General features: G+C 32.3%; 9 protein-coding genes and 1 long non-coding RNA gene across 15 annotated transcripts; 4 read left to right on the forward strand and 6 right to left on the reverse strand.

Annotated features, from left to right (window-relative positions):
• Positions 1–3,174: 3,174 nt before the first annotated feature.
• On the reverse strand, positions 3,175–11,131 carry LOC139511550 (ribonuclease H2 subunit B-like). The gene is made up of 2 exons (XM_071298379.1): positions 10,596–11,131; positions 3,175–3,727 (listed from the first exon to the last, which is right to left on the reverse strand). Exons 1-2 carry the CDS (start codon positions 11,061–11,063, stop codon positions 3,230–3,232), a joined length of 966 nt encoding a protein of 321 aa, XP_071154480.1. The 5' UTR covers positions 11,064–11,131; the 3' UTR covers positions 3,175–3,229.
• Positions 11,132–21,525: 10,394 nt separating this feature from the next.
• LOC139511552 (uncharacterized) lies at positions 21,526–24,771 on the reverse strand. The gene is made up of 3 exons (XR_011662044.1): positions 24,634–24,771; positions 22,657–22,729; positions 21,526–21,940 (listed from the first exon to the last, which is right to left on the reverse strand). It is a non-coding gene; the product is annotated as an uncharacterized lncRNA (long non-coding RNA).
• A 3,751-nt stretch (positions 24,772–28,522) lies between these two features.
• Positions 28,523–54,638, forward strand: LOC139511553 (kynurenine--oxoglutarate transaminase 3-like). Of its 4 annotated transcripts, XM_071298381.1 has the most exons (14): positions 28,536–28,594; positions 34,406–34,514; positions 39,252–39,319; positions 40,262–40,313; positions 40,673–40,774; positions 41,987–42,136; positions 43,084–43,170; positions 44,593–44,715; positions 46,589–46,709; positions 48,659–48,825; positions 49,510–49,699; positions 50,369–50,442; positions 52,231–52,317; positions 53,445–54,638. In XM_071298381.1, the coding sequence occupies exons 2-14, from the start codon at positions 34,413–34,415 to the stop codon at positions 53,508–53,510; spliced, it is 1,389 nt and encodes a 462-aa protein (XP_071154482.1). In that variant the 5' UTR covers positions 28,536–28,594; positions 34,406–34,412; the 3' UTR covers positions 53,511–54,638. The 4 variants fall into 4 exon arrangements, with proteins under 4 accessions (XP_071154483.1, XP_071154482.1, XP_071154481.1 ...); XM_071298382.1 differs by lacking the exon at positions 34,406–34,514 and having other exon boundaries at positions 28,523–28,594; XM_071298380.1 differs by lacking the exons at positions 28,536–28,594; positions 34,406–34,514 and adding an exon at positions 28,777–28,902.
• A 7,569-nt stretch (positions 54,639–62,207) lies between these two features.
• Positions 62,208–106,947, reverse strand: LOC139511554 (E3 ubiquitin-protein ligase LRSAM1-like). Of its 2 annotated transcripts, none has more exons than XM_071298385.1 (23): positions 106,793–106,947; positions 99,247–99,505; positions 98,526–98,579; positions 97,338–97,382; positions 96,536–96,610; positions 92,271–92,339; positions 90,321–90,405; positions 88,719–88,883; positions 88,264–88,311; positions 87,091–87,212; positions 86,063–86,092; positions 85,659–85,781; positions 84,520–84,607; positions 83,660–83,756; positions 82,561–82,631; positions 81,478–81,577; positions 80,510–80,600; positions 79,809–79,964; positions 75,815–75,910; positions 71,437–71,535; positions 68,339–68,470; positions 67,171–67,452; positions 62,208–65,846 (listed from the first exon to the last, which is right to left on the reverse strand). In XM_071298385.1, exons 2-23 carry the CDS (start codon positions 99,475–99,477, stop codon positions 65,718–65,720), a joined length of 2,388 nt encoding a protein of 795 aa, XP_071154486.1. In that variant the 5' UTR covers positions 99,478–99,505; positions 106,793–106,947; the 3' UTR covers positions 62,208–65,717. The 2 variants fall into 2 exon arrangements, with proteins under 2 accessions (XP_071154486.1, XP_071154487.1); XM_071298386.1 differs by lacking the exon at positions 106,793–106,947 and adding an exon at positions 101,036–101,107.
• Positions 106,948–107,157: 210 nt separating this feature from the next.
• On the forward strand, positions 107,158–123,414 carry LOC139511555 (uricase-like). The gene is made up of 8 exons (XM_071298387.1): positions 107,158–107,260; positions 110,302–110,594; positions 111,275–111,391; positions 112,719–112,797; positions 114,643–114,829; positions 116,103–116,226; positions 116,658–116,753; positions 121,486–123,414. Exons 2-8 carry the CDS (start codon positions 110,364–110,366, stop codon positions 121,558–121,560), a joined length of 909 nt encoding a protein of 302 aa, XP_071154488.1. The 5' UTR covers positions 107,158–107,260; positions 110,302–110,363; the 3' UTR covers positions 121,561–123,414.
• A 3,678-nt stretch (positions 123,415–127,092) lies between these two features.
• LOC139511556 (SNARE-associated protein Snapin-like) lies at positions 127,093–132,919 on the forward strand. Its single transcript, XM_071298388.1, has 4 exons — positions 127,093–127,254; positions 129,151–129,197; positions 130,257–130,375; positions 131,249–132,919. Exons 1-4 carry the CDS (start codon positions 127,121–127,123, stop codon positions 131,327–131,329), a joined length of 381 nt encoding a protein of 126 aa, XP_071154489.1. The 5' UTR covers positions 127,093–127,120; the 3' UTR covers positions 131,330–132,919.
• Positions 132,920–134,824: 1,905 nt separating this feature from the next.
• Positions 134,825–163,162, reverse strand: LOC139511557 (tetratricopeptide repeat protein 28-like). Of its 2 annotated transcripts, XM_071298389.1 has the most exons (20): positions 162,786–163,162; positions 160,421–160,536; positions 158,411–158,620; positions 158,012–158,189; positions 156,051–157,528; positions 154,657–155,597; positions 154,274–154,443; positions 153,397–153,621; positions 151,710–151,857; positions 150,839–151,011; positions 150,228–150,331; positions 149,599–149,824; positions 148,967–149,052; positions 147,727–147,884; positions 146,743–146,854; positions 145,815–145,880; positions 145,210–145,286; positions 142,877–142,955; positions 140,613–140,627; positions 136,385–136,767 (listed from the first exon to the last, which is right to left on the reverse strand). In XM_071298389.1, exons 2-20 carry the CDS (start codon positions 160,529–160,531, stop codon positions 136,522–136,524), a joined length of 4,803 nt encoding a protein of 1,600 aa, XP_071154490.1. In that variant the 5' UTR covers positions 160,532–160,536; positions 162,786–163,162; the 3' UTR covers positions 136,385–136,521. The 2 variants fall into 2 exon arrangements, with proteins under 2 accessions (XP_071154491.1, XP_071154490.1); XM_071298390.1 differs by lacking the exon at positions 140,613–140,627 and having other exon boundaries at positions 134,825–136,767.
• A 55-nt stretch (positions 163,163–163,217) lies between these two features.
• On the forward strand, positions 163,218–168,222 carry LOC139510497 (Golgi-associated plant pathogenesis-related protein 1-like). The gene is made up of 4 exons (XM_071297072.1): positions 163,218–163,298; positions 164,948–165,216; positions 165,727–165,816; positions 167,981–168,222. Exons 2-4 carry the CDS (start codon positions 164,949–164,951, stop codon positions 168,166–168,168), a joined length of 546 nt encoding a protein of 181 aa, XP_071153173.1. The 5' UTR covers positions 163,218–163,298; position 164,948; the 3' UTR covers positions 168,169–168,222.
• A 4,170-nt stretch (positions 168,223–172,392) lies between these two features.
• On the reverse strand, positions 172,393–222,781 carry LOC139511558 (uncharacterized). The gene is made up of 16 exons (XM_071298391.1): positions 222,605–222,781; positions 209,699–209,818; positions 208,464–208,658; positions 205,016–205,937; positions 203,530–203,584; positions 199,100–199,226; positions 189,489–189,647; positions 188,853–188,960; positions 187,249–187,404; positions 185,952–186,408; positions 185,486–185,574; positions 181,342–181,381; positions 178,327–178,454; positions 177,420–177,549; positions 176,098–176,225; positions 172,393–173,138 (listed from the first exon to the last, which is right to left on the reverse strand). The coding sequence occupies exons 1-16, from the start codon at positions 222,665–222,667 to the stop codon at positions 172,842–172,844; spliced, it is 3,174 nt and encodes a 1,057-aa protein (XP_071154492.1). The 5' UTR covers positions 222,668–222,781; the 3' UTR covers positions 172,393–172,841.
• Positions 222,782–236,051: 13,270 nt separating this feature from the next.
• On the reverse strand, positions 236,052–238,451 carry LOC139510498 (uncharacterized). The gene is made up of 3 exons (XM_071297073.1): positions 238,159–238,451; positions 237,291–237,434; positions 236,052–236,450 (listed from the first exon to the last, which is right to left on the reverse strand). The coding sequence occupies exons 1-3, from the start codon at positions 238,379–238,381 to the stop codon at positions 236,254–236,256; spliced, it is 564 nt and encodes a 187-aa protein (XP_071153174.1). The 5' UTR covers positions 238,382–238,451; the 3' UTR covers positions 236,052–236,253.
• Positions 238,452–288,358: the final 49,907 nt, after the last annotated feature.

The raw sequence follows: 288,358 nt of genomic DNA on the forward strand, positions 1-288,358 counted from the left end.
AAGTTCCAGTTCGACGGGTTCGAACAGAAAGATTTGAAAGCAGAGAAAACTGTGTATCTTATTATCGGCAAGACTTTATCAGATGACCACTGGCGGATCTAGAAATTTTCATAAGTGGGGGCCCACCGACTGCCTAAAAGGGGGGGGGGGGGGCCGCTCCAGTGATTCCCTATATAAGCAATCAATTTTTTTTCCAAAAAGGGGGGGGGGGCTAAATCCGCCTCTGAACACAATACTAATACTAAAATAAGGTTTGCGCATAGTTATATACTTTAATTCAGTCACGGACCCGCGATATCACGGGTATGTTCTAGTATTTTTTTAAACAACAAATATAGTTGACCTTTTGCATATACAGTATTCGAAAAACAGACCAAAACACAAAATTTTACTTTAACCACTGAACCAAGAACCATGTAAAGGTCACATGAAATCTGACAGTGGACATGTACACCTCACAGGGACTCGGTTAGCAGATTAAAATTTTGTTAATCAAAGTTTTTTTTATATTGTTTTTAGTATTTCCTGTCTATTTGTATTACTTTATTAACGTATTTGACGATGCCATCAATATTTCTTTGTTTTCTAGCAATGTGCACTTTACTATCCATATCCGTATACAAAAAAAAACCTAGGTTAAAACTATCCACATCCGTATACTGAAAAAAAACTAGGTTAAACCTAGGTTTTTTCAGTATACAGATACGGATAGTAAAGTGCACATTGCTAGAAAACAAAGAAATATCGATGGCCATACCCGTAGCCAGGGGGGGGGGGGGGGGGTTCGGACGAACCCCCCCCCCCCCTTGAAATCAAATAAGCACTGTTGAGGTCAACGTTTTGTTCAAATTGTGACTGTTAAAGTCGAGTTCATGAGTCCAACGAACCCCCCTTTATAAATTCCTGGCTACGGGCCTGATGGCAACGTCAAATACGTTAATAAAGTAATACAAATAGACAGGAAATACTAAAAAAAATATAAAAAACATTGATTAACAAAATTTCAATCTGCTAACCGAGTCCCTGTGGTACACCTTACAATTATTCAATAAACGAAAAAATATAGGACCTATTGCTTATAGTAATTGAGAAATGGAATTGACTACGAAAACGTAACCTTGTTCACCGATTCAGTAAATGAGGACCTTGCAAGGTACGCACATACCAAATATATTTATCCTATTACTCATAATAAGAGCGAAATTAAGAATACTTTTTTCAAGTAGTCGCTTAACCATGTATATGAAACATGACAGCGAGAACCATAACATAAGGCATCTATAAAAATTATGTATGAGGGTCTGGATTGGGGGGGGGGGGGGGTCTGTTATTCTGTAAACATTTAATTATCACCCCTTTTTTCTCTAATCTCCATTTTATTTGCCCGTTATTCTCTAATCTTCATTTTTTAAGGGCATTATTCTTTAATCATTTAACCCCATCCAAACCCTCATATATACAAAGTATAAACTGGTCTTCTACTTTCCAAAATGTTAAGCTTATAAGAAGTAAGCTAACATCACCGTTGCCACTGGATCACTATCCTATATCAAGCATTGGTGCGACAGAAGTCACAGGCTTTCCAAAATTGTTTTAATTTCTTTTACATCTTCTAAAATCGCACATCCTATTGGGTTTAAAAGCAGACAGCATGGCATACAGCTAATGATCTTACAAGATTATGTATCTATCCCCTCAAGAATGTGTTTGCCTAAAAAGGAGGGAGGGCAGGATGCACTTCAATAACACATACATCCCTCTAGTCTTTAAACTTTAATGCAAGAATCACAGCATCAAATCAAATCCTCAAAATCCTATCCATGAGTTCATTTTCTTAAAATAGACGTTTTGTCATAGAAAGGCCACTATTTGATTGACATGTTGACTTCACGTGAAAAGTAATTAGGTTTAACCTTTGACATTTGTCATTGCCCAATAATTAGGCCTAAGAACAGTTATTTTGTAGTGCATTTCTTTTAGACAATAAATGAAAATAATCAAAGTGTTTGTAAGCACTGGGGAATTGCTTCAATTTATCAGGGGGAAGTGAAATTAAATATTGCATTGATTGTAGTTGATTAAACAGCAATTCTAGACAAAAGAAGATAACTCCAATTTTTAAAGATAGCTAAAACAATGACTTCATTTATATTTTTAGAACAGATATTAGATTCCTGCACCTTGCAAAAGTTATGTAATTTTCTTAACAAGTGTATCATCATTGTGTGCCTTAAATATCTGAGCATATATTACATCGATAAATTACTGGAAATGTTCAGGAAAAGGATGTATAGAATTTTATGATCAATGCACTATGTATTTGGATTACCTCCCTTACACTGCTTTTAAATTGTCTTTTTCCTTTTTTTTGCCCCTAATTCCTAAAATGGTTTGAGCAATAACAGCCCCCCCCCCCCCCCCCCCCCCTTGGTGGTATGGAAACTTGTGGTATAATTTTAGAGATTCATACACTTTAACACAAGTTATTGTCTGGAAGTTACAAATTCTTAAAATGTTGGGACCATAACCCACAAAGTCAAGCCAACCTTCCTTTAGTGGTATTGAACCTTCTGGTAAAAATTCCGTTAAATTAAAGTTATAGGAAACTAAATGCTCAGATGACGAAATAATAGCATTATACAAAGCAAAAACTGTTTTGCAGTCGTATAAAAAAACGGGATAGTAAAATAGTGATTTTAATAGTTACATTTTAGTTCTATTATTGCACTGTTACAACACTGTCCCATGTTTGGGGAAGGATTGGGATCCTGCTAACATGTTTAACCCATAACATTCTGTATGCATGTGCCTTTCAGTGGACTGGTTGTTGTTTGTTGCTGTGTTTCATATTTGCGTTTCGTTCATTGTTTTGTACATGAATAAGGCCTTAGTTTTCTAGAATGAATTGATTTACATTGTCATTTTGGGGCCTTTTTTAAGCTGCATGACTATGACCAATCTTTAATTCAAGTAAAATTGTTTTTCTAGGACTGTGCAAATTTTTTTAGCTGTGTAATTTGAAGTGAAATTAAACTCTTTTAATACCTTCTCCTATTCTGTCATCAAACTAAAATCGAATGAAAAGTTTTCAACTGTTTTGGATCAAGGATATTCTGAAGGGTTGCAAAATGTTGAAGATGTAGTGGATTATAGGTCGAGTAAATAAATAACATGTTTGTATTTACAGACTTTATATAGCACCAGTGATGATTATGTATAAAGTTTGAAATTATTTCTTCGGTTTTGGGGAGAAAAAACTTGATAAACTCTTCATGCCAGATTTATCAACCTGACTCAATTTTTTCTGTGCTGTTGATACTTTTTTTTCTGTTTGAGCCTTAGGCTTGGACTGTTCTTTGCTGTAATCATCTGTTGGTGCTGAACTCCCTGTTTTCTGTTTTTTGGCCGGTGGCTCTTCATTTTCGATCTCTTTTTTAGGGATAATTACAGGTATTCCCATATAGTCTCTTAAAGCAATACTTAGGTCTTCAGAGATGAAATCGGAAACAACACCATGGGCAAATCTTACAAAGTCTTCTCGAGATGTTACAGAAGATTTTTTACTTTTAATAAAGTTGACACTGTGAGATGAACCGCTGACACAAATATCTTTCTCTGTCATTTTGTCTGCTAGTCTATTTGCTTTTTCTTTCAGCCAAGACAGTGTCTTCTCTTTATTGAATCTGTAAGCTTTGAATGAATCATCTCCCTTGACATCAGATATTTCCTGAAATACAAAATGAAGATACATGTACATGTATAATAAACATATTTACTTTAAGTGTTTAGCTGAACCTTGTCTCTGAATGACCTTAGATCTGCTCAGAATAATAACCTGACGTCAAGCAACAATCAATTTTTAATTGTAATGTCAAAGTTAATGGGAACTTGTGTAATTTCATGTTATGGCGGACAAATTTGCATACAAGTGTAAAATAAAAGCAATTTTATTTGTTTCCCCTCTACAACACCACAATCTCCAACACAATATTGTAATAACTTTAAAAATCAAAGCGCTGTAAGCGCTGAAGGCAGTTAACCAAAAACCAAGGCAACCGTAATCAGGGGCGTAGCTGCCGTTAGGCACTTTAGGCACGTGCCTACACATAATTTTTTCACAAATATTTTTTTTTATTAAAAAAAATAATAAACAACGTTATCTGTAGATGAAAGCCGGGGAAGTTGTCAAAACTCTCTAATTATCGAATTTCATGTGTACACTAGTCTCTCGTCCTTAGTGAAGGGAATATTGAATAGAGTTGAATGTTATTACGATTTTACCTTAAATAGAAACTATAAACTATAACTTTGGTTCAGATCATTTCACTTCTATCAACAAAAACTTGAATGAATCTCAACTTAGAGACATGCATTTTTTAATTAGTTGTTGTTAGTTTTCAACTAGCTTTCCACTTTGTCTTCACCCGACTTGCCAATGTTGGTCGTCAGTTTGGCTGTGCAGGATGTATAAATACGCAGTCACGTCTATAGTTGTAGAGAGAATGCAACTCTTTGAGGAGTTCGTAGTTGGTCTACTGAAAGGCAAAATTTCTGCTCCTATCCAATAATCCCTCATTTTCCAATGCATTACATTTTTAAATTTCCAGACGGCCTTCGTCCTGGACGAGACCTTTTACAGGTCCTAGCTCCAAGTTGTATTTATCGTATTTTTTTTTCAACGGTCCTGAACTTGCATAAATATTTGACACTGGATGTAAAAAAATCAATCAATCAACTGGCTTCCAGTAATTTTGAGTACTCCCAAATCTGCGTGTAATGGCCACAATTATTCAAAATTCCTATTCTTTTGGTAAAAGATAGCCATTTTAAAGATGAAAACATGAAATTAGATGGAATAGACATATCGCATTCCAGTATAACTCTTGCTACTCTTTTTTTTGAAGTTTTATGATTCTATCTGAATCTTTTTGTAATAAATTTCCACAAACTGAACTACAATAGTTTATATATGGTAGAATATATGCATTATACAATGATAATTATCAGTGTTAACGTTCCTATTTTTTTTTTAATGAAGGATCGTCAAAATGAACTATTAATTAAGTTAAGCGTATGTATCAATCAGAACGGAATAGATATGATAATAGGTAGGCACTTAAAGTTAACCATCGAGGGACGTTAACTACCGAGGGTAGTAATGAATATTAATCTTTACCGGATGATTGAAAGCGATGTAAATAAAAAACATGAGAGTGTAATGCTTAATTAAAAAGGGATACGCTGATCTAAGCTGGGCAATGCATATTGCATTTTTTTTATATTACGGATTGTACTGCGTTATTTAATTCACCAGTCAAATGTTATGATACATTATTCATAACTCTTCGAACTTTTCATCATTTATATTATACATGTAATTATCATGATTAAATAACCAGTAAATTTATTATTTTTGTACATAAAATTTTGCAGCTATAACACTGAAAACCGTTTTCCGTCGGCTCTGCCCTGGACCTGCTGGGGGCCTTACGCCCCCTGCCGATTGTTGCCTACAGTTGACTGAATACCTAGCTACGCCCCTGGTAATTATGAAAACTGGCAATGTTGCCTCAACATTAAACATTCAAATATAGTACATTCATGTTTATCTAATGATTTATTTATTAAGGCAAATAATTTATATGTTATCAAGGTTTCAAAAGCAATGCATATATCAATGTATATTTTTTATGGTGAGTCTGCAGTGGTACAATGATTGCAGTTGTTCTACTTGGTAATTAACTTTGGTTTTATTTGACTGCTAGAAGTTCAAGTTGACTTAGTATGAACATGTAATTGTATGAATGGACTGGTTTCCCTGGAAAGAAAACTGAGTTTGTGTTCTATAGTACAAAAGTTATGAGAAACGAATCAGACAAATGTTCACTACAACAGGAATCAAAGGTGAGGTCTGGCTGACCTGCCCATAGTAAATGTAAATGATTTGTTATTTTGTCCCATACATATGAATATATATCATTTAGGGGTTTGGGATCTCAACGGTTTTCAAGTTCTCGGTTCTCTTTTGGGAAAAATTGGTTGCTTGTATAGAGAATCACTGAAGCGAGACTGGAGCGGGCCCCCTCTTAGGTCAGTCAGCGGGCCCCCACTTATGAAAATTTCTGGATCCGCCACTTGGGGTAGGGTGACCCTAGGGACTTCCCCTACATTTCATTTCATTTGTTATATTGTCCCATACATGAATATATATATATATTGTTTTGGTGTGGGGATCTCATTGGTTTCCAAGTTCTCAAACAGGAGGGTAGGGTGACCCCAGGGACTCCACCTATATTTCATTTAATTAGTTATAATTTGGGCCATACATGAATATATATATTGTTTTGGTGTGGGGATCTCAACCATTTCCAAGTTCTCAAACAGGAGGGTTGTGGTGATCACAGGGACTTCCCCTATATTTTATTTGATTTGTTATATTGTCCCATACATGAGTATATATGGTTTAGGGGAAAGGATCTTGACCATTTCCAAGTTCTCAAACAGGAGGGTGTACAGTGACCTCAGGGACTCCCCCTATCTTTCATTTGAATTGTTATATTGTCCCGTACATGAATATATGGTTAAGGGGTGGCGATCTCAACGGGTTTCAAATTCTCAAACAGGAGGGGGTGGGGTGCCCCAAGGGACTCCCCCTATATTTCATCTGATTTGTTATATTGTCCCATACATGAATATATATATAGGTTTAGGGGTGGGGATCTGGACCATTTTTGAATTCTAAAACAGGAAGGGTGCGGTGACCCCTAGCGACTCTTCCTATATTTCATTTGATTTTTCATATTGTCACAAACATGAATATATATGGTTGCACCCCCTTAAATTTGCAAAGCATGGGTTGTTCTCAGCTTAATAAAGAATATTCCGATAATTTTACCTCAAATTTTTTTTATCCTCGCTCTGCTCTGCGAAAATTTAAGTTTGCGCCCCTCCTAACCTAAAATCCTGGATCTGCCCCTCATATGGTTTAGGGGTGGGGAGCTCGACCCTTCCCAAGTTATCAAACAGGATGGGGTAGAGTGGCCCAAAGAATGCCACCTATATATCATATGATTTACTTACATTTAGGCAGGGGCGGATCCAGCCATTTTAAAAAGGGGGGGTTCCTAACCCAGGACAAAGGGGGGGTTCCAATTACATGTCCCCATTCAAATGCATTGATCGTCCAAAAAAAAAGGGGGTTCCAACCCCCGGAACCCCCCCTCTGGATCCGCGCCTGATTTAGGTATATATAATATAGTTGCATTATTTGTGAAAATAAAGAAAGAAACTTTCAGCTACTTTAATTGACCCTTCAAAATTGAGAAAAACAAATAACCCTTCGAAATTGTAGTAATATGTTTATACTTTAAAAGCATCTCACATGCATTATCATCATTTATCACTGATAAAGAAAATTTAGACAGTGACCATGAACATGTATATTGTTAGATATACTGTTCCCAGCTGTCTTTTAAATTAAAATTTGTCAAAAAGTAATTTTGAGTTTCTGTATAAAATATTCTTCTGCTTTTTCTTTCTTTACATACATCTTTTAGTTTACAATTCTAGTATTTATATTCATTTACCATGCATACATTTATTTTTTCACCTGCTTTGATTTATTTAGTAATTGATCTCCAAACCCGGAATTATCCTTATCCGCTTCCGGAATCGGATCCGATATTGTAAAATTTTGTCTTCACGGCCGCCATTGTTATGTGTTTACAATTTTGTTTTTGTCAATCAGATACGATTTTACCCGAATTTATACAATATTTGTCGGCGATTTTCTGTATAAAGCTAGCGGTTGAACAAAATGAACATCGCTGTCATAAATAATAATGATAAAAATAAGTTTTTAGCTCGTTTAATTGGAGACTTTGGCGAACATAATGAAAAGGTTTGCAAAGTAATTTCTTATTTTCTTTCAAGTGGAAGGTGACTACGTCGGGCGTAGCTAGAAACCAACCATCCTAGTCGAAATTCCGCTTGCAAAAGTGGAAGGTAGCGGACCTCAGACCACCGATAATTTGCACACCTGCCTCCAAATTTAAAAGCTACGAAAATTTCTTTTTCTAATTTGAAATTGCCGCCAACAGCATGAACAGTTGAACTTATTATATAATAGACTACTGACGTAGTTGTACTACGTATTGATGACAAACAATATCCCTACGACTTTTGCCATTTGGGAAATCTAAACTACTTGTCTTAAGAGATTTTCGACGATTAAATATTTCAGACAATTGTTCTTTGACATCTTAGCTAAAAGCACAAGTCATAATGAACTACACAAGGATACTTAATAAGCACTACTTCCTATGTGTAACTTCAAAACTTTTGGATAAATCGACGATCATTTAAGGTTTTTCTGGTCATATTTTTTGTAATCCAGAATAAAAAGTATTAAAAAAGTGTTCAATTAGTTATATATAACATAGTAGCGAGCTAGATAATAACAATGGCAAGTATTTCAGCATTTATTGGATAGAACACAAATCTAGGGTGCTCGCATAATGCAGCTTAACTGCATAAAAAAACAACATGTGTGCTTAAAAAAAGATTTGGCTTTATTTTTTACCATGTCCTGGAAGTGTGACTGTGTCCTGTATACCAAGAGAGGTGGACATTGAAGAAATATTTCTTTGCAAAAAAGCCAATCTCTACTCAACTCAAGCAGAGATATTCTTCACTGTTAATATCACCATCATCTTCGCTAGCCAAGGGTTACGATCCACTCCCGCTCTCTCCACCCTTTGTGGATTGAGATAAAATTTCGGAGACACAGGATAAGGATTTTCATTGGTTGCAGTTGAAACTCGCTGCATCCAATCAAAAGTGTCTATAACATAGTCAAACTTTCTTAAACAAATTTAATGAAAAAAAAAGGAATTATTATGGGTAATTGTGGGTCACAAAATATTTCTGTTCTGGAAAATCTTAATGACTAGCAGTAAAAATTATATGGAAATTATTATCTCCATTCCAATAAAACAAATCCTGGATGATTGGAAAACAATTGACATCCCTGAAAAATATGTATCTCCAGTGGGAAAAATGATTCTTCAGGCAGAAGACATGAAGGTATGTACAGGTGTTGATGTAAATGGTATAGAAGCAGAATTTCAGTTTAATGGGATACAAAGATATAAATCTCCTCCAGATTATTGGAAAAACCTTGGAAATTCCAAATCAAGATCAACAGACCAAAAAAATGTTGGAAAACACATAATAATGGAAAAACTAAGTCATCTTCCAGCAAATTCATGTATAGCATTTACTGATGGGTCCTGTCTTGGTAGTCCTGGCCCTGTAGGAGCAGGTGCTGTCATCTTTCCGTCAAATAATCAACCACAAATTGAAATTAGTAAAGCTGTATCCAAGAAAGGATCAATACTACTCGGAGAACTGATCGCCATTAAACTTGTTGTTGACCACTTTTTAATATCAGAAAACAGACAAAACACAGACTCAATTACACTTTTTTCAGATAGTCAGACCTCAATTGGAATTTTAACTTTAAACTGGAAATCAGAGAATTACATCAAAGTCATAAGAGAAATTAAGAAAAACATGAAAGTATTAAAGATGAATGGAATTCCATTAAATTTTGAATGGACACCTGGTCATGCTGATATCCAAGGAAATGACATTGCTGATTCACTGGCCAAAAAAGGAGCTAAAGAAGCTGAAAAAATAGAAGAACCATCAGAAGTTACCAGGCAGGATATAAAACGTGCAGCAAGAGAACGTGTTTTAAGAAAATGGCAGAACCAATGGGAAACAAGTCAACGTGGCAGAAATTATTACAACTATCATCAAAAAGTCTGTCAGAAAATACCAAAAGATTTACCATCCAAATGGTCGTTTTCAATTACAACTAGTTTGAGAACAGGTTATTGTGATCTAAATGATTATAAATCCAAAATTATACCATCATCAGACAAAAACTGTTCCTGCGGAGAGCCAGAAACTGTAGAACACTACCTTTTACATTGTTCTAACTATGAGGAGGCTAGAGAGAGGATGAGAACATCTATTTACTTTATTACAGGAAATATACACATGGATTTAGACACCTTATTAGGAATCGATGAAGAAGACATTAATAGAGACAATCGAAATGAGATATTGTGCCATCTGGAAAATTATTTAACGGAGTCTGGTAGATTCAAAAACACTATACAGCAAAAAACACTATAAATCTATATCAAAATTAAGTCAAAATTTTTTAAGCAGCAGCCACAATTTCAATTAAGTACATGAGTGAACATTACATATGTGAAGAAACTACAAAAGAGGAAACGTACACAAGTGTTTACAGTGTCATTTGGGACACTTACTAAAGACTAAAGACTCGCCTCTTTGGAAAATACATGGAATTTCTTGTGCACCAATAGACAAAAAGTTTGGATTTTTTTTGTCCAGATGGAAAATTTGTTTGGAATTTTATAAAAAATAAAGGAAAGAAAATCTGGAATTCCAATGTTTTCCATAAGGGGGGGGGGGACAGACTATTTCTGGAAAGACTAATAGCCCAATAAACTTGTAGATACTTCATGCACTGGATAGTGGTTTATATTACATTGATATACCTTTAACAGTGACATCCCACTTGTGTTGCAAAGTCTCCTACATTCTGGAAAACTGTCATCAGCAACTATTTGATCTAATGTCATGAATTTGCCAGATTTCTCCTCTTTCTGCAGGTACGGCAAAACCAAAAACAGTGGATCGATGGGAGTTGTAAACAGAATTTTTCCATCTTTAAGGATTTTATTGTCAATTATCCATGATCTAAATTGTTGATTAAAACTCTGTAACTCATAAACGTCTGTGTCATTTCCAGAAAACAAAAACAAAGCCCCCTTTTCGGTCTTCGGATGTTTTAACTGGTAAAATTTGGGATTTTCCTCTGGATCCTGGTTAGTCTGTAGGGTTGTACTGTTGATTAACATGACCCACTGGTCTGGTTCTTTTTCGGTAATTCCGTTGCATTTCGATTTCTGTTCAGTGGTATTTTCTTTGGAAGGATTTGCTCTTGAAGATCTTCTTGGTGGCATTTTCCAAAAAAAATCGCGGGGAAATTTTAGTTTGACATGTTTCTTTACTCCTTTGCAAAACAGGTAATTTTAAACGCAGTTGTGATAAAGATTTTCATATTATAGTTTGTGAATCAAACTGGGAAGGGAATTTAAAAGGCGAATTTTCAAAGTATAAAATTAACTTTTAAAAGGGGCAGATAAAATCATTTAATACGAATTATAGGACTATATAGTTTGGGCTCTGTGGACAAATTTAAAAACCGGTAACAAAATCAAAATAGAAATGCAGTGTTTGATTCAGCCTGGGAACAGTATATCTAACTGTTAATATATATGTTCCTGATTCAGCATATCAAAGTACAGAAAGAATAAATTTTGTTGTTGAAATCAAACAAAGTTTAATATTTATTCGACCTTTTGCACTAAATATGGCCCTAATTAACTTTGAAACGAGGCCTTAAGTCCTAAATATAAATCATGATTCGATTCAGCATACTTTGAATTAAACCCTTTTAAAATTTGTCAAAAAAAATAAGCAAAACAACATATTCTATTTAAGCCACTTAATTTCAACTAATTTTTGTAATGTGTGCATGATATATAATTCAATACACTGTTACACCACAGGCGCTTGGGTTTATGATACAGATTTTATTTTTGATTTTTTTTTTGGCTGATTAAAATATTCAATTTTCTATATTTATAATACATATCTCTTCTTCTTCCATATAAGAGTTGGGTTCCTTGAATGAAACGTTTAAACTCTGCGGGACTACGCATGGTGACACTACATATCTAGTCCCCTAAGGCTATATACAGTATTTACAATAAAATCAGGTTGTTACGGTTAAAATTATGTACAATCGTCCAGTCTGGTATTAATGTGTTGTCTGTAGCCCTGAGCGGAAATCTTCAACTGATCCCGCTTCAGCAACCCTGGCAGGTAATGTATTCCATTCCATGATTGTTCTTGGAAAGAAGGAGTTCCTGTAGACATCACTGGTGACCCTCTGTTGGTAAAACTTGTGTCCTCCACGAGTTCTACTGTCGCCACCTTTGAGGTAAGTACTCTTGTTGATGTCTATCAGCTCATTCTGGATACGATAGAGCATGCATAGCCTGTTGTCACGGCGTCTCGTCTGTAATGTGTCCCATTTTAGATCTTCTAACATGGTAGTGACGCACCCTGGTGTGCGTGATGTGTAGTCATTATAGACGAATCTAGCAGCTCTCCTCTGTATGAGTTCTAGTGTGTTGATGCTTGCTTGGTTGGTTGGGTCCCATATAGTAGAAGCATACTCTATGACAGGTCGCACGAGTGTTGTATAGCCAACAGCCTTTACTTTCCTTGTACATTCTTTTAGGTTTCGTTTAACAAACCCAAGTGTTCGGTTACCCTTTGCTGTTACACTCTGGATATGTTTGTTCCATGAGAGATTGTTTGATATTGATACTCCCAAGTACTTGGCACTATCTACTGGTTCGAGTATGTGTCCATGCAGAGTGTATGGGTATTGTATAGGTTCTTTGTTCTTTGGTGGTATGCGGATAATATTGCATTTTGTTGGATTGAATCTCATCATCCATGTTTTTTCCCAATTTTCTAACGCTTCAAGGTCTTTCTGAAGTTGTTCTGTATCTTTGGCGTTACTAATTTCGCTGTACAGTAGACTGTCATCAGCAAAGAGGCGGACGTCTGATTGAGTATATCCGGGCATGTCTATCACTTCTGTGCATGTCTCACCTAGTTTCGATTGATTTAAACGACCCAGAGAAAATACCCAATTTTACTATCCGTTTCTTAGTATGGATAGTAAAATTGGGTAGTTCTGGGTCGTATAAATCACTCGAAACTAGGTGAGACATGCACAGCCGGAAGTGATAGATATGTATTATAAATATAGAAAATTGAATATTTTAATCAGCAAAAAAAAAATCAAAAAAAAAAAATCTGTATCATATACCCAAGCGCCTGTGTGTTACACCACTGTCCAAGGTTAAGGGAGGGTTGGACATCCGCTAACATGGATAACCCCGACACATTTTGTATGTGCATGTCCCTAGTCAGGAGCCTGTAATATTCAGTGGTTGTAGATTCGTTTTTTTGCCAGTATTTGTATTTTATTTATTTTTAACACATAAATCAGGCCGTTAGTATACTCGTTTGAATTGTTTTACATTAGTTATTTCGGGGTGTTTTACAATAGCTGACTATGCGGTATTGGTTTTGCTCATTGCTGAGGGTCGTATGGTGACCTATAATAATTGCTAATTTCTACGTCATTTGATCTCTCGTTGAGAGTTGCTTCATTGTCAATGAATTATACCACATCTTCTTATTTGATATTAGAAAATTATTGCTGTTGATCGCTTAATTCCTTATTAACGGTTAAGGCCATAACACTCAAAACAATTCCAATCTTCCTTTTTTGGTATGGATACTTAATTGTGGTTCAATTTACTTATACTCAAAATACTCCTTGTTTTTATGCCTTTATTCCCGGACGGGTTGGGTCATGATCGTATTTGTCAAAGCTGAAACATGATACATTTTATAAATATACATTAGTGTGTCTTTCTTTTCTCTTCGTTGTAATCATTGATTTAATTGTACTCAAATAATTGTAATCATTTTGTAATCATTGTACCAAATTTAACTTGTGATTATTCTGCCTGTAATGGGCGTCTTTAATTGACAATAAAATATAAAAAAAAAAAAAAAAAAAATGATCTCAAAAATCAATCCAACCTTCCTTTTGCTGTATGGAACCAAGTCCCCCCCCCAAAAAAAAAATAAAAAATAAAAATAAGGAACAAATCCGTCATGGTAACAATGATAAACAATTCGTATGATTTCTTTGTGATTTGAAAGTGATAAAATTTCACATGCAAATGAGATTACAAATCACAATAACCATATAACAAATCACGAACAAATTGCTCACAATTCATAAGCAAATCATAAACAAATTGTCAAGAAAATGTTTTGAAATCATTACAGCCGATTCCATTGATTGTGTAGATAGAGGTAATATCTTTGGTTAGCTTGCTTGCTAGCTGAACCGTGAAGTCATTATTAGGCAAGGTATACTACCCTTCTTTCGAAGTAGCCTAGTCCTATAGACAGATATATTGGTTATTTGTCGGACTAGTCTACTCTTCAAGGAGGGTAGTTTACCTAACCTAATAATGACTTCACGGTTCAGCTAGCAAGCAAGCTAACCAAAGATATTACCTCTATCTACACACTCAATGGAATCGGATGTAACAAATCAGAAGTAATTGCTTTCCTACTTCAAGCAAATCACAAAGAAATTGTTTTCAAATCGTAAAGAAATTGTTATCAAATCTTTAACAAATCAGAAGTAAATCATATATTCACAACCAAATCGTAAATAAATTAGCATCAATCATCAATTCACAGATTAAATCATTTACATCCAGATCAAAAATATGTTTTGCCCCTAAAACCCCCAAACTTTGAAGCGCAATTGTCTTCATTTTACCTTTAATAGCTACTCCTCTAATTGTAAAAAAGGAATACTATATTTGGTTGCGATGAGGGACGAAATGTTCCCTTTGTGTAGGTTTCAGGCGGGATAAAACGGATGAACAAGATATACGGAAAAATTAAAGGCGACAATAATAAAACATGTAAATCGCATAAATATTCAAAATGTTTCTGTGTGACTGGTTTTGGTTTGTTCTTCAAAATGCCGCCAAAGGGCAGTGTCTGGCCTGAATAAGAGCTGCTTGATTGTGAAGACGTGCCTTTACTATAAAATTAATTATAAATAATAAGAATTCACAAAACCTTAAAAAATCTGACATACCAATAATTGGCATTTCTGACGCAAAATTTTCAATTGCATTTATCCTTCTCAGATCCGTTCATCATCCGTTTTATCCGTTATACGTCCGGTAGAAGTCCGTTTCTCATTCGTTCAACATCCGTTTTATCCATTAAACGTCCGGTAGAAGTCCGTTTGTGAATTTTTCTTCCAGACCTCCAATGGATGTATAGCGGACACGTAACGGATACAAAACGGAAACGAAACGGACGAGTACCGTACAAAACAGACGCCTAACGGACGTTCAACGGACATTTTATCCGTTGGACGTCCGTTCAAAGTTTTACATACATGAACGGATTGAAAAAAAGTTATCCGTTAGGCGTCCGTTCGAGCTATCCGGTAAGGTGTGACCGAGGCTTTCCTTACCACCGTCATCTTTCATAGACTCAATAAAACTCTTCATCTTGCAACCTTCTTTGTTCAGTTAATATAGAACAGTATTTGAAAGGGGGGGGCAATAACTTTTTGTGTTAACCTGTTATGGCCCTTTTCAACTGAAGGTGTTGTTCACTGTTATCTGAGATCAATTTAAGCTGTTAACTGTTTTCAACCCTGTTTAATTTTGTTAACTGTTATCAGCATTTTTGCATTTTTTGTTAACTGTTTTTTTTCCCAAAATCGAGGTGTTGTTAACATATTGCCCCCCCCCCCCCCCCCTTGAAATTTGACCTCAACCGGAAGTCAGAGAGATGTTTAAACAAAGAAAATTTGAATGCATTTACATTTTATTCATTGTATCAAATCATCAAAGGAAACAAATCATACCGAAATCACACCATTCTAGCTAACAAATTTCTTTCAAATCATTCCATACGATATTCTAAGTAAACAAATCATAAAGAAATCACACAAAAACAGAAACAAATTGCTTACAAATCATACAATAGAAAGAAATCACAAAGAAATCAGTTTTAGGGAATTTGGAAAATTCTGATTTGTGTAATGAATCGCAAGCAAATGGTACTAACAAATCGCAGAATCACGATTTAAAAGCAGTTTGTTCATTTATTTTTCTGTTTGGGTTATGATGGTCAATTTTTTTTTTTTTTATTCTAGCAGATTTTTTGTTCAAACATGTTAGGGATAACAATTAATAATTTGGCGGATTTTTGAAAGAATTATAAAAAAAAAGCATTATGGTCGACATTCAAATGGAGAGTCAGTCGAGAAACCCTCAACGTGTTTATTCTTACTGGTTACCACATTTTCCGTAAAAAAAAACTATTTTGAGCCGATATATTATACTGACTCATGAGTCGGACGACGATGACGATGACAACGTGATAACAATATAACACCCCAAAAATTGTTTGTGGTCGTATAAAATTTTTGACCCCTTTTTTTTTGGTTTAATTTTGAAGGTTATTTTCTTTTCAGGAAAAATATTCAAATTTCAGAGAGTTCTATAAAAAAAATTTAGACCCTTTTGGCCCCTAAAAATTTGAAGATTATTTTCTTTTCAGAGTTCCCTAAAATTTTAACACAAGTCTTGTAATCGGTAGGAAAATTCTTAATTTTGGCCACTTTTTTCTGAACATGAGGGGGCAATTACCGCAAAAATAAATCGAGTATGTGCGGGAGGGGCAATTTCAATCCCTGTCCTCCTTTTGTGGTATGGAACCTCATACTCATACTTTTTTAAGGTCCATACACTTAAAACACAAGGTATTTTCTGGAAACAAGAAAAATGCTTGTTGTTTGACCCTAATTCGTGTATGTTTTGGGGCAATTACCCCCAAACACAATCCTAGCCTTAATTTTGTGATACGGAACCTTGTGGTACAATTTCAGAGAGATTCATACACTTACACACAAGTTATTGTCCAGAAACTACTAAAATGCTTGTTTTGGTCTTCAATTTCAAAACTGTTGGTACCATTAACCCCAAAATTCATCACAATCTTTCTTTTGTGGTATTGGATTTTCTGGTAAATTTTCATGATCCATTCGCTTTTCAACTGATTTTTATAGTTCGTTCTGATGTTGTACTGTTATACCGCTGTCCCATGTTAGGGGAGGGTTGGGCCCCCGCTAACATGTTTAACCCCACAACATTCTGTATGCGTCTTTCCCAAGTCAGGAGCCTGTTATTCAGTGGTTGCCGTTTGTAGCTGTGTAACATATTTGTTTTTCGTACATTATTTTGTACATAAATTATGCTTTAAGTTTTCTCGTTTCAGTTGATTTTTTAGCCTCTTTATAGCTATGCGGTATGGGCTTTGTACATTGTTGAGGGTCGTACAGCAACCTATAATTGTAAACTTCTGTCATTTGGGAGAGTTGTTTCATTAACTATCATACCACATCTTCTTATTTTTGGAGGAAGTCAGCATGGCAGTTATATATATAATCATAGTTTGTGAAGGGACCTGTTGACTGCAAATACAATGGGAATATTGGAAAAACCACCGTTAAAAGTGATTCTTGTGTAGGCAGATATGGCAAAATTATAGACAGCAGCTTCGTTAGCAATAAAGAAAGTTATTGGGTTCAAGCGAATCTGACGTTGAGTGTAAGCAGTCTTCAATAGTGCAGAGAATGTTGCATTTATGTCCTCTGACTTCCCAAGTAAGTGAAAACATCTCTCCATCAACAAATTATGAAGAGTTTAGAATTTAGATTAGTTTAAAACTTTTGTCTTTAAATCACTTGCAATATTTCTATATTTATTCTAAAACTTTACAGAAAAAATTAATTTAAATTACAGTATTGAAATTTGTTTAATAAATAACGGACGTAACATTGTAGATATATTTCATAAATCATTGATCTTATATATTTACTATTCAAATGTGCATTAATCCTATGAATTAAAAAAAACTTTATTTTATACTTATACAAAATTAACATTAAATTTGCAATAATTAATTCGTGCGTGTTAAGCAAAACAAACATCATTCACCTTGTTTATCTAAGAACTCTTTACTTCATAAAATAATGTGGGACAATCATAACTCTAAAATTTCAGAAAGTGGGACAATCGGCAATAAACCATAATCATGGCTAAAATTTATATTCCTTTAATAGGAACTTCTAAAAATAAATTGACAGCTAATCACCTCAAGACAATACAAAATTTCTCTATACATAATTTTATTTAAAAGCCGTGTAAGGGAGGTAAATCACAAACATAAACAACATTGTACTTAAAATGAGTTTGAATTACCTCCCTTACACTGCTTTTAAACTGTCCATTAACAGGAAACTCTTCCCCCCCCCCCATTCCTAAACAGTTTGAGTCACAAGACCAACTCATGGGAACAGAAATTGAACTTGGTCTGATAAAGCCATTTATCTATTATAAAATCAATATCTTCAAAGTTTGGAAAACTGATTATTTTAGAGAATATTCTAAGTCAAAGTACCATAACTCTGCACACAAAAGTCATTAGACTGTAACAAAACTGAAACTGACTGATGAATTGGCATACAGACAGAGTGCAAACCTACAGTCCTCTTCGCCTTTGTCGGTAGGGGACTAATAAAAGGAGATGTGCTCACAAGACACAGATGATGCCTCCATTTGCATACAACTTTATAATAGGACATTAGAAATTTAGTACATTACGAACTTCCAAGAACAGTAAATGTGGTGCTACCAACTTCAATCTTGGTAAGATTTCTGTGGTTACAATTATGTAAATATCAAATAACATTTGGTTAAGACACCTAAAATTGGAGAACTGAAACGAAAATTTAAACAATTTTCTATTTGAAAGGGACATAACTGTAGAATGGTAAAAGTCACCCCAAAATTTAAACTTAATCTGTGCTTTTATAAGTAATAAAGCATTGTGATTTTCACTGAATTGTGAACAAGCATTCTGCGAGTATTGAATGGCAATACATAGTCTGCTTGGCTTCCAGTTAAAAATTATTTGTATTGAAACAAAATTCTAACTCGATAAATAACTTGTCATTATGTCAACTATATAACAAATTTCAAGTCATTTTTACAAGCATGACAAAAGTGACCAGATGCTCCGCAGGGCGTAACTTTATACGACCGCAGAGGTTGAACCCTGAACGGTTGGGGCAAGTATGGACACAACATTCAAGCTGGATTCAGCTCTAAATTTGGATTGTGATTAAATAGTTGACACAGCATAGGTTTCTGACACAGAATGAATGTGTTCTAATGAACTTAAAATTTTTGTTTTCTCTTAGAGCAATTCACTATGCTGTTGAATATTAATCCTCTCAAAAAAATGTTTGAAGAAATTTTCTTTTTTATTTATGAAATTTCAAATGAGAAAAATTGAACCCAATTTATTTAATCACATCCCCCTTTCCCTTATTCCAAAACTAATCTCAATTAAAATTTCTAATGGAGTTTGCAACAATAACTACTCATTTAAATACATCATAAAATATTAAGATGTAAAAAAACTGCTTGTTATCACTGAATGGTAAAGATTATTTTAATTTATCAGTTGGTAGTAAAAAGTGAATATACATTGTATATTGTATATAACAAAGATTTAAGTTGATTCTGGACAAAGAAAGATAACTCCAATTAAAAAAAATCTTGCTATTGCACAATATTTTGCAATTAGATATTTCTTGCTTACTATTCTGGCCAAAGAAAGATAACTCTTATTAAAAAAAATCTGCTATTTCACAATATTGTGCAATTAGATATTTCTTGCCATTGCGCAATACTGTGCAATTGAAAAGACTTGCTATTGCACAATACTTAATATAATAATTTTAGATCCTGATTTGGACCAACTTGAAAACTGGGCCCATAATAAAAAATCTAAGTACATTTTTGGATTCAGCATATCAAAGAACCCCAAGATTTCAATTTTTGTTAAAATCAGACTTAGTTTAATTTTCGACCCTTTGGACTTTAGTGTAGACCAATTTGAAAACAGGACCAAAAATGAAGAATCTACATACACAGTTAGATTTGGTATATCAAAGAACCCCATTTATTCAATTTTTGATGAAATCAAACAAAGTTTAATTTTGGACCCCGATTTGGACCAACTTGAAAACTGGGCCAATAATCAAGAATCTAAGTACATTTTTAGGTTCAGCATATCAAAGAACCTAACTCATTCATTTTTTGTCAAAATCAAACTAAGTTTAATTTTGGACCCTTTGGACCTTAATGTAGACCAATTTGAAAACGGGACCAAAAGTTGAGAATCTACTTACACAGTCATGACAGTTAGATTCGGCATATCAAAGAACCCCAATTATTCAATTTTGATGAAATCAAACAAAGTTTAATTTTGGACCCTTTGGGCCCCTTATTCTGTTGGGACCAAAACTCCCAAAATCAATACCAACCTTCCTTTTATGGTCATAAACCTCGTGTTTAAATTTCATAGATTTCTATTTACTTATACTAACGTTATGGTGCGAAAACCAAGAAAAATGCTTATTTGGGTCCCTTTTTGGCCCCTAATTCCTAAACTGTTGGGACCTAAACTCCCAAAATCAATACCAACCTTCCTTTTGTAGTCATTAACATTGTGTTTAAATTTCATTGATTTCTATTTGCTTAAACTAAAGTTATTGTGCAAAAACCAAGAATAATGCTTATTTGGGCCCTTTTTTGGCCCCTAATTCCTAAACTGTTGAAACCAAAACTCCCAACCGTTCTTTTGTGGTCATAAACCTTGTGTCAAAATTTCATAGATTTCTATTAACTTAAACTAAAGTTGTAGTGCGAAAACCAAGAAAATGCTTATTTGAGCCCTTTTTGGCCCCTAATTCCTAAAATGTTGGGACCAAAACTCCCAAAATCAATACCAACCTTCCTTTTGTGGTCATAAACCTTGTTTTAAAATTTCATAGATTTCCATTCACTTTTACTAAAGTTAGAGTGCGAAAACTAAAAGTATTCGGACGACGACGACGACGCCAACGTGATAGCAATATACGACGAAAATTTTTTCAAATTTTGCGGTCGTATAAAAATATTATCTAAGTGAATTTCCAAGTCCAAGGACCATAACTCTGCACAAAATCATAGGACCGGAACAAAATTCGAACTTGATCTGTAACTTGTCATGATATAACTATCTATTAAAGTGAATTTTCCAAGTCCAAGGACAAAGGATCGAAAAATTGAACTCAATCTGTAACTTGTCATGATGAAACTATATACCTATTTTCAAATCACTATATATTTAAGCACATATTTTCTAAGCCAAGGGACCATAACTCTGCAAAAAACCATCAGATTGGATCAAAATTCTAATGTCAACTGTAAATTGTCATGATAAAACAATATCCCAAATATTAAATCAACATCTTCAAGCATGAAGAAAAAAGTGTGAAAAACTGATTTCCATGACTGACAGAAATGAGATGGAGAAAGACAGAGAGAGTGCAAACCTATAGTTTTCGTCAAATACATAACAAGATAGAGAATGCAAATTTTTCCATTTGTAATTTGTAAAGGGACATAACACTTTCTTTGGCCTGATGCTCACTTTTGTAAGGCTACTAGAACATTTTGTTTGTGGGTGGGTAATGAGTTTCAATCTTTTGCAACCTTCCAAAAATATAATTGAGTCTTATTATGCTTCTGCGGACACAAACTTCATAAATAATCCCTGGAACAACATTTTTCGTATTTATATAAATAGTGAGAAAAACATACAACTACATTAAATAGTAAGTACATTTGTGTACATTTATTTTACATATTTCCAATACAAGACTTAACATTCATCTCAAAATGAGTATTAAAATGTAGTATGAATAAAACCACAGAAAATATGTGTAATGAACATCTGATCCTCTAACAAAGTCTCTAAAAAGTTGGTTGTCAATTTCATCTAAAAAATTTGAAGTATATTAAAAGTTTCTTCTGTGAGGTAAAAATATAAATATCTACACAAAACACTATCTACATGATCCGCCAAACAACATTCATGTCTATATGATGGTGACTACAATGAGACGAGATCTTTTATTTCTTCTTTCCCTTTGCTGCTTTCTTTGCAGTCTTTTTTGCTCCTGCTCGCTTTACTGCCTTCTTTGCTCCTTTCTTGGGAGATTTCTTTGGAGCTTTTGCCTTGGCTAAAAATAGACAGGTATCATTATTTAAAATACAAGCTTACAACTAAAATAATCAATATAATTGCATTTATTTACAATTTATTTCAATATTTGTATCTGTTTTTATTGTTTTGTTCATATTTCTTATTGAACAAAGACTTGTACTGTATATCTTCCTTTTATCAGTTTACTTCACATGGGAAACTTTCTCATCTTAGGCAGCAACCATTTGATTTCCTGGGGGGGGGGGGGGGGGGGGGCCTATGTTTTTTTTTTGGAAAAAAAAGTTTGTTTCCAGTTTTGGGAGAAGAAAAAAATTTGTTTCTGATCCTGAGAAAAAAAAATAGTTAGTTTCACCCTTAGCTGCCACTAAATGTAATGCTAAAATTGAAAGAAAAAAATTGTTTTTGACTTCTCACCAAAACAAAAGATCGTCCAGAAAAAAAAACCATAGCCCCCCCCCCCCCCCCCAGAAAATCAAATGGTTGCTGCATTATATTTTCGCAATATACAAATTTAAAACCAAATATAAAATTTGCAAGGGAAACATTTTTTATTTGGAGAAGCAACTATTTTTTGTACATTTTTTATATTTTCCTAATTATGATGCGAGATTAGGCTGCTCTTGAAATTCAGCTTGATAAAGTTTTGTGTTTAAAGTTTTCAACATTTAATTCTCACTCTCAACAAATATGACTTATCAATTTAAACTGAAAAGCTTATGATTAATAACCTACCTGCACTATCACCACCAGCTGCGGCCTTCTTAGGTCTTCCTCGTCCTTTTGTAGCTGCCATTATGAGCGATAACTGAAAAACATAAAATTAATCAAAAGTTAAGTGTATTCATTTATGTTCAGATTATGTGATGACAAATATGACTGTTTAATTTGAATTCATGAATTTTACCAAGTATGCATTTTGCAAATAAACATGTGCAATCTAATATTATAGTTGTTTTACTATTAATATACCTGTACAAAGGAATGATATATAAAATGAAATGTTTCAAATGATTAAGAATATTGACTGCTTTTCTGAATGTTGTAACATGTAAAATTCTAGTCCAAATAATTGACGTCTAGGAAGGCTATCTAAAATTTTTGCTTTAACGCCTACATGTGACGATGGAAGGCGTAAAAGAAAAAACTTATTATATCCTTTTGAGACATCATTATCATTTGGTCTAGTAAAATTCAAGTAGTTGTGTACAGTAATTCCGCCCTTTTCTTACGTGTCTCTACCAAATTTTTTCGCCTGTTATATCATTTTAACTTTAAAGAAAACCATTTGCATACGTCATGCCAAATTCAAAGGGAGATAATTCAATTTAAAAACTTTTGGAAAGCCAAATTAACAAAATTTTAAAAAATCTTAAAAATCCTGTATCTTTTAAGAAATATATTTATGAAAATTTGACACAAGCTTTCTGTTTTTTTTTGGTGATATTTTTTCGATTCTAAAGAATAAAAACAAAATTTTGGGTTATATATTTAAATCACTAGATTTACTGCACAGACATTAAACCAATTGACAAGGATGATGTTGGCCTTACCTAGCTGCATTTCAGAATACTGAATGATGGCAATTTTGTTATGAGAATACTATAGCTGCGGAACCGTAGCTAAGAATACTATTAACCATTCTATTTACATTCTTTTTTTATAATCATATTTTAACTTTTCTTTATTTTCTGATCTTCAGAATTTTTTTTTTTACATTTTGGTTAATTCTTCTTTTTTACCAATTTTTTGGTCATATTGTCTTTTTTATTGATTTGATTTTTTTATATTTCGTTCTCCTTTCTTAGTGGTCAATTACTTAATCATCATTTCCTACTGTTTTAGTTTTGTTAGTATATGATAAATGGGTCCTCCATATGTAACATAAAATATTGTCCACTGTCATTGACAGTATTTCATAATGAAATAGTGTCCTTGTCCATGAAATTTTGTCACCATCTGGACAATATTCTGTTCATGACAATACTTCACTATGAAATACTGTCTTTGAAAATATTTTTTAATCGAATTATTACACAATTAGAAATAGTACACAAGCATGCAGCATGCACATTTTTAGATTTATATTAAAAAGAATAAATATACAAGATCAAAGCCTTAGGTGGCGAAGTTACAGGACTGCATCCTATATGTTTACATGTAATATGTATCATTTTCTGCATTCAAAATCATATTCATAACTATTTTTTTTTTTATATTAAAAGTGATGGATAAGACAACAAAAACAAAACCATCAGAATCAAACTTTGTTTGTTGTTTATAATCATTTAAATGGTGGACGAAGTTGCAGAATAATCTCTCCCAAAATTGTCTGCAAATTTTAATGCCTGATCAGAAATACTTATACAGTATCTGACAAAACAAATAAAACAGCATTTTAATTTAGTCTTTTTTTGAAAAAAAAAATCCGAATCATGCATGTTTTTTTGTTGTTGTTGAAATAAACAAACCTTTCCTGCAACATAAAATACTGAATTTACACAAGCTGATTGTTCAATGGCGGACAAAAATATTGACGTCCTGATCAAAACATAACAGTATAAAAGGAGGTGATTGGGTAAAATGAAAGTGAAAGCTACACACAAGTAACGAAGTGCAACAAAATTATGATTTCATATCCTGTTAGAAAAATTCTTAGTGACAATTGGGTGCAAAGATGCAGTTATTTTGCATTTCTAATTTACCACTTACCAAATTACTTCAAACTTGATAACTGTACAGACGCTAACGGTTGAAAAAAAGAAATCAACACCTAAGAGCGGGCTTTGAAAATTGATCCAATCAAAAAGTATGTTACATTGCCAAATTTATTTCTACCCAATCAAACCTTTCGTTGAAAATTTGTATACGTCATTTTGACCGACGCGCCCTTTGACACAGCGTTTGATTGGCTGAATCGGGTCACCAAAACCAAAAATAGAATGCGGTTATTTACTATTTGGTTACCGTAAATATATCAAAAAAACTATCTGAATATTTGACTGAGTCGAAGCGAGGCGAGGTGGTATAACCAACTTGTGATCAACCATCTTGTCAAGTGCCCTGTGTTTTCTCGGACGTCCGCGTTCCTAACTTATTCATGTAAAATGTATCCAACTTTTGAAGATGTTGTTGTAAATTTGAAAATATGTTGCGTAAAAAATATTTATTATAGAGAGTATAGAGAATGCATGAATGGATAATATATTAAATATCAATAGTCTTTTCTTAATATTTTAGGCTGTAAAAACGTATAGACATCATTTACGGAGTATATTGCCGTTGTTATATCTTATTGTCGACATCCGTAAGTTAATCAGCAGTTTTAGAACAATATAAATAACATATTAAAAGGACTAATAAAAAAAGTTGTCATATTATTATTGTTTAATATTCAAACGGTGGATATTCCGATAGACCAAAATATCATTATCAACAAAATGACCGAAAGGCCTCATATATGATAAACCGAACATACATTTTTTCAATACTGAATCAGAAGAAAAAAAACACCATAATGGATCATAATGAGGCAACTATTTTTTTTCACGTAAAACCATAGGCGGATCCAGGAGGGGGCGGGCCCCCTTTCGTGAAAAAAGGGTGATTATATAGCGAATCACTGGAGCATGACTGGACAGGAGTCTCCCTGTCAACGTATATTTGTTCCGCCTAACAGAATTTAAGTTCCACTGGAAACTTTGTTATAAATAGTGTCATAATACCTATTCCTGTTGGAACAAATTTTCGGTACTTATACATCTTCGGATTTCAAATGTTTGGCTTTGAGCGTTCCTGATGAAGGTAAATCCAGAAAAGCACTTCGGACGCAATAAATTATAAAACGTGTTGTTTTCCATTTTTTCTATACCATTTATTCCGTTAGGAACATATACTGTTATATTTATTCCTGTGGAAATAATATTCCAGAATATTTCTTCCTTTTGGAACTTATATTATGAAGGAACTTCTATTCCGTGACATCCCCCCTTAGGAAAAGTTCTGGATCCGCCACTGAAAACAATGAATATAAATGTATCTCTGCTTTCCATGACTTATTACGTGTTTTCTTGTATCATGAATAGGATAAATGTCCCCTGAATGTATTTCAAATTTGAGCCGTCGGAATTAGAAAAGGTCTTTCATCTTTACTCAAATCTACAGCACCACAGTCTTGTATGTACTTCTATGTTTTATTTCGGAACTAAGTCTTAGAATAACCTAATTATAAATGCCCAACGATGTATTAAACTGAAATTTTGACTGCATGAAGTGAAAAATAAGTCAATTTCGAGTATCCCCCCAATAAATAAAATGAACGAAAAAGGAATTTATGAACCTCAGTTATGAACGGTATTCCATTGTTACAGCATCGCAGTTTTGTTGGTGTCACAAGTTAATTATAAGTTCTGTGTCTTCCATTCATTTGAAACTATTTTTTTTAAATAATGGAGCACATATATATCATAATATACTGATGTATAACATATCATTTTATTCAGATTTATATTCAGAGCGTTTATATATATTTTCTAACTTTTAAATGTGAGTCACGGATAGAACAAATTTAGCCGTTTCTAACTTGAAATAAGAACCAGTTATGCATTAATAGGGAACATTAAGGGTCTGGTTGGCAGGGTCCTTATTACTATATTCTTTAAAAAAAAATAAAAAAAATCTTTATTCTTTAAAATTTATCCCATTATTCTGTATATTCTTTTTTTTTTTGCACATTTTTGTCTTTCCATATTCCGTACCTGTATTCTACACTATTTGTCCATTATTCGTTAATCTGCAAACGAGTGGTCACCTTTTGCCAAAAAAATAATCGCTTTTTAAATTTAAGTGAATTCCATTGAAGACTGTCCATCATGGGAGTAACACTACCTGTTGGTGCATGACGTTGCGTGCTGCCCTTCTGTGATGACAGGCAGATATCCTTATTTCTTAAATTTCGAACTTTTAACATGAAATTTCCAATAGAGTCTGGAAGATGGCAAAACATAGAAAGAGAAAACATGCAGAAAATGTGTATTGTGTAATTCAGATGTCATGGGTGATGAAAACCATTACATTTTTAATTGTTCAGCTTTTGATAACTGTAGAAAACAATATATTGCATTTGGAGATCAATAACAAATTGAACTTTTCTGGGTGAACAATTGTGAATGCCTCTATCTACTTTCGTACATTATTTATTTATGTATATAATTGTATTGAAATATGTATAATTATCTCAATACCTTTGTAATTTGGTTTGTGAGAATAAAGATATATAAAGTGATCTTTTTCAATATTAATATTTTTTTGTTTTATGGGTGTTAGGGGACCAAACTGAAGAGCAGTCATCAAGGGTTGATCGTACCATAGACAAAGCCAAACTGTTTGTTTCTTCCTGATTTTTTTGTAAGTTTCTTCTTAAAAAGACTATAAGAGCTTGTTTGCTTTAGCCATGTTTGTGGTGATGTTTTTGATTTATGTATCCCATGACATGTTGTTGGATAAGATGATACCGCGATATTTTGCTGTGTTGATGGATTCTAAAATGTGGCATAGTAAATAGTTATGTTTGTATGGTGACTGTTATTTTGTAACAGTTAGGGAGTTTGGTTTTTTATAGACGGAATTTATTGCATACCCCAAGTTTTCCCCCATTTGGCTAGGCAGTCTTATTGATTTTGTAGGATGATATAATCTGGCTAATTTATTATTTTGTTCTATATAAGAGACAGTCCGTGATCTGCGAACACACGGTGTGTTTTGATGTTACTGTTTATTGCAGGAAGATAATTTATAAATACCAGGAACAGAAGAGGCCCCAAGACTAAGCCCTCTTACCACAGGTATATTTGACTAGATACCTCCTCATCAATGACAACCTTTTGCATTCTATTGTTAAGGAAGGCTGATACCAAATTCTAGGTATTTCCCCCATAAGTGTGGTGCCGTAACGAAAATTTTGGTTGATTATATAGGGAATCACTGAAGCATGATTCGAGCCCCCCCACCCTTTATGGAAAGTTCTGGATCCGCCACTGTACAGTCCAATAATATGTTATGTGTGTCATGCAGATGGTTTTGGGATGTTTCTTCGTGACAACAATGCAGTGTTCTATAAATTGTTTGCAGCATATATACAAGTTAGGGAGACAGGCCTGTAATTACTGGCTATGTATTTTTCGCCTTTCTTAAAAATAGGAATACCTTTTGCCTGTCCGCAGTCTGATGATACATCTCCTTAAAAAAAAAGATTTATCAAAAATCATGAAAGTGATATGTGGTGTAAACTCAGCGGATTATTTTTAGTTTTATCCTATTCTAACTCTGTTACTATTATTTTTTAAATTCTAACTAGTACATAGAATTTTGAATAACGCAATTTTACAAATAGACAAATTTTTTAAATGCGATGACCCTGCAGATAGGGTGCATGGACTTCCTGAAGAAGAAGAAGATGCAAAGTGTTTACAGTAGAATGCGCGCAGGTATTTCATCTGGACCTTTGGCTTAAGAAGGATCAAGATTTATATAAAAAAAATCAATGTCATTTGATGTTACATGAATTTCTGACATATATGGATAGTTGGTATTTGGTCCGAGTTGTATCTGGGCCGAGTTGATCCATATTCAGTCGAACCAGACGTTGTTCTCTCCCTTGACAAAGTCCATCGTGGTAAGTTGAACGTGATAATAATGTTCCATCTCATTTTTAATGTTTTAATGAAATCTCCCATTGAAATGTATTGCATTATATTCATTATTTATTCTTTTACTGAGAAATAGACATGTCATTGCTAATTTACCTCGCAAGATAGTTACTTGGGCACCACCTTGTGTACTCCCCTTTTTACACCGTCATGATAATGTAGAATGGACCACTTTAATCGAACCGTGCGAGGGATTCATATCCAGTCAAGGTCGTTAAACACTTCCAGTTGGACCACTTTAATGTCATTAATTAACATCCATTATCTCACCAAGGTAACACTACCATACCACAGTCGCCCTCAGACCACTTTATATAACATCATTTATAATACACCTTATCGCTAATCACGAATCCGGGTCGTTTGCGCCCATTCACGTTCGCACCCACTCATGTTCGCCCCCTTTCACTTTCGCACCATACATGTTCGCACCAACAGTCCGTTCGCACACTACATGTTCGCGCCAATTTTAATTGGTTTTGTGTTTAATAACTTTGTAATCAGATTTTGGCAAATATGTTCTTATAAGTATATTTGTTGTCATTGTCTCAGGCAAAATAAAGTGAGACAGCATTTTTTTTTGTGTTGAATAAATCTTTATCATGTTTTGGATAGTGTACAGTGTTCTAGGATTCCCATTACCCGTTACCCGGGGTAAGTGGATTAGGACAACGGGTAAGTCATTTTTTAGCCTTTGTCACCCGGTGGTAAGTCAATTTTCAAGTTCGGGGAAGCCGAAAAACTCTTGAAATTTCCCGGTCCTCTTCAATTTTCCCATATCTGCTTTTTATTTTTTATTAAATCACGAGAAAAAACTTTGATAAAAGATCGAAGATTTTGTCGATGTCTATCGGCGCTTTTATTTAAGCACTCGTTTACTAGGTGTAATCAAGCGCAAAAGAGACCACATTCTTCTCCTATCATTCTAAAAGTCGGTCACGGTGTCGGTAAAATAGGAAAATCCGGATTGATAACTGGTGCTTAAATCGGGACATAAACGATTTTTTTTCTTGTCATCGGAGGAAAATAAACTTACAGTTGCATTTATTATAGCTCTTAATAAATGACATAGTAATAACTATAACATATTTGTCAAATTTAGTAAGAAATCGGTTTTTTTTTTAAATTTTGTACAAAATTCAATCGTATCCGAATCCAGCTTTGTTCAGACAAACTTCACAACATATAATTTAAAGCATGTCATAAAAGTTTTTAAATTTAAAATCTATGTGCAACAAATGACTTATCCTTAATCCTTAATCATTAATGTTCAGTGAATCAGCTTTGCGCCGTCCGCATTGGTTAGCGGATTTAACTTTTAGATGTGGGTAAGTAATTTTTTTATTGATCTTACCCGTGGTAAGTCAAGGTGCCAAAAAAATCCTAGAACACTGGTGTATTGTTAAAAAAATTATAATCCTGTGTTAAATAATTTTATCATGTTTTGGTTATAATAGTGTACTGCTATATTTTATTGTTTCATTGTTTCAGATCAAGCTGTTAAAAACAATTATCTTTTGTGTTTTTCATTTAAAATCAATGTTTTGCTCATACCAAGCTAAATACATTCAGTATTTACACCAAAGCATTTTAAAACAACAATCATCATTTTTCAATTATTAAACTGGAATTTGAATTCAAATTAGGCGCGAACCTGTGGAGTACGAACGGACCTTGGGTGCGAACGTGCGAGGTGCGAACGTGTAGGATGCGAAAGTGTATTGGGCGCGAACGTACCTGATGACCCGGCCGCTTGAACTTTTGACGCATACAACAATCACTTTTCCATTGTGGCGTCAGATATAAAATTTTTGTTTTATGACGTCAAAATTTTACAGGAACCTGTGTGATATCCAGTAATGGGGGACAAATAGCGAAAAGGTGTATCTGAGACTACTATAACACAGTGTTATAGTAGTCTCAGTTTACAATCATGATAATTTAACATTAAAATAAGTGGTCTCTATATGTGACGGCGACTATAAAAGTCTACTGTATCCCACAGGCACTTGTTTCTATCCATACGAAGGTAGACTATCCATATACATTGTAAATAGAAGCTTCTATTTAAAATGTATAGGAATAGTCGACCTTCTTATGGATAGAAACAAGTGCCTTTAATGTATCCTTTTATAATAAACTGCAATTATCAGATATCTGTTATTTTTTTTTCTTTTTGTTGTAACATCTTCCTAGTATCACAGCAAAATATTGAAATAGTCTTTCAAGACTACAGTTATTCAATCTAATTAAAAACCGATCTCTCATCGCTCCCGTTTTCTGATATGTCACGTGGGAGATCTAACAAAACCCGCTTTGAGGTCACATGTGAGCGACCTTGTCGGTGTGTCTTTTTCGACTAATGAAAATGAGTCTTCGATGATCTTGAAAGTTTTCGTGAGGTGAAGGGATGTAACTCATTTTAGTTACGAAGAAATCGTCAGTCCAAATAATCCATAAACTTTTTTGATTGGCTTATTAATAGGTCGTCAACTCATTTGCATATCATTATAAATTCATAACTTCCAGTTCACTCACATGTGACCTCAAAGCGGGTTTCGTTAGATCTCCCAAGCGACATATCAGAAAACGGGAGCGATGAGAGATTGGTTTTTAATTAGATTGACAGTTATTTAGAGTAGGTCGTACAATACTCAAAATAACTATGATGCCTGGAAAGGCTATTTTAATTATTTTCAGAGACGCCTTCCTACGATGTCATAAAGCTAAACAGCTAAAGGCAGTGAAACAATTTTTTTTTGTCTGGACTTCAGATTATATTTGGAGGAACTTTGAGCATGTTGAGACCCAATTTTGGCATGAATTTTTATTAAGCTACAACTTGAGTAGTCATTGACGACTAGAAATTTTTGCAGATACAAAGCCTTACCTTTTTGTGTGCTATTTGAAAATGTTTTTACCAAGTCAGGAATATGACAGTTGTCCATTTATTTGAAGTGTTTTATGTTTTCATTTGATTTTGCCGTTTGATTTAGGGACTTTCCATTTTGAATTATCCTCCGAGTGCAGTATTAAATTTTATGGAGTTGCATATTTTATATAATACTCTTAAGGAAGTGACTAGTCTGACATATTTATAAGTGTTCAACAAAATGTATAAATCTTTGATCTTTCTGAAGAAAGATTGTTAGAGATTTAAAGCCACCTTTTATTTAATTTTTCTTTAAACTTTTATACCATGTTTACTGAAATAATATCTAGAAATTAATAACCTTGATCTAAATGCATTAATAAGCAATGATAAGAGTTATTTTCAGTTATCTCACTCAAATCTAGAAATTCTGTAAATGAGTTTGCCACCAATTAATTCCTAATTCATGGTGAAGCGCAAAAATATCAAATAAACTTACCAAGATTTCCTAGAAACATAGTCATTTTATGCTTATCTGAACCTTTCATAAAATCTTAATGGTACAGACGAAATGGTATGATAGGAAATCACTGATTTTGGACTCCTTTAATGTATCCTTAATTTCTTTTCAATATTAAAGTGCTACCTGCCATTCTTAATGATATTAAATAAATCAATTTGTTTGTAGAATACAATAAAAACACTAATTTATACATTTTAATATAAATGCAACTAAAACACTTTTATAATAATTGCAAAAAATGGTTCAATTTTTGAATTTTTGAATTTTGGTGGTCCTATTTATTTCCCTTTTTATCACCTCAATTTCTCACTTTGCAAGTATGTCCTTTGAAGAAAAGAAAATGTAACTATATGTTCAAACATTGCTTACACATGTACAATATGAAGTTACCAAGCTACATGTACCTGACATTCTGTTGTAGCTTTGTATCTCTGCAAATATAAAGTCATTAATGTTTAAAATGATTTTGCAAGAACTTTTCAAACATCATTTATTTAAGGAGTAGGGTTTAATATCTATAAGTTTGCATGCAGAATTGCCAAAACCACAAAATCATGAATTGATGATAATTATTATTTTTTTTTCAATCCCCCAAAATTGATACCCATGGAACATGTAATAGCTAGCCTAGCTTTGAAATTGATCTTCTTCTCAGGTTAGTTTCATACATTTTGCAGACTATTTTTGTTCGCACTATTCAATTCAAATGGTGGACAAAAATTCAGTCGAAAATTTTGTGTCACTTAGAACTTATCATATATAATAAGAAGATGTGGTGTGATTACAGATGAGACCACTGTAAATCAGAGAATCAAATGACCTGTTTTTTTTTACTGACAAAAAACTATTTAAAACTGTTTTCTTCCAGTTCAAATGTTAAGCCTGGTGGACATGGTGGACACAATATAAACTAGTATACATGCACATTAATGCCTAATATAAATGGTGCTTTGTTAAAACTTATTGTATGCAAAGTACAGCATGCTGCACCAACAGCTAATTGATTAAACAATTGCTTTTTTTGAGCCAATTTATTTTTACATCTATTTGTTCTTGAACAGAATATTGTGATTTCACATTTGACTCAGCACAAAAATCTTCTGAATTTTATTTACAATACATGTATAAATTGTGTATTCTTTATTTATTTGGGTAATTTTTCTCAACTCCTTATGTTTTTTGCTAATTTTTTCTTATTTTAGCACCTGATTATTCTGTATTCTGTATTTGTTTAGTCTATTTTTCTATATCTTTTATTTTTTTGGCCTATTTTCAGTAGCTCAAAACCATTGTTCTCTATTCTGTAAACCCCATCAAGACCAATGAATTCATGGAAGATATAAACAAATTTTTGAATGTTTCTTCTTATACGACATGTATGTAGAAGAAAATTGTGGACCAAACTTTTTTTTACTGGACATTTACCAACAACTTCTTTGTCTGATATTACCTTGAAGGTTTGATTGGGTAGGCAGGGATTTAATTTTTTAGGTGAACAAGATAAGTTTCGTGTTTGAAACTAGAAAAAGGTGTAAGAGCACGAAAACAACTTTATATAACTAAAAACTGAAACGATTTGTCATAAATGTTTTGTCGGGAAGGCTGCTTTTAAGGTGGGTAGGTAGGCAACATCAACCAATTATAATTTTAAAGTTTGGCTCAGGTGACCTATGGAATGACTGACATTACTGTTAGTTGAGGTTGGTTATAACAGTTTTTCACTTGTCATAACTTGTATACCAACCAGGCAGATACAAATTCCTTATTCTTCAATCTTGTCATGCTTTATATAGTGTCAGATATATAAGGAAAGGTTGCAAAATACAAAATCTTCGTTAAAATATAAAACAAGGAACTATTTCGTTGTTTCAATGTAATAAAGCCTTTGTTCTGCTACAGATTCAGGAGAGTTTGTTTCCAAAGCTTAATGTACTTACAGCAGCTAGATGCAGCTGTTATTTAAAAAAGAATCATTTAAAAAAATTACTGTAAATTCAGAAATTGTTGCAAGGTTTTAATAAAAGCTAATTAAGCACAAAGAATGAATTGCAATAAAAAAAAAATGGCATTTTGATATCTGAAAATTTTTGTTTGCAACTTTTCCTGAAGCCACAAAAATGAATCTCACATTTTTTTCCAAATGTGCAAAAATCGCAATAATTTCTGAACTTACATTATCGTGATTATGTCTAATGTTGAAAGGGTGAATTGATGACATTAGAAATCATTTGATGAGCCAATAAATTGTTAAGAGATTACTGATTAAAAAAATTTAGAAAATTCTTTCTTTTTTCTATTATCATCATCTCAAATGGAATAAATGTTTTGAGAAGATTTGGTCCAATGGTGAGGTTTATAAATATTTAACATTCTTTTTTCAAGTGAAGCTATGCAAGTATTGAATCCAGTAAAAAGTGTCGGTATAGCATTTGCTACATATGTAATACAGTCAACAAGTCATAAAACTGTTCTCCCAATAATAAGCAGCAATGTAAGTCGTAGCATGTACGCATAGTGTTTTTGTTGTTGCTTGATAATCTGTTTGACACTTGGCTAATTTGAGTGCTTTTGTTTACTTTGAGTACCATTTTTCATGTGTATACATTTAAAACTGCCACCCCTTTTTTGAAGAAAAAAAATGAATGAAATAAGAAAAACTGTTATATTTTTTTTATATTTTTTATATAGTTCATTGTTATTCCAACATGTCCTAAGCAGTAGTTTATTTTAGGGTCCGAATAACAGATTAAGCTTTGAGTTTTTTTTTTTAAATTTATTTTACCTTGTCAGATGCTTAAATTTCAGCTAATAGCTATATTAAATTTCCTCTATTGTAATTTCCTCTATGTTGTGATCCTTATTAAAAAAATTTGGAAGCTTTCTGTAGTCTTCATGCACCTCTCAAATATACAAGGCAAAATTTAATATCAGTATAAAGAAAACTCAATTAAAATCAAAAACTACTATTTAATAGTCATTGGCTCATACTTTTCTTCGCCTGCATCACCAAGTAGTAATTGTTTAAAACCACAAGTCCAGATTTCAATTTTTTTCCATCACTTAGAATAGGATTCAAAGTTTCTGTCTCATTGTCTTAGTTACTCTAAATAGCATAACAACTTGAAAAAAATATGTAAAGCTACACTAAAGATATATATCTATATATATGTATTTCAAAAATCTTAATAATTGTGTGTATTATTTTTGGCACCCATTCAATGACAGTTTTAAAAGTCACATTTGAATTTGGAACCAGGGGATTTGTATTTTGTATCTTTCCAATTGACAACCTTTTTTAAGTGTTTTGTGTATAAATTTTTCTTGAAAAAGAGTAAGTTATTTGAACAACAATGTTGGTAGGTTTATTCAGTAAGAGTTACCTCTCCCTCATTTATCCAATGAGAAATAAGTCACTTTAACCGATCTTTTACGACTTGGGTTTCATTCCTTTTCATCTTTCACGCTTACTTAAATGTAATTATAAGATTAATTATACTTTTTGTTTGTAATATATTACACAAATTATTTGAAATATTTAATAGATACCCAAATTTTCATGTGAAACAAGCTTTGGTTCATGAATTTAGATTTAAATATTGCATTTTGGCTTTTATATTAATCCTTCCAGGAAATAAGTTTTATAATGGATTAAATAAATCACCTTATTTATTTAGTTATAATTTACACAAGTATGAAATCGTGTCAATTTGTTTTTATTTGTTTATTTGCTCATTTTAAAGCAGATTAGTTTGAATTAATTGAAATTTATGTTTTGATCCAAAAGTGAAGAGGGAAAAAAAGGGGGGATGGGGGTGTTACAAAGGGACAACCAAAACCATATTAAGTACAGTGAAGTATGCTCATATCAATTTTAACTGTTACTGTATATGTTATTAAAAAAAAGGAACTTAAAGAAAACAACTGTCACTTCTTCTATATATTTATCTTTGGTTTTGATTTCTTGTTATTAGTTACTAACAAACATGTGTTGTTTTCTGTTCCTCTTTACTAATTTAATATTATAACTAGTCTTTGTTAGATTTATGTTAATGTGGTTGGGGTTGGGGAGGTACATGAATTGTTTTGGTAGCAACCAGAGGTTATGGCATGCACAGTCATTGTGTTAATATAAATAAAAAGAAGATGTGGTATGATTGCCAATGAGACAACTCTCCACAAGAGACCACAATGACACAGAAATTAACAACTATAGGTCACTGTACGGCCTTCAAAATGAGCAAAGCTCATACTGGTAGTCAGCTATAAAAGGCCCTGAAAAGACAATGTAAAACAATTCAAACGAGAAAACTAACAGCCTAATTTATGTACAAAAAATGAAAAAAAAAACAAATATGTAACACATTCATTCACATACGACAACCACTGGATTACAGGCTTCTGGTGAACAAAAGATTTTAACACATTGATTTTAAACATTTAAAGTTGGGTTTAGGTCAGACTAATCAGAAAGAGCAGTTATTAAATATTTAAGCCAAGTAAAGAACTCAGTTTTAACGTTATTTTTTTTTTGAAATTTATTAGCTCTTTATTTACTTATTTATTAATTTTTTTATTTTTTTTTGGGGGGGGGGGGGGGTGTTAATTATGAATCATGTATACATTACTTCAACTTTATCCACAATTTCTACTAATCTAGTTGTCCACAATTTCTCATTGCCCACAATCTTTCTCATTGCCAACAATCTCTCTCACTTGTTGTAAGGCCTGATAATGATAAATGATTTTATCAGTATAAATTTTCTATAATGAACCCATTGACCTAGTGCTTACTAATTACATTTAAATACCTAATGAAATGGAAAATTGATTAACATATTGTAACTAAACTATTAAATTATTTCACCAATGGAAAATTTCACAAATGTTTTGCAAATCTCATTTCCATTTAGTTTATGGAGAAAGATGTGTTTAGTTTCAAGGCTGAATACATGGCTTAGAGCTTTTGGTTTGGTTGGGAAGTATTTCTTTGTCCTTTGTTTGTGTGAATGACCTTTGTAACCTAAGTCATGCTCTAGTAAACATGATAGTAAAGTTATTGATTACCATATTTTCTCTAATAAACCATGTTAGTTTTCATTGATCTTTGGTACTTGTTTTATCATGTTTTTATCAATGTATTGATATAGTAATTTACTGGTATGTAAATAAAGCTAGTTAAAATGCTATAGGGATTTATATAATTATCTCAGACCATTCATTAGTTTAGGGTATAGAGGCTGTTTTCATACTAGCTAATGATGCAATGTTAGTGAATTATTTAGTTGTATATGTAATATGAATAAAGGCTTAGGGGTAAACATCAACAGACTTTGTCATGCTTACATAGCAAAATGTTATATAGGATGTAAATGTATTACTTATGATAGTTACCTCCACTCAAGGCCATACATACTAATGTTAGTACATTTGTACATACATATTACATCCTTATTTTCTGTTATGAATACTGGATTATTTTTTGTCTTTTGGCATTACATGTAGTATGTAATTATTAAAACATTTATTTGTTACCAGTTTTGTAAAGCTCATTTTTTTTTGACAAATAAATGAAATAGTTCAAAATATAAATGAAACATCAAATTTAGTGAAATGAAGATATATTACAGGTCATTTGAACCACTCTGTGTGACTGAATTAGCAAAAACACACTAAGGGGGAGGGGGGATTTCTGTGCCAATGTGTCTTCTTTGTGCAGTCTGAAAGTAATGAAAGAGTATTTTATAATTGGAAGTTAATTACATTGCCTATGTTGCCGAGTGGTTGCAAATGAACACTAAGGTTGTGAGTTCAAATCCGGCATTGGGCAGCTGCACTCTTGATTCCAATATAAATGGACTAGGATTGTCAGTTTTTCAATCATATGTTGTTGTTCTCTCCGGAAAATCTGTCTTTCTCCACCAATAAAAACTGATCACAAGAAAATTGCACAATGGTGGTGAGACATAATATGAAGGTCATCTTAAAAAAATAATTTTGAAAATGGTGAAGATTTATTACAGCATGAATTTTAGATGAATTGAAATACCAGATGTCGGGGTGTTTACAACAGTGGGAAGACAGAAAGGGGGGACTTAATAGTCTATGATGACGGTAAAATAATCTACACCACCCCTTCCCCTCCCCTGAAATGGTCACTGGTGTTTTTAATTTACTTGAGATAAATGATAACTAGTGACAAAATCCAGCGTAAGGGGAGATAATTAGCCTAATGTAAAGCATATCATTGTACAATGTATATATCTTAAAATAGAATGTCAAGAGGTGTAAAATAAATTATAATTATCTGAAAGGAATAATGGGATCAGTATTGTATTTAGTTTAGTTGGTTTTATTTTTTTAATTTTGTTTCTGCCTTTTAAAGTCCATTTGAAAATGTGTATTTTTAAAAATCAATTATTTCACAAATATGGTTAAAATGCATTGAGTATGATAATTACATACTTGAAAAGCTTCTTATACAAAATTTTCACATTTGTTTTTGTTCATTTATTTTATGTTTTGTCAATTATATAATGTATACCTGTTTATTATATTCCTGTAGATATAACATTTTAGTGGTCTTCTGGACAAATGTATAGAGGGTCTGGATTGTGAGGAGGTTGTTTGTCAATTCTGTTCCTTTAATCTTCAATTATTTGTAGAATTTTTCTATATTCTTTATATTTTAGCACCCCATTATTCTCTATTCTATATATTTCAGCACCCAACTATTCTTTATTTTTTTGCAATTTTTTCTTTCTTTATTTTTAATGTTTATGTGGCCTTTATTTTGCACTTTTGCTGACAATTCTCTATTCTGTAAGCCCCATCCAGACCCTCTTAGTATGGTACCATTTATCTTGTATTCTGTATTAGGTTATAAATTGAATAACTTTAAGTTACATGCTTAAAAGAAATACTCATCAGAAATGAAAGCATGTTTTAGAGAGATATATTAATTACTCTTTTTAACAATTTGATCTACATGTACTCTCTGAGACATGGTCTTCTTAAAATTGTTTGCTGTTTATTTTTACTTTCACATTTAACTCATGTAGAACATGGTTTAACTTTGCATGTTTTTAAAAGTGACAAAAATATAAATTATCTGTGTTAGAGGTAAAGGGAGAAAGTTGTTATATTTAACAATATCCTTGATGCATGTCATAATGAATTATTTGAAGACAACAAAACAAATTAATTTGTTTTTAACTTTCTGTCTTTTTAGAGAAAATATTCAAAAATGTCCAAGTTGAAGGGAGCTGACAGATTGAAAGGAACAGAGAAAAATGTCTGGTAAGATAAAATATTGTAATACAGTCAAACCTGTATTAAGAGACCACTCAAGGGAGAGCAAAAAGTAGTCTCTAAAGACAGGTGGTCTTTTAATACAGGTTTAATCTGTATAAAATGTTCTACAGAAGGATCTAAAATTAATGGTCTTATCATACAGGTTTTTGCATAATACAGATTGTATGTGGTTCTCTTAATGAATGATCATACAAAGTGATACATTGGGAGATAATTGTCATAAACTTTTCCTTCTTGTGCAAGTAATTTTCAAACATAAATATTTTAAGGGCCTTGGTGGAAGTATTGTATAAGAAGTTCATCTACACTGAGTACTAGTTTGTCAACTCTTGGCAAGACATGTTTGACCCTTGTCCCAATTGATTTGTGAGTTTTCCTGTCAATGGTCAATTGTACTCTCTAGGTACTCAAGCTTCTATCAACAGCAAAACCTTGTTAAATAATATAGCCAAGGTTGCGGATTAAACATCAACCCAAATAAGGTAAAAAAAAAAAAAAACAATATTCAACCCCACAGGAACAGTCTGCTAGAAAAGATTTTAATATTTTTGATCCACTTCTAAAAGAATGTTAGAATGAATGATCCTAAATACAGAAACATTTAAAAGTAATGTATAGATCTAGTTTCTAACTAATCTGGGGAAGAATACAGCAAAAACCAAGTTTTACAACATTTGTAAGTAATCAGGAGATCATTTTCCCACATGTGCTGCTATGAATATCAATGATTTTGAAAAAAAAATCAAAATTGAGTAAAGAAAGTTTTTATGGATATTTGAAAATTTTAAAATTTGGTGTACATTAGTGTCGTGGCAGCAGTTTGTTAAGAATTACAGTCTTTACACTAAAAAGAGCTATATGATCTCTGTATTTATTCATATATTATTGTAGTACTGTTATGCTTAACTGAATTTTTATGTTTTACAGGGTAGAGTTTGGAAAGCTTGCTGTCGATTATAAAGCATTGAACTTAGGACAGGTAAGGTTACTTAATCAAGGAGTAAAATTGCCTGTTTCAGAGTAACATAAATCATTGTGTATCCATAATGACAACCATGAAACAAAACTACCACTGAACTACATACTCCAGATATGGGACAGGTACACTTGTATTGTGTTCTGGGAATATTTCAGAGAAAGAAAAAAAGTCATAGTCAGAAAAAAAGACTCCCTAATATCATGAATTATTCATGATTGATATATATTATATATGATTGAAAGATATGATATAGAGTCTGAACATCTGACAAATGTTTCTAAACCTGACATAAATACATTCCTCAGTTAAATAGTGATTAACTGATGTGCACATGTGTATTTTTGATATTTATATTTTAGGGATTTCCTGATTTCAAACCCCCACAACATGTGATTGACAAGATGGTTCATGCTGTTGATGGTTCAGAGAATGCTCTCCTCAGTCAGTACACTCGTAGTTATGTAAGTCTATTGATAAGTACCGATTTAAGGATGTTCACCCATGAGGAGCCAAAAATTTCTAGAATTTAACTTTTTTTCTTAACCTGATTTTAAGGTTTATAAGACTGTAACAAAATAATTGGTTAAGAAAAAATCATATGGTGGTGCACTTCATTTTTTGCTACAGCCCTTTGAAAATGCCCAATTTTGATGATTTTCCCATTTTTCATCGATTTTTACCTATTTTTGGGCTATTATCGTGAAAAAAATCACAGTTCCACAGTGAAATTATTTTTCATACTTTCTATAAAGATGAAGTGGACCAATCTGAATAAATTTTACTTAAATAAACTGTAGGTAGCGTAGGTGTTAATATAAGAAAATTTAATCATATTTTGATGCTTTTTGGTGTAAAATTTACCATGCTGTCAATTTTGTAAATTTGTGATTTTTCTCAGTTTTAAGAACAAAATGCATATAATTTCAACTTTTTTGTTATAAACATGATAAATGTTTGAAAAAATACGTATCTAAGAAATTTGAAAAGACCAAAATGATATCGGAAGTACATGATTCTTGTAAAATCAAAATTTTGGCTAAAAATACTGACTTGATAGGTCATAAAATTTGTAAACTGGATAACTTAAAAACCATTCATTGTAAATACACAATTTTTTCAGAGTTATGTTTGGTTATAATATTTTTTAAATACACTTGAATCACATGTTTTGGAAATAATTCAAGAACGAGATTTCAACGAGACTGAAACGTCAGAAGAATACATCCTTAATATCAAGTTATCAGAATACTAATATTGAAAAATAACAGCAGTGAGTCACAATATGAAGCTTTTTGTTGAGTGAGCGGAGCGAATAAGATTAGAAAGGCTTTCATATTGTGGCAGTTGTCCAGAGAAATTTTCAGACTGATAAACCACTCCAAAAAAATTAGAGAAATTGAGTGAATGAGAATTTGCTACATGGAATCAATCATACAGAAGACTTTAAAAAATGGAATACATTAAAGGCCTTACCAGTAGTGCAAGGTATTGAAGAAATCTGATTAAGTTATAGTATATTATCTGTTTCATACTTGACCAAGACTATTAAATTAATGCCTTGTAAAAAGTAACTTTTCAGATTTTTATTTTATCTATGTGCTTTTACAAATATGAGTGAAATGGTATGTAAGGAAATTGAAATTATTTTCTATTTTTCTTATTTTCTTTTACAGGGACATCCAAGATTGGTGAATGTTCTTGCCAAGTTGTATAGCCCTTTAATTGGTCGAACTTTGGACCCAATGAATAATGTAACTGTTTCTGTCGGGGCCTATGGTGTTTTGTTTTGTGCTGTCCAAGGGTTGGTTAATCCTGGAGATGAGGTAAGGATTGGATGAGGTTGGGAGTTAGGGAGGGGGAGTGCAAATAATTAGGGAAAAGGTTATATTTTGTATTAAGGGTCAGACAATCAGAGACATTCTATGGAGGAGAGAGGATCGTCGGGTGTGGTCCATTTTTCTGGGCTGACACTCAGAAATGGACTAAATAAATTATTTACTTCTTAAGGTTAATATAAAAAAGAAGATGTGGTATGATTTCCAACGAGACATCTCTCAACAAGAGACCAAATGACACAGAAATTAACAACTATAAGTCACTGTATGACCTTCAACATTGATTACAGTTCACACCCCATAGTCAGATATTAAAGGTCCAAAATGACAAAATGTTAAACAATTTAAATGAGAAAAATAATGGCATAATTTATGTACAATAAGATGAATGAAAAAAACAAAATATGTAACACAGCAACAAACTAAAACCACTGAATTACAGGCTCCTTACTTGGGACAGGCACATCCATACAGTATTTGACATGTTAGGAGGATCCCAACCCTCCCGTAACCTGGGACAGTGCTCTAACAGTACAACATAAGAACAAACTATAAAAATTATTTGAAAAAGGCTTAACTCAAACATGTTTTTTTTCAAGGATCAAGATAGGTTAAATTTTGGTTCAAAATTTGTAGTCCCATATAATTGAAACTTTGTAAACATGTCCATTACCATGTGAAATATATTTATCAAATAAGCACTTTGACAAAGTTTTCAAGTGTCACTGAAAATTGAAGTAAGATGGTGCAATCAACACATGGTGTTCTATGAACACATATTCTTTTAATTATATATTTACCATAAGTAATAAAAAAATAATAATTTACTTAACAAATAACCAACCTTCTTTGATTTATGTACAAACCTTGTATTCATATTGTCAAGCAGTAAAAAAAATAATCATTCTTATTTAATATTGTTTGTATGTTTTCAGGTTGTTATTGTAGAGCCCTACTTTGATTGTTACGAACCTATGGTCAAAGTTGCTGGCGCCACTCCAAAATATGTACCACTCCGTCCAGTAAGTATCTATAAATATTGAGTCGGCATGCACATTAGGATTGGTAAAAAGATAAGTTGAAAGGACTTGAAGTCAGGCTGAGAAAAGGCACAGTAATTTGAATTTAAAAGGTTGTAAAAATTTCTGAAAATCTTTCGTAAAGACTGGGAACTGTAAAACAAACTTATTTACGTGAGTGATTTATTATCACAACTTCGTGAGTAGAAAAACAACGCTAATATAAATCATCGCTATTATGTTAAACTTAGTTGAGATATTTCATTACTCATTTGAATAATTGATGAATATAAGCGATATTCTATTAATTGACTTAATCACAATATTAATTGTACATTCTAACATGACGTCCTTCAAACGCTTTGAGAACACACCTGTGGTAAAATATAAATATATTGTTTGGGCTGTTCTGATCGTACTCCCACGTCATATGCTTATTTATGAATGAGCCAACCCGACGTCATAGAACGTTGACCTCAGAATATAGGCATTTTACGGGAAAATACACACTTGTGAAACTGAAAATCATCACAACAAGGAAACATAAGCAAACGATGCTAAAATGTGGCATAAGCCATGTTTTGTATACATAAAAGATATTTAAGTATAATTATTTAGATTCATCCAAACCTATTTAAATATGTTATTGTAAATAGTTTAAGCATTTCACTTATTCTCTTTGCTCCTTTCTTTTACGTCAATTTAATAGTGCGTTTATTTATTGGAACAGCAAATAATGCCTTCACCTAGAGCGCTTCAATCCAAAACAATTGCCATATTTGTCCTATTAGAATCAAAATAATTCATGGGGGCTTGAAAATATCGTGATTTTACCACGGGTTGTCCCTTTATGCCAATATTTTAACCCTCACTATCGCTCAGGATAAAATATTTGTCATAAAGTGCCAACCTGTGGTAAAATCACGATATCTTCAAGCCCCATGAATTATTTTTCAATTAAAGCATAACTGTAAGTATTTCATATTCACTCATAATAAGTCAGAAGTATGAAGTGTAAGGTAAACAAAGCTTTTCAATTATTTAATTACTCATTCCATATGTTCTGTTTTTAATTGAAAATACTGGGATTCATTTTCGTGGGTACCAATTTTTGTGGAGAAAGGAAAACTTGCATATTTGTGGATATTTGATTTTGTGGTTTTGCCAAAGTCTGTATATAAGTCTTAACAAATTTGTACCATTGAAATCCATTAAAAGTTGGTACCCCACGAATAACTATGAATTCACAGTAACATATAGGTCATGTTTTCCCATGTTATTGATGGAGAAAGTTGTCTTTTTCCTCTTTATTACTGTGAAATTGAACTATGTTCTTAAAGTATAAGCTTAAATGAAGAATAATATATACATGAATATATATATTTTGGCATAATCTGTTAATATATTTAAATCTGATTATTTAAGATAAAGAAAGAAGGTGTTCTATCTAGTGATGATTGGAAGTTAGATCCTGTAGAATTGGAAAGCAAGTTTAGTGCCAAAACCAAAGCTATAATGATCAATAATCCTAATAATCCAGTAGGAAAGGTAAATTATAGTACAGAGTCAAGGATATATAGGAATCATCATGTCCATTGCTATAATGATCAATAATCCTAATAATCCAGTAGGAAAGGTAAATTATAGTACATAGTAAAGGATATATAGGAATCATCATGTCCATTGCTATAATGATCAATAATCCTAATAATCCAGTAGGAAAGGTAAATTATAGTACAGAGTCAGGAATATATAGGAATCATCATGTCCATTGCTATAATGATCAATAATTCTAATAATCCAGTAGGAAAGGTAAATTATAGTACAGAGTCAGGAATATATAGGAATCATCATATCCATTGCTACGATGATCAATAATCCTAATAATCCAGTAGGAAAAGTCAATTATAGTACAGAGTCGGGAATATATAGATCATGTACATTGCTTTACAAGATATACTTTTGCATGAAAAGTTTTAGAATTTACACAAAGTATCAGAAAAGTTTTAATGATTATAACTGCCAATATTCCAGTAGGAAAGTCCTGTTAAGAAGTAAAGTCTTGGTATTGGGGTATACAGATTCTAAAAGTTCCTTCCAAACCAAGTCTTGATTGGACAAGATATCTTTAATTGGATTGTTGAAATTGCAGAATATTTAAATCATATATTTTAATAGAAATAAAATTGAGAATGGAAATGGGGAATGTGTCAAAGAGGCAACAACCTGACCATAGAACAAACAACTGCACATACCTGTCAACCTGTGACGATGAAAATGCAGGTCATGAAATGCAGGTCATGACCTGCATTGCAGAATCAAATCTCAGGTCATAACGCGTACAAACTTTTTCGAGCTGAATTTCAGTATTTATGGTACATTTTCTTATAATGTATATCAAAGATACCAAAACATCAATGCATGTTCACTTGGTTAAGTCATTTTAAATCTTATTTATTATTATTTCATTACACTTTTAAAGATTTTTATAAACTTATGTATCACAGTCTTATGTCCTTTACTTTTTGTCATCATCTAAAATTTATTTTTCAATTGTAATTTTAACATGAGACTACTAGCGTTTAAACATGCCATGTAGAGGTATTACATTCATCCGTCGTGAGAGAAGGAAATTAGACTATGATAAAATATAGTAATACAGTTAAAGGAAGTATAAATGTAAAAAATAATTTTCAACTTTTTTTTAAAAATTGTATAAAGGTATAAAAATAATGAAAAGTAATTTTTCAATATGTATTTGAATTTTATATTATTATGATTTAATCTTTTTCACCCATAAAACGTAAATATAAGGAATAATTTTGAATGGTGACAAATAAGGGGAAGTAACTCTTAGTTGAAATATCTTTGTAAAACAACAGGGCAATTTATTTACGACCTAAAGCTAAGGTAATTGGTGTTAATCAACAGTGTGTTTGACACCAAAGCTGTCAAGTGAAGCCATGCACTTAATGGGTCACTTAATTTGACAGTTTACATAGCTAGATGAACTGCATGTTCATGGAAGAATTACGAATTTGCCGGTATTTCAAAGGAATATTACTTATGAAAATCAATCTCAAGGCTAAGAAATACGGGTGAAATCGGTTCATTTTCGGAATTTCCGGGTTATTTCAATGACCCGGTGGGTGATCCGGGTGATCCCTCAGGATTGTGAAAATCTCGGGTCACACCCGCAGAATCCGGGTCAGTTGACAGGTATGACTGCAGAAGGTTACCAACAGGTGTTCAATGCAGTGAGAAATTCCCACACCCAAAGGTGTCCTTCAGCTGGCCCCCAAACAAATATATATATACATTTTCGTACTAGTTGTCTTCCTTCCTGAGGTGGCAATATTTTTTTTTTTTATTTTTTCATTTTTGGTTGCTGTTGTATACCCCATATTTTGTTTAATTATAGGTATTTAAGAAAGAAGAGTTGGAAATGATAGCCGGTCTGTGTAAGAAGTATGATTGTATATGTATATCTGATGAAGTTTATGAATGGATGATTTACGATGAAAATAAACACATCAAAATAGGTAAGATAATAGTACTAATTTTGATTAATTTATTTTCGTTTGGCATGAGGAAAATTTTTACTTTTTTTGGATATAGGATTTTGTGCATACAAGACTATAGATAATTTGTACCGTGTTGAACATTTATATTTGGATTCACTTATACCTTTGAAATCAAAGAAAAATTGGCTTTTAATGAATATTAATAAATCAACAGTATAAATTTGATTTGAACATTTTACTGCTTAAAAGTAGGAATGTGTGGCAAAAACAACTTCAAAAAGATTAATTTCACAGTGAATTGAAAACGTAGAACACGAAATAAGGACGTCCAAACAAATTTTAACAATATTAACTGTAAATACCTCACTCATTTTAGCTTATCTGCAAGTGTAACCAGATCACTAATTTTATGCTTCAACTTTTGGTTCTAAATTTAATTATTGTGTCAAATAAAATGCAATGAATTGAGATAGAAATAAAGGATAATAATTTGATGGTCATGAGACCAAGATCCTAGGTATATCTTGAAAATAACAAATATATTTAAAAAAAAACAGTGTTAATAAGTGTTAACAAGTCTTTAATTCATTTGCTCTATTAGGAGTAAGTGTGGGTTGTCAGGACTTGCTCATTAATACAAACAGAACAAAATTTTACCTGAAAAATTACGCCTGTTAAAATATAGGCCGATGTGATCATTAAACATTTCATCTTATCAATCGAAGGCTTGCATATTGATGCCTTGATCTTTGGAAAAGGTAAATAAAAATTATGTCTCTAGAAATTTAGTAAGCCTGCCACTGGTGACCTGGAATGTTTTGATCACTGACATTAGAGGCATAGACCAGGAGTATTGGCAAACCACTCACTCCAACAACTATACTAATAATACAACATCATACTAAAAGTACAGAAACAATATTCCTCTTTATGAGACTCAATAAATATACAACATTACACTGAGAAAAATAAATATGAGACTATAGAAAAGAATAACAATATGAGACTATAGAAAAGAATAACAATATGAGACTATAGAAAAGAATAACAATATGAGACTATAGAAAAGAATTACAATATGAGACTATAGAAAAGAATAACAATATGAGACTATAGAAAAGAATTACAATATGAGACTATAGAAAAGAATTACAATATGAGACTATAGAAAAGAATAACAATATGAGACTATAGAAAAGAATTACAATATGAGACTATAGAAAAGAACAATATGAGACTATAGAAAAGAATAACAATATGAGACTATAGAAAAGAATAACAATATGAGACTATAGAAAAGAATACTATAGAAAAGAATAACAATATGAGACTATAGAAAAGAATAACAATATGAGACCATAGAGAAGAATAACAATATGAGACCATAGAAAAGAATTACAATATGAGACTATAGAAAAGAATAACAATATGAGACTATAGAAAAGAACAATATGAGACTATAGAAAAGAATAACAATATGAGACTATAGAAAAGAATTACAATATGAGACTATAAAAAAGAACAATATGAGACTATAGAAAAGAATTACAATATGAGACTATAGAAAAGAATAACAATATGAGACTATAGAAAAGAATAACAATATGAGACTATAGAAAAGAATAACAATATGAGACTATAGAAAAGAATAACAATATGAGACTATAGAAAAGAATTACAATATGAGACTATAGAAAAGAATTACAATATGAGACTATAGAAAAGAATAACAATATGAGACTATAGAAAAGAATAACAATATGAGACTATAGAAAAGAATTACAATATGAGACAAAAGAATACAAACTAGGTTTGTTTGTATAAACTGGTAGAAAAGCCATCTTGAGTTTGTGGCATAATAGGAGGTCCTTCATACACTATCATATTTGGAAAAAAAGGGTTTAAAATCCTTTTCCTTTAAACTTTAAATTGGGATAATCAGTATTCTATTACTTATCTATTTTCAGCTTCTTTACCTGGCATGTGGGAGAGAACAGTAACATTGGGAAGTGCTGGTAAAACTTTTAGTGCTACAGGATGGAAGTTAGGATGGGGAGTTGGTCCAGATCATCTCATTAAACCCATGCAAATATTACATCAGAACTGTATATACACCTGTCCAACACCTATACAGGTAGGTCATCAAGTTCAAATATTGGAATAAAATTTGAAATATAGATAATATGCCTGTACCAAGTCAGGAATATGACAGTTGTTGTCCATTCATTTTATGTGTTTGAGCTTATGTTTTTTGCCATTTGATTAGGGACTTTCTGTTTTGAATTTTCCTCGGAGTTCCATAATTTTGTGATTTTACTTTTTGTTACTACATATACTGTGAATTCACTATTATTCAGTAAGTACCAATTTTCATAGATTTCATAGGTAAATATAAAACCACAAGATTATATGTTCAACAATGTTAAACTTTTCTATATGCTTGTATAAAAACTTTTACAAAACCTTAAAATCAAATATGTACGAAAATACATTTTTTTTTTTTATATTTGAGTTGTCCATCGTTGAGACAAAAAACAAAAATTGCAAAAGGTCAACTTGAGATTTTCAAGAATAGACTAGTGTCTCAATTGTATGCAAAGGTCTTAAAATCTAAAGGTCTATTTGTAGATTTGTTGTTCATGCTATAAAACAAAAACAATGTAAACATCATTAGACATCATTTGTAGAATTTCCTTGATTAAGATCTTTTGAAAATATTACCCAGATGCAGTAAAATCACAAATGGCACATTGGTAATGTTCAACACTCATCATAAATTAATTAATATAGGAAACTGCATGATAAAACGCTTTTGTAGGAGGCAGTAGCAGAAGGACTGGAGTATGAATTATCTGTCCAAGACAACAAGGAAGAATGTTACCTGACCAGTCTTGCTCTGGAATTGAAACCTAAACGTGATGCTCTAGCTAAATCATTAGTAGAGATTGGTATGATACCCACAATCCCTGAGGGAGGATATTTCATGATGGCTGATATTTCTAAATTAAGTAAGATTTACTAAATATAGAGTTGTTTAAGAACAAAAAATGGGAAGGCAATTGGGTTTTGAAGGCATGTCTTTTTTTGGACAAATATCCATGTAATTTTAAAAAGAAATGTAATGATTTGCCATCTAAATTCATTTTGACCATCTAAATTCATTTTGACACTACTACATGATTGTTTTAAAGATTGTGTGTCTTTCAACGATCACTACCTGCTCCTTTGGGTGCACTGGACTCTAATCTTAATTGACTAGGATTGTCAGTTTTTCTCTGAAGGCACTCCAGCTTCCTCCAACAATAAAAACTGACCACCACAAAATAGCCAAAAAGCTGTGCTTAAAAGCAGCATTAAAACACAAAAAATCAAATCAAATCAACAATCACTGCCACACATTACAAGTTTACTGGAAAGCATAATTCCGTAGTGAGAGTTGTTTTTATTGGCAATCAAACCACATCTCCCTATTGTTTATATTGTAAATTAAAAAAAAAATGTTTGTCAGATACATCCAAAACGATAAAAAAATTTAGAGAATTTTTACAAAAAGGATTTTAACAGAATATATAAAGTTATCCCAAGGTCAGATCTGCCAGAGAGAGTTTTACTTTAATTTTAATAATACGATGGTATTGTATAGACATACTATGTAAGATTGATTTTCTTTATTACAGACGTAGATATACCAGACGATGGCACTAAGGATCCTTATGATTTTAAATTTGTACGATGGCTGTGTAAAGAAAAGGTGAGTCACTGTCTCATGATTTGTTTATGTCCCATTTATGGGCATTATGTTTTCTGGTCTGTAAGTCCAGTTGTACGTCTGTTCGTCCGTCTGTCTATCCCACTTCAGGTAAGTTTTTGATTAAGGTAGTCTTTGATAAAGTTAAAGTCATATCAACTTGAAACTTAGTACAAATGTTCCTTATGATGTGATATTTCTAATTTTAATGCCAAATTAGAGTTTTTACCCCAATTTTACAGTCCACTGAACATAAAAAATGATAGTGCGAATGGGGCATTTGTGTACTATAGACACATTCCTGTTAAGTATTTGGTATTATGAACTGAAACTTAACAGAATAAGTTGTATACTGTGGATTCATTATAATTCGTTCACTACCAGTTTTTGTGGGTACAGGGAAACCACAAATTTAAATGTTCATTGAATAACTAAATTTCTATAGGCTTGTGAATAGACTTTGGTAAAACCATGAAATGAAATATCCAAGAACATATAAGTTTTCCTTAATCCACACTATTCAGTGTGATAAAATTTCCTATTTTTCTAAATTAGATTAATTTGGCATTTAATAGATTGTTACTGTTGACAGATTGGTTAGATCATGATTTTAAAGACTGTTGGTAAGAAGAGAAAATTTGATACACAAAAAAAACCATCAAGTGTATAAATAGACCACTTTGGAGTTTGTCCTTCACTGGAAAAAACTCGTCAATTATGCTCACCATTACGTTCATCAAACGTCTTAGTGATTGTCATTGTGCAGGATAAATCAGAAATAATGCTTGTTCTGTAGGTTCTTGATCATAATAACAGCAGTGCTGATTGTCAATTATGAGAATTCAATTTGCTGAATAATTCATGCAATATAGCATCAAAGTTTTCAAACTACTAGCTCAACATGAGACAGAAGTGGTGATGCCCCTATATCCACGAATGATGTTCACTTAAACCTAGTTTTCTGACGGAAACGCATTAAACCGGGAAAAAAAATTGTTAGTTTTCTCATTTGAATTGTTTTACATTTGCCATTTGGGTCCTTTTAGAGCTGACTATGTGGCATGGGCTTTGCTTATTGTTGAAGGTCATATGGAGACTTATAGTTAAGTTTTGTGTCATTTGGTCTCTTATGAAGAGTTGTTTTATTAGCAATCACACCACATTTTTAATATATAGAAAAAAACAGCTATTGACTGATGTTCAAATTTCATATATTAAGGAACATATAAATCAAAGTAAAAAAAACCAAGAACTAAGGTAGTGGCATGAAATTGAAAAATAATCAAGACCAGGTATATCTATAGGATAAACCTCTCCTGCAATAAAATTGAGAATGGAAATGGGGAATGTGTCAAAGAGACAACAACCCAACTATAGAGCAGACAACAGCCGAAGGCCACCAATGGGTTTTCAATGCAGCAAAGAAACTCCCGCCCCCGAAGGAGTCCTTCAGCTTGCCCCTAAACAAATATGTTACTAGTTCAGTGATAATGGACATCATACTAAACTCCGAATTATACACAAGAAACTAAAATTAAAAATCATACAAGACTAACAAAGGTCAAAGGCTCCCTACAAACACACATCAAAACCCATAGTAAAACTCAGTTTAAGAGAAGTCTGAGTCCCATGTTAGAGTAGGTATCAAAAGAAACTAAACAAAATGACAATACATAAATCAACAAAGGACTACTACATGTAGCAGTTACTGACATGCCAGCTCCAGACCTCAATTAAACCGATTGAGAGATTATCGCCAATTGATGTATTATGAACTTGTTATTTTTTCAGAGATTATCTGTGATACCACCCTCAGCTTTCTATAACCAGGAACATAAAAACCTTGGAGAGAAGTTTGTCAGATTTTGTTTTATAAAGGTAAGAACATAGTTTTGTCTATAATGTTGACTTAGATTGTAAAATTTAAAAAAAATCAAATATGGATTCTGAAAAAGTGAGGCTGAAAATACTATACTAACCATATATTAAAAATATGCCTTTTTTTCAAGACAATTTGTTCAGTAATGTTTTTATGTATCTAAAATGATGTATGATGTCAAAAACAAGACCATTGGACAGTTTTTGAAATGTCTCTCATTTTTGAGTGCAAGAAGCAAATCTGTATGAAGAATTTCAAATTTCCATAATTAATTCTTAAATCTGATAGATAATTTGTGATAATTATTAGCTCACAAGATAATTAAATCACCCCTAGTTTTTTGGTTGGGTTCATGTTGTTTATTCTTTAGTTTTCTATGTTGTGTCATGTGTGCTGTTGTTTGTTTGTCTTTTTTCATTTTTAGCCCTGGCGTTGTCAGTTTGTTTCAGATTTATGAGTTTGACTGTCCTTTTGGTTTCTTTCGTCCCTCTTTTATAATTAAATTGAGTGTTTTTTGGGGGCCTATGACAGTTGCACTGATTTAAATTCTATTTGATTCTTTCATAAGCGCCAATTCTATATTTTCTCCTAAATGCATTTAATTTTAACACGGGTGAGTTTATAATACATGTAAATTCTCCTTTCACCTCCCAACAGGAGACAACAGTGAACATATGTACAAATGGCTATCAGACGAGTTTTATAATGATAAATAAAAAAATAACTTTTACCTGCAATTTACCTGTACACAATCTGTTCAAATGAAAGACTAAATTAACGCAAGTGAAATGCAAAATGACGCAAATGCAAATTGCTGGATTTTTTTTAAATTCAAATGGACAAATATGCTTTCTAATGGCATGTTCTATGATCCTGACATTTAATCTTGTTGTTGGAGGGGGAAAATGGACAATTCAGACTAAACCTTGTTAGGATATCAGATTCATATATCTGTTTACACACTTTTCTGAAACCGAAATAATGAATCTTGCATGCATTTTGTCCATGCTAAAAAAAAGGCAAAAAATAAATGCATGAAATAATTTCTGAAATCACAGTGTAACTATCTTATTTTATTTTGAATAAAAGTTAATTTTAAATTAAAAAAATGTTTTTATCATTACAGAAAGATGAAACTCTAGCCAAAGCAGATGAAATTTTCAAGAAATGGAAAGTCGAACAGGGAAAATAAATCATTGACTGGTTTTGAAAGTGATAGCATATTATAAGTGATAATTGGATAAAATAATTTGACAACCAAAGATTATGAATTAAAATTAGATTTTGGTATTTAACTGAATTACTGAGAACATTTTGTTATTTAAAAAAAAAGGCAACTTATGGTGTTTGTTCAGTGTGTTTTATTGTAAGCTGAGTTTGTGGAAGTAAATGGAACATTCCATTTTCATTTGTGAGATCAATTTATAGCTGTCCATCATCATTCTGTGAGATCTGCTGCTGTACTTTATATTTCATGTATTTTCAAAGCATTGTAACATTTTTTTTAAATTCTTAAAGACCTCCTTATATTTGATTTATACATTAAATTGAGTCATGTTTTAATGGCTGTATATTTGTCACTTATTTATTTTTAGTTTTAAGATTTGCAAAGAATTACTCTTTATTTATTGATGACTAAATGATTGTGAAACTTGCATATTTTAAAATGAATATTGATATAAGTAAGTTAGATAGAAGATAGACACTATCATAAGAGAGTGAGATTGACAATATTTTTCTATATAGAGGGGGGAAAATATATGTTTCACAAGATAGTCAAGAACACCAGCTATCAGTTAAGCAAAAAGTTATTTTTTTATAAAAGAATTTTGAAATGATAAAGTATTAAATTTCATAGATTATGTTGACATTGATTTAATGCATAACCAGAAACATTGATATTGTAAGTGCTATCAAATCCCTTTTAATCTTCTAGTCATTTACTTGAGGAAAAAATGTTTTTCTTCAATTGCTGTTTTTTTTCATGTACATTTATATTTTTATTGTCGTAAAATATAGGGCATCAGAATTTGTTAATAATTTGAAACCAAAGTAAAATAAGATTGAAGATTGTCACTTTTGCTTTTCTTGAGAATTTACAGGGGGAAAAAATGTTATTCAGTCCTGTTATCTTGAAATGTTTAAAGATTTGTTTAAAAGTCTTGTTATGGAAGACCAATGTTTGTTATTTTATTTTAGACTATAAATCTGACAGTATGGATGTATATTGTCAACTCTGTTTGGAATATTGATATTTAACTCTCAATCAGTGTTGATCACTGTTAATTATATTTAATTAATAATACACGGAAAAGAAACATTTTGTGTTGTTATTTCTTTACCAGTAATAATTTTATTTCAAGTTAAAACTTTTAAAAGCATCATCATGACTGTGAGGCAGCTAGTACATGTATGAAAATTATAACATTAAGGATGTATTCAGGTGAGGTTTAGGATTTTTTTTGTCAGATGTTTAAGCCTCTTTGGTTTTTTCCCTACCATGCAGGGTAATATATATTGCCCCATAACAAGCATTTTTCTTTCCATTTAATACTTCAATAGCTCATACAAAGACATTTACAAAATTTAAGTAGATTGTAGATTTCTTTTGATTTGAGACCCAAATAATGCCAATGCAAATATAAGGTATAAGACCAAGTTAGCCTTTTCCCACCATTTTTTAAAACTAAAGAAAAAATATTCTTCTGACTATTTATTCCTTATACTGAGGTAGTTGTTAGAAGCGCTCTTTTAGTCCAGTCTGCAATATTTATGTTTCTTCGTAGGTCTTTTTCTAGCAGAATTTTGTTATTTAATTAAAGCATAATTAAAAAGAGTTTAGTAACAGTAAAATTATGCAGATAGTTGTCGTATTGAAAATCAAACTACATTCCAATTTTCATATTATAAATGTCATATTCATTTTGGATAATTGAGATTGAGTTGTCAATCTTTTTTTGGTCATTGGCAATTTCTTTAATATCTGTTTTGTAACTTATTTCAATTTTCAAACTACTGTAAGATGTTCAAAGAAAAGAATAAACAAAAACTACAATTTCATACAGATCACAATTAACACTTTATGGTGATTATATAAAGGTGGACTATTAGGGGTATATAAAATAACAAGAGTGCACACTTGTTTTACTTATCATTGAATTTATGTTGAAATTCTGTAACATGAAGTTTTACTATAAGTACATTTTTGTATCACATAAACTAATATTATCAGTGTTATATGATAATGAGAAGATGATCAGATTTTGATCAGATAAAACCTGTCCAGACAGACATGTACACCTTACAATCATTTCATACACCAAATATAGGTGACCAGTTGCTTATAGTATCTCATGAAAAAATTACGAATACATGTCATTGAATAAGGAACCATTAAAATGAGATCAAGGTCAGATGATACAAGCTAGATAAACACCTACACTTTATAATAATTCCATACTACAAATTTATTTGACCTATTGCTTATAGTACATGAAAAACAGATCAAGTCACAATAATTAACTTCGACCAGTGAACCACGAAAATGAGGCCAAGGTCAGATTAAACCTACCCAGCTGTCATATATGTATGACTAAGGGGGCAGGGCCAAATAATCTCCATGGCAATGAGATGTGCCTATGCTAATTCTTCTACATACAAAATATCATTGATTTACCACTTGTGGTTCACATTAACTAGACCTAATCACAAACTAATACATTCACCGTGTAGAACGCCACATGCGGGGTGTCGGCTTTGTTTGACACGGGGTGGCAATTTCGAAGCGAAGAAAAACTGTCAAAGTAAGTTCAAGTATCAAAATTTCTTTATTTAGAATTATTTGTAACATATAATGTACTGCACGGAAGGATCTGAAACACAATCCATTTCCTGCAAGCAAAATCAGTAGTTTTCAGTGCTCTGTTTTCTCAAACACCTCTTCCTAGTTTTCCGTGTTGCAGATTTTGAGGCTTCATATGCAAATTTCTGGATAAAAAACTACTTTAGACGACTTCCCTCTTCATCATTTATATAGAATTGAATTTCTTTAATGGAATTTAACAAAATACCAGCCTCATACTTAAAATTAATTGGTTTTAAAACTAGTTTTTCATCAAAATATAAAGTGTCGCTCGGGGTGTCAGATTTTGCATCTCAAGGGGTAGAGGCTTCCAATAAAAAACGAATATATTTGCATATGAATCGTGTAAATCTGTCTTTTGTCTGATCCGTTTTAATTCAAACACAACAACTTTATAATGTACAAATAAAAAACTAAAAGAACTTCATTTGGTCTGTTTTTTTAGTCATATAAGACATGTGCTTTTGATTTCATAAATAGTACAAAATGACTCAAAATATTTGTTTCACAGGTGGAAAAAGATTTCTTTTCCTTTTCAATAGATATAGGAAGATGTGGTGTGAGTGCCAATGAGACAACTCTCCATCCAAATAACAATTTAAAAAGTAAACAATTATAGGTTAAAGTACGGCCTTCAACACGGAGCCTTGGCTCAAAACTTTACTATCACGGTCAGAAAAAAGTCACTGATGTGGCTCAATGCACCGAAACATGGTGGAAAATCACAGAACATTTAAGATTTTGCCGAAGCCACCAACAGTCAAACTCCATCAAAGTTGATCATCAGGCTCCTATCGAAAGCGGACGTACACACCGCAAAAAGCTCTCACTCCAAAACGAATTCGGTTACTCTCGTCAATGAAACACTCACCGGCATCTTTATCATCAAATGGCAATACAGCTCCGAGGAGACCTGCATACGATGACACTTCTATTCTTGACTATTTCAATACAGCGATTCAAATCTTGAAAAAATCAATTTGGCTAGTGATTTCCTAATTTTTATTCAAATGGTAAATTTGATAGGTGGACCAAAAAGTATTGAACATATTACAGAAAACTTATGTGAGCGCAGAATGGTCAACCCTCAAGACGAAGAAATAAGTTTTGCAGTTCCATGTCATAAGATACTTTCCATGTCATAAGATACTATCAGACTTCATCGCCATGGACTTTAATACTGAGTATCCTTACGTCTGACCTCTGTTTAAGATATCTTGGTTCTAACATTGAAACATTTCATCGTGTTCCAAGAGGCTGACATGATTTCTTTGATACAAGATGTCTACTGTACGTTCATTAACATGATGAGAGTGTGTTCCAAATATCATGTCACTGGCACTAGAAAGAACTGAGTTGATACAAGAAAGGCAATTTCCACAAAGTTCCGTTAGCTGAAACAATGAAACACTGATAACAAACACAAATCTTGATTGATGACAATTGTCTTCCGCCATTCTTTAAAACATTTAAAGACCTTTTTTTTTGGCGGATGGCAAGCTTTTTACGGCCTTTCATTCGTAGACCTAAATCTTAAGGCGCCTCATGTGCTCTTTGACAAAGAAAAAGTTCCAAAAACTTGTCTATATCCAATAATTGTTTGCTTTGTATTTATTTGGTCTTCTAGTAGTGTTTTTCTTTCCTTGATTTTTTTTCCATCTTCAAAACCGTCAGCACATAACAAAAACTAATAATTTTGTTGGTTACCTAACCTTTTCAATACAGGAAAAAGAATGCCTGGGCACACTTTGGGATATCAAGGTCCATTGCGATGAGGTCATTCTTTGGGATATAAATATCTATTACGAAGAGGTCTGATAGTATCTTTTGATTTGAAACTGCATAATTAATTCTTGCATCTTGGGGATCGCCCATTCCGCGCTCATACAAGTTTTCGGTAATGTATCCAATAATTTTTTGTCCACCCATAAACTATAAAAATTTACCATGAAAAAGTCTGTAGCATTTTTTCAAAACCTCTTAATTAGTTGTTTCCCGATACCATAGTTCCGATGTTATTTTTTTGACATAAATCTGACCGTCCCAAAGAAAGTCGAAGAGAAATATTGTAGAAAGGATATTTATTTGCTTTTATCGTTCGGATAAAAGATAGAAAATCAACAGCCATATATATACTTTTTTTTTAAGATTTTGAATCGCTTTTAAAATTATTGAGAATAGAGTGTTATCGGCTTCATGTCTCCTTCAAGCAGATGCCGGTGAGTTTTGCATTTGAGAGAGTAATCGATTTCGTTCCGGAGGAAGTTATTTTTGCAGCATGCACAGACGCTTTTGAGAGGAACCTTATGAAGACCTTTGATGCCAATGATAGAGTTTGACTGTTGATTGCTTTGGCAAAATCTTATATTGAGGTCTGCTCTATGATTTTCCTCCATGTTTCGGTGCATTGAGCCACATCAGTGACTTTTTATCTGACCATGATAATGACTGAAACGGAAAAGGAATCCTTTTCTAGCTTCAAATCAAAATATTTTGATTCATGTTTAACTATTTATGAAATCAAAAGCACATGTCTTACATGACTAAAAAACAGGCAAAGTGAAGCTATTTCAGTTTTTTATTTGTTATCATGATATAGCAGATGTGTTTGAATTAAAAAGTTTCAGACCAAAGACAGATTTACAAGATTCATATGCAAATCTATTCGTTTTTTATTGGAAGCCTCTACCCCTTGAGATGCAAAATCTGACACCCCGAGCGAAACTTTATATTTTGATGAAATACTAGTTTTAACACCAATTAACTTTAAGTATGCAGCTGGTATTTTGTTAAATTCCATAATAGGAATTCAATTCTATATAAATGATGCAGAGGGAAGTCGTCTAAAGTAGTTTTTTATCCAGAAATTTGCTCATGAAGCCTCAAAATCTGCAACACGGAAAACTAGGGAGAGTTGTTTGAGAAAACAGAGCACTGAACACTACTGATTTTGCTTGCAGGAGATAGATTGTGTTTCAGTGTCTTCCGTGCAGAACATTATATGGTACTAAGAATTCTAAATAATGAAATTTTGATACTTGAACTTACTTTGACAGTTTTTCTTCGCTTCGAAATTGCCACCCCGTGTCAAACATAGCCGACACCCCGCATGTGGCGTTCTACACGGTGACATTGTTGCCGCCGAAATCAGCATACCTAAGTCTCGCTTTTTTACTACGTCAAGCGAGACAAAAATTGACAATAATTTGTGAACAAAACCAAAACATAATAGGTTAAAATGTGCTTCACCAATCACAGCTGGATACAACTGAATAGGTCCAGCCATGAACAGTTGGGGTAAAATGTACACAATATTCAAGCTTGATACTATCTGAATTTGGATTATAATTCAATATTTTACACATTGGTTTTTGACACTGAATAAATGTAGTCAAAGAACTTGAAATTGGTTATATGATTTAAATTTATATTCAAGTGAATATTTCTTGCTGCAATACACTGTGCTGTTGCTTAGTACTTGATTAATTTTATTTCCGACTACATACAACATGAGATATATGTAAAAATGTGGCTGTTTAAAGTCCTTTTGCAATTTATATATTTATAGCAAGGATGACAACATGCTAATGAGATATTTTTAAAAGACGCTTAGCACTGATAAACTGAGCTTAATTTTTTCAAAGTTCTAGTTTGCAAAATCACAGTCTTTAGGAAGACATGTCAACCTACTCTGACACATTATTCTGACACTGAGCCCTATAGTTTATGCTCTAACTTATAGATGCTACCGGTATGTGTAGAACAAAGAATTTGACACTGAGCCCTATAGTTTACGCTCTAACTTATAAATGCTACCGGTATGTGTAGTGGGCGCTATAGTTTATGCTCTAACTTATAAATGCTACCAGTATGTGTAGTGAGCCCTATAGTTTATACTCTAACTTATAAATCTACCGGCATGTGTAGTGAGCCCTTTAGTTGTTGCTCTAACTTATAAATGCTACCAGTATGTGCAGTGAACCCTATAGTTTATGCTCTAACTTATAAATGCTACCGGTTTGTGTAGTGAGCCCTATAGTTTATGCTCTAACTTATAAATGCTACCAGTATGTGTAGTGAGCCCTATAGTTTATGCTCTAACTTATAAATGCTACCAGTATGTGTAGTGAGCCCTATAGTTTATGCTCTAACTTATAAATGCTACCAGTATGTGTAGTGAGCGCTATAGTTTATGCTCTAACTTATAAATGCTACCGGCATGTGTAGTGAGCCCTTTGGTTTATGCTCTAACTTATAAATGCTACTGGTATGTGTAGTGAGCCCTATAGTTAATGCTCTAACTTATAAATGCTACCGGTATGTGTAGTGAGTCCTATAGTTTATGCTCTAACTTATAAATGCTACCGGTATGTGTAGTGAGTCCTATAGTTTATGCTCTAACTTATAAATGCTACCGGTATGTGTAGTGAGCCCTATAGTTTATGCTCTAACTTATAAATGCTACCAGTATGTGTAGTGAGCCCTATAGTTTATGCTCTAACTTATAAATCTACCGGCATGTGTAGTGAGCCCTTTAGTTGTTGCTCTAACTTATAAATGCTACCGGTATGTGCAGTGAACCCTATAGTTTATGCTCTAACTTATAAATGCTACCGGTATGTGTAGTAAGCCCTATAGTTTATGCTCTAACTTATAAATGCTACCGGTATTTGTAGTGAGCCCTATAGTTTATGCTCTAACTTATAAATGCTACCGGTATGTGTAGTGAGCCCTATAGTTTATGCTCTAACTTATAAATGCTACTGGTATGTGTAGTGAGACCTATAGTTTATGCTCTAACTTATAAATGCTACCGGTATGTGTAGTGAGCCCTATAGTTTATGCTCTAACTTATAAATGCTACCGGTATGTGTAGTGAGCTCTATAGTTTATGCTCTAACTTATAAATGCTACCGGTATGTGTAGTGAGCCCTATAGTTTATGCTCTAACTTATAAATGCTACCGGTATGTGTAGTGAGCCCTATAGTTTATGCTCTAACTTATAAATGCTACCGGTATGTGTAGTGAGCCCTATAGTTTATGCTCTAAATTATAAATGCTACCGGTATGTGTAGTGAACCCTATAGTTTATGCTCTAACTTATAAATGCTACCGGTATGTGTAGAACAAAGAAATTGCAAATACAAATTTTTAAGTCTTTGGTTTGTTCCAGCTGAGTTCAACCCACGATCTCCAACACTGGATACTAGGATATTACCTTTAGGACAGAGTTCAACCCACGATCTCCAACACTGGATACTAGGATATTACCTCTAGGACAGAGTTCAACCCACGATCTCCAACACTGGATACTAGGATATTACCTTTAGGACAGAGTTCAACCCACGATCTCCAACACTGGATACTAGGATATTATCTCTAGGACAGAGTTCAACCCACGATCTCCAACACTGGATACTAGGATATTACCTCTAGGACAGAGTTCAACCAACGATCTCCAACACTGGATACTAGGATATTACCTCTAGGACAGAGTTCAACCCACGATCTCCAACACTGGATACTAGGATATTACCTTTAGGACAGAGTTCAACCCACGATCTCCAACACTTGATACTAGGATATTACCTATAGGACAGAGTTCAACCCACGATCTCCAACACTGGATACTAGGATATTACCTTTAGGACAGAGTTCAACCCACGATCTCCAACACTGGATACTAGGATATTACCTTTAGGACAGAGTCCAACCCACGATCTCCAACACTGGATACTAGGATATTATCTTTAGGACAGAGTCTGTTTTAAATTGATATTTAAGTAATAGCGTCTTCCACCTTCTGAAATCTGGAGATATTCAAAGAACTTCAACTGTTAAATTTTAACTTCCATTTGTCTTACATAGTACCATATTCTTTGTAGGCTAGATAAAAATTAGACCAGTTTTAATTTCATCAATCTCACAATCTTTTCAGATGGCTACAACTATAATATAATTTCTAATGTTCATAAATAACTTAACAAGTAAACAAAATATCATAAGAAAGAGTACCAAGATTTAAAATCTTTATAATGTTATTTATTCAGAACAGTATAAAACATAAGATCAAGGACAATACATATGTAAAATATAAGGGACAACTACATGTATAAACAAAGATAAGTCTCTGGAGTTCATTTGTAATATATTACCTAGGGGTCAACCAAATCACAGCTACATTGTTTTCTAAATATGTTGCATAAAGAGTTGATGCAGGGATCTTTTTAATTTCAAATATATTTATAAAAATAATTTGTTTTGTTCTGAATCAATTCATTAATTGGACTTTATGTTATATTTTTTACTGGATAAGTTGATTAAACTAAATTTACTCGAGAAGAATGAGAATAAATCTACGGTATCTTAGGTTCAGCTACTTTGTCTGTTTAATATTAATTTTGATATTTAGTCTTTGTTAAAACAGCTCAAGATAAAATTTCAAATAAAATGACTAATGACTAAGGGGCAAAACTTATTTCGTGATTTTTCAAATTCGCTTGATGTAGTTAGATAAGGAAACATCTTAGTTGTAAATCTATGAGACAATTTACATTAGTGTAAATTTATAGTGATTAAGTCAAGGGTATCTAACAAAAATTCAACATTTGTATTGTTTGTATGGAAATTTTCTACTTATATGCACATGGATGATTGAAAAGATTGACTAGAAATATATCTGTACTAAACTAAAAAGCTTTAAACATGCACATTTCATTGAAATTCGACAAAGATCTCTGAAACTTAAATTAACATGAGAGAATCTGGACCTTTTTTAATGAAAATGAAGCCCTACTTTGATTAAAAGAAAATTGTAAACAACTTCTATTGCAAAAAATGGACTTCAGTGAAAGAAATGCAAGAATTTTGAAGATAAAAAAACTCTTTACCCAAACAAAACCCATTACGATTTTAGACTGATATTTCATTCAATTTAGAAGAATGAATATCTTAAGAATACAAATAACGTTAATTTTTTGAAGCAGCATCCAATTTTAAAATTGATTTATGGTCAAATTTTTATGAGACAGCAACTCAACAGCACAATCTGACCAAAAAATATACGTTTAGAGGTTCACTTCAAAATCAATACAAATGATTCTTATTTCTTGCAGCTAATCATATTGCTTTGAATTTTACCAAGATACCAAAAACACAGATATGGTATGATTGCCTATGAGACAATTAGCTAACATACATCAATGGCCTAAAAGTCACTGCAAAGCCTTCAAAATTGTGCAAAACCAACAAAAATGTGTTTCTTTTTGTATTTCAAAATTTCACGGGTAAATAGATTTACTAAGCATAATTTACCTCCAAATTTACTGGAGTTCAAGAATCTAAAAATAATTGTTTGACAGTTAATTTTGAAAATAAAGTTTATGTTTTTATTACAGAATGTACAACATCTGTTCCCAACCCAGAGTAAAGGGGGGGATTCCAACTATATGCTCCCATTCAAATGAAAAGTTGGTTAATGGAATGAAAACAAAATAAAATTTTTGCAATTTTTTAAATGATTTTTTTAGGATGTTTTCTCATTTTTTTCATGCTCATGTCATCACGCTCTAGTTTCATTCTGCATCAAACTGTACTGAATATATAAAAATGCAATATATGTGGAGTTGGTGTATGTGGGACAATATTCTTAATATACTGAGTAAAAACATATAGGTTTCAGTGAGCTGAAAAAAAAACAATAAATATATGATGCTGACATATTATATAAACAGATTTAATTCATATAAACATAATTAAAAGAGCAGATAGCTAGATACATCCATATGAATAAATTATATCTATTTAAAAATTATAACAACAACAAAATATTCATTGCACCAACTAATACAGGATTTATCATAAAAAAGAAATTATAGTAAGTTAGTAACATATATCAACAATGTAGAGGTAATAACAGTTTTCTCTTAAAGAAACATGATAGCACTATCAACATTTCTAGAGTTTAACATCTATATAATGTACACTAAATCCTAAAATGTATGACAGAGACAAATTTCACTCTTAAAGATATGAATTTTTAAAATATGCTGTTGTCATCATTTGCAAGACATAATCTATTAACCAAATTACTGGCCATAACTTATAACCTTAGACATTATCATGTACCCATTATGCAAAACAATCACTCTTGGTACGTGATGTCAAATTTTTCCTAATTTCATGATTTTTATTCCTTCAGATAACAATTTATCTCTCACAATTGCAGACAACTGAAAATTCTTGAATAAAATGATGTTATTACATTTTAATTGTACAAATGAAGTGGAAATATGCGATAAAAATATTTTTTTTTCAATGCAAATTTGTTAAAGGCATTGGTGAACTCTTAAAAAAATATTCTCATTGTTGGAATTAATATGGGTCATTTGGCTTAAGCCATTTTATATCAATAACAGGCATTAACTAGACCAAAAACATAAAACATTTCAGAGCAGAAAAACCAAGTCTCAACAAAACAGACAACTCAGTACAAGGTTTAACTTTTGGCCAGAGCACAAGTTCTAAAATTACAGTCCTAATTCTTATAAAAACTTTCCATACTACTTAAGATAATTTATAAGAACATAAGTCATATTTTTTGTAATATTTGTAAATATACAAAATAACTGCACATAAAGCTTCATTTAACATTTAGCATTAAGTGTAAAAAAAAATATAAACAACACATGATTAATTTTCAGTACAAGATCATTAATTGTAATATATTTATAAATACAGACATAAACATGACATAAACTTCACAACAATGTACACTAGAAATTGATTGTTATATGTTGGATGTTTACATTTCGTTGATTTCATGGGTAAAGAACTAATAACAAATTCCTGTTGGCGTCGACATAGAATCTGTGAAATCAACGAAATCATGAATTCATGACTATACAATTTTTTCAAGGATCCCAAAAAATTTGAACCCATTATGATTAAAATAGATGTATTCACAGTCAATGATTTGTTTATAAATATAGACTGAAAACTGATATAAATTTCACAACATTTTATAACTTTGTCTTGATTTTGCAGAGAAAAGGATGAAATTAGTACCTAACAAATAATGTTTTAATATACTGGCTCTGTCAGATAGAAATGGACCTTATTCAAGTGAATATCAATATATCTATTATTCTATTTCAGCTTGAAATAAAATCTCGATCAAAAGTCCATAACTGTATGAAAATTGAGTTGTAATTGGAACCCTATAAAACAGAACAAAATTCATCTTTTTTATTGTATTTGACCATGTTGAAAGTTCCTAAAACTAATAAAAGTTGTACATGTTAATGTGCACTTGCATAAGGTCAATTTCGATCGAACGCAGCTCATATCCTATTTTTGCCAGATTTTTCAGTGTAAAAGACAAAATCATAAAACTTACACATAACAAACAAACTTTGAACAAGTTCTTTCTTTGAAAAATCAAGACAACTTCAATAATCACATTGAGAATACTAAGATATAAATCTGTCCAATATGGACTGAGTTATAATTAAAGCACTACCATGCATTTTACAGTTCTATCTTGGATTGGACAACAGTTTAATTCTGCTAACAATTTCTCCACGGCACAGCGGACATTGATTGAGTGGTTCTGAGCATTTCTGACAAGTACACACATGGCCACACTTTAAAAATATGACATCAGACTGTAAAATAAAACAGAAAAAATTGTGTTCAAGATATATTCACACAAAGTTGAGAAATAGTTAGTCTATTTAGGAATAAGATTTTCTATACTATATAAATTTTCCATTTTTTTGAGTTAGGAAAATAATAAGTTGAAATTAACGTAAATTCAGAAATTATTTGATGTTTTTATTATTGCAAAAAATACGAAAGGGTTATAATCGCAATAATTTGAACTCGCATTTTGATTTTTTTTTTATGAATTAAACAAGATTTTTCTCAATAATGCAAAAATTTAAATTGCGTATTAGTCTTAAATGACAAAATCGTAATAATAAATGCACGCAATAATTTCTGAATTTACAGTGTTGTGTTTTAAGCTAAAAATAGATAAGCATTATTTCAAAGAGATACTATATGATTGCCTATGTTCAACTATCCAACACAGTCTATAACAGTATATTCAGCTTTAGAAGACCTGAGGGACTCAAAAATTTTCCCATATTTCTGTCTTATCAATTGGTGCTGTGACCTTAGTTTGACTTTTAAACTAGTGACATCAAATTCAATAGAGATATTCTACATAGCATGGCATTATTACATTATGTTGGGTAAAAACTGGATAAACAGTTCCAAATATAACATCCAGAAACCAATTTCAGTATATTCAATGCTATTGTGAAATTGACAGTTGACATTGTGACCTCAAAATTATTAAATTGTATTTGGTGAAAGTTTGACAAATGGTTCAAAAGATAACATCTGGAAACCATGGTGTCATTATGCAAGTATATCAATAGCTACTGTGACCTTGACCTATTGACCCCAAAATTAATAGGGATGTTCTTAATTTCATGGAGTATTATCTTCAACCAAATCTAGTAAAATTGGGATAAATGATTCAAAAGATAACATCCAGAAACCAAAATATTTGCCAAGTTTCAGTATATCAAAAGCTACCTTTACCTTGACCTTGGACCTATTGACAGCAAACTCATTTAACTTCTTCATCACTACATGAGATATTATAAATTAAATGGCAGAAAAATAAAATCATAATAAATTGAATTCTTTCAATTAAAGTGAATATATGCAATCCTACATGTTAACTTGAACTTGAACTAAATGTATTCATCAATCATTTTTATCCTTTCTGTTGAAATACAGAATGAAATACTTTATGCTTCATTATCAAATGAATCTTTAAATAAGCATTGTGTATAAGTTTCATAACATTTGGTTGAGGTAAATTAAAGTTAGAGAATGGTAACTAATTTCAGGGTCAGGGTCATAAAAAATGCCAATCTTTAATACATTAAGAACTAAAAGCACTAAAATGATTACCTGGTTATCCATGCATACAACACATTCAGAGTTAACTCCCCTGGCTAATATAGACGCTTGTCTTGATGTTGAACGCCTTAAAAATGGTTGAGCTGTCTCATCTGTAGGTGTAGGTGGCGCTGTCGGTTGAGGGTGCTCTCCCTTTTCAGCCAACATGGCTTCCTTTTCTTTGTTAATTAGATTAGCTGCACTTTCTTTTCCATTACCCAATTTTCGTTGAGCTCTATATTTGCTTATATTCTTCAAAATAGCTTTTCTTAAACCAAGTTCATGAACTCCAATCTGTAAAAAAAAAGGTTCTGAAGTCTGAATGCAGTGGGGAGTTAATAAAATTGAGAATGGAAATGGGGAATGTGTCAAAGAGACAACAACCTGACCAAATAAAAAACAAAAGCAGAGGGTCACCGACAGGTCTTTAATGTAGCGAGAAATTACCGGACCGGGAGGCGTCCTTCAGCTGGCCCCTGAACAAATATATACTAGTCCAGTGATAATGAACGTCATACTAATTTCCAAATTGTACACAAGAAACTAAAATTAAAATAATACAAGACTAACAAAGGCCAGAGGCTCCTGACTTGGGACAGGCGCAAAAATACAGCGGGGTTAAATATGTTTGTGAGATCTCAACCCTCCCCCTATACCTCTAACCAATGTAGAAAAGTAAACGCATAACAATACGCAATTTCCATTAAAATAATACCCTTTAAAATGTATATTAGAAAAGGCATGCAATAGTAGTTTTAAAAAATCAAGTCTTTTAAATATTTGAAATGTTGTTTTTTTTTTGTTCCTGTTAGCCTGTTTTTATCTGTCAAATAAATATGAATGATAGAAGATGTATAGTATAAGACAGCAACACAACAAAGAAAATCAAAAGACGTCTAAATGGTTTTTTTCCTCTTTACTTTCTATATAAACATTAAAATAACAAAAATAAAGAACTCTGAGTAAAATTCAAAAGGGAAAGTCCCTTATCATATGGCAAAATCAAATGCTCAAACACATCAAACTAATGGATAACAACTGTCATATTCCTGACTTGGTACAGGCATTTTCTTATGTAGAAAATGGTGGATTAAACCTGGTTTTATAGCTAACTAAACCTCTAACTTGTATGACAGTCACACAAATTTATGACATTTCTAAAAATTTGATGTACGCTTACATGTTTAAGCTCATCATCAGTTATATCTAGAATAGTTTCTGGAGTCATTCTATGTCGTGTAAACACAGGAATATATTCTCCTGCCCTGGAATCCTCTAATATAGTCACAACATCTGTTGCTAACTGCCTTTCCTGAAAATATAAAACAGCACACTGTTTTACATCTTTATATATATATATATGCTGAAGCAAAATTTTTGTTTATCCCTCGTCGAGTTCGAACTCTTGCTATTGTGATATCGATGCAGATTAGCCTAAATCTATGGTAAAGGATCGTACGATACAGTCAAAGATGTAATTATTTTGATAAATACGTCTAAACAAGTGACAACTCTACAACAGATCCATCCATTGGATCACCAGTGAAGGTGATACACGGCCGAAAAAACATATTATATTCATAGTTACTCTTAATATAAGCACAACACAATGTTAAATCTGCAAATTTGTGGAAGCAAATTTTTGTTCATCCCCTGCTATGATTCAAACTCATCCATATATATATATTTATCAATTTGCTATTCTGATATATTAAAAGATTTTAAAAATGAAAATTTCAAAGGCCTTACATACATTTGTATTTTAAGGAGGCTCGAGGGTATAACAATTTCAGTAAAAAATTAAACATTTGGTTTTCATTACAAATTTTATTTATTACCTTTTGTAGTTGTTACTTTATCATATGGTACAAAAAACATTCAAAACAATTAATTCGTGTTGGCCCCAGATGACTTTTAAAATGTAAACATCATTGAAAAAGTTCCAAATTATCTCCCTTTGGTGGAAAAATGCCATTTTTTGGCTTTAAAATTGAAATATATCTTTTAACTCATCGGCGACCTATATTTTTTAATATAATTTCGATATATGCTGTACTTAAACTAAATCATTGTAAAATTTGAGCGATTTCTGTAATAATTTTTATTTCGATATTACCTTTATTTCTCCTATTAGTTCTACAGAAAAAAAACACTTTTACAAAGATGTATGCTTCTTTCGAAGGCAGATTGTGAGCGCAAATGAACGGTGACCCCATTTTTTTATTTTATTTTTCTATTAACTATAAGATAAAGTTAATTTATAGAAAAATATAGAGAAATCCTATATAAATGATTTAGACCCGCGAACCCCCTTAATAGGAAAAGTTAAAGACACCAATGGCCAATCAGAATCTCTTAACCTTTAACAGAAAAAAAAATTTTGCGGTCGTATAAAAACCACTATGACAAAATTAACAAATTAAACAAACACAGAATAAATTGCTTCGCCATGCGCAGCTGGACACATCCGCAGATTTCCAACCCTGAACAGTTGGGGCAAAAATAGACACAATATTCGAGCTTGATACAGGTCTAAATTTGGATTGTAATTAAATATTTGACACATTATAGGTTTGACACAGAATAACTGTAGTCAAATAAATAAGAATTGGTTATATGATTTGAATTTATATTCAATTTTTTGCTTTTGTGAAATACACTGTTGCCTTTGCGAATTGACCCCCGCCCAGAATAAAAATTCTTTCCCTCAAGATATGGTCATAATCTAAATTCAAATTTCAAAAGGAGTTTGTATTCATATTACCCATTTAAATACATCATAAAAGTCTTAAAATAGATAATTTAAAAGAAGTGCAAGGGAGGTAATCCAACATTGTACAACATTGTACAATTTTGTTTTTGGAACTCCCAAAATCAATTCCAACTTTCCTTTTGTGGTTATAAACCTTGTGTTTAAATTTCATAGATTTCTATTTACTTATACTAAAGTTATTGTGCAAAAAAACAAATGTCTTTGGATGACGACGACGACAACGATGACAACATGATACCAATATATGACTGCAAAATTTTTTGCGGTCATATAAAAACAACATGTAACATTTTTTTTATAATAAATTGGTCTTCGAACTGACCAGTTACAAGTAAATAACTATTAAATAATGCATTTGTACCTAGTATGAAAGTATCAATTCTAGGAACCTTTCAAAATCAATACCCTTTTAATAATATGTTACGGTTTTTGAATATTAATGCTTGTCCTATTACGATTTGCAATCTTACATGTGATTGCTTTCCGTTTCCATACAATTTTGAAGTTTCAATAGAAGAACTTTGAAAGTTCATCTTTTACTAATACTGCAAATTCAGAAATTATAATTTTTTTTATTTCAGGAAAGCTACTTACAGATATATGTACTAGATATCAGAATTTGAGATTTTTACTATTGAGGTACTTAACAAGTCACATTATTTACATTAATTTAATAAAAACCTCGAAAAAATTTCTGAACTTGTAGTACCGTAGTTTTTTTAAATTATCAAGTGGAACATGTTTTAAATATAACAGCTATAAATCCTTAACCTAGAAGTATCAGAATAAAGAATTCTAAAACTTAACATAATAGCAACTATTAAATACTTTTTTATTTAACATATACTAGCCTGTATTAATTTATATCAATAGTTTAGGTTTATTATATGAATGTCATGTAAAATACTGTAACAATTATATATGTTATGTGTATATATCCTGCTGGGTACCTAATTTGGAAAATAAAATATCTTATTCTAACATGATGTCCTTCAAAAACTATGAATGAGCTTCCCGACATCATGGAACAATGATGTAAGAATACAAGCATTTTACGGGAAAATACACACTTGTGAAACTGAAAATCATCACAACAAGGAAACGTAAAAAAAATGATGCTGAAATGCGTTTCAAGCCATATTTTTTTATACATTTAAGACATATAGGTAAACTATCATTTAAATTCATCCAAAACTTCTAAATACATTATTGTTAATAGTTTAAGCATGTCACTAATTCAGTGTGCTCCGTTCTTTTACACCAATTTAATAGTGCGTTTTTTTATGGGAACGACAAATATTTGCCTCCACCAATAGCGCTCCAATCCAAAAGAATTTCCATATTTGTCCTATTAAAATCAAAATAATTTATGACGGCTTGAATATATAATGATTTTACCATGGGTTGTCCGTTTATTCCGATATTTTGAATAAAAGGCCAACCCGTGGTAAAATCACAATATATTCAAGCCACCATGAATTACTACTTAAGATTATCATACTTACCCTATCAATTACAGCCTGTGGTTTACTGTCTAACAATCTTTGATATTGTACCAACCAGTAGTCTGTTTCATCATCGTCTTTCTGTTGTTCCATTTCAATCTGTTCAAAATTTAGTTTTAGTTGATATATGTAAGAATTTCAGTTCATAGTTGAAGACCATCTAGACTATATAGTCATATATGTGTAGGATTGTCTTGCTGTGTCAAAGAGCCAAAGCAGGAATTTCCTGCTATGTTGAAGACCCATTGGTGGCCTTCAGCTGGTTTTTTAATCTTTGGTCTGGTTGTTGTCTCTATGACACATTCCCCATTTCCATTCTCAATTTTATGTATATTGGTATTGGTAAATAATTGGCTTACATTATGTTCTTTTTCGCATTAAAGTACAAAGTTTATTTAATGTACCATATACAAATTTAAACCAGGTGCTCCGCAGGGCGCAGCTTTATACGACCGCAGAGGTCGAACCCTGAACAGTTGGGGCAAGTATGGACAAAACATTCTAGCGTGATACAGCTCTGAATTTGGATTGTGATCAAATTTTTGACATTACATGTTTTTTTTTTTACACAAAACAAATGTCAAGATTTTACAAATTTTACAATTAAAGATTTCTTCTTCAAACTTTTTAAATCTAAAATTAAATAGTTGACACAGCATAGGTTTCTGACACAGAATGAATGTGGTCTAATGAACTTAAAAGTTTGTTTTTGCCTTTTAGCAATTCACTATGCTGTTGAATATTAATCCTCTCAAAAAAATGTTTGAAGAAATTTTCTTTTTATTTATGAAATCTGAAATGAGAAAAATTTAACCCCCCCCCCCCTTTTTTCACATCCCCGTTTCCCTTTTTCCAAAACTGATATCAATTCAAATTTCTAATGGAGTTTGCAACAATAACTACTCTTTTAAATACATCATAAAATATTAAAATGTAAAATAAAGTGCTTGTTATCACTGAATGGTAAAGATTGGTTGGTAGTAAAAGTGAATATACATTGTTTATTGTATAAAACAATAAAAAAAACTTCATCAGCAACATTTTATATTGGCAAATTTCCAATGAAGTTATTTACATAAAGTTATTGGCAAATAAAAATAGAAAATGACATCATAGTCATGTCTGGCAAATGTCCAACATACATTATCTAAAAACATTTTAGATAAGATAAGGAAATAAGATGTAACATACATGTGATGAACTGTGAAACTCAGATCAGGAGATTTGGAAATTTTGGTCAGGAGATTAGGGCTCAGATCAGGAGGTTTTTTATCGACATAAATTTTGTCGTAAATGTAACCGTATGATGTAGAAATTGTGTTTTTTCTTCAAATTTCCATCAAATTGTAATATGTTTATAGTACCCTTATTGCCTTTCTATTTGAATGAAATAAAATATTAAGAAGAATCTGTTTCTTGTTTTGTTTTATTTTTGATAAATGATTGTTCACTGTTTGCAAATAAATCATTATATTTATTTATCTTATCTGTATAGATTTATATTCATGACTCCATCTCCTTATCATTGGTAACTGTATAGACAAATAAGAAAGAAATATGCTCTACATGTATATTTGCAACATCATAAATTAATTAAAAAAACAATAGTACTGCATAAGCATTATGAAAGTCATATTTCTAGAAAACTTTAAAAGACTTAAACAGTGTAAATGTTTTGCTATCTCTAGCTAAAACAATAAAATTTTATATATATATATACTATCATCTACAATTCTCAATCCCAAGGTTTTAATAGGAAGTAAACTAACTAGGAATTTTATTCAGTGTACATGTACGTATTGTATATTCCATTCACATATTTCTCAGACAGATTTGTCATATAAACTTCAATTTATTCCTTGAAAGGAAGTCTAGATTGCTAAAATAATTTATAAATTCATATTTTTTTATTTGTCCGAAAACATTTAAATTCATTTAATTACCACCCTTTTATGATTATTTGATTAAAATATTAATCATTTATAGTCTTTTTTCAATTTACATTTTTAAAAGCAAAATAACTGAAAACAGGATAAAACAAAGGGAAGTAAAGAAATGATCAAATGTGGCGTCCGAAAATTTTCATTCATGAAATATTTCATACACGGGAGTTTTTTCTACAAAACGGGAGGACGGGAGGAGACCCCTGAAAACGGGATTATTGTACTCCCGTCGGGAGGTTCACATGTATGATGTAAAAAAACTGCTTGTTATCACTGAATGGTAAAGATTATTTTAATTTATCAGTTGGTAGTAAAAAGTGAATATACATTGTATATTGTATATAACAAAGATTTAAGTTGATTCTGGACAAAGAAAGATAACTCCAATTAAAAAAAAATCTTGCTATTGCACAATATTTTGCAATTAGATATTTCTTGCTTACTATTCTGGACAAAGAAAGATAACTTTAATTAAAAAAAAATTTGCTATTTCACAATATTGTGCAATTAGATATTTCTTGCCATTGCGCAATACTGTGCAATTGAAAAGACTTGCTATTGCACAATACTTAATATAATAATTTTGGATCCTGATTTGGACCAACTTGAAAACTGGGCCCATAATAAAAAATCTAAGTACATTTTTGGATTCAGCATTTCAAAGAACCCCAAGATTTCAATTTTTGTTAAAATCAGACTAAGTTTAATTTTGGACCCTTTGGACTTTAGTGTAGACCAATTTGAAAACAGGACCAAAAATGAAGAATCTACATACACAGTTAGATTTGGTATATCAAAGAACCCCATTTATTCAATTTTTGATGAAATCAAACAAAGTTTAATTTTGGACCCCGATTTGGAGCAACTTGAAAACTGGGCCAATAATCAAGAATCTAAGTACATTTTTAGATTCAGCAAATCAAAGAACCTAACTGATTCATTTTTTGTCAAAATCAAACTAAGTTTAATTTTGGACCCTTTGGACCTTAATGTAGACCAATTTGAAAACCGGACCAAAGGTTAAGAATCTACATACACAGTCATGACAGTTAGATTCGGCATATCAAAGAACCCCAATTATTCAATTTTGATGAAATCAAACAAAGTTTAATTTTGGACCCTTTGGGCCCCTTATTCTGTTGGGACCAAAACTCCCAAAATCAATACCAACCTTCCTTTTATGGTCATAAACCTTGTGTTTAAATTTCATAGATTTCTATTTACTTATACTAACGTTATGGTGCGAAAACCAAGAAAAATGCTTATTTGGGTCCCTTTTTGGCCCCTTATTCCTAAACTGTTGGGACCTAAACTCCCAAAATCAATACCAACCTTCCTTTTGTAGTCATTAACATTGTCTTTAAATTTCATTGATTTCTATTTAATTAAACTAAAGTTATTGTGCGAAAACCAAGAATAATGCTTATTTGGGCCCTTTTTTGGCCCCTAATTCCTAAACTGTTGAAACCAAAACTCCCAAAATCAATCCCAACCGTTCTTTTGTGGTCATAAACCTTGTGTCAAAATTTCATAGATTTCTATTTACTTAAACTAAAGTTATAGTGCGAAAACCAAGAAAATGCTTATTTGGGCCCTTTTTGGCCCCTAATTCCTAAAATGTTGGGACCAAAACTCCCAAAATCAATACCAACCTTCCTTTTGTGGTCATAAACCTTGTGTTAAAATTTCATAGATTTCCATTCACTTTTACTAAAGTTAGAGTGCGAAAACTAAAAGTATTCGGACGCAGGACGACGACGACGACGACGCCGACGCCAACGTGATAGCAATATACGACGAAAAATTTTTCAAATTTTGCGGTCGTATAAAAATTAGTATGTACATTACGCGAAATATACCATGGGATTGATTTCTGATAAAGGTGTGCGTATAATGTACGACTACACTGTTCTTCAGACTTTTTTCAGGTCTAAATTCCGACTAAGAAATCAGGTGGTCCAGAGAAAAATGTTTATTTTGTAGTAGAAACTTGATTGTTGTTATGTTTTAGACTATAAATAAATAAGTAGAGATTACTATTTATATAGCACTAATTTATCAACAAAAATGTATCTATTTATTGTGTACTTCAGAATATTTATAAAGATTCAGTATTCCGTACAAGAATTACCTACTGCCATTTGAATTTGTAAAAACAACTTCACAATTTGACACTATCTGTTGTTCTCAATCAAACACATCTATGGAAACCATAACATTGCTAAATTATTTATTCTGCAACAGCATTTTATTTACCCTGTAATCACTTTTCATTGTATGCTTTTTAGCTAGTTTCAAGTTGTGATTTTTCCAGAAAGTCCCTATGTGTTAAGCATAAGATGAAACTTTTTTTCTCAAGTTTAAAAAGCAGAAAAGGGGGAGCGTGTTAAGCATGACTGGCTTTTATATACACAAAAAGACCAATCTATAATTACCAATCTTTTCTTTAATTCCATTCTTCTATTTTCTTGTTCTTCCATCAGTTGTTCCAACATATTGATTAGTGAGTGTCTCTTCTCTTCTAATAAACTCTATAAAATATCAATTACCTTATTGTTCAGGTGATTTTCAAAGAAAAGATATATGTCAAAAGATAAATTTATACACATTGTATCGAAGCATTGGGAGGAAGCTGGAAATATAGGTAATCTAAAATAATGGTACATTGCACATGATATAGGTAATCTAAAATAATGGTACATTGCACATGATATTAAATCACCTCAAGCATTTAAACATTTTCTACCATGATAATGATGATAATGATTGATGACTGTTTAAAACCGAGCGGTAAATAAATATGCATATTTAGGACAAGAACATGTTAATGTATCATGAATATAAACCCTGCTTGTATTAAATAGACCAACATGCTGAGCCACTTTATAACCCACTAAATAGACCAACAAGCTGAGCCACTTTATAACCCATTAAATAGACCAACATGCTGAGCCACTTTATAACCCATTAAATAGACCAACATGCTGAGCCACTTTATAACCCATTAAATAGACCAACATGCTGAGCCACTTTATAACCCATTAAATAGACCAACATGCCGAGCCACTTTATAACCCATTAAATAGACCAACATGCTGAGCCACTTTACCGGTATATCCCATTAAATAGACCAACATGCTGGGCCACTTTATAACCCATTAAATAGACCAACATGCTGAGCCACTTTATATCCCATTAAATAGACCAACATACTGAGCCACTTTATAACTCATAAAATAGACCAACATGCTGAGCCACTTTATAACCCATTAAATAGACCATCATACTGAGCCACTTTATAACCCATTAAATAGACCAACATGCTGAGCCACTTTATAACCCATAAAATAGACCAACATGCTGAGCCACTTTATAACCCATTAAATAGACCAACATGCTGAGCCACTTTATAACCCATTAAATAGACCAACATGCTGAGCCACTTTATAACCCATTAAATAGACCAACATGCTGAGCCACTTTATAACCCATTAAATAGACCAACATGCTGAGCCACTTTATAACCCATTAAATAGACCAACATGCTGAGCCACTTTATAACCCATTAAATAGACCAACATACTGAGCCACTTTATAACCCATTAAATAGACCAACATGCTGAGCCACTTTATATCCCATTAAATAGACCAACATGCTGGGCCACTTTATAACCCATTAAATAGACCAAAATGCTGAGCCACTTTATATCCCATTAAATAGACCAACATACTGAGCCACTTTATAACTCATAAAATAGACCAACATGCTGAGCCACTTTATAACCCATTAAATAGACCAACATACTGAGCCACTTTATAACCCATTAAATAGACCAACATGCTGAGCCACTTTATAACCCATTAAATGGACCAACATGCTGAGCCACTTTATAACCCATTAAATAGACCAACATGCTGAGCCACTTTATAACTCATTAAATAGACCAACATGCTGAGCCACTTTATAACCCATTAAATCACAAGGTAACAGTCTGCAGGAAGACATCTTACTCAGACATGTAATACTCCAAGCCAACCAGTCTTTGCTCTTTCTCCTTTAGAACCTACGACCTCCAGCACTATAACATGCTACCATGAGACTACTGAGGAGGTTCTACAATGAGGACCTCCAGCACTCAAACATGCTACCATGAGACTACTGAGGAGGTTCTACAATGAGGACCTCCAGCACTCAAACATGCTACCATGAGACTACTGAGGAGGTTCTACAATGATGACCTCCAGCACTTGAACATGCTACCATGAGACTACTGAGAAGGTTCTACAATGAGGACCTCCAGCACTCCAACATGCTACCATGAGACTACTGAGGAGGTTCTTCAATGATGACCTCCAGCACTCGAACATGCTACCATAAGACTACTGAGGAGGTTCTACAATGATGACCTCCAGCACTCGAACATGCTACCATGAGACTACTGAGGAGGTTCTACAATGATGACCTCCAGCACTCGAACATGCTACCATGAGACTACTGAGGAGGTTCTACAATGATGACCTCCAGCACTCGAACATGCTACAGTTGGGTGCAGACCAAGCATTACATAAAGTAAACGCAAGTTAACGCGGCGTGCACATATTTCGTTAGTTAACTTTAAATTTCGCGTTTACTAGTAAACGCCCGTTTACTTCATTAACGTTAACGCGGTCAAAATGGAAATTTCTAATGTCTACTCGAGTAAACGCGCGTTTACTCTGTGTCCGTTTAGTCAGTAGTAAACGGCCGTTTACTTCAGATTTCACAAGTTTAATTTTACGTGCACGTAAAAGTAAACGGGCGTTTACTACAGATTTCTCAATTGTATTTTTACGTGCACTTGAAGGTAAACGCGCGTTTACTTTTCGCGTTAACTTATTGTGTATCTTATAAAATAATCGTCGTGTGCATTTGTACATTTATTTATGTTGTTAAAATGACTTAATATTTTACGTATATGTGTTTTGAACCTTAACATTCAAAAACACTTTTTATTAGAAATATAAACATTTATCTAGCGGATATTTATAGATTATTACGAATTGTTTCGTCAATAAATTCTAGATGTACTTCCTGTAACATTTTCTGTCTAGTGTTTACTTTAAAGTCAGTAACAGATCCACTCTGACGGAAACGTCGTAGAAATGCACTTATCCCCTGTCTAGAAACTTGAACATTATCTGATCGTATCAACTCATCTCTAACTTCAGTATGTTTTTGCAAGATCTTATACTTAATATCCTCTCACGAATGGTTTTACTGCTCCAGGACGAATTTCCATTTTGTTCTTATATGCAATGATTAATTTTCAATAAATTAATTAAAGAGGTGTCATTTCATTTAAGGCAATCGTCAATATGTTGATCGAAAATGGACAGATGGATATTTTGATGTACCTTATCATGTGATATATTAGGTCAGTGTATCCAGGATACGAGGTCAATCTGCGTCAACGCGCGTTTACTACAAACAGTAAACGGGCGTTTACTTTTTTTTTTGCAAAAATAGAAGACACGCCTTTTTCGCGTTAACGCGAAGTAAACGCGAAAGTAAACGCCCGTTTACTCTTTACAAAATTAGAAGACGCGCGGTTTTCGCGTTAACGCGGAGGTAAACGCGAAAGTAAACGCCCGTTTACTATTTATGTCTACTAAAATTTCGGAGTTAACGCAGAGTTAACGCGGCGTTTACATGAAGTGCACGCGAGTAAACGCCGCGTTAACTTTTAAGGCCCGTTTACATGTAATGCTTGGTCTGCACCCAACTGCTACCATGAGACTACTGAGGAGGTTCTACAATGAGGACCATGGATCATAATGGAAACATTGACAATATGTTAATCCCTTCTTCACAATAAGAGCATGCATTCTCATGCAATATGACATGTTTGGACTTCTTCCCCTTCCCTAGAATTTCCATCTTTATAAGGTTTTATGAATTTAGGTCTATCAGAAATCTCATATATTAATAATTATCCATTTTTATTCATTAATAAATCAAGGAGATGGATTTGACATATACAATGATCTACAATCATCATTAAAATGGTAACAAGCATAACACAGGAAGCTCAATGTAGATCTGAATCAACATCTGACTTATTTTTGAAGGATGTTTTGAGCTATCCTCACACAATTCATGTAATACCTATCTTTTATTATCTACCTTTAATAATAGAAGGAGATTTCATTCATTTTACCACTATTATTGCTTAATAAAAGAATTTCAATTATTTCTGAAGAATGTTCAAAGCTTTTCATACACTAACCTATAGCAATTCATTTAGATAGCTTCTAACAATTTCTATCTATACTTACACATTGAAATGTCTGGCAGTCAATATTGCAACACTATAATTGAAATTATTAGTTAAACAAGCAATATAGATAAGTTCAACTAGCATAGGTGCCCCCTATTTATCAAATACATACAGCTTCTAAGGTAGCCTTCATCTGTCTTTTCTCTAATTCAACCAGAGTAAGATTATACAGCTCTTCTTCAATCATAGTTATCTGTTCAGTTATTCTCTGGATTCTAGCATCTTTTTGTAATTGTAATACCTCGAATGCATCTCTCTGGGCTTTTTCCTGAAATCAATGAATAATATTTTATACATTTTGTTAAGATTATTCAGGCAAATATTTGAGTTTTTTTTTTAATTAACTTGACCTGGATTTTTTCCTTCTAGCTTTTGTGTTTTTCATTTTTTAAAGTAAAAAATCATTGAGTAATAAGTCTTATAAAGATTATAAAATGGACCACCCATAATAGAAAAGCATTTTATATCAATGATTTTTTTTTTCAAACCTTTCTGAGTATTTGAACAAATGTACAGGTAAATGTGTTATTGTATAAGCATTTAAATTTTGTAGCAAAATGGGGATGCATACATGTGATTCTTCCAGTGGGAGTCAAAATCTTCTGATTTTTCAGCTCTCTTCCATCCCTCCCATTAGGAAACTAAATCTTCTGCTTTTGCGAAAATTTGATCCAGATTTTGTTTTCATTCTGGATGATCCATAACTTTAATCATTATCTGTTATTGTGACCCAAAGACTGTATTCAAAAATTTTAAAATGTTGAATCACCTGCTACATTAAGATTCCATTAAGTATATCAACATATTCCATACCTGTTGTATATATAAATCTGTAACTATTGTGTGTCCTATTTCTTTGTTCAATAATACATCTTCTACTTGTTGATAAGAAGCTACTTCTTCACTGAATAAAATTAAAGATTAATGTAAAAAATGTATTACTGTGGATTCATTGTATTTTAAGGGATACCAGTTTTCAAGGGTTTCGTGGGTACAGGTGAAAAAAAATTAAGTGTTCCATGAATTAGTAATGTCCCATAGCCTATGCAGGATTTGGTTAAACCACCAAAAATAAGTATTCACCAAAATGTTTTTCTGAATCTATGAAAATTGCTACCCACAAAAATAAATTAAGCCACAATTGTAATTTTTAAAAGATTTTATACATTTGTGTGTGTGGTGTTTTGAATGTAGTGAATTTGGTTGTACATCATATATATGTCTCATAAAAAATAAAACTTGATCAAAGCAGACAATTTCTTATAATTGTGCTTTTTCTTCTAAGGGATGATCTATAATAAAACATACATGGGACCCAGGGAAGGCACAATTGGTTGATGTCAAGAACAGCAAATATGTAAGTGTATTTCTATATCTACCTCTATAATTAGCTACCCTGTTTGAAAGTGCCTTCAAAAATTATTTTTCAATTCTGTTTAATTTTGCCTGAAAAAATATCATAAATTATTAAATAACCTATATGCATCTAATTAAAAGTATATTTTACAGTAAGCAATTTCCACAGTTACTTTCTGCTTTATCTACTGTAAATTCAGAATTTATTGCGTGCATTTATTATTGCGATTTTGTCATTTTAGACTTAAATGCGATTTTAATTTTTACGATTTTGAGAAAAATCCTGTTAAATTCATATAAAATATTTCAAAATGCGAGTTTAAATTATTGCGTTTATAACTCAGTCGCATTTTTCGCAATAATAAAAACCTCGCATTAATTTCTGAATTTACAGTATGTATATATCTACAGTACAACATATCTACCTGTGTAATGCTAGTTTCATTGTTTCATCCTTTTGTCCTAAGTTCTGTAGTCTTAGCGCTTCCTGTGCATTTATATCATTTAATAAATTCTGCATATTTTCTGGAAAAAAAAGATAAGATTCTTCAAACTAAAACTGTGTTCAGAGTAGAAATAAGAATCCTGACTTCAACTCATTTCTCTTGGAATGAAAACTAACCATGAAGGACTATATAGGCACATCTCTGTTAGGATCTCACTATGTCCAAAGATGCCTGAACATGTGATGAAGAATGCAAGATGAGACACATCCAGAAAGTGCATACATTAAAGAGAGCAGCTCAAGATTGCCTCTGGATGTTGGATTTTCTGGCTGTGTTCAAGACCCTTTGGTGGTCTTCAGCTGTTGTGTTTTACTCTTTGGTCAAGTTGCTGTCTCTTTGAAACATTCCTAATTTCCATTCTCTATATTAGTACCTGTTTTCATGATCATAAAGATTTTTAGTAAAAGATTTAAAGTTCATATTTTCAGGGCATGTGTACAATCATGTGTCATAGATATGTATTTTCATGGCATCTGTACAATCATATGTCAAAGGTTTTTTATTTTGAGGGCATGTGCACAATTATGACTCATATATTTGTATTTTGAAGGCATGTGCACAATTATGAGTCATATATTTGTATTTTGAGGGCATGTGCACAATTATGAGTCAAATATTTGCATTTTGGGGGCATGTGCACAATTATGAGTCATATATTTGTATTTTGAGGGCATGTGCACAATTATGAGTCATATATTTGTATTTTGAGGGCATTTGCACAATTATGAGTCATATATTTGTATTTTGGGGGCATGTGCACAATTATGAGTCATATAATTGTATTTTGAGGGCATGTGCACAATTATGAGTCATATATTTGTATTTTGAGGGCATGTGCACAATTATGAGTCATATATTTGTATTTTGATAGCATGTGCACAATTATGAGTCATATATTTGTATTTTGAGGGCATGTGCACAATTATGAGTCACATATTTGTATTTTGGGGGCATGTGCACAATCAGTATCATAGATGCCAGTCTAAGCATGTCAACATTTACCTAAAATTTCTTGTTTCCGTAATTTCTGATACTCTTCATACTGAACACTGCACCAATCATCATCTTTCATTCTAAAATATAATATAAATAAACTGTGATAAAACAAATTCAATAAATGTAAATTTAGAAACTTGTAACTAAATTACAATCAAATCAATACCTGCAAACTACAAGAAAAGTTAAGAAACCATTAAATACTGTGGATTCATTATTAACCAGGTGATACCAGTTTTCATGGATTGTGTGGTTAAAAGTTAAACTCAAATATGTCTGGGCCAAGAGTGAGCAATCAGTCATGTCTCCATGTCTCCTTTCTGTCACTTTAGCTGCAGACAAAACAAAAAACTACCAACCACTATACAGTCATATAATGGCCAAGCGTTCAAGACATTTTACGAGTTTAAATTACTTAAAATCTAGACAAATGTAAAGAGTAGTACCAAAACAACAAACAATCAAAATCATCAAAATGTTCTTGATACTGTATATTCATCATTTTTCGTGGAATACCAAATTTCATTTATCTAATGGGTACAGGTGAACTACCAATTTAAACTATCAACACATTTCTGTATTTTTGTAAACTTGTATGCAAACCTGTCTCACTGATGTTTATATCCTTATCTTATTTTGTTCATACCTAATTTGGTTTTATTTCATGCTGATCAATATAGTAAATAAATACAAGAAACAAAAAGAAATTTGATGAAAACAAGAATGTGTCCCCAGTACACGAATGCCCCACTCGCACTATCATTTTCTATGTTCAGTGGACCGTGAAATTGGGGGAAAAACTCTAATTTGGCATTAAAATTAAAAAGATCATATCATAGGGAACATGTGTACTAAGTTTGAAGTCGATTGGACTTCAACTTCATCAAAAACTACCTTGACTAAAAACTTTAACCTGAAGTGGGACAGACGGACGGACGGATGGACAGATGGACGAATGAACAGTACGACGAATGAACGGATGTACAGACCAGAAAACATAATGCCCCTTTATTATATGTCGTAGGTGGGGCATAAAAATCAATGTGATTTTAGGCAGACGGTCAACTGAAATTTGAAAACTGGTAACAACTGATCCGAATATTACCTCTCCTCTTCCAACTCATCAATCCATTGTTCAACCTGTTTAACTCTCTTGTTCTCAACCATCATATCTTCTATCAGTCGATTCACTCCATTCTCAACTACAAATAAAAGAATTTATATAAAGACATTGTCCGCTACAAAATAAACAAAATAATAAAAAGACAGACTCTGATTAATGATTTATTCAAATTCAAGTTATTCTACTGTTGAAAGTTCAATAAAATAAAGTGAAGTAAGTAACATGTGAAGGAAGTAACATGTGAAGGAAGTAACATGTAAAGTAAGTAACATGGTTTTATTGTAATGTTAGTTTACTTGAAAATTGCTCTAAATTTTCAACCATAAAAAAGAAATCCGTATCAAAGAGTAAGTATGTCTTCAGCATGAAATTGTTGTCTTCTTGCCAATGCACAACATTAGTCATAATATTTTTATTGCAATTGTAATCACCTTGAGGAGTTGTAATCTGGCTAACTTTATGTAAATCTGCTTGACCAGCAAACTTTAATATAATTAAAATGGCAGGGGCACCATTTAGTTCTTAAGAATAATCAGTGGTTGAATTATGTAATGCAATTTTCAAAGAGTTTTCAATTAACAGTGTGATACTGAAGAGTCAATGTGGCAGAAGTAATCCATATGAATCACCCCTGTTTGACCATATCGGTGGACAAAATAAACTGATTTAAAGTGTCAGGTTCATAAATTATAAAATAAAGGTTCTGTCATAAGACATAGTTGCTTCCCTTGATTATTTAAAGATTTTCACAGGTGATTATCAATAATTGTGTTTAAAATTGAAAATAAAAGTCTAAATCCAAAGACATTTGTCTTTTGAAATGATGTGATTTCTACACCTACTTTTTTCCAATTCCAGTAATAATTTTCTTCTTTCTTCATCTTTTTTATGAGAAATTACTTCTAATTCTTTGTCCATCTTGTCACTATCCTGCAACACAAAACAAAGAAATACAAATACCATTAACATTGACAAAGAGGTTTATTGTGCCTTTGATATGTTATTCCCTTGTAAATTGCATATGTTGAAATTAAAATGACAATACTTTAACATGTAAAGTGTTTACAGTCCTTTATAGCTTGCTGCTTTCAGTGTGAGCCAAGGCTGAAGACCATACCTTGACCAATAATGGTTTACTTTTACAAATTATGACTTTGATGGAGTGTTGTCTCATTGGCACTTATACCACATCTTCTTATATTTATATGCAAAACATTCAAGTCAATGGATAAACCATGATGAAAGGGTAGATCCATTTAATTTTCATGGAAATGAGAATTGCAAATGCTATTAAAACTGCATACTCCCCCTTTTTTTTCTCCAACAATGCATTTGAATTGGGACCCCCCTGGATCAGCCCCTGTAAACTAAGCCAAAGTAAGTAAACCATGGCTGAAGGAAAGGGGCCAAGTAAACTCCATTGAAATGAGATGTGCCAATACTAATACAGCTGCATATCAACATATTTTATTAACCTACCATTAGTAATTCATCATAAAATGACTTAATCTTAAACTTATACATTGTTGATGCTGCCATCATCACACTACAGACAACACACATGAATCCCCCTTTTCAACTTTGTTGAGGGGAGACAAAAATCTAAGTTTGATACAATTTTCCACAGCAAACTCTAATTAAAGCAAATGTCATAACAAAAGTATTTTGTGTTGCCTTTATAATTGAATTTCCACATTTAATTTCCCTGGGAGTTACAGTATTTTTGTTATTTTATACTTATTAGAATGGCTAAAATCACTGCTTCTAAATTCTGATGATATTCTTGATTATCAGATGATGCTACTACTGGAAGATAGTATCACCAGCGCTTCAGCCAGCAGTTGCTATAGGTTGTTTTATTTGAGTTTAAGTTATAAGAGTTGACTTTATGTATATAATCTGTACCTGAACCACTTCATCCAGATAATTGACTTATTTGAGTTGGAATAATAAAAACTGACTTTATGTATATAATCTGTACCTGAACCACTTCATCCAAATATTTGTTCCTATTGATATTCATCTTGACCGCAATCTCTGCCTGCTCATTCTCTTCTTGTTGCATTTTTCTTTCTATATTAGCGAATTCTTGTCTTTTTCTATCCTGTACATTTAAACATTGATAATGAAAATAAGTTTTTCCAGTTATATGGTACCAAAGTTTTGTTTTTGTTTTATGCATAATTTGATTGCAAAATGAATTATCAAAGCTATTCATAATCTGAAATGTAATAACAAAAATAACTTTTTGGTTCACGGGCAGGATACGTTTTTTAAGTTTGCAATTACAATTCTTTTATTTTGAACAACATTTACCTGCATTGTTATATATATATATTTTGGAGATACATTTGAAAATTGGCTCTAATAAAAGTAATACTTTACCATCTGTGTGTTGTAATCATCTACAGATTTCTGAAAAAGAAACAAGAAAATCTCTCATCAGAATCGTGGATCCAGCTAATTTGAAAGGGGAGGGTCCCAACCCCTAGAACACCATGAAACATTCACATAATAAATTAAAATAAAATGGAAGATTCCAATCCTCAGAACACCCCTTGGATCCACAATGCATCATGTTATAAAATATGTCCATACAAATCTAGTCTTGATTGGAAAACAAATGATAAGACAGAAATCAACCTTTTTACCTTCTCCAACCGTAATACTTAACAGAAGTGACATCCTTTGTCAGTACTGTATGGTTTGAAATACTATAAATTCAGTTGCTAAAGTAAGATGATGATTCATACAAAAAATAAATTTATAGTATCACAACTACACATATAAAATAAAAGCATGTATATGATTATTTTCTAATTGATGCTTTTAATTAGAATGAAGTAATTTTGAAAAAAAAACCACATGCATAAATTTTTAGATACTATGGATTCATGGGGGACATTGTGGATTGAGAAAAATTTTGCATTTTGTGGATATTTGATTTTGCAATTTTGAAAAAGTCTGTATTCAAGCCTATTTTTGTACTGTGTTGAACATTGAAATTGGTATTTTCACAATATACCCACAAATTCCATGAGAATTGGTATCTGAGAATTGGTATGCCGACAAATAATACTGATTTAATTAATAAGGTTTCAGACAAATTGATCCAAACAATAATTTATATGTTCCAGACCATATGAGTATTTGGACCGTAAACATATACTCGTACGGTCCGATCATACACGTATGCTCGGACCGTATGAGTATACCCGTATGGTCCAGTACGAGCTGACCATACATGTGATTGGATCATATGGGTTTTATATATTAAACAATTTATCACAATCTTTATTTTTAGACCTGTACGGTCTGACCGTATGAGTATTTAAAAAAAGTATGCATACGGTCCAGAACGTACGGTCCAAATACTCATACGGTCTGGAACAATATAATAAGTATTTTTTTACCTGTAAACTTTCTTCGTCTCTGAGATGTTTAGCTAACGATTGACTGACTTTACTTGGGGATGTAGGAATATCTAACACGTCCAACAGGAAATTAGACGGAGGAAGATACTCTATTTGGTTATCTGAAAGTAAGAAATACAATTATTGACTGACTTTACCTGGGGATGTAGGAATATCTAACACGTCCAACAGGAAATTAGACGGAGGAAGATACTCTATTTGGTTATCTGAAAGTAAGAAATACAATTATTGACTGACTTTACTTGGGGTTGTAGGAATATCTAACATGTCCAACAGGAAATTAGATGGAGATAGATACTCTAATTGGTTATCTGAAAGTAAGAAATACAAAAACTTTTTAATTTATGTATTTGTATTTGTGTTTGTGATTTTATTCAAAATGTGTGAGTCTTCAAAGAAATACTAACTATTGTCCCTCGCAATCCCCAATGAAACAGGCAGAATTGATAAAGTCCATATTTTGTTATGGGAAACCTCAAAATAAAAAAAAGGAGATGTGGTATGATTGCCAATAAGACAACTATCCACCAAAGTTCAAACAAAGTGGATGAGAGCAATTACAGGCAACTGTACGGCCTTCAACAATGAGAAAAAAAACATACAGTATAGAAACAAACAGCCTAATTTGTTAACAATTATTTTTTTTTACGAAAAACGAATATGACAGGTGTGAACTTACGACAACCACTGACCTAGAGGCACCTGACAGGCAATTTAAGAATGTGGAGGGGTTAAGCGTGTTTATGAGTGCTCAACCCTATCCTAACCTAGGACAGTGGTGTAACAGGACAATGAAGACTAAACTATAAAAATAAGTTGAAAAAGGTGTAATTCATCAGATCAATTTTACATCCCTCAGATCAAATTTTAAAATAGCAGGTGCACATCTTTATGTTCTGAAGAAGATTCTGTTAAAGTTTGTATCTATTTGCAAAGAGTTATGGGTTGACAAACTAATATATCAAGCATATGAGAAACAAGCAAAAATTACTGATTAAAATTCAGTTGCCCTAAAGAAGAATATGTGCAAGTTTAGTAAATTTATATCTGAGCGAAACGAACACCACCAATATTCAAATTTAAGTTATTGTTTCACAGTTCTTAATATGTAATAAACTGATTACAAATATTTATGTGCACTTTTTGACTCACCTGAGCAAATAAATATCATGATAGCTTCTGTACCTTTACAACACTCATCTGATAAAAAAAAAGGAATATAATTCAAAGAGGATTGATTTTTATTTGCTTCAACGCAGAAAGGCTATATAGCAAGAAGTAATTCATGTAAGCATATATCTACTGTAAACAAACTACATGTAATTTATGCAACCATCTGAATAGAAATGTTGTATGAACCACTGTTTACAGTTTCAACTTTTTTCCATAGCTACAAGTATGGTGTTAACTAACTTGCTTCATTTATCACTTTTTGAGATTTTTGACCATTTGTTCTTTTCCTTCTCTCAAAGATGAATGAAAGAATTTAAAAGAGGAATCGATCTTCTCTTAGGTACCTGATCATATATATTTATTTAACATGTTTGTGGTGTCTGCCTTGAAAATGGTGTATCAGTATATATTGTATATTAGAAACTCATAGTTACCACTAGGTGGGTAGTGCATCTGTTTTGGATCTAATATTAATGTTTCTAAAGTCCTGACTTTGTAGAACTGTTTAGACAATCTCACAATCTTATTTCCTGAGATATCCAGCGTCCGTAAACTCTTCAAATTGCATACCTCTTCAGGAAAGCTGTGTAATCTATTGGCTATGTTGAAAAAGTAAAGAAAAACAGGTAATTAACATTTAAAAACTAGTTATATCTGGTTATGGACTGGAAAATAAGCAGTCTGTTAGTCAGATATCTGTATTTTCAAAACTTCTTTACATGACTACAAAAGTGTGGTCTCAATATAAACCTAAGCAATTGATCTGAAATGACAAGGTAAAATAAGGCTACTTTTTTGGCCTGTTGATTTCAGCTAGTTACATTTATCAAAACTTTTCTAACAGTGATTGTTTTCGATTCCAATATTTTGTTACGTCATAAGTTTTTTCTCTTTAAAACATTCTTTGAAAAAACATTGTGTTTGACAGCATATTTATACCTGATGAAAATATATAAATAGCATCTAGTGTTTATGATACTATCTATGGATCAACATGGTCAAGCAATTTGTTAGAATGTTATTCCTTCTGTTTACATTGGGACTATCTAAAAATAAAAACTAATGTCTCCTTTAAAGATAATTTTGGCTTTTACACCGGTGTGCCAAAAGGATCATTTTGGTTTGTGCAAGAGGATTACAATAAAATAAATTCAGTATGAAATGGTTATACAAAGCACCAGAGTATTCTAGGTCAACTAGTTTGGCATGATCTTTGTTGACAATTTAGGCAACATCCATAAATAATTTCAAATACACAAAATTTCATATTTCGAACGTTCATAAGATATAAGTCTGTCAGATATTAATTGTCATATTTTTTAATACTATCTTACATATTCTGAGTAAAAAAATTTAGCAACAGATAAAAATTATAATTTTAAATATACTGAGTAAAGAAAATTAGCTACAAATATCTTTAATCTTATATTTCATGATTCAAAAATAAACTATACTCAACATATAAACAATTAAAAGATTTAATGTAACAAGGAAAATAAACCATAAGGTGCAATTTTTATTAAACAAAACATTTAGTCCATATCTTAAATCTTTTGAATTTTTATTTCAAAGTTTTTTCATTAAAGCATATGTTGCTTTACTTTTTTTACTCAGTATATTTACATAAGACTTCCATGAGGTTAAGATGAAAAGAAATAAGCTTCAAAGTCTTATTCGGTTGATTCATTGCTTTTATTGTTACAATATTTAATAAAATATTCTTCCCAACCCATGTACATTCAATGAAAATCCATTTCTACAAAAGTGTTATTGTGATCATTTATGATATACTTTTTTAAAAGCTCTCGCTCAAGCTCGCTTTTCAAATGAAAATGGGACAGACAGACAGTCAAGGGCAACAGTTAATGCCCCCTTTGCCTTGCAGTGGGGGCATAAAAATCACACAAAAACATCTAAATTAATGAGCATTTTCATATTCCCCCCATTGGTAAGCAATCACACCCTTTCAAACTGTATTTTAACTAATATTTTACAAAATGCGTCTGTACAAATCTCATATCATATTTCTTACTTACATTTAATATTGAGTGTTTGAAGATGTCGTAATTTACCAATAGATGATGGTAGCTTTGATAATTTGTTGTTTTCTAAATTCAATACCTAGAAAAAGAAAATAAAATAAAAACAATGGAAGACATTATAAAATGCTTTGTGAGGAGTAAAGATTTGTAAAATTTTATTTCTACAATCCATAGACAACTGACACAAGTTTAATGGTGGATCCAGGGGGTTTGAGGGTTGGAATCCCCTTTATTTTGATGATCAATGCATTTGATTTGGGACATATGGTTGGAACCCCTCTTTTATACAAGAATGGGAACCCCCTTTAAAAAAATGTCTGGATCCGCCCCAGATATTCTATTAAAAAGAACAAACAGTTATGTACCTATGTAACGAGAAGCTTAATTAAGAATGTTCTATATTATCATAATAAAAGGAGGAGTTGGGTAAATGCCAATGAGACAGAAGAAAAATCAATATAAAAATTCCAACATGGTATATTGGTTTATAATTGTTCAAGCTTTATGGTGTTTTGGACAAAAACAACATAACATGGTAATCTGTTAATCAAGTAAAAGAAATTTTCAAGATCTAACCAGTAGTACGACAACGCCTTCTAGGTATATAGAACCACTAATTTGAGCCCAACCAGAAAGTAGTACATCATGTAAAAGTTATACAAAATAGTTCATACGCATAGCTGTAGCGTAAATTTGTCAATAAAGTAAAATTTTGGGTAAATTTGGTATTGAATGAAGGCTTAAGTACTTGGGATCACTGCAGGACCCTTGTTGAAAGTTTATTTTGAATAAAATAAATTGCTTCACTGAACGCAGCCTGATGTTACCGCTGAGGTCGAACCCTGAACAGTTGGGGCCAATTTGGACACAATATTCAAGCTTGATACTGTCTAAATTTGGATTGTGATAAAAATTTTGCAATAATATAGGTTTCTGACACACAAAAACATGTGGTAAAAAGATCATACAAATCTATTGTGCAATACTGTGCAATTGAAGGTTTCTTCTTTCTCCTTGAAACTTTTCAAAAATTTTGAAAGAAAATATGAACACCTTAAATAATGAACCCCTCCCCCCCAAAAAAAAACCCAAACTTTTTGAATTCCTCCATGGAGTAATTACCCCCAAACTCAATCCAAGTGTTTGTAGTATGGGACCTTGTAGTACAAGAGATCCATTCATTTAATCACAAGTTATTGTCTGGAAACTACAAAAATGCTTTTTTTGGCTCCTTCTTTGCCCTTTATTCCCAATCTGTTGCCATCGTTACCCTCGAAAATTAATCCCATACTTCAACCTGTGGTATTAAACATTGTGGTACAATTTTAGAGCAATCAAAATACTTAAACACAAGTTATTATCCTAATACTAGAAAAAAAAGCTTGTTTTGGGCCCCTTTTGGGCCCCTAATTCCTAAACGGTTGGGACCATCATCCCAACCTTCCTTTTGAGATGTTCAACCCTCTTAACAAAAATCATAGAGATCCATTTACTTAAACTAAAGTTATTGTCCGGAAACTAAATGTGTCTTCAGACGACGACAACAACGACATTATACCATAATACGATCCCAAAAATTTTTTGCAGTCGTATAAGATTTTTTTTGCGGTTGTATAAAAAAAACCATATGAAATTATAATAACATTTCCCCTGTTGTTCAGATCAGGAGTATCTGTGCTTTTTTTTATACTCAACTTCTGGGAACCATTGTGCTCTATTATGTAATTATAGGTATGATGAATTTTACAGTGCAAGTCAGCTCAGGATAAAGTAGAGTTTTGAGTTCAAATGACTGCTACTTTATTTAAACTGATGACAAATAAGCTGCTAATGCTTAAAATTGAAGAATTTAACATAGAAAGCAATGAGGCTATGAATTAGTGGTTTTATTCATTTAATCAAGAGGAAAACTACAAGTATAAACAATAGGCTTCTAAAAATTACCTGTAGATTTTCAAGCTGATGAATATTCTCAGGCAAATTTTTGATTTCATTGTGGTGTAAATCCAATACCTGAAAAAAGTAAAATACAGAATTACTATTGATAAGATATGTAGGAAATCTTGGAATTAAACATTAATAAGGGTTATTCTCTATTTTTTACATTCTAGCCCCTCATTATTCTCTTTTCTTTTTTTTGTACATTTTTCTCTATTCTTTATATATTTTTGTACATATCTCTATTCTGTAAACTCCCAGCAACACCCTCATCAATATTCTATGAAGATAAAACTGTCAATTTGACAATGTTTAATGAATAATTGTTTTAATAATTCCATGAAAGTTTTTAAATTATCTAAGTATATAACTTTTGTACAATTCATCATAAGTGAAATTATCACATACATGTATTAACAAAATTGTACAAGTTTTCTAATATTTCTGATTGATACTTAGTAGAATATGCAACCACTTTATACAGCACTAGTTGCTCACTTTTTATCCAAACTGTTGCTTGTGCTAACAAGATAAATTTAAGATCAAATACTAGAGGCTCTAAAGAGCCTGTGTCGCTCACCTTGGTCTATGTGCATATTAAACAAAGGACACAAATGGATTCATGACAAAATTGTATTTTGGTGATGGTGATGTGTTTGAAGTTCTTTCTTTACTGAACGATTTTGCTTCTTACAATTATATCTATAATGAACTTTGCCCATTAGTAACAGAGAACTATATTTGGTAAAAATTTACATAAATTTACCAAATTAATGAAAATTGTTAAAAATTGACTATAAAGGGCAATAACTCCTTAAGGGGTCAACTGACCATTTTGGTCATTTGACTTATTTGTAGATCTTACTTTGCTGAACATTATTGCTGTTTACAATTTATCTCTATCTATAATAATATTCAAGATAATAACCAAAAACAGCAAAATTTCCTCAAAATTACCAACTCAGGGGCAGCAACCCAACAACCGATTGACCGATTCATCTGAAAATTTCAGGGCAGATAGATCTTGACCTGATAAACATTTTTATTCCATGTCAGATTTCCTCAAAATGCTTTGGTTTTTGAGTTATAAGCCAAAAACTGCATTTTACCCCTATGTTCTATTTTTAGCGGTGGCGGCCATCTTGGTTGGTTGACCAGGTCATGCCACACATTTTTTAAACTAGATACCCCAAAGATGATTGTGGCCAAGTTTGGATTAATTTGGCCCAGTAGTTTCAGAGGAGAAGATTTTTGTAAAAGATTACTTTAATTTACGAACTAGAGGCTCTAAAGAGCCTGTGTCGCTCACCTTGGTATATGTGAATATTAAACAAAGGACGCAGATAGATTCATGAAAAATTGTGTTTTAGTGATGGTGAAGTGTTTGTACATCTTACTTTACTGAACATTCTTGCTGCTTACAATTATCTTTATCTATAATGAACTTGGCCAAGTAGTTTCAGTGGAAAATGTTAGTAAAAATTTACAAATTTTATGAAAATTTTAAAAAATTGACTATAAAGGACAATAACTCCTTAGGGGGTCAATTGACCATTTCAGTCACGTTGACTTATTTGTAAATCTTACTTTTCTGAACATTATTGCTGTTTACAGATTATCTCTATCTATAATAGTATTCAAGATAATAACAAAAAACAGTAAAATATCCTTAAAATTACCAATTCAGGGGCAGCAACCTAACAACCAGTTGTCCAATTCATCTGAAAATTTTAGAGCAGATAGATCTGGACTTGATAAACAATTTTTTCCACTGTCAGATTTGCTCTAAATGCTTTGGTTTTTAAGTTATAAGCCCAAAACTGCATTTTACTCCTATGTTCTATTTTTAGCCATGGCGGCCATCTTGGTTGGTTGGCTGGGTCACTGGACACATTTTTTAAACTAGATACCCCAATGATGATTGTGGCCAAGTTTGCTTTTATTTGGCCCAGTAGTTTCAGAGGAGAAGATTTTTGTAAAATATAACTAAGATTTACGAAAAAAATGGTTAAAAATTGACTATAAAGGACAATAACTCCTAAAGGGGTCAACTGACCATTTTGGACCTGTTGACTTATTTGTAAATCTTACTTTGCTAAACATTTTTTCTATTTACAGTTTATCTCTATCTATAATAATATTCAAGATAATAACCAAAAATAGCAAAAATTTCCTTAAAATTACCAATTCAGGGGCAGCAACCTAACAAAGGGTTGTCCGATTCATCTGAAAATTTCAGGACAGTTAGATCTTGACCTAATAAACAACTTTCATCCTGTCAGATTTGCTCTAATTGCTTTGGTTTTTGAGTTATAAGCCAAAAACTGCATTTTACCCCTATGTTCTATTTTTAGCCATGGTGGCCATCTTGGTTTGTTGTGGGGGTCACCGGACACAATTTTTAAACTAAATACCCTAATTATGATTTTGGCCATATTTGGTTAAATTTGGCCCAGTAGTTTCAGAGGAGAAGATTTTTGTAAAAGATAACTAAGATTTACGAAAAATGGTTAAAAATTGACTATAAAGGGCAATAACTCCTAAAGGGGTCAACTGACCATTTTGGACCTGTTGACTTATTTGTAATTCTTACTTTGTTTAACATTTTTGCTATTTACAGTTTATCTCTATCTATAATAATATTCAAGATAATAATCAAAAACAGCAAAAATTTTCTTAAAATTACCAATTCAGGGGCAGCAACCTAACAACGGGTTGTCCGATTCATCTGAAAATTTCAGGGCAGTTAGATCTTGACCTGATAAACAATTTAACCCCATGTCAGATTTGCTCTAAATGCTTTGGTTTTTGAGTTATAAGCCAAAAACTGCATTTTACCCCCATGTTCTATTTTTAGCCATGGCGGCCATCTTGGTTGGTTGGCGGGGTCACCGAACACAATTTTTAAACTAGATACCCCAATGATGATTGTAACCAAGTTTGGTTGAAATTAGCCCAGTAGTTTCAGAGGAGAAGATTTTTGTAAAAGTTAACGACGGACGACGACGACGGACGACGGACGACGGACGCCGGACGCCGGACGCCGGACGCCAAGTGATGGGAAAAGCTCACTTGGCCCTTCGGGCCAGGTGAGCTAAAAATACTGTTACACTAGTAAGGGACGACATCAAAAGTTCAATGAAGGTTAAAAAACTTAATTCACATAGTTTTTTCACTGACCCCCCCACCCCCCTCTTAACTTAATTTGCCCATTTTGGGAAATATTGATTTACCAATAGGGATATATGTAAAAATCGATTTTAGATATACAAAACTTGCAGAATTTTAACCCCCCCGCCAACCCCAAACTATTTGATTTAAGTTTTTTATCCTACATTGATCTTTTGATGTCGTCCATAACTCTGTGCTGTAAACCTAGAACTCATACGCATTTCTAATTGGCAGACGGTCATATCTTGTAGATGAGTATTGTAAATTCAGAAATTAATGTGTTCATTTATTATTGCATATTTGGAAGAATGAAAAGAAATGTGTGATTAATTATTGTGATTTCAAAATAATATGCATACAGTAAACGCATCAGATACCAAAATAATATGCATACGGATAAATGCATCAGATACCAAAATAATATGAAAACGGTAAACGCATCAGATACCAAAATAATATGCATACGGATAAATGCATCAGATACCAAAATAAAATGCATACGGATAAATGCATCAGATACCAAAATAATATGCATACGGATAAATGTATCAGATACCAAAATAATATGCATACGGATAAATGCATCAGATACCAAAATAATATGCATACGGATAAATGCATCAGATACCAAAATAATATGCATACGGATAAATGCATCAGGGACCAAAATGCAAGTTCTTATTACTTTATTATTGCAATACTCAATACAGCCAGTCACAATATTCACATTAACCCTTTCCTCCATTGGATTTTTTTTTTTGCATACTTGATTCGCATAAGGATTTTTCAATAAAATGCTAAAAATATGCTTTAAAGTATTAATGCATTGTGAAAAACAAATAATTCATCAAATAAATTAAAGTCAGATATTCCTACGATATTCCTTTTCATATTGGATACAAATTTAATTAAGTCTACTGCAGACACTTTGTAGTCAAAGGGTTTCAACTGAGGTACTACACAGGCATCAAAAGGCTTCATTATGGAGTAAAGGTGGTGGCGTCAAAAGGCGTCACTATGGAGGAAAGGGTTAATAAAAACCTTGTAATAATTTCTGTATTTACAGTATCTTTTGTATTTCTATTCCTACATAACCTTACCCTGAGTGTCCTAAAATCATTTAATCTGTCTGGTTTGTCAATTCCAGATAACCAGTTGTTATTCAATAATAAGGCCTGAAAACATATAAACAAAGCACAAATGATTTTTGTTTCCTCAATAGTTGAGCAGAACATGGAATAATGAAATGAACCTTATTTTCAATTTAATTTAAAATTGACAAATAGACTGATAAAGCATTGCTTTAAAGCAATTTTCAAAGGAACAAAAAACAAACAGAGCTTATAAGGATGAATAGGAAAAATACCATATTGTTGTATGGAATGGTAGTACTTATGTACTTAAACCACACATGTTCCTGTCCCAAAACTTTTATCATATCTTAATGGTTTTTCTTTCTACTGAGATCATTTTGGCAGATCTTTATATAGTTTCATACACTTTATGCATACTGTGGATTCATTTATTTTCATGGATATCAATTTTTGTGGACTCAGGAAAAATTGTATTTTCGTGGATATTTGATTTAGAGGTTTAGCCAAAGTTTGCATACAAGCACCCACGAACTCCGCGAAAATTGATATCCCACGAATAATAATGAATCCCCAGTAACTATTAAAGATTCAGGGATATTTAAAGCTTGATATATTATCAACACTTGTCTATTCTTGAAGACTATATATCATGTATATGTTGACCTCTAGATGTCTATTAATTTTGTGGTATTTGGCTGTCTCATTGATGTTGATCCCACTCTTCTTTTCATTCATATAGTTGTATTAAATCAGTAACATATATCCATATTGAATATTGAAACATGTTATAAAATCAAAAATGACTGACCTCTTTCTGTAAGTAGTTACATGCTGAATATAAATCATCTGGTATCTGAAACACAAAGCAAACCCAATAAGTTTACAACTCTACCCAGGACCATGCAGATATTTGTAACTGTAATTTCAGCATTTAATCTAAGCATATGCAAGTACAGTAAAGTATCAGAAATGAATTTATGTGCGGTATGCGGAAGGTATTTGAAAGATTGCGCATTAATTTTATAAAGGAGATTTTGTATAAGTTGTATACTATTGCCGTTAACTGGTTTGGCGGTCAGTATAAAAGTAAATTGCACGGGTTTTTAGTTATCGAGGACTGGGTAGTTTGTTTTTTTTGTATACAAAATATTTGTATTCAAGTTTTATATAGAACAGTATTTAAATGTGTTGTATTTATTTTGTAGATTATTTTGTTGCAGAACATATTGTCCAAGATTCTGACATCTTGTGTTTTTGATGGACTAGACCAGATCAGATACATATTGTATAAGAAATAAAATTTGAGGTGGTCACTGCGCCATTCAGTATCCAAACTTGTGTTTGTTTTATTGTATATAGAAAGTAAAGGCTAATGTTGAAGTGTAAATAATTTGAAGTTCTCAGTTATTTACACATTTGTTCAAAATAGATGGAGCATTTTAGCACATAAATACTTTATGTTTGGTTAAACAATGTGCATTAAAACATAAGGGAGCTACCATTTGATTTGTATGGGGGGGCTAGGATGAAAAATTTTGTCCTGTATTTTTTTTTAGCTGTAATCTCTGTCCTGCCTTTTTATTTTTCACTCTGTTTGGTCCTGCCTTTTTTTTTTAGTTTATCCTGACTTTTTTTACCTAAATTGTCGTCCTGACTTTTTTTTTTTTGCAAGTGTCTCATCCTGCCTTTTTTTCAACTCAAAACTCCTGTCCTGCCTATTTTTTTCAAATTTCATCCTAGCCCCCCCATAAAAATCAAATGGTAGCTCCCTAAGTAAGTATCTTTCATTATACTTTTTATTGTTTTGTGACTGACAAAAACTTTGGGTTGGTTATCTCTGTCTTTCATTTGCTTGAATTTTGAATCTAGTAGTTTTCCCTTTTAAGTTATATAATTTTTTAACAGAAGTTCATAGAATTAAAATAAAGAACAGAAAAGAAAATAGGTTAAAACCAATATGATTTCAACTGTAAAAAAATTGTTAATTTTTACTTACCTCATCAAGTTCACAATTGGAAACATCAATATTTGGTTCTGGGTTATTTTCAGCCTGTATTAAGAAAAACAAAAACAAACATTATGGAAAAAGGAGCTCAGTGGTAGTGTTTTTTGGTTGTATATAAAACAATTTTTGCTTTATTGTTTGGTAGATATGTTCTATCACACTAAAATCTCCTCACGAACAATGATTTTGATAAGTGCATGCCAAGTGGGAGAGGTGACCAATCACAGGTCAGCTCAGTTTTATCCAAATAGGTAAATCAGACCTAATTCCTATAGGTTGACTGCCAATTTTTTGATTGTCAATGCATTTAGGTGTTAATGCAGTCATTGTACAGCACCTAAACATAGCAACTGAATTATAAGACAGTTTATTCAAAATGAGTGAAAAAACAACATTGTAAAAACTTCTTTTCTTTTCATTTAAACATCTTTGGTCACATGATATCCTTGTAGTTCATCTCATCTTTGTGCAATTGGAGTCTGTGTGTGTGTAATGGTGTTCATAGGGTGTTCATTATCACTGAACTAGTACACATTTTTGTTTAGTGGCCAGCTGAAGCACGCCTCTGGTTGCAGGATATTCTAAAATATTTTGAAGACTAATTGTCATTTGTGGCCTTCAGCTGTTTTCTACTTTTTGGTTGGGTTTTAAACAAAGTGAAAGTGGTTACATGTAACAGTTTGTAAAATAATCAAATTACACATTATAATACCTCAAACATTTGGTCCTGATAGCGTTTCTTGGCTTGTGAACTTTGAAATCTTAAGAAAGGCATTTTCTTTTTTGATGATTCCGTCTTTGATGTTTGAGTAGCACCTTTGGGCTGACCTGCCCCCTTTGAAGAGGATAACAAACCACCTGGTTTTTTGGCGGACTTTTTTCCTTTTGGTGTCGTCAGGTTATTCGATGACCTTTTTTTATCTTTGGAGACATGGTGTCCCATTCACCCAATCATCCAAGAATATTTTTACCTAAAAATATTCAAAACATATATATAACTGGTTATTTACAATAATGATGTTACCAGTCTGTCAGGTTTTAAAATAAAATATAAAAAAATATTTTACAAGTCTGATCTGGTATAAAGGAGTATGTCGGTAAGGTCTTAAAATGGCCCACTTTTTTAGCATAAATTTCAAATTCAGATTTATTGACCAATATCACAATAGATTAAAGCTAATTAAGTGACTAGATAGATAATCAGCCATTTTGTTGAAAATCTTACGTTTCTGCATTTCATTATGACGTCACAAGTTGTACTTATATTGATTTTTCACGAAAAAATCATTGAAAATGGGAAAATTTCCATAGATTATTGGACAGGAAACATAGAGCGCATACGTCGACAACAAAGATCTTTTAAAATAATGTCTGTGAAGACATTTCACATGTCTTATTTGAATATTAAGTTTGTCGACGACTGTGCTCTATGTTTCCTGGTCCCTTGTTTGGTTGAAATCCAGCTGATTTTACCAAACTTCACCAAAATCCCTTATTTTGACCTTTTTGGGAGGTAAAAATCAACGTGTTAGAATTAAACTTTGACAAAAACAGTTCTGTTTAACTTTCTCACATGTTTTTAAGGCAACTAAAAACATTTATTGTCTTGTAACTATGAACTTTAAAATTTGGGCCAAATATGGCCCTTACCATACTTACTCCTTTGCTTTATCCTAACAAATTATACTGTAAATTCAGGACTTTTATTGTGATCTCATCCAGTCATATGAATAAAAACCTTGCATTTATATAATTTCTGAATTCACAGTATTTTATAGAATGGCCAAGAAATGCCAGAGAAGAATATAAAATGTTGCATTGTCATCAATAGAATTCAGTGGGAAGCTCTTTGGCTTTGTTGTCACCTTGTAAGTCGTGACTTTGCATTGAAAGCCACCAAATCGGAGTGAATATGGAATCACGCTAAATATTCTCAAAGAAATCAAAGGTAGCAAAGCATTACAATCAAGAATATTAGTGTCCCTGATGTTTGGCAAGTACTATGACATCTTTTTTCTAACAAAAATAGGATGATATTTTTGTATAATAACGTTAGAAAAGTATTTAAAACATGTGGTTGAAAAGTTTTGCTTCGTATATTAAAAACTCTCAGATTATGATGAAAACATGAAAAGTTAGTAGTCAAGTCTGGTGACCAATGCCAAATTATGGAAACATGAACACAATGTTTTGATGTGAATGTTGAATTTTCCGCTGCTTGTTTTCTGACATTACTGAAAAATCTCATGCTTTACCTTGACTTGTCAGACATTACCGTGGACTAATATAACTAATATCCCTAGTGTATGATATTGATATATTGACCCTCCATATCAACATTGACCTTTGTCAATATATCTAATTCAAAGAATATAAATAAACATACAAAACAAACGAACTTAAATTGATCAAATCGGAATAAAAAACCATCAATGATCATATACAATGATAAAGAATAATATTTAAAGAGAAATTGTCCACCCAAGCACGTAAAAACTTACAAAGGGCATGATGTTATTTTTCTTTTTCCTGTATCCAAACATGAACAGCGTAAATAACTCAGCCATGTTTACATCAAGTAGGATAACAAATTATATCATTAGGAATCTACACAGAAACATTATACAGCAATATATTGGACAATTCCCTCGGAGGCAATATAAATATGCTTGGATCAATAATTTTACTTTATATTTATCCATATATCTGATTTGATTAATCTGTTTCTAAGGCCTTGTTTAACTGAGAGCTGTAAGGTATCATTCATTTTCATTGAAATTGAAAATCCTATTCATTTCAATTAAAACTAAAACAAGGAAATATTTTATTGTTTATATTTTTTTGCTACATGTATATGAGGTTACGGAGGGGGCTCAATTTCAGTATTTTTCTTTAACAGGCCATTTTCTTTATTCTTCAATTTTACTTTTACCATTAATTTCCATTATACATGTTATATATTTGTTTGCCCCTTTTTCTCTTTTCCTTATTCCTAAGCTTATTATACTCTTTTCTGTAAACCCCACCCAGACCATCCTGTAGGATGTACAGTGTTATAACATGAATTAATTCCCCTGATTATAATATCTTATCATATATCATTGATTGATTTTCATATTTCATATCCTTATCCTAATTAGCATGATTGGTGAAAATACAAAAACTATCAGAAATTATCATTTGTCATTTGATATAAAGAAGAGTAAACAAATGTATATACAAATGAAAAACCAATTGCTCAGAGAATAATTGAAAGTCTTTCCAACTGAAACTATACACTTGATATGAAAATAACAATATCCAGTTTAAGATGTCATTTCCAGTGCAAAATAGCAACCGAATGCAAAATGTCCCATGGCTTTATCATGTACACATATAGGAAGTAAAAGCAAAGGTCAAAATCTAGAACTTCAAATTAACCTTAAAATTTTGAATATGACCTTGACCTTGACCTAATTTTCTGTTATTCTGGACTCAAATCAAAAGATACTAGGTCTATATCACTAAAGGTCTACCAATTACAAATGCAGATCACTTATAATAATATCAAATGCATAAAGGGAAATAACTCTCATATGGAATCTCTTTACCACTTGGGGTAATTTGGAAAAATAAATCTGTTGTAATCTTTTACTGTGGTAATCTTTTACGAATGCAAAGGAGATGCACACACAAGAAAAAAACCGCGCCTGGGGAGATAACTCTTACAAAAAAAAATTGTTCTGCTTAGCAATTCCAAATCTAAAAGTGATTAAACTTTTCGATAACATATACCAAATATCTATTAAAGTGACATGTTGGGAAACAAAAATTACAAGCAAGAACAAAATTTAGCAGAATTTTTTTTTTTAAAAATCAGAACAAATATAATAGGTCTTTCCACAGAAAATAACGTTGAAAGTAAACAAAAGCCATTTGTTTTTCAAGGTCATTCAGGATATACATATGAGAAATAAAGTACAGGTTGCATGCCCCAGTCAAGGAGGAGGTGAAGAACCAGATCTACTCTAAAATCATTAGCTTCATTTTATCATGTTTATAGGCACTATATACAACTTTGTAATATAATTTTGAAATATCTTTATTTGTTTGGCTGGAAATTGATTAAATTTTAATACTGTATATACATATGTATGTTAAATTGTATATTGTTCAAAATTTAATCAATATGAGACACATGACACATATATTTTATATCAATTTCATTATTATTATTATGTAAGGCTGGAGTGTGGTGTCATTTCATATCAATATGTATATGGTCTGTATTTATGTATCTGTTTATACATATTTAATTAGTTAATTCAAATATTGAATCCATTTAAAAAAATATCAATAGTATCAATTTAATGCCATGTAATAACTGGCCTACTGAGGTTGATATAAGTTTACTCATGCCATTAGTCAACAAATAATGTCTTTAGAGTAGGGATGTCAACTTGGTGAAGATTTACTAATCAAGTACTTGTTGGATTAACTGACTAGATTATAGTCCAAGGAATTTTATTTCATAATTAATAGCCCATGCCAGTTACTCAATGTACTAAGTTATGTAAGTTCACAATGATCTAATCAAGTAATTAATTAATATTAATATCGAAAGAAAAAATGATTACTCTGACAAACATCAGTATTTTGGAAACGTAAAAAAAAAACATTTATTTTTTATCAAAGGGGTGATGATTAGAACTTACTGATGCCTTCAATAATTTTCAAAGGGTGGACATAGGGTGCAACCAATTGTTTGTATTATCTTGTCAACTTTTTCTGAAACATAAGGCAACTTCTCAAGATTGTTAGATACTAACAGTTCCACTGATGAAAATATATGCTCTGAGGGTACAGAGGTGGGAGAATGACTAAGATATGCTAACAATGTAGGCCTAGGATAAGTGCACTTGTTCATTTATCCTACCTCTGTTTGGAGCAATTTTAAAGAACAGTTAAACACAAACATTCCAATCATATTTTAATTTTTGTTATATTTGATTAATATTTAATTTCCCAGCAGGTGCTCTCAATAAAAATATTTTTTTGTTTAAGCTTAAAAAAGCAACAACATTCTAACAGGAAACTGATTAGTCAAGTATCATTTTGGTAATCCATACTTGGTACTATCCAGCGTTACTCGAGTACACATTGACATCCCTACTTTAGAGATATAAATGTTCTGTGTCATATGACTATTTGTATATTTTTGGACTATATGAGTATTATATATAATTGTTTGGTTATCAATGAGCCAGATCATATGAGAAATTTAGAACCAAAATTGGCACCAGATACAAAAATGCCTTATGTACTATATATACCTGGTTATTACGAGTTAACATATTTAAACAAACGAATCCGAAGGATGAGTTTGTTTAAATATGTTAATGAGTAAGACACATGGTATATAAAATTTGTAATATAAATAAAATGATTGACAGCTTCAAGACCTTCAACTAATATTGGAAATTGATCACGTTACAGTTTTATCCAATGAAATGAAAGCTCGCGCAAGCTAGTCACTTTTGCGCTTCGTGTATGATCGTCTGTATATTTCATGTGATAGAACCCCGGAATTTGCAGAAAGTAAAGAAAATGTCGGATTTAGTTTTGCGCCCCGTGTATGATTGTAGGCGCAGGTAATTAAATAATGTCATCAGACTGAGGTAAACAAAAATGTCGGATTCCACGACAAGGATTAAATAATTATTCTAATGACGGTAAGAATTGTTTTTTTTTCTTTTTCAATGTATCATACAAATTAATCATATTTTACAGAATTTTCATCTAATTGAAAAATGCTTTTCTTCCGTTATTTTATTAGATTATTTATTAAAACACAATTTTAATGATAAAACAATAGATAGTGTACGTCCCCTTATATCATGTTTTTTCACAGATATTTGTAGCCGATATTTATTCCTTTTTGTATAGATACCCCCCTTTTTAAATCGAAATTTAATTGCATTTTCGCAAAGGAAATGATAGTTTTACATTTTATTTTTTTCAAAACTGAAAGAAGAAACATTTAGTAATTGTTTCCAAAATTAAGGAAATTCGTAACAATCCTATATAGTTTGAAAAGGGTTTCTTGAAATGTGATACTCATAATTTATTGCTTTTTCTTATAAAATGAAAACAAATGAAGATCTTGACCTTTTAGTATGTTTTACAGCTTCCTAAATATTTTAGAGGCGGATACATTTAAAAAAAAAAGGTGGAGCTTCAGCCATGGAATAACATGAAAATGAATATGTTATACCATGGCTGAAGCTCCGCCTTTTTTCCTTTGGATTCTAGTCGAGTTGCATATTTAATTAGCAAAGTATGGTACAACATAAATTTGCATATAATATACCATGGTTTTCCCTCACCACACTTTTTAAGCAAATTATTTCATAAAAACATCAAAGGAAAAAAATCCAATTTATGTTACAATGTTATAAATGTGATGCTATCTGAAGTGGTTTTCTTGTACATGTTATAGATTATGTTATGGATGTGATGCTATAATTTTTAGAAACAAGATGGTATTTCAATTTCCCCTGTTTACCAGGATGCTAAATGAAATATCTGGGGAGAACACTGGAACATAATCACATTACAAAACTAATAATAATTTGAAATATTTAAAGGGGCACTAGCTACGAGATTTATAAAAAATCTAATAATTTATTTGTTTGGCTCAATCATTAATGAAATGAAAACAGGGAAATTATACATTGTAATTGGCTTTTAGCAGCCACTATGGGATCATTTTGTCAAAATAAGCTAAAAAAACATTGATTATGAATTATTCACTTGCAAGTGAATAATTCCACCTCATTGAATCTGTATTCATGTGAACTTCAATTTAACCGGGTTTACCCCTTACAAATGTAGCTTGTGATGGATAACACGTGAATTGTATGTGTAAAGTTATTTAAAGGAAAAGAATGTCACATTGAAAGTGAAACTCATTTAGTTTCTTGTGTACAATTTGGAGTTAGTATGGCGTTCATTATCACTGAACTAGTATATATATTTGTTTAGGGGCCAGCTGAAGGAAGCCTCTGGGTGCGGGAATTTCATCCTGCATTGAAGACCTGTTGGTGACCTTCTTCTGTTGTCTGCTCTATGGTCGGGTTGTTGTCTCTTTGACACATTCCCCATTTCCATTCTCAATTTTATGTCAAATTTCAGTATACAATGAAAAGTTACAACTAATTTGGCTTTTCTCTTATTTTTATGACCTTTTTAAAATTATTTATCACATGCATGACACATTAGGTGAAGCTGGGAACATGACATCATACTACCACATCTACAATGTATTAATCATGATGATGTTGACACCTTTTTAATCACTCAAATGAGAAAAAAACTACCTGTGATAATAGCTGTGATTACATTAAAATGTAATTAACGAATCACCTAGTGGGTTAGCTTGATATCATTGATCAAAATACACAGAATCAAATCAGAAGAAATAGTAGAATATGTGTTATTTGTACATGTGATTGAAATGTATAGTAGAGAATGCTAAAATTCCTTTTATTTAAAAAAGCCAAAGTTATACTGATATACATGTAGGTTAGAAATTTTATAAAAAATTTGTCATGGGTCAATTTATACAATGTCAGAACAACATGTACAATAATAAATTACTTTCTGCAGAAAACATCAGTTAAATTTTAGTTATGCATTGACACGCTATAGACCGCTATACACAGCCAATATTATTTTTCTCTATTTGTATATATAACATGTATAATGTATATACAAATTATGATCACTTTAGATTAAACACAGTAAAATCATACACAAAAAAAATGAACGAAAAACAAATATGTAACACATAAACAAACGACAACCACTGAATTTCAGAAATCCTTTGAATGTTTCCATGCAACTTTTCGGTTTCAATGATGTTTTCCCGTATTTCAAACCATTTTTTACCTTCATTATGAAAAACATTGAAACTGAAAGGGCCTATTATTACGTATGCTTCTACATGTATATCATGTAATTCAATTCCTTCCTTCAACAGTAGTAGTGATACTGTTAAAAATACGACCTGCAGGACCATTCCTGTCTAATTTTAATTTCATGGGTAATTATACTGTAATCTTTATCTTTCACTGTGTTTCTAAGGCTAAGGTTTATATTACTTTCTATAGTATACAGCATGTACAATAGATATTTATGTATGACATGTATAATTTATAAACCAGATAATCATATATAGAGTCTGTGTGAGTGTTTTCCATAATCTAAATCAATATTACCTTTAAAAACTACTGTATGTTACTCTTGTTGAGTTAAATGAGTGATTTATATCACTGGAAGATCACTTTTTGTTAAAATATCATTGAAAATTAAGTATTGCGAAAGTTGACAAATATATAAATAACAAATGTCACGTGCTAAATATCCAAAACCCGAAGTCGATCGAAAGGACATAAATTACTTTTTGCCATCATAAATTGAAATATCGTTGGCTATCGACAAAATATATGATTGGAGAATTTAAAGTTACTTATTTCAGTACAAATCTGATTTTGTATACAATCAGTAAAACATTCCACGAAAATAGGTAAAGCCGCCCTTTTTATCCTACTTTTTGAATTGTAAAGCTTTGGTACTGAGACAAACTCTTGTGTCAAGGACGAAACAAAAAAGGGGAGATAATTTTCCGTGTCTGTCATCACGTTGGACACTGACCTTGTTTTTGGGGTGATATAACTAGGCAAAATGTAAGTATTGCCAGAGAATTTTATCAAAAGGTATTGCAGATATGCCCAATTTCACAGTACAACCAATTGTATGTGTTGACATTATTTGATTCGTAATGAATTTGTCTTCCAAAATAATTTTACCTTCATTTATGATTTAGATTTACAAATTTAGTATCTAAATAAGTATGATTTACTGAGATGAGGGTGGTAAAGGGTTATTTCTGTGCAACGTGATCGCCATTTTTTATTTCACGTTCAATGTGTGTTTTTACTTTTTTATTTCGCGTTCAGTCGTGCAAGACAGGTGCCTCGTTAAACGTGTTCTGTCTATTTAATTTTATGTGCATCATGATTTTCAAATGCTTATTTTACGTGCTCGTAATTTTTCAGATAAAATTCAAACACTTGGCAGGGATCGTCAAGAAAAAATGACAACGTGTGTATTCTTGTCAATAAAGACAATGAATTAGACCAAGAATACACTTCGTGTCTGCGGGATATTTGCCTTTTAAAAGTTAAGAAGATCGTTATAAACTTTACAGTGCTCTAGCTAGAATTCAAAAGGGGCAGGGTGCCAGTGGAGGGCAGGGCACTTTTTTATGATAGGAGAAGGCACTGCTCATTTTTTTGTCTACGTCCCTGCACGTATCACGAGTTCACATATTTTTTTACTGTATATATTGTTAATAAAGATGCATTTATAAAGTTGTTGTTTTGATTATTTATTCTATAAAATTTGCTTAAGAAAAGTCATTCATACTATATCATGTTCATAATACATGGCAATACACATTCATACTATTAACCAAAAGAGGCAAAATAAACTTACTATTCTCCCCACCCCCTCTGTTTCCAAAAGAAAGAACATAAACTAAGCATCTAATAGTTTACCATACATGTACATGACAGAGTAGTTGTATTTTAAAATGTCATCTAGAGCTTGGCCCTCAAAACCGGTTTTCATTCTTCGTGTTTAAGAATATATTATTTAGTGTAGCTTCATCAAGTTGATTTGTGATGAGAGTATAACTGCCCACTTCCAATTTAGTAAGATTTTTTTTTATCTTTAGTAAGATTTTTTTTTTATCTTTATTATCTTTAGTAAGATGACAGGTTGGACATCATTTAAGCGAACATATACTTTACATATTTCTTTATTGAGAATGTATAAAACATGGATTGCCAAAAGTATGATTATCAAAAATATATTGCAATATTTTTTTTTTGTATGTTCAAAGACACTTAATATCCTTCAGGTAACATTCTTATATAATTTTGTATTCAATTGGTTATTTTTTCCTATTTTTAGTGCTAGATAATATTTTAGGAGCACAATTTTGTAATAAGCATTTTCAGGGGAAATAACTCCAAAATTAATTTCCATGTTTATGTCTGCTTGTCGCTTACAAGTTGAGTTGTACGATGTTTCTGTGTCAGAATGCATAGTTTTATTTTGATTACTTCAATTCAATTCAAAATTCATGAAAGTCTTCATTCGCACACTCTTTCATTGTGACTTGAAGATCGAAAGAAAATGCCGACACATTCATCATATTTATGACAAAAAGGTACATTGTCTTAATTAAATTACCTAGTAATTAACACCTTTGAAGTCTTATCCACAATAATTGATTGTAATGACATGATAAACCTCATTACCTGGGGGCAATCACCAGGTGTCATATTTGTAATTTAACTTCTGATAAGAAATCGATGAAACAAAGGCAATTTAACCAAAACGGCACAAGGGTTTTTCAGAAAACGGCGTCAGGGCAGAAGGGCGCGACGGAGGGCACACAGGGCGCGGCTGAGGGCACCCAGGGCGCGGCGCCCTTCTATTTTGGGCTAGCGAGACCACTGCTTTATTAAAAGTTGTAAACCATTTATATCATAACTGTGTATACTAAATTGGGAATATCAAGTAAAACAGATTGTTAAAATTGAGAAAGGAAATGGTGAATATGTCAAAGCGACAACCACCCGACCATAGATCAAACAACAGCCGAAGGCAACCAATGGGTCTTCAATGTAGCGAGAATTCCCGCACCCGTAGGTGTCCTTCAGCTGGCCCCTAAAATATGCATAATAGTACAGTGATAATGGACGTCATACTAAACTCCGAATTATACACAAGAAACTAAAATTTAAAATCATACAAGACTAACAAAGTATATATATACAAAAGGACAATGACTCGACAGTGACTCAGTCTCAGAACTCAGTCACAAATTGTTCACATCAAAGTCTTTATTTTTCGTTCAAAGTTCATTACAGAAATTATTTCACGTTCAACGTGAAATGATGTCTAATTTCACTTTTTTTCCGTGCAAGCACCCCCTTTACCACCCTCTGAGACCTTTCACAGCAGTTTCTGTATAAACCTATGCCTATGAATAAAGTACTTAGAATATGTCCCAACTAAGCACCCTGTAGTCCCCTTTGAAATATCAAAAAAATGGTACTGCCTGGGCATGTTTGAGCTTAGTCCAAATAATTATGACGTCTGACAAGGCTATTTTTTTTCTCTTGGAAGCCTTCCTACAGGTCGTAGAAAGCGTCCCAGAAAAAAAATTAGCCTTGCCAGACTTTATAGTTATTTGGACTCATTGGAGCTCAGGAGTTTTAAATCTTAGCAATTAAATTGTATAAATATGTCAAACTTGACTATTGTATTAGAGCTTATGATAGTCGAGTTTGACATATTTATACACCATTACTGCTGAGATTTCCAACTCCTGTGGTTGGATTGAAACCGTGTAAAAAAGCCTATTTATGATTCTACACCACAGGCACTTGTTTCTATTCATGGGAAGACCCACTATCAATGTATATATACGTTGATAGTGGCTCTTTCCATGGATAGAAACAAGTGCCTGTGTTCTACATGTACCAATATATATCCTATTGTGTCTATAATCGGTCAGAATGTTGGTTTGTTTTCGGATTTTGTTATTTTACTTACCGCACGAGAAATCATGTCCTTTATGAAATTTTTGAATTTTGGACAAAAACATGCTTAAGTTCTGGTTCTGAAGCATTTTGTCTACTTTTTATTTCAGATCAGAGATTTTCAGCTTAGCTTGACAAATAGTTTGTTTAGTTTTTAATTTCCTTTGAGAGAATGTCACAGTCAGGCTTAAAGACAGAGTTTGAGTTTAGTGGTTATGGTAAAAACTTTGTAAAAGTGCTACAACTAAGACGGGAAGGTAAAATACACTTTGTGAAAGAAATAGAAGTCAGCACACAATTGACCCTTAATAACACAAAAGACTATATACATGGTGATAATTCTGACATCATTGCAACAGATTCACAGAAAAACACAGTATATGTTCTAGCTAGACAACATGGAGTAAGTTTAGTACAAATGTATATCGTTATATTTAAGTAGACATTTTAGAAATACTTTTACTATCTGATTATTGCAAAAACTGTGACCAGAAAGGTGTTGCAAAAATGCAAAGTCACATAAAAATTTGTACGGTATTCATGGCATGCATTTTGTATGCAGTATTTTCTTTTAACTGTAAAATAAGGAATTGCGTTGTTTGAAATAATTTTGGATTCCGGAAAATTGATAAGAAATATATAATGAAAACTAACCTTAACTAAACTAAAGTTAGTTTGTTAGCCATGCACACATGGCTAAGGTTCATTTAACTTTTATCATTTTTAACTCATTCATTTCCAGTAATCCATTTTGTAATCGTTTAAAAAATATTTCACTCGGGCAGCATGTTAATGGTATTTCAATATGAATGCATTCTCATTAAACATTTCTAGTCTATTTTCCAGATTTTAAATTTTTTCCAAGTTTAAATACTTGTTTAATCATTTATTTGGCATTTGTCCATTATTTAAGAATCACAATCAAAATAGTCTAACTTTCAGAGAATATGTTATATGTTATGTTAGGAATTTCTATTTCTATTATTGTTTAAAAAAAAGGCATATATAAAGACATAATTTTACATACACTTTGTTTGATATTTTCAATGAGTCTTGCAATTAAATTCTATATTTTTCTTTCAGATAGAGACCATTGAGAAGTTTGCTTTGACTATATCTGACCACTTTTTGAGGAAATATAGTCATGTTACCAATACTCAAATTTATATTGAAGAAGCACCATGGAAAAGAATATCTGTGGTAAATTGATATATTTGATGTGGCTCATGACATGATTTTTTTGGTGGGTAAATAGCACAGAATTCCCAATTTCCTAACCACCAAATAAGAATCTGAGAACTGAAAACTCATTTTATTGATTGTTTAGTAAACCATGTAAACTATTTCCACCAAAACTTGAAACAAACTTTTTGTGGCAGGAAATCTGTTTACCCTGAAAAACAATGGAAGACATCTAAATTAACAGGTTACTGTGGATTCATTTATATTCGTTGGATACCAATTTACGTGGATTTCTTGGGTCAAAGTCAACCACAAAATTAAATGTTCAATAAATGACAAATTTTCTATAGGCTTGTATGAAGACTTTGGCAAAATCACGAAATCAAATATCCCCGAACATGTGAGTTTTCTTTAATCTATGAAAATTGGTACCCACGAAAATAAATTAATCCACAGTAGATGAAAGAAAGGGTTAAAAAAAAACTGTAGTTAAATATTTCATGCATACTTTGTTCTTGTAAGGGTGCATACATGTCTGTTATAATGTGGTATTGACTTTATAATATCTTTTCATATATTTTGTTAATACATGTATAACGATTGTTCTTGAATTTTTAAGAATTTAACATCATGAACCTTGGCACAATTATTCTTTTTTCCTTCAATTTTTTTTTTTTTAAATGGCATTTTAAGCTACATGTAATGATATAATAAAAAGAAGTAGGGGGTTAGTTGCCAAATTTATTCATAGCACATCATGGATCCAAACATAGGATTCCAAATATCTTGACAAAAAGTCAGAAAACAAGATCAGCATACATCCTATTGGTTTAATATCACATTTATTTGTGTGTGGTTACAAGGAACAATATGGATACCGGTATATTTATACATAGAATAGGATAACAGGTAACACAAAAAAATACTACCAGTACACAGTTCAACAGACCACATTATCTATTAAGAAGACATAAAAGACAAATAACAATGAAAACTTGGTCCAAGTATCCATGCTTTTCAGATGGGCTGTAAAACCACTACTTCCCAACTCCACTAATGTTTATCATAATTTAGCTTATTGTGTACACATTGAGGGCATTTAACAAAGTATCAAAATGTTGGTTACAGCAACATTAACAGTTTAAACTGGTTATTTTAAAAACAAAAATTATTAATTCATTATTCACAATACAAACAAGTTGACTTAGATTCTATATGCTAACTACACACTCAAATAGTTTGTCCCCTAATATTAAAAATAGACAGTAAAAACACATTGAAACATTTTCCCATTTGTTTGTATTTTCATTGAAAACTACAGCAATGACATTTTCTATTTTTACAGGATGGACAGGAGCATGTACATGCCTTTTTCTTCAGTAAGGAGGCTATAAGAAGGTGTGAAGTAACTCAGGAAAGGGGAGGTAAAAACAACTCTTCACATATTTTTTAGAATGTTTTACATGTCAATGATACTACCTTGATATTGATATAACTTGCATATTGAATAAATTTGTTAAATGAAAAAAATAACCATGTTATTGTGAATTCAAGGTAATATTGTTCAAAAAGATTGAAAAGTTGAGTCTTTAATGAAGTTTGTTAGTAAAATTAATTTTCCATACACCAGATTGCTTACTTAATTCTGTACCAAATTCAGATGTTTACAAAGTACTCATTTTTAGTGGAAGAAGACAAGTCTTCTGAAGACTTAAGGGGCTGACCATTGGCATTGAGTCTCCGTATGCCGCATTCATTTCGTGTATCAATTTACAAATGATAAGGAGATGAAGACATGAACAAAAATATATACAGATAAGATATATAAATATAATGATTCATTTGCTAGCAGTGAACAATCATTTGTCAAAAACAAAACAAAACAAAACAAGAAACAGATTCTTCTTATTATTTTATTTTATTCAAATAGAGAGGCAATAATGGAACTATAAACATTACAATTTGATGGAAATTTGAAGAAAAAACACAATTTCTACATCATTTGGTTACATTTATGACAAAATTTATGTCGATAAAAAAACATGATGTTTTGACCATTCAGTACTTAACCCTTTCCTCCATAATGACGCTTTTTGACGCCACCCCCTTTACTCCATAATGACGCCTTTTGACGCCTGTGTAGTACCTCAGTTGAAACACTTTGACTACAAAGTGTCTACAGTAGACTCAATAAAATTTGTATCCAATATGAAAAGGAATATCATAGGAATATTCTACTTAAATTTATTTAATGAAATATTTGTTTTTTGCAATGCATTTTAATACTTTAAAGCCTATTTTCAGCATTTTATTGAAAAATTCTATTTTGTGTTCATTTTTTACAGTGGGTTGTGATGATCTTCCAGTTAGGTTACCCTCATTTGGAGTGTTGTTCCCAACCTGTTAAAGGTCCATCTTTGTGCATAATTCAAAATTGGAAATTTCAACAAGCATCTAATATTCTTAATCTGGAAAATAAACCATGTAAACCCTGGTCTGCTAGCTTCATGTATATTTTTTCTACCGATTTAAAATATATCTAGAATCATGCAAACAGACTTAAGGAAAAGGCATGTAAGTTCATCATACAAATATGACACTTTTTCTAGACAATCCAGATCTTGCAAAATACGTCGCTAAAAATTGTAACCTTTAAAATTGTTGTGCAGTAAAAACCCATATGGGAACTTTCAAAAGTTGGCAGGTATGTAACAAGTCTTCCTATTTTTATGCTCCATTTATGGGCAATATGTTTTCTAGTCTGTCCGTCTGTCCTGCTTCTGGTTATAAAGTTTATGGTCGAGGTAGTTTTTGATGAAGTTGAAATCCAATCAACTTGAAACTTAGTACACATGTGTTCCTCTTGATATGATCTTCTTAATTACTGCCAAATTAAAGATTTTACCTAATTTTCATAGTCAACTGAACATAGAAAATGATTGTACGGATGGGAAATCCATGTACTTATGACCTTTTCTTGTTTGAAGAAAAAAAATACATTTTAACGATAATGGAACAAAGCAGCCTGGGTAAGTGGGGCTGCTTTTATGGTAATTCAAGTTACCTTTTATTCACCTTCTTCCACTTCAGAGCTCTTTGATTCTATAGGCTTGTATACAGACTTCACAAAATCAAATATATTTGAAAAACAAAATCTCAATCTACTGAAATTGGTTCCCATTAAACAAAAAAATCAATTACTGAAATTGGTTCCCATTAAAAGAAGTTTAGAGTAATTAACCTTTTAATCTTTATATTTTATTTTAAAGGAAAACCATTGTTGAGATCAGGACTTAAAGAAATGAGGATCATGAAAACAACACAGTCAGCCTTTAGAAAGTTTGTAGATGATGAATTCAGGACATTGCCAGATGCCGATGACAGATTATTTTGTACTGTTGTAGATTCATGGTGGTGGTATAATTCAGTAAACGGTGTAGACTTCACTAAGGTGTGGTAAGTTATTGTGACATTATAGCTCTGTTTAAAAAAAAGTTTATTACGTTACGATGTATTTGATAGTGTTGTAGACTTCAAAAACATTTTTTTTATTTATTCATATACAATATTGCACACGCTGTTAACAATTACTCCACTGACACAGCTTCAATAACTGTTGTAAGTTGCAAATTTCTAGATGAACTGTTCATTTGATTAACTTTTGAGTTATGCTTTTTTTAGTTTTTTAGCGTTTAAAAATATAGTTAAAAAAGGGGAGTAACTCAATGTTTTTTAACACTCATTTTAAATGGTCCAGGTGTAACACTGTTTCTTTTTTTTACCTTGATACTCAGTTCAAAGTTTTCAACTTCTTTGATGGTCAGTGTCAAAGTTATCAACTGTTTTGGTGGTCTGTTCAAAGTTATCAACTGTTTTGGTGGTCTGTTCAAAGTTATCAACTGTTTTGGTGGTCTGTTCAAAGTTATCAACTGTTTTGGTGGTCTGTCCAAAGTTATCAACTGTTTTGGTGGTCTGTTCAAAGTTATCAACTGTTTTGGTGGTCTGTTCATAGTTTTTAACTGTTTTCATGATCACTTCAGAGTTTTTAACTTCTTTGATGATTATTTTAAAGTTTTAACTTTTTTTGATGGTCAGTTCAACGTTTTCAATTTTTTTGACAGTCAGTTTAAAGATTTTAACTTCTTTGATGATCAGTTCAAAGTTTTCAATTTTTTTGACAGTCAGTTTAAAGATTTTAACTTCTTTGATGATCAGTTCAAAGTTTTCAATTTTTTTGACAGTCAGTTTAAAGATTTTAACTTCTTTGATGATCAGTTCAAAGTTTTCAACAGCATCAAAGATCACTGAGTGGTTGCTTACTCAACTACTTCCATTATTGTTTTTCACTATTACTGATCTTTGCATATGTCATTTTAATCTACATGTACCTTGTTAGTGAAAAGTCAATTGTCAAAAATTGTTAAATGATGTATAGTCATAAACTGCTTCAAGAACGTACTTGACCTTTCATTGACTCCACCTGTTCTGACACAAAATTGATAAAGAGAACTGATGTTATGGACATCATAACTGAATGTGAAGACTCACAATTTTCAAAATTGTCAAAAAGTTAGAAGCTGGACGATATTAATTTTTAACAAGAGGGACAAAAGTGAGCCTAAAACTTTGATGATTTTGGTCTCCCACAGGACATGTTGGAAGAATCGCATGTCTGACAGCATTGAAGACAAAATTTAATCCAAAATTATTCATTGTGGTTTTTTTTCAGGGAAGGTATTAAAGGTATTGTTCTAGATACATTTGCAGGACCAGCGACAACTGGAGTTTTCTCCCCTTCAGTACAGAATACCCTTCATTTAACAGTCAGAAATGTTTTATCAAAGATACCTCAGGTAAATTAACATTTTTTAATCTTGCAGCATTAAAAAGTGGTGTGAAACTGAATCTCTATACCTGAATTTTATACATTTTGAAAAATCGAATACTTGTTATTCTGCAAACAAGACAAAATGAAATTTATATTTTGTTGAAAATTTGATTTTTTTATTCACTTTTAAGCGATGAAATAATTGAAAATTAGTAACACACCAATTATAAAGAATACACAGTATTCAATATCTGCTTGTATGCTTTGATTTTAAAGCAACATTGGCCTACTTGAATTTTGTAAAAAGTTTTATGAATTTGCATGAGTAGAAGCCTATTTTGTCATATCAAAACCATCTACAATTGACAAGGGGAAGTAATTTATGTTATCATTGTGTAATTACAAAATTAATTAGGTAATTGGCAAATGGACTAATGTCTATTTTATATTTTGTAGGTTGAAAAGATGGAGATTACACTACCAAATGTCCATTATTTTGGTATGGATTACAACAAATTCACAAAGATCAACCTAAAAGATTATAAAAACGAGGTATCTTATGAACCTTTATGTAGCTATATATGTTAAGTGTACACTAGCTTTAAGACAATATAGACTGTTTATAGTTTATATATAATCATTCAACAACAAAAAGTAAAATAACACTGAACTCCAAGGAAAGTTCAAAATGGAAAGTCCCTTAACAAATGGCAAAATCGAAAGATCAACCACATCACATGAATGAAAAACGACTCATACTCCTGACTTGGTACAGGCATTTCTTTAATGTGTATGATAGTCACATAAAATTCCATTATATTGACAACAATGTGTGAGCAAAAAAAACCAGACATAATAGGTAAACATGTCAAAAATTTGCCATTACAAGGTATTTATGGTTCTGGTTTAAGGATACTTTAAAAAAAAATCACAATATTCCGTGTTAACAAAAAAGCATACAAGCATAAGTTTTTTTTATCTTTTGGTTTATAACATCACTGTCAAACTGTACATTTGCTTGAATTTGATTTTCTGGAAGCATTCCTTCTGATTATTAAACAATGTCATTAGGGGTCATCCATAATTGTCAACCATTTTCCAAAGTGTACAAAACATACTCTTTTTCAGACCCCCACCCCCCCCCCCCCCTCTAAAAATGTACATCAACCATTTTCAGATTTAAAGACAAGAATCAATCATTCTTAATAAAAAGACAATCCTGTCTATCATAATTGCGTTTAATATCGAAATTTGCAATGAAAATAAACTGAAATATATCAGACTTGTTTTATTTTAATTTTTTTTTAAAAGCGTACGGTAAAAATTTTGATTTTTTAACCCCCTCCCCCCAAGTGTACATTTTGTACACGTTGGAAATGGTTGACAATTATGGATGACCCCTTAGTAATATTATCATATAATGGGATTATGCCACATTTTCTGTTAGTTAATTTGGCTTTAAAAGTCCCAAAATGTAGTTCACTTATTTTTATGCAGTTAATCTGCTTAATATGCTGTTGGCGGCAATTTCAAATTAGAAGACGAAATTCGTATCTTTTCAATTTGAAGGCAGGGGTTCAAATTAGCGGTGGTCGGAGGTCCGCGACCTTCCACTTTCGACTTGGTTACTAGCCACGCCCGACGGGCCTTCCACTTTGAGACAACTATATCACAGTTATAGTAGTCTCAGTTCCACTTGAAAGAAAATAAAAAAATAGCTTTACAAACTTTTTCGCCAGAGTCTCCAAATAAACGATCTCAAAACTTATTTTAATCATTATTATTCATGACAGCGATGTCAATTTTGTTCAATCGCTAGCTATATACAGAAAATCGTCGACAAAAGATGTGTTAATTCGAGTAAAATCGTATCTGACTGACAAAACAACATTGGAACACATTGACAATGGCTGCCGTGAAAAGACAATTACAATTTCGGATCCGATTCCGGAAGCGGATAAGGGTAATTCCAGGTTTTTGGCGAATCCAGGCAGGTGACAAAATACATCTATGCATGGTAAATGAATATTAACACTAGAATTGAAAACCAAAAGATATATGTAAAAGAAAGAAAAAGCAGAAAATATTTTAAACAGAAACTCAAAATTACTTTTGACAAATTTTAATGTCAAAATCCAATACAATGTGACAGCTGGGAGCAGTATATCTAACAATATATATATGTTCCTGGTCACAGTATAAATTTTCTTTATCAGTGATAAATGTTGATAATGCATGTAAGATGCTTTTAAAGTGTAAACATATTACTTCAATTTTGAAGGGGTATTTTTTTTCTCAATTTTGAAGGGTCAGTTAAAGTAGCTGGAAGATTCTTACTTTATTTTCACAAATAACTACCTGAATGTAGGCAAATCATATGATATATGGGTGGCGTCCTTTGGGCCACTCTACCCCCTCCTGTTTGATAACTTTGAAACGGATGAGATCCCCACCTCTCAACCATATACATTCATGTATGGGACTATATATATAACTTATCAAATGTAGTATAAGGGGAGTCCATGGGGTGACCCACCCCCTCCTGTTTGGGAACTTACGAAATGGTCGAGATCCCCACCCCTAAACAATATATATTCATGTATGGGTCAATATAACAAATTAAATGAAATATAGGGGAGTCCCCTTACCCCCTCCTGTTTGAGAACTTGGAAACTGATGAGATCCACACCACTAAACCATATTATATTCATGTATGGGACAATATAACAAATCAAATGAAATATAGGGGAAGTCCCTGGGGTCATCCTCTCCCTTCCTGTTTGAGAACTTGAAAATCCTCGAGATCCACACCCCTAAACCATATATATTCATGTATGGAACAATATAACAAATCAAATGAAATATAGGGGAAGTCCCTGGGGTCACCTTACCCCTTCCTGTTTGAGAACTTGAAAACCCTTGAGATCCCCACCCCTAAACCATATATATTCATGTATGGGACAATATAACAAATCTTTTACATTTACTAAGAGCAGATCAGTCAGACCTCACCTTTGATCCTTGTAGAAGGGAACATTTGTCTGATTTGTGTTGCATAACTGTTGTACTATAGAACACATACTCAGTTTTCTTTACGGGGAAACCAGTCCATTCATACTATTAAATGTTCGTACTAAGTCAACACGTACTACTAACAGTCAACTAAAACCAACGTTAACTACCAACTAGAACAACTACAATCATTGCGAACTTGTACCACTGCAGACTCACCATAAAAAATATACATTTATATATTCATTGCTATTGAAACCTTGATAACATATAAATTATTTGCCTTAATAATTAATTCATTAGATAAACATAAATGTACAATATATGAATGTTTAATACCACATCAGAGGCGGATTTAGAGGGTTTTTCAGTGAGAAAAAATTTGGTTGATTATATAGGGAATCACTGTAGCATGACTGGAGCAGGTCCCCTGTTAGGCAGGCAGTGGGCCCCCACTTATGAAAATTTCTGGATTCGCCACTGCACATAATTACGTTTGCCTGGTTTTTGGTTAACTGCCTTCAGCGCTTACAGCGCTTTGATTAAAGTAAAACTAGTGTAGATTATAAAGAATTTATTGCGATGTTTTTGTTATTGCGAAAACAACAACTGGATATGTTTCTCTTTTTAGAATTTAAACAGCCTTGTTTAATTTGTATGCAGCATTTCCTGAAATTTACAGTACTGAGAATTCATTTATTTTCGTTGTTTCAATTTTTGTGGCTGGAGATAAACATGATAAACTTGCATTTTCATTGATATTTGTTACCATGGTTTTTTCCAAAGTCTGCATATAACCTGATGGAAAATCTGTAATTCATTAAACATTTAAATATGAGATTCATTTTTATAAGACCGCAAAAATTAAAAAAAAATTGGTTCATACTACCGCAAAAATTAAATCACGTATCACGTCATTGTCAGCGTCAGAATCGCCTGAAGATGGATTGTTTCCGGATAATAACTTTTGAATAAGTAAAAAGAAATCAATAAAATTTTAACACACTGTTTATACCCACAAAAGGAAGCTTGGGATTGATTTTGGGGGTTATGGTCCCAAAGGTTTAGGAATTAGGGGTCCAAAGGGGCCAAAAACAGCATTTATCTAGTTTCAGAACAAAAAGTTGTGTATAAGTACATTTGTATTTCAATTGTTCTGAAATTGTCCCAAAATGTTTATTACCATTAGTAGAAGGTTGAGATTTATTTTAAGGGGTTATTGGGCAAATAGTCTAGGAATCAAGGGCCAAAACAAGCATTTTTCTAGTTTTCAAACAATAACTTGTCTGTAAATGTATGGATCTCTTTGACATTATACCACAAGTTTCCATATAACGCAGGGAAGGCTGGGATTCAGTTTGGAGTTAATTTTCCTGAATATGTAGGAATAAGGGGCCAAAAAAGAAGCATTTTTTCTAGTTTACAGACAATAACTTGTGTTTAAGTGCATTGATCTCTATAAATTTGTACAAGAAGGTTCAATACCACTAAAGAAAGGTTGGGATTGATTTTGGGGGTTATTGTTCCAATAGTTTAGGAATCAGGGGCCAAAATGGGGGCCCAAACTAATCATTTTTGTAGTTTTCAATCAATAACTTATGTTTGGTGTATGAATCTCTCTGAAATTAAACCACAAGTTTCCATACCATGAAGGGATGGTAAGTATTGACTTTTGGGGGTTATGGCTCAAAATATTTCAGTATTAGGGGCAAAAAAGGGGAAAAACTAGGTATTTCTGGTCAATGGACAATTAAGACAATTTTAAAGCAGAGTAAGGGAGGTAATTCGAAAACATTTAACATACAATGCACTACTTGTATATTATGTATAAAGAAGTGTCAGGTTTTGGACTATTTGCAAAAAAAGGGGGATGGTAGTTGTTTTCAATTTTTTTTTCTTCAAATTTCTCAAATTCCAAATTTTTGAAAAGTTAAAAGAAGAAATCTTTAATTGCACAATATTGTGCAATAGATTTGTAAGATCTTGACATTTGTTTTGTGTCAGAAACTCATATTATGTTAAAAAAAATTGATCGCAATCCAAATTCAAAGCTGTATCAAGCTTGAATGTTGTGTCCATACTTGCCCAACTGTTCAGAGTTCGACTTGTGCGGTCGTATAAAGCTGCGCCCTTCGAAGCACCTGGTTACCCATGAAATCCACTAATATTGGTATCCAACGAAATAATAATAAATCCACAATATATTTTTTCGACAGTAACTGCCACCCACAATTAAAAAAGAATGATTAATTTATTATTGTGTCTTTTCTAGGTATATATGCCAACAGACAAGCCATCAGGGAACATATCAGCAAGGATACAGAGATCACGATTATCAAAGCTTTAAAGACAGATTTAAATGATTTATTTCAGACAATCTTAGTGTCAAAGTTAAAATAGGGCCAATATTTATAGAATTTATTATAATTCAAAATAGTATGTTATGATATACTTTTAGATCTGATAGTTTAGAATGTTATTAATTGAATTACCTTTATCTACATGTATATTTTGAAATAAGATTGTTACCTATTTGTATATTGGATAATACCTCTTATAAATAATGTTAGTCAAAATCTTAAGTTTTGTTAAAGGGTTAACTTAACTGCCAGTATTTATATTTGTTAGACATGTTAGATGGTATATTTGTAAGTAACTTTATTTTTCATATCTGAATATTTACAATTTTGTGAATTTGAAATACATCTACCAATAATTGTATTGTGAAATTCAATTCTTTTTCTTATATGATTTTTCTGAAGAAAAAAAATATTTTAAACTTGCTCTACCAAAAGGGTGAATATAGAAGTGTGCTTTTGAAGAATTACAGCCGATTCCATTGAGTGTGTAGGCAAAGGTAATATCTTTGGTTAGCTTGCTTGCTAGCTGAACCGTGAAGTCATTCTTAGGTTAGGTAAACTACACTACTTTAAGAGTAAACTAGTCTTGACAGCAAACCAAGCTATCTGTCTGTTGGACTAGGCTATTTCGAAAGGAGAGTAGTATACTTGACCTTAAATTGACTTCACGGTTCAGCCAGCAAGCAAGCTAACCAAAAGATATAACCATTGCCTACACACTCAATGGAATCAGCTGTAATCATAATTGATAATTGATATTTGGAGTGGATATGTTTATAAGTTCTTGTAATGTATTATTCATTCCCATATTTGATATAAGCAGCAACTAAATGTTAAGCAATGCAGACATATGACATAGCAACAAATAAATGTTGGTTTTTTATGTGTTTTTTTTTAATTTTGCTTCAAAGCCAGTAAAATACACAGCTTACATAATTTTTAGATTTTTAGTTCACAAATCTTGGATACTGTCTCATGGATACTTCTTTGTAACATTGTTAGATGTTTCAAATGATGTAGTAACTAGTCTAAATGTGCAATAAACAATACCACAATGTTAATGAATAAACTATTGTAGCTGAATGTTATTGTATTTGGTTTGTTTACATTATACATTTATGTGACTGTGCATGCTGACTAATATTACATTACAGTATTTCATAATAATGATCATAATTTTAGGCAAATAATACACTATTTTATTCAACAGATGAATATTAAATCTTGAAAGTTACTGTTTTAGATATGTACCGGTATTTTATATGATCTTTCTTTGTTTTTGTAAACCTTTACATATCTGTTAAGTATATTTTTATTATGTTTAATATGAACAATTGCATTGTTCAATTGGAATTAATTTGTGAATTTTTAAATTTATAGGAGGATGATGTAGTACTCGGTGGAAACCACCACCCTTTTGCAGGAAAATCGATAGTTGAGTGATCTGAGTAGTTGAATTACTGTATCCCTAGCTTGTCAACACTGAGGTTGCGAGTTCGAATCCCACACTTCGTAGGTTCACCGATCTCCAGTTTTGATTGGCTAGGATTGTCAGTTTTCTTACTGAGTTTGGTGGTTCTCTCTGGACACTCCAGCTTCCTCAACCAATAAGAATTGACCTCCATGAATAGTGTTGAAAGTGGTGTTAAATACCTATCAATCAAGCAATTAATCAATTAATCAGAGATGTGAGATATTTATAGATGTGATTCTTTGGAATATAATGTTTTGTATATTGTTGTTAAAGAGATTACTAGCTTTACAATTTACCAGAATGTATCAACTCTACAAAGTGTATCAATATTCCAGAAGTGCTCTTTTACTATTAAAAATAAATTAGATTTTTGGTTTGTTTGTTATCAATGAACTTTTTTAAAGGTTATCTATCATTGATATATGTACTAACAATGGTAATCCAAAACCAACTACAATTCAAATCTGCCACCAAACCACAACTTCTTTAAAAAAAATAAACCTACAACAAGACAAACCGCAAAGAAACAGTAAAACAAAAATAATGAACTCCAAAGAAATTCAAAAAGGAAAGTCCCTTATAAAATTGCAAAATCAAAAACTCAAGCATACCAAACAAATGGAAAACAAATGTCTTATTTCTAACTTTGTACAGGCATTTCTATTTCTGTATGTAGAAATTGATTGATTAAACTTGAGACTGTTTTAAATAATCCCCATTTGTATTCTGATCTAATACAATCACTTGATTTTGAAAAATAAATTCTCAGCTTTTTTATTCCTTGTTTACAGGAGTCTTCCATCAGTCATGATGATGATATTCATTGTCCTATACCTCATTTTAAAAGTTTAGTGACTGCCTTAAAGAAAATACAATTTTTATGTCGTGATTTTCCTACTTGCATATAACTTTATTTGTTATATGGGTACTTTGCAAGGTCTTCATATCCATCCTACAAAAATAAACTGACCTCTAAGGCTCTTCCTCATTTCTTGGATTAGCGATCAACATTAAAGTCTCACCATATGGTTTGTTTCTTACATAATCTAAGAAGTAGGTCAACTTTATATGATAATGACATGAATTAATGATGTGCAAGTCAGTTTTGTAGGTTTCTTCCTACACTGACTTGATTTTCATGCTTTATTGATCAATGTTCAGTTTTTGATGTATGGAATGATTTGTTCATGTCTGTCCGTCTTGCCAATATCACTTCTTTATCAACAATTTACATGGTTTTTTGTTAATATTTCAGTAGTTTGCTACTCTTTTCAGATACTATATTAAAGCAAAAGGTCAGATATCGTCTCTAATAAATCTTAACAGATTGGCTTATGTATATAAAATGTATCTTTTATAAATATATTGTGTAATTTTATACATAAGGTGAAACGTAAATAAAATATTGAATTGAATTGAATTTATATATGCGATGTATGAAATGATTGCAAGCATACATGACTGTCTTGCAGGGTTCATCTGACCTTGACCTCATTTACGAGGGTCCTCATGGGGTTTTTGATTATGTGATTACTTGGCCGTTTTTTAAATGATTATTTGATTATTAAGCCAAATATTTCATGATTATTTGATTACCTAGGACTGTATTTTTAGTTTATGATTATTTGATTACTAAAGATAAGCAAATATTTAATGATTATGTGATTATATTGGCAAAAAAATGGTGATTATGTGATTACTAGGACCCCCCCATGAGGGGCCTCATTTACATGTTTATTGGTCATTGTTTTCCATAACAAATTGTGTCCACTCTATATATATAGAACTGTTATGATTTCAAAGCTTATACTTGACATGTATATTAAATAGTGTTGTCAAATCGTACACTTTTGCCTAACCAGTTACTCGGATAATCGTTCGACCGATTAACCAGTAAACCGGTACCGTAGTTCAAGTTGATGGTTGAAGGTCTTATCTATAGTACCCTACAAATAGATATAAGAAGATGTGGTATGAGTCTCAATGTGACAACCTTCCTACCAAGTCATACATTTAGGTTCTTATAAAATGATGAATTGAAGTTTGTGCCTTGGTATTATAAGGCTTGTCTGTGAAGATTCCTTGCGAAGTTTGACTTTTGATAATCAAATACACCGTATCAACTAAAGCATTAGTACATTTGTACTAACTTCAGATAGAAAAATAAAAAAAAAACTTCTTGATCTCGTAGAACTTAGAATGTCTGATTAGTTATCAAAGGTACCAGGATTATAATTCAATACGCCAGACGCGCGTTTTGTCTACATAAGACTCATCACTGACGCTAAGATCAAAATAGTTAAAAATCCAAACAAGTACAAAGTTGAAGTGCATAGAGGACCCAAAATTCCAAAAAGTTGTGCCAAATACGGCTAAGGTAATCTATTCCTGGGATAGATCTGAAACCGATGATGCCATCTAAAACCAATGATTCTTTCATTTTCTCTTGTTGTCTCCGAAAATTATGTAGAGTGTTTTCAATTTTAAATGATTAATCCAAGCGTGTTACTCGTACTATCAAGTATACATTGATTATATTCACATTGATTTGCATTTTATAATTTTTGAGTTAGCATTTCGTTTAAAGTGTGAAAAAGCCATGCACGATTGCACATTCAGATGTAGGTCTTCACAATATAAGAACAAAAATAAAATAATGAAGTAATTCGTAAAATTTAATCGACACTATTAATGATTTAAAGTTATTGTTAAAAAAACATGTATACCAATTATGTTTCCTTAAGATCTTGCCCCGAGCTGAGAGACAAGTTCTAATCAATTTCATGTTATTTGATTAACAATAGCAATTCATAATTAGACAATTGATCCGTCAAATTAATTACCGCGACGACAATTTTTAAAGCAAACATAACTATTTTATGATAACAATACTTTATATCAAATCTATCAAAATTGAAAAAAAGTCTGGTTAACCGGTTAGCGTTTTTGGTATTCGGTATTAGTTCGTTCAAACGGTTAACCGATTAACCGGTTTACAGTTGACAACACTAATATTAAACAACAACAGAGGGTGTGTCATAATTTATGCACAAAATTCTAGGTCAAAGGTCAAGGTCAAAAACTTTGGTTTCAGTTGACAACCCCATGTCTGTGTCCTCTCTATATCTAGAGAACCGTTATGATTTCAAAGTTGATGCTTGACATGTATATAAACCAACATCAGAGGGTGTGTCATAATTTATGTATAACTTTCTATGTCAAAAACTTTGATTTCAGTTGACAACCCCATGTCTGTGTCCTCTCTATATCTAGAGAACCGTTATGATTTCAAAGTTGATGCTTGACATGTATATAAACCAACATCAGAGGGTGTGTCATAATTTATGTATAACTTTCTATGTCAAAAACTTTGATTTCAGTTGACAACCCCATGGTGAAGATAAACAATGTTTTACTACACATTATTCACAGCGGGCCTACAGAGATGGCTCCCCTCTTAATGATATCTGAGAAGGCGATAAATGTGTACTGTAATGTTTACTATAGTGACAAAAATTTTAAAAGTTAATAGAAACAAACAAAATTACAATTTTCTTCTCAATTACGAAGTGATTTATTTTAAAAACACCATTTGCATAAGTTTTAAATTTATCTAGTACATAGTTAAGCAGAACAATTAGATATCAAGTCGACGACATGGGTATCTTTCAAGTTGGATGTAGAAAATGCATAACCTCTGATTTAAGAAAAAAAAATTATGACGGACGGAAAACATATCAATCTATTGGTAGCGCGTCATCCCTACAATGGCTTCCATTTCTACGATTGTGAAAATGAACTGGCGTAATGGGGAGATAATTTTGACGAAGTAGAATCCTGAATTATACGTCCTTGCATAAATGTACACCATTGTAATCGTCGAACTTTATTTTGTTTTATTTTATTGCCCTATTTAAAGACGTTGTGGTTTTTAAAAATGTAAGTCGTTTGCCATTATTTTCTCCTTTCTGAATGGGTCATTGGTGATATCAAAAGCTTAGTCTACAGTACGTTTTAAAGATGGAGGTTTTGAATTATGAAATAAGACTAAAATTGACATTGAAAAGAAAAAAATGTCCAGTATCGGTGCGAAAAAGGAAGAAGAAAAACCTCTCGACTGTTCGACAAGAGATGCGATTGCTGATGGATTGGTTGATTTGCTGAAGCCATCGGTTGAAGAAATTGATGGCCGTGTGAAAACTGTCAGGTGATCTATATAGAACAGACATTCAGTTTCAAAGAAGTGGGCGTTTCGACTTGTTTCTGCAGAGTATAATTTTTATATATAAACAAACAACCCTATATATACACTGTATCTGCATTTTAAGCAAATATAGCTTTATATTCAGAAACAGATAAGAACGATGGAGCAAACATTTCTTTAAGTTGAATGTCAACAGACTTAGACTATAGCTACTCAGTGCTCTAGCTAGAAATCAAAAGGGGCAGGGTGCCAGTGGAGGGCAGGGCACTTTTTATGATAAGAAAAGGCACTGCTCATTTTTTTGTCTATGTTTCTGTGTGTATCACGAGTTAACGAATCTCTTCTTTTTTTTTTTTACTGTATTATTTTTTTTTTTTTAAATAAAGATGCTTTTCAACTATAGTCTTTATTTCATTGTTTGTGTAGTTATGAATAATATAGTACATCTTCATCAACAAATTATGTTTTTACAGTTTAACTTTACTCTACCCATTATCAAAGAATATGTGGGGTTTTTTCTTGGCTTTTTTTTTTTTTTTTTTTATCTATATAGGAATTACAGCTTTTAACAAATGGAAGTTTATAACGACCTTGACTGGCTACACAGCCCTTGCACGGTCGGTAGAGCTTTTAAACTGAGAGCATTACTAATTTAACAATGTTTAGAACATGGATTGCTAAAAGTATAATTATCAAGTAGAAATTGCAATATATATTTTTTAATATGTTCAAAGAAAGTTAATATCTTTAAGGTAACATTATTATGTTATTATATATTCAATTGGTAATTTATTCCTTTTTTTGATACTAGATAATATTTTAAGAGCACAAATTTGTAATAAGCTAAAACAGGGGAAGTAACTCCAAAATCAATTTCCACCATGTTTTGATTAATTAAAAACTGTGCTTGTCGCTAACAAGTTGAGATGGAAGGCATTTCTGTAAAGGCATAGTTTTATTTTGATGACTTAAATTCAATTCTAAAGTCATGAAAGTCTTCATTTATATACGCTCTTCCATTGTGACTTGGAGATCGAAAATGCCGACCCAAGCTAAACGCACTCGCCGACACATTCATCAAAAGTATGACAAAAAGATACATTGTCCTAATTAAATTACCTAGTTATTAACACCTTTGAAGTCTTTATCATTGTAATTGATTGTAATGACATGATTAACCTGGGGGCAATCACACAGGTGTCATATACTGATATATGTAATTAACTTGGAGATCAGAAATCGATGAAACAAAATTTTACCAAAACGGCACAAGATAATTTTTGGAAAAAGACCTCAGGGCAGAAGGGCGCCGATTAAGGCACCCAGGGCGCGGCTGAGGGCAACAAGGGCGCGGCGCCCTTCTATTTTGGGCTAGCGAGACCACTGCTACTTGGAAACAATAAATTCTAACTGAATCCTTTTGGTTTTCCAATGACATCATGCATTTAAATTCTTTATGCATGATCTATTCATGTGTCTCATTCCTCCATTTCAAATTATAAATAATGTTCTTCAAGTACCTATAGGTTATCAATTAATATCTTTGGAACCAGGTCATTAATACATAATTTTAAATGTACTTTGTATTAGGGGACGACCATTTGATATTCTGGGGGGGGGGGGGGGGGGGGCAGGAGGATTTGTTTTTGATCGGTTATTTATTTTTGTAAACTAAGAGGACAGATTATTCATTTTCTGCAAATATAAAACATAGCACTTCAAAACAATGTATTTAACATGTTTAAAAACAAATGATTTTTTTTTCACAATTAGCACAAATAAACCAATTTTAAGCCTTGAGACTCTACCACACATGACCATTCTGTTCAGTATGATCCATGATTAATGATGGTCAGTACTTAGTTATTGATTGATTCCTGAATTATTTGCTTTTTTCAGAGAGAGTCAGATTGAACTTAGACAGCAGATTGATCTGGTGGCTGAAGGTACAATGCATTTTATGCAGCTTAATCATTTTAATAACTTAGTTATTTTTCCAATTACTCCCCAAAAAGTGTTTTTAATGAAAGAAATCAGGGGTGAAATCATGATTTGGTTAATTGTATTGGAATAGCTTTATCAAAGACCATTACTGATATGTTCCAATTTTCAAATCCTCAATCCTGTCCTCTTGTCCTCAATTTTTACATTATTGCCAAATTTGTACTTACAATATAAGTAACATGACAAGTGGAGCAGATACTACTTAACCTTCTCCTGCACTCAACTTCAACCCTTAGTTTTGTTCATGATGCTTTTAATATTGTTTCAGGGTTGAATTTGTAAAAATTCTATTTTTTTTTTATCTCTGTTGTTTCTGCCAGTAATAGTTCTATCTGTAGTTGGTCATGAAAAACTGCTTTCAATTCAAGCTTATCATTATGTAAATGTGTTTAAAACTTAATTTGGGGTCCTGCTCTTGCTCATAAATGGTTTGACCAAAAACCAGAGACATATGAAAAATATGTCTCTTCCAAAAACTAAGTGAGAAAGGATTATTTAAAGTCAAATTTGTAAATTTCAACATGTTTATGAGTTCAAAGTGACATCACAAGTGAGCTTTCTGTATTAAAGTTTCAAGATTAAGCAACCAGCTGAAAAATATTGAATATTAAAATAATGATTTCACAATGTTTATTTTTTCATAGCATATTATTAGAGACATATATACATATTTTTATATGCCTCTGATATTATGTAGTTGTATAGAACATTATTATTATACTTGACATTTTTACTAATGTATGCCATCATCGCCATGTATCTATTTTTTTGTATGCTTTTTCTATGATGAGGGCCTAAGTGAAGATAAGTTATAAAGAAGCTAACTGTGTATCCTCTTAAAATAAAGTATTGCTGCTAATGTTGCAGTTGTTCAATTAATTGTCAAAAATCCTGGCTTGGGACAGACAATGCTTTCTTAAAAGTGTTTATGTGTAGGAAATTTTGCTTGTTTTGTTGGTCAATCTCACTCACTTTTAAAGATTATAATATGTATTTTTCAGATTTAAAGAAAATAGCTGAGCTTCAAGGAATTCCAATAGATCTTGAACCCTATGTGAAAAAACTCAACAATTCCAGAAGAAGAGTTATGCTAGTGAATAATATATTACAGAATGCTCAGGTACACTTGATATGTATTAAACAGCATCATTTCCAAATGTATGTGATATAAACATTACCAGTTTAATCAAACTGATAAACAAAACCAACTAAAAAGTCATGAAAAATTTGACATCATGTAACATAAACCTACATGTATGGTAGGAAAATACAATGTCATATAATGAGCTAGTATTTTTTATTAGATATAAGAAGATGTGGTATGAGTGCAATGAGACATCTCTCCATCCAAGTCACAATTTATAAAAGTAAACCATTATAGGTCAAAGTATGGTCTTCAACACGGAGCCTAGGCTCACACCGAACAGCAAGCTATAAAGGGCCCCAAAATTACTAGTGTAAAACTATTCAAACGGAAAAAACAACGGTCTAATCTATATTAAAAAATGAGAAACGAGAAACACTTATGAACCACATCAACAAACGACAACTACTGAACATCAGCATGATCAGATTCCTGACTTAGGACAGGTGCAAATAATTGCAGCAGGTTTAAACATCACCTTTATCTGAAACAATAGTGTAACATCACAACATATAAAGACACACTATAAACTATCAATTGAAAAGGCTTAACACAGGTGAACATACACATTTTAGTTTCCTGTGTATAATTTGGAGTTTAGTATGGTGTTTATTATCACTGAAATAGTACATTGTATATATATTTGTTTAGGGACCAGCTAAAGAAAGCCTCCAGGGGCGGGAATTTCTTGCTACATTGAAGACCTGTTGGTGACCTTCTGTGGTTGTCTATTCTATGGTTGGATTGTTGTCTCTTTGACACATTCCCCATTTCCATTCTCAATTTTATACACTGAACGAATAAATTTAGTCTGTAAACTAGTTTCAGTTTAATTTTTTTTTATTTCAGGATCGTCTTAACAAACTTTATTCCAATGTTTCTAAAGAGACAGCAAAACAGAAAGCATTAGTTGATCCACAGACAAAATGAACATGTACCACAGAAGTGATGTAAACAGTGATGAATTTCTATGGGTTGTCATTTGTTATAATTGAACTCTAGACATAATCTTATGCATGCCATATTCAGGCTTTATAAATATGTCTCTGTGAAGAGTTAAGGGGAGATAATTCGAAATATTATAAACATAGATTTAATTTTGCAGCCTTCATGCATTTTAAAAATGATAATTGCCCACTGTCATTTGTTAGCAGCGACTTGTTTTAAAGAGGAGCAGACCAATACAGTTTTTTACTGGCATTATTTAAATGATTATATATTTTGTCTGTAAATTTTTAGTTCATCATAAATTATGTTCTATAGCTTAGGTTGGAACTCCCTCCGTCAAATGTGAATCAGACATTTTTGGCTGTTTTCATGTTTTTGTGATTTTAATTTTTTCTGACTTGATGAAGGTTAATCCAGAAACATATGTTTAGGAATTATACTTTTATGTTATGTTATGTGAATACTAATAATAGTGCTTGGAATAACCTGTTAAAGTAGTTATGATGGAAAATAATTTATGTTCAGTGGTGGATCCAGAAATTGTGGGGGCCCTGCTCACGTCATGCTTTAGTGATTCCAAATAATCAACCAAATTTTTCCCAGAAAAGGGGGGCCCCCCCCTCTAAATACGCTTCTGAAGTTTAAATTGAGAATACTCATATTCATAATTTTGAAGGTTGCATGTTGAAACATTTTTATCCTTTTAAGTAAGACCATATTTACAATTGACTGAATGTGACCTCTTAATGCTTTTTTTTTTTTATAGTAAACCTGTCTTGTTTTTCCCCTTTTCACAATATACTACACACCTCCTTTTGTTAAAAAAAAAGCTCTGTCTGATCATTTGCATTCCTGCACTTCTGGTGAGCTAAATAATTCATTTTCCCATATGATTTTGAATCAAAACAATGTAATGCGATTTTACAGACTGTTTCATTATAACACATAATCACCCCCATATATAAAAATGCAGGATTGCAGATGAAATAAAAAGGTTTGCCATATTTGAATCACAAAGGATGCATGCATTCATATACATATTTTTAGTTTACTGGAATTTATCATGATACTTAAATACTCACCATAACTCCAAGAATGTATGAATTAAATTAGGAAATTTGCCCAAAATTATAAACCAATCTACGAAATTTGTATCCCAGAATCATGAATTTGACTTTTTATTCTTATTCTTGGGGGCAAAATGTAGAATAAAGATAAAAAAATAAACACAAAACGATCGACACTTATTTTCTAGTGGCTTTTCTCACTAATGGCAAAATAACGAATTATTTCAAAACCAAGAATTTATTTGGATATGCCAACCTGAATATATGCTTCCTTAAAATAAAAGGAAAGAAATTGTTTGAACATTTTGAAATTGGTTTTGATGGTCAAGACAGACTATTTAAGAACTCATAATACATATGCTTTCACACTATTATTTTCTTAAATTAATTTATCGTTATTGGTATATTGTTAATTTGTTGCGTGTTTTCCATATATTATATATATATATAAATATGACATTATATGATTTTCTAATAACATGTGCAATAAAAAATAAAATAAAAACCATTATCTTCAGTTTGTAATCAGAAAATACAATCCAAAACATGTTTAAAAAGCACAGCAATGTTCATTAATGGCATTTAATAAAAATTAAGTCTTTTTCTGGACCATTTATATTTATTCACATTGTGTGCAATTTCCATTTTCCTTTTGCAGAGTGGTAGATCTATTGTATTTGATATCATTTACAATTTATCAAGTTATTTTCATGTCAGGAATTTCAGAGGTTTGCTTAATTATAAAATAAGAAAATGTGGTATGATTAACCCAATGAGACAACTCTCCACCAGAGACCAATTGACATAAAAGTTAAAAACTATAGGTCACTATATGGCCTTCAACAATGAGCAAAACCCCATACTGCATAGTCGGCTATAAAAGTAACTCGATTTTGGGTTTAGCAGAATACTAATAAGATGTACATTTCCAAAGAAAACCTTATGCTCCTTTTGGTGAAATCAAGTAAGTGCTGAGCAAATTGTACTTGATTAATCTTTCATATATATATGTTCCAGACCATATGAGTATTTGGACCGTACGCGTACGGTCCAGCTGATCATACGTTTTGGGATCATATGGGTTAAATTTAAACAAACATTTATCAAAATCTTTATTTTTAGTTATACAAATTGTTATTATTACAAAATAGATGGCCGATGATAAAGTGAATAAGTGAACAATTGAAATTAAATTTTGCTTAATTGTATATCCGTGAATTCTATTTTGTTACTCTGGCCGAAGGTGACACTTGCTTCTAATGAGAACGTCGTATTTTTTACATTTACATGTTTTGTTAATGCATGTTCCTTTGCGTTTGCATTTCTTTTGTAAAGTTCATAAATATTCTAAAACAATTGTCCTCCCACATTATGTTTACTTCCGATAACTTCAATTTCAATGAGCATACTGAGCTGCAATTAATGAATTACCGGCCTGCAAAATACAGGAGATTAACAGATTAAATAAGCGTGATCTTTTCAAATAGTTAAAATATTAAGTTTTTATGTCAAATGCTGTTGAACTTTTTATATTAATTGGAGATATAAGTCATGTTGATCTGTTATATACATTTGTATCTAATAAGCTTGACCAACTTCTTAATATCAGTCAGACCGTACGCGTACGGTCCGACTGTATGCGTATTTTGAAAAAGTACGCATACGGTCCAGACCGTACACGTACGGTCCAAATACTCATACGGTCTGGAACATATATATAGGATAAGTGTATGTATTTATTATAAACATTGAGAGAGATATGAGAATTTCATTCTTTATAACACTAAATACCAATGCTTTGTTGTGGTCGTTCAGACAGTCTAATTACCTGGGACATTTTCAGCTAAAATGACAAAAGGATCTACACTGTCACTCTATAAAACTTACTCCTGGAGGACAGCTTGACCTGTTATTGTAATATCTGAGTTATTTCTGTGTTTGCCTTAAAAAAATATCAGTGCTGCTTGACATTTAGGTGTTAACTAGTTTGTTAACTTGCCCAAGTCTTTCTACATGACAAAGAGTTGTGCACCTGCTATTTTAATTTTGAATTTGGGTTATTGGTTGAAGATGGCATCATCATTTCTCTTCATATTAGTTTGTACAATAAGACAAAACACACACCTCCCTTGAAGACTTCCATTTTTGAGATAAAGATGCATTTCAGTTGTTGTAATACCTTACAAACAGCATCTAAAGTTTATGAAAAGAAAATAGTTCCTCTGTGAAAGTCATTGGCTAGAATTACCAAAAGTCTCTACTCTAGGATCTCAGATTGCCTTTTCAAAGTGTACAAACTTAAAAGAAGTGGTGTAAACTTGTTAGTGTTTTGTTTTTGTGTCTCTAGGTTGCTGGTCTCTACCATAAATCCCACATATTTATTCATATTAAATAAAATCAAACACACAAAAAGGTTTGGTATACTTTTATATCGCAATGTGTCATGTAAAAAATAAATCATTTTATAAAGATAACAGTAGTAGAAATAAAACTTTACATAACAAAACTAAACAAAAAAATAATACTTATAGTTAATATAATTAGAACAAAAAACAAGTGAATGATGCAAAGACAACTTAATAAAGAACATGTGTCCATGGAACAACATGCTAAGGCTTCTCCATCAAAATTCAATGTTCAGGGAACTGTTAAATCTTGGTAAATAGCCCCTTCCAAATCAGGCAAATATTTAATCAGTTCACATCGTTTTGAACATGTGTGCTTGTTTCAAGTTGATTTGAGCACAACTTTATGGGAGACTACCTTAAAAAAAAACTTCAACCCATTATGGGATAGACACATAGACTGGAAAGCTTATTGCAGCCACATCTATTGTATGTTGGGGGAAAAAATTTAACAGTAACTTAATTCAATGTTACCATATGTGTGAGATGTTTATTGGGGAATAAGTCTTCTCAAGATGTGTACTGTGTCAGAGATTTTGTCATCTGGTATCCCCATTGGCACCAAGTTTGGTTGGGTGTTTCACAGATATACTTTTACACATAATTATGTTTGTTTTATTTTTTTCAATTTAGGATTCAGCTCTTTTCAATCAAAAAAGCATGTTTTATCTTTCATTGAGAAGTTTGAAAAAACAACTTACTGTGGATTTATTAATTTTCATGGGATTAAATTTTTGTAAATTGAGAATTATACTACTGTACCAGAATCTTCTGAACATATAAAAAATAAAATTTACAATACAAGCTAAACACTTTATATTACATAAAATGTGGTCAAAAAAGTTTCCATATTGGTCAGTATTAGTAAATCTATATAAAAAAAAATCACTTCTAAGGACAATTGAAATGGACAACATTTTTCAAAACAAACAAAAACCAACAGCAGTGTGTCAAAGACAATATCACAGTTTGAACATATAAATATATTTTACTATTATTTTATTTCATAATATTTTTTTTAAATCGAGTGCAAATGATCATTGAGAATGAGTTTTATTATCCTGAGTGGAGGTCATTTTTCCAGGATCTAGTGCTTGCAACACAAGGTTATTTTGTATTGGACATGCATGAACTTTTAATAAATGTTAACAAATTTTGTTGTTTTTCACTGAAAAGTCCCAATTTAGTCAATAAAAGGAATGAATCAAAGTAAATGAATCAAACAAAAAACATACTTGTATTATCAACAAACAAAAAACATACTTGTATTATCAACAAACAAAAAACATACTTGTATTATCAACAAACAAAACACATACTTGTATTATCAACAAACAAAAAACAAAAACAGCACTTAACAAAAACACTTTGTCATTTATTTAGAAAATTATGTTCAAAAACAAGAGTGTCATTTATTAAAAAAAATAATCATATCTTCCATTATTTTGCTTCTAATTTTACCTGCTATAGATTGAAAATTTAAATAAAAAATGTTGCCTTAGAAAGTAGTCAATATCCTTTCTTTTCTATAAATGTCATCAATCAGGGTCTAGATGGGACGTCCTCATCTCTGTATTCACTCAAATATATTTTATAGCCATTTTTTCAATTCTTTTTTTTTCAATTTCTTTGATTTAAATTTTATCCCCCTTAGATTCTCTATAATTCTGTAAATTCCACTAGACCCTCATTTATGTCTTTCCTAAGTACTTTGTATGTACGGTAAGTAAAGTTTCATGACATCATTTTTGTGCCTGACATCAATGTTACTCAGTCTTTGTTGTAATACAAAGTGTGCATAATCACGTCTCTGATCCACCTCTGGAATAACCATCAATCTCTCCTTCTTCAAAGGAACTCTTTCAAGTGATGCCGAGGCTCCAGGTAGAACTTTGACCTTGTTGGGAGTTGACTTAGGTCTCCCATACTTGGCTAGTTCTTCATTTGCCTATAAACATATTAGGTAATTGGATATAAAGTTTATGAGTTCACAATTACAACTTTAACCCCATGTTAGTATTACACATTGGAGACTTCGGACTCTGAAATAAATAAACTGATCCTGAAAATAGGTTTTAAGGATGAAATTCGTAGTCATAAATTACTGTAAACCAACTTATTTTTGTGAATACTTTAGTTCACATTAAGCCCTCTCTTTCCTGTTTTGCAGCGATTTAATTTCGCTATTCCCAAATTACTTGAAGTAGTAGAATAAGGAATGATCTAAGTTTTACATATTTGCGTTGTTTTTCTACTTGCGAAATTTGCAAATATAAATGGCTCCCCAAAACAAGTTGGTTTACAGTATTTTCATTTCAAGATTAATAATACAAATGCTGTCTATATATTTACAAAGTTTATCTATCCTAAAAATTGCTCAATAAACCCCAATATAAAATCAAAATATATTTTAAAGTAAAATGTTACTTTAAGGAAGCTGGCTTGTCACGTTTTGGATATTTTGTCAGATTTTCGGAATCCTCTGGTTTTATCCATTTGAATGCCTTGCAAAAATTTGCCCGGTGACCCCCATTTTTCTTTTTGTACATCTTTAACATGTATAATGATAAGCCATCTGTAAAAGTCTTATAAGATTTTAATTACTTTTCAACAGTTTTTGAGAACTTCACTATGTCAATACTAAAGCTATGAAAAGTCAAGAGAGAATATTTTCCCGCCAAAATTTCAATGGCTAATATCTCGAAAACAAGCACGGTGACCTATATATTTTTTTTGCTCTGTTGATTCCTTTATTAATCCCCTATCAATATAAACTAGTGTTTTAAAAAGTTAATTACTTTGAAACTGAGAAGCGAACTACCTTAATGTGAACATGACTGAATTTAGGTCTGACACTTAGAATTTGACGTACAGATCAAGAAGAAAAAATAACTATAGCATACAATGATCAGCTGAATTGTTTTGTCAGAGGCTCGCCTAAATACAATTTCCATTAAGTTGGTGCCATTGTAGGTCATCTATTATTTGGACATTAAAATATAATATAATTATTCAATGAGGAAGACAAGTTATGTCTGGGTGGCCTATTTAACGTAGGATGCTCTCATACTTGACAAAAGTCAATGAAGAAAGATTTGTAGATGTCAGTCTCAATTGACCTTCTTTAGGTTTTGAAATTCCTAAAGATTCACCTTTCCAGTAAATTATATCATTGTAAATCTATCAACTTAGAATCTGAAAACTAAACTCTGACTTTAAATTTGATCAAAGTAAACTTGGAAGGAAAACTTATACCAATGAAAGCCAGTGGCCCTTGGAATATGGTTTAATTTACAAATTTATATATTACCAGAAATATATTAATTTTCAATCCTGATACAGATTTTTCCAGAAAAGAGTTCAAAAGTTGAAAATCCAACAAATTTGATTTTTTTTAACCTTTAGATATTCACTATGAAAATTAAAAAATCAAATTAATATCAGGAAATACTGTAAATTCATTATTATTCGTTGGATACTAATTTTCCTGGTTTTCGTGGGTACAGGTGAACCACAAATTCAAATATTCAACGAAATACATATTTTCTATAGGCTTTGTATTCAGATATTGGCAACACCACGAAATCAATTATCCACGGAAATTCTGGTTTTCGTCAATCCACGAAAATTGATATCCACGAAAATAAATGAATCCACAATACCTTAAATCAAGAAAAAATACCCACAACAAAGTAAAAGGTGCATTATGATTGCTATAATGTTTATCTTCTGTCTAAGTGTTGCCATTGAGCCAAAAAAGTAGGTGAATTAAAATCAAATACAAACTTGCATCAAACCCATTGCTCAGTAGTATCATAACAAAAATAATTGCACGATCAAAAACAAACATACAAAGTAAATATGTATGAAATTTCAATGGAAGTACATGAATTTAGCTTTGATGCCTCTAGGCAGTTCAGATAATCTCTACTAAATATGACCGTACTTGGACATCATTTATACAGGATGAATATGGACACCAATTTTGTAACACAATAATATAGGGTGTTGTATTTCAGATAATTGAAAATATCCCACAGTCTATTCATATTTATATGTAATGAAACAACTATATTCTTAACACACCATTTATTCAAATAAAGGTCAGTTCAACTATGAATTAGTGTTTGCATATAAATAAACATGAAGTCAAAATGTACAGGATGGCTGTTTGTTTTGGTATCAGTTAATGTCATGCAAAATTGAATATTTATGATTATCAATCATAAAATCACAAGAAGCATGCATGATGGTCTTTATGAAATTTTAGCACAATTATGAATTTGGGCACTGGTTATAGCTGTTAGGCAATGAAATACCATAAAATACGATCAAAACAACAATTAAATATTCTAACTCTAATGGTTAGTTTTTTTTAAAATGTAACTATTTTACTTACTAAAGGGCTATAACTCTAGGGTGTTTTAATTGTTATAATTTATTTCTAAACAAGGATAGGTACATATAGGTACATCTCATGATAATAATCAGGGCTGCATCTTTACAAAGAATGGGGTGGATTTTCCTACTAATTAAGGCTACAATTATGTACAGGTAGAGGAAATGAAGTCACTTCAAAAGAAATTATACAATGACATGAAATCATGAAATGTAATAATTTGTGAAATTGATAAAATTGGATAATTTCTATTACTTTAATACTTCTTTTTATCACATTTCATCTGCAGTTACACACCTATATTGAATACTAGTACATTTGAAAATACTTTTTAATATATAATAAAGATATTTTTTATTGAAAACAAATTCAAATTGAGCTACATGGATACAATGTAATACATGTACAGATTAACACTTCTTGTCAAGACTACAGTAGAACTTTAACAAAATTAATGTACTGAGAAAACATCTATAGCAATGAATGTGAAATTAAATTTTTAAACATGCTGAATACAAAAATGGATTTTCTCACAACATCAAAGCAGGATTAAAGAAATCAGCTTTAATGGAATGATTCAAAAATTAAAACTAAGAAAATCATTGAAACCTGCATGCATTATCAACTGAAATCTATTGACTGTTTTACAACATAAATATCATCAGTACATGTTACTGTGAACCATATACCTACCGTTATTTGTATCTTAGGTTTTCAACTTTTATTTCATAACACCTCTTACTTCTAATTATTAAAATTCTTTACCATTTAACACCTTATATTCTATAAAACTAACATCTGATATTTATCTAATATGGTAAAATATTTTGAAATTCTTGTTATTTCTGATGGGTTTTTTTTCTTCATACAGTGAAACCCTCATTTCTTCCTTCCAATTTAAGGTCATAAATCAAGAGAAATATTTTTCTGGTAAAAAATTTAAACCTTTAAATTGCTTGTAACTAAATGCAAGCAAGCAGACCTCATTTCATGGCTTTTTATTTTTTTCAAAATTTTGATGTATTTCATTCATTTCCTTTTGAAAAAGAATTCAATGTTGTTGTTTTTTTAAATACCAGTTGCATACACCCTTAAACAAATTGAAGATGTTGTACACGGATTACTTTGAAAAAAATCATAATAATAATAAATTCAATTTCAAACTTTCATTTAGCCTGTGATGTTACTAAAAGTGAATTTATAATTTAAACCTGGGATCTAAAGTCCAAGTTATAAACAAAGTTCTTCAGAAAACCGAGAAGAAATTTAAATATTTTTTTCTATAATCATGACTATAATGACATGTGATATGTATATTCATAATGACAGCAATGATAAAAAACAGTTCTACAATGATTTGGTTGTGCATAACAACATGCAATTATCTCCCTTACCTCTGTTTTCTCTGTCTAAAATTCAAAAGTAGCACAAGCAATGTAAATACATTATACGACAAAAAGCTACCTCTGTATTCTTATTATATAATTTTCAATCATTTGTCTATGACCTCTCAAAATAGCATGACTTAAGAAGCCAAAATAATGAGAACCGTTAAAATTTATCTTTTCTAATGTATAACTATAATTCTTAAATGTTATTTATGCAAAGAAAATTTTGACAAACAAAGTATGGAGCAAATGTATTCCTTGGAACAAAACGAAATATTTGTTAAGATTTGTAACTTTTAACCATAACCATAACCATGATTGTAAATTCATATCTGTTGTCCCAAGTTAGTATGCTGTATTCCAATGCTTTCTTTAATTATTTTTGTATTGTTGTTGGTTTTTTTTGCTTCTTCTTATTTCCAAATTTGTTAACCACAGACTTAAATAATAGTTAAACTCGTCCTATGAAATGGTTGTTGATCTCTTTTTAAGTTTGGACAGTGATACCTAGATGATCACCTGTCTTTGGCTGATGACTTACTGTCTTGTGTATAGTTATATTGAAACTTCTAATTTATATATCCATATCCATATATCAAAACTGTTCACCTTTCCTAAATATTCATCTAAAAATCTAGAACTAGTAATATTTTAAACACATAGGACTACAGAAAAGTCTTTCTTTTTCATGCATTAAATATTTTCTAGAATACATGATATGCTTTTAATACATCAATATTAATTGCAGTTTTAAATTCATATTGAAAGATTTTCCTGGATTTATTATAAGTTTCTTGTGCTATTAAGCCTTTGTGATGTCCAAAGCTTGTACCTCACACTATGCCTCACAATCTCATCACATAGGTTAAATGTAGAAAAACTCTATATTTTACACATTTTCTCCCTATTGATTAATTCTACTCAATATGCTATAAAAAATACTTGAAAACAAGAATGTGTCCACAGTACACGGATGCCCCACTCGCACTATCATTTTCTATGTTTAAAGGACTGTGAAATTGGAATAAATTCTCTAATTTGGCATTAAAATTAGAATGATCTTATCAAAGGGAACATGTATACTAAGTTTCAAGTTGATTGGACTTCTACTTTATCAAAAACTACCTTGACCAAAAACTTTAACCTGAAATTTGCACTATCATTTTCTATGTTCAGTGAACCGTAAAATTGGGGTCAAAACTCTAATTTGGCATTTAAATTAGAAAGATCATATCATAGGGCACATGTATACTAAGTTTCAAGTTGATTGGACTTCAACTTCATCAAAAACTACCTTGACCAAAAACTTTAACCTGAAGCCAAAAACTTTAACCTGAAATTTGCACTATCATTTTCTATGTTCAGTGAACCGTAAAATTGGGGTCAAAACTCTAATTTGGCATTTAAATTAGAAAGATCATATCATAGGGCACATGTATACTAAGTTTCAAGTTGATTGGACTTCAACTTCATCAAAAACTACCTTGACCAAAAACTTTAACCTGAAGCCAAAAACTTTAACCTGAAATTTGCACTAACATTTTCTATGTTCAGTGGACCGTGAAATTGGGGTAAAATCTCTTATTTGGCATTAAAATTAGAAAGATCATATCATAGGGAACATGTGTACCAAGTTTGAAGTCGATTGGACTTCAACTTCATCAAAAACTACCTCGACCAAAAACTTTAACCTGAAGCGGGACAGACGGACGAACGAACGAACGAACGAACAGACGGACGGACGAACGGACGCACAGACCAGAAAACATAATGCCCCTCTACTATCGTAGGTGGGGCATAATAAAAATGCTGTTAAAATCAAATAGGTCATACACTATGCACATTTCCTAAATATCATTATGAAATCAACAAAAAAATAAATAGATTTATAGTACACTTATAGACAGTGAATCTTTTAAAAGATCCCATTTATTCATTGGTAATACATATTCTGATATGAGATTACTGACCACAAGTAGTGCAAGTATTATTGACTAATCATCATATGACAATGTTAAAGGGGTAAATTTAAACTTAGTGTATTCCGAAATCTATGGTAAATTTGAACTTAGTGTATTTAGATATCTATGGTAAATTTGTAATTAAAGTATTAAGATTTCTATGATAAGTGTGAACTTAGTTTAATCAGGTTTCAGAGGTAAATTTGAACTTAATGTATTTAGATATCTAAAAAGTATGGTAAATTTGTACTAAATGTATTCAGGTTTTTATGGCAAATTTGAAAATAGTGTATTCAATAAAAATCTTACCTGAGCTGACACAGTGATCTGGTGCCAGGTCTTAGCTCTGTCTACAAAGTTATGGTACTTTTCCTTCAGGTCGGATTTACTGAAAAACAGTTTTATAATTTTATGAATAATATAACATAGCTAGAATTTTTCAAACAATTCCATGTAAAAGACATATTTATATTCTGGCAGACTTCACCATATCAAACCTCATTCATAATATCAGTTATCTAAATGTAGACTGTATGGTTACTTATAACTGCTTCCTTCCACTTCATTTAAATTTTGGTGGATTATATAGCTGTCTCATTGGCAATCAAGAAACATCAACTTATTTTCTTTTTATAGAAAATAAGTTTGTATTTTATTTTAATCTGATAAAAAAAGAAAGCATTTTCAAACTTTTCTCTTAGTTGACAATTTACCTTCAGATATATTTCTCTTGTCATTATAGTGATTTGGGGCAAAGCTATGCTAAATACAAGTCCTAATAAGCTATAAAGGTCCTAATAAGTTATAAAGGTCCTAATAAGTTATAAAGGTCCTAATAAGTTATAAAGGTCCTAATAAGTTATAAAGGTCAAATAAACTTGGATAGTGGCATATGTGTGCCAATCACAGACTACAGAGAATGCAGTTAGAAAATACTTAAAGGAATTCAAACTAGAGGCTCTTAAGAGCCTGTGTCGCTCACCTTGGTCTATATGCATATTAAACAAAGGACACAGATGAATTCATGACAAAATTGTGTTTTGGTGATGGTGATGTGTTTGAAGTTCTTACTTTACTGAACGTTCTTGCTACTTACAATTATATCTATAATGAACCTTGCCCATTAGTAACGGAGGAAATTATTTGGTAAAAATTTACAAAAAATTACCAAATTAATGAAAATTGTTAAAAATTGACTATAAAGGGCAATAACTCATTAAGGGGTCAACTGACCATTTTGATCATGTTCACTTATTTGTAGATCTTACTTTGCTGAACATTATTGCTGTTTTCAGTTTATCTCTATCTTTAATAGTATTCAAGATAATAACCAAAAACGGCAAAATTTCTTTAAAAATTACCAACTGGGGGGCAGCAACCCAACAACCAGTTGTCCAATTCATCTGAAAATTTTAGGGCAGATAGATCTTCACTTGATCAACAATTTTACCCATGTCTGATTTGCTCTAAATGCTTTGGTTTCAGAGTTATAAGCCAAAATCTACATTTTACCCCATGTTCTATTTTTAGCCATGGCAGCCATCTTGGTTGGTTGGCCGGGTCACTGGACACATTTTTAAAAGAAGATATCCCAATGATGATTGTGGTCAAGTTTGGTTAAATTTGGCCCAGTAGTTTCAGAGGAGAATATTTTTGTAAAAGTTAACGACGACGGACGCCGGAAGCCAAGTGATGAGAAAAGCTCACTTAGCCCTTTGGGCTAGGTGAGCTAAAAACGGTATAATTTCCTTAAAATTGCCAATTCAGGAGCAGCAACCCAACAACAGGTTGTCCGATTTGTCTGAAAATTTCAGGGCAGATAGATCTTCAACTGATAAACAATTTTACCCCCGTCAGATTTGCTTTAAATGCTTTGGTTTCAGAGTTATAAGCCAAAATCTACATTTTACCCCTATGTTCTATTTTTAGCCATGGCGGCCATTTTAGTTGGTTGGCCAGGTCACGCCACACATTTTTTAAACTAGATACCCCAATGATGATTGTGGCCTAGTTTGGTTTAATTTGGCCCAGTAGTTTCAGAGGAGAAGATTTTTGTAAAAGCTAACGACGGAGGACGACGCCGCCGCCGGACGCAGAGTGATGAGAAAAGTTCACTTGGCCCTTCGGGCCAGGTGAGTTAAAAAGGTGACCTATACAACCTATAGTTGCTATCCTACTATGTCAATAATTGTTTTAACACTTTCAGTAATTAGCTGAATATTGTCAATAATTGTTTTAACACTTTCAGTAATTAGCTGAATATTGTCAATAATTGTTTTAACACTTTCAGTAATTAGCTGAATATTGTCTTAGAATGACCTTAGATCAGCTCTGAATAATCTTCTGACTTCAAGTAACGATAACTTTTTATTTATGACGTCAACTTTTTTAATTTGTGTTGTCAAATTTAAGAGAACTTGTGTGTGATTTTAAGTAATGGATGAACAAATTTGCAAACAAGTGTAAATACACCTATTGGTCTACAGTGGAGTGTTGTCTCACAGGCAATTATACCACATCTTCTTATTTTCATACAAAACCATACAAAACCATAAAATCTAATATCTAAGAAAATTTAATTGTTTCTAAATTCATGACAATTGAATCCCTTGAAAATAAATGAATACACAGTATGTAAATACCTCCTTGCCAACTTGATTTTTTCATCCATTTCCTCAGTTCTTTCTGCTCGACTCAGCCAAGGTGTGCTCATCCTCAACTGTATCATTTGATTTAAATTATAGATTAAGCAATATTGTTGGCTGCATTATACAGATAAATATTTTCACAATTACATTGGCAAACAAATATTGCACCAGTATATAAAAAGTAACAACAACTTTGGAAATTTCTTTAATTTAGAAACTTTCAATGTTACTATTTTTTTAACTTCTTGGTAGCCAGGCATATTTCTCAAAAAATATATTGTCAGGGATTTGATGGGTATATATTATTTGGTGCCACGTGTGGAGGAGCACAAACTGCTTTCTCTTCTGGAGCACCTGATTATTGGTGAAGTTAATGTAGCTAAATCTTTAGTTTCTATGACATGTTTTGTTCTTGTTGTTGGTCTTTTCCTTGTTTTTCTTTAAGCAAATGTGTTGTCTGCTTTTATTGGACCAATTGGTGTCTTCTCTTATTTGTTCTATAGTTAATGATATGGTTTACTTTTTTTGCAACAGAGCAGGAAATTTTCTATGACCCATATACATTGAAAGAACAAAATTTTTAGTTTTTATTAACAAACCTGATTTCTGGGGAGAATCAGTGGCGTAAGTGATGGCAATTTTCCAGCTTCTATAAACTGAGAACTCTAGAAATAAAAATATAAAACTTCAATTTTCAAAAATTTCTACAATTTATATAAATATTCTTAGCTATTTCATAACTCAATGAAAAACATTTCTTTCTTGTTGGATATTGCATGACTGAAAGTACTAGAAGAATTTTAAAAAAGCATAATACATGAACTTATAGCAATTATTATATTTAAGGAATAACAGTACTGTAGTTGAAGTGTTGCCACCGTCAATTGTAGATTTGATGGTTGCAAATGCAGTTTTACTGGAGACGCCTATCGGAGACAGTAAAACGGAGATTTGAGACCGTCAAATCAAAATTGACGGTGGCAACTCTTCAACTTTAGTACTGTTATTCTGATTCTAATGCATTACAAAAAGAAATAATACGATAAAACTTGAAAAAAGGTCTAAATTTGACAAATAAAAAAAATCTGTGAAACTTCATGAATGATTTTGGCGCAAAGACGTCATGGCTAAACGTGACGCCATACAAATGAAAACTTACAAACTGGAGATTATTACTTTACCTGTACGATTCAAATTCGGATAAAATAACATTAAAATGGCGAATTTGAGATAGGTGTTGTTTTATTTTCAATTATATAGTAGTAATCGAACAGTTGTTGATTCAACAATTCAAAATGGCGGGTTCATCCTTAGTTACGCCTGGTCAACTGTGGATTTGACGGCAACTTTTAGCCAATGAAAAAAATTGTTACATACAAATTGCATTAGAATTTTCATTTAACATAGGGATAAATCATCAATTCAAGTCATGTCTGCTTAATATTGTCCTCAGAGTGCTATGAAAATGTCAGAAAAAATTATGCATCAAAGTTAAATAAAGATTTTGCCAAATGACAATATATCTACCTTAGAAATACTTGGCTTTCCTAATAAGTTGACATCTAACCTATACAATAGCACTTGACTCTTGTGTGCGCTTACAGCCAGGAAAAACTGTAGAACTGATGTCATAAGTCGTCTGAAAGAAATAATCTACACTGAAAATTATGTTACGACCAAAACCATACAAGAATGTTTGAATTTTGTAGGTTTACTAATAGTATTTGTAAAATTCTTTGTCACTGTATCTCCTAGCGTTAGAAATTTTTTCTGGACTGTTTTTCAATGTGTTTGTTTCTTCTACTTTTCATTACTTATTGAGATAAAAAAGTAGATCACCATGCCCTGCTCACACCAACACACATTTCAGTGTTCATGCTCTGCTCACACCAACACACATTTCAGTGTTCATGCTCTGCTCACACCAACACACATTTCAGTGTTCATGCTCTGCTCACACCAACACACATTTCAGTGTTCATGCTCTGCTCTCACCAACACACATTTCAGTGTTCATGCTCTGCTCACACCAACACACATTTCAGTGTTCATGCTCTGCTCTCACCAACACACATTTCAGTGTTCATGCTCTGCTCACACCAACACACATTAAAGTGTTCATGCCCTGCTCACACCAACACACATTTCAGTGTTCATGACCTGCTCACACCAACAAACATTTCAGTGTTCATGCTCTGCTCACACCAACACACATTTCAGTGTTCATTCCCTGCTCACACCAACACACATTTCAGTGTCCATGCTCTGCTCACACCAACACACATTTCAGTGTTCATGCCCTGCTCACACCAACACACATTTCAGTGTTCATGCCCTGTATTTCAAAATCCTAATTTTGCAGAACATTTCTAGTTGATGAGACAATAACTAAGAAATAAACTAGTTTGTTCAGGAACTTCTTCATCCCATATCCGATTAAAGTTTTTGATGAAGACTCTACCTGCATGTATAACATTGAAATTATTGTAAAGGTATATTGTAAGATATTACCTGTATAATGGAGTCCTGTTGAAGTTAAGGATCATACCAATCTGATGAAAACCAGAGTTCATCAGCACTTTCCTGGCCTTCACATTTTGCCATAATGGGCGCACAGACAAGTCAGACACTTTTAGTTGTATCTCTGGTGCATGCTTTGTAATGGCAAGCTGCAAACATTAAATCGAGTTACTACTATACTTTGGTATCTTAAGTGAAAATGTATATGTAAAAAAGTTGAATACAGTTCTTGACTATCATTTGATATTCATCAACTAAAGTGTAATAATTCAGGATTCAACATGCTTTAGTTAGAGATATAATAAAATTAGTATTCAAAATGATCATCAATGACAAAAGTGTCAATTCCATAAAAAGGGGGGGGGAGCTGATATCTAAAGCAAATATGTTTAGTAGTACCTATATCACATGGTCTACTTTGATGTTTGATATTACTTTCTGTTTTAATTTTTTTTTGAATTTATTAAATAAAAACTCATAAAAATTAACACCAATGAAATCCAATTCTCCAATTAAGAGGTTAAAAAAACATGTCAATTTTTAAATTTTGAGCAATTAATTCAAATATTTTAACAATTATTAATTAATTATTTGCTTTGTCAAGTGGATGTAGGAATTTTGTGTAATTGAATTACACATCATATCATGAAAAGTTTTCTGCCATTACAATGCAAAATGCCATAAAGATAGTGTGAACAAACTAAATTTATCAAGTAAAAAGTGTTCACACAGGCAATCTACGGTATAATATTTTCAAAACAGAGCTTTTGGAGCTAACTCATTACATACCAGGACAACAAAGTCGAGATAACTCATTACATAGCAGGACAACAAAGTTGAGATAACTCATTACCTACCAGGACAACAAAGTGGAGATAACTCATTACCTACCAGAACAACAAAGAGGAGATAACTCATTACTAACCAGCACAACAAAGTGGAGATAACTCATTACCTTCCAGGACAACAAAATGGAGATAACTCAATACCTACCAGGACAACAAAGTAGAGATAACTCATTACTTACCAGCACAACAAAGTGGAGATAACTCATTACATACCAGGACAACAAAGTGGAGATAACTCATTACATACAAGGACAACAAAGTGGGGATAACTCATTACTTACCAGCATAATAAAGTGGAGGTAACTCATTACCTACAAGGACAACAAAGTGGAGATAACTCATTACCTAACAGGACAACAAAGTGGAGATAACTTATTACCTACCAGGTCAACAAAGAGTGATATTTGTTCCTGTGGTGCAGGTAGTATGTCATGTAAAGCTTGTGTACAGTCTTTGTCTTCCGATATATCTGAAAAATAATAATTTCAAAGAACTGTTTATCTATATTAGCTGTAACAACCTGAAGATGCAAAATAAATTTCATTTGAGGCAAAGGGTATAAAATTGTTATCAAGTTTGTAAATAAACCAAACAAGAAAAAACTCTGACTAGGGAAATGTTCTATATAAATAAAAACAAAAATATACCATGATAAATGTTTTGATTTGACATAATTTGATTGAAAGTTATTTCCCTTTGCCAAAAAAAATAGTTTAAAATGTACGAATTTCTTCCTAAATAAACCAAACTTAACCCGTTTTAGTTATTATAATGACTGTAAGACTGCAGATAATGTTGTTTTCTGAACAATTTTACATTTTTCACATGTTTATAAATCTGGTTTAAGCAAAATAAGAAAATCAACCATTTTGACCATTGGACATAACTCCTAACTCAGTTCACTTGAAATGATAAAAATGTTAAAAAACTTATTCATCAATTAACAGTTGCTTGCTTGCCTTCATATCAAGAATTATACATTTGATATAGTTCCATTTTACGTATAAATTTTTACCCATAATAGATCTGAGAGCATCATAAACTGGGATCAGTAGTTCATCTTTATTCCAATGTGGATAAACCACATATGGTTGCATAATATCTTCAGCTTTGGCTTGGAAATGAAATCCCAGCAATTTCAGTAAATCAAGACCAGGTTTACTGTGTAGGAGGTGGTCCGTCACTAAACTAATCTGTCGATTGTTATCTTGGGTGTGAAGTCTCTTCAGTGCACTATCCAACTATAAATAGAAGAAAACAGTGTAAAATATCCATTATACAAATATCTAATTTCTACTTATTTGAAAATAGACGTATTTACTCTTGTATGCAAATTTGTCTGCCATTAATTCAAGTCACACAAGATCCTGCATATTATTGCATCAAAAATAAAAAGAAATTTAAATCATAATCAATAAAGAGCTATGCCATGAGTGCATGTTATGTCGTCGCTTTTTCAATGAATAAAGTTCCATAACTCCTCAATGTCATATAATAAATTTATTAAAAAAACTAAAGGAAGCTTATTTTTATAGATATAAACCAGTCACTAAATTTTCATTGAATTTGATCAAAGCTTTGAAGTTTATGTCATAAAGCTAGAAAAAAACTCTCAATTTTTTTTATATCTATAACAGTTCTTACCAAATCAATTAAGTCAGAAACAACCATTGGATGATATTTGTGGTCTTGTAATATTTCTCCCAGAATTCTCTGTACAGATGCTAAGTTTTCTTCTCTGGAAGGCACTATAGTAAAATGAAAAACATTTGGATCAGAACTAGATTCAAATTAATTTCAAAATTATTTTTTTTGTTCAAATAAAAAAAAATAATAGATGTGGTACTACTGTCGATGAAACAATTCTCTACTAGAGATCAAATCATGTTGAGATATAAAAAAAAAAAAAAATAGGTCAAAGCTTGTTTTTTTTATCATTGGCTTATACAGAGTTGATAAAACATTTCCTTACAATATTTTCAAAATCGACTATTATTATATACAGTGTCACCAATATAGTACTCTTTGCAAAGCTAGCAAAATAATACCATTTATTCCCACAACACAAATTGCGAAGTATAAGATTTGCCTACCGAAGCTGTTAAAATATTAGTGGATAAAAAATAATGGTTATGCACAATGGCTTTATATGGTTAAGATTCTGAGATAGTTTGAATACATTCTTATAAAGAGTTTATTTAGGAGGAGTTTGGGGTAAAAAATGGGTATACCCTAGATAACAGAATAGCAATTACCTGATGGTATAAAGGTTTTCGGATTCAAGAATTCTTTTCCGCTTTTTTCCTCCACCATTTTTTCTGTTTGATCAAGTTTCTGGTCTAACATTGCATGTCGTATCTGTTTAAGGTTAATAGCAACATTTTTACCTATCAGCAAAAAAGGACACCATGTTTGTATATCTGAATATCTGAGGAAAACAGAAAATATTACATTACATTATATTACATAGCTTCCAAAACAGTCATATTTTTCGAAATTGTCCAATAAATTATATAAATGACTTGTTGTGTCGAACCTGAAACGTACATTTTAGCAACATTTTTACCTATCGGCATAAGAGATGTTTGTAGATCTGAATATCCGAAGAAAAAAGGAAATACCACCTTACATTATAATGCCTTGCATTATAAGCTTTCACAAAGACTACCAGTTTGTTTAATGGAATTTAAAAAAGAGCAGACATAAGATCTTACCAAAACCATTGTATATTTATATTAATATCAGTGTAATCAATTTCATTGTTCATGTAGTTCATGACTGGAATTGCCTTATACAAGACTATATAAATTTGTACATCATTGAATATTTAAATAATACATGTTGTGGTTAACCTTTACCCATAAAATCCACAGAAAACAGTTTTACTCGCATAAAAATGAATTCACCATTCTGTAAATTTAAAAATTATTATAGGTTTTTATTAATGCAAATATTGTGAATAGGTGAGTTTCGCAAAAATAAGAACTTGCATTTTGATAACTAAAATGTAGATCTTTATGTAGATTTCTTTTTTGGAAAATTGCAATATTTAAAATTGCATTCTTGTCCATTTTTGAAAATTCACAATAATAAATGCATGCAATAATTTCTGAATTTACACTATACCTTTCATCACTTTGGAGGAATCGCATGCCTGTGTACATAGCCTCTGTTACCAGACAACCTTCTTGTAATTCTGTGTAAAATCTATAGAAAAACTTCTCCCTAGCAATATTTGGTGTCAACCAGGAACATGCAAGTACACATTGGGCTCCTAAAAAATACAGCAATAAAATATAGAAAAACTTCTGAGCAATCAAAAACATACAAATGAATATTGACCTCATCACACATGCTTTACTAAAAATTAAAAACAAAAATACTTATTACTCTAATCTAATCTAAAAATCTTCATTAACAAAAATTCATGTCTTTAAAATGATCTAAAAATTAACAATGTAAAATAATATTTCACACTATTTGTATGCATGTTTTGATTTTGTTCTCTTTATGCCAAAAAAACCCAACATACGTTTTTCTGTCATATTTGCTATTTATACATCTTTTTTTCAGTATTTGGAAATATACAGAAAACCTGTCTTAATATCAACCCAAAAGGAGTTATGGACAAAACAAATTTGTCCAATAATTAGATCTGGTTTATATTCACTAAATTTATTCCAAAGAATATCATTTGACACTTTTACCTACTATGTCTTTTTATTTTTGCTATGCAACTGTCATACAAGTGACATGTTAAGCTAACTCTATAAACCAGGTTTGATCTTTCATTTTCTCATAAGGAAATGTCTGTTCTGAGTAAGGAACAGTAGTTTTCAGTTCATTTAATGAGTTTGTTCTTTTGATTTTGCCATTTTAATGATATGTGTGGAATTTTCATTGGAGTTCCGTATTTTCTTTTTATACAATTTGAATATCTTCTTACAATAATTTAATGGTTTGGACAGGTTTCTGATGTAGAGATTGGTAGGGACAGATGTCATTATTAAAGATTTTGAATAATATGCACTTTATTTTCTTGATTTAAATTTTTAATCAAAATTTTCACTCTTAACCCTTTCACCGATAGCTGCCCAGACAGAAGCTACTCTGAGACAATGGCTTCCCTGGCTTCTATTACTAAAGTGAGAATTCTTCATAATAAATGTCAATAAAAACTTGTCTGTAGTTATTTGTGTCTTTATTCAATCATGTTCATTTACTAACACCATGTTCACAGTTTTGTTCATGTTTTGATAATTTTTTCTTCATAAAATATTCAATTTTTCAAATTTTTGGCTTTATCTAGGTGAAATTCTCCAAATTCTGCTCTTTGACCCAAAATCGTTATTTTTTAACCCAAAACAGCAAAATTTTGAAAAATTTAATGAGGCTGTACAAATTCCTTACACTGAACAATGTCCATTCCAAGTGACATTTTATATCAAAAATGTATACTAGTTTGGCTTCAATTCTTCCATAATCTTTCAAAAAAAATGTTCCCTTATTTCAAATTCTCGTAAATTCCGTAAATTTCCTCTGATTTTGACATGGTTTTCAACAAACGGAAGCGCCATGTTTACACTTTCATCTGGGTATTCAACAAAGAAAGATAACTCGTGTTTGCACTGTTTTGAGCGGGAAATATAAAAGAGGTTTTCCAATCCCGGTAAATGGGACTCATCGTCAGCTGTCTGAAGCGTGAATCCCAGTAAACCGGGACTCATCAGCGAATGGGTTAATCCATTGGTCTTTCATTTTTTTTTCTAAAAGGCAATCATAACATATCTCCTTATCAAATATAAACACTTACCTGCAGCAAGGAAAGCAGACGGCAAACTGTATCCCTGTTCAATAGTTTCTTCTGTCCTGTTAGAGTTGTATCCAACATTTAACACAACAAGCTGAGCATTAAGTTTACAGGCTAAAATATCACTAGTTGTGACAATATATGAGTATTGCTGAGGAGGCCCTGATTCTTGTCTGATCGGGTTAGGTGTAAATGCAAGATATCCTTCTCTCCAACAACCAAATGTTGCTAAAATAAATTAAATAAATTAAATAAATTTGTTATTTGCTTATTTGCTTACCTGTTATTTAAAGTTGAAAAAGACTGTATGACTGTTGAATTTTATTTACCTTTATGTATAACTGGTGAAATCTAGTTATTCATTTGTATGCCTATGAATTCTAGTTACCTATGTGTATGATTGTTGAATTATAAATACCTAGGTGTATGGCTGTTGAATTCAAGTTACCTTTATGTATGACTGTTGAATTCAAGTTACCTTTATGTATGACTGTTGAATTCCAGTTACCTGCATGTATAACTGTTGAATTCTAAATTACCTACATGTATGACTGTTGAATTCAAGTTACCTACATTTATGACTGTTGAATTGGAATTACCTATATGTATGACTGTTGAACTATAATTACCTATATATATGATTGTTGAATTTTAATAACCTACATGTACTGTATGGCTGTTATATTATAATTACCTATATGTATGACTGTTGAATGAAAGTTACCTACATGTATGACTGTTGTTTTTTAATTACCTACATGAGTACATGTATGACTTTTGAATTCTAATTACCTACATGTATGACTTGAATTCTAATTACCTACATGTATGACTGTTGAATTCTAATTATCTTCATGTGTGACTGTTGAATTCTAATTACCTATATGTATTACTGTTGAATTCTGTATTTCTTTCAGAAAAGTCTCCTTGGTAGCTTGTGAACCTGTTATAGGAGAAACATCTAACCAGGAACCTACAGTTGACAGTTCTCTCTTGGCTGCAGGTAGACTGATACAAGATGGCTTCCATGCACTACCATGCAATATTGCACTGTAAAATTTCAGAAAAGTAAATATATTAATTGATTATTTGTTCAACATCCAGTGGCAAATATACAATGCATTTTCAGGACAAGAACGAGTTCACAATATTAATCCCCAGTCTGGTTTTATTTCCATTTATTTTTGACAAATGAAAAAAAAAATCATTCAAAACAACACATCTACTTGAATTTATTTCAATTTATTTAAACACCTGTATTACCTTTCAGGTAGTTGGGGATTTCCGATTGCCAGACATCTCTCCCTGTCACTGATTTGTTGAAATTCTGTAACCGCACTAGAAGAGGATGTTATGTCTGTTCCTGTAGAAGTGCAAGTGGTAAGTGTAGAGTAGCTATGTAGACTCAGTAAAGCTTCAAGTGATGTGGGACTTCCAACACGGGATAAGAAATCGGCAGCCTTTAAAGCTGATTTTTCAGGAATAAGTGGTAAATTCTGACTAGGAGATTGGGGAGACGTCATTCTGTTACCCTCCAATGATAATTGAGTGTTTTCTTTCGAATGGTCCAATTTTTCTTCAAGTTCAGACTTAAGAGAAAGTTGTGTGGTGACTAACCGTGGGTTTGACACCTTACGTAGATCTAACATGAAGGATAAAGATGACTCAGCATCATCTGCTGGAGTGGTAGCGTTGGACAAAATGGTTTTGGTCAAATATTTATTCAAGCCACCTTTTCTAACCTGTGATCTTAAGAAGTCTAGTTCATCTTGACTCTTTAAATAATTAAGTTCGTTATTCACACATTTTTCCAACATTAATATGCTAGGCAATATGGTTATATGATGTCTAGTTGACAAATAATTTGAACTCCAATCCTGTAAGATGGTAAATGGGCAATGAAATAAATCTTTGTCTGGTATAATAACTAAGTTATTTCCCTTGTCTAGCTTCATCAAAATATCCTCAACAGGTGCTATAAGCAAGTTAAAGAGTTTACGACATGGAGATTTATTAGAAGTATTCTCATTATTATTGTTTTTGTTTTCTTTGTGGTCTTCAGACTTTCTTTCAGCTAGCATCAAATTTCTGTGTCTCTTTAAATTGAGTCTTTCTTCACTCAATGGAATTGCTCGGTTTTCACAAGTTGTTTGCAAATTTTTCCAGTCAGCGTTGCCTCTGATCTCTTTCAATAAAGTTTGGACCTACAACAAAATAATAAAATTCAAGCAATTTGGTACATGTACCGTATATATATTCTAAACGGCAAATAAAGAACTTTAAAAATATTTTCTCATTATAAAGCCTGCATAAAATATGTATATCTGTGATCTTCTTCCAAAACAATCATATGTTTGACGTAAAAAAAAACTGACCTACTGAACTTATTTTTTACAGCTGAGGCAAAAAAGTATCATTGAAAATGGTGTCTGTTTTTTTCACCAAAAAATGCATTCCATAAAGTACAACAAGTATGAAAGTTCATGATTTTGTTTAAATTTCAAGATCAATGAAAATCGGTGTGAGCCAAGGCTCTGTGTTTAAGGCAGTACTTTGACTTATAATTGTTTACTTTTTACACATTGTGACATGGATGGAGAGTTGTCTCATGTATACCACATCTTCTTATATCTATCAACATTGATTGAATGACCCACCTGTTCTATCATGCCCTCATCCTCTTCTGCTCTCCCAGAATAGAATCTGACAACACCTTGACCAGGAAGTAATACCCATATCAACAGTCTACTGGGTAGTAAGGAATAATATAAAACATTGGCATTCTGTTGGTTAACAATCCTGGTAATATGTTCTACAGAATCTAAATGTGGACCAATCTGTGATCCTACATATCCAGGCATCTTTGTAATGTATCTCCTACGATATGCTTCGGCAAACTGTAAACATTCATTCTTGTTACCAAGCTTGCTCAAAACACATTGCATGCCATCATAACATTCAGTCAATTGTTTTTCATAGTCAGGTGGACAATAAGTATCTTCATCGTGATGTTCTTTGATCTTTGTCTCATAGAAAGGAATCAGTGATTCAAAATATTGCCGAGCTTGTTCAATATCTTTAAGCTGTGTTGAATGTTGTTGTATACATGCTATGTTGTACTGACAGATTTTAAGTATATCATAATATTCCATATCATCAGCAAGATCATATGCTTGTTCATAGAAAAATAAACTATGCTGATATCTTTTCATCTCTCTGTAAACATTGCCAGTTTTACATAAAGCTGTGGCTCTGCTTCTGTAGTCTGTTCGAATGGCAGCATTCAGCATCTGATCATACACTTCAATGGCCTTTTCATAATCTTCCTTCATGAGGTATGTGTCAGCTAACATCTCACATGCCATAACAGTCATCTTTGTGTCTTTAAAACGCTTTGCCATAGATATATACTGCTCATGATATGTTATACACAGCTTCCAGTTTCTCAATGCGGCATAAACACTACCTAAACATCCATAAGCCTGGGCCATGCCTTTTCGATCTTTATTCCGTTTAGAAGATTGTAAATACAAATTATAGTTTTTCATAGCTTCATCATAGTTTCCAAGGATTTCATTCAACATGCCTGTATTGTGGTACGACTCCGATTTTATTCGACCTTCCAGTTTAAATTGTTCTAACAAGGATATATACTTCCTAGCATGATGTTCTGCATGATGCATCTGTCCGATTGTTTTATAAGCAATACTCAGATTGAGACGCAAACCACACTGGAGTTCTTTTGTCCAGAAATCTGGGAGTTCTCTCTGTGACCCAGCCTCCTCTTCAAGCTCCGCCTCTAATTGTAATAATTTTTCATAGAATACTATAGCCTGATGAGTGTCTCTGTTTTCCAGATAAAGAGTTGCAATGTTAACCAGCGACTTTGTCTGGTATATTTGTTCATGAGTGGCAATTGCAGTGGACAGACATTCCTGGTATATAGAAATGGCCTGTTCATTATGTTTACAAGCAGAGTGGGCATTGGCTAAAGTCAATAAAATCCTCATTGTTATTCCTTTCTGATTTGTTTGAAACTTCTGAGCTGCTTCCAAAATCGTTATACAGAAGTCATATCTTTTAGCTTGGAAAAGATGTACACCAATTTCACTTAACTTTTTGTAACTGTCCATTTCTGTAAAAAGAAAACATGCAACTGATAAAACTATTAATGTTAAGGGGTGTAAAATTAGTTCACACTAAATTACAATCTCATTTTCATGACTGAACTGCCATTGGATGACCAGAGGTCATTTGGGACAACCTGTCATGGTCATTGTGACCTTAAACATTTGTTTTGTGAGGTATTTTTTTTTATTTTCCAAGAATTGTAGGACTTGTTTTTGTCTTACGCTTACACGTATTGGATTAGGGTATAAGGTAAAAGTTAAATCAATTGGGAAATCCTAGGTACAAAAAAATATAATTTGTATTTTGTTTTGCCAAATATACATGATATATATGTAATTGTCAATTTTTATCTAATATGTCATTTTCAAGAGCAAATATTACTTTACAAGTACCAGTCTTTAACCATTACTAATGCAATCGTAAATATTAAATACATTTGTATTTCACCCTCCAAAAAACATTTTGAAAATTTTTGAAATATATTTACCTTCTAGTTTTTCTAAAACATCTTTTGGAATATGACATATATGTTCAGCAACTTCTGCAATGTGGTCTGTTAGGTCATCAGCATTGTCAGGGTCAAGGTCAAGTGCAGTCAAAAATGCTGAGACAGCATCTCTATAATTGTTAACTTGGCATAAAGTCAAGCCATAAAGTCTGTATGCCTGTAAAGAAATTAATTTCATGTTTATTTAATCAGATTTTTTTTATGTGATAATGCAACTTCATACAGTATATGGCAAAATGAAAATTAAGACAATTACCTCCCTTTAACAGAAATTTTACTAATACAAACATTTTTCAATATCAAATATTTATCATTTATAGTCTAAATCAAGTTTTTTTTAGATTTAAACATATACATGTTAATTAAGCAAAATCAAACCTCTGGGTTGTCAGGTTCTATGTTTATTGAATTCTCTGCATCCTTCAATGCCATAGAGTTATCTCCCATGTCTAGAAAAGCTTTAGTTCTTGCAAATAAAACCTCCATGTTTTTATCATCAATTTCCAAAGCTTCATTGTAACGTTTTATGGCTACAGTAAAGTCTTGTAATTGCATAGCTTGGTCTCCCATTTCCCGAAGTGATTTAATCTGAAATAAAAAAAAAAATCAACAGAAATTAAGCAATTGGATCAGATTGAAGTATTTAATTCTTTATCTAATTTTTTGTTGATATTTGACAATGATATATCTGTAAATGGCAATTAATACAATAAAAAAATTTTAAGGGTTCCGCGGAACCCAGTGTCTCGCCTATTTTTGCTGTAAATTGCAGACTCAACAACAATGAGGGAAAAAATCAATAAAAATATTCCTCTTGTTACATGTACTATTTTATGATTGCAAGAAAATCTAAGTCCATTTAAAAGTAAATTACAGAAAAAACTGAGTAATCTTTTTACAAACTTTACTTCTGGATACAATATTATGATCATAAATAAGCTTCTGTCCAAGTTTGGTACAAACCCAGGATAGTTTAAGAAAGTTATTAAAATTTTTAAAACTTTAACCACAGAGTGAATGTAATGGTTCCCTGGAGAAAAACTAAGTCCATTTAAAAGTAAAATATGGAAAAAATGGATTTATTTATTTACAAAATTTACTTCTGGATACTATCTTATGATCATAAACAAGCTTCTGTCCAAATTTGGTACAAACCCAGGATAGTTTAAGAAAGTTCTAAAAACTTTAACCACAGAGTGAATGTAATGTTTCTCCGCAGAAAAAAGTAAGTCCATTTATAAGTAAAATATGGAAAAAATGGAATTTTATTTTTTCAAAATTTACTTCTGGATATTATCTTATGATCATAAACAAGCTTCTGTGCAAGTTTAGTACAAACCCAGGATAGTTTGAGAAAGTTTTTAAAATTCTAAAAACTTTAACTACAGAGTGAATGTTTTGTTTCCTCGCAGAAAAAACTAAGTCCATTTATAGTAAAATACGGAAAAAATGGAATTTTATTTTTACAAAATTTACTTTTGGATACTACCTTATGATCATAAACAAGCTTCTGTCAAAGTTTGGTAGAAATCCAGTATAGTTTAAGAAAGTTATTAAAATTTCAAAAACTTTAACCACAGAGTGAATATTTGTTGACGCCGCCGACGACGCCGGAATGTAGGATCGCTTAGTCTCGCTTTTTCGACTAAAGTCGAAGGCTCGACAAAAACAACCTTACATTGGTTGTCATTAGAAGTAAATTCATATTCATGAAAACCATGACATTCGTAGTGTTTCATAGAATTTGCCCTTAGCAATCATACTATATATATACACTATCAATTTGAAATTGAAAGAATATTATCATCAAGTTATTGACCGTAGATGGATTTAGCATTTTTTTTGTCCTTTTTGGTAATACAGCTCTTCAACTTGTTTTTCGCTTCTTATATATCCTTTGCTTTGTGTTTCTTATAAAGGTAAATCAAGAAAAGCGATTCAGATGCATGAAATTTTATTACATGTCATTTTTATTTTTTGTTCTCCATCAATCTGACAATTTTTTTTATTACATGTAATTTCTATATATCTTTTAGTACTACATTTAAGTCACTTTATGGATATTAATATAGTTGGTGACATAAACTTGAATCAGACTGTGTTATGTTAATAAGGAATCAATTAGACTGACAGAATTAATGTGTTAAATGCCACTTGCAGCACTCTTTGCTTTATCAAGGGTCCCATGTATTATTTAAGGAGGAGGCAATTGCAAGTCCACAAAGAGAGAATCATGATCTTTGATAGAAAACAATGTTGCACATGTCAGGAAGAAATTTCAAACTCACAAACTCAGCTTTGGCATGCTAGTGAACGCTATAGGGTACCAGTCTGTAAGATTTAACGGTTAGGGGTGAGTGTTAAAAAAATGGCTGAGACTTAATTTACCTCATTGATTTCTTCCACTTCAGAAATAGGTTCACTGCCCTCAGCCAAGCTAGGCATACTAAAGCTATGGCTGAGGGTGGCTGTAAAGTGTGATTGCATCTGTCTGTCCATTGTTTCTAAAAAATAAGATATAAAATAAATTCCATTGAACATGTTGAAAGAGTTCTTATATAACATTTGTCTTGTGCACCTTGAACTAATAATGAAAAATTAAGGAGATTATTGCATGATTTCTAATAACTCAAGTATCCATGAAAGATCAAGTCATTTTGAATTGTCATGGAATGAAGTTCCTTCGTATTAATATAAGTTTCAACTTTACAAGTGGAGTAAATATTCTGTAATATTATTTCCATTGGAACAAATATTACAGTATTTGTTCCTTTAATACGAAATAAAGGGTATATAATATCTGTTTCAACAGGAACAGATACTATGGCATTGTTTATAACAAATATTCCAGTAGAGACTGAACTTCTGTAAGGTGGAATAAATATACACTAGTAGTTTTGGGGCCTTTTATAGCTTGTTGTTCGGTGTGAGCCAAGGCTCCGTGTTGAAGGCACTACTTTAACCTATAATAGTTTACTTTTTAAATTGTTTTTTGGATGGAGAGTTGTCTCATTGGCACTCACACCACATCTTCCTATATCTATTTAGAGCCCTGCCAAGTTTTCTAGACCTTTACAAAATTTAAATGGCTGACATTGTATTAAACCGAAAAGCTCAATCCTCCTAGTTATTAGATGTGTTTTTCTGTACTCAGAGTAAGTTTTGATTAGTAAAAACAATCATTTAAGATTAAATTCCACATTAACCTTTAACAGTTTTTATGAAAATTCTCTATCATGAGGGTAATAAATGTGGGTACCTTCATGACAAATAACAATAAACATTCTTTTCAAAGGATTTGAACAGTAATAATTAATGGTACATGACAATAAAATGATTTTGATGATTCACAATATTTTTTTTCAAAATTAACGGTGACAATAATTATTTTTAACCTCTGACAATAATTTTTCAGTAATACATAAATTTCTCTCGTTAAAATCTAAAACATTGTTACATACATTGTACATGAGCGAATCGTACAAGTTGAGATATATAAACACCGTAAGATGGTGACAAGGGTATGTCACCATCTAAAAACGGATAATTAACGACAGGAAATGAAAAATCATCCCTTTTATCATAAATTTTAGTATTCAGCTTTCCGTTAGTGATATAGATATCAAGATCGAGAAAAAGGCAGTGGTCATTGTTAGTTTTAGCTTTATTTAATGTAAGTTCAACAGGATAAATTTCATTAATATACTTATGAAGTCGTCATTATTGAGAGCCAAAATATCATCCAAATATCAAAAAGTATTATTAAATTTGTTTATCAGATGTTGTTTCGATGGGTCTTTGCTTATTTTTGTCATAAACTGTAACTCATAAAAAGTTGACATTTTGTAACTAAGGAGCCACCGTGTTGACTTGCTGAAATGAGTAAATATGCGAATAATGCAATAGAATAGAAAATAAAACAAAACCTACATGTACCTCAAAAATCAGTTTTAATACAATATCATACCAATTCCGATGGTTCATGTAACAGAAAACTTTCAACTTTAGCGGTTTCATTTGTATGACGTCATGTTTAGAAATGACTGCGCCAAAAAGATTAAAAGACTTTCACGGGGAATTTTATTTTATTTTTATTTTTATGATTTCCCCGAGCTCTTGTGCATGTTGTGCGTTACTTCTTTGTGTTACTGTATGCATACTAATAAGAATAAAAGTTATTTTGTCTTTTTTCCATTGCACTTTTTAAAACAATAAAATCAGCAAAGGGTTTGCAAATAGGTTCCAATACATGTAGATTTACGTGGGAAGTATATTGTAACAGCCATTATTATGTGTATCTCTAAGTCTGCACTAAGTATATGCTATCGAGAATTTTATCACAGTGTTGTTTACAAAGCTAAAGAAGCACGTCATATTAGAATGATATACATGTTGTATATGAAAGCTGTAGAGTGTACATGGTGTAGTAGACCTGTCTGTACCACAGGTATTTGGGGAATGGACCCCCCTTTTTTTTTGGACCTCACTAAAATAAAATTTTGGCGTTTTTTTTATTCATTTACAATTTTCTACAATGTATATTCACTTGGGGCTCGTATGGATAGTAAAAAAATTATTGTAATCGAATAGCAATGGATTGTTGAGACTTGATATATGTTTATACATTGTAGAAAATTGTAAATGAATAAAAAAAACGCCAAAATTTTATTTTAGTGAGGTCCAAAAAAAAAGGGGGGTCCATTCCCCAAATACCTGTGGTCGGTACAATATAAAAAAGAAGATATGCATGTACCTTTTCAACTAAATGTACAATGACATCATGGTAAGACAAATGCAAATGTCACAGAAGTGTTGAATTTTCATGATTTGTCACGAATTTGTACTAAATGTATCATTGCTGTCGTTCAAAAATCCTATGCCAGTGCTTTGGATCTCTTTCGACAGCACCGGAAGTGATCGTAACTATACACATTCAATTTCAGTATATCCTACTACCAATACAAATTTACGATACGAGATATAGACCAACGCACTAAATTACAAACAACGATCTCGACTTTTTGATCCCCTTGACACATGGTCGGACGGACTGAAACATAAAGCGAAAAATACATGTCCCAATTTTCCCTTGTAGCATATAAACTAATTATACATAATAACTTTTGTAACTAGTCAAGTGTTATGTTTCAAATGGGTAAATGATTGTGAAATTTGATATCGACAGTGATCTTTAATTATTCATAGACGCATGAAGTGTGCAGTATTTTACCATTTCTATTTAATAACGAAAACTAACATGCAGAAGGTAAGATTTGCATTCTATTTCCCTTTAAGAAAATTAAGGTGGTACCCAACACTTTCACTAAAATTAATTTGGCTCGTTTAATTTTTGTAGAATTTTGACAAAGTATTTACTTTGACCTGAGATAGTGTTATAGTAGTCTTAGCTTTGACCATTTAATAAAAATATAAAAATTTCTAAAATTTTGAATCAACCATTCAAGTTATCAGAAAAATTACACTGGTTATATAGCAGTTTGGAAAACACCATTGTTTATCACCGAGAAGCTAAATGTTCCCTTTACAACACAACGAAATTAAAACGTTTAGCTGACTTTACAGAGTTATCTCCATGTAGTGTAAGGTACCACCTTCTAAATCAATACTAATTAACGAATAAAAATTAATAAAGACTTTATGGAGGGAACTTAATGATGTATAAACTTAAATGCATGGATGTACAAAATTTGGCAGGCCAGACACTAAAAATAAACACACTATCGAGTTAGTATAAGCTTAAAATTCAGTTCAATATAACTCTAAGAGTCTCATATGCAACCAATAGCTTACCATGCAAAGAAATTACCTTTATCTACAATCTCGAGGCATTTTGCTGTAGGACTTTATTCAAATTTCAAGCATGACTTGTTTTGTACTAGTATTATGATGAGCCAAGAGGAAAATAATTACTAAATCTCCTTATTTTATGAAGAATTTCAAATTTTAAAATGTCCTCTTATTGAACAACTAATGTCATGATTAATTCAAATTCCTTTGATATTATTTGTAAGATCTTTTTTCAATTTGAATAATTGATACTCTAACCAGGATAAAAAATGATATTTTTTTAATTGTGAACGGCTTATATAACTAGCTCAAATTTGTACATTGTTTTTGTCTGTTTTCGCTAAGTTCTTTTTTTACTCTTTGATAAAAAAACATTTCAAACTGTTTCAAAATGTGTTCTTATAGTAAGTTGTTACTTATGGCCAATACCTATATACACACAACTGTTACACATTAAAGGAAGGGTTGAGGGTTCACAGACATGTCATACTTAATTGTTTGTCATAAAGTATGGCTGGTTTTCTCATTTGAATAGTTAAACAATTTGTCCTGTAGGTGCCTTAATAGCTGATTATATGGTATTGGTTTTTGCATAATGGTGGCATATAGATTCTTCCATCCAAGAGCACATTATTTGGCCGAATAATGCAGATTTTAGCCTTATTAATAAACATGCAACATCTCCTTATCCTCATATTAAGGTCAAGGAATAGTGATGAGATATGCCATAGATCTTGGTAAAATTGTGTGTATATCTTTGGCTCGTTAAACTATAATAGCTGAAATTTAAAAAAAAAAGAACAACACATTTATCTCTCCTAAATTCTTTGAAAATCAACTGATCGAATACTTTCAAAGCAGGTTAGGCATTTTTATAGAAAGCAATCGCAATCGGCGACAAACGTTCGTAAATTTGTCTAATTTTACAAATCTCGAATCTCATATCCATATAGATTTCCCCTAAAAACGAAATGTTTTTGACACATACATTGCCGTTTAAATGATGTAAAATATAATCATATGATCAACGACTTCGTTTATCAATATTTTAAACTGTAATGTGAACCACCACAATGATCATACTCATCTCAATATTGTCATTTTCAGAATGAGTTGTTTCGGATGCAGTCCTCAATACCCAAGCGTCAAACAATTTACCACTGAAGGGTTGATACTACACAATAACATAAGACGCAAACATAACGTTCCATCATTAAAATTTTCAAAAGATCTAGTGCAACATGCACAGGAATGGGCCGAGTACTTAGTGAAAACAAACCAAGACACGCCCGAGGTTCAGCATCTTAGAAGAAAGAATATCGGACAGAATGTCACTGTAAAAGATTCCTACGATAATTACGCCGTCGACTACTCAGGTATGGGTCATTATAAAAAAAACCTGCAAAACTATGTTATTTGGTCTTCAATTAAGTCAGACATGAAAATATATCAGATAACACTTGCATATGAACGTGTGGTGATACATTATATAGTTTATCGTATGAAATGTTATAAAAACACAATATAACCAGAATTAACAATAAATCCCTAATAAATCCTTTCAGACCTGAAATAGGACTATTATTCATATCATTTGTCTTAATATTGATCACTTAGTCTATCTATTGCATTTTGATACATACAAACATTTTTTTTATAAGTTTGGGAGGTGTATGTTTGTTTGTATATAAAAAATTTCACCAAAAGGAAGTCTCATTTTTAATCAATGGCAAATTGTCGAATTTCATGCTTGTTTGAATGAACGAATCTTTAGTGCAAAAACTAAAACGTACAAAGGCAAAATTAACATCGCATATAAAATGGCTAACCGTATTATCCAATTTGTCGTGCTATGTGACTACTAAAGTTTATCACTATAATTATAGCTGAAGATATCATAAAAGAATGGTACAGCGGGGTCGATATCTACCAACCATATTTTGGAAGGGAACCACCTCCATTAGAAATAATTAAAGGTATTTTGATACAGTTTTGACGTTACTGTTTTATTGGTATTAATACTGATTTTGAAAAATTAGTACATAAAAAGCAAACTAAATTAATTGTTATATACATACACACATTCAGGATTTGGATGTGTAATGAATCTACTAATGATTTCAAAAGATAATTTATTCTTACTATCGGATGCATGCCGATTTTTTATTAGTTGTTGTTGGATTCGAACTAGCTTTAAGTGTCTTTTTGTTGTTTGGATGTACAAGTACTCGGCCACGTCCACTCTGTTTTTGTTAGATATAGTTCTATTTGTATCCATCTGATGAGTTAGCCTTTTCCTGCTAATGTTTATAGTTCCTTCTTTTGATGTACTGTTACACAAATGTCCCAGGTTAAGGAGGTTTTGGATCCCGAAAACATGTTTAACCCCACATCATTTTGAGTATGTGCCTGTCCCAAGTCTGGATTCTCTAATTCATTTGGTGTCGTTTGTTGCTGTTACATAATTGCTGTTCGTTAATTTTTTTGTACATAGATTAGGCCACTTGTTTTCTAATATGAGTTATTTAGAATTTGTCATTTTGGGGCCATGACTATGCGGTATTTATTGGCTTCGCTGAGTGATGAATACCGTACAGTGACATCAGTTATACTAATGATTACAAGTGATTAAATATGAGTAAGACACAATGTTATACAACTGCTTGTCTCAATAAAAAATTTCTATAACATTGTGTCTTACTCATATTTAATCACTTGTAATCATTAGTATGAGTTGATTGTTCTGCTCCTTGTAATTTTGTTTGTTTGTATGCATATGCACATATGACCATATTTCCGACACATTATTATGAATGAAGGAGAGGACACTATTATGCTATGAAATACTGAATACTAAAATTTATGATAAAAGGGATGATTTTTCATTTCCTATCGTTAATTATCCGTTTTTAGATGGTGACGTTCCCTTGTCACCATCTTACGGTGTTTATATATCTCAACTTGTACGATTCGCTCGTGTATGTAACAATGTTTTAGATTTTAACGAGAGAAATTTATGTATTATTGAAAAATTATTACACCAGGGTTTTCGATATCAAAAATTAGTCAAAACATTTACTAAATTTTATCATCGGTATAAAGACATCATCCGTAAATATAGCTCAACATGTAGACTTCTTATACGTTCAGGTATTTCACATCCATTCTTTTATGGAAATATTCTTTATTAAGCACAAAGGTGTCAGTATTCACCTCAGAAACTTACAAAACCTTTGAATAGACTTATTAAGAAGGGATATAATTACGATACTGTTGTCAAGTCATTAAAGATTGCATATTTTGGGGTTAATGTTGAGTCACTGATAAGGTCTTTGCGTCGGAACTAAACACATTTATTCTAAAAACAGGTGTTGGCATGACACGGGTTATGTTCTTCTCATATATGTTATGATGGTATGGTACTAAACCCCTAACGGGAAGGATTGTGCCTGATGTTCATATGATGAAATCATAATCTTTCAGTCAGTTTAATTGAGGTTTGGAGCTGGCATGTCAGTTAACTGCTAGTAGTCTGTTGTTATTTATGTATTATTGTCATTTTGTTTATTTTCTTTAGTTACATCTTCTGACATCAGACTAGGACTTCTCTTGAACTGAATTTTAATGTGCGTATTGTTATGCGTTTTACTTTTCTACATTGGTTAGAGGTATAGGGGGGGGGTTGAGATCTTACAAACATGTTTAACCCCGCCGCATTTTTGCGCCTGTCCCAAGTCAGGAGCCTCTGGCCTTTGTTAGTCTTGTATTATTTTAATTTTAGTTTCTTGTGTACAATGAGCTCGTACAATTTGGAAATTAGTATGGCGTTCATTATCACTGAACTAGTATATATTTGTTTAGGGGCCAGCTGAAGGACGCCTCCGGGTGCGGGAATTTCTCGCTTCATTGAAGACCTGTTGGTGACCTTCTGCTGTTTTTTTTTTGGTCGGGTTGTTGTCTCTTTGACACATTCCCCATTTCCATTCTTAATTTTATGAAACAAAGCATCAGACATAAATGTTAACATGGTAAAAGTCTTTGATTTGACCTGGTAAATATGGACATTTTAGTCAAATGGTATGGAAGGATACACCTATATCCCTAAGGACCTGCTGTACAAAGGTTACTTTTATACTTCAGGTTATGGACATTTTAGTCAAATGGTTTGGAAGGAATCAAAGGAAATGGGAATGGGCAAAGGTATAGGAAACGACAGAACAGTAATAGTAGCTTCATACAGACCAGCTGGTAATGGCCTGGCAAAATTTACTGACAATGTCAAGGAACCTAATGACAAAGTTCTAATATTCAAATATTTCAAAATGTAGATTTCGTTATATTATTAAAGTAAAAGAAATTGTAGCAATAAAACTTGTTCCAAACTCATGTTTCTTACGAAAATGTTTACTTATGGTATACAAAACCAAACGCCACTAATAAATATTTCAGCATGCATATTTGTTGAGCATATGTCCTTTTATTGCCCGGTTTGGTTTTCGTATATGGGTAAAAGTCTAATGACTGAATGGGCGAAGTCAAATAATTTCTATGCCAACGCTTATACAACTGCATACCAAATATCATTGACCTACCTACACTAGTGGTTCCCTAAACAAGAGGCTCTCAAGTGCCTGAATCGCTCACCTTGCCGTTTTTTTTGGCATTTATCTCTCGTTGAAACAGAAAATAAAACACAAACTTTATTCTAGATAGCCTAAGGATCATTCAGCTTAAGTTTGGTTAGAACTGGTTCAGTAGTTTCAGAGGAGACGATGTTTGAAATAGTTTACACCAGACAGACGACGATGACAGACGCCAAGTGATGGCTAAAGCTCAAGATGAGCTAAAAACCGACCTAATCACAAACTTATGCATTGTTGACGTCACCAACGTCAGAAACGACATTACCTATGTCTTGCTTTTTGACTCGGTCAAGACGAGACAAAAACTAGTTTAAAAAAAAAACTAAATTGAATATAATCTTTTTTTTAAACCTAGTACATGTCTGCTCTCTTATATTATGACTAACAAGTTACATGATTTGAAAATTTAGAGCCTTTGTTGACGCAATCATTCATAGATGGCCTTTCCTAGAATGAACTTCCAACCATAAATTTGGAAAAGATTATTTTATTTTCCTCTGAAACTACTTGGCCAAGTTCATTATAGATGATAAAACCTATTTTGTCATGAATCCATCCGTGTTTTATTTTTATTTTGTTTAATATATGCACATAGACCAAGGTGAGTGACACAGGCTCTTTAGAGCCTCTAGTTTTATTTTGAAGATATTTTTTTTTCTGGCAAAATACATTATTTCAGAGTTCCATAAACTTGAACAAAAGTTATTTTCTGGACACTAGAAAAATGCTTGTTTTTGGTCCCTTTTTTGTTCCTTATTTCTAAACATTTGGGGTAATTACTCCTGAACTCAATCCAAGCCTTCCCTTTGATATAAGAAACAATTTCATAGAGTCTTCATCGTAGAAAATACTATACCCCAAGCCAACTTCACCTGACTCCTAAACAATAATGTATAACAGTTATGTAAAATGGGTACCACAATAAACCCTGACCATACAAATGAACCAGAATTTAAAAAAAAGAATAACAATGGCTCATGGTTCACGACATTAAACAGGTGCAAAAATGCAGCTGGGTTAAACATATTTTGTTTAGAATAGGTAAAAGCCAGAAGAAACTAAGCAAAATTACAAATAACTAGAGGCTCTAAAGAGCCTGTGTTGCTCACCTGGGTCTATGTGAATATTAAACAAAGGAAGCAGATGGATTCATGACAAAATTGTGTTTTGGTGATGGTGATGTGTTTTTACATCTTACTTTACTGAACATTCTTGCTGCTTAAAATTATCTCTATCTATAATGAACTTGGCCCAAAAGTTTCAGTGGAAAATGTTAGTAAAAATTTACAAATTTTATGAAATTGTTGAAAATTGACTATAAAGGACAATAACTCCTTCGGGGATCTATAGACCATTTCATGTTGACTTAATTGTAAATCTTACTTTGCTGAACATTATTGCTGTTTACAGTTTATCTCTATCTATAATAATATTCAAGATAATAACAAAAAACAGCAAAATTTACCTAAAACTAATAATTCGGGGGCAGCAACCCAACAACGGGTTGTCCAATTCATCTTTTTTTTTTATCCCATGTCAGATTTGCTCTAAATGCTTTGGTTTTTGAGTTATAAGCCAAAAACTGCATTTAAACCCTATGTTCTATTTTTAGCCTTGGCAGCTATCTTGGTTGGAGAGCTGGGTCACAGGACACATTTTAAAACTACATACCCCAAAGATGATTGTGGCCAAGTTTGGATTAATTTAGCCCAGTAGTTTCAGAGGAGAAGATTTTTGTAAAAGATATATATTTACGAAAAATGGTTAAAAATTTACTATAAAGGGCAATAACTCCTAAAGGGGTCAACTGACTATTTTGGTCATGTAGACTTATTTGTATATTTTACATTTTTTAAACTAGATACCCCAATGATGATTGTGGCCAAGTTTGGTTTAATTTGGCCCAGTAGTTTCAGAGCAGAAGATTTTTGTAAAAATAAACGACGCCAGACGCAAAGTGATTGGAAAAGCTCACTTGCCCCTTTGGGCCAGGTGAGCTAAAAAATAAGTTAACTAATAGATACTTATTTTCCATTATTTTTAAAATGTAGAAAGTCTTTTACATTGAGGTTCTGAAGAAAGAAATCGCCAATTCACTAACATTTCAACTGATGCCATTTTCAGAAAACAACATCTGTAACAAACAAACCTTTAGCTACCTCTTTACAAGCAGAACCAAATACAATGAAAGTCCTAACTATGTACTGGCTTCCAAAGCTACACAAAACACATTACAACTATAGCTTTATTTCGTCTTCAAGCCATTGTTCCACCACTTAATTGTCTGTTGTTCTTACTAGTACACTTGGTAAAATCAAAAACTCTATAACAAAATGTTTAAATAAGGCCTTTGAAAATAGTAGAATTAATTACTTTTGGAGTGTCAAAAACTTGTTGGAAATACTTGATAAATTGCATGCTCATATTGGTGATTTTGAATCTGTTCAAAGTTTTGATTTTTCTACCCTATAGACCACTTTGCCTCATATTCTCATTATCAAAAATTCACATAGTACCTAATTAAATCGGCATTTAGGTAGTCAGAATGCAAATACACATGTTCAAAATCTTTTGGGTAATTTTTTAGTAGCAATAAACAAAAGAACTATGTCAATTTGACATGCTTTGATACTATATCTGCCCTTGAATTTTTACTAGATAACATTTTGTTTTCTTTAGCGATTCCGTATATCATCAAGTTATCAGAATTCCAATGGGAACTAACTGTGCACCACTTATTGCAGACCTGTTTTTGTATTGCTGAGTTACAATTTATTACAAAAATCAGCACTCATTGAAACAATACCTGATACACAATACTTTTTGATATTTGGATGATATTTTGGCTCTTTATTTAAGTATGTATACTAAAGAAATTTATCCTGCTGAACTTACTTTAAATAAAGCTAATACTAACAATGACCACTGCCCTTTCCTCGACCTTGATATCTATATCATTAACAGAAAGCTTAATACAAAAAATTTTCATTTCCTATTGTTAATTATCCATTTTTAGATGGTGATGTTTGCTTGTCACCATCTTACAGTGTTTATATATCTCAACTTGTACAATTCACTTGTGTATGTTACAATGTTTTAGATTTTAGCAAGAGAAATTTATGTACCACTGAAAAATTATTACAACAGGGTTTTGGATATCACAAACATTTACTAGATTTTATCATCGGTACAAGGACATCATTCAAAAATATAACTCAACATAGTCATACAGGCATCTTATTCGTTCAGGTATTTCACATCCTATCTTTTATGGTAATATTTTTTACAAAGCACATGACATTGGTTATGTTCTTCTCATATGTTTTATGATGGTATAATACTAAACCCCATAAAGGGAGTGACTGTGTCTGATATTTATATGATGAAGACATAATCTTTCAATCAGTTTAATCGAGGTCTGGAGCTTGAAAGTCAGTAGCTGCTAGCAGTCTGTTGCTATTTATGTATTATTGCCACTTTGTTTATTTTCTGTTGTTACCTCTTCTGACATCAGACTCTGACTTCTTTTGAACTGAATTTTACTGTGCCTATTGTTATGCGCTTACTTTTCTACAATGGCTAGAGGTATAGGGGGAGGGTTGAGATATCAAAAGTTGAAAACACATGTTTAACCCTACCGCAAGCCAGGAGCCTCTGGTCTTTGTTATTCTTGTATGATTTTCAAATTTAGTTTCTTGTGTACAATTCAGAGTTTAGTATGACGTCCATTATCACTGAACTGGTATAGACATTTGTTTAGGGGCCATCTGAAAGACGCCTCCGGTTGCGGGAATTTCTCGCTGCATTGAAGACCTATTGGTGACCTCCTCCTGTTGGCTGTTCTATGGTCAGGTTGTTGTCTCTTTAACCCATTCCCCATTTCCATTCAATTTATTATAACAACAACACTTTAGGGCCTACTGCAAAGATTTATTAATTGACATGTTTCGGTGCCTAGGGGACAGTCAACAGAATAAAAATAATACATAAAATCATGCTGAAGTACAAAATCTATAAAAACTCAAACGTCACAATGTTACTATGGTAAGTTATGTTATAAATAGCAACTGAAAGTGAAAGTTCATTGTAAGTATGTAACTATAAAAAGACATTAAAATGTTTGTTAAAATTATTCTGCTAAGATGTGTTTGTCCTTTTGCACAGTGGAACAAATTATACAATAAGTTGTCAGCCTGTGTATAGGTTGTGTGTTCATTTAACTTTCTTCCCAAAAATAGACGACATTTTATTAGCAATTTCGTACAATTTCGACTGGCTTACCATGGCCAGAGCCTGAGAGGTATACACTGCTTCCAATTGGGTCAAAAATGCTGTAAAATTATCAATTATTTTTATTTTCAATCATACAGATTTTTCAAAATATCTTTCAACTTTTTATTAACCATTGATCGGGTGTCTTTATTTTTAATGAAATGAACACAATCAGCTATATTTTGAATGAGAACTCTTTTCTCTTTTGAGTCGAAGAACATTTTTTCCATGCTGCAGACAATATCTAGTAATAAAACGTTGCAAGGATCTGAATCAGAATCATCCATCCACCATATTCCTCTGACAACATGAGAGAAAACCTCTGACAACAAAAATCCTTTTTCTTCATCTTCTCCTTCATCATCTATATAAAGAATGTATTCCTAAAAGAAAAAGAAACAAGAATGTGTCCACAGTACATGGATGCCCCACTCGCACTATCATTTCAGTGGCCCATTATCGGGGTAAAAATCTAATTTTGCATCACAATTAGAAAGATCATATCAAAGGGAATATGTGTACAGGAAGAACAAAAAGACACACAGACCAGAAAACATGATGCCCTTCTACTATCATAGGTGGGGCATAAAAACACCTTGCAGTTGATTTTTTTTTAAAAGCTTTTGTTATGAATACTTTGTATTGCTGAACTTATAACTGAATTTAAAACATGAATTTACATACAGCGTACTCTTTACAAAATATTCAATAATAAATATGGCACTCAATTCTTATCAAAACAAATGTCTTAAACAGGCAATAGCTCTATAAACAAGTGTGAGCTTCTGCACACTGATGATACCCAGGCCCTAAATTTGGTAAACAGGCATTTGTTGAGTCATGATCTGTAAACACATCACACAGTGTAGCTGATTTGTATAAACCCTGAAATCAATCTTCAGAAATACTTGTATTGTAGTTCCTGAGAAAGATGCGAAATAAATTTTCAACTTGGCTATCTTGAGTAAATGATACAAGTGTTCGGTTAAAAGGAATATCTTTAGCGATGATTCTGAAAACCCATCATTCAGTAAAGCTGACTTATAATTAGGCCATTAGTTTTCTTGTTTGAATAGTTTTACATTGTCATTTCGGGCCTTTTGTAGCCAACTATTCGGTATGAGCTTTGTTGAAGGCTGTACGGTGATCTATAAATGTTAATTTCTGTGTCATTTTTCTTGTGGAGAAAAGTCTCATTGTCAATCATACCAAATCTTCTTTTTTATATCATATTAACCCTGAAATTAATTTTTATAAATCCTTGTAAGAAGTTCCTGAGAAAGAGTGTCGAAAAATATTCATGGGATGGACAGATGTACTAACGGTACAACTGACAGATGGAAAGACAGAGGTAAAACAGTATATCCCCTTTTTTTAAGTATCTCACTTAAAAGGGTTTAAAACAGGCTATTTTTTCAACTTGGAATTATTTTTAATAATGTAACTTGCATAATTTCCATGTTTATTCTGTATCATTATGGTCTTAGCCATGCATAAACAAACCATTAAATTCAGTCTACCTGAATATTGGTCATCTTGAAATCTGTAAACTAAAAAACCAATCAGGGAAGCACAGTATTTTTCCAGTAATCAAACCTGCATAAAGCAAACACCTGTCTATTCCAAATACAATCTTATTTAATGTATGACAGGAAATCTGTAACACCTAGATATCTACAACACTTAACTTTAACCAATGATCTAAAAACATGAGGTCAAGGTCATGATTCCTGACATACACACATGTCTACCTTTATACAATCATTCCATACACCATATAAAGCTGATCTATTGCCTTAAGTACTTGAAAAACATTTACCAATATTGACCAATGAACATGAAAATGAGGTTCAGGTCAGATGAAATCTGACAGACAGACATGTACCCATTACAATCATTCCATACACCACATGTAGTTGATTATCTGTTCATAGTATTTGAAAATGGATATAATCACTTAACTTTAACCTTGATCACAGATCCATGCAATGAAGTTGAGGTCAGATGAATGCTGTCTGACAGACATACAGAAGTTGCATATGACATACAAGAGTGCACAGACTGAAATGTCTCGCCTTTCTTCACTAATCATTGATATTATGTTGATAGTCCTTAGTTATAAAGCTTTATTACAACTGTCACATAAACTTAACATTAACCAAGATAGCTGAACAAAGACCAATGAACCATGAAAATGAGGTCAAGGTCAGATGAACCATGCCAGGCAGACATGTACAGCTAACAATGCTTCCATACTACAAATATAGTTGACCTATTACTTATAGTTAAAGAAAAATAGACCAAAACACAAAAACTTAACACTGCAATGAACCGTGAAATTAAGGTCATGGTCAAATAAAACGTGCGGGACTGACATATAGATCATAAAATATTTCCATACACGAAATATAATTGACCTTTGGCATATTATATTAGATATCTGAGATATGGACTTGACCACAAAAACTTTACCTTGTTCACTGATCCATGAAATGAGGTTGAGGTCAAGTGAAAACTGTCTGATGGGCATGAGGACCTTGCAAGGTTCGCACATACCAAATATAATAATCCTATTACTTATAATAAGAGAGAATTCAACATTACAAAAAATCTAAACTTTTTTTTCAAGTGGTCACTGAACCATGAAAATGAGGTCAAGGACATTGGACATGTAACTGACGGAAACTTCGTAACATGAGGCATCTATATACAAAGTATGAAGCATCCAGGTCTTCCAGCTTCTAAAATATAAAGCTTTTAAGAAGTTAGCTAACACCGCCGCCTGATCACTATCCCTATGTTGAGCTTTCTGCAACAAAAGTTGCAGGCTCGACAATGTATACCAAATATAGTTATCCGATTACTCATGAGAAATTCACTTGACAAAAAAAATCTCAAATATTTTTTCAAGAAGTAGCTAAACTAAGAAAATGAGGTGAAGGACAATAGACATATGACAGACTGAAACTTGGTAACATAAGTTATTTGCATACAAGATATGAAGTATCTAGATCTTCAACCTTCTGAAATATAAAGTTTTTTACTAATAGTTTATATAGCCATGCAGCTGGGTAGTTATACCTATTGCTCACATACTACTACTTTTGATGCAGGTAAGACAAAAAATAATAATACATTGCATCTATATATGTAAAGTATATAAAATAATTCTTAAAAACAATCATTTGTCGCAGTAATTGGCAAGACAGAGAAAGAAAGGCTGGCAAATGCTACTTCAGTATTATAAGTAAGTTCCATTTAAATTGGTTCTGCTCCCACGGCAAGCAGGATGATGCCCACATATCCCTTAAGATTGCAACTCAATTTATTATTCATACAAACCTTAAAAAATTTCACATAGGACTTCAAATAATTATTCAGGACTACTTTATTCTGTGGTACATCTGTATACTGTAGCATTGTTGTAACTTCATAAAGCAACTGGGACTGTGTCATTGGAACGAATAGTACTGCAACAAATGGAAAGTCAAGTAAGCAGGAAAATTAATTTGATATGCAGATCAATGACATCAAGTCAGTGATTTATAAATAAAAAAGAAAGGAATACAAATCTTTGGTCATAGTTTCACCCAAATAGATAACTTGTAAACCAAAGTCAAATTTATCAGGTCAGGTGAGCTAAAAATTACCAATTCAGGGGCAGCAACCCAACAACCTGTTGTACCATTCATCTGAAAATTTCAGGGCAGATAGATCTTGAACTGATAAACAATTTTACCACATGTCAGATTTTCTCTAAATGCTTTGGTTTCAGAGTTATAAGCCAAAATCTACATTTTACCCTTATGTTCTATTTTTTCCTGTGGCGGCCATCTTGGTTGGTTGACCAGGTCACCAGACACAATTCTAAACTAGATACCCCAATGATGGTTGTGGCCACGTTTGGTTAAATTTGGCCCAGCAGAGGACAAGAATTTTGTAAAAGTTAACGATTTACGACGACAAGTGATGAGAAAAGCTCACTTGGCCCTGTGGGCAAGGTAAGCTAAAAGACAATCATCTGATGAAGTGTTTGCATTTACAAATCCAAGCAACATAAGCATCAGTTGAATCAGAATATAAAAATTTATATTGTCCAAACAACTTTATTAACAATGACACATTAAAAGATTTTCATACTTTTGTTGTTGGATGCAGTAATATACAATCTGATCTGCTGCGTGGCTTTAATTGTACCTTTAATTGTCATGAATTTACCATGTGGTAATTCACTTTAACAGGAAGAATTAATTAGATAAAAAAGCAGGGCTCACTTCATATACATAGTATAAGGGTCATAAATTAAGAAGTCAATTAGCACCTTAGTCATGAGGAATCCTTAATTAACCTTGTACAATCTCACCGGTGACTTAGTCATGTGGAATCCTCGTTTATCCTTGTACAATCTCACTGGTGACTATTGATTAAAACGTATCTTTTCACATATGATATCGTTTATTATCATGTGATTTAAACTAAAACATTCATAAGATTTCAAGATCAGCATTGATCAGTTGTTTATGTGAAACTGGTCTATTAACCAAATCCAGACAATCAGAAATGAGGTCATACAATTGGTTATTTAAGATTACATATGTTTTGAAGAAAAACATGCAGCTTTTCAAAGTCTGATTCTCTGTACAAATGTACTAAGTAAAACAAACCTGATGGATATCCTGGATAAACCTCTTGACCTTGAATTTTATATGTGACCTCTAACTTCTCCAAAGATAACATATTGCCAACAAAAGACAAACAGTATTCCCATAATCCATCAACCAAAGAAGGAAGTACCTAAAACATTAATCCATAAGCATGATTATTTACATTTTTGTTGAGTTTGCGATTTTGTTGCAAAAGTGAGACATGTCTATCCTTTATTTTGTCGGCGGAGTCCTGGATTACTACCAAACTTGGACAAAAGCTTGTTTATGATTAAAAGCTAGTATCTAGTACTCTAGAAGAAAATGTTGTAAGAATTTATTTCCTGATTTTCCATATTATGACTAATAAATGGTCTTAGATTTTCTTCCAGTTACATAACATACAGTCGGAAGTTTTTAAAACATTTATTACATTCATAAACCATCCTGGATTTCTACTAAACTTGGACAGAAGCTTCTTATAATCAAAAGATTATTTTGGATAGATATTACCCCCAGTTTTTGATGGGCTTCGTGTCACTCAGTCTTAAGTATTCAATGTTGTGGTTTTTTTTAACTTCAAAAAATATGTATTGATTGTCTGTTTGTCTTTTTCTTTATAGCCATGTCATTGTCAGTTTATTTTTTATCAATGAGTTTGAATGTCCCTCTGGTATCTTTCGGACCATTTTCAGAGGTATCAAAGAACATTTAACGTTAATATTATTTCAATGTATTGCTGATAAAAACCTGTTGTATAAATTTTACAAAAATCTGTATCTGTGACAGTGCTAAAAAGACTGGACAGACACTATTTCCATTTCCCATGCAACAGGTTATAAAAAGAAAAGATAGAGTTCTAATATTGCCATTAAACAAAAGTTACTTGAAATTGGGAAAATATAAGCTTCCCCTCAGATAAATTTACCTGTACTAAGGCCAAAACAATGCTGTGAGGGTCCAACTGAAGGTCAACTTTATCAAACAAAAGATAAATCACTTTTCTTGTTGTGTCAGTGATGGAATTCATTCTTAATATGTCCACAATATTAGTATCTGTTAATAAAACACATGTACACTTAACTAACTGGGAAAAGGCTGGTAATCACATATTCATAACACATGTACACTTAACTTACTGGGAAAAGGCTGGTAATCACATATTCATAACACATGTACACTTAACCCACTGGGAAAAGGCTGGTTATCACATATTCATAACACATGTACACCTAACTCACTGGGAAAAGGCTGGTAATCACTTTATTCATAACACATGTACACTTAACTCACTGGATAAAGGCTGGTAATAACGTATTCATAACCCATGTATACTTAACTCACTGTGAAAAGGCTGGTTATCATATATTCATAACACATGTACACTTAACTCACTGGGAAAAGGCTGGTAATCACATATTCATAACACATGTACACTTAACTCACTGGGAAAAGGCTGGTAATCACTTTATTCATAACACATGTACACTTAACTCACTGGGAAAAGGCTGGTAATCACATATTCATAACACATGTACACTTAACTCACTTGGGAAAGGCTAGTAATAACGTATTCATAACCCATGTATACTTAACTCACTGTGAAAAGGCTGGTTATCACATATTCATAACACATATACACTTAACTCACTGGCAAAAGATAATCACATATTCATAACACACATACACTTAACTCACTGGCAAAAGGTAATCACATATTCATAACACACATACACTTAACTCACTGGCAAAAGGTAATCACATATTCATACCACAAATACACTTAACTCACTGGGAAAAGGTAATCACATATTCATAACACATGTACACTTAACTCACTGGGAAAAGGCTGGTAATCACATATTCATAACACACATACACTTAACTCACTGGCAAAAGGTAATCACATATTCATAAAATGTTTTTGAGAAGTAATCACATTATTAGAAATTAAAGAACCTTAGTGAGCACGCTCACATACCCCACGTCCCCACATTGTCATTGGAGAAATTAAATAAGTGAAAGAAAAAAAAATTGTATAAGAAAAATTAATTTTTAAATAACTAAATAGTATGTCCTTATTATCTACAAAATTTCATGAAATTCTGTTGTGTGGTTTGAGAGAAGTTGCGATGACAAACTGTTGCAGTAGTACATTAAAGTAATTAAGTTCAAAGGGGCGTAACTCCTAGAAAAAAATTCAATCGCAATTTCCTGTCGATATGCACAACTACATAGTATGTCCTTATTATCTGAAAAGGTTTCGTGAAATTCTGTTGTGTGGTTTGAGAGAAGTTGTGATGACAAACTGTTGCAGTAGTACATATAGTAAATAAGTTCAAAGGGGCGTAACTCCTAGAAAAAAAATTGAATCGCAATTTCCCGTCGATATGCACAACTACATAGTATGTCCTTACTATCTGAAAAGGTTTCGTGAAATTCTGTTGTGTGGTTTGAGAGAAGTTGCGATGACAAACTGTTGCAGTAGTTCATTATAGTAAATAAGTTCAAAGGGGCGTAACTCCTAGAAAAAAAATTGAATTGCAATTTCCCATTGATATGCACAACTACATAGTATGTCCTTATTATCTGAAAAGGTTTCGTAAAATTCTGTTTTGTGGTTTGAGAGGAGTTGTGATGACAAACTGTTGCAGTAGTACATTATCAAATAAGTTCAAAGGGGCGTAACTCCTAGAAAAAAAATTGAATCGCAATTTCCTGTCGATATGCACAACTACATAGTATGTCCTTATTATCTGAAAAGGTTTCGTGAAATTCTGTTATGTGGTTTGAGAGGAGTTGCGATGACAAACTGTTGCAGTAGTACATTAAAGCAAATAAGTTCAAAGGGGCGTAACTCCTAGAAAAAAAATTGAATCAAAATTTCCCGTCGATATTCACAACTAACTACATAGTATGTCCTTATTATCTGAAAAGGTTTCTTAAAATTCTGTTGTGTGGTTTGAGAGGAGTTGCGATGACAAACTGTTGCAGTAGTACATTATAGTAAATAAGTTCAAAGGGGTGTAACTCCTAGAAAAAAAATTGAATCACAATTTCCCGTCGATATGCACAACTACATAATATGTCCTTACTATCTGAAAAAGTTTCATGAAATTCTGTTGTGTGGTTTGAGAGGAGTTGCGATGACAAGAAACAGGACTGACTTGTTGCGTGGGGTATAATAATGACATCACAGTCGATTGCATTGAGTTAGCAGGGAAAGGTAGAATACATGGTTAGCTTGCTTGTTAGCTCAACTGTGAAGTCATTATTAGGTTAGGTAAAATACCCTCTTTTAAGAGTTGACTAGTCCGACAGATAACTAACCTATTTGTCTGAAAGATTAGACAACTTCAAAAGGTTGAAGCAAGCTTACCATGGATTCTACCTTTCCCTAAACATTCAATGCAATTGGCTGTATAAATAGTATTCTAAATTAAAGAAACTTTAGTGAGAAAGTTTATATACCTAATACCTTCCAAGTAAAGGGAGCTTATAGTTAAATAAGTTGATTGACTAAGGTCTGAATCTTTTCTGTTATACAGTACTATTTTCCATAAAATCTATTTTCTTTAGTAACAATGAACCTGACCTTAGACCTAGTGACTTCAAAATCAATTTGGTCCTCCCTTCAACCACATATCAATCTTGATGTAAGGTATTTTAATAAAACATCCTGAACCCAATTCCTGCAAACTATGGCAATTAAATTAAAATGGGGTGACCTCAAAATCAAAAGGAATCTTCATAGAATTATATGTGACTATATATGTCAGAGTAAAGTTGCAATCCCAGATATAATATTTTGATTTACTACTTAACCATTTCCCTGCACAAATTTCTGCTTGAACTTGACCCTTTTTTTATTCAAAATCATTTCTTTGAACTTATTGCTATGGTGTCACAGTTATTGGTATTATTTTATAGAAGGTAAACCTACCTGAAGACTGTGTCAGGTCATTGCAGATATTATCACATGCCTGAAAATATATCAATACTGTTTATCATAATCCAACATATACCACATACTGTGAGTTCATTATTATTCATTGAATTCAAAGTTTTGTAGGTTTCATGCGTACAGGTGAAACATGAATTTAAATGTTCAACGAATTATTAATTTTCAATAGGCTTCATACACAGAGATTTGCAAACCAAGAAATCAAACACCATAAAAATGCAAGTTATCCTCAATCCATGAAAATTGATACCCACGAAAATAAATGAATCTACAGTATTAGAATAATAACTCTGAAGTACTAACAATTTGCGATTGTATTATGTAACTAGAAACAAATTTAAAGTGGATAATTTTCTCATGTCAATCACACCACATCTTCTTTAATAATTTTTTTTAATTCAATCATTATTTGACACTTTTTGCATAAATAACAAGAATGTGTACAGGGCTCACACTACTTCAGAATTTTAGGGAGAAGTGGTGAGATTTGAAAGAGAAGTGCTCATTCGTGCGTGACTACAATGTTTGGATTTTACTTAAGTATAAACAGTCATTTGTAAATAATGTTCTTTTTATATTGTTCAATTCATATCTGAGTGTACAATTAAAGTAACATTTCAAATTAAATGTTGTTTAAATTTTACTAAGGTTCTTGTGAGAAACTACCTACTAAATATCTAGCACTAAAAAATTATTAATTTTTTTTTTAAAAAGGTAAAGAAATTATAATATATCAATTACAATTTAATTAACAAGAGTGCACACAATTAAATGTCTCGCCTTCTTTACCAATCCTTGATACTATCTTGATACACCTAAATATAAAGCTTTATTGCAGCTGTCACATAAACTCAACATTAACCAAGAAAATAAAACATTGATCAATGAACCATGAAAATGAGGTCAAGGTCAGATGAACCATGCCAGGCAGACATGTACAGCTAACAATTCTTCAATACAACAAATATAGTTGACTTATTGCTTATAAATAAAGAAAAACAGACCAAAACACAAACACTTAAAACTTAGCAATGGACCGTGAAAATGAGGTCAAGGTCAAACAAAACCTGTGTAACCGACATATAGATCATAAAATATTTCCATACACCAAATATAGTTGACCTAATGCATAAAGTATTAGAAAAATAGACCAAAACTAAAAAACCTAACTTTGACCACTGAACCATGAAAATGAGGTCAAGGTCAGATGACACCTGTCAGCTAGACATGTACACCTTACAATCATTCCATACACCAATTATAGTAGACCTATTGCATATTGTATAAGAAAAACAGACCAAAACACAAAAACTTAACTATAACCACTGAACCATGAAAATGAGGTCAAGGTCAGATGACACCTGCCAGTTGGACATGTACACCTTACAGTCCTTCCATACACCGAATATACTAGACCTATTGCTTATAGTATCTGAGATATGGACTTGACCACGAAAACTTAACCTTGTTCACTGATCCAAGAAATGAGGTTGAGGTCAAGTGAAAACTGTCTGACAGGCATGAGGACCTTGCAAGGTACGCACATCCCAAATATAGTTATCCAATTACTTATAATAAGAAAGAATTTAACATTACAAAAAATCTTAACTTTTTTTTCAAGTAGTCACTGAACCATGAAAATGAGGTCAAGGACATTGGACATGTGCCTGACGGAAAGTTCGTAACATGAGGCATCTATATACAAAGTATAAAGCATCCAAGTTTTCTTCCTTCTAAAATATAAAGCATTTAAGAAGTGAGCTAACACCGCCGCCACCGCCACCGGATCACTATCCATATGTCGAGCTTTCTGCAACAAAAGTTGCAGGCTCGACAAAAACTATCTTGTGTATGAAATTCAGTGTTTCTCATCAAAAGATATATGAAGGTAAGCTGGGCCATAATATATTGATATTAGTGTAATAGTCTAAGAGTTACTTTACAATAGTTTACAACATTCCATATAAATTATAGGGAATTATATACACCAATCAATGATGAGTTTATTTAGATGTAACCAAAAAGTCTTTTAATGCGTGTGAAATTCGTAATTTGTCCTTTTGGGATCAATATTCATCTGTCAGCTGTTCCATCCGTGCGTCCGCAGTAATTTTTGTAAAAATACGGATTTCGGTCATAGCTGGTCCATTTCCGATCCGTAGTTTAGAAATCGGTCAATGGCGGACAATGCAAGAAAATTTACAAAAATAAACGATGTTTGACAAGTTATTTGGAAAGGATCATGAAGTTTTTAATGCAAAAATTTGTAAGGGTTCCGCGGAACCCAGTGTCTCGCCTATTTTTGTTGTAAATCGCAGGCTCAACAACAATGAGGAAAAAAATCAATAAAATTATTCCTCTTGTTACTATTTTATGATTGTAAGAAAATCTAAGTTCATTTAAAAGTAAATTACAGAAAAAACGGAGTAATCTTTTTACAAACTTTACTTATGGATACAATCTTATGATCATAAATAAGCTTCTGTCCAAGTTTGGTACAAACCCAGGATAGTTTAAGAAAGTTATTAAAATTTTTAAAACTTTAACCACATAGTGAATGTAATGGTTCCCCGCAGAAAAACTAAGTTCATTTAAAAGTAAAATATGGAAAAAATGGATTTATTTATTTACAAAATTTACTTCTGTATACTATTTTATGATCATAAACAAGCTTCTGTACAAGTTTGGTACAAACCCAGGATAGTTGGAGAAAGTTATTAAAATTCTAAAAACTTTAACCACAGAGCGAATGTTTTGTTTCCCCACAGAAAAAACTAAGTCCATTTATAGTAAAATACGGAAAAAATGGAATTTTATTTTTACAAAATTTACTTCTGGATACTATCTTATGATCATAAACAAGCTTCTGTCAAAGTTTGGTAGAAACCAAGTATAGTTTAAGAAAGTTATTAAAATTTCAAAAACTTTAACCACAGAGTGAATATTTGTTGACGCCGCCGACGACGCCGACGGAATGTAGGATCGCTTAGTCTCGCTTTTTCGACTAAAGTCGAAGGCTCGACAATAAATGGATTGAACATTTACTGGAGGCAACTTTTATCACGTTTAAATGATGTGACAAACTTATTTTGCAGCCGAAAGTTAGGTTGATGTACGTTTTCGAGTAACAAGCACTGGAACTTACAGAAGTGCACGAAGTGATAAAAAGTTGTATTTTTTATTAAATAACTTGCTACACTTTGCAAAAACAATGCTTCGACGTCTTTTCTTAAGATAATGAATCGTTTATGTCTGAATTTCTTTAAATTATCAATAAAAAGTTGATGTTCATCAACTTGGTGAAAATTGAAAATGTCCAATGACGGAAGCGACTGAAAGCGAGTATCGTAAACAACAGGGCGACTTGTTTTCACTTTTGGGGGTCGGGAAAAGTGAAGTGACGGTCGGGAAAGCGACTTCTTCGCCCAAGTCGCCTGGTAGAGTGAGCCCTGTGTGTAGTACATGGATTCCTGACTCGCACTTTCATTTTCTATGTTCAGTGGACCATGAAATTGGGGGTCAAAATTTCAATTTGTCATTGAATTAGAACATGTGTACTAAGTTTAAAGTTGATTGGACTTTAACTTCTGCAAAAACTACCTTGACAGACACATAGAAGGAAAAACATCATGTCTCAAAAATATTTGAAATACCATAACAATGACCAAATGGTTTACTTTTATAAATTGTGACTTGGATGGGGAGTTGTCCCATTGGCACTCATACCTCATCTTCCTGTAGCTATACAAAGTTAAGTACATTATTATTTGTTGGATACCAATTTTCATGGATTTCCTGGGTACAGGTCAGTCACGAAATTAAAAGTTCCCTGAATGACAAATTTTCTACAGTCTTGTATTAAGACCTTGGTAAAACCACGAAATTAAATATCCATAAACATACAAGTTTTCCTTTATCCATGAAATTTGTTACTCACTAATATAAATGAATCCACAATATCCTTCAAAATACAAATGTTCCCTTCACATAAAAGTCAAAGGTTTTTAACGCAGCCAGTTTGAATGTCAAATCAGCATCATGTTCACTTTTAATTCTTTTTATTAATCCCAACACTCCTAGTAAACAAAATCTCCCCCCTTTTTTTTTGAAATTGATACAATACCTTTTTCAATTTTTCTGGTGCTATGTATCCAAGTATCAGCAACTGAACAGTAAAATCTAAACTTGTCATTTCTTTTTCCAACCATTCCCCTGCAATTAGAAAATGATAAATATTACCAAAATTCTGAATAACAATGTATAACAATATTTCTCCACACATAGTTAAATTCTAATATTTAAAACTTGAGGCTTTCTGAGCTTTATAAAATGATTAAAATTTAAGCAGATTCTTGATTTTTATTCTGTTGATTCGAGACCAAAATAATACCAATGCAAATGTAAGGTAGAAGTCTGAGTCAGCCTTTTCCTGCAATTTTTTAAAACTCAAATATCTCCAAAAGGAGCTCCATGACTGAATTGTTTTCAGTTTCAAAATGACCAATTTTAACAACTGTATTTCCAGACGGGATTCTAATTACCGTACACAGAAGATGCAGATAGGGATTAAGGCAGAGATAATAAATTACCTTGAATGCTTAAAAATTCTTCTGCAATGTAGTTTCTCATGTCCAGATGAAACCAGAAAGTATGTAGATTTTCCATTATTTTTAGTTTCTGACTAGCCATCAACTCATTTGTATCACTTAAGTCTATACATTCATGTGCTAGCTGACAAAGACAAAGAAATACAGCTGGAAAATTAACTTTCTTGAAGATTTTCCTAGTGTAATTCTTTTCTTGTTCTTCTTTCAACCGATTTACTTTGAAGATTGTCCTAATGTAACTCTTTTCTTGTTCTTCTTTCAATTCATTCATTTTGGGAATGGCTTCAACCACCTTAATGAACATCTCTAAGGCAAAACATGCTGTCACTGGTGATGAATTGGCATACAAATTATCCACATTTATGTAGGGCAAGACACTGGTTTCCATGAACTGCACTGGATCAAGCAGGGAACCAGAATCATTAAGGTACTCCTCTGGCTGAAATTAATCATATCAAAGTCATAAGTTGTATGATAATTATTCCAGTAACCTCACAAATAATAATTTACATGCAACTAACACAATTTTTTTTTTTTTTAATTTTTCCAGTACAATATTAAACCTTTATCATATTCAGTCTTAGATTTTTACAAAATAAAAAGCTAAATGCCAGAGTTTTTATATCTTAAAAATCTTTATGGTAGAATTAAGTGTTGTTTATCTTTTTGGACTATTTAATGAAGTGCTTTTCTTTAAATCTTTTTGTCTTCCAATGATCAACTAAATAGAAAGAGGGTTAAAAACTCACAAAATTATTTTACCCCAGAACATTAAAAAGGTATGTCCCAAGTTAAGAACAACATCCATAATTGCTGGTGCTTGTTTCTTTCATATTAATATGTTTTGCTAATTTAAATAGTTAGTACTGAAATCATATTATTATAAATCTTTGCTGATCCTTCCTCTTTAAGTCATCAAGGATCTTGGTCATGATAATGGAAGCTTTTTTAACAACCCTGACTGGCTATACAGACCTGGCAAAGTAGGGTCTTGGTCTTAAAACTTGACTCAGTACAAAACTTTGTGCCAAAAGCAACAAATACAGTATTTTGAATTGATTTTAATTTTAAGTCTGAGTACAATAAATGTCTTCAATTTTTTCAAGAACCACAAGGTCAAGGAAATAATTTAGAGCTTTGAAAATGATTTGTAAACATTTCCATCATTAAAATTTGAAACCTCTTTCTAGATATCTTGAGGTATTTTTTTCTTTTTCTTTAGAGTATATTAAATTACTTTATAAGTATAAACTATAACTGTCTTAAAAACACATCTTACCTCGCAAGTTTCCACTATAAATTTCAAAACATTCTTCTGATCTTTTAGAGTCAGCGTCTTTGTCTGTAGATAACCACCAAGTGTGTAGACAAGTAAGGTCATGTGACTGTTGCTATGGTGACATGTTTTACAAATACTTGGCACTGATTTCAAAATCTGTAAGAGTTAACAAAATTGAGAATGGAAATGGGGAATGTTTCAAAGAGACTAGAACTTGACTAAAGAGCAGAAAATGTATTAATGTTAATTTGGAACAAAGGAGTAATGCTAGTTTTGGCAGAAGAAAATGAAATATTTGATAACCATTTCAAATTGGCACATTATGTTTAGAAATGCATCGGGTAAAAAAATATCAATGAAAAACATTTATCTGATGACGTCACAATTGTGCCATAATATGTACTGTTTTCACAAAAACAATAAAAAATACAAAATTTATGCAGATTTCTGTCTTTTCCTTTGTGGAAAAATCCTGTGCAGCCGAGAAACAACAACATAATTTAACAGTAGCTTTATTACAACTATTGGCATAAACTCACCAAATATAAAGTTGTTTCTTGGGTGCGAACAAAATTTTTCAATCTAAAATACTCCTAAAATTTGATGAAACTAGATACTCTGCAGGGCACAGCTTTATACGACCACAGAGGTCGAACCCTGAACAGTTGGGGCAAGTATGGACACAACATTTAAGCTTGATACAGCTCTGAATTTGGATTGCGATTAAATAGTTGACACAACATAGGTTTCTGACACAGAATGAATGTGTTCTAAGAACTTAAACTTAACAAGAGGCTCTTAAGAGCCTGTGTGGCTCACCATGGTCTATGTGAATTTTAAACAAAGGAAGCAGATGGATTCATGACAAAATTGTGTTTTGGTGATGGTGATATGTTTGTACATCTTACTTTACTGAACATTCTAGCTGCTTACAATTATCTCTATCTATAATGAACTTGGTCCAGTAGTTTCAGTGGAGAATGTTAGTAAAAATTTACAAATTTTATGAAAATTGTTAAAAAATTGACTATAAAGGACAATAACTCCTTAGGGGGTTAAATAAGGGCCTTATTGCCCCTACTCCTTTTTCCCTATGAACATGTAAAAATTTTAACTTGTTTCAATAATTAAATATTGTATTCCTTATTTTCAATGATTAATTTATAACAAAGTGTAAGTATGAAAAGCAGTGAAATCATTTTAATTTGTTGTATGACAAATCTTTAGGTGAACATTAATCTTGAGTAAAAATGTTCTCATGTAATATAAAAAGCACCACAGGATTTGAAATAGCAATGTTTTCCTTGTTTATAATAAACCTATTCAGTATAACTCAAAATAATAAAGAGTCACATTATTCATGAAAGAAGTGAGTTCTAACTACCCCCCACTCTGCACACATTTCATCATAGACAATTGAAGACATGAGAGCGATTTCTAATATATTTAATACTTCAAAGGGGCATAACTCATTAAGAATGTTTGATTAGCAATAATTTCCAAATTAGTCCATGACATTGCTGCTATTCAACTTTTGATATGAACATGATAAATATCTGGCAACAGGGCGGTACACATATAGATATAGGAAGATGTATGCTAACCTCAGTATGGATAGAAACTTGATCTTTTGAGGTAATAGCTTTCTCTACAATGTACTGCAGGACAAGTTCTGAGTTCTGTAACATCAGTTTGTACACATCATCCACTTTCTGTAAGTAAATATATCAAAGATATATGTTAAAATGAAAATGTTATTAAAAGAAATGCTGCAATATGGCACAAAGTTTCTATTTGGTTGATAAAATTGCAACTTTAATGAAAATTATTGAAATATTTAAAAACTGGAATTTTATCTCTAACATGGAAAATATCTAATAAACCATCTTGAAAAGAAAGTGATGAAAATATATTTTCTTTGAATATTTCAAGAATGCATAACAAAATAACAATGTGATAAAATTTCAAGTAAAAAATTCAACATATGATAACATTAATAAAGTCGTAATAGTACGTCCTTAATCAATGCTTTCCACAAATAATGTGTTTCTTGGTGTGTTGAAAACTCATTGGTGGCCTTGGGCCTTGCTCTTTGGTTAGGTTTTTGTCTCTTTGACACATAAATTTTAAGCATACATTAATAGTTGACTGTTTTGTTCTTTTTCTATTTTTATCAAAATGAGGTTTAACTTTAAATTTGTTATTTTACAACTGTATTAAAAGTTATAAATATATCTTACTGAACTGGGTCCACAACTGGTGAGTTTGTTGAAAGCAGCAGTTATCTCCCCTGATGAAACTGAATCTTTTTTTGGCCAGAATCGGTACTCCTGATATACATCATGGATATGCCTGTCTCTGACCTCTATTGGCAGTGTGACAAAAGCTGATGTAACCAGCTAATAAAACATGACATATAAAATAAATACCAGTTGACAATTATGTATGAATCAAAGCGCTGTAAGCACTTTAGGCAGTTCACCAAAAACCAAGCAAACATAATTATGAAAACTGTGGCAATGTTGCTTCAACTTTTTTTTAAAGATTTAAAAGAACAAACATTAAAGATTCATATATAATTGTGCATTTGTATATAAAAAAGATGTTCATTTAATGAATTAATATTGAGGCAAATAATTCATATTTTATCGAGGCTTTCAATAGTAACACACATGACCACGTATGGTTATGAGTCTTTCATGAGTCAGCAGTAGTACAAATTTGCAAGGATTGCAGTTCTTCTAGTTGAGCATAATTATTCGTATTAGTTGACTGTTAGTAGTTCAAGTTGACTTCAGTACGAGCTTGTAAAAGTATGAATGGACTTGCTTCCCTGGAAAGAAAACTGAGTTTGTGTTTTACAGTACAAAAGTTATGAGACACAAATCAGACAAATGTTTACTACTTCAGGGATCAATGGTGAGGTCTGGCTGACATGTCCATAGTAAATGTAAATGACCCCCACCTTCACCCCAAGTCCATGATGTATAAGTTTGGAATAAAATGACAGGTGTTAGGGTCTAGCAAAGTGATATGCATATGTGTCGCCTATGAGATTGACCTTGTATATCATTCAATCTTTATGAAATGAAAAACAGGAATGAATATGGTTTAGGAGTTGGTATCTTAATCTTTTACAAGTTCTCAAAACACACACAAGAGGGTGTGGGGTGACCCTAGGGACTACCCCTATTTTTCATTTGATTTTTTATATTGTACCATACATGAATATATATGGTTTATGGGTGGGGATCTCGACCGTTATCAAGTTTTTAAACAGGAGGGGTGGGGACCCCAGTGACTTCCCCTATATTTCATTTGATTTGTTATATTGTCCAATACATGAATATATATGGTTGAGCGGTGGGATCTCATCTGTTTCTAAGTTATCAAACAGGAGTGGGTAGGGTGACTAAGGACTCTCCCTATATTTCATTTGATTAGTTCTCATAAATGAATATATATGGTTTAATTTAAAGGTGGGGATCTCGACTGGTTCCAATTTCTCAATCAGGTGACTGCAGGGACTCCCCCTATATTTCCTTTAATTTAGAGTTGGGGATCCCAACCGTTTCAAAGTTCTTAAACATGAGGGTGCTATAAACAGTTTCGTTTAAAAAAGTAGGGGTTATTCCCCGACTAAAAATAACCATGGAGGGAAACCTCTGTTTATTTACTCAATTGGTGAAAAAGTATCATGTTTTTTTGTATTTGATTGTAAAAATTAGTTAATTAGCTTTGAATTAAAACAGGTTGAATGATTGAAATAATTTTTAAAATTATATTAACTTTACATGTTTTGAGGGGAGACAACACTGTAAACAACCTGTTTTTTTGGCAGTGAAAATTGAAAACTTATTTGCAGCCACTGTAGCTCTTTTTGGAGCAGGAAACCGTACCCTGAAACAAGATTTTTTTGAAAGGCCAGGTAAAAACCTACAAATTTCATACAGTTTTGATTATGTAAAATGTGCATGGATCTTGTCTTCATGGGTGTGCACATGACCTGGTTTCAAGTTTTTTTTGTTCAAATTAGACCTTTTTTCCCCCATGTTCATTGGATGGAATATTTTTAATATATTAAAAGTACACATTATTTTTATTTCATTATAAACTAGAGAACATTCTGATTCCAGTGATATCTAGTTTTATACAAGTATCTTTATTAATCAGTCCACCACTAAGGGTCACTTATGCATGGTCCCTCAAAATGTGACGTCATAGAAAAAAACTGTTGATTGCACCCTTAAAGGGACAAATATATATTATAGTGATGTTTTCGCATAGAAATGTGTATGCGAATGGAGTAAAACAATTCTGAAAAATATTGTACGGCACGTATACTTTAATTTAAAAGCATCAGTTTGGTATATTTAATGCAAATATTACAGATTTGTACATAGCAACCAGAAATAAGAAAACCAGACTCTGCACGAATATTGAAGTTTTTTTCAACTTTTTGTGACGTCATGATATTTTATTCAATCTCTCATATATTTGAACCAAAAGTTGCACATGCAAAGTGTAGATTTTTTCTACTTTGACCTGTATTTCTGATCAGTTTGACATAAATTTTAATTCATTATAATATATATTTGGTACTTTTTAAAGTCATAAAGGTACAAGTGCCATTCCTAAGAAAAACACTCTTTTTAAAGTCATAAAGGTACAAGTGCCATTCCTAAGAAAAACACTATTTCCATATTTTTCTCAACTCAGCTATAACTTAGTTCACATAATACTAGGGACAAAATATATTTAAAGTAACTTTATTCATGCTTACTTCATAGATTTTATTCTATTTATTCAAAAGAAACCCTATTTTATGATTTATTTTCTTTGTAAAACTGATGAAAATGAGATACAGGAAATGTTTGGAGTTTGCTGGTTAAACTGTTTGCCACTGGCCAATATGCCAGTACTACGCGACATGAAAAAAGAGCTGTATTTTCACTATTCGTGGTCACAATCCTTAAAGTCAGACACCATTTTAATCGGTATAGTGTACAGATTCAGAAAAGCTAAGAAATTTTAATATATCGCATATAAAGTTTTGCCTTAAGGGTGCTATAAACAGTTTCGTATAAAAAACTAGGGGTTATTCCCCGACTAAAAATAACCATGGAGGGAAACCTCTGTTTATTTACTCAATTGGTGAAAAAGTATCATGTTTTTTGTATTTGATTGTAAAAATTAGTTAATTAGCTTTGAATTAAAACAGGTTGAATGATTGAAATAATTTTTAAAATTATATTAACTTTACATGTTTTGAGGGGAGACAACACTGTAAACAACCTGTTTTTTTGGCAGTGAAAATTGAAAACTTATTTGCAGCCACTGTAGCTCTTTTTGGAGCAGGAAACCGTACCCTGAAACAAGATTTTTTTGAAAGGCCAGGTAAAAACCTACAAATTTCATACAGTTTTGATTATGTAAAATGTGCATGGATCTTGTCTTCATGGGTGTGCACATGACCTGGTTTCAAGTTTTTTTTGTTCAAATTAGACCTTTTTTCCCCCATGTTCATTGGATGGAATATTTTTAATATATTAAAAGTACACATTATTTTTATTTCATTATAAACTAGAGAACATTCTGATTCCAGTGATATCTAGTTTTATACAAGTATCTTTATTAATCAGTCCACCACTAAGGGTCACTTATGCATGGTCCCTCAAAATGTGACGTCATAGAAAAAAACTGTTGATTGCACCCTGAGGGGTAGGGTGACCACAGGGACTTCCCCTATATTTCATTTGATTTGTTATATAGTCTTACACATGTCGTATATATGGTTAAGGGGTGATGATCTCGAATTTTTCCAAGTTCTCAAACATGAAGGTGTACAGTGACCATAGGGACCCCCATATAATCTATTTTATTTGTAATATTGTCCCATACATAAATATATATTATTTAAGATTGTGGATCTCAACCGTTATAAATTCTCAAACAGAAAGGGGTAGTGTGGCCCCACGAACTCCACCTATATTTCATATATGTATGATTTGTTATATTGTCCAATACATGAATATATATGGTTTAGGGGTGGGGATCTTGACCGTTACCAAGTTTTGGTCATTTTGGTTTCTTGTGGATAATTGTCTCATTGGCAATCATACCACATCTTTTTTATATAAAAAACTTCCAGCTATTTCTACTGACCTATCAAAATTGAGAAGAAAAAAATACCTTATGAAATTGCAGTAATATGTTTCACTTGAAAAGCATTTAACATGCATTATACCAACATTTATCACTGATAAAAAAAATTATACTGTTACCAGGAACATATATATTGTTAGATAAACTGTTCCCAGCTGTCACTTACTTAGGTTTACTAAGGTTCTTTTACTGATACAGGAACTAAAGTTCCTCTTCATCAGTCTCTTTATCTAAATCTTCTCCACTTCACTTGTATTGGATTTTGACATTAAAATTGGTGTACAAAATATTATCTACTTTTTCTTTCTTTTACACAATTTTGGTTTTCAATTCTAGTGTTTATATTTATTTACCATGCATAGATGTATTTTGTCACCTGTCTGGATTTTTTAAGTTGGTAGCCCCAAAACCCGGGATTACCCTTATCCGCTTTTCGATATTGTAATCTCGGGGCAGCCATTTTGTTTACAATGCTGTTTTTGACAGAAAGTGAGATAAAATTTTACTCGGATTTACACATTATTTATCGGCAATGTTCTGTATAAAGCTAGCGGTTGAACAAATTGAACATCACTGTCATGAATAGTAATGATGAAAATAAGTTTGAGATCGTTTTTTAAGGAAAATTTGGTAATCAAAGAGCTGAATAGCTCTGAGGGGAAAGACGGCCCTTGTTTCTCTTTAATTATGTTTTTAGAAAAGAGGGGGGGGGGGGTATCTTTTGATAGTTTTCATATGAAGAATGAAAAAGAGAACAGCTAGATCATGTAGAAAGATTGACAATATTGAAATCAATTGTTGTTTATGTAATTTCATTTCCTAAGTTAAGGATTCAATTTGGACCAATGGAAGAGATCTGCATCTTCTAAATCTAAACATTTGATTAAAGTTGATAGCTAATTATCTAAAACTCAACTGAATTCTGTCATTTCACAACATCTACAATATTTTTTGAAATCTTGATTGTGTACCACTGAACTACAGGCTAGGGCCATTTTCCATTTTTTATGACAGTACTCTTGGATTTTTAAGTTTTTTCTTTAGAAAGTGTGGACTGAAAAATCTATTCAGTTTTAAATTTCCATTGTTAAAGTTCCGAGTTACAACTCTCATCACAGGGAAACAGGTACTAATAAAAAAACAATATGAGTGATGTAAACTGTGTGAAGCTTGTTTCCAAATCTTAATTTTGAAATATTTGTAAAAAATAAATATGTTAAAACTACAAAATGCAAATTTTTATTAATTTTTTTTACCATTACAATGATTATGTAGGTACACAAAAATTTAGTTTTAATAAAAGACTACTAATCCAATGAAATGTCACATTTGAAGTGTTTAAATACATTAACTTTTATTTTAGTGGATAATAACTCATCAATTGAGGTGCTCCTGAATTGGAGGAAGATTCTCAGAATTTTTACAGAAAAAAGTGGTCTCACTAATTAGCGACAAGAAGCGACAAGAATAATAATTTTTTCTTGTCGCTAAATAGTCTTCTTGACGCTTCTTGTCGCTTTTTGACGCTTCTGGTCTCTGATTAGTGAGACCCGAAAAAAGTAATAAAATCGTTTCTTTCCCCTGTCTCATGTAACCCCACGATCTTTGTATATTTTGAAAGTTGTTGACCTACAAATTAAAGTATTGTATGTTGATGTTTAAATCATCTACAGTAAACAATATTATGTTCAGATTTAACAAATACAAATTTGTAATTAGTGCACGATCTCTAAGAATGATTTAAATAACCAGTGAGCTGGTGAAGGATATCCCTGCTTCTTCCAAGAATGACGTCACTATAAAATACAATGTAGGTTGGATATATTTAGAATATCTCGTCATACTAATTTTTCCGGATTGTAAAGTAAACGTAAATAGTGTAAAGGAGAGTTCAAGATACAATATTTTCGTGAGAAACAGAAGGGTAATGTGTAAAAAAGTGTTTAAAGTCAAACTTCATTTCTGGGTCTCCTTCTCTTCAATCTAAGTAAGATTTGTTGGGGGGTTTTCCACACTATAACATGTATAAAAACAAAATGAATGATGTGAGGGAGTGTCACTCTGGTCAACCCCATAGGGGATTGACGGCTTGAAGCCGTCTTTCCCCAAAAATGTTTGCACAGTTATTTTTTATTTTCTTTCAAAATCTGTCCGGCGTAGCTAGTAATTAAGTAGAAAGTCTGACTGCAAAAGTGGAAGGTCATAGACCTCGGACCACCGCTTATTAAAAAGATACGGACAATTCGTCTTCTAATTCAAAATTGCCGCCAACAGCGTGATCATATATAAGTAGCTGACTACGTATTGACGACAAACAATATTCCTACGAGTTTTGCAATTTTGGGAAATCTTAACTACTTGTCTTTAGAGATTTTCGGTGATTGAATATTTCACACATTTGTTCTTTGACATCTTAGCCATATGCTCAGGGGATAATAAACTACATAAGGATTCCTAATGTGCTCTACTTCCTATGTGCAACTTCAAAACTTTTGGGGAAAATCGACAATCATTTAAGGTTTTTCTGGTCATATTTTTTGTAATGAAAAGTATGAAAAAACTGTCCAATAAGTTATAAATAATATAGAAGCCAGCTAGATGATAACAATGACACGTATTTCAGCATTTATTAGGAAGCACACAAATTCAGGGTGCTCAAATAAGGCAGCTTAACTGCCTAAAAACTATTCATACTATGTGCATGTTTTTAAGAGTCGCACAAAGGTTCCTTATTCGATTCCCGTTTGGGATAAAAAATTCAGGGACTGAATTTTCTGCTCTCCCTTCACACCATTTGCAAGTATGGCCTTGAGGAAAAGATGATAGTTCATCGGAAGGGGACGATAAATGGCTGACCCGTGTTAAGTGAGAGCCATATCTCTTGCACGTGAAAGACACCCTTGTAGATTTCGAAAAAGAGCAGGCTACTAATGCCTCTACCAGGCAGCATTCGCACCCGCAAAGTGGAAAAGGATTAATATACCTTGCAAAACTTGTTTCTCAAACCTCTATAAATAAATATGTTTAAACTAAGAGTCAACAGGAACATGAATATCAGTCTTACTATCTGTGTTATAACATTGCAAAATAAAAGTAGTGCTTTACCGATCACTAAATACACAACATAACAACTTGCCTTGTTTTTAAAGCAATTATGATGGGATATTTAACATGTATAATTGAAATCATTTAAAGTGGACTTCAAGCCTTTGAACGAGTTTTTTTTTATAATTTTGTTTAATCAACCAACTGAATTTTAATAAGATTTACTCATTAGAATATCACTACCTTCTACAAGACTGATTAAAGTAAACAATACTATAGGTTAGGAGAGGGTTAGCTGCCAACAAATATCTTAAACATTGTCACATTATATATGTGCCTGTCCAAAGTCAGAAACCTGTAATTGAGTGTTTGTTCTTTGTTGCTGTTTATAATATTTGTATTTTGTACATTGTTGTATACATTGTTGTATACATCATTGTACATGCATGCATTTCTCGTTTTTTTATATAGATTTGACCTTTTGTTTTCCCCGTTTGAATAGTTTTATACCAGTAACTTTTGGGGCCCTTATAGCTTTCTGTTTTCAGTTTGAGCCAAAGCTCTGTGTTGAAGACCATACTGTGACCTATAATGGTTAACTTTTATAAATTTTGACCTGGATGGAGAGTTTCTCATAGGCATTCATATCACATCTTCTTTAATATAGATATGTTACAGTAAATAGGTGAATTTAGGAATTACACGTAATTACTAAACATTTCAGTAAATACCTGTAATTACTAACCAATTTAGTAATTACATGCATTTACTAGTTGTTTCAGTGATAACTGGTAATCACTGATTTTTTTTGTCATTTTTACAGCTATTTACTAACTTGATATTTTTGTTTTAAAATTAAAAACATGATTCAAGATACCAAATAAGATAGTAAAGGGGTAGGGATTTTATAGGAGCTAACTTAAGGATGTAGGAATTTAATGCACATCCAAAGTGATGCTCTTTAGTGTTTGTGAATTGAAACTGGAAAATGGTTGTTTTATAGGTTTTGAAACTCCATAAATTAAATAAAATTAAATATATGTATGCAAGACAATGATATCAATCCAAAATCAAACTAAAATCTCCATCATGCACTGTGGTTTAAAACTTTAAAAAACTTTCTCCAAATATCCTGGATTTCTACCAAACTCGGACAGAAGCTAAATGCTTATAATCATAAGATAATATCCAAAAGTAAAGTTTGTTAAAAAAAATCCTTTTTTTCGTATATTACTTATGAATGGACTAGTTTTTTTCCCAGTTAACATTACATACACTTTGTAGTTAATGTTTTTAAAACATAAGATTTTATAAACCATCCTGGATGTTTACCCAATTTTTAATGAAGCTTCTTACAGTACTAGTCAAAAGATAGTATCTAGAGGAAAATATTAATATTTTTTCCTCATTTTTGTTGAGGCTGCGATTAACAGCAAGAGTAGCCGAGACTATTTGTTCTGCAAAACCCTTACAATTTTAATAGCTTAATACATCGATAACCCATCTCCAGCTTGTGGTTGATTTGAAGGTCACATGAATACGTATTCAATGAGGTCCAAATATTCACCTGCAAGTGCACAACTCATCAACTTTGTTTCTCAGCTAATTTAACAAAAAAGAACCAGAATGGCTGCTAACAGTGAATTATAATTTTACTATATCATTTTTATAAATGATTTAACAACAACAAAAAAGATTTTTTTTATATCTCGAAGCTAATGCTTATAACAGTTCATTCCAGTTCTTAACCTACATAACGTTATCTTATCTTTTAAGGTAATAAGTCTAAATATTCTTCAAATTCAAAATACTTTAAAAAGTTAAAACATAATGCTTTGAGAGAATTTTCCATTTTTGATATCCATGTCTGCTGAAGTTGGTCAAAAATTATCTGTATAATGCTCAACTTAAACCATTTTGGATTAAAACTAAAGTTACTCTGATTTAACCAAATATTTGAAAGACCTTATTTATTAAAGATATTTTTTATACAAATCTAGTTAGTATTACACAGCTAAAACAATGTTATATTACGGTCAGGTGATCAAAAGTTACGGTTGTTTTAGCAGTCAGTAAATAGGTGTAAAAATTCATTTTAAAATTAGTAATTACTGGTAATAACTGGGCCGTTTCAGGAATTACTTGTATTTACTAAGTGCATCGGGAATTACCTGTAATTCCTAAATTTTAGTAATTACATGTACTTCCTAATTTCACCTATTTACTGTAACATATATACATTATTGTTGTGTTGTGCCATTGCACCACTTTTAAGGTAAGAGTGAGGGTTGGACGCCAGCTGCTTATATGTTTAACCCTGCCATATTCTGTATCTGCCTGTCCCAATACAGGAATTGTAATTCAGAGGTTGTAGATTGTTATTTATTCATATTCCTTGATTGTTTTGTATATAAATCAATTTTGAGTCCATTACTTTTCTCTTGAGTTATTTACATTTGCATTTAGGGGAGGGGAGTTTTTATAACTTGCTTTGAAGTATGTGTTTTGCTCATTGTGAAAAGCTATACAGTGATCTATAGCTGCTAACTTCTACGTCAGTTTGGTCTCTGAGGAAAAGCTTTCTCATTTCCAATCATACCACATGTTTTTATTTTCTCACTGAAGAGTTTTAAGAACGTACCTCAGTCACAGCTAGCACATCTTCCTGTGAGACTGCAGATTCAAGTTCAACTACAAGGCCATACATCTTGTACATAGTCCCATCAACTGATAGTAAATCAAGGTTTCTATGTAATGTTTTAATGAGCCTGTAATGAAAATGTTCATATATGTGCACATAGAAAACAAGTCATAAAGGGTCATATTTGTAGCTTATTATGCAGTCATAATGAGTCATGTCAAACATTTAGACATAAATGTTCAAGATAATTATTTACAACTCAGACATACACACTTACCAAGAAATAAAATTGAGAACTGAAATGCCCTTAAGAGGGAAGGCTTACATAAATGTGAGGGCATAGGTTTTTTTCCCTGTTAGGTAGTACTACAGGGAGATAACTCCCCGAAACGTTTCAATAACCTTGTAATGTTAAGGAAAAATTAATCTTCTCAATGATCAAAATTAGTCTTTGTCAAACTGCTATATATCCAACCATTTTTTTTCCCAGAAAGTGATTGGTTCAATTTTTTTTGAAATTTTTGTTTATTTATATTTTTTTTTCAAAGGGTCAAAGTCATACATGTGAACCTCCCGACGGGAGTACAATAATCCCGTTTTCAGGGGTCTCTTCCTGTCCTCCTGTTAAGGAGAAAAAATCCTGTGTATGAAATATTTCATAAATGAAAATTTTCAGCTTCCATTTTTGATAATTTCTTACTATGGTACAGGTATAATTTACACCTGTGTTAATAATTTTACCTGTCAAAGAAGATGTGTAATTATATGGCTTCACTTGACAGCTTGGGTGTCAAACATACTGGTAATCAACAATGCTCACCTCAAGCTAATGACCATTAATTGCCATTGTGTGATAAAAACTTTGTGTATTAAATTTTGGAAATAAATTTTGGTTACTTCCCTTTGATTTATCCTGTTATAAGTTATTTATCTGTTCAAAAATGTAAATTGTAAAATAAATGAATTGTATCTTAATCAAATAATCATAAAAGGATGGTATGGCTAAAAATAGAACATTGGGGTAAAATACAGTTTTTGGCTTATAACTCAAAAACCAAAGCATTTATAGTGCCTAACAAGATTTTGTGAGGTAGACGAAATTGACTTTAAACGATCGTATTGACTTTTGATTTGCAGAAATAGGCAGATCGGACATATTTTGACTTTAGTTACTTACTTCTTAAGTTTGGGATTAATTGTAATCAACATATTCCAATGAGACTGAAAAATGCTTTTTTTTATTATGATAAATAATAATTTTACCTGCCGTAGTCGTGCGTAAAATATATTTCGGTATTTCTCTTACGAAAATGACTTGTTTAATGGAACAAAACGTATTATTTGTAAACTTTCTCTTTACTCTTCACAATAGGCTTTTAAAAAATAACATTTCAACTGTATATTCCGAAAATTTTGTGAAAATCGAATAAGTGGCAATTCTTACCTTTCATACCTTAACTTTCATTGATAAAACACAATATTGACTCGTCCAGTGTCCAGTTTGAAGGTCATTTTAGTTACCGTACACATTCATGCACGTTCTAATTAATCAAGTCATGTATGAAAAGCATAAACAAGTTTGAAGGTAAACTAATAACAACTTAATCCAATCAAATTGCCTACGATTCAATAACAATGACCAGTCCACATCATCAAAATGTATAGGGGTAAACTGGGTAGGGAGAAAATGTCAGATATATTAAGTTCATTTTTTTGCAATAACGAGTAAAAATTTGTTAACCAATAGATTTGTTATAATTTCATAAACATGTCGTTATGTATTGGTATAGTTTTTGGATCTTTCATTAGCGTATTTAAGGCTGTAGAAAGTTTGGCCTTCAAAAGTCAACATAATCATTGACTTTATAAAGAAAATTCGCCTTTTTAAAACATTGAATGTTTCACAAATAATACGCGACAACAAAGCAAAATCATTTCTTAAAACACTGCAAAAAAAATAATTCTGATTGATGCAGTGGTATTGTCATAAATTGCACTGGAGTGAACAGTGGTACATCAAACGTCGAATTCCCTCACACAATGTTATCACACACTATAGAGCATGAAATTAAATGTTTTGGGACAAATAAATAATATAAATTTACAAAATATTGTGGGAATCTAGACTTTTTTTCAAAGATTAAATTGAATTTTATATAAGAATTCTGACCATTGGAAAGTTTTAACAATATGCAGAATTCCACATGTAATCTGGTCAATCTAGCATAAATTTGACCCTAACCCGAAAGTAATTGCAACAGCAGATTTTAAAGTTTTAATCTTTAGCATTAAACCCCAAATATACACAGAAAAAAGTCCCATAAAATCTTAACTTGAGGAAGACTAAAAAATTACCATTTAAAATGCCTATGGAGAATTGCATTGGAAAGGGAGATAACTCTTGCAAAAAAGGCAGAAATTTCAATAAAAATTGATACAAAATTATAACTTTACCACTTCTCTTCATCAGAATGTATTTGTTCTTGAATTTTTAGCGGTCTTTAGAGTATAACAAACAACAAGGTGTTTTCATACATTTTATCAAGCTATAATCTAGATTTTGTAATTCATTAGTTGACAATTTATTGATTTTTCAACATGTCAAGGTAAAGGAATCTCAAATTCAATAAAAATAATTAAGCATGTATTCTTTTTTGTGGTTTAAAGTTTCTTAAGATAGGTAAGTTGCTGATAAAATATAATATAAAGATATAAACAATACAAAATGTTCACATTGTTTTTTCAAAATGGTTGCAAAGCCTCAAATTTGCAATTTCTTTAATGAAAAATGCATGAAAAAAAATAAAATTACACATAACACTTCGGTTTTGTACATTTCATGAGCAGGAGATTATGAAATTGAGTTAATTACAAACTTATAACCTGTTCAAACTATCATACTGTACTTAAATTTCAAGAAAAACAACCAAAAACTGACCCAACAAGACTCGTTTTTGCAAGAGTTATCTCCCCTTCCAATTTTAATTTCCATAGGAAATTAAAAATGCTGTCTTTGAGTTTTCCTCAAGTTAGATTTATGGGACTTTTTTCTGTGTATATAAAGGGCATAATGCTATTGATAAGAACTAAAACATTTTCTGTTACAATTAGTTTGAGGTTAAATCTTAGTTTGACTGGACTAATGAACATGGATGGAAAATAACTCAGTATCAGTTAAACAACATGAACAATTGTAGAAATGTCTAAATAATTTGGTCATTCAAATAAAAAAAATTGAAATCTTTAACAGAGTCTCAAGTTTCTAGAAATATGACTTTTATAAAGTTAAAAAACAAGCAATTTACTATTGTTATTTATTTTTTAATTAATTTATCATGTTTAAAATATACATGCATAGCACATTTCTTTCTTATTTGTATATAATCATTTATTTGCAAGCAGTGAACAATCAATTATCAAACACAACACTAAACAAGAAACAGTTTCTTCTCAATATATTTATTTGATAATGTGTTATCATTCAAATAGAAAGGCAACAAGGGTACTAGGGTGTATAAACACATTACATTCTGGTGTAAATGAAAGAACACTTTAAGAGACAATTTCTACATCGTACCGTAACATTTACGACAAAATTAATGTCGATAAAAAACCTCCTGATCCAAGTCCCAATCTCCTGATCTGAGTTTCACAGTCCATCACATGTATGCAAAGTAAATATTTTCTCAAAATCTTATGAAAATTAAACAAGTCAAATTAATTTTAGTCTAGGTGTTGGGTACCACCTTAAGATAAAGTTCTTTAAACAGTAATGTTGTGTTTTACAAATTCAATCTTTAGAAGATATGACCATGACCTTAGACCTAGTGACTTATATATATATGACCATATGCATCCAAGCAAGAGGTTATAAATTCATATGAAGCATTCCATTTAACATTTGGAAATATTTTTCTGCACGAATTTCATTTTTTCAGTAGCTTTGACTTTGATCTTGAAAGATAAGACCATAGAACCAAAGGGAACGTTCTGACTCAGTATATGTATTTATATATCCAAGGAAGGTTGAAATCACATATGTATAAAATATATGATTTGCTATGTAAAAAACACTTCAACAACAACAAAAAACCAAGTCTTATTTAGTTACTATGACCTCAAAAGAAATAGGGATCTTAGTAACTTCCTCTTGTATGTGACCATAAATCCAAACATGAATCTAAATTTATAAAGGGAGAGACCACATGCTATTCTGCGGTCAACCTTGAATTGATAGACTTCTACATCACAATCCAAATTAAGAACATATTGCAATTGATGGCTTAAAAGATGATGTTTTGTCAAGTCAAAGTTAGATGGATGCATGCCATTCCTGATATAAAAAGCAGGGTGAATTTTTGACTTTTTGCAACTGGAATAAATTCTTAGAATGTCAGATGATACAGTCGTGTAAATCAAGTTAATCATACCTGCTATCTTTCCACTTCTCTGGGTATTTATTTTTCAACAGCTCCTCTATGCAATCTGAAATACAATTAAAGCATCATGTACAAGTGTAAGGTTTTTCAACACATGTTTATTACAAAATTTTAAACTGCAATATCAAAACAGCAAAGAACGTGAATAAAAAAATAAAAATAAACATGACATTTTGTACATGTAAACAATAACATAACAATTCCATGACAAATCGCCCCACACTTACTCGCCCCACTTGTGAAATGTGTTAAATCCTGTTAATATTACTCCTGCCAACTTGCCCCACTTAATGGAAAACGGTAAAATCTAAATCAATATATTATTAACCAGGATGAATTTTGTAATGCCAACTCGCCCCACTTATGGAAAAAGATGTTATCCCGTTGTATATGGGTTAAATTCCGTTAATATTACTCCTGCCAATTCGCCCCACTTAATGGAAAAGGGTAAAATCTAGATTAATATATTATTAACCAGGAGAAATTTAGTAATGCCAATTGCCCCACTTATGGAAAAGATGCTATCCCATTGAAAACCTTATAGAAACATCTTATGTTATTCCTTTTTTTTTTTAAATAGCAGTAAGACGTGAGTATTAGTATATCGGTAACGTGAATGTCAACTCGTCCCACTTGTGAAAAGTACAAGTATGAATAAAGTTAAAGGCTACCAACTAGCCCCACTTACGAATAAAAATAATTAAACTGTAATGTGTTAGCTTTCCAATTGGTCCCACTTATGAGAAGGTTTGAAAGCTTCTTTTTTTTGTGGGGCGATTTGGTAAATCAGTTTGGGGCGGTTTTTTTAAAGTGGGGCGATTAGGTGTGGGGCGATTTGTCCTGCTTCCAACATAACATATGTGTTGTATTTCAATCCGTAATTTTAATTGGCTGACCACAACTCCTTGGTACTCCTATATCGTACTTTATTTTGTTTTAAATTCAACATACTTCTACTTTTTAGTGACTGCCTTCAATACGTTGAAGTTTATGTCACTTGTACTGCGCATTTGCTTTGTGGAGACATATAAACAGTGAAAAATTTAAAAAACAAAAATTGATTATAACATTTTTACATAGTGGTAGTGCATACTTTTATTTTATTTATTTATATATTAAGATAAAACTATTTACACATGATGAATTTAGTGACTGTAGGTGTAGGTTGATATGGCTGTTTTGGATGACTATAGAATATTCAGAGGAAGGCGGCAGTGAGTGTTCCATATATAACTGCACCTGGACAGTGCATAGAAAAAATGAACATAATACTTGATATTACTATCAATTTCATGGTGATAGCATAAAAATGTAATTGTAAGACTAAATGCTTTTTATATATATTATATAGGATTGTAAAATTGTTGTTCGTGCACCCAATTTTAGTATGAAGCACTTCTGATAAGTAGATGTTAATGTGAAATTTCCTTTTATAGAAATTATCATGGAAGTATCTAAAAGCGTATAAAGTTATTACCTTTAAATCCTGGTTGTCTTTTTTCCAATCTCCATATCATAGTTTCTATATCAAAGTCAATAATATCTGATTCACTTCTCCTCAAAATAGCTAAATCTTCAGGGGTGAGAAATTTGTGTTCAGAAAATATATGAAAATTAATGGCAACAAGGTTCGATAAAGAACATTCCAAGTTAATTTTCTTTGATTTAATTTTGGATTTATCAGAGTCAGGCATGCTTATTTGGAGTGGACATTTTGATAATTGAATTGTGGTTAATACAGAGTCTGGCTGTGAAATATCCAATACACTTTTACATATTTCTAAATGAAGAAGTTTAGTGACAACTAAGGTCCACATCTCCAAAGGAAAAGTCTTCTGTAAAACTTGAATGGACTCCAAATCAAGATCCAATACAACCATTTTCTGTGATGTTTTGCTGTATTTTCCAAGATTACTGTTTTTGTAAAACTTCAGAGATGGCTGTGTATATTTATTGTCCTTAAAATTGATTTCTTTCCCTCTGATATTCAAATAAAACCATCTTTTCAAGTTGTTTAAATTGAAATTCTCTGAGGGGATGGATATAACACCTAACAAAAACAACTGTAATAAAAAGTTCTGAAGAAGTGTTTTCTTACATAAAATGTGAAATATCACATTTTCATTCGATACATTGTCATAAAATTTTCCTAGATCATAATCTTGAAAATGTTTTAATGTAGTGACAATGGCAGACACTATTAAACTTCTTTCTGTTGACTCTTCAGAGAATGGAGATAAGAATGTCTCATCACATGACTTTGTAAACAACCTTGACAGAACAAAATCCAGTAGTTCTAACATCAAAGTTATATCACTGTCATTCATATCAGTCGATGAAACACGGAGAACGTCCTTAAAGATGTCTCTTGCTATTTCTATAGGTAAGCTTTCTAATCTCTGCAAAATATTAAGAAACTTATATTTAATTTAAAAAACATTTCAAACGTGTATACCTACTTTAGAGACATCAAAATTTCCCTACCAAGCACTATACAGTGTTCTCCCCAGGCCGTTTTAGCGTCGCGGTACCGCGACGCTATATTTTTTCGCCGTGATGCTATAATAATTCCCGCGACGCTATAATTATTTTGAAGATGCTATTTTACTTGTCCTCAATTTCGAACTTTCATCTATTATCGATTATGATCATAAAAATTATATCACCTTTAATTGTAATCCCTTTAAGTCGGACACTATAGGCAATTAAGAGATTAAATAGCTAGGTGTTAATTGCCCTCAAGGTGATAACTGTTTGGATGCGAATATCCCAAGCTGACACTTGTGACATGACTAATACCACGTGTCTGCAATCGCCCATTTCGACATGGAAAAATGCAATCACAAAACAATTCAAAATCTAAGTTTTGTATTAAGAAATTTCAAAGCTTGAAACGATTATTATTCTATTTAAAAAGATCGTTTATTGGTGCAACTCTCCAAAAATTACTTTCTTTCTTTTCTGGGAATACGAGAGCGAGAATTTTGGTTTACAGCTAAAATATTAAGTTTAATACTTCTTTAAAAAGTTATCATAATTGGCTTAAGTTTATGTTTAATCCATTTAATGTTAAAAGCGTCTTATTCATTCACAATCTCTTGTCAAACAATGTTTATTCTCACTCATTTTCGTAAATTTTTCTACATCCGCCATTGCACATTTTTGTGTAAACTACGGATAGAAACCGGACGAGATATGACAAAAATCCGCATTTTCACGATAATGACAACAGACAGTAGACAGAAAAAAAATATACCAAGAGAGAAAACTACGCATTAACAGACTATTTGTTAGATAACTTTGTTAAAAATACATATCATTTTAATGTAAAGATAAGAAACTACTGGGACTAATTCATTGAGTGCCATGAAACAATGAATTTCATAAACATGATAAAAAAGTTTTTAAATTGATTTTTTGTTGTTGCTACTTTTGCTACTTTATCTTTACTTAATATAATATAAAAAATAGTTAATTTTGTGTACTAGATATTTAGTTTTGTATATATACAGGTTGCACTATAGGTATAATGAACCATTCATTCATTTGACTTATTGTTGGGTAACTGAAACCACATATTTGTTTTTGTTTGGCACAAAAGGAAAAAAATAATTCTGTAACTATAAATGAATAAAGAAAACATAAACTGAAACAACTGTTTTTGTGGTAATAGTTTAATTGTATTCTCAGTTATGAATTGAACAATATAAACTAAAACATATAAAGGAAATAGAGCATCAACGCGACGCGTTAAATGACATTAAAAAAAATAGTTATTTTGTTTACGCAAAATGTGATGCTATCCAAAATTTCTGGGGAGAACACTGCTATAGGTAACTACAGTACAGCCTTCAACGATGAGTCAAACCAATATGACATTGACGTATATTGACTAGTTTAAAATAAATGTCAAACACTGCTTCTTTCTAACCCAAATAATACTTTTTCATAAAAACAAGAATATTTGCCTAATGACATGAACTTTTAATTTGCCATTACTTCATACTTATATCAGTTTTTATATTTAACAAAATATCGTTAACAAGTTTTACATTAAGGTAGCACAATACAAAGATTTTTCACTTCCAATCAGACAACTTTAAACTGATATAATTCATTTCATCCTTCTTTATATTTTATAAATGAGGTACCAAAAGAAAGAGGAAAGATTAATGTTTCAAATTGTGATAATTTCATTATGACTTAATTATTACATAATTAATTGTTATGTAATCAGTTGATGTATTGTGATGTCCACACTTGAATGAATATAGCTTCTATGTTATTCATAGCATCCCAAAATATTTTATAGATTCTTGTACAACACAGCTTGACCTCCAACACTGTGTCTCAGATTTCCACAATCATCAATAGAACAAATATGTTATACCCAATTTAATTTAGTGATCTCTTGTGAATTGATGTTGCAAACTTCATTTGAGGTTTATGAGAGAATGAAATATAATAGGAAACATCTGAGACATAATGAAATTATCTCAATTTGAAAGATTAATCTTTCCTCTTTCTTTTGGTACCTCATTTATAAAATTCAAAGAAGGATGAAATGAATTATATCAGTTTAAAGTTTTCTGATTGGAAGTGAAAAAATCTTTGTATTGTGCTCCCTTAACTGAGATATTTTTTATAGTATTTACCCTTTTACTGTGAAGCAGGTTATTTTCACAGGGGTGAACATTTTCGCTTCTTTTCACAGATAAAACAAAATTGCCAAAATAAAATCCGCCAATTTTATAGTGCACATGGGAATGTATTGATAAAAAGTATGAATCGGCCAAAATATTTTGTATACCTTATTCAATGAAAATCTTGAAAATTTACACCCGTGAAATAACCGCTTTATGGTATATATTATCTTTCAAATTGATCAAAATTTAATAACAGACAACATTTTATACTACACTTACAGATAAAAACATAGTAGTCCATCCACATCTCTTTATAATTTCAGTATAAAATGCTATTCCGAAAGATGGAAAAATCTGTGTTACCATATCAGTTTTGTCTAAAACTGAATTCTCATCAATGATTGGCTGATTTGTGTCATATGACTGACAAACTTTGTACAGCAGCATATCGTGTAACTTCTCCTGCCATTCTATCTGAAATTCATACTCAATTGATTGATTGATTGATTGATTGAAGTCAGGCAGAAAATTATTGTGGATTTATTTATTTTCTCAGTTATCAATTTTTTGATGATTGAGGAAAACCAGCATTTTCAAGGATATTTAATTCTGTGGCTTTGCCCTTCTCTGCATACAAAGCCTATGTTAAATTAGTTGAATATTTGAATTTGTGGTTCACATGTACTCACTCATCTTCGCTAGCCAAGGGTTAGCGAAGAGCAGGAGTGGATCATCGAAACCCTTGGCTAGCGCAAGATGGTACTCACTAAGTAACACCACGAAAATTGGAACAAATAATATTGAATCCACATATTTAGAACAGTTATAAAATGTACATAAAAATGAGTTAAGAAAATAAATGTACCTTTGTTGAGGTAGCACAAGCTGGGTCAGATTTTATAAAAAAAAAGTACCCAGGGATTTAATTTACCAACCATCATTTTGGTTTTGAATTTGGGCCCCAATCCCAAACATGAATATGCTCTTTTTTCCTAATTTCGCTTCTAAAATTTCAAATTGTATACAGACATTGTCACAAGATTTTGTTGGTTTCACAGCATGTTTTTTTTTCAATTTTGTTTACAAATCTTTTGAATCTTGTTTGCAATTCCTGCAGTTTAATATTCCTTCTCAGAATGCAGGATTTTGCAAGTTTCTGTACAAACCAACTAATATATTTTATTTCTAAACTTGTGATACTAGACCGTTGGTTTTCCCGTTTGAATGGTTTTATACTAGTAATTTTGGGGCCCTTTATAGCTTGTTGTTCGGTGTGAGCCAAGGCTCCGTGTTGAAGGCCGTACTTTAACCTATAATGGTTTACTTTTTTAAATTGTTATTTGGATGGAGAGTTGTCTCATTGGCACTCACACCACATCTGCCTTTATCTATCTATTGTGATACTAATATATATAACTAATCTATAACTGTAGCATACCTGCCAACTTTCACGATTTAGGTATGGTGATTTTCAAAAGTTGGCAAGTATATATATGCTGTAGAAAATAAATAACCTGTTCTGTTGTATTTTCTTCTTCTAAGCCATGGACTATTTCTTCTAATGCCTTACACACTATTTTAACAGGACTCTCACAATTTTCCTTAGAGATTGTTTGAAATTTCTCTTTCCCAATCTGAAAACAGTAAAATAAACAGGATTTAAGTTAGTTGAAACTGTATGTGTATTACCTTAAAAAAATAAATGCAAAAGAGAAATAACATATTTCATTACATCAGACAAATAGTACAATTTTCTTTTTTCTTCTTCTTTCAAATACTGCCCAGGTTCAAATGAATATTCTGGCAAGTTTTAATGTTTTTCCTTAATTACATATGTACATTGCATTTTGTTTTGCCTCCTTTAGCTTCTATTTCATTTCTCATACATGTATTAATAAGTCGTTATAGGAACCCATCAAAATATATGTACAGCGGCCGATTTAAAGGGGAGAAAAAATTTGGTTGATTATCATAATTACATGTATATAGGGAATCAATGCAGCATGACTGGATTGGCCCCACTTAGGCAGTCAGTGGGCCCCTAATTATGAAAATTTCTGGATCTGCCACCGACGTATATACACCTGTCGTATATTATTACCATTATAACAATCACAATTTTTTTCAGGGGGGTCTTATTAATTAGAGACAAGAAGCATCAAGAAGAAATAAATTAGCAACAAAAAGACAATTTTAGGGAAAAAAGTATAATTAAGTGACAAGAAAACAAACTATTAATCATTCTGAATAAAAAATATTGAAACATGTACATTAAATTGTTTTTGTTTTTGTTTTTATTTAGGAGAAGCATGAGAATAAAAGTTCTGTTTTTTTTTGTCATCAAGGATATGTTAAGATAATTTACCTTCAGTTGACAGCAGAGCGTAAAGATTGAAGGAACCAATATTATGTAGAGTCAGCATGGTTTATGATCAAGATAGTTGGTAGAAAAACAAGAGTGCACACGCTGAAATGTCTTGCCTTCTATACTAATCATTGATATTATGTTGATAGTCCTAAATATAAAGCTTTATTACAACTGTCCCAATGAACCTTGAAAATGAGGTCAAGGACAGATAAACCATGCAAGGCAGACATGTACAGCTAACAATGCTTCTATACAACATATATAGTTGACCTATTACTTAAAGTTTAAGAACAATAGACCAAAACACAAAAACTTTACACTGTGCAATGTACCGTGAAAATCAGGTCACGGTCAAATAAAACCTGTGTGACTGACATAAAGATCATAAAATATTTCAATACACCAAATATATAGTTGACCTATGGCATATAGTATAAGATAAAGACCAAAACTCAAAAACTTATCTTTGACCACTGAACCATGAAAATGAGGTCAAGGTGACATGACATCTGCCCGCTACACATGTACACCTTGCAATCATTCCATACAACAAATATAGTAGACCTATTGCATATAGTATGAGAAAAACAGACCAAAACACAAAAATTTAACTATAACCACTGAACCATGAAAATGAGGTCAAGATCAGATGACACCTGCCAGTTGGACATGTACACCTTACAATCATTCCATATAACCAATATAGTAGACCTATTGCATATAGTATGAGAAAAACAGACCAAAACACAAAAAATTAACAATAACCACTGAACCATGAAAATGAGGTCAAGGTCAGATGACACCTGCCAGATGGACATGTACACCTTACAGTCCTTCCATACACCGAATATACTAGCCCTATTGATTATAGTATCTGAGATATGGACTTGACCACCAAAACTTAACCTTGTTCACGGATCCATGAAATGAGGTCGAGGTCAAGTGAAAACTGTCTGACAGACATGAGGACCTTGCAAGGTACGCACATATCAAACATATCAAAAGAGAGAATTCAACATTACAAAAAATCTAAACTTTTTTTCAAGTGGTCACTGAACCATGAAAATGAGGTCAAGGACACTGGACATGTGACCAGTCTTCACAATGAACTGCAAAATCTACAGGCCCGGAGCTCAATTTTTGAAAATTTTTAGTTAGATTCTGTTGGCCTGTAGATTGATTTTTACAGGCCTGAGAGCAATTTTACCAGCCTAGGCTGTCTGGGCTGCCACTCAGCGTGAAGACTGTGTGACTGACGGAAACTTCATAACATGAGGCATCTATATACAAAGTATGAAACATCCAGGTCTTCCACCTTTTAAAATATAAAGCTTTTAAGAAGCTAGCTAACGCCGCCGGATCACTATCCCTTGGTCGAGCTTTCTGCAACTAAAGTTGCAGGCTCGACAAAAATGCAAAAAAAAAAATGGAATTATACCCTTGAGACCCCTTAAAATTTGGATCTTAAATTGATTTTCTGTTTGTAATGTAATGACTTTTGTGCCAATACATTTTGAATTACTGATGAAATTTCACAAATAGATAATGTGTTAAACTAAAATTAATATATTCTATCAAGGTGAAATTCACCATTGATTTTCCCCTATTAGTCTGTTAAATTTGCACTTTTCCAAAAAATCTGCAGAATTTATCTTTGTTTCAAATATAGAAATACTTGGCATGAGTAAAGTTTTATCCTGTCCAGAGTACTATAGAAAACAAGATGCTTTGCAGGGCGCAGCTTTATACAGCCGCAGAGTTCGACCCTGAACATTGGGGCAAGTATGGACACAACATTCAAGCTTGATACAGCTCTGAATTTGGATTGTGATTAAATAGTTGACACAACACAGGTTTCTGACACAAAATCATGATAATGAATGTGGTCTAAGATGTCAGATAGATCTTAACTTGATAAACAATTTCACCCCTTGTTAGATTTGCTCTAAATGCTTCGGTTTCAGAATTATAAGCCAAAATCTATATTTTATCCCCTATGTTCTATTTTTAGCCATGCATGGCGTCCATTTTGGTTGGTTGGCCAGGTCACGCCACACATTTTTTAAACAAGATACCCCAATGATGATTGTGGCCAAGTATGGTTAAATTTGGCCCAGTAGTTTCAGGAGAAGATTTTTGTAAAAGATTACAAAAATTTACAACCAGATGCTCTGCAGGGTGTAGCTTTATACGACTGCAGCGGTTGAACCCTGAATGGTTTGGGCAAGTATGGACACAACATTCAAGCTGGATTCAGCTCTAAATTTGGATTGTGATTAAATAGTTGACACAGCATAGGTTTCTGACACAGAATGAATGTGGTCTAATAAACTTAAAATTTGTTTTTTGCCTTTGAGCAAATCACTATGCTGTTAAATATTAATCCTCTCAAAAAAATATTTGAAGAATTTTTTTTTTTATTTATGAAATCTGAAATGAGATAAATTGAACCCCCTCCCCCCAATTTTTTTTTCACATCCCCCTTTTTCTTATTCCACAACTGATCTCAATTCAAATTACTAATGGAGTTTGCAACAATAACTACTCATTTAAATACATCATAAAATATTAAAATGTAAAAAAGTGCTCGTTATCACTGAATGGTAAAGATTGTTTTAATTTATCAATTGGCATACCTGTCAACCTGTGACGATGAAAATGCAGGTCATGACCTGCATTGAAGAATCAAATCTCAGGTCATAACGCGTACGAACTTTTTCGAGCTGATTTTCAGTATTTATGGTACATTTTCTTATAATGTATATCAAAGATACCAAAACATCAATGCATGTTCACTTGGTTAAGTCATTTTAAATCTTATTTATTATTATTTCATTACACTTTTAAAGATTTTTATTAACTTGTGTATCACAGTCTTATGTCCTTTACTTTTTGTCATCATCTACACGGCCCCAGCTTGTCTGGCAAAACAGTCGTTGGACGTCAGAGTAATCTCGGACTAATTACTTATGTAATGAAAATCAATCTCAAGGCTAAGAAATACGGGTGAAATCGGGTCATTTTCGGAATTTCCGGGTTATTTCAATGACCCGGCGGGTGATCCGGGTGATCCCTCAGAATTGTGAAAATCTCGGGTCACACCTGCAGAATCCGGGTCAGTTGACAGGTATGAATTGGTAGTAAAAGTGAATATACATGTACATTGTATATTGTATAAAACAATGATTTAAGTTGATTCAACTACTATTCTGGACAAAGAAAGATTACTCCAATTGAAAATTTCTTGCTATTGCGCAATATTGTGCAATTAGATATTTCTTGCTATTGCACAATACTGTGCAATTGAAAATACTTGCTATTGCACAATACTGTTCAATTGAAGATTTCTTGCTATTGCGCAATACTGTGCAATTGAAAATTTCTTGCTATTGCACAATACTGTGCAATTGAAGATTTCTTGCTATTGCTGAATACTGTGCAATTGAAAATTTCTTGCTATTGCACAGTACTTCATGTAATAATTTTAAATCCTGATTAAGACCAACTTGAAAACTTGGCCCATAATCAATAAAGGGCTGCGCTTTAGCGCATGATACGCCCGTTGCTCTTTTAACTTGTCTTTTATGCTTTAAATGAATTTATATGATCAACTAGAAATATATATACAAATCAAAAGGGATGTTACATTAATATATTCACCAAAGTTTCATAAAATCCCCTTTTTTTTAAGTATAAAAATTCATTACTTAAGAAAACGTAAAATCTAAAATTTATAAAAATGGAAAGGGAGCTTATGTCAATAGATATAAACAATTTATCAAAGTTGCATAAAATTTTGTGAGTGTTAGTTATTGTCCCAAAATTGGAAAATCCCCCCTTTTTTAAGCATAAAAATTCATAACACGGAAATGTAAAATCTGAAATTTATAAAATTGAGAGGCAGCTTACATCAATACATATAAACAATTCACCAAAGTTTCATGGACATTGGTGAAAGCCTTTTTGAGTTATTGTCCGAAGTGTTGAAAATCCCCCTTTTTTTTATGAATAAAGCCCCATAAATCCAAAACTTAAAATCTGAAATTTATAAAAATTGAAAGGGAGCTTACATCAATAGATATAAACAATTCACCAAAGTTTCATGGACATTGGTGAAAGCCGTTTTAAGTTATTGTCCGAAGTGTTGAAAATCCCCCTTTTTTTATGAATAAAGCCCCATAAATCCAAAACTTAAAATCTGAAATTTTTAAAAATTGAAAGGGAGCTTACATCAATAGATATAAACAATTCACCCAAGTTTCATGGACATTGGTGAAAGCTTTTTTGAGTTATTGTCCAAAGTGTTGAAAATCCCCCTGTTTTTATGAATAAAGCCTCATAAATCCAAAACTTAAAATCTGAAATTTATAAAAATTGAAAGGGAGCTTACATCAATAGATATAAACAATTCACTTAAGTTTCATGGAAATTGGTGAAAGTGTTTTTGAGTTATTGTCCGAAGTGTGGACGACGGACAGACAGACAGACGGACGGACGGACAACGGTATACCATAATACGTCCCGTCTAAAAGACGACGGGCGTATAAAAATCTAAGCACATGTTTAGATTAAGCATATCAGTGAAGCCCAAGAATTCAATTTTTGTTAAAATCAAACTTAGTTTAATTTTGGACCCTTTGAACTTAAATGTAGACCTGCAATTTGAAAATGGGACCAACAATTAAGAATCTACATACACAGTTAGATTTGGCATATCAAAGAACCCCAATAATTCAATTTTTGATGAAATCAAACAAAGTTTAATTTTGGACCCCGATTTAGACCAACTTGAAAACTGGGCCAATAATCAAAAATCTAAGTACATTTTTAGATTCAGCATATCAAAGAACCCTAAGGATACAATTTTTGTTAAAATCAAACTAAGTTTAATTTTGGACCCTTTGGACCTTAATGTAGACCAATTTGAAAACGGGACCAAAAATTAAGAATCTACATACACAGTAAGATTCGGTATATCAAAGAACCCCAATTATTCAATTTTTGATGAAATAAAACAAAGTTTAATTTTGGACCCTTTGGAGCCCCTTATTCCTAAACTGTTGAGACAAAAACTCTCAAACTCAATCCCAACCTTCCATTTATGGTCATAAACCTTTTGTTTAAATTTCATAGATTTCTATTTACTTATACTAAAGTTAATGTGTGAAAACCAAGAAAAATGCTTATTTGGGCCCTTTTTTAACCCCTAATTCCTCAACAGTTGGAACCAAAACTCCCAAAATCAATCCCAACCTTCCTTTTGTGGTCATAAACCTTGTGTTTTAATTTCATAGATTTCTATTTACTTAAACTAAAGTTATAGTGCGAAAACCAAGAAAATGCTTATTTGGGCCCTTTTTGCCCCCTTATTCCTAAACTATTGGGACCAAAACTTCCAAAATCAATCCCAACCTTCGTTTTGTGGTCATAAACCTTGTGTTTAAATTTCATAGATTTCTATCTACTTAAACTAAAGTTATAGTGCGAAAACCAAAAATATTCGGACGAAGACGACGACGACGCTGACGACGACCACGACACTGACGCCAACGTGATACCAATATACGACCAAAAATTTTTCAATTTTTGCGGTTGTATAAAAAATTGGTAAAAAATGAATATAAAGGGCAATTACTCCTTAAGGGGTCAACTGACCATTTTGGTCATGTTGACTTATTTGTAGATCTTACTTTGCTGATCATTATTGCTGTTTACAGTTTATCTCTATCTATAATAATATTCAAGATATTAACCAAAAACTGCAAAATTTCCTTAAAATTACCAATTCAGGGACAGCAACCCACCAACCGGTTGTCCAATTTGTCTGAAAATTCAGGGCAGCTAGATCTTGACTTGATAAACAATTTAACCCCTGTCAGATTTGCTCTGAATGCTTCGGTTTCAGAGTTATAAGCCAAAATCTACATTTTACTACTATGTTCTATTTTTAGCCATGGCAGCCATCTTGGTTGGTTGGCTGGGTCACGCCACACATTTTTTAAACTAGATACCCTATGATGATTGTGGCCAAGTTTGGTTAAATTTGGCCCAGTAGTTTCAGAGAAGATTTTTGTATAAGTGAAGACGCCGGACGACGCCGACGCCGGACGCCAAGTGAGCTAAAAATGGTGTTTTGAAATACCCAAGACATTTGTGAATGTCACAGAAATGTTTTTACTGCAATAAAATGTAGGATTAATTACCTACAACTGTCAAATTCAAGGGAATATTTTTTTCGACCTACTTTCGTATACAACTGGATGTGACGTACCATGATTTGGTGGTATTTCACCTCAAATGATTTGTATATCTTTCAATTTATGAAAACATATTACATGTAGAATTAAAGAACCTTAGTGAGCACGCTCACATACCCCACGTCCCCACATTGTCATTGGAGAAATTAAATAAGTATAAGAAAAAAAAATTGTATAAGAAAAAATATTGAATAATAATTTCCTGTCAATATACATAGTATGTCCTTATTATCTACAAAATTTCATGAAATTCTGTTGTGTGTTTTCAGAGGAGTTGAGATGACAAACTGTTGCAGAAGTACATTGAAGCAAATAAGTTCAAAGGGGCATAACTCCTAGAAAAAAAATTGAACCGTAATTTCCTGTTGATATGCACATCTACATAGTATGTCCTTATTATCTACAAAGTTTCATGAAATTCTGTTGTGTGGTTTGAGAGGAGTTGCGATGACAAACTGTTGCAGTAGTACATTAAAGTAAATAAGTTCAAAGGGGCGTAACTCCTAGAAAAAAAATTGAATCGCAATTTCCCATCGATATGCACAACTTCATAGTATGTCCTTATTATCTGAAAAGGTTTCGTGAAATTCTGTTGTGTGGTTTGAGAGGAGTTGCGATGACAAACTGTTGCAGTAGTACATTAAAGTAAATAAGTTAAAAGGGGCGTAACTCCTAGAAAAAAATTGAATCCCAATTTCCCGTCGATATGCACAACTACATAGTATGTCCTTATTATCTGAAAAGGTTTCGTGAAATTCTGTTGTGTGGTTTGAGAGGAGTTGCGATGACAAGAAACAGGACTGACGGACTGACGGACTGACTGACGGACGGACGGACGGGTCAAAAACATTATACCCTCCGCAACTTCGTTGCGTGGGGTATAATAAAATTAAGGATAAGTTCATTAGACTTGTGGGAAAGTGAATTTTGTTAACCAACTTTTCCATGAATTCAAAATAAAATTCCTAGAACCCTGATAAGGCCTAAAATAAAATATTGTTTGTTTCCCCAATCCTGACCGATCCTGCAAAATTGGTGCTACTCATAAAATTTTATTGTCAAAACTAAGTGAAATATTATTTTGTTCATTTTGGATTTTCAGGCTTGCCGGACCGTCCGATAATGTTCAAGCTTTTTGGAAAAATAAAATTATTTCCCTACCTACCTACCCACACCTGGCTTGGCAGGGTCGGGATTGGGGAAACAAACAATATTTTAATTTAGGCCTAATATCCATCTTCTCTATTCTTAATGAATCCTTAGTATAATCAGATGATTTATTTTCTATATATTTATTGTTTTAAAAGTAAATAAATTTTCTAGATGCTAATTTTTCTTCTTGTCACTAAGATTATTCTTGTCACTAATTAATGAGACCATTTTCAGGAGCTGTAAAAATATTTGAAAGACTGTCACCTCAAACCATTCGGTCAAAGGAGTAAAAATTTGGTCAAAGGAGTAAAAATAAAACTTTGTTACCAAAATGCCAATTGAGGGTTGTAATGAGGGTAACTTCATTGCCAATAACAGTAAATCAAAGCGGTGTAAGCACTGTAGGCAGTTAACCAAAAACCAAGGCAAACATGATTATGAAAACTGTGGCAAGGTTGCTTCATTTTTTTTAAAGATTTAAAAGAACAAACATTAAACACAGTGTTCTCCCCAGGCCGTTTTAGCACAGCGCTTTTCAGCGCTATTGCAATGCCCCGCTGTCCTATTGCACTGACCGCAGCGCTATCCCACGCAAACGCGTCACTATATTTTCTTCGTATTTTTCAATTTTTTTCAAATTTCCTGCTTATTTTTCACTTCGGATCACGTGATCGACTGGTTTACGATTTTTGAAAGAATTATTTCCGTTGTATTAAAGTTACTCCTCGGGACCAGTCTAATAAATTTTACAAAATGGCATTTTATTGACATCTATTTTTTTAATTAAAAGAATATAAAGAGGCATTTATGAATGAAATGAGATGACATAAATTGACCGCATTTCCCTACGTCACTCACAAACTTGTTTTACGAACTTTGAACAAACAAGGATTTTAAAACGATCAAACACAGGGGTCTGTTACAAATTATTTGCCAGGTTTACTATCCATACGAACCCCGAAAATGAGCAAGTCTTTTAAGTATTCATTATCCCCTTCATTTATACATAGATAGTACGAGGATTTAATATATGAATTTACATTGGAGAAAAAAATACTCTCCTTCTTTATCCAGACAATAACATTAACAAACAAAGCCTCATTAAGGGGTACACTGTAACTTCCATGAGCATGATGAGGACATCATAACAAGAGGAAACATCAACAGCATAATATAATAAAAACACATAACAAAACAATTACAAACAAACCGTGTGCCGCGATAAAGTTACTGAGCTTTGTCGAAAATTACGCGATTACCACAGCGCTATCCAAAAATCCTGGGGAGAACACTGAAACATACATATATATGATGAAATCATAATCTTTCAGTCAGTTTAATTGAAGTCTGGAGCTGGCATGTCAGTTAACTGCTAGTAGTCTGTTGTTATTTATGTATTATTGTCATTTTGTTTATTTTCTTTGGTTACATCTTCTGACATCAGACTCGGACTTCTCTTGAACTGAATTTTAATGTGCGTATTGTTATGCGTTTACTTTTCTACATTGGTTAGAGGTATAGGGGGAGGGTTGAGATCTCACAAACATGTTTAACCCCGCCGCATTTTTGTGCCTGTCCCAAGTCAGGAGCCTCTGGCCTTTGTTAGTCTTGTATTATTTTAATTTTAGTTTCTTGTGTACAATTTGGAAATTAGTATGGCGTTCATTATCACTGGACTAGTATATATTTGTTTAGGGGCCAGCTGAAGGACGCCTCCGGGTGCAGGAATTTCTCGCTACATTGAAGACCTGTTGGTGACCCTCTGCTGTTGTTTTTTTTTTGGTCGGATTGTTGTCTCTTTGACACATTTCCCATTTCCATTCTCAATTTTATATATAATTGTACATTAATGTTCATTTAATGAATTGATCATTAAGGCAAATAATTCATATTTTATCAAGGTTTTCAAAAGCAACGCATATATCAAGTATATATTTTTTTTGTGGTCATGAGTCTCACTCTGCAGTGGTACGAATTCACAATGATTGCAGTTTTTCTAGTTAATAGTTAATGTTCGTATTAGTTGAATGTTAGTTGTTCAAGTTGACTTAAGTACGAGCTTGCAAAAGTATGAATGGACTTGCTTCTCTGGAAAGAAAACTGAGTTTGTGTTCTACAGTACAAAAGTTATGAGACACAAATCAGACAAATGTTTACTACTACAGGGATCAATGGTGATGTCTGACTGACCTGTCCATAGTAAATGTAAATGACTCCCACCTTCACCCCAGTCCATGATGTGTAACTTTGGAATAAAATGACAGGTGTTAGGTCTAGCAAAGTGATCTGCATATGTGACGCCTATGGGGCTTAAATTAAAATATTGTTTGTTTGCAGTTTACCGAGCGACCCTTGAAAATCCTCCCGACTGTGAAAATTTGAAGATTTTTTTTTAAATACTTCTATTGAAGCGATCTGGAACTTTGGGTCCTTTCCGGAAATGATTTAAAGTCTGGGTCAATTACGCATTTCAAGTTCAGTTTTTCTTAGCTTCCCGTCAAGCGTTCATGTGACCATTTAATGATAAAGCACATGGAAATTGTTTACAGGTATCCATGAAGTCACGGAGGAGTACTTTACGCTGTCGTCTCGTGTCAAGTTTAAGACAAATAACAAACAAAAAAGTTTATTAGTAAACTGTTTATACAGATTCAGGCACATGTAATGATGTGTGATGATATCATTGACGATGATGCAGCTGATATTCATAACTGACACGATAACCATTCTGTCTCAAACAAATCGGGTACAGAATCTGTGGAGCCTGACTTTATGGAACCAATTTCAGTGATTAAATAATTCGACAGCAGCTTGAAGTATGGCATATTTTCTACAAATCGTTGTGAAGACAACAAAGATGAAACCACTCCTTTGACTTAAATCTTCATGCTGTAAACATGCCTGTACGGAGGAAGGGCTCGTTTAAAATGTTAATGGATATAGATCATGCCAAATCAATAAGAAGCAACCCTAACTACACAAAGATGTAGAGAAAATGAATGGTTAGCTTGAAAAATAAATATACTCTCTCTATATTAAATCTATCTTCGATTGCAATGAGTATGCTCCTTTAGGATAAGGTGGGCTGCCCCACTCATTGCAATTATTCTCTTTCTTACAATATTAAATATACCCAAACTGTGTGGCCTGTGTGAATTCAATTAAAACATGTCCTTAGGAGCTATGCTGCCAATTTTTTTTATGCATTAAAAACATTTCAGTACAGACCATTTACTTTTAATGGGGTGCTATGGATTTCACCCCAAACTTTAGATTTCTTTGGTTTTCATTAAAGCCTGGCAAAAATATAACCTTATCACATATGATTAAATATTGTTAGAAATATGAAAACAGTCTTAATACTTTTTTTTCAAGTTGCCTTTTTTTCAATTGAGGAAGATTTAATGGTTATTCTTTTTTTATTAAAAATACACTCTTTAATACATTGTCTTATAAATCTTTAATATCTACATTTTTCTGATGAAAATACTCTACTCATGAAAACATTCTAGTCAAGAAGCATACATTTTGTACATGTACATGTCTGAATATATTTCTTTAAAACAGTTCTAGTCATTATGACATTCCTTGTTTATAAGTGTTCCAGTATTTAATAATTATACCATATTTTATGTCATAAATTGGATAATGACACTATGTTAAAGTTTCAGTTTTGGTTAAAAAGTTTTTTATCTGAAAATGCCTGTTCATTTGATGTTGGTTTTCAGCATGTCCAGTGTTTGTTGTTTTAAAATGTTCTTTTTTTCTTCACAAGAAACTTGGTTTAGTGTAACTGCTTGTTTAAACTGTATTTTGGCTGATAAAATAAAATATTTTTCCTCCCTATGTACAGTCGGAAAACTGCAAACAAACATATTTTTAAGGTTGGCCTCATATAAATGGCCTTTTATATTTTTTTTACCGTACACCTTTCACATTATAATAAAAATCATAAACATTTATGAATTACAATTAATATATATCTTTATTTTCATTCCTTATAAATATATTTTTATTGGGGTCGGATCGACTTTACATACATGACATATGGGCCGGATCAATGTGGGGCCAGATCGACGTGGGGCCTGATCGACCCAAAGCGATTCCAATCTTCACACTATACAAATCCTTGTATTAACAGTTAAATATTTCCAGACAAATTGACAGCAGTATGAAAAAAATTCCAGAACATTTAAGTTATATTAGGGGGGGGGGGGTCTGGAATAGCCCATTGCATATTGGTGACTTTTAAACATTGATTATTATATAATATTATATTATAAGTGTATTTTATAACTTAATAAAATGCTTAGCTGAGCACAGTCTGATCAACCAACCACAGAGGTAAAACAGTTGGTGAAAGTTAAACTTTATTTTGGACACAATATTCAATTTTGATACTGACTGAATAAGTGAATTTGAATTGTGATCAAATTTTGACATAATATTGGTTTTTGAAATAGATGTGGAAAAGATCTAAAAATTTGAAATGGGTCAAATAATTTGTGTTAAATTTCAATTGAAGATTTCTTGCTATTGTGCAATACTGTCCACAGGCTGTTTCAAGTGCCTGTGAACTGTCACTGAGATAATTTTAGAACATTCCTACCCTCATAATTCCCCTTATCAATAACGAATAATACCTGTTTTTCTACTAGCGCAAACGCAGAATGCAAGACTGCAACTTCAGAACAGTACAAACTCATCCTTCTGTTTTTTGCAGGTCATACAACATCAACGCATGTTCTTTAATTTCTGACGGTTTGCGAAACTCGAGTTTTGCGGGAAAAATGATATTAACATTCAACCCTTCGTACTGAAGAGCAGATATGTCGGATAACTTTCTAGTTCTTTAAGAAAGCACAGACAGCTACGTACCGTTAATTAACAAGATTTAATGTTGTTTATAAACAATAAAAAAAAATAGATTTTAGAATAAGCAAGAAAAGTCAAAGATGTCTAAAAGTACTGTGAATATTTGTATAGCACCCTTTTTAGCAGTCACCAGGCCTTATAAACTGGACCCTGTTGTGTTCACTTATCGCTACACTGACAACAGGTATGACCTAAATTCCGTGTTCAGAATTCTGACCGCGGGATTTAATAATTCGACGAGACTAGTATGTTTAATTATATATTATACTGATAGCAAATCAAAGAAAAATTATCACATTTATTACCCTACATACTGAGTTCTTCAGGTTCATGTGGACCCTATGGCTAAAATGGCCGTATTTTCACCTCAAAATTTACTCTGAGTACAGACAAACCTGCGCATCTGTAAAAAAATTCAGGCATGGCATGCCCTAGATAAATAAATTTCAAATATGTTTTATGTTTTAGAAAAATAAAAACTTGCCAGGATTTTGCCGTGCACTTTTTTTCATTCCTCCAGAAGGTGCCAAAATAAACTAAGTTGGGAAACAGGTTTGAGAACTTCCCCACAGGTAATAATTGAAGTGAGCTGTATTGCTTGACATGGACATGAGATTGACAATAGATACCTGACAATAATTGGTTATTTAAACTGTGTATCTGAGTGGACCATATCAAGGTAAACTCAACTGTTTGTTAATTTTATCATCTTCTGCAGGGACGAAAAAAGTGTACGGCAAAATCAAGTTAAGTTATGAATTTTCTAAATCATACAATGCATTTGAATTCTATTTATCTAGGGCATGCCATGCCTTAAAACTTTTCCAGATGCACAGGTTTGCCTGTACTGAGAGTAAATTTTGAGGTGAAAATACAGCCATTTTAGCCATAGGGTCCACATGAACCTTAAGGGAACAAAAAAAAAAACCGGTTCAGTTTGTCAAGAACATGTTCACAACAAATGGTATCAGGTCCGTTCGCGCCCAAAACACTTTCGCATCCTACAGGTTCGCACCCAAGGTCCGTTCACACTCTACACATTCGCGCCCAATTTTAATTCACATTCCAGTTGAATAATTGGAAAATTATGATTGTTGTTTAAAGTTGCTTTGGTGTAAATAGCTTAATATGAGTAAAACTTTGAAGATTTTAAATGAAAAACACAAAAGATAATTGTTTTTAACAGCTTGGTCCCTTTGACCTGAAACAGTAACACAATTAAATATAGCAATACACTATTATAACCAAAACATGATAACATTTATTCAACACAGAAGAAAAAAACGTAGTCAGAATCTCCTTTCATTTTAAAACAAGTCAATGAAACAAAATTTAGAAAGGATTATTAATTTTTTTTAACAATACACTATCCAAAACATGATTAAGATTTGTTCAACACAAAAAAAAAAAAGGCACTGGCTACGGTTACATGGAAATGTAACAATAAAAAAAATATTATTGTTACTGACATTGGAGACTAAATGCTGGAATGCAAAGTTGGGTGAGGAACCGATTAATTACAAATGTAACAATAATTACTGAGGCTACGGTTACATTACGTTATTGTTACATGAAACCCAGCAATGTACGCTAGATTGATTAAACTTAAATCTTCTATAGTTGTATTGCTTCATTCTTTCATACGTACTAAACAATACTTGTAATTTAATACTGATAAATAATAAAATATTATTATTCAACAAATGGTGTACAACTTGAATAGTTTTACTACGTATTAATGGTTTTGATGTTCTTAAAGATACTAGCTACTCAAGATTAGGAGTGTGACTGTCAAAGGCGAAAAATATAGTTCAATGGTTTCACTTTTTTAAAGTATTTAACTGCACACCTACTCTTATTACTGTCATTATACTTTGAACCAATTTTGTTTATGGTGAAAAAAATAAAACTTGGGATGCGTTTTAAACGAAACTGAAACAATATCAAGACATGTATACATTTCATACAGCTTTATAACTTGACGCAAATTGATAATCAAAAGCAAAGTTTGCTAACTGTAACTTAAATACTAAGAAATTCTGTATGTACACGTATCCGTGGAGGACGTAATTTCGTTCATCAAAAATGTGTCGGCATACCTGTCAACTGACCCGGATTCTGCGGGTGTGACCCAAGATTTTCACAATTCTGAGGGATCACCAGGATCACCCGCCGGGTCATTGAAGGTGTCAGACCACCAATTAAAAATCCCTATCTGTTCAACCAAATTTTGCAATTTTCACAGCTTTCTAAATATTTTACCTTAAGTTTAACTTCAAGGAAACCAGGTATATCCTGAATTGTACATGTATCACCTTCCTACATGCCAATTTTCAACCAATGTTTAAAGTCTTGTAACAAATTTCTGATTTTGAAAAGACAGGTACTACCAAAATAACTCCCGGTTTTCTGGAAATCTTAAATTAGTGTACTATGTAGCGCATTAATCCTGAATTTTTAATGCAAACTCATAGACAAGTGAATTTTGGCTCAAAATGGTCTAAATATATTTCCCTTTCACCAAAAGTTTCATTTCTGCAAATTGGTTAGTTAGTTTAAGTAAACAATGACATCAAAAGCACTATTTTGTGTCAAAGTAGGACTACTTTTACATACGTTCTAAATTGGAGGGAGTAATTGGTGGTCTGACACCTGAAATAACCCGGAAATTCTGAAAATGACCCGATTTCACCCGTATTTCTTAGCCTTGAGATTGATTTTCATGACATAAGTAATATTCCTTTGAAATACCGGCAAATTCGTAATTCTTCCATGAACATGCAGTTCATCTAGCTATGTAAAATGTCAAATTAAGTGACCCATTAAGTGCATGGCTTCACTTGACAGCTTTGGTGTCAAACACACTGTTGATTAACACCAATTACCTTAGCTTTAGGTCGTAAATAAATTGCCCTGTTGTTTTACAAAGATATTTCAACTAAGAGTTACTTCCCCTTATTTGTCACCATTCAAAATTATTCCTTATATTTACGTTTTATGGGTGAAAAAGATTAAATAATAATAATATATAATTCAAATACATATTGAAAAATAACTTTTCATTATTTTTATACCTTTATACAATTTTTAAAAAAAAGTTGAAAATTATTTTTTACATTTATACTTCCTTTAAGGTTTATGTACCCTTCTATAGCCATTTTTGTACGAATTTTTCTTACCTCAATTGTATCAAAACTAAAGATATAATAAATAATAGAGATAGGCCATTTAGTACATGTTCCAAGGGGAAACTTGATGCAAAGCATTATTTTTTACTGTTTCATTGCATTTGATTGAAAAAGAGGACTTTGTGGCAAATAAATCAAGATTTTTATAAAAAATCCACAGCCTTTAATACAGAGATTTATGTTATAAAATTTGAAACATAAATTACTCACTTGATTTTCTATGATGTGCTAGTGTTTATTTTTTACAAAACGTTCTAAGTAACCTGTAAATTCCAAAACACCTCGTGCTGAGTCACTAAAGTCGAGCGCACCCTACAAGGTGTACTTGATTTTGGCCATATTTATACTTGTCTTAACCAATAACTACATTTATAAACTTGTTTTAAGGAAATCAATGCTAGCACTGCATGCAATAATCCTATATCTATCAGTCATCAAATTGCCAAATATGAGAGTACAAGGATAAAGGCTGAGGATTTTCTATAAAAATCTTGACTTTATTTGCCACAAAGTCCTCTTTTTCTATTAAATGCAATGGAACAGTAAAAAATAATGCTTTGCATCAAGTTTCCCCTTGGAATATGTACAAAATGGCCTATCTCTATTATTCATTATATCTGTAGTTTTGAAACAATTGAAGTTTTAAAAGTTCGTACAAAAATGGCTACAGAAGGGTACATAAACCTTAACTGTATTACTATATTTTATCATAGTCTAATTTCCTAATCAATCGAGAGATGAATGTTCATTCCTATCGAAATTGGTAGATGGCAAAACATTCAGAGAGAAAATCGTATTTGTACTTTGTGCAATTCCGGTGACATTGGCGACGAGTTCCATTATATTTTAGAATGTTCGGCAATAGACGATAGTAGACAACTGCTACTAAAGCATCATTTTATAAACAGACCAAATATTTTAAAATTTCAAGGTCTAATGAATAGTAGCAAACCGTCTGAACTAAACAATCTGTGCAAGTTTATAAGAATTATTATTAAATGCCTAGAATCTCCTGGGTAATCACTTTATGTCTCTATTTTACATTTGTATTTAAAATTTATACTACGTTAATTTATTTGTATATGTCTCTGTACCATTGTACTTTGGTTTATGAGAATAAAGATATATATATTCATGTAATACCTCTACATGGTATGTTTAAAGGGTAGTAGACTCATTTTAAAAATACATTTGAAAATAAATTTTAGATGATGACAAAAGTAAAGGACATAAGACTGTGATACACAAGTTAATAAAAATCTTTAAAAGTGTAATGAAATAATAATAAATAAGATTTAAAATGACTTAACCAAGTGAACATGCATTGATGTTTTGGTATCTTTGATATACATTATAAGAAAATGTACCATAAATACTGAAATTCAGCTCGAAAAAGTTTGTACGCGTTATGACCTGAGATTTGATTCTTCAATGCAGGTCATGACCTGCATTTTCATCGTCACAGGTTGACAGGTATGTGTCGGACTTAAAAAAACAACTTACTGGATTTGTAGAAAATGTCATTGTAAATTGTATGTTATAAATGTATGTAATAAATGTCCTCAACTTTTATTATTTAGAACATATTACTAGTCCCATCGTACTGGTTTTTTTTTCATGTAACAATAACGCAAATTATGTAACCGTAGCCTCAATAATTATTGTTACATTCGTAATTAAACAGGTCCTTACCCAACCATGCATTCCGGCATTTAGTCTCCAATGTAACAATAATATTTTTATTATTGTTACATTTCCATGTAACCGTAGCCAGTGCCAAAAAAAAAAGCTGTCTCACTTTATTTTGAGACGATGACAACAATTATACTTATTAGAATACACTTACCAAAAATTTGATTACAAAGTTATCAAACACAAAACCAATTCAGTAAAATTGGGCGCGAACAGACTTTGGGTGCGAACAAATGAAAGTTTTTAACGACCTTGACTGGCTATACAGCCCTCGCACGGTCGGGAGAACATGTTAACGCGCTCGTTGGTCATTTATCTGGGCTACTACCATGGGGTTAATTAACAGATACTTGTTTATTTTGCGGCATCGCATTTGAGGTCAATTTCCTATCACTTTAAATGGACAATTTTATTAGCGAATCGTTAAATTAGTAAGACTCGTCCATAATGCCAATGTAACAATAGCTCCAACCCGTTCCTTCGGTGCGAAGCTATAGATAGCATGGCGGACCATTTAACTGTCATAAAAGGGCCAAGTGATCTTAACTCATCACTTGGACGGTCCGTCATGACCGTCATCTGTCGGTTGTCTGTTAAATTTTACAAAAATCTTCTCTGAAACTAGGCTGAGCCAAATACAAACAAACTTGGCCTAAATCATCCCGGCTAAGAAGTAAGGGTTTCAAGATTAAAAAATGTACTCGACGACCCCGACCTTCAAGATTGCTACCATGGCGAAAAAGGGAACATGATTGTAAAATGCAGTTTTTGACTTGTTTCTCTGCATGAAACTAAAGCATTTACAGGGAAATTGACTGAAATAAAAATATTCGACAGGTCAAGATCTAATTGCCTAAGTAAAATCAGTTTCAGACGCATTAGACAATCTGTTGATGGGTTGCTGCCCAAGAATTGATCAATTTAAGGAAATTTTACAGTTTCTGGTTATTATCTTGATTAGTTAAATAGAACGTATTAGAGACAAACTGTAAACAGCAAAATTGTTGAAAAAAGTAAGATCTACAAATAAGACAACATGACCAAAATGGTCAATTGACCCTTTAGAAGTTATTGCCCTCATAGTCAATTTTGAAGATACTGTACAACCATTTGTAGCAGTTACAATTTGTTTACAAAAAATGATTTAACCTTTCTTTCGAGATTTGTCTTTGACTGTTTTCCGTCAACTATGTTTTTTTACGCACCATAACTGTTTTCTTTTTCAGTTGTTTTCCTCGTGTTAGCTCATGGTACAGCATTCGGAAGGAAAACGAACATTCATTGCCAGTTAAGATTAGAGTCGAGCGCATCTGACACGGAGGGGTTCGAACTCACAGACTCAGTAAAGTTTAATAGTGTCATAAAAAAACCAACCAAATCCATATATTGATCTGGATAGGATCAACAGAAATACCAATAATGGAACAACAGAATAAATATGGCAGAGAGTAAAAACTCTCACATGTTTTGATTGCAGGCAAAATACCGCCCTCCATAGTGATCCATTGGGGAAGACATACCTTTTAAAGGGTATCATTGGAGTTATTGTTAATTCGCTCCAATCTGCGTCTGCAACTGGGTCTTTTTTTTCTATCTGAACATGATCTGAATATTCAGTCATGTTCAGGTTTTTTTGTTCAATTTTCAGACTTATCCACTGCAGTAAATTCAGTACTGTTTAGTAACACTTAAGACAATTCAGAAGGATGTTGCTGTGTACATGTTTATGTCAGCTAAATAACAGGTCTCAACTGAATGAAAGCGAAATGTGTGAACAGTGCTGAGAAAACTATAACAAAAATACCGAGTAAAATTCAAAACGGTAAGTCCCTAATCAATGATGGCAAATCAAAAGCTCAAACACATCAAACGTATGAGTAACAAGTTAACTGTCATATTCCTGACTTTGGTACAGGCATTTTCTTACGTGCTGGATTAAACCTGAACTCAACACTAGGCCTACATCTGAAAATGTATTGAAAACTTTCGACGCAACTCATATTGTGTATGTAAAAAAAAATCGAGCCCACAAATATTGAATAATCGGTGCTCTCAGTGACTCACTGAAATCTGCCATTTAGTATTGGACTTAATGATTGATTGGCGGTGTTTTTCGTTAAAGCGCCCTTGTGAACTATGAATATTAGTGGGTAAACAAATCTTCAGATTTCCCTTACGCACGGGGAATACATGTATAATATTGAAACTTAAAATTGTTGATAATTTAAGAAGGGTAATGGGCTGGCACACATCATATTCCACACTGGATGAAATGTCAAGAAAGTTGCGTAGGTATGGATAATTACCCTTCTCTCTACAAGTCATTTTCCATCTTTGGAGAATATTATATTATAGCACTTGACATCAATATTTTGATGTCAGGTCGTCAAGATGGGCTGTATATTTGATAAATCATGTACAATAATGAACCCATTTGCAAAAAGTAGGAGATATGTTATAGTTATTGACCAAGCAAGTCGGTATATGTCATTTAATCTGCACAGCACGAGATGACCCAATAATGGGTTAATGGGTCATCTCGTGCTGTGCAGATTAAATTACATATACCGATTTGATTGGCCAATAACTGTTTTAACACATGACGCAATCAATTTACGTGAACGTTTTAGAAATGTGGACGTTATTCTCCAATCCACGGGTCCTAGGAAAGTTTTTTGTAGGGTAAAGAAAGGGGGAAATACGTTTTTGGTAAGTTTTAAATTAATCCTTTTTTTTATATTTAGACTCATTCTAAAATAGCGATTTAATGGTATATGTTTTAAAATCGTTTCCGTTAATTCATTCCCAATTTTTATTTAATTGGTGACGATTAAGACTTTGATAAATCGGGGGTGGGGGCGAACGGGTCGTTTACCCTTGGATTGGACAAAGTACGGTGTTTTAGCTTAAAATCGTCAATATTGTCTTTAGTCTCGCTACACTCGGTGATATTTATGCCCCACCTACGATAGTAGAGGGGCATTATGTTTTCTGGTCTGTGCCTCCGTTCGTCCGTCCGCTTAAGGTTAAAGTTTTTGGTCAAGGTAGTTTTAGAAGAAGTTGAAGTCCAATCAACTTGAAACTTAGTACACATGTTCCCCATGATATTATCTTTCTAATTTTACTGCCAAATTATAGTTTTGACCCCAATTTCATGGTCCACTGAATATAGAAAGTGATAGTGCGAAGTTCAGGTTAAAGTTTTTGGTCAAGGTAGTTTTTGATGAAGTTAAAGTTACATCAACTTGAAACTTAGTACACATGTTCCCTATGATATGAACTTTCTAATTTTAATTCCAAATTAAAGTTTTGACCCCAATTTCACGGTCCACTGAACATAAAAAATGATAGTGCGGACTATGGACACATTCTTGTTTTTTTTAATTTGATAGAATAACGCCCCTTTCAAAATCCGGGAACCGCCCCTAAAGGTAAAAATAGAGTTGAACTGTGCGGTATATCTGAGGTAGTTAATGCACACCTTTGCTGTGCATTATCTAGATTATAGCACAGTAAGAACAAAGAGATTTTACTCTTGCCATGTGTTAAGTGTATATAACGCTCAGTCAGTGTAACTTGGCCCAATGTCTACACCGAGAGTATTTTAAGCTGTTGTTGATATATATTAACTTTATTTCCTTCTTATCGAAGATTTTGCATGTATTAAACAATGTTTGTACAATCATAATATTTACATATTGATCAAGACATTAGAGTGATTGAATAATTTAAATGTCACATATTAATTAGAGTGATTGAATCAATTGGATGTCACTTTAAAATAAATGATGACATTTCTGAAGGTATTAATTAAGTTAACTGTTATAATAATAAAAAAAACTAAAAAAAAAAAAAAACGCTACACATTCGTTGAACATGTGTAATACAGGGAAAACGGTACTATTACATTTTCCCAGCATTAGGTTGGCTTTTTGTGTACTTCAAGGCAGGTGATAGTCTCGATCATCCAGTCGCTTTATTTTCAAAGTAGAGTATATGCGTCTGGGTAATCGAGACTAGGCAGGTGAAGGAGGTCAAATTAGTAGCGCTGTGATTATATGTAAAATACGCAAAATTCGTCATGCATTTAAAGTTCTTGACATGCTCTTAAATTCGGCATTTAATATTTCAACATGCTTGGTTGATGTTACTTCTGGAATGTCCGCTCAGTTTGGACACTATTTTCTTCCAATTTCCAATATTTTTATACTATTGACAGAACGTCTAGTGCCTGTGGATGGTAGCACATTTTGAAGAACAAAATTTCAGTACTTCGCTTTTTGCTGATGAGAATCTGAAGCCCCAATTTTCACTATATGTTTGACAAATGTCTATTAAAGTTTTCATACCTTTTGATGTTGTAGATATAAGAACAATGTCGTCCCCTTGTATGGTACTGCTTACACAAAGATTGAATAGCATACTTCCATAAGGACTTTCATCTAATTGCCTAAGAAGATCATTAATGAACACTGAATAAAAAACAGCAGACAGTACACCGCCTTGTCTTACGCCTTTTTTTTTAGTTTGAACCATTTTGAACACTTTCCTTTAAATTGCACACAGCTTCGCATGTTCTGGTACATTTCATAGATCAACAGCCAAGTTAAACCCCGAACTCCATATATATACAACTTAACTAACAGTCCTTTGTGCCATAGAGTATCAAATGCTTTCATGCTGTCCAGGAATGTGACGATAATATTGCTATGACGCTTTTTAAAAGTTATGGTGTACGACTTCTTGCATGTGTGCTAGATAATGTCTTCTGGTAGGCAACTTGTGATTGGTGTGGAAAGTTGTGATGAGTCGATTGTAAACGAGTATATAATGCCTATTCAAACAGTTTTGATATGCTACATAGAAGAGAAATTCCCCGATATGAATTCGGATCAGACTTTGATTTGTTTCCACCTTTGAATAGAGATATGATACAACTGTCTTTCCAGCTTTTCGGTGTGTAGCATGTTTCCAATACAAGGTTAAACAAACTACAAAGATGACGCTGAAGTAGCTTTCCGCCGTATTTCAAATGCTCGTAACAGATTCCATATAACCCTAGAGATTTGTTACACGGCAAATTGTCGCAAAGTTTATATAGTTTGTCAAAAGTAAATTCCGCGATATTTTCGTTTTTCTGTTTGTACGGACAGTTTCTAACAAGTCGTTGATAGTATTATCGACAGCTTTTTCATTCATAGGGTTGATCAAGTTGCTATCGAAATTGAATACAGATTGGAAATGAGTCATCCAACCGTCACGTATTTCGTTGAAGAAATGAGTTGAATACCGCTAATATTTAATTGTTGACAATGCGATACACTTTTCCGTCCACTTTTTCTGACAGACCATACAAATCGTTGATTACACTCGACAGATTCTTCTATTTTACGATTTATTTTACTAATGTAGTTTTCATATGCTAGATCAAGCTGTTTTCTAAAATTCAATTTAGCGCTTTTGTAATCACTGTAATGTTTGTCATTACGGTCGTTAAATTTGCCATTCTCAATCCATGTTCGACGTTGTAAAATCATAATTGTATGATATTCTTTCACAGTGTTTGTCCAATACGGTTTCAAATGTTTAACATACTGTTTACCGGGAAGAGTTTCGATATCGGCTCTCGAAATAGCATTCACTATTTCGCTGTAGTATTGTTCAATATCAACTGGAGTAGCAGTTGGTTTTTAGGAATAATCGGCAATAGAACCGTTCTGTACAGCTTTAGCCCATGATATACGCCTTTGGTCAGTAAGATCGTCGTCTTAAGATATAAAGTTTGTATTGTCCGATAGGGCAAACGAACATCTTATGGACTTATGGTCTGAAGTGTTTAACATATGTTCATCAGGGACTTTTGAACATATGGTGATATTTTCAATGCTAACAATTATATGATCGATGGCGGTTTTTTGGTTCTCCTTGATAGGACTGAAAGGTACAAACTGGTCCATTTCCATTTGTTGAGATGTAGAGAACGCAGGTTACATTCCTGCATAAATGATCGAAAACTGTCACTTCGTTTATCATAATCTAACGTATATCTTGGACCTTCAATTTTACAATTGAAATCTCCAATAAGGACAACAGTTCCCATAGTTGAATAAATGTTATAGACATCTATCAAAATTTCAACTTCTTTAGAGAATAATTCATAACTTTGTGTTACTGCTGGTAGATAAACAGATATGAGATAAATGTTTGGTGTGTCTGGAATATTTAATTCAATCTCCGTTATTCTATTACTCGGAATGTCCAGTACTTCAACAAGAGGCTGTAGCCTTTTCGATACCAGAAAGGCGACACCGCCTCTAATATTAAAGTTAAATAATTGGTGAAAATTGTCGTCAGCGCTTTTCCTGTAACTTATATAATTAGTTGGATCAATTGTATCTAAAACATCAACTGACAAGACCAAAGCCAGTGTTCTGCAATAGCAATTACATCAATTCTATTTGTATTTAAGATGTCAATAAGATATGAAGCGCCAGACATTATTCCACGACAGTTCCAACAAGCAAGGTTTAGTTCCGTTATTAATCGTGTCCTTTGTCTTGAAGAAATGAAGCCCAAAGCTTCCAATCTCTAGTATAGATTCCCTTCGGCCAGAAACTGGAGTCGTGTATAATATGTTCATCTCGTGCTTCGATATTGAGTTGAGCGGAAGCTGTTTAAATTGATTTTTTTGTCAAAATATCTCAGAAATGTCACTCTTATTCCGCTTTGTTGTAGAAAATAGCTCATTCCTTGTTCTGACGAAACAGTTTTGTCAATACCATCGACATTAAAACGAGCGACTCTTTTACGTGCAACATGAATGAGTCCAGAAAAGTTATGCACTGGGTTGCATACTGACTGATCTAGGGAAGTGCACTACAATGTTTTGATTTCCGTTATCTTGGGAATTCTTGATATGGTCTTTTGCTGATTCAGCATCGTCAAACGTTTTATGTATTTCAGCTGTAGTGACAGAGTTCATCTAATTTAGTCGAGTTTGGTTTCGAATGCAGTTTATACGATATATCGGTACTACTGTTCATGTCTTGACTACTAACATAACGGGCCGTTGGCTAACAAAGGTGTTCATTGACCTTTTTCGCTTCATAGACTTTGTTAACTTCGTTGCCATTATTTACATCATTTGTTTTACTTGTTTCGTTGACTTTGTTAGTTTCTTTGATCTCAAGCCATGTTGATGGGGTAACCTTTTTAACAATTTCCGAATAAGTTTTCTGGTTTTTGTTTACCGTTTTTAATTTCTTTTCTGCATTAACAAGACGTTTACGGATATCGGATACTGATACACTTAGTGAGCTATAGGTTTGACATGCTGATTCTACTTGGGTATCTAAGTCTTTAAGCTTTGAATTAATAAGATCGGTTTTAGATTTCAGACTGCCTACTCCTATAGTGCGGGTATCGGACATTCGGTTAAGTCGCTCGGACTCTGCTTTCACAGTTTTGTCTACTGTTTTCATGTAACATTATGTTTCGTTATATTTTCATGAACTTTATCAATGTCAGATTTCATCTCTGTTACTGTTTTGACACTCTCCAAAAATTGAAAAACCAAATATTTTAGTTCGCTGTTTGTTTTACTATTCTGTTCACAGTTTTGTTGTAATTGAACTTTAATTGTGTTCACGTCTATTTGAAATGTTTCTGTACATGTTGTTATTGATTCTGTTTTGGTTTTTATCACATTGATTTGATTTTGTAGGTTCTTGAAACGATCACTGTATTTAAAATAACGGTCTTTGAGTTGTTTATTTTCCTTCTTTAGATCCTCAATTAATCTGTTTAACATCTCAGAGTCACGTGCATATTCAGATTTTAATAAAATCATATCATTTACTAGACGAACTATCCTTAACTGCAAGGTTAAATATTGCGTCATTTTGTGAGCCAGATATCTCATCGGTACACGATAAAGCTTTATTTGAGCTGGATGAAGATTTAACACTAAGCGCATTTTTCAAATCGTCTCCAAATTCCCCGACTGAGGTTAAATAAAATGCATAACAATCATTTCCAAGTTTACTTTCACCCGAATCTCCCGTTAATTTTCTAGGACAAAATCTTTTCTTTAATATTACATTTGGATATGGAAAATTCTGTTGACGTTTCACGACTTCAAAAAGTTCATGTCTAACTGTTTGATGATTTGCAGTTTTGTATTAATTCTTAAATGAAAGTGTTTATGTTATTTTACCTTGTATTGTTGTCCAATCTTAAATAGGAAAAACTAATGTGGTCTTTGTTTTTTTTATAACCGAAAGTAATCATGTTCCAGCTGCTAATTAGGGCATAAAAAATATTGAAACAATACAGATTTGATTTTGAAGCTCAATATTGTAATTAGCATGTTACAACAGTTATACACAAGTCAATACCAAAATTGCACCTGAAGTATACACAAAACGATATAATTATTGAAACAATCTGCTTGACTTTTGTTGTAAGTAAATGACTTGCTATGCAAAATGCATTCCAACATTAATTTTGCGTCATATTGCATTGAGTTAATTTTAATTTTAATCATTCCTAGTGTTCATTACTCCAATAGATACAAATATGGCCGCTTTTATGAACGTCACGCCAGCAGCTATCCCAATATACCACCCCCAATTTAAATAATCAGTGCCTATTTCCAATCTTGTTTTCCCAGTAGGTAACAGTAGGTCTGTCATCCTTACAGCAAAAACAGAAACTCCTATTACAATCATGATAGCTAAAAATAGAAACAAAAGTGAAAGGATATATCATGAAATATAGATACAATAGTTGGTTCGTAAAATAGAAACTATGAAGCCCTAGAGTAAAAAGCAGTATTATAGTTTTTTGATAATTTGATTAAAAAAAAATAATCGCTGAATCAACTTTTTAAAGCATCGTCAATGTGAATGACATCGTTTTTTTGTTCCACAATTCTTTGTCCTTATTTGAAAATATATATATATTTTATATTTTACTTTTTACCGTAAATCAATCAAGAAGTATCAATTGGTCCACGCATAATATTTGAATATAAAAAAGGCCAACGAATTATGTTTGGCAACATTGAATCAACAACCAAAATCGTATAAGTCGTATATTTCTATAGGAAGAAGACTGTGGAAAGTAAAAACTAAATCCAACATAGATATTCTGCTTCAAATTTTGTACAAATGACTCATTGATGAGACACGAATTTTAAACTCCATGTTTTGAATTTTTTCGAAAAACTAAAGATGTTCTAACCCCAGGGATATATAACCTTAGCCGTATTTGGCACAACTTTTTGGAATATTGAATCCTCAATGCTCTTCAACTTTGTACTTGTTTGTCTTTATGACTTTTTTGATATGAGCGGCACTGATGAGTCATATGTAAACGAAGCGCGCGTCTGGCGTACTAAATTATAATCCTAGTACCTTTGATAAATATTTGACGATCTACTTATAGTTAAAACATTTGATACATTGGGAAAAGGTATATAATGGCTTTTTGTGCAAATATTTTGCAACAACAAAAATCTATTCCTTTTATACCAACTTGTCAGATCAAAATGAACCAGTAATGTATTCCTTACCTGCAGCAAAGGCTGAAACCATAGCAAGCAGGCCCAATGCCTTGTTCTGAAAACTTGAGCAGTTCTTTAAGTATAATGATACCATAGCAACTACTGCAAAAATAAGTCCTAGGATAGCACAAGCCTGTGTGGCCTTAAACCAATCTTAAATGAAAAAAAAACAAAAAAACATCTCTTTGGAAGTATATGTCAATTCTACATGCATTCAAATAAGGACTATTCTCTTTATTCACTTAAAGTCTTTCTAAAACATGAAGCAATCAAAATTTAGTCATAAGCTTGCACACTGCCAACCTTTTTTTCTATAAAAATGACGTAATGTCAATTTTCTAAATGTATAGCTTTTATCAAATTTTTACTTACAAAACTTGTTCATATATATATACAAATATAGGGTGCGGGAGTTTCTCGCTACACTGAAAACCCATTGGTGGCCTTCAGCTGTTGTCTGCTCTATGGTCGGGTTGTGGTCGCTTTTGCACATTTCCCATTTCCACTCTCAATTTTATTTTATATATATCATATCCGTACATTCACTTTAATGGTATGAAAAACGAAAATAGCACTGATTTAAATTGTTGCTGTTTTTCACGGTTTTCTAAAAGCACTCTAAAACTATCTTAAACTCGCACACTACCGGAAGGGTAGCATGTAACCTTACTGTTGCCAAGATTAATCAATAGGAACATAGGAACAATTTAAAAGAAGTTGCTAGATCCATCCCTGAAGCAGTCTTATATATAATGTACCTGGATTTGCCACCCCTACTCTAAAGAAGACGGAATAAAAAATATCAACTTTCAAGCGTGAAATGCAGACACGTGCCAATTCATGCAAATTTCTTTCAATAATACAATACATTCATTACCTGGGTTGTCGCTCATATCCGACGAACATTCCGGTTTTGCATTGTTTAGTGCAAAACAAAATCTCCACAGACCTAAATGTATATCAACAGATTGAATTAGAGACGAAACTTTAATCTTAATCCAATATGGTGATGCCAGAGAAATCAGCTGAAACAAACACCCAATAGGAAGTGTTATCATAGGAATTCTGAATCCAAAATGAATTTGTCTGTATCTATCCATGATTTTCAATGTTTTGACTCAAAGCAATTTCCTAAAAAAAATGATTTCTACTGCAGCTAAATGAACATAAATGAATGAACTTTGATGTGTTATACATTACAAAGGTATAAAGATAAGTGGGAAACCACATTTATGATAATTTCTGAAAATTAAGCTAAAGGTCACGCAAAATCATTTTCTGGTTCGTTTGTCTAACATAAATTCTAAATCTAAACAACTATTAGATTAACTTCTTTTTACCAAATCCTTTCTCCTTTTTTTTGCTTTTAAATTCATGACTTTAACAAAAACTTGAAATTAAGCTGAATTTTTAGAAAGATATATAAAATAAAAGTATTGCTGGCAATCTCAAATTTATCACAGAAAATTAATCGAAAACGAACAATCTAAAACTTGTGGCCTTACAACAAATCTTTTGACATTATATTATATCTTCACGTGACATAGAGAAGATTAAAAATGATAATTAATTTTTCTAGGTGACCGAAATTTAATAAGACAACATTTTAGAGGTGCACACTCTGTTATCTATTTGCTAGAGCCACAATCACACATTAAACCCTAATTTTTATATTGATGGAAGAATTAAAGATCATTTACTAAAGGTTATAAGTAATTTGTGGTAACGAAATCCCTGACTTATTGACTTGAATCATTACCGTTTAGTCTGTTTTTTGGTAATTTTTTGGTAATATGCATTTGATGTGCCTCTGCACTTATACATCCCGTCATTGTGTTATTGTTCTATGATAATTCTGTATTTTGGTCTTTCAGTTTTGCTAATGTGCCTTGTCTTTATGCCTTTTTGTATTTACATATGAAGTGTCTCTGTACTTATACATTTTGTCATGGTGTTATTGTCATTGATAATTTTGTATATTGTCTTTCATTTTTGCTAATGTGCCTTTTCTATATATCTTTTTATGTTTTTTTGATACATATGTCGTAGCTCTGTACTTTTTCATCCAGTCATTGTGTTATTGTGGTATTGTAATATTTTGTATTCTTGTCTGCAATTTTTGCTAATGTACTTTTGATCCACTATTTTCTATGTAATAAAATGATGTGTTTTAGCATTTGATTTTGCCATTTGGTTAAATACTCTCTGTTTTGAATTTTCTTCGGAGTTTAGTATTTTTGTGGTTTTACTTTGTTCATAACGAAGTAATTTAATTTTGGATGTAACGTGTCTTCTGATTGGCTGACGTTATTTTGTTATAAGTCCATAGACATAATTTAGTCATGTGACCGTGACGTCATCAACGTTTTTCGTGGTTTTCTACGGTTTAAAATGAAATTTAGGATTAAAAGAGGGACGAAAGATACCAAAGGGACAGTCAAACTCATAAATCTAAAACAAACTGACAACGCCATGGCTAAAAATGAAAAAGACAAACAGAAAAACAATAGTACACATGACACAACATAGAAAACTAAAGAATAAACAACACGAACCCCACCAAAAACTAGGGGTGATCTCAGGTGCTCCGGAAGGGTAAGCAGATCCTGCTCCGCATGTGGCACCCGTCGTGTTGCTTATGTGATTACAAATCCGGTAAATAGTTTAATTCGGTAGGTCACATTCATGAAAGGGAAGGGGATTGTAGTTACGACGTAAGGAACATATCCGATATCATTTGTGAAACGGTTATTCCATAACAGTCAACCAACTCGTGATGGCGTCCGTAAAATTTACGAAGGGATGATTTCAACTTCACCATTTGGAACTCTTGGTTTAATAGCTTCCTTGTGAGCAGTAACCCTCTATCAAGAAAATCATGATAGGAAATGCACGCACGGAAATATCGTATCAATTGGTAGATATATATCCCGTATGCAGGTGCTGCTGGAATGTTGCTACTTAGAAATGGAAAGTTCACAATTGGAAAGCTGAAATCATCTCTTTTGTCGTAAAGTTTTGTTTTCAACCGACCCTCATTGTCAATTTCTAGATGTAAGTCAAGATATGAAGCCGACGTAACTGTATCTGTAGTATCCTTTATCTCCAATTCTATAGGATTGATGCGTTCCACATAGTCACCAAATTTTGAATTGTTTAGTGAAAGAACGTCATCTATATAGTGGAAAGTAGAGTTAAAGGATATTGCTAACTTCTTATCTTTCTTCCTAAGAAGTTCCTGCATGAAGTCAGCCTCATAATAATAAAGAAACAAGTCGGCAAGTAGAGGGGCACAGTTTGTTCCCATTGGGATGCCGACAGTCTGTTGAAAAACACGTCCTCCGAACGTTAAAAATATGTTGTCAATCAAGAAATCAAGCATCTTGATAATATCGGTTTCAGAGAATTTTTTGTTTGAATCAAAGTGATTCTTTACAAAGTATGATTTATCCCTCCCTAAGACAAGATACTTGTATCTACGTTGGCCATTCTTTTTTATGAAGCAAAGTAATACCAACTCTTTCAATTTGTCTTTTAGTTTGGAATGTGGAATACTTGTGTAAAGAGTAGAAAAGTCAAATGTTTTAATACTGTTACAAGATGAAAGAGAGTTAGATTGTATGTACTCTAAAAGATCTTTGGAATTTTTAAGTATCCACATCTGATTCACGCCACCATTAGAATAGGCAGTTTCACAATAACTTTGAAGCCCGTCTTTGATTGCTGATAAAATAGATGTTAATAATTTAGAAAGGGGTTTCGTGGAGCACTTGGAAGACCCAGAAATATACCGTTGTTTGTAAGGACACTTATGTAGTTTAGGTATCCAATATAGTGATGGAAGATCCAGTTCTTCATCTTTGGTTGAAATTATAAGAAATGACTAATATTTGTCTTTTCGAAATAACATAAAAAATGTGGGGCACACTGTTAAATAACCCGCTACGCGCGTTATTCAGTGTGCACCACATTTTTTATGTTATTTCTTCATAGACAGAAAAAAATATTACAGTCATTCTTTAAATAGAAATAAGGTGATGTTATATGCTTGCCAATGCGACAACCATCCACCAAGTTCAACTGAAGCGAATGTAAGCAAAACTAGGTAACCGTATGTCTCTAAAAAAAATCGTACTGTTTAATCGGCTATAAAATGTACCCACATTAAAAATTTGAAACGATTCAATTTAGAAAACAAACGGCCAAGTTTATAGCGAAACAATTCACTAAAAACAAATATGAAAGACATAAACTAATGACAACCACTGAACTAGAAAGTCCCGACTAAAGACAAGGCTTTATATCGCAATATTGATAAATAAATTATTTTTTAAAATAAGGTTTTCAAACCCTCTTGGTTTAAGTTTAGAAACACCTATATAGAAATAATGCAACGTAATATTTTGATTGATTTGACTATGATTTATTGTTTATGGACATAAAACTAATAATGCACGATTCTTGGAAGTTTTTATCTCTATCTGATGATCATGATGTTTTAATAACAAATGTCAAACTGGCAGCAGACCGGGTTTGTAGTACATTTATATGTGTCGATCTTTGTTAGAGTAACTAAGGACATAAACCTCCGGCGGCAAAAGTAAATTTTTTAAATTTTACTCACTTGCTCTATTTTGTCATCAGTAAAAACATATGTTTCATATCAAGCATCGAAAAACCATTGATTGATATACAATGCACTTTGAACTAAATTATCAATTTATATTCAATACATAACCATCACTCTGCAATGTCAAAAATGAAATACATATCGCACTTTTGTCATTGTTAAGGTGGCTCGTGGGTACAAAATTTCAGCAAAAAATTGAAATTATATTTTTTCATTACAAATTTTATTTATTACACTATTAGTTATTACTTTATGATATGGTAAAAAGATCAACCCAAAAAATCGATTCAGTTTGTCCCCAGATGACTTTTAAAATGTTTATATCATTGAAAAAGCTCCAAATTATCTCCCTTTGGTGCAAAAATGCCATTTTTTGGCCTTACATTTGAAATATCTTTTTTAACTCATCGGTGACCTATATTTTTTATTATAGTTTTCATATAAACTGTACATAAACTAAATAATTGCGATTTCTGTAATTATATTATTTTTTTATTTCGATATTACCTCTTTTTCTCCTATTAGTTCAACAGAAAAAAAGGACATCAACAAAAATGTATGCTTCTTCCGGAGGCAGATTGTGAGCTTAAATGAACGGTGACCCCATTTTTTTATTTCAAGTATATGATAAAGTTCATTAATAAAAAAAATATAGCGAAATCCAATATTAGAAAAATAATTGATTTATACCCAGGAGCCCCCTTAACCTCAAATTAAAATGTTAAATTCATTGGTTGAACAGTTCATAATAAAGAATAATGATCATCAACTGGACTAAACTAAATGCTTATTTCAGGAACATATGTTTAATATTTTGATACAAATATGGCATTTTTGTAAAAATGAGAATTTGAAATTGATTGCTTACGATCCGAAAAAAAGATTAGATAGATTAAAAAACATTACAAATCTAATTTGATTTTGTTATGTCTTCCATAAACACCCGTTATATAAAAAAAGAAGAAAAAAGCTAATGAGACAATTCTCTACAAGAAACAAAATGACACAGAAATAAACAATTATAGATCACCGTACCGCCCTCAGCAATGAGCAAAGCCCATACTACGGGGTGCCGAATGGGACTCTTGTGGTTTTGTACTCAAAATTCAATTTTGTACGGACAAAAGTGACTTTTGTTCAACAAAAATAAGTTCAGTTTAACAAAATTTGTATCATACTACAAATTTAAAATTTTGTCATACAAAATTATCTATCAGCGGACAAAAGTCACTTTTGTCATGACAAAATTCATTTTTGTTACACAGACTTGAATTTTGTTACCTAATTTGAAAATTGGGCGACAAAAGTCAATTTTGTATTCAGATTAGTTTAGTTTGGTTTCTGTGAACTAATTTGCATACAAAATCGACTTTTGTTACACAAAATTGACAAAAATGAATTTTGTCTCAACAAAATTGACAAAATTGACTTTTGTCTCAACAAAATTGACAAAATTGAATTTTGTCTCAACAAAATTGACAAAATTGAATTTTGTCTCAACAAAATTGACAAAATTGACTTTTGTCTCAACAAAATTGACTTTTGTCTCAACAAAATTGACAAAATTGAATTTTGTCTCAACAAAATTGATTTTTGTCTCACGAAAGTCAATTTTGTCTTACGAAAGTCAATTTTGTCTCATAAAAGTCAATTTTGTTGTTACAAAATTGAATTTTGTCGTCACAAAAATGAATTTTGTCGTCACAAAATTGACTTTTGTCTCAACAAAATTGACAAAATTGACTTTTGTCTCAACAAAATTAACAAAATTGACTTTTGTCTCAACAAAATTAACAAAATTTACTTTTGTCTCAACAAAATTAACAAAATTGACTTTTGTCTCAACAAAATTGATTTTTGTCTCAACAAAATTGACAGAATTGACTTTTGTCTCAACAAAATTAACAAAATTGACTTTTGTCTCAACAAAATTGACAAAATTGAATTTTGTCTCACAAAATTAAATTTTGTCTCACAAAAGTCAATTTTGTCTCACAAAAATTAATTTTGTCTCACAAAAGTCAATTTTGTCTCACAAAAGTCAATTTTGTCTCACAAAATTGAATCTTACCTCACACAATTGACTTTTGTGATTTAATTTCCATATCAGGTAACAAAAGTCAGTTTTGCATACCTTTTAGACAAAATTGACTTTTGTCATGACAAATATGAATTTTGTCTACAAAAATGAATTTTGTCATGACAAAAATGAATTTTGTCTACACAAATGAATTTTATCATCACAAAATTGAAGTTCTCACAAAACAAGTCTGTAGCACATAGTTTTGTAAGACAAAAATGATTTTGTTATGACAGAATTGAATTTTGTACAAAACCACAAGTGTCCCATAAGGCGCCCCGTACTACGGGGTGCCGAATGGGACTCTTGTGGTTTTGTACTCAAAATTCAATTTTGTACGGACAAAAGTGACTTTTGTTCAACAAAAATAAGTTCAGTTTAACAAAATTTGTATCATACTACAAATTTAAAATTTTGTCATACAAAATTATCTATCAGCGGACAAAAGTCACTTTTGTCATGACAAAATTCATTTTTGTTACACAGACTTGAATTTTGTTACCTAATTTGAAAATTGGGCGACAAAAGTCAATTTTGTATTCAGATTAGTTTAGTTTGGTTTCTGTGAACTAATTTGCATACAAAATCGACTTTTGTTACACAAAATTGACAAAAATGAATTTTGTCTCAACAAAATTGACAAAATTGACTTTTGTCTCAACAAAATTGACAAAATTGAATTTTGTCTCAACAAAATTGACAAAATTGAATTTTGTCTCAACAAAATTGACAAAATTGACTTTTGTCTCAACAAAATTGACTTTTGTCTCAACAAAATTGACAAAATTGAATTTTGTCTCAACAAAATTGATTTTTGTCTCACGAAAGTCAATTTTGTCTTACGAAAGTCAATTTTGTCTCATAAAAGTCAATTTTGTTGTTACAAAATTGAATTTTGTCGTCACAAAAATGAATTTTGTCGTCACAAAATTGACTTTTGTCTCAACAAAATTGACAAAATTGACTTTTGTCTCAACAAAATTAACAAAATTGACTTTTGTCTCAACAAAATTAACAAAATTTACTTTTGTCTCAACAAAATTAACAAAATTGACTTTTGTCTCAACAAAATTGATTTTTGTCTCAACAAAATTGACAGAATTGACTTTTGTCTCAACAAAATTAACAAAATTGACTTTTGTCTCAACAAAATTGACAAAATTGAATTTTGTCTCACAAAATTAAATTTTGTCTCACAAAAGTCAATTTTGTCTCACAAAAATTAATTTTGTCTCACAAAAGTCAATTTTGTCTCACAAAATTGAATCTTACCTCACACAATTGACTTTTGTGATTTAATTTCCATATCAGGTAACAAAAGTCAGTTTTGCATACCTTTTAGACAAAATTGACTTTTGTCATGACAAATATGAATTTTGTCTACAAAAATGAATTTTGTCATGACAAAAATGAATTTTGTCTACACAAATGAATTTTATCATCACAAAATTGAAGTTCTCACAAAACAAGTCTGTAGCACATAGTTTTGTAAGACAAAAATGATTTTGTTATGACAGAATTGAATTTTGTACAAAACCACAAGTGTCCCATAAGGCGCCCCGTACTACGGGGTGCCGAATGGGACTCTTGTGGTTTTGTACTCAAAATTCAATTTTGTACGGACAAAAGTGACTTTTGTTCAACAAAAATAAGTTCAGTTTAACAAAATTTGTATCATACTACAAATTTAAAATTTTGTCATACAAAATTATCTATCAGCGGACAAAAGTCACTTTTGTCATGACAAAATTCATTTTTGTTACACAGACTTGAATTTTGTTACCTAATTTGAAAATTGGGCGACAAAAGTCAATTTTGTATTCAGATTAGTTTAGTTTGGTTTCTGTGAACTAATTTGCATACAAAATCGACTTTTGTTACACAAAATTGACAAAAATGAATTTTGTCTCAACAAAATTGACAAAATTGACTTTTGTCTCAACAAAATTGACAAAATTGAATTTTGTCTCAACAAAATTGACAAAATTGAATTTTGTCTCAACAAAATTGACAAAATTGACTTTTGTCTCAACAAAATTGACTTTTGTCTCAACAAAATTGACAAAATTGAATTTTGTCTCAACAAAATTGATTTTTGTCTCACGAAAGTCAATTTTGTCTTACGAAAGTCAATTTTGTCTCATAAAAGTCAATTTTGTTGTTACAAAATTGAATTTTGTCGTCACAAAAATGAATTTTGTCGTCACAAAATTGACTTTTGTCTCAACAAAATTGACAAAATTGACTTTTGTCTCAACAAAATTAACAAAATTGACTTTTGTCTCAACAAAATTAACAAAATTTACTTTTGTCTCAACAAAATTAACAAAATTGACTTTTGTCTCAACAAAATTGATTTTTGTCTCAACAAAATTGACAGAATTGACTTTTGTCTCAACAAAATTAACAAAATTGACTTTTGTCTCAACAAAATTGACAAAATTGAATTTTGTCTCACAAAATTAAATTTTGTCTCACAAAAGTCAATTTTGTCTCACAAAAATTAATTTTGTCTCACAAAAGTCAATTTTGTCTCACAAAATTGAATCTTACCTCACACAATTGACTTTTGTGATTTAATTTCCATATCAGGTAACAAAAGTCAGTTTTGCATACCTTTTAGACAAAATTGACTTTTGTCATGACAAATATGAATTTTGTCTACAAAAATGAATTTTGTCATGACAAAAATGAATTTTGTCTACACAAATGAATTTTATCATCACAAAATTGAAGTTCTCACAAAACAAGTCTGTAGCACATAGTTTTGTAAGACAAAAATGATTTTGTTATGACAGAATTGAATTTTGTACAAAACCACAAGTGTCCCATAAGGCGCCCCGTACATACCGCATAGTCAGCTAGATAAGAAGTTATCATTATCCTGTACTTTCCGCTATATAGATGGTGTTCTTTCACTAAATAATTAATTTGGTGACTATGTCGAACGCATCTATCCCATTGCACTAGAGATAAAGGATACAACAGATGCAGTTAAGTTGGCCTCATATCTTGACTTACATCTCGAAAATGAGGGTTGATTGAAAACAAAACTTTACGACAAAAGAGATGATTTCAGCTTTCCAATAGTGAACTTTCCATTTCTAGGTAGCAACATTCTAGCAGCACCTGCTTACGGTGTATATATCTCCCAATTGATACGATATTCCCGTGCTTGCATTTCCTATCACGATTTTCTTGATAGAGGGTTGTTGCTCACAAGGAAGCTATTAAATCAAGAGTTCTAAATGGTGAAGTTGAAACCATCTTTCGTAAATTTTACGAACGCCATCACGAGTTGGTTGATCGTTATAGAATAACCGTTTCACAAATGATATCGGATATGTTTCTTACGTCGTAACTACACTCCACTTCCCTTTCATAAATGTGACCTACCGAATTAGACTATTTACCGGCTTTGTTATCTCATAAGCAACACGGCGGGTGCCATATGTGAAGCAGGATCTGCTTACCCTTTCGAATCACATAAGATTACCCCTAGTTTTTGGTGGGGTTCGTGTTGTTTATTTTTTATTTTTCTGTTGTGTCATATGTACTATTGTTTGTCTGTTTGTCTTTTTCATTTTTAGCCGTAGCTTTGTCAGTTTATTTTCTATTTATGAGTTTGATTGTCCTTTTGGTATCTTTCATCCCTCTTCTATAAAAGGCCTTGAAAACACAAATGTAAATCCTTTCATACGAGAAAACTAACGGCCTAATTTATGTTCCAAAGACAAACAAAATTAAATATGTAACACATTAACAAACGACAACCACTGAAATACAGGCTGCTGATTAGGGACAGACACATACACAAATTCATGTGTCTGGGTTAAACATGTTAACTGGATCCAAACCCTCCACTAACCTGGGACAGTAGTGTAACAGTAAAACATAAGAACGAACTATAAAAATTACGATTTTTTTTTATATTTTTTAGCTTATATATTTTGCCTCAAAGCGTACAGTGCTCATCAGAACTTGCAACACACGAGGACTCTGTAACATGAAAGAATCCGCAAAAAAGGTAATTATCCGTAAGGAATAGTTATTTTCGGATTTTTGCTTGCAATTTATGACCGCTTAAATGTTGTTGATACTTACGGGGTTATTTTAGGAAAAATCAATCCGTGCACAATACTGATTCTTTAGATTGTCTGTGAGTTGTTGCTAGTTGAGACGAGTTATTTGCGATATCATCGAGTGATTTACTGATGTTAGCGATTAAAACTAGTTGCCACAACCTATTTTTAAATTTCGGGTCCTCAATGCACTTCAACTATTTTATTTGTAAGGTTATTTCACTTTTTTGATCTGAGCGTTCCTGATGAGTTTTAAATAGACGAAACGCGCGTCTGACGTATCAAATTATAAGCCCGGTACATTTGATAACAAATTAGCCATCCATAAAGACAAGTAAAAACAAGGGGACATTGCCTTTGCTTATACTTATTTTCTTCTTGAATTCTTTGTTTTAACTTTTATTGGTATTAAGTATAACGTGCAATCTAAATAGTGTCGCATTGAAAGAACAGTCGATAATTTGAAGTAATGTGTTATGCCACTAAATTGTAAATTAATATATCAGAACTCGTATTTTTAAATTGGTTGCTTATCTGTTTGGAAATCCGACGTTCTTTTAAAACTTAAGTGTCAAATACCTGCACGTTTAAAACCTTCTTTTAGCATATAAAAAAGTCCCTTTTTAAGTAATTGAAGTCACATAAACATGTTTTAATGTTTCAGAAGTGACAATGGAAATGGGGAATGTCTCAAAGAAATAAAAACTCGACCAAACATTAAAAACAAACACAAGGCCAACAATTTTTTGGAAGTTTGGATCCCCAATACTCTTCAACTTAGCACTTGTTTGGCTTTATAACTATTTTGATATGAACGTCACTGATGAGTCTGATGTAGACGGAACGTGCGTCTGGCGTACTTAATTATAATCCTGGTACTTTTTTTGGTCAGGCGTATAAAGGCGACGGGTAGTTTATTGTTGTACTTCGGTTTTTCGTTGTTTACCTTTAATTTGTATATGATGTGTTTCCTTCGGATTTAGTTTTTAACCCGGATTTGTTTTCTCTCAATCGATTTATGACCTTTGAATAGCGGTAAAATACTGTTGCCTTTATTAAACATATTTTGTTAGATTTCAGCCTTCCCTTTCACCTCTTGTCAATATGGAATAAACAAACTTCAGTATGAACACTAAAACGATTTATTCTGCCGAAGTGACTTCAAATAAAGCTCATACTTACAATGGACACTGGTCTGTTCGGTATCTTGATTTCCACATCTTTAACGGGAAGCTTAATACCAAATTTATTGTAAAAAGATGATTTGTTACTTCCTTTTGTTAAATATATCCTTGTCTCTATCTTAAAGTGTTTATATATCTCAATTGTTTTCGATTATCTCGTGTATGTAACAGGGTATTTGATTTCAAAGAAAGAAATTTATGTATAACTGAAAAGTTTTACACCAGGATTTCGATATCACAAACTGGTCAAAATATAACTAAATCTTTTCATGGGTATAATGACATCATTCGTAAATACAAATCAACATGCAGACATCTTATACATTCAGGTATTTAACATCTAATTTATGGTCTATAGAAAGTACCAAGATGTAGATCTCAAAAGCTAACCAAACCATAAACAGACTTATTCAGATGGGATATAGTTAAGATAGTGTTATGAGGTCACTAAACACAGCATATTTTCGAACTCATGTTAATTTACTTATAATGTCTTTACATCGGCTTCTCCAGTCCAGTAGTCAGCACTTTGGTGTTGACATGAACATCAATTATACGGTCAATTTTGTTTTAATTTACTGTTTGTAAAAGTATGAATTATTCGAAATACTAAGGATTTTCTTATACCTGGCATATATTACCTTGTCCGTATTTGGCAAAATTTTTTGAAATTTTGGGTTCTCAATGCTCGTCAATTTATACTTGTTTGTCTTCCTAACTATTTTTATCTGAGCGTCACTGATGAGTCTTATGCAGACGAAACGCGTGTCTGGCGTATCAAATTATAAGCCTGGTACCTGCGATATTTATTTAAACCCTATGTGTTCTTAAACCAGATTTTAGCATGGTATGGGTTATATTCTAATCGTGTAATTTATATTAGCAGGATTCTAAAGCTCTAAAAGTAGAAATTGTGCTTGATTGTCTTATGATGAAGACACAATGGTTCGATCAGTTCAATTAAGGTATGGAGTTGGCATGTCAATTACGACTAGTAATCATTTGTTAATTCATGTTGACCATTGTCATTTTGCTTAGTTTCTTCTGTGGTTTTTTTTTCAACGGAATTTATGCTCCTGTTGAGGAACCTCTAGTCTTCATCAGTCTTGTGCGTTTTATAAATTTTAGTTCAATTATATGTTTCGGAGTTTATTATTGCTTTGCTTTGCTGAACGAATATACATTATTGTTTAAGGGCCAGCCGAAGTCCGCCTCCGGGTGCAGAATTTTTTACGCTGCATTGAAGACCAATTGGTGGCCTTGGGCACTTTTCTGCACTTTGGCCGGATTGTTGTCTCTTAAATACATTCCTATTTACATTTTCAATTCTAGAACATCAAAAATTGTTTATTTGATTTCAATTCAAATTAATTTTAATATAGGGTATAATATGAAAGTTCCAAAATCGTAAGCACTCGACGATAATCGTAACACGCTCGTAACTATCGCTTACAACACGTAAACATATCGTAATAAAACACATTTACGTAATCTGTGACTAATCGTTACACATTATGTAATTTTGCGAGAAATATGGCGTACAAACTCGTTCGTAATTATCGTAAATAGTTCGTAGCCACTCTTAAATCAGTCGTAATAGGGGCAAAATTGTAAGCACATATACATGAATTTGTGCAATCTGTAATTATAAGGACTGGTTTAAAAAAGCAGTGATTTGTGTTAGACTCTACGGGTGCTTATGGAAGACATAAATAAAAATCAAATTTGATTTGAAAATTTGTTGAAATAGTTGTCAAAGGTACCAGGATTATAATTAAGTACGCCAGACGCGCGTTTCGTCTACATAAGACTCATCAGTGATGCGCATATCAAAATATTTATTAAGCCAAACAAGCAAAAAGTTGAAGAACATTGAGGATCCAAAATTCCAAAAAGTTGTGCTAAATACGTCTAAGCCAATCTATGCCTGGGATAAGAAAATCCTTAGTTTTTCGAAACATTCAAAGTTTTGTTAACAGTAAATGTAAAAATGACCACATTATTGATATTCGTGTCAACACAGAAGTGTTGACTACTGGGCTGGTGATACCCTCGAGGACGAAACCTATATCATCTTTTTGTTGTTCCTCAACAACCAATTCTCATATATTGCTTACAAGAACTTATTCAACCAATGTTTTTTTAAATTTTTATTTGATGTTATTGATGTTAAAAGTTTGATATTAAGGATTTTTACTTTTGCCGTACAAGAGTGATGGTATTTAATTGTATATGACTTGGTGTTTTTTCATTTACGTGCAAAAGCTCATTGAATATCAACCACTGGGTTTTTCACTGTTTGATATAAAACGTGTTTTACTGATCACAAAATGGAACAAATGTTAGAAATTAACAAATTTTACTGTTGCAGTTCGATTGCTACTGCCCGTAGTCACTTAAACAATCACACTTATAGATATACTTATAAAATTATAAAATCAACCCGGTCTGCAGTCATTTTGAAATTTCTTGTGAAAACATCATCTGATTATCAGATAGAGATAAAAAAAAAATCTACAAATTGTGCATTATTAGTTTTATGTCCATAAACAATGAATCATAATCAAGTCAATTAAGTACTATTTTGGGTTATTATTGAATTACCTTTTCTTTAAATATACCAATAAGGTTTAAAACCCTTATTAACATTGTTCATTTATGTAGCAAACGTTGTGGCAAATATAGTCAGGAGCCTTTAGTTTTTTGGTTATTGTTGGTTAATGTCTGTCATAATTGTTTTTAGTGAATTGCTGTGTATTGAAGTAGGTTATTAGTTTCTCTGTTGAATCGTTTCATCTTCGCTTTGGCAAAAATCTAATTTTTGGTCTGATTTGCCGCCAAACATTTTTTTTTAACAAAACCAAATTTTTAACAAAGGTTTGGTTTCGGCATATTCCAAAGGCTAAGTAACAGTTTGAAGAGATATCAAACAGCATTACCTCACGTTCACCGATTTGACTTTAATTTTCATACTTTATTTATAACATACCTAAACGTATGTTCAAATTGCAATAAGTCTGAAATAAACGATTGACTTTGCACGGACTCAATAATATATAACATCCTTTCTTGAGTATTTCAGTCTAGATGCCACTTAATTAATCATCGATATGACCTCCGAATACAGCTGATGGTAATATAACCAGATACAAACATAAATATAAACACACAAAGAAGGAATACACGAGCAATTGGATTATTCTTGGTCTGTTTAATTTCATATAATAAGTGTACTAAGTCAGGAAAATAGCCATTGTTATATTATAGTTCGTTTCTGTGTGTGTTACATTTAAATGCGGTGTTTCTGTTGTGTCGTAGTTTTCTTATTTTTGATGGGTTTCCCCCAGTTTAAGTTTGTAACACGGATTTGTTTTTTCTCTATCGATTTATGGATTTCGAACAGCGGTATACTACTGTCGCCTTCGTAGGTTAACTGATATGTAAATTTTCTTTTTTCTTGTATAGGAATCAGTTTTTGTGAACCGAATATGTCAACAACTAAATAGTTAACCCTTGTTTCACTTTTCGTAGCTAATGCACCTTTTACAAAAAAGGTACGAAAGATACCAGAGGGAGAGTAAAATATTACCCTTTTTAATGAATTGCTTTGTAGTTTTATTTACTAGACAATCGAAGAAAGTGATTTTCTAATCAGATTGTCATTCTACAACTAAAACTTAATGCTTACTCTTTAAAAGTTTGTCTGATTTTGTACCTCAAAAGTGTGCCTATTTAAATTTCGGTCATCTTGTTTCGGAAAAACAAATCTTTTCATTGTCACGTGCATATAATATAACGTCAAAAGATTGAATGTAAGGCTACCAAATTTTTATTTTTCTTTCATTATCGACTTTTATTTTGTAAGAAACGGGAGGAAGCCTGCAATAGTTATATATCAAATTAATATTATATAAAGAGAAGATCAAAATATGCTGAAAAAATGTATGTTTAAATCAAGCTTAGCTTCTGAAACGGTATAGTAATGAGCGAATTCTTTTTTTCTAAATCTAAAATTTTTAAACGAACCAGATATTAATTTTGCGCAGCCTTTTGTTTATTAGTGTATAGTTATTTTCACCATTATTGTACCCACTTAGCGTTATACCTTTGTCATAGATAACTCATCAAAGTTCACTTATTACATTGTAGCATTTAGCGGCAGTCGACATTTAAACGTTTTTAAGAAAGTGCTTTGAGTCAAAACATTTAAAAACATGGAAAGATACAGAGAAATTCATTTTGGATTCAGAATTCCTATGATAACACTTCCTTTTGACTGATTTCTTTAGCATCACCATATTGGGTTAGGTTTAAAGTATCAACTGTTGATTTACATTTAGGTCTGTGTAGAGCTTGTTATTAAAAAAAAATGTATTTTCGGAATGCTCATCGGATATTAAGGACAACCCAGGTAATGAACGTTATCAATTATTTAATGTAATTTGCATGACATGACATATGTATGTCTTTAAACATACACTTGATGTTTTTATTCTATTTTTAGGAAGCGAATTCAGTAACATTCAATGTGATAATGATTAAGGGATCGATCTAGCGAAACCTTTAAGAGTGGTTCTGGTGATTTATCTTGGGCAACATTAGGTAATCAAGTGACTCTTACGTCAAATGAACAATGTTTTAAAAGAGAAGCAAAAGATACAAGAGGGACGTTTCAACTCATAAATCGGAAATAAACCGACAACGTCATGGCTAAATAAAAAACGACAGACAGACAAATAATAGTACACATAACACAACAAAGAAAACAAGACTGAGCAACAAGAATAGCGTGTGCAGATGTTGTTATGGTTTCAGAGTGCTTTTTGAAAACCATCCAAACTGCAAAAAAGTTCCTAAAAGAAAGGTCATAAATTGGCCCTAAAAATCATACTTTGCTATGGCAAATATAAGACATATCATGTTAACGATCCTAAATATGCAAATTTAGATAAACCAAACACTTTTGTTGTTTGCTAATAAAGGACGATATTCAAAAAGTTTTTAGTCAAATTGCTTGGTTTTTTTTTTGGGCATTTGTGTGGTCTTCCTTTTCTTTTCAAAAACATTGGCCACACCCTTCGACCTAAATAAATTGTTATAAACAGATTTGTATGATATTGTTGATGTGTTTCATTCAGTTTCGGTTTTGTCTGACAAACACAAATTCAACAAGCTCTGGTGCATTTAGAACTATTATGATGTCATTTTGACAGCGTAATAGTGCAATCTAATGAAGAAGAAGATGATTTTTACTACCTTTGGCCTAAGTGTTACTTTAATCAAAATTAGCCACAAGTTTTTCCAATTGTGAAGACCACCATTTTATTTTAAGGAAGTGCATATGAATAAAAACAAAAGGCAACAGTAGTATACCGCAGTTCAAAAGTCATAAAAATAAAATCGTTGAGAAAAACAAATCCGGGTTACAACCTAAAACCAAGAGAAACACATAAATATTAAGAGGAAATCGACGAAACATCATTACACTGAAGTGCAACAAAAACAAACGACAATGCAACATACATAATAAATAACTATAAAACAACAACTGCCATATCCCTTACTTGGTACAGGACATTTTAAGAAAAAATGGTGGGTATAAAACAGTAAAATAATGGGCGTCAAGTTGGTTACCTATTCCCTATTCCCTATTCGTTACCTATTCCCTATTCCCTATTCGTTGCCTATTCGTTACCTATTCCCTATTCCCTATTCGTTACCTATTCCCTATTCCCTATTCGTTACCTATTCGTTACCTATTCCCTATTCCCTATTCGTTACCTATTCCCTATTCCCTATTCGTTACCTATTCGTTACTTATTTGATTTTTAATATCCTTCCCCCTTTTTAATTATGGCATGGAATATTTTAATATGGCTGCCGTTACCATGGAAACGGCACAATTGTGAAAAAAATGAGCTTTTGGTTTTTGGTGAACTTTTTGGATATGCTTCAACTCAGAATCATCATATTTTAAAACAATGTAGGTGCCCACTATATACAGGTGTTGGATGATTTTGGCGATCATTGGAACTACTATGTTGCCATGGAAACTACACCAAAATTTTCAAAATTCTAAAAATGCTCAAAACTTCATGAAACTTCACAGTAATGATGAGCAACATTGGAGTTGGAATTTCCAAAATAGGTCTTGTTACCATGGAAACAATGCAAAAAGGTCAAAAATTTCAAAAATAAGAATTTTCCGCAAACTGGATGAAACTTTACAGGAATGGTAACTGGCATAGGCAGAGTTGGATTTTGAAGTTAGAATTTTCAAAATGGCCGCCGTAACCATGGAAACAGCAAAAAAATCAAAAATTCAAAATGTTCAAACTTAATGAAACTTTGCAAAAATGTTACTAGACATCTGTAGATGCTCTCTTTGACTTTGGAATTGTCAAAATGGCTGTCGCTCACCTGGTAATAGGGGGAAGGGGTGCCTTCCGTTATTGCTAGCAATTACAAATCTAGTTGTTAATAGTCTTACATATGGTAATAGTTCTGAATTGGTTGAGGTAAAATGATCTTTTTATGACCTATTTATATGTGTTTGTGCTCAACCGATCCTTTTACTTCATGTTCGATACGCATTTGTTCCTTACTTGTTTTTTATACGTTCTACCTTTTAACTGCTTTATGTCCGTATGTTTGAAGATGGATCTTGGTTCGACGGGATGAAATCACCGTGTTAGCGCTTGCGTAAAAACGAAGATGTGGTATGATTGCCAATGAGACAACACTCCACATTAGACCAAAATGACACAGAAATTATCAACTATAGTTCACTGTACGGCCTTCAACAATGAGCATAGCCCAAACCGTGTAGTAACCTATAAAAGGCCCAGACATGACAACCTCATACAATTCAAACAACAAAACTGACGGCCGTATTTCATATACAAAAAAATAAACGGAAATATGTAACATAAAAACAAACGATAACTACTTAATTTCAGGCTCTTGTCTAGGGACAGGCACATACTTACATAATGTGGTAGAGTTAAACATGTAAGCAGGGTGTACATCGTTTCGGAGCATGCTATTACCTTGTTTAATTCGTTCCATCACTCGCTTATAATTCGCTTATAATACGTGTATCTTACGTTGCACCTTTTAAAACATGATTTTCAATTGTTTTGTTGTCTCTGGTGGAAGATTTGGGCTCTTAGAGGTGATATAACTCTATAAGTGCATTTGTATCCGTTCCAGCGGTCGGATAATACCCTGTTAAATATTCGTTACTATTTCGCTTTTAAAAAGTTTGTTGTACGTTGCACCTTTTAGAAAAGGATTTCCAATTGTGTTCATATCTCTGGTGGTAATAATGTGTTCTTATAGATGAAATACCCCTATAAGCGCATATGTACTCGTTCCAGCGATCGGTTAATACCCTGTTACCTATTCGTTACCTATTCGTTACCTATTCACTTATAGTACGTTTGTTGTACGTTGCACCTTTTAGAACAGGATTTTCAATTAAATGCATATCTCTGATGGTAACAATGTGTTCTTAGAGATGAAATGACCCCATTAGAGCGCATGTACCCGTTCCAGCGCTCGGTAAATAACCTGTTACCTATTCGTTACTTATTCGCTTTTAATGCGCGGGGTATACGGTGCACCTTGAAATACATCGTTTTTTAATTGTGTTCAGGTCTCAGACGGTAACAATGTGTTCTTAGAGATGAAATGACCCCATTAGAGCGCATGTACCCGTTCCAGCGCTCGGTAAATAAACTGTTACCTATTCGTTACCTATTCGCTTTTAATGCGCGGGGTATACGCTGCAACTTGAAATAAATCGTGTTTTAATTGTGTTCATGTCTGGTGGTAACAATGTGTTCTTAGAGATGAAATGACCCCATTAGAGCGCATGTACCCGTTCCAGCGCTCGGTAAATAACCTGTTACCTATTCGTTACTTATTCGCTTTTAATGCGCGGGGTATACGGTGCACCTTGAAATAAATCGTTTTTTAATTGTGTTCAGGTCTCTGGTGGTAAGAATGTGTTTTTAGAGATGAAATGACCCTATTAGCGCGCATGTACCCGTTCCAGCGCTCGGTTAATACCCTGTTACCTATTCGTTACCTATTCGCTTATAATACATTTTTTTATACGTTTCACCTGTTAGAAAAGGATTTTCAATTATGTCCATGTCTCAGGTGGTATAATGTGTTCTTAGAGATGAAATGACCCCATTAGAGCGCATGTACCCGTTCCAGCGCTCGGTAAATAACCTGTTACCTATTCGTTGCCTATTCGCTTTTAATGCGCGGGGTATACGCTGCACCTTGAAATAAATCGTGTTTTAATTGTGTTCATGTCTGGTGGTAACAATGTGTTCTTAGAGATGAAATGACCCCATTAGAGCGCATGTACCCGTTCCAGCGCTCGGTAAATAACCTGTTACCTATTCGTTACCTATTCGCTTTTAATGCGCGGGGTATACGCTGCACCTTGAAATAAATTGTGTTTTAATTGTGTTCATGTCTGGTGGTAACAATGTGTTCTTAGAGATGAAATGACCCCATTAGAGCGCATGTACCCGTTCCAGCGCTCGGTAAATAACCTGTTACCTATTCGTTACTTATTCGCTTTTAATGCGCGGGGTATACGGTGCACCTTGAAATACATCGTTTTTTAATTGTGTTCAGGTCTCTGGTGGTAAGAATGTGTTCTTAGAGATGAAATTACCCTATTAGCGCGCATGTACCCGTTCCAGCGCTCGGTTAATACCCTGTTACCTATTCGTTACCTATTCGTTACCTATTCGTTACCTATTCGCTTATAATACATTTTTTTATACGTTTCACCTGTTAGAAAAGGATTTTCAATTATGTCCAGGTCTCAGACGGTAACAATGTGTTCTTAGAGATGAAATGACCCCATTAGAGCGCATGTACCCGTTCCAGCGCTCGGTAAATAACCTGTTACCTATTCGTTACCTATTCGCTTATAATGCGCGGGGTATACGCTGCAACTTGAAATAAATCGTGTTTTAATTGTGTTCATGTCTGGTGGTAACAATGTGTTCTTAGAGATGAAATGACCCCATTAGAGCGCATGTACCCGTTCCAGCGCTCGGTAAATAACCTGTTACCTATTCGTTACCTATTCACTTTTAATGCGCGGGGTATACGGTGCACCTTGAAATAAATCGTTTTTTAATTGTGTTCAGGTCTCTGGTGGTCAGAATGTGTTCTTAGAGATGAAATGACCCTATTAGCGCGCATGTACCCGTTCCAGCGCTCGGTTAATACCCTGTTACCTATTCGTTACCTATTCGTTACCTATTCGCTTATAATACATTTTTTATACGTTTCACCTGTTAGAAAAGGATTTTCAATTATGTCCATGCCTCAGGTGGTAACAATGTGTTCTTAGAGATGAAATTACCCCATTAGAGCGCATGTACCCGTTCCAGCGCTCGGTAAATAACCTGTTACCTATTCGTTACCTATTCGCTTTTAATGCGCGGGGTATACGCTGCACCTTGAAATAAATCGTGTTTTAATTGTGTTCATGTCTGGTAGTAACAATGTGTTCTTAGAGATGAAATGACCCCATTAGAGCGCATGTACCCGTTCCAGCGCTCGGTAAATAACCTGTTACCTATTCGTTACTTATTCGCTTTTAATGCGCGGGGTATACGGTGCACCTTGAAATAAATCGTTTTTTAATTGTGTTCAGGTCTCTGGTGGTAAGAATGTGTTCTTAGAGATGAAATTACCCTATTAGCGCGCATGTACCCGTTCCAGCGCTCGGTTAATACCCTGTTACCTATTCGTTACCTATTCGTTACCTATTCGCTTATAATACATTTTTTTATACGTTTCACCTGTTAGAAAAGGATTTTCAATTATGTCCAGGTCTCAGGTGGTAACAATGTGTTCTTAGAGATGAAATGACCCCATTAGAGCGCAAGTACCCGTTCCAGCGCTCGGTAAATAACCTGTTACCTATTCGTTACCTATTCGCTTTTAATGCGCGGGGTATACGCTGCAACTTGAAATAAATCGTGTTTTAATTGTGTTCATGTCTGGTGGTAACAATGTGTTCTTAGAGATGAAATGACCCCATTAGAGCGCATGTACCCGTTCCAGCGCTCGGTAAATAACCTGTTACCTATTCGTTACTTATTCGCTTTTAATGCGCGGGGTATACGGTGCACCTTGAAATAAATCGTTTTTTAATTTTGTTCAGGTCTCTGGTGGTCAGAATGTGTTCTTAGAGATGAAATGACCCTATTAGCGCGCATGTACCCGTTCCAGCGCTCGGTTAATACCCTGTTACCTATTCGTTACCTATTCGTTACCTATTCGTTACCTATTCGCTTATAATACATTTTTTTATACGTTTCACCTGTTAGAAAAGGATTTTTAATTATGTCCATGTCTCAGGTGGTAACAATGTGTTCTTAGAGATGAAATTATCCTATTAGCGCTCATGTACCTGTTCCAGCGCTCGGTTAATACCCTGTTACCTATTCGTTACCTATTCGCTTATAATACATTTTTTTATACGTTGCACCTGTTAGAATAGGATTTTTAATTCAGTTCATATCTCTGGTGGTAATAATGTGTTCTTTTAGATGAAATACCCCTATTAGCGCGTATGCACTCGTTCCAGCGCTCGGATAATACCCTGTTACTGATTCGTTCCCTATTCGCTTTAAAAGCGCGGGTTATACGCTGCACCTTGAAATAAATCGTTTTTCAATTGTGCCCATGTCTCTGGTGGTAACAATGTGTTCTTAGAGATGAAATGACTCTATTAGCACGCATGTACCCGTTCCAGCGCTCGCTTTATACCCTGTTACCTATTCGTTACCTATTCACTTATAATACGTTTGTTGTACGTTGCACCTTTCAGAAAAAGGATTTTCAATGGTGTCCGTGTCTCTGGTGGTAACAATGTGTTCTTAGAGATGAAATGATCCTATTAGCGCGTATGTACCCGTTCCAGCGCTCGATAAATACCCTGTTACCTATTCGTTACCTATTCACTTATAATACGTTTGTTGTACGTTGCACCTTTTAGAAAAGGATTTTTAATTCAGTTCATATCTCTGGTGGTAATAATGTGTTCTTTTAGATGAAATACCACTATTCGCGCGTATGTACTCGTTCCAGCGCTCAGTTAATACCCTGCTACTTATTCGTTCCTTATTTGCTTTTAATGCACGAGGTATACGTTGCACCTTGAAATAAATCGTTTTTTTAATTGTGTTCAGGTCTCTGGTGGTAACAATGTGTTCTTAGAGATGAAATGACCCTAGTAGAGCGCATGAACCCGTTTCAGCGCTCGTTTAATACCCTGTTACCTATTCGTTACCTATTCACTTATAATACGTTTGTTGTATGTTGCACCTTTTAGAAAAGGATTTTTAATTGTCTCCATGTCTTTTGTGGTAACAATGTGTTCTTAGAGATGAAATTACCCTATTAGCGCGCATGTAACCGTTCCAGCGCTCAGTAAATACCCTGTTACCTATTCGTTACCTATTCACTTATAATACGTTTGTTGTACGTTGCACCTTTCAGAAAAGGATTTTCAATGGTGTCCGTGTCTCTGGTGGTAACAATGTGTTCTTAGAGATGAAATGACCCTATTAGCGCGCATGTACCCGTTCCAGCGCTCGATAAATACCATGTTACCTATTCGTTACCTATTCACTTATAATACGTTTGTTGTACGTTGCACCTTTTAGAAAAGGATTTTTAATTCAGTTCATATCTCTGGTGGTAATAATGTGTTCTTTTAAATGAAATACCCCTATTAGCGCGTATGTACTCGTTCCAGCGCTCAGTTAATACCCTGCTTCTTATTCGTTCCTTATTTGCTTTTAATGCACGAGGTATACGTTGCACCTTGAAATAAATCGTTTTTTAATTGTGTTCATGTCTCTGGTGGTAACAATGTGTTCTTAGAGATGAAATGACCCTATTAGAGCGCATGAACCCGTTCCAGCGCTCGTTTAATACCCTACTACCTATTCGTTACCTATTCGTTACCTATTCACTTATAATACGTTTGTTGTATGTTGCACCTTTTAGAAAAGGATTTTTAATTGTCTCCATGTCTCTTGTGGTAACAATGTGTTCTTAGAGATGAAATTACCCTAATAACGCGCTTGTACCCGTTCCAGCGCTCGGTGAATACCCTGTTACCTATTCGTTACCTATTCTTTACCTATTCACTTATAATACTTTTGTTGTATGTTGCACCTTTTAGAAAAGGATTTTTAATTGTCTCCATGTCTCTGGTGGTAATAATGTGTTCTTAGAGATGAAATGACCCTATTAGCGTGCATGTACCCGTTCCAGCGCTCGATAAATACCCTGTTACCTATTCGTTACCTATTCACTTATATTACGTTTGTTGTACGTTGCATCTTTTAGAAAAGGATTTTTAATTCAGTTCATATCTCTGGTGGTAATAATGTGTTCTTTTAGATGAAATACCCCTATTAGCGCATATGTACTCGTTCCAGCGCTCAGTTAATACCCTGCTTCTTATTCGTTCCTTATTTGCTTTGAATGCACGAGGTATACGTTGCACCTTGAAATAAATCGTTTTTTAATTGTGTTCATGTCTCTGGTGTAACGGGTACATGAGCGCTAATAGGGAAATTTCATCTCTAAGAACACATTGTTACCACCTGAGACATGGACATAATTGAAAATCCTTTTTTAACAGTTGAAACGTATAAAAAAAATGTATTATATGCGAATAGGTAACGAATAGGTAACGAATAGGTAACAGGGTATTAACCGAGCGCTGGAACGGGTACATGCGCGCTAATAGGGTCATTTCATCTCTAAGAACACATTGTTACCACCAGACATGAACACAATTAAAACACGATTTATTTCAAGTTGCAGCGTATACCCCGCGCATTAAAAGCGAATAGGTAACGAATAGGTAACAGGTTATTTACCGAGCGCTGGAACGGGTACATGCGCTCTAATGGGGTCATTTCATCTCTAAGAACACATTGTTACCGTCTGAGACCTGGACATAATTGAAAATCCTTTTCTAACAGGTGAAACGTATAAAAAAATGTATTATAAGCGAATAGGTAACGAATAGGTAACGAATGGATAACAGGGTATTAACCGAGCGCTGGAACGGATACATGCGCGCTAATAGGGTCATTTCATCTCTAAGAACACATTCTTATCACCGGAGACCTGAACACAATTAAAAAACGATTTATTTCAAGGTGCACCGTATACCCCGCGCATTAAAAGCGAATAGGTAACGAATAGGTAACAGGTTATTTACCGAGCGCTGGAACGGGTACATGCGCTCTAATGGGGTCATTTCATCTCTAAGAACACATTGTTACCACCAGACATGAACACAATTAAAACACGATTTATTTCAAGTTGCAGCGTATACCCCGCGCATTAAAAGCTAATAGGTAACGAATAGGTAACAGGTTATTTACCGAGCGCTGGAACGGGTACATGCGCTCTAATGGGGTCATTTCATCTCTAAGAACACATTGTTACCGTCTGAGACCTGGACATAATTGAAAATCCTTTTCTAACAGGTGAAACGTATAAAAAAAATGTATTATAAGCGAATAGGTAACGAATAGGTAACGAATAGGTAACAGGGTATTAACCGAGCGCTGGAACGGGTACATGCGCGCTAATAGGGTCATTTCATCTCTAAGAACACATTCTTACCACCAGAGACCTGAACACAATTAAAAAACGATTTATTTCAAGGTGCACCGTATACCCCGCGCATTAAAAGCGAATAAGTAACGAATAGGTAACAGGTTATTTACCGAGCGCTGGAACGGGTACATGCGCTCTAATGGGGTCATTTCATCTCTAAGAACATATTGTTACCACCAGACATGAACACAATTAAAACACGATTTATTTCAAGGTGCAGCGTATACCCCGCGCATTAAAAGCGAATAGGTAACGAATAGGTAACAGGTTATTTACCGAGCGCTGGAACGGGTACATGCGCTCTAATGGGGTCATTTCATCTCTAAGAACACATTGTTACCACCTGAGACATGGACATAATTGAAAATCCTTTTCTAACAGGTGAAACGTATAAAGAAATGTATTATAAGCGAATAGGTAACGAATAGGTAACAGGGTATTAACCGAGCGCTGGAACGGGTACATGCGCGCTAATAGGGTCATTTCATCTCTAAGAACAATTCTTACCACCAGAGACCTGAACACAATTAAAAAACGATTTATTTCAAGGTGCACCGTATACCCCGCGCATTAAAAGCGAATAGGTAACGAATAGGTAACAGGTTATTTACCGAGCGCTGGAACGGGTACATGCGATCTAATGGGGTCATTTCATCTCTAAGAACACATTGTTACCACCTGAGACATGAACACAATTAAAACACGATTTATTTCAAGTTGCAGCGTATACCCCGCGCATTAAAAGCGAATAGGTAACGAATAGGTAACAAGATTATTTACCGAGCACTGGAACGGGTACATGAGCGCTAATAGGGTAATTTCATCTCTAAGAACACATTGTTACCACCTGAGACATGGACATAATTGAAAATCCTTTTCTAACAGGTGAAACGAATAAAAAAATGTATTATAAGCGAATAGGTAACGAATGGATAACAGGGTATTAACCGAGCGCTGGAACGGGTACATGCGCGCTAATAGGGTCATTTCATCTCTAAGAACACATTCTTATCACCGGAGACCTGAACACAATTAAAAAACGATTTATTTCAAGGTGCACCGTATACCCCGCGCATTAAAAGCGAATAGGTAACGAATAGGTAACAGGTTATTTACCGAGCGCTGGAACGGGTACATGCGCTCTAATGGGGTCATTTCATCTCTAAGAACACATTGTTACCGTCTGAGACCTGGACATAATTGAAAATCCTTTTCTAACAGGTGAAACGTATAAAAAAATGTATTATAAGCGAATAGGTAACAAATAGGTAACAGGGTATTTACCGAGCGCTGGAACGGGTACATGCGCGCTAATAGGGTAATTTCATCTCTAAGAACACATTCTTACCACCAGAGACCTGAACACAATTAAAAAACGATTTATTTCAAGGTGCACCGTATATCCCGCGCATTAAAAGCGAATAAGTAACGAATAGGTAACAGGTTATTTACCGAGCGCTGGAACGGGAACATGCGCTCTAATGGGGTCATTTCATCTCTAAGAACACATTGTTACCATCAGAGATATGAATTTAATTGAAAATCCTTTTCTAAAAGGTGCAACGTACAACAAACGTACTATAAGTGAATAGGTAACGAATATGTAACGAATAGGTAACAGGGTATTAACCGATCGCTGGAACGAGTACATATGCGCTTATAGGGGTATTTCATCTATAAGAACACATTATTACCACCAGAGATATGAACACAATTGGAAATCCTTTTCTAAAAGGTGCAACGTACAACAAACTTTTTAAAAGCGAATTAGTAACGAATATTTAACAGGGTATTATCCGACCGCTGGAACGGATACAAATGCACTTATAGAGTTATATCACCTCTAAGAGCCCAAATCTTCCACCAGAGAAACAAAACAATTGAAAATCATGTTTTAAAAGGTGCATCGTAAGATACACGTATTATAAGCGAATTATAAGCGAGTGATGGAACGAATTAAACAAGGTAATAGCATGCTCCGAAACGATGTACACCCTGCTTACATGTTTAACTCTACCACATTATGTAAGTATGTGCCTGTCCCTAGACAAGAGCCTGAAATTAAGTACTAGTAGTTATCGTTTGTTTTTGTGTTACATATTTCCGTTTATTTTTTTGTATATGAAATACGGCCGTCAGTTTTGTTGTTTGAATTGTATGAGGTTGTCATGTCTGGGCCTTTTATAGGTGACTACACAGTTTGGGCTATGCTCATTGTTGAAGGCCGTACAGTGAACTATAGTTGATAATTTCTGTGTCATTTTGGTCTAATGTGGAGTGTTGTCTCATTGGTAATCATACCACATCTTCGTTTTTACGCAAGCGCTAACACGGTGATTTCATCCCGTCGAACCAAGATCCATCTTCAAACATACGGACATAAAGCAGTTAAAAGGTAGAACGTATAAAAAACAAGTAAGGAACAAATGCGTATCGAACATGAAGTAAAAGGATCGGTTGAGCACAAACACATATAAATAGGTCATAAAAAGATCATTTTACCTCAACCAATTCAGAACTATTACCATATGTAAGACTATTAACAACTAGATTTGTAATTGCTAGCAATAACGGAAGGCACCCCTTCCCCCTATTACCAGGTGAGCGACAGCCATTTTGACAATTCCAAAGTCAAAGAGAGCATCTACAGATGTCTAGTAACATTTTTGCAAAGTTTCATTAAGTTTGAACATTTTGAATTTTTGATATTTTTGCTGTTTCCATGGTTACGGCGGCCATTTTGAAAATTCTAACTTCAAAATCCAACTCTGCCTATGCCAGTTACCATTCCTGTAAAGTTTCATCCAGTTTGCGGAAAATTCTTATTTTTGAAATTTTTGACCTTTTTGCATTGTTTCCATGGTAACAAGACCTATTTTGGAAATTCCAACTCCAATGTTGCTCATCATTACTGTGAAGTTTCATGAAGTTTTGAGCATTTTTAGAATTTTGAAAATTTTGGTGTAGTTTCCATGGCAACATAGTAGTTCCAATGATCGCCAAAATCATCCAACACCTGTATATAGTGGGCACCTACATTGTTTTAAAATATGATGATTCTGAGTTGAAGCATATCCAAAAAGTTCACCAAAAACCAAAAGCTCATTTTTTTCACAATTGTGCCGTTTCCATGGTAACGGCAGCCATATTAAACTATTCCATGCCATAATTAAAAAGGGGGAAGGATATTAAAAATCAAATAAGTAACGAATAGGTAACGAATAGGGAATAGGGAATAGGTAACGAATAGGTAACGAATAGGGAATAGGGAATAGGTAACGAATAGGCAACGAATAGGGAATAGGGAATAGGTAACGAATAGGTAACGAATAGGGAATAGGGAATAGGTAACGAATAGGTAACGAATAGGGAATAGGGAATAGGTAACGAATAGGCAACGAATAGGGAATAGGGAATAGGTAACGAATAGGGAATAGGGAATAGGTAACCAACTTGACGCCCATAGTAAAATATATATAAAAAAGAAAATGTGATATGATTGCCAGCCAATGAGACAACTCTTCACAAGATACCAAATGATACAGAAATAACCAAGTATGGGTACATTGGTCTTCTACAATGAGGAAAGTCCATATCGCATTGTCAGTTATAAAAGACCCATGAAAGGACAAAGGTAAAAAAACTCAAACGAAAGAAAACTAACGACATAATGTATGTACAAAATAATGCACGAAATCAATTATTAAACACAGCAACAAACGACAATCACTGAATTACAGGTTGGTGACTTGGGATCGTACGTAAAGAATGTTGCTAATATTAATTTGTGTTCATAGCAATCAACAATGTGCTCTTCGAAAGGTATTTTTCGGTATTTTTTTATATTTTAGACTATTTATCTCACTTGGAATATATTTTCTTTTTTCAATAACGATTTCCAGTTTACACCATTTATAGCAAAAAGACTTTAACCGAATACAAAGAATAGGTTTTAATTGAAAGTACGTTGTATGAAAAAGTTTAATTGCCCTAATACACACTTTCAGTGATTTTTTTTCTTCTTTTTTTAATTACTTTTAGTACTGGTTTAAAGCCACACAAGCTTGTTCTGTCCTAGGACTTATTTTTGCAGTAGTTGTTTTGGTATCATTATAATAAAAGAACTGTTCAAGTTTTCAGAATAAGGCATTGGGCCTGGTTTCTATGATTTCAGGTTAGAAATTACATAACAAGTTAATTTTTTATCTAAACAAAAATAGGTATTAAAGGAATAGTGTCTTGTAGTTACGACTTATTCACTTTTTCCAATACATTTGATTTTAAGTATAGCGTCAAAACATGATAGAATAGTCATTAAAGGTACTAGGATTATAATTTATTACACCAGACGCGCGTTTCGTCTACATAAGACTCATCAGTGACGCTCATATCAATATATTTATAAAGCCAAACAAGTACAAAGTTGAAGAGCATTGAGGATCTAAAATTCCAAAATATTGTGCCAAATACGGCTAAGGTAATCTATGTCTGGGTTAAGAAAATCCTTAGTTTTAGAAAAATTCAAAGTTTTGTAAACAGGGAATTTATAAAAATGACCACATTTATGATATTCATGTCAACACCAAAGTGTTGACTACTGGGCTGGTGATACCCTCGGAGAAATGATGGATATAATGCTTTTGTAATATACTTGTATTCCATTGAGCTAGCTATTTGCTCGTGTCCATCATTATAGTTTCTTCCACCTGTAAAGTTTATCCAGTGAGGTATGTTCGTTTGTCAATATCGGCTGTTCATTATAGAGGCCATTTGTATATATAGTTATGTGTAAGACATTCAAGATCAGAGGATGGACGACATCAGTCTAGGTGATTGCGTAAAGTTATTCAGGTAACGTGGTGCGATTTCAGCTTCCGTTTGGCAATTTTGAAAATTCATATAGATCAATTTGTTCATGATCTGATATCATATATGCTCTATTGCATTCATGAAAATTTTCTCATAGAAACATTTAATAATGTTCGAAAAGAACTTTTACATAATTTATTTGATGACTTTTTTTTGTTGATAAATTATATCATAAAAATTTAAAGAGTACGTCCCATAAAGGCGGGAATTTGTTTTCGATGTCATTAAAATTTATACTTGTTTAAGAATATTGTTCATACAACATTGTCCATCCGTTGATGCATGATAAGTTAATAAAAACAATCATTAAAGAAAATGCACAAATATATTTGTCAAATCCGTCAATAAGTACGTAAAACTCAGGCACAAAGTCCATTGTTTTGTGTATTTTTTAAATATTATTGACAAAATGAAAAATTTCACGAAAGCAAATTTACAGATCTAACATTGTTGGGTTTATGTTTAGACGAGTTGTAAATACATAATGTACACAGCCATGTATCACCATCACTGCTGATGATCCGATGGATAAAATTCTGTTGTAGGGTTGTCACTGGCTCAGACGTATATATATACTCTTTTTTTGAGAGCCCAGGTGGTCGTGTGGTCTAGCGGGACGGCTGCAGTGCAGGCGATTTGGTGTCACGATATCACAGTAGCATGGGTTCGAATCCCGGCGAGGGATGAACCAAAAATTTGCGAAAGCAAATTTACAGATCTAACATTGTTGGGTTGATGTTTAGACGAGTTGTATATATATTGCGTATTGTGCCACAGTTGCATTTTTTAGGGATTGTAACTTTTAGTTTTTTTGTTGTCCCGAATAAAGATTTAATATCAATTATCCCAGATGCTTGTTAAAACCCAACAACGAATAGGCAGTATTTGGCCTCAGCCTTTAATATTATTTAGATTTATACATATTGTATATAAGTAATCGCAATATAAATGTATGTATGTGCCGCAGATCGCTGGCAATTTAACTATCACTTGTATATCTGAAAATATAAGGTTACCGGCATATCGCTGATTACGGCAACCGTACTATCAAAAATATATATAAATTTCTACCACAGATTGTGGTAACTGCATATAATATTAGAACAATATGGATCACCGTGAGAACACATGTGAGGGATGAAAACCCTTGCATTGTTCATCTGTAGTGAATGCTACTATTTATAAAAGGAAATGTTTTTTGATGCAGCGAATTCTGCAATACGAGTATATTTCTAAGTCATTCTTTGACAACAGTTGTTTTCACATCAAGCGTTTTTGTCCATTTTGCAAATACATGTAGGCGTCCAAAATTGTCAACTCATACATCACCTGAAAAATAATATAACCAAAGCAGTAATTTATTCTAAATATATTTACAAGAATGCATGTAAAATATCAGCAACAAGTTTGTTAACCGAAATTCTTAAGTATTGACGCTTTTTTCCGGCATTCATGGTCAAAGATGGATAACATTTATTTATCTTGTTCCTTTAAATTTCATGTTGGTATAAGGAGTACTAATATAAGTCAACCAAATGACACAATTATCATGTGTACAGACTTTTTTTTATATTTACAAGTTAATCAATCAACTGGGTGGGATGGTGAGTTTTTTGGTTTTATATTTGAGTTCAATTGTCTCCTGCCTTCCTCCTTGGATCCAAATTGAAAAAGGTTTGTTTCGTGAGATTTAAGGTTCACCAACCACCAATGAGATTATGGTATAGTAATCTCACCAATAACCAAACAAAACATATAGGGTATAGCGCACCGTGATAACTGAATTTAAGTACAAGATTTAAATTCTATTAAAGAAATCCAATAAACAAGTAAAAATGACAATTATTAATTTAATAGACAACTTTCGAGTTCGATGCATTTCCGTCAAAAACTCTGGTTTTAGTGAACGTCATTTGTGCGTTTAGGGGCGTCGTCACTTCCATTCCAATGATGAGCGAGTGGTTGGAAAACTATAATTCTATATTGTACGAATTATTTGGCAAATTGAATTCTCAAAATTGACAATCAGCATTGCTATCATTAGGGAATTGTCATTGTACCTACAGAACAACCATTATTTCTAGTTTATCCTGCACAATGACGATCACTAAGACGCTTGATGAACGTAAATAGTGCAGGGATACAGGCGATCCCCTCTATCTGGTAAATGACGTCATAAAGGCGCGCATAATTGAGTTTTTTCCGGTGACGGATGAACTCGAAAGTGGTCTATTCGTTTGTTATATATACATGTAGGAAAATAGTATATTAAATACAGCTGAATATTACTGCTCATGTTTATAATTTCATTTAATTAATTTCGAGTGTCCAGGGTTATGTTCACACCATGACAGAAGTGTTACAAATGACACTTTACCACTGCGACCGATCGAATAGTGACCGATAGATAATATAAGACAAATCTGCGTGCTGTGTGCAGAGTGTCTTACCTTCTCTACATTTAGAAGATGATTAATTATGACACAATTCATTTTACAATTTAATTTCTGTGTTTGTCATATAGCTCGTACTTTTTCTACGTATTGGCTTTCAAATGTCTAGGTTAGAACACACCTTGTGAAGTTCTGTTCCATATCATGTTTCGGACGCTAAAAGAAAATAAATTTTTTTTTTTTCATTTTTTTTAAAACTTCCCTTTGTATCTCAGTAACAGCCTTCTCACTAAATGCTCGTCATAAAAATACTAATACAAATTGCAAAGAATTGTATGAAATTAGCGAAAATTCTTTTCCTATTGTCTGAACAAATATATTTCTGTTTAATTAAGGCAATAGAATGATACAATAATTTTCAAATACATTTACTTAAACATTCTAAATTTTAAATTTCTTTCTGAACCTTATATGCTAACCCTATATGCTAACATTTCCATGAAAAATTTAAAATTGTGTGTACGCACATTGAACGACAAATTTATGTGACGTATAAAATTTTCTGACGTCAGACACTCAATAAATGTGTTCGTAGATAGTAGATGTTTTTGTGTTCTGTTAAATTGTTCCTTTTAAAATTGTTAAACGATGATGACTGATGTACCCATATTTTGACTATTATATTTATTGTGTCTGTTTATTTAACGCATCAATGTAAAAATATCGGAAATTGATGAGACTGTCATTAAAGTGAGAGGGTTAGCGCTATAGATAATTTAAAATACACCATATGGATCTGAAAGCATATAAGAATATTATTCTTCAAGTTGGTGGAAACGACATAAGTGGTGGAAAATCCAATGATTAAATTGTTTAACAACTGATTTTTATGAAATTTTTATATTTTCATGGGAATGTTAGCATATAGGGTTAGCATATAAGGTTCAGAAAGAAATTTAAAATTTAGAATGTTTAAGTAAATGTATTTGAAAAATGAAAATCCTAAGATTAAGTGCCCCTTTTATTGCATCACCTCTCACATATATATTTAACAGAATGATAGATACTGGTATATATCCTTCATTACTGAAGAATGCTAAGGTAACACCAGTTTTCAAGGATGGTGACAAGCTTCTAGCAACAAATTACAGACCTATATCTGTTCTTCCAACTTTATCAAAATTAATAGAAAAACATGTTTCTAATAAAATGTACAAATATTTATCAAAACTTAAACTTTTACACCCTACACAATCTGGTTTCAGACCGCAACATTCTTGTCAAACTGCACTTATCAATATCATTGACAAATGGTTGCAAGAAATGAATGATGGTAATTTAAATCTAGCAATTTTATTAGATTTTAAAAAAGCTTTTGATTTGGTAGATCATGATATTCTTTGTTTAAAGCTTAAAATTTATGGATTTAGTGAGGCTTCTGTTAGTTTTTTCAAGTCATACCTCAATAACAGAAAACAGCAGGTAAACATTTGTAATGTTTATTCTGAACAACAACATGTAAAATTTGGTGTCCCCCAAGGTTCTATACTTGGTCCCCTATTGTTTGTACTATTTATAAATGACCTTCCCTTATGCATTGAAAATTGTGAAACAGACCTATATGCTGATGACATCACTCTTCATAAATCTGGGAAAAACATAGAAAACATACATGATGATGTTCAAGAAGATTTATACAGGGTTGAAGAGTGGTGTAAAATGAACAACATGTTCATTAATGCAAATAAAACAAAATGTTTGGTTACTGGAACAAAACAGAAACTATCAATTCAGACCTGTCAACCAAACTTGATAATAAACTCAAACGTATTACAAAATTCTTCATGTGAAAAATTATTAGGTGTTAAAATTGACAACACACTTAACTGGAAAAATCAAATTGACCAAGTTTGTGCTAATATATCATCCAGAATATACCTTCTTTCTAAAATAAAGAAATTTTTGGATATAAATGCAAGGAAAACATATTACAATGGGTATATTGTTCCCTTAATTGATTACTGCTGTATTATTTGGGGTGAATGTAAAAATGAAGGGATAACAAGAATTTTAAAACTCCAAAAAAGGGCAGCAAGATTAATTCTAGATGCAGATCCTTTATCCCCCTCAGCCCCCTTATTTAAAAAACTTGGGTGGATGACAGTCGACAATAGAATAAAATACCACAAATATTTACTTCTATATAAATGTATGCATATGGAAGCACCAATGTACCTAGTTCAAAAGTTTAAACTGAAATCAGATAATAATCCTTACTCCTTAAGAGGCGTCACTCAAGGTAATCTGATAGTTCCTTAGCCAAAAGCTGAACTATTTAAGAAATCCTTTGCTTATTCTGGATCAGTATTATGGAATGGATTACCACACACAATGCGTAAAGCTCAAAACACTTTTACTTTTAAGCAAAGTATCAAGAAGAACCTAACACAACCCTGATAAGAAATGTTTGCTACAATATATTTGTATATTTTTTATTTTTTATTTTCATTTGATTTTTGACTACATATATACATCTTAAACAGCATTATATCTTATGTTAATAACAATACATTGAACTACATGAGTGTAAATTAACTATGTGTAAATTAACTATGTGTAATTATCTGTTTTGATTGTATTGTAATTTGTATGTGAGGGCCTCAGGGAAGATTAGTTTATTGTAACTAACTGAGTTTACCCTCTTTAAATAAAGAATTTATTATTATTATTATTATAAAGAACCAGGTTTAATCCACCATTTTCTACATTTGAAAATGCCTGTACCAAGTCAGGAATATGACAGTTTTTGTCCATTCGTTTTTGATGCGTTTTGTTATTTGATTTTGCCATGTGATTATGGACTTTCCCAATTGATCTTCCTCTAAGTTCAGTATTTTTGTGATTTTACTTTTTATCAACATTTAAAAATTCTTGGAATACACAAACTCTAAATGGTTCATGGCAGCTAGATAAGGTATGTACAATAGTGATGTGAATGTATGCAAAAGTATCTTTTTTGGTGTTTTTTGTTGATTTTTTTTTTCTAATAATTAATAGTTAGTCTAATATATGTTGAATAACAAAACATTAAAGCTTGGTATCCATGATGAGTTTATTTACAACCACTAGGTCAATTCCAATACTGGTCGAGGTGTCCTTCCCGATAAAATCACCAGCCCAGGAGCCAGCACTTCTGTGTTGAAATAAAGAGGCAAAAAATAACAGGTGGAAAACCAAACTCAAAAGTCGAAAATAAACTGACAATGCCATATCTTAAAACAAACAAAAAAACAAAATGCTCTAATAGCATAAACCCGTTTATAAGTCTAACTCGGTAGGTCATATTCAGGAAAAGGGGATGGAATTGTAGGTACGAAATTAGGAATATAAGATTCCTTATGTATTACTGACAAATAGACGAAACCTTGCGGCAACTAATGTGTTGCAATAAAGATGTATACTTTATACATATCAATAAGCATATTACTAACAAAGGTAAAACGGGTGCATATGTGATGTGTACCTTTATATAACACATTATAGCCAATAGTATTGTTAAAATTGGTAAAAGCGATCAAGATGCATTAATTAAAGAGTAATTTCAGTACAGGATACAGAAAATGCCTGTGATCTGATTTTTTTCTAAATTGTAGCCACTACCTGTATGCTTGTAATTGCTTGGTAATTATTGCGACTGCCAGACAAGTTAGAGGTTTAGCTAGCTCTAAAGCCTGGTCCATCCACCATTTGAAAATGCCTGAACCAATTCAAGAATATAACAGTTGTTATCCATTCGTTGGACGTGTTTGAGCTATTGTTTTTGTCATTTGATAAGGGAATTTTCGTTTTGAATTTTTCCTTGGAGATTAGTTTTTTTGTGATTTCACTTTTTATCTATTGTGTCTATACTCAAGCTATATCCTTTCAGTTATGTTTCTATTTTTATCTTTCGTGATTGCAATAGGAGTTACCGTTTTTGCTGCAAAGCTGACAGACATGTAGTTACCTACTGGGAAAACAACATTTGAAATAGATACTGATTATTTACATTGGGGTGGTATATCAGTATAGCTGCCACAGTGACTTGTATAAAAGCAGGTTTATTTTTATCTATTGAGATATTGGCGACCAGGAATATGTAGAATTAAAAGCTGATTGAACTCATTGCAATATGACACAAAATTACTGTAAAATATTACATACATAGCAATGCATTCATAAAATCAAGCAGGTTGTTAAAATAATTATAATGATAAACTTATACAATTAGAAAATTCCACCAAAACAACATGTTTTACTTATCTTTTGAGAAAGTACCAAGATTATGTACAGATTAACACAATGAGGGTCGGTTGAAAACAAAACTTTACGACAAAAGAGATAATTTTAGCTTTCCAATTGTGAACTTTCCATTTCTAAGTAGCAACATTCCAGCAGCACCTTCATACGGGGTATATATCTCCCAATTGACAAGATATTCCCGTGCTTGCATTTCCTATCATGATTTTCTTGATAGAGGGTTACTGCTCACAAGGAAGCTATAAAACCAAGAGTTCCAAATGGTGAAGTTGAAATCATCCCTTCGTGAATTTTACGGACGCCATCACGAGTTGGTTGACCGTTATGGAATAACCGTTTCACAAATGATATCGGATATGTTCCTTACGTTGTAACTACAATCCCCTTCCCATTCATGAATGTGACCTACAGAATTAGACTATTTACCGGATTTGTAATCACATAAGCAACACGACGGGTGCCACATGTGGAGCAGGATCTGCTTACCCTTCCGGAGCACATGAGATCACCCCTAGTTTTTGGTGGGGTTCGTGTTGTTTATTCTTTAGTTTTCTATGTTGTGTCATGTGTACTATTGTTTTTCAGTTTGTCTTTTTCATTTTTAGCCATGGCGTTGTCAGTTTGTTTTAGATTTATGAGTTTGACTGTCCCTTTGGTATCTTTCGTCCCTCTTTTAAATATTTCATTAGCACCTTATCACAAAACTGTTCCGCATGTTCACACATGTGAGATATCAGCCGGTTAAAACAAACGAACCAAATATTAGCCGCTAAAATGTCAAAGATAAAAAGACAGTTCATGTTATATATAAATTTATATGTAAATATAATTCGACATCAAGGTCTTGTATGAAGTGCGTAGATATATGAGCATGTTCTACAATGGACACTATGGAACATTTTAGACAAGAATACTTCAAGAAAAATGCTTCTCTTTTGTTGATCTTGTATTGCTGAAATTTGTTTTTGTCTCTTTACAGTTCTACTATATTTTGTATAGTTTTTATGCAAAATATATAAAATGTTGAAAAAATCATTTAATGGCACATGTGGCATTAACTCGTAAAAAATATTGACTAACAAGTTTCTTCAAAATTTTACACATTTATTTATCTGATCTTGCGATCATTTTTGTTATCTGAAGTGTCTATCCATCTTTTATAAACACATTAACAGTACCTTTTTGAATGTAATGTGCAAAATGAATAAAACTCCAAAAGCTGATAAAACAGATCATCATTAAAGAGCAGTATCAATGTATCTTATGTAAAAAGCATCTTAATTGGTTTCACCATGCTTAATTCTTTTTGAACATTACACTAAATATGTATACAAAATACGATGTATATTTATATATGACGATTTAGGTAGTAATAAATAAAAACAAGAGCCTATCAAAATGATAGCAATCTGTGTTTTATCACATTTATAATTGTTATTATTAATCAATTTAAAAAAAAAGACATTGACTTGTGAACGGAAACAAGTAAAATTTGTCAATAAGTTATATAATATGTAATGAAATCAGTAACACTATAGAGAGTTGTCTCATTGGCAATCATACCACATTTTCTTTTTATATATGGCAAAGGTTTGTTTTATAATTTGAATAATTTAGAATTATACAAGCTAATGAAATAAGAACCAAAAATAGATAGATAGGTTGAACTGATCTAATTTTGTTTTCTTTTTGTACGTTTCAAAAATCATTTTTTATTTACAGTTATTAAACGACTGTTTGATAGTTAAGAAAAAAAAACATAGCAATAGCACAATGAAAACATTCAGAATAGCAATAAAGGAAATTCAGGTAATACACAAATAACTGCAAGTAATTGAACGACAAAAAAGTCCAAAGATATCTTAACCAATCACAAGTGTCATTACAATTTGTCAATGTCATCATCATTTCTTAAAAAACTATAAACATCCAATATTGTGTTCATTCATAAAAATATCAGAAGAAAAAGAATATAAAGTATTGTTCCACTACTAAATTGTCTATTCTTCTTACCAGCACACTTGATACAATTAAAAACCTGATAATAAATTGTTCAAATAAGGCCTTCGAAAATAGTGGAATTAATTACTTTTGGAGTGTCAAGAACTCGTTGGAAGTACTTGATAAATTGCATGCTTATATTGGTGATTTTGAATCTGTTCAAAGTTTTGATTTTTCTACCCTGTATACCACATTGCCTCACATTCTCATTAAGAAAAAATTCACACACCTAATTAAATGGGCATTTAAAAAGTCAGAATGTGAATATATATGTTCAAACTCTTTTAGGTCATTTTTTAGAAGCAATAAACAAAATAAACTATGTCAATTTGACATGCTTTGATACTATATATGCCCTTGAATTTTTACTAGATAACATTTTTGTTCGCTTTGAGGATTCCGTATATCGTCAGATTATCGGAATTCCAATGGGGACTAACTGTGCACCAATTATTGCGGACCTGTTTTTGTATTGTTATGAGTTACAATTTATGACAAAAATAAGCAAAGACCCATCGAAACAACATCTGATAAACAAATTTAATAATACTTTTAGATATTTGGATGATATTTTGGCTCTCAATAATGACGACTTCAGTATGTATATTAAAGAAATTTATCCTGTTGAACTTACTTTAAATAAAGCTTATAATAACAATGACCACTGCCCTTTCCTCGATCTTGATATCTATATCACTAACAGAAAGCTGAATACTAAAAATTATGATAAAAGAGATGATTTTTCATTTCATGTCGTTAATTATCCATTTTTAGATGGTGACGTTCCCTTGTCGCCAGCTTACGGTGTTTATATATCTCAACTTGTACGATTCGCTCGTGTATGTAACAATGTTTTAGATTTTAACGATAGAAATTTATGTATTACTGAAACATTATTACACCAGGGTTTTCGATATCACAAACTAGTCAAAACATTTACTAAATTTTATCATCGGTATAAGGACATCATTCGTAAATATAGCTCAACATGCAGACTTCTTATACGTTCAGGTATTTTAAATCCATTTTTTTATAGAAATATTCTTTATAAAGCACAAAGGTGTCAGTATTCATTTCAAAAACTAACCAAACCTTTGAATAGACTTATTAAGAAGGGATATAGTTACGATACTGTTGTTAGGTCATTAAAGATTGCATATTTTGGCGTTAATATTGATTCACTTATAGGGTCTTTGCATCGGAACTAAACACATTTATTCAAAAACCAGTTGTTGGCATGACACGGGTTATGTTCTTCTCATATATGTTATGATGGTATGATACTAAACCCCTAACGGGAAGGATTGTGCCTGATGTTCATATGATGAAATCATAATCTTTCAGTCAGTTTAATTGAAGTCTGGAGCTGGCATGTCAGTTAACTGCTAGTAGTCTGTTGTTATTTATGTATTATTGTCATTTTGTTTATTTTCTTTGGTTACATCTTCTGACATCAGACTCGGACTTCTCTTGAACTGAATTTTAATGCGCGTGTTGTTATGCGTTACCAACAGAAAACCAACAGAAAACCCTTGCCGTTTTTGGCACAACTTTTTTTATCTTTTGGTCCTCGATGCTGTTCGACTTCGTGCTTGTTTCGGCTTTCAAACTTTTGTATCTGGGTGTCACTAGTAGATCTTGTGTGGACAAAATGCACTTCTGGCGTATTAAAATTTTGAACTTGTTGCCTTTTGTTGGCTGTTGTTCGTGTGTTTCTTTGTCAATTGTGTTCTTTAATTTATTTATATTGTAGTCCTGTGGTGTTGAGTTGTCATTTTTATGTTATGTTTCACATGGCTATAAAACAGGGAGGTTTGGCATGCCACAAAACAAGGTTCGACCCACCATTTTTTCCTTTAAAAATGTCCTGTACCAAGTCAGGAATATGGCCATTGTTATATTATAATTCGTTTCTGTGTGTGTTACAATTGAACGTTGCGTCGTTTGTTTTCTCTTATTTGTGAGTGAAAATAGACATTGCGATAAGACGTGTCACGGTACTTGTCTATCCCAAATCCATGTATTTGGTTTTGATGTTATATTTGTTATTCTCGTGGGATTTTGTCTGATGCTTGGTCCGTTTCTGTGTGTGTTACATTGTAGTGTTGTGTCGTTGTTCTCCTTTTATATTTAATGCATTTCCCTCAGTTTTAGTTTGTTACGCCGATTTTGTTTTTTGTCCATGGATTTATGAGTTTGAACAGCGGTATACTACTGTTGCCTTTATTTACTTTTCTACATTGGCTAGAGGTATAGGGGGAGGGTTGAGATCTCACAAACATGGTTAACCCCGCCGCATTTTTGCGCCTGTCCCAAGTCAGGAGCCTCTGGCCTTTGTTAGTTTTGTGTTATTTTAATTTTAGTTTCTTGTGTACAATTTGAAAATTAGTATGGCGTTCATTATCACTGAACTAGTATATATTTGTTAAGGGGCCAGCTGAAGGACGCCTCCGGGTGCGGGAATTTATCGCTACATTGAAGACCTGTTGGGGACCTTCTGTTGTTGTGGTTTTTTTTGGGTTTTTTTTCTATGGTCGGGTTGTTGTCTCTTTGACACATTCCCCATTTCCATTCTCAATTTTATGTCATGATGTTTTTTATGTTAAAGAATATTGTAATTTTGCTCGGATTTCAGTATTTTTGCGAATTGACTTCTTTTTTTGTAAAGTAGACAAAACAGAAATAGAACAATAAAAATTAATTCCGTTAAATGTATCTAAAATATAAGAAGTAACTGATCGCAACATTTGAACATTTTTTGAACAAATATATATGTGTAAGTTAGTTTAATATCGTAGAATGACTTCTGTTTAAAAATACTTAAGTTAACGTCGAGGTCAAAACATGTAATTTAACGCATGTCATCATCAATGTAGCAAGTCTATCCTCGTACTTGAGGATAATTGTAATTCCCCGCATTTCGTTAAAGTATAGCGGAAAATATAGTATTGACCGGTACTGGTAGTATGAATATATAATAGAGTCAGTTAAAGTAACCTAAGCGTGTTTTTTTGGTAATGAAGCAACACGTGACTCTCAACTTAAGATAGACGCCGAAATTCGATTCGAAATACAAAATGAAGTTCAAGCTGCATTTCCGAACTCACAGGCAAAATGATTGAATAGCATGACCACCCATTTTAGATAACCGCTGGGAATGTTTCAACTAGAATTTCCAATCAACTAATAAGGCGTTATACCGGCGTCACACACCAGGGTAATTTAAAGTGTAGAAGTAGTAGGTCCTGTAGTTTCAGAAGAAAATATTTTTTTTTCAAATTTTAGCAAAATTGATGAACAAATTGTAAAAAAATGTCGTTAAAGGGCAATAACTCGTCAAAAGATCAATGGACAATTTTGGTAATTTAACTTAACTTTATTGTTGATCTTACCTTGTTGAATATTATTGCTGTCCTCAGTTTATCTCTATCTATAATATTAATAAAGATAATAACCAAACACATTTCCTTAAAACTACAAATTTATTGACAGTAACCCAACAATGGATTGTTCGGTTCGTCTGAAAATTTCAGGGCTGATGCATCTTGACCTATTGAAAAGATTCACTCTTTGTTAGATTCGTTGTTTTAATGCCTTACATTTGAGATATAAGCCAAAACTGCATTTGACCTGTATGTTCTATTTTTAGCCATAGCGGCCATGTTTGCTGATGGATCATAACTTTGGATACAATTTATAAAAATTATACCCTTAGGAACATTCGATTAAAGTTTAAAGGTGTTTGGTCCAGTTATTTTAAGGACAGACGATGATCTTGGCGCAGCTGCAGCCGCAAATCATCTTGCTATTAGACCTTTTCAACAACTCTCGACACCGACTAATGACTACTACAGTTTACAGGTAAAATGGAGGGGTGGTCTCAAAGACAAAAACGTCTGATTATCATTACGATATATAAATTCGGTTTAGCGGTTATATATAGCTACAGAAGATATTAAACATATAAAAAGTAAATACAATTTTTCTCTATCATGCAATATTCTTATCACATGTATTTACACGACATTTCACGTTGAATTGATTAAAACATTACTGCAATCATTCCGCATCCTGGTCAGCTTTCTCTTCAACTTTATGATTATGCTGCATGCCAATAAGAATAAATGTGTATCTGTAAAAGTATTTATGAAAGTTTCTGAGAATTTCTGAAACATTATTACTGGACTGTCTGTCCGTCTGTTATCACACTTGTAAACACGGTCGATACTTTTTAAAACGATCTAAACCTTACACGATGTACATATTCAATTTTGGAAGGGGTAAAAACATATTGATTTCAAAGGTCGAATGAAAAGATCAAGGTATCTTGTTAAAGTTGGTGTATTTTCTTCTTGAATAAGTGGAGATACTATCAACATTTAGGCAGTACATACCTGCGTATGGAATTTATAACTCAACATACTAGTTACTATAGAGCTTTTTCATTGTAAATTCTTTTTGGATAGTGCTAAGAAAGGGTTGGGAGTCCACTTATTTTTCCCCCTCATTTAATTATATGGTCGTCCTCACGAACTGATTGTCCAATATAATTGCCCGTGTTCCGAAAAACAACAGACGTTGTCCTTTTTATCGTAGAGCCATTCCCCAGTTCTCGAAAATGACCTCTGAGTTTCTTGCGAGAAGCGGGAATTGCTTAGCAATAGAGTTTAATGGGGTCCGTGTTGATCAAGTATCGTTGGTTTTATATGTTACACTGTCATTGCTATATTTTATTTTGTTGTCAACGGGTCAGAAACTGTTTCGCTGTTTCTTTTTTCCCGTTTTTTGGGTTTTTTTTCGTCTATTTTTTTCTTCTGTTTTTTTTTCACCGTACAGTAATGCGTTGATCTTTGTTTTTTTCCTTCTAAATTTAAAAATCAATGCCATTTTACTATGTTGGAAAGTTATATCATTGTCAATCAAATAAATTGAAAAAAAATAAATCTCTTAGTGATGTATAGTATTATTTTCTATTTTTATTTTTGAGAAGACCCCTCACATCTTACCTGTCGTAGTCGTGCTCAATTGTAGGTGTAGACAATTGTTGAAAAGGTCTACTAAATAATAGTAGATGTTTGAGAAGACATGGGAGATAGAGAGCAAAGAAGAAAAGTTAAGATAGTTATATTGTGGACTCTTTTGAAAGAGGCTAAAAGTGTCACAAACACTTTGACTGTTACGTCTCCTTTTCCTTGATTCCCCGTTCATTGTGATTCTCAACTTCTTACAAACGGACGACACTCTACGAACGTATAGTTGATGGGCAGTAATTTTGTTCAGTTACAAATTTCAACTGATACTGCAGTGTGTTTAAAGACAATAGTAAGAAATTTTACATTCTTTTGGTAACATAGCATTTTATAGTTGTTGTTAAACATTATTGTTCCATTTTTTTGTGTTGTTGAATATTTTGAAACTTACATGGAGTTACGTTTGTTAACATATCATATATGCGTTCGACTTATCTCCCTTATCCCTTAAAAAAGAACATTGTCTTTTAATGTCGTTGTTAAAAGAATCCACACATCTGATGTGCATTTGATCGATTGTTTGTTGGAAGTTAAACGCTCAGTTGCAATTACTGCATATCAGAACGAGAAAAGCACTATTTAATGGATTGTAAAGTGACTTTTAAGGCAAAAGTTAGTATGTTTCATTTATTATACTCATACGGCTTTTTAATACCACAGCGAAATTTTCTACAACTTAAGAAAATTACCATCTTGATTCTTAATGTTTTCAATACTTTCATTACATGTTCTAGGTAGCCACGCCTGCTCTTGTGCAGTCTATTAATTTTTCTAATGTGCATTTTCCCCCTTGCATCCGCCCAATAAAAATAGTGTCGACCTTATTTGGAACGATTAGAGAAGGAATTTTTGCAAAGGACGTTTTATATTTGATTTTAGCCAGGATAAGTTCCAAAAAGATTCATAGCCTCTCGCATTCCAAAGTTCTACATTTACCCTTTTCCACATGTATGTACTAAAACATTCGACATAATGTAGCCAAGTTTATCAAAATCTCTTGTACGAATACTATGTCTTTATATGTCATAGTCTAGTAAAAGACATTCCAGCAGATAGTCCCGTATTAAATATCTTATCTCGTTACGGCATTTTAGGTTAAGTTAGTGGGATTGTCGTACGTACGTAAGATATATCGATGCTAAGAAACCTCTAATAACACCTAATCAAAGAACCGTTTCGTTTGATTATGAAACCGTTACACCTGCTGGTGTGGGTGTGATAAAAACAAATAGAAAATCAGTCGTGAAATGTCAAAGTTTTATTTGATGTTCATTCCAGATATATAAGCCGTTTGGTGAAAAAGCTCATCCAATATTAGCAGCTTAAAAGTCAAAGATGTAGACACAGTTCATGAAATATATCATTAAATTTGATATAAATACAACTCACCTTCAATGTTTTGTTTAACGTACATACATTTTATGCATGAAACCAGTTAAACTTTGATATTAAGGAATGGCATGCTGATATTTTGTTCCTGTCTAGCTTAGTAATATTTTATATTTCATAAGTCATAAGCAATCTTTTCTTACCGTTCTATTGGAGTCATACCCTTATTTATGTTTAATGTATGTGTTTTTAAATTACTTGCGTGATTTTTAAAAAAAGTAGGTGCTATGTTATTTTAAAAGCTATGTTTTTGTGTAAAAAAAATGATATTATTTTGTTTTACTACTTGGTATAGAAAATAACATATAACAAGACAATATGCTTTAATGACATAAGTCGCTCACCTAGGTATATGTGCATTTTCAATAATGGACACTATTGCACATTATATACAAGACTAGTTTATGACAAAAGCTCCTTTTTTGTTAATCTTGTATTGCTGAAGTTGTTTTTGTCTCTTTACAGTATCTGCTTATTTTAATGAAAATATTCATTAAATGGCAATGACACGTAAAAAGAATTAAACAATTTGACATGTTTGTATATATTGTCTTGTTGATCATTCTGCTATGTACTTGAATGAAGTTTTTTTCCAGTATAGATCGTCTTTGTATATTGTTTTAGCTTTAATTTCGTGTGTGTTTAGTTTGGCATACAACAAATTTTTTATGAGTGCTATTTAGGAATGTTATAAAATCCATACGAGCATCTTTCGTTAGAATTTGTAAGCCTTAAATTTTTATTCAAAATCTTTTTGAAATAACACTGTTTAATTGCACGATTCTACAACATATGATCATTCCTTGAATTTCCATGCGTAATTTGGTTTCCTTTCTATGAAATGATAAAGAATTATGTTTAAGTGAAAAACAAAAAGAAAAGAAGTTTGGTCATATACACTGTGAATATATCCAAAACCATTAGTGACCTTGGTGACTGCATCTGTTTATGTGAATTTGTAAATATGGATACAACAGGTACATTAAATAAAATTGAGACTGTAAATAGGGAATGTGTCAAACAGACAACAACCCGACCATAAAGGAGACAACAGCCGAAGACCACCAATGGGTCTTCAATGCAGCGAGAAACTCCCGCACCCGGGGGCGTCCTTCAACTGGCCCCTAATCAAATATGTTTACCAGTTCGGTGAAAATGGAAGTCATACTAAACCCCGAATTATACACAAGAAATTAAAATTAAAACCCATAAAAGACTAACAAAGGCCAGAGGCTCCTGACTTGGGACAGGCGCAAAATTGCGGCGGGGTTAAACATGCTTTTTGAAATCTCAACCCTCCTCCTATACCTCTAGCCAGTGTAGAAAAAACAAACGCACAATAATACGCACAGTACTGTAAAACTCAGTTTAAGAGAAGTCCGAGTCCGATGTAAGAATATGAAACAAAAGAAAATAAACAAAATGACAGTAATACATAAATAACAACAGACTACTAGCAGTTACTGATAAGCCAGCTCCAGACCTCAATTAAACTGATTGAAAATTTATGTCTTCATCATATGTATATCAGACACAATCCCTCCTGTGAGAGGTTTAGTATTATACCATCATGAAATATATGAGAAGAACATAACTCGTGTCATGCCTCGCTCGTATCTTTACTTAATTCTAAAAATTATCAATGCTGTGTTTCCCTCGGTTTAAGTTTGTAACCAGGATGTGTTTTCTCTCAATCGATATATGACTTTTGAACACCGGTATACTACTGCCTTCTTTATGTACAGCTTACATGGAAGCTTTTGAATCAACAGCTCCAAATGGAAAAGTCATCTCTTTGGAAGTTTAATAGGCGCTATCATAATATGGTCAACTATGGATCTTCTGTATCCCATATGACTACGGCTATACAATAGAACTGAGTGTACGATATGGGAAGAATAAAATAGTTAAAAATTTAAATCATTAGCATGTGCTAATTCAAATGTCGAGTACTATATATTTCAGTTTGAAATATTTCTGATTTTGAGGTTTTTTTATACTTAATTTATAAAAATTATATGTAAAAAATTAAATATTTAAACCCTTTTTTTCCTTGCTTGAATATTATAAATTCTATTTGCAACTTATCCCCGTGCACTTCCAACCAAAACAAATGAAAAGCATTCGGTATATAAAGGAAAAAAAACAGTATTTCAAAACGTTATAGAATAACGACATATGCATATTTTGCAAAACAGAGGGGCGAAAGATACCAGAGGTACATTCAAATTCATTGATAAAAAAATAAACTGACAACGCCTTGACTCAAAAATAAAAAGACAAACTGAAAATGTATTGCAAGAGGGTTTTCGATATTACAAACTTGTCAAATCATTTAACAAATTTTATCATCGGTACAAGGACTCGGACTTCTTTTAAACTTAGTTGTACTGTATGTATACATTGTGTTTGTTTATTCTACATTGGCTATAGGTATAAGGTGAGGGTTGAGATCTCGCACAGCATGTTTAACCACGCCTCATGTTTGCGCCTGTCCCAAGTCGGGAGCATCTTGCCTTTGTAAGTCTTGTATGATTGTTTTTATTTTAGTTTATTTATGTTTAAAATTTTAGTGTCGTCCGTTTTCACTGAACTAGTTAATATTTTTATGGGGCCAGCTGGGGACCAACTTCGGGTGCAGGATTTTGGAGCTCAATTGTTGACCCATTGACAGCTGTTATCTGTTCTTTGGTCGGTTTGTTGTCTCTTTTACATATTCCCTATCTCTATTCTCAATTTTATACTAGCACAGAGATATTTGAATTTAAGAAACACTTTTTTGGTTTCAACTGTGTGTGAAAGGTCAATTCAATAACAAAATTAACTCCAAATAAATTAAAAACAAACATTATACCTTCTTATTTCAACGAAATGCACCAGACTTTGCTGGATAATGCAATTAATTTTTAAAGACATTTTTTTAGAAAAAAATGGAAAACATTACGTTTAATAATTTATTGCGTCCGAAGCGCTTTTCTGGATTTACCTTCATCAGGAACGCTCAAAGCCAAACATTTGAAATCCGAAGATGGGTAAGTACCGAAAATCGTTGAAGAGCTATATGTCAAAAATACCTAAAATAAATAGCCAAATTCATCTAAAGCCAACTTTGCCTGAGGGGGTTGAAACTTTAGTTTTATAATAATTTAAAAAATTATAAACGGACAATTTTAGTAAAGTTTGTTAAATCATGTCAGTACCGAAGCACTGACTACTGAGCTGATGATACCCTCGGGGACTGATAGTCCACCAGCAGAGGTATCGACCCAGTGATGTAAAAAATGGAAAACAACACGTTTAATAATTTATTGCGTCCGAAGCGCTTTTCTGGATTTACCTTCATCAGGAACGCTCAAAGCCAAACATTTGAAATCCGAAGATGGGTAAGTACCGAAAATCGTTGAAGAGCTATATGTCAAAAATACCTAAAATAAATAGCCAAATTCATCTAAAGCCAACTTTGCCTGAGGGAGTTGAAACCTCAGTTTTATAATAATTTAAAAAATTATAAACGGACAATTTTAGTAAAGTTTGTTAAATCATGTCAGTACCGAAGCACTGACTACTGAGCTGATGATACCCTCGGGGACTGATAGTCCACCAGCAGAGGTATCGACCCAGTGATGTAAAAAATGGAAAACAACACGTTTAATAATTTATTGCGTCCGAAGCGCTTTTCTGGATTTACCTTCATCAGAAATGCTCAAAGCCAATTATTTGAAATCCGAAGATGGGTAAGTACCGAAAATCGTTGAAGAGCTATATGTCAAAAATACCTAAAATAAATAGCCAAATTCATCTAAAGCCAACTTTGCCTGAGGGAGTTGAAACCTAGAACATAGATAGAAGAAATGTATCCGTTAAAAACATATCTGAAATTGTTAAATAATTGTAGAAAATTCCTTTTTTGAAAAGTTTTGATAATCGCACTTCCATACAAATACCAAAATGTATTTATTTTAAACAGCATAAATGTCACACGTTTTGTTTGTGTTTAATGTGATAGAGTTTCACACAAACAAAAAAATTAAATAAAAATGTATTAATACACATCCTTTAGTCAGTGAGTGTAAACAAATTTAAGATAACCATAAGCAACAAGTATATCAAATTATAGAAAGTTTAAGCTTAAAGTCACTTAGTGCAGATACTAAATTGTCAGCTTAAAGTCATTATTTTCCATTAACAATTTTATTCATTACAAAAACGATGCAGATGAGGCTGACTTCAAATGGAAACTTCTTTGGAAGAAGGAAAAGAAGTATGCAGTATCATTTAATTTCTTCTTTTACTATATACATGTAGATGATGTTCTCTCATTATATAATTCAAAATTCGGTGAATATGTGGAACGCATCCGTGCTATCTAATTTGAAATAAAGGATACAGCAGATACAGTTTAGTGTTCCTCATATCTTGACACAGCATACACATATGTGCATTCAATTGTAACGATTAACCCTACTATGTGTGAATGGTTTTTATGTCAGCTCCATGTATTGACATAGTTGACACAGTATTGTATTCCTTAACTCCATAACCTCCGTCAGATATTAATTTTCATTCTGCAATTAGATGTCTAATCATACATTAACAGCCCAACAGATATCGCTTACCTGTATTTGTATACTATACATGTATCGCTTTAAAGCAACCCCATCCCCCAACTGCCTGACTATTTTTGTGTATTGCTGTTTACTAGTATTGTTTAAACTTACGTGACCTCAAAATAGGGAATTGCAATCGCATTCCAATGACGTATCACTCCGTCTGTGAATGTTCCAATCTCAGATCCGCAACCCACTTTCTGCCCGTAGACAAACGTTAAGAGCAGATTTAACTTCATTTTCTACGGCACCCATCTTTAATTTTAAATCTTGTTTAAGTCAATGTATAATATGCAAAACAACCATGAAACAATTTTAAAAATCAGTGAATGCACGGACTGTTCGAAATTCTACAGCGTCGGACCAATCAAACACTTTTGTCTTGACAATGTTTTATTATTACTTTTTACTGTTGAGTTTAGCTGTTATTTTATAGGGAAAATAGTACTATTACATTTTCCCAGCATTAGGTTGGCCTTTTGTGTACCCCAGGCAGGCGAAGTAAGTCAACCTTGGAGCGTTGTGGTTGAATTTAAGGTTACAATATCCTTTTTTATTTATCTTTGAAACCTATTGAAATATTTTCTAGAGAATTATTCAAAAAGAACTTAAAAATTTCATATTATTTCGGTATTAAATGACGGTGGGCATGGATACCATAAACACGCTCCGTTAAAAGTTCGTAATGATACTATTTGATATCATTTTTTAAAACAGAATTACAAAGTAGCGCAACACATAAAAAGTTATCAAAAGTACCAGGATTATAATCTAGTACGCCAGACGCGCGTTTCGTCTACATAAGACTCATCAGTGAC

This window comes from Mytilus edulis, chromosome 2, assembly GCF_963676685.1.
Source record: "Mytilus edulis chromosome 2, xbMytEdul2.2, whole genome shotgun sequence".
Lineage (NCBI taxonomy): Eukaryota > Metazoa > Mollusca > Bivalvia > Mytilida > Mytilidae > Mytilus > Mytilus edulis.

Excerpts from the sequence above, each read along its gene's own strand:
- LOC139511550 (XM_071298379.1), bottom strand. The coding sequence starts at position 11,063 with ATGCCACCAAGAAGATCTTCAAGAGCAAATCCTTCCAAAGAAAATACC. Across the intron at positions 3,728-10,595 it reads GTGGGATGTCACTGTTAAAG|GAAATATCTGATGTCAAGGG; the intron begins GTATATCAATGT and ends TTTGTATTTCAG.
- LOC139511553 (XM_071298380.1), top strand. The coding sequence starts at position 28,792 with ATGGACCACTTTAATCGAACCGTGCGAGGGATTCATATCCAGTCAAGG. Across the intron at positions 40,314-40,672 it reads AAGCATTGAACTTAGGACAG|GGATTTCCTGATTTCAAACC; the intron begins GTAAGGTTACTT and ends TTTATATTTTAG. Across the intron at positions 42,137-43,083 it reads TGGTTAATCCTGGAGATGAG|GTTGTTATTGTAGAGCCCTA; the intron begins GTAAGGATTGGA and ends GTATGTTTTCAG.
- LOC139511554 (XM_071298385.1), bottom strand. The coding sequence starts at position 99,477 with ATGGGACACCATGTCTCCAAAGATAAAAAAAGGTCATCGAATAACCTG. Across the intron at positions 98,580-99,246 it reads ATCAGGACCAAATGTTTGAG|GCTGAAAATAACCCAGAACC; the intron begins GTATTATAATGT and ends TTCTTAATACAG. Across the intron at positions 75,911-79,808 it reads TGAAGGCTACCTTAGAAGCT|AGTTTATTAGAAGAGAAGAG; the intron begins GTATGTATTTGA and ends GATATTTTATAG.
- LOC139511555 (XM_071298387.1), top strand. The coding sequence starts at position 110,364 with ATGTCACAGTCAGGCTTAAAGACAGAGTTTGAGTTTAGTGGTTATGGT. Across the intron at positions 110,595-111,274 it reads TTCTAGCTAGACAACATGGA|ATAGAGACCATTGAGAAGTT; the intron begins GTAAGTTTAGTA and ends TTTTTCTTTCAG. Across the intron at positions 116,754-121,485 it reads TAAAAGATTATAAAAACGAG|GTATATATGCCAACAGACAA; the intron begins GTATCTTATGAA and ends TGTCTTTTCTAG.
- LOC139511556 (XM_071298388.1), top strand. The coding sequence starts at position 127,121 with ATGTCCAGTATCGGTGCGAAAAAGGAAGAAGAAAAACCTCTCGACTGT. Across the intron at positions 127,255-129,150 it reads GGCCGTGTGAAAACTGTCAG|AGAGAGTCAGATTGAACTTA; the intron begins GTGATCTATATA and ends TGCTTTTTTCAG. Across the intron at positions 130,376-131,248 it reads ATATATTACAGAATGCTCAG|GATCGTCTTAACAAACTTTA; the intron begins GTACACTTGATA and ends TTTTTATTTCAG.
- LOC139511557 (XM_071298389.1), bottom strand. The coding sequence starts at position 160,531 with ATGGACAGACAGATGCAATCACACTTTACAGCCACCCTCAGCCATAGC. Across the intron at positions 158,190-158,410 it reads TAGAACCTGACAACCCAGAG|GCATACAGACTTTATGGCTT; the intron begins GTTTGATTTTGC and ends ATTTCTTTACAG. Across the intron at positions 150,332-150,838 it reads GAAAACCTTTATACCATCAG|TGCCTTCCAGAGAAGAAAAC; the intron begins GTAATTGCTATT and ends ATTTTACTATAG.
- LOC139510497 (XM_071297072.1), top strand. The coding sequence starts at position 164,949 with ATGAGTTGTTTCGGATGCAGTCCTCAATACCCAAGCGTCAAACAATTT. Across the intron at positions 165,217-165,726 it reads TTACGCCGTCGACTACTCAG|CTGAAGATATCATAAAAGAA; the intron begins GTATGGGTCATT and ends CTATAATTATAG. Across the intron at positions 165,817-167,980 it reads TCCATTAGAAATAATTAAAG|GTTATGGACATTTTAGTCAA; the intron begins GTATTTTGATAC and ends TTTATACTTCAG.
- LOC139511558 (XM_071298391.1), bottom strand. The coding sequence starts at position 222,667 with ATGAGTTTGTACTGTTCTGAAGTTGCAGTCTTGCATTCTGCGTTTGCG. Across the intron at positions 203,585-205,015 it reads AAGACAACCAGGATTTAAAG|ATTGCATAGAGGAGCTGTTG; the intron begins GTAATAACTTTA and ends ATTGTATTTCAG. Across the intron at positions 189,648-199,099 it reads ATGTGCTAGCTGTGACTGAG|CTGGTTACATCAGCTTTTGT; the intron begins GTACGTTCTTAA and ends ATGTTTTATTAG.
- LOC139510498 (XM_071297073.1), bottom strand. The coding sequence starts at position 238,381 with ATGGATAGATACAGACAAATTCATTTTGGATTCAGAATTCCTATGATA. Across the intron at positions 237,435-238,158 it reads GGATATGAGCGACAACCCAG|ATTGGTTTAAGGCCACACAG; the intron begins GTAATGAATGTA and ends TTTTCATTTAAG. Across the intron at positions 236,451-237,290 it reads GGTTTCAGCCTTTGCTGCAG|CTATCATGATTGTAATAGGA; the intron begins GTAAGGAATACA and ends TTCTATTTTTAG.